The 263,962-nt window shown below is 50.3% G+C and overlaps 10 protein-coding genes and 2 non-coding genes across 27 annotated transcripts; 2 read left to right on the top strand and 10 right to left on the bottom strand.

Moving 5' to 3' along the window:
- The first annotated feature begins 355 nt into the window (after positions 1–355).
- CGREF1 (cell growth regulator with EF-hand domain 1) lies at positions 356–14,151 on the top strand. Of its 4 annotated transcripts, none has more exons than XM_037528378.2 (7): positions 356–405; positions 10,792–10,853; positions 10,944–11,031; positions 12,020–12,085; positions 12,171–12,241; positions 12,364–12,488; positions 12,693–14,151. In XM_037528378.2, the coding sequence occupies exons 3-7, from the start codon at positions 10,952–10,954 to the stop codon at positions 13,188–13,190; spliced, it is 840 nt and encodes a 279-aa protein (XP_037384275.1). In that variant the 5' UTR covers positions 356–405; positions 10,792–10,853; positions 10,944–10,951; the 3' UTR covers positions 13,191–14,151. The 4 variants fall into 4 exon arrangements, with proteins under 4 accessions (XP_037384275.1, XP_037384277.1, XP_037384274.1 ...); XM_037528377.2 differs by lacking the exon at positions 356–405 and adding an exon at positions 936–1,350; XM_037528379.2 differs by lacking the exon at positions 356–405 and adding an exon at positions 5,041–5,294.
- A 44-nt stretch (positions 14,152–14,195) lies between these two features.
- KHK (ketohexokinase) lies at positions 14,196–24,739 on the bottom strand. Of its 3 annotated transcripts, none has more exons than XM_037528371.2 (8): positions 24,496–24,638; positions 21,058–21,174; positions 18,657–18,791; positions 16,899–16,971; positions 16,143–16,289; positions 15,165–15,253; positions 14,818–14,975; positions 14,196–14,730 (listed from the first exon to the last, which is right to left on the bottom strand). In XM_037528371.2, the coding sequence occupies exons 1-8, from the start codon at positions 24,585–24,587 to the stop codon at positions 14,645–14,647; spliced, it is 897 nt and encodes a 298-aa protein (XP_037384268.1). In that variant the 5' UTR covers positions 24,588–24,638; the 3' UTR covers positions 14,196–14,644. The 3 variants fall into 3 exon arrangements, with proteins under 3 accessions (XP_037384268.1, XP_037384267.1, XP_037384270.1); XM_037528370.2 differs by lacking the exon at positions 18,657–18,791 and adding an exon at positions 18,980–19,114 and having other exon boundaries at positions 14,198–14,730; positions 24,496–24,739; XM_037528373.2 differs by lacking the exon at positions 18,657–18,791 and having other exon boundaries at positions 14,198–14,730.
- Positions 24,740–25,541: 802 nt separating this feature from the next.
- Positions 25,542–33,461, bottom strand: EMILIN1 (elastin microfibril interfacer 1). The gene is made up of 8 exons (XM_037528354.2): positions 32,805–33,461; positions 31,769–31,894; positions 31,102–31,316; positions 28,127–30,061; positions 27,628–27,744; positions 26,925–26,942; positions 26,655–26,792; positions 25,542–26,241 (listed from the first exon to the last, which is right to left on the bottom strand). Exons 1-8 carry the CDS (start codon positions 32,972–32,974, stop codon positions 25,904–25,906), a joined length of 3,057 nt encoding a protein of 1,018 aa, XP_037384251.1. The 5' UTR covers positions 32,975–33,461; the 3' UTR covers positions 25,542–25,903.
- A 6,512-nt stretch (positions 33,462–39,973) lies between these two features.
- Positions 39,974–41,153, top strand: OST4 (oligosaccharyltransferase complex subunit 4, non-catalytic). 2 transcript variants are annotated; one of them, XR_005128458.2, is made up of 4 exons: positions 39,974–40,067; positions 40,189–40,326; positions 40,548–40,590; positions 40,924–41,153. XR_005128458.2 is itself a non-coding variant. In XM_037528387.2 (3 exons), exon 2 carries the CDS (start codon positions 40,190–40,192, stop codon positions 40,301–40,303), a length of 114 nt encoding a protein of 37 aa, XP_037384284.1. In that variant the 5' UTR covers positions 39,974–40,067; position 40,189; the 3' UTR covers positions 40,304–40,326; positions 40,924–41,153. The 2 variants fall into 2 exon arrangements, 1 of the variants encoding a protein (XP_037384284.1); XM_037528387.2 differs by lacking the exon at positions 40,548–40,590.
- Positions 41,025–57,878, bottom strand: AGBL5 (AGBL carboxypeptidase 5). Of its 3 annotated transcripts, XM_037528357.2 has the most exons (16): positions 57,644–57,878; positions 57,267–57,302; positions 56,285–56,545; positions 55,907–56,078; positions 55,427–55,590; positions 54,715–54,892; positions 54,285–54,463; positions 53,443–53,899; positions 52,798–52,967; positions 52,351–52,486; positions 51,553–51,755; positions 50,689–50,903; positions 43,989–44,135; positions 42,845–42,957; positions 41,914–42,044; positions 41,025–41,555 (listed from the first exon to the last, which is right to left on the bottom strand). In XM_037528357.2, the coding sequence occupies exons 3-16, from the start codon at positions 56,497–56,499 to the stop codon at positions 41,384–41,386; spliced, it is 2,652 nt and encodes an 883-aa protein (XP_037384254.1). In that variant the 5' UTR covers positions 56,500–56,545; positions 57,267–57,302; positions 57,644–57,878; the 3' UTR covers positions 41,025–41,383. The 3 variants fall into 3 exon arrangements, with proteins under 3 accessions (XP_037384254.1, XP_037384252.1, XP_054557229.1); XM_037528355.2 differs by lacking the exon at positions 57,267–57,302; XM_054701254.1 differs by lacking the exons at positions 41,025–41,555; positions 57,267–57,302 and adding an exon at positions 42,519–42,565 and having other exon boundaries at positions 41,962–42,044; positions 57,644–57,876.
- Positions 57,879–58,157: 279 nt separating this feature from the next.
- On the bottom strand, positions 58,158–58,230 carry TRNAA-AGC (transfer RNA alanine (anticodon AGC)). Its single transcript has one exon. It is a non-coding gene; the product is annotated as a tRNA-Ala (tRNA).
- Positions 58,231–58,564: 334 nt separating this feature from the next.
- Positions 58,565–58,653, bottom strand: TRNAY-GUA (transfer RNA tyrosine (anticodon GUA)). The gene is given in 2 exon segments: positions 58,565–58,600; positions 58,617–58,653. It is a non-coding gene; the product is annotated as a tRNA-Tyr (tRNA).
- Positions 58,654–62,712: 4,059 nt separating this feature from the next.
- Positions 62,713–73,094, bottom strand: TMEM214 (transmembrane protein 214). The gene is made up of 17 exons (XM_037528361.2): positions 72,949–73,094; positions 71,800–71,999; positions 71,119–71,269; positions 70,709–70,843; positions 70,407–70,489; positions 69,861–69,966; positions 69,666–69,747; positions 69,291–69,392; positions 68,791–68,932; positions 68,327–68,418; positions 68,061–68,109; positions 67,753–67,866; positions 67,405–67,522; positions 66,537–66,633; positions 66,180–66,348; positions 65,900–66,051; positions 62,713–65,717 (listed from the first exon to the last, which is right to left on the bottom strand). Exons 1-17 carry the CDS (start codon positions 73,091–73,093, stop codon positions 65,591–65,593), a joined length of 2,064 nt encoding a protein of 687 aa, XP_037384258.1. The 5' UTR covers position 73,094; the 3' UTR covers positions 62,713–65,590.
- Positions 73,095–76,815: 3,721 nt separating this feature from the next.
- Positions 76,816–125,164, bottom strand: MAPRE3 (microtubule associated protein RP/EB family member 3). Of its 2 annotated transcripts, none has more exons than XM_054701259.1 (7): positions 125,001–125,164; positions 81,631–81,758; positions 80,519–80,664; positions 79,802–79,958; positions 78,285–78,439; positions 78,007–78,159; positions 76,816–77,765 (listed from the first exon to the last, which is right to left on the bottom strand). In XM_054701259.1, exons 2-7 carry the CDS (start codon positions 81,749–81,751, stop codon positions 77,697–77,699), a joined length of 801 nt encoding a protein of 266 aa, XP_054557234.1. In that variant the 5' UTR covers positions 81,752–81,758; positions 125,001–125,164; the 3' UTR covers positions 76,816–77,696. The 2 variants fall into 2 exon arrangements, with proteins under 2 accessions (XP_054557234.1, XP_037384272.1); XM_037528375.2 differs by having other exon boundaries at positions 79,757–79,958.
- Positions 125,165–141,209: 16,045 nt separating this feature from the next.
- On the bottom strand, positions 141,210–219,361 carry DPYSL5 (dihydropyrimidinase like 5). 4 transcript variants are annotated; one of them, XM_054701256.1, is made up of 13 exons: positions 219,350–219,361; positions 177,593–177,857; positions 157,278–157,436; positions 155,380–155,559; positions 154,523–154,591; positions 153,140–153,184; positions 151,352–151,427; positions 150,165–150,321; positions 146,704–146,845; positions 145,678–145,820; positions 144,775–144,982; positions 143,319–143,487; positions 141,210–141,508 (listed from the first exon to the last, which is right to left on the bottom strand). In XM_054701256.1, exons 2-13 carry the CDS (start codon positions 177,851–177,853, stop codon positions 141,423–141,425), a joined length of 1,695 nt encoding a protein of 564 aa, XP_054557231.1. In that variant the 5' UTR covers positions 177,854–177,857; positions 219,350–219,361; the 3' UTR covers positions 141,210–141,422. The 4 variants fall into 4 exon arrangements, with proteins under 4 accessions (XP_054557231.1, XP_037384259.1, XP_054557232.1 ...); XM_037528362.2 differs by lacking the exon at positions 219,350–219,361 and adding an exon at positions 218,063–218,118; XM_054701257.1 differs by lacking the exon at positions 219,350–219,361 and adding an exon at positions 204,428–204,450.
- Positions 219,362–223,580: 4,219 nt separating this feature from the next.
- Positions 223,581–232,806, bottom strand: CENPA (centromere protein A). Of its 4 annotated transcripts, none has more exons than XM_054701261.1 (5): positions 232,713–232,806; positions 228,114–228,202; positions 227,594–227,671; positions 227,239–227,391; positions 223,581–223,685 (listed from the first exon to the last, which is right to left on the bottom strand). In XM_054701261.1, exons 1-4 carry the CDS (start codon positions 232,804–232,806, stop codon positions 227,257–227,259), a joined length of 396 nt encoding a protein of 131 aa, XP_054557236.1. In that variant the 3' UTR covers positions 223,581–223,685; positions 227,239–227,256. The 4 variants fall into 4 exon arrangements, with proteins under 4 accessions (XP_054557236.1, XP_037384283.1, XP_054557235.1 ...); XM_037528386.2 differs by lacking the exon at positions 223,581–223,685 and adding an exon at positions 225,712–226,170; XM_054701260.1 differs by lacking the exon at positions 223,581–223,685 and adding an exon at positions 225,712–226,173.
- A 6,006-nt stretch (positions 232,807–238,812) lies between these two features.
- SLC35F6 (solute carrier family 35 member F6) lies at positions 238,813–249,429 on the bottom strand. Its single transcript, XM_037528369.2, is given in 8 exon segments — positions 238,813–239,081; positions 239,084–239,383; positions 240,624–240,734; positions 241,437–241,565; positions 241,568–241,648; positions 241,919–242,090; positions 242,750–242,822; positions 249,285–249,429. Coding segments are annotated over 8 exon segments (1,110 nt in total). The 5' UTR covers positions 249,362–249,429; the 3' UTR covers positions 238,813–238,914.
- Positions 249,430–263,962: the final 14,533 nt, after the last annotated feature.

The raw sequence follows: 263,962 nt of genomic DNA on the forward strand, positions 1-263,962 counted from the left end.
CCGCGCGCGCACGCCAGCCGCCGCGCCCCGCGGGAAGCTGCGCTGCACGCCGCCGCACATCTGGTCCCGCAGGCGGTGCAGGCGCAGCCTCGCGGGTCAGCCGGCGCCCCGCCCCCCCGCCTCCCGCCCCCCCCGCCTCCCGCCCCCCCCCGCCTCCCGCCCCCTCCCCTGCCCTGCGCGGCGCTCTCCTCCCGCGGGGCCCAGGGCGGGGGCCCGGCCGGGGTCGGAGGGCCGGGGCGGGGCGGGACGCGCCGGGCTCCGGACTCTGCCCGGCCCGGGCGGCGGCCGCGGCGGGAGGCGACGTGGGCGGCCACGTGGAGGGGCCGGCGGGCGGGCGGGCGGGGCGCGGGGAGCAGCCCCGGCGCGGAGCCGCGAGGACGCCGCGGGACCCAGGCACGCCCGCAGGTGAGGTCGAGCCCCGCCCGCGCGCCGAGGCCGCGGGACCCCGCCACGCCGCGGGGACCCCCCGGCCGCGGGGACCCCCTGGCCGCGGCGCGGGCCCGCGGGCGGCGGCGGCCCCCGAGTCCGGATGCTGAAGGCGCCGCCGCGCTGCCTCCCGCGGCCCGGACGCGCGGGCGCGGGGCCTCGCCGGGGAGCGCGCGGGAGGGAGAGGCTCGCTCGGCCCGGCGCGGTGCGGGGCGCGTCCCCGGCGCGTTCCCCTCCCGCGCCTCTGGTCGCTGCGGGAGGGCGGGGGCCGCGGGCCGGACCTTCATCCTCGCCGGACTGATGAAGCGCGCGAGGCTCGGGGCGCGCCGGCCCATCACCCGCGGGGGGCGGCAGGCCTCTCCCGGGAGGGGGAAGGCCTGGGGGGCCAGGGGCGCGGAGGAGAGCACCAGGGCGAGGACTCAGTTATAAGTAACTTCCCGACAATTCCCTCCAATTCCCCCCCCCCCCCCCCCCCCCCCCCCCCCCCCCCGGGCTGGAAACGGACCAGATGCCCAGGGAGGAACTGGGTTCCTGTTCTGGAAAGCCAAGTGGAAGCTGAATGGGTATCGACAGGGATGCTGTGGAAGACATTTCAGCACTGGATGGAAAATTACACAAGACAAGCTGTTTGGTTTTCTCTTAAACTTTTTTTCCCCAATGCATTTTCTCTTTTAATTGAAGTAATATCACGTTATGACATAAATTTCAAGTGTGCACTGTTGAAGACCAGCGTCTGTATATACTACATTAAGTTCACCGCTGAAAATCCAATTTTGTCTTTCACCTACAACTATCCCCTTTGTCGGATTTCCCACCCCACCCTAAGATAACCTTCTAAGGCCCTGCCACCTCCTAGAATCAGAAACACTCAAAGAGTGTCTGTCTGGCCAACCACCAAACTATCTTATCCTGAGCCCCTATGAGGTAGGTATCCTCATTTTTAAAATAAACACCTTGCCTAGGTGACACTGTTATCGTGAGAGGCAGCAGTTGAGCAGAGGTTTAATCCCAAGGCCAACTCCTCCCGCACGCTGGTGCAAAGGCCCAAAGAAATCCCAGGTCATGGAGAATGGGGTGTGTATTTGTATGTGTAGGATGTGGATAACTTCATTGCAGTGCACGCCGTTAACTGCTAACTAACAGCTATGGTGGCTTTCATGTGGTCATTAGGGAGAATTAGGATCCTGCACATTACAGTTATAGGAAATGATTAGGAACATTTTTATTTGACAGGCAGTGGTTCAATAACTGTTGTAGTGCTGTTGCTTGCCAAAGTTTTTAAGTGCTTAGCAATTGTGTAAGTGTGAACAAATCACATTTCACCTAAGTTCTTTCTAATAATGGAGGTGGGTTACCTGTACCAGAGAAGTCACAGTTGGAAGCATTACTTAAGAAATTATAACTTGGGCCTCCCTGGTGGCGCAGCGGTTGAGCGCTGGGTTGCGAAGCTGCCCGCAGCCTCTGCTGCGCCGGTTCGATCCCCGGCTGCTCCCCGGCCACCGGAGGAGGGTCCCACATGGCGCGCAGACCTCTCCTGCCGCCCGCTGCTCCCCTCAGCAGTGTCCTTCGGTCCTTCTGCCTGCTCTGCTCCCTGCTCTGGCTCTGGTGAATTCTCTCACCCTCCCACGCTTCTGACTGTACCCAGTGCTTGTATAAATAAATAATAAAAAAAAATTTAAAAAAAAATCTTAAAAAAAAAAAAAAAAGAAATTATAATTTAGGGCATCCCTGGTGGCCTAGGAGTCAAGTCTTAGCGCTGTTACTGCTAGGGCCTGAGTTTGATCCCTGCCCAGGTTGCTGACCCACATATGGCGCAGCAGGCCTCTCCTGTCTCGCCCACTGCCCCCTCTCAGCAATGTATTTCAGTAGATCTGTCTGTTTTGCTCCCCAGTCTGTCTCTGGAGAATCCTCTCATCCCCCCAACCTACACCCCCATTCTTCAAATAAATAAACCAACAAATCTTTAAAATAAAAAAGAAAGAAAATAGGGCCTCCCCAGTGGCGCAGCGGTTGAGCGCTGGGTTGCGAAGCTGCCCGCAGCCTCTGCAGCGACGGTTTGATCCCCGGCTGCTCCCCGGCCACCAGAGGAGGGTCCCACATGGCGCGCAGACCTCTCCTGCCGCCCGCTGCTCCCCTCAGCAGTGTACTTCGGTCCTTCTGCCTGCTCTGCTCCCCGCTCTAGCTCTGGTGAATTCTCTCACCCTCCCGCGCTTCTGACTGTACCCAGTGCTTGTATAAATAAATAAATAAATCTTTAAAAAAAAAAAAAAGAAAGAAAGAAAATATGACATAGATGGCACTAAAAGTCGATGTGCAATTATGTTTGTGGACTGCACCAGAACGCTGAGGTTGTCAGGGAGGCTCAGGATATTCCACGTAGAGGGTGGAGTAGCTTGGGCAAAAGCTCTGAAAAGTGAAAGTGAAAAGTATTTCAGGAGACTCCCTCTGTTGGAAGCAGGGAGTGTGATGGAGCACTGGAAGATGAGTCTAAAATGGTAACTTGATATCTGATATTGGGCCTTGAAGCCCAGTGAGGACTCCGGACTGTAGTGGAAACAGGCAGCCATGGAAGGTTTAGGAGCAGGAGCAGTGTAGTTGTAGCAAAGGAAAATTAATCTGATGTAGATATGGAGGATTCTTTAAAAGAAGATACAATAGCAGAGACAAGAATAAGAGGCTACTGCATTAGTTTGTACAAGAAGTAATGTTATCCGCTTGGTATTTGCTGTAACTCGAAGGTAAGCACTGTCATCTTCGTGACGCAGATTAGATACTGAAGTTTAGCGAGGATTAATGACTGACCCGACGTCACGGACAGTCGCTGGTGGTGCTGGGACTTGAAGTTAGATTTGGCTGGTTCCTAACCTCTGTTCTCTGTCCACTGCACATACTGACCAGATACACACATGTGCTGGCTACGCAGGACCTACAATGAAAAGAGTGAGAGTAATTCATGTGGGCAGGGCTCAGGACAGACACATACTTCGTAGGACCCCGTGCAAAAATGCCTAAGAATTTTAAGATGGTGAGAGCACATTAATCTAAGCCCTTCCGAGGGAAGGGCTATATGTGACTGTACAGGTCGCACACCCATGAAGCCAGTTCTGAGTACTATGACAACTTAACAAATCACCCCAAAGCTTAGTGGCTGAAAACAATAGCACTGATTGCCACGAGTGTGTGGTCTGGGAGGGTTATGGAGACAAGTTTGTTTCTGCTTTGTTCAATATTGGCCAGGGCGGTTAGGAGACTGGGTTGGAAGCGTCTGAAGGTTGCTCTCTCACCCGACTGGCCACTGGACTGGAAAGCTGTGAGCAGCTGGAGGCTAGAACAGCGGGGCGCCCCTGCCATCACGGTGTCTGTGCGTTTTCTCCACGTGCTCTGTTCTTGTTCAGCCTGGTAGCTTAAATCATGGATTCAACACTGTCTCTCTTATTACATGTGTGCAAGCTTCAGGAGGGAAAGAATTAATAATTCTACCTTATATTATCACCTAACTCATAATAGAGTGCCTCCCTCTAGTACGTGAGCGATACATATTAATAAAATGAATAACTCTTATCCTTATTCTGCAATCTTATATTTGCCTTCCCTCGGCTGCCAGACTCCTTCCAGGTGACTCAAGGCTCCGGGGTGCATATTTCCATGTCAAGCGAGGGAGAGTGAGAACAGGAACCAGCCAGAAACTGGTCATAAACATCATCTTTTGTGAACCAGACTTGGAAGGCACAAAGCACCATTTCACCTGCAGTGAAATAACATCACAAAGATGTCCTCCAGCCGCGAGTCACTCGAGTCCAGGTCACGTTCAAAGAAAGGGGACTTAGAATCGAGTTTTTATGGGGAGTAGTGTCCAAGAATTTGTAGGCATGTTTCTCAAACCAGCACAGTTTGCCTAATGAGTGAGTAGATTGGCGGGGTCTGAGGGGTGCTTCCCCATTATGCCTGAATTGCCACCACCAGAGTGTCTTTGGAGTTGACAAAAATCCTGTGTAAAAGGCAATCGTTCGTGGATGACGGCGCATTAAGACTGAGTAATAGGTTTTGACAGCCACGAGGGATTTAAATTACTCAAGTGCCTCCTTTTGGCCTAGGTCCTGGTGGTAAACAGATGGGGAGGAGAAAGTAATTTGGGGTATCCAGGTGGGAAGACTAGGACAGGACAGTGGGGATGTGTGAAGCCACCACAGAGCAGTCCAGGCAAACGTCTAGAAGGAAAGGGGCTTTCTTGTATAACCGGGCAGTACATGCCACAGGTCTTGCCTCTTTTAACCCTTCCATAACCCACGAGGAGTTTTCTTATCAGCATCACCTTCCAGATGGGGAGCCTGGGACACGCGGGTCACATGGCCAGCCATCTGGGAATGCACTTGCACTGGGCAGCCTGAGATGAGCACCCACACCCTCACACTGGGCCCTGCCTCCTCTGCCTCTGCAGTTCTGTATCCCTGTTTTGCCCTTAACCGTTGTTGTAACATTTGTCTTACATATTTGTGAGCTTCGGGAGGAAAAGAATAATTCTTATATTATCATCTTATTTGTAAGAGACTGCCTGGCCCGTAGTACGTGATCGATACGTATTAAAGAAATGGATGACATTTATCCTTATTCTAGGAACTACCATTTGCTTTTCCTGTGGCTGCTTCCCCTCCTGACTGTTGTCACCAAAGGAGTCTGAATCTGCTGGCGCTTCCCATGATATCCTAGTGGCACCCAGGGTCATACCTCTGGCCTTCTCCTTCTGGCTGCTTCTGCCCAGCTCGGCCCTTCCGCCCTTAGGAACCACTCCTTCCACCCTAGAGAACCAACCCCTCAGCTGACTCCTGACCCCTCCTCAACACAGCAGTACCCTGGATACAAAGAGCCGGGTGAGGTGCCCTCCCGACCCACTCCCTTAGACCCGCTGTCAGCCACCGAGGCTGCTGCCGGAGCCCCAGGCAGGGCCTTCTCTCCCTCCCCCGGGGCTGGGCACATCTCCCTGCATTTCTTGGATGTCCACTCAAGCTGCATGTTGAGATTTCTGTCTCCAACCCCCTGATGAGGCCCAGGTGGTGGACAGTTCCACCCTAATAAGAACCCGGGTCGCCTCGAACCCTGGTTGCTTTCCCTCCAGTTCTCTCTCACTGTCTCCTTGAACCTGATTTGTGGTGTCTTTCATGATACACATATTTAAACTTTTGATCCACTCAACTCTGTCCATTGTTTCCTTTCAAACTTATGAGTTTGAAATAGTCATCATTTCTAACTAACATCATTTCATTTCTGCCATATAATACCATTTGCTTAGCCATTGCCTATTGCTTTCATTTCTTTGGACTGACATTAGCAGCACAGTAGCTTTCTATGTTCTATCTAATGTAACCCCAGGATAATATTGTTGGGCTGAAGTTTTGTGGCGGTTAATGCACATTTGCACACCACTCTCTAGAAATGGTTCAAGGTTATAATTCCTCAAACAATGTAGATTAATAGTCACTGATTCAATTTCTTTAATGGCTATAGGGTTATTAAAATTTGCTATTTTTTTCCCCATCAGTTTTGCTATTAAGTTTTTCTAGGAAATTTGTGATAGCCTCTAATTTCTCAAATTTCTGCTATTTCTGTAGTTAGGTTTCCACTTTCAAGGCTAATATTTAACAATTTCCATTATAATAGTCTTCATTGTTGTTTTTTTAAAGATTTATTTATTTATGCATACAAGAACTGGGGTATAGGCCAGAGATTTGCGGGGTGAGAGGATTCACTGGTGACAGAGTGGGGAGCAGAACAGGCAGACTGACTGAAATACACTGCTGAGGGGAGCAGCGGGCAAGTCAGAAGAGGTCTGCTGCGCCATGTGGGTCAGCAACCTGGCCAGAACTAGTGCCACAGTGGCTGATGATAGCTTGACAACACTGTTGTTAACCCCTGCTCCGCTAGGGAGGCCCTAAATCTTCTACATCCTTACTGATTTTCAGTCTGCTTAGTAATTCAAATGCTGGATGAGACATATTCAATTCTCCCACCACAGTGACAGATTTTTCTCCTTGTAGTTATGTTGGATTTTTTAAGACTTTCTTATTTTAGAACAGTTTAGGTTGATAGCAAAGCAGAGAGGAAGGCACAGAGATTTCCCATATGCCCTCTGCCGCCCCAGGCAGAGCCTCCCCATTTATCCGCATCCTCTGGAGAGCGCCACGTGGTGACTAGATGAAACTGGACCGACAGTGATCGTTCGGTCTCTGTTGACATTCAGCAGGTTTGGACAAATATTTAATGACATGTATTCACCATCACAGTATCGTATAGTTTTCATTGCCCTGACGATCCTCTGTGCTTCGCCTATTCATCCCTTCCAGTCCTGAGAAACCAGTGATCTTTTAACTCTCTCCATAGTTTTGCCTTTTCCAGACCGTCCCATAGTTGGAATCATACCATATACAACCTTTTCAAACTGGCTTCTTTCGCTTAGTAACATGCACTTAAGTTTCCTCCCTGTCTTCTCATGGCTCGATAGCGCATTTCTCTGTAGCATGGAATAATATTCCACTGTCTGGATCTACCAGTTTATTTATCCATTCACCTACTGAAGGACATGTTACTTCTAAGTTTTGGGCAATTATGAATAAAGCCGCTGTAAGTATCTGTGTCCAGGGTTTTTGTGTGGACCTAAGTTCAACTCCTTTGGGTAAATATCAGCGAGCACAATGGCTGGATTGTATGGTAAGAAAATGTTTAGTTTTACAAGGAACCGCCCAAGTGTCTTCCAAAGTAGCTGTACCATTCTGCATACCCAACAGCAGTGAGAGTTGCTGCTGCTCCACATCCCTGCTGGCGTCAGTGTCGTCTGCATCGTGGATTTGGGTCATTCTAATAGGTGTGTGGTCAGTTTTTGCTTTAGATATTTTGAGGCTGTTATTAGATACCTTCAAATTTAGAGTTATTGTACTTTCCTAGGGATTAAACTTAAAAAAATTATTTATTTATGCATAAAAGAGCTAGGGTGTAGGCCAGAGGTGTGGGGATGGGGGGGGCAGGGGGGCGGGGAATGGTGAGAGGATTCACCACAGACAGAGTGGAGGGCAGAAAAGGCAGACTGACTGAAATACACTGCTGAGGGGAGCAGCAGGGAGACAGGAGAGGTCTGCTGAGGCATATGTGGGTCAGCTCACTGGCCGGAGATCAAACTTGTGATGCAGTGGCGACTGCTTGATAGTGCTGAGACTTAACCCCTTGTGTCACCAGGAAGGCCCCCCAGGGATTAAACTCAGGGATTAAAGTTTTGTGCATTCTATAATGACACCCTTTTACCTATAAAGATTTTCACCTTAAAGTCTCTTTAGTCTAATGTGAGCAATGAGACACCAGCTTCCTTTTGTCTAGTGTTACTTAATAAGCCTTCCGTTTTTCTGCTTGCAACCTTTTTTATCTATTTGGGTTAATCTCTTAAAAATTGCATATAAGTATATTTTGCTTTATATAACTTTTGAAAATCTGTTTCTTAGGGGATGATTTTATACAATTTATATTTATACAATTTATATGATTTTATACAATACATCTAAGTGTATATATTTAGATCTATTTTTACCATTTTATTTTGTGCTTTTTATTTGTTCTTCCTTTTAACTTTCATTTTTATTTTAGTTTCTTCTTTTTTCCCCCTGTCTTCCTTCAAATGGATTTTTTTTAAATTCCACTCATTTTCTTCTCTGCTGGCTTGAAGTCTTACATTCCATTTCTAATTTTTTAGAGCTTAGCCTTAACATATTTTACATGTGTATTCAATAAAGCTGATCAATATGTCTAATCTCTTCCAAGACAATTATCCTCAACTTATTTCTTAATATTGTCCAATAATGTCATTCAGTCCACCTTTCTTGCCCCATATGTTAACATAATTATTATTCGTTGATTAGATTTTCCACATATTTCTGATTTCTGGTTTCTGATTTTGATCGCTATTTTTCCTTGCATTTTAAACTTTCTGGAATTTTGAAATAGATTCCTTTTTTCTGAATGGACTACATAACATTTCTTTTAATAGAGGAATATTGGTAATATTGGTAATAAATTCTCTAATTTGAAACTTATCAAAATTGTTTTTGTTTCTCCTTATTCTTGAAAGATAATTTTCTGAGACTAAAATTCTAGAATGGCAATCCCTCTTTTCTCAGCATATTAAAATATGCTTCTTTTCTTCTTAATGTCCTCTCATTGTAAATCAACAGCTTTGGGTGTGCATTTCTGTTTATTTAATCTTCCTGAGATTTTTGTGCTTCCTGGGTTGGCATATTTATGCTTTGCAATATATTGCAAATATATTTATTTATACATACAAGAACTGGGGTGTAGGCCAGAAGTGCTGGGGGGGAGAGGATTCGCCAGAGACAGAGTGGGGAGCAGAACAGGCGGATTGACTGAAATACATTGCTGAGAGGAGCAGCAGTCGAGACAGGAGAGGTCTGCTTGCCATGTGGGTTGCTCCCTGGCTGGGGATCAAACTCAGGCCATAAATTTGATAGCACTGAAACTCAACCCTTAGGCCATCAGGGATGGCCTCAGGTATTTCTTAAAATACTGTTTCTACCCAATTTTCTCTATTATCTCCTGTATCCTCCATGCAACTTCACCTTTATGTTTACTAGGTCTCTAACTCAATGAGCTACATCCTGGATAATTTATTCTGATCTGTTTTCCAGTTCATTAATTCTTACACCATCTGTGTCTAATCTGTTTAACTCACTCATTGCATTTTTTAAGTCAATCTTTTTATTTATGTAAGTTTTGTTTCTTCAAATCTACTTGTTCATTTTTATGCTTTTATTTCTTTCTCATAGTTTTAAGCTTCTCTTTGATTTCTTAAAACATATTGAATATACTTTAATAGTGTGTGCGATAATCCCAGTATCTTAATTTTTGCAAGTCTGGTTTTACCTGCTGTCATCTTGCTGGTGCTCACACATGGTGTCTTCTTTCCCTGTGTTTATGACTCTTTGAGTATGAGTTCATGCTCCCTGAAACTTTACCTCTGGAACTTCTTTGAGGCCTGGGGTAGAGCTGTGCTCCTCCAGAGAAGATGTAAATTTTCCTCTGTCAGTTAACTGGGGCCACTGTCAACCAGGTGCCATTTCCAAATGAACCGTGAACTTTAGAGGAAGATTAGTTCAGCTTCCAAGTCGCATTACAGCAGGGTTGTCACTGATGCTCAGGGAAGGGTTTTTTCTCCCTTCTGCATAGGATCAAGATCAAGATAGGCAAGATTCTCTGCTGCCTTTGATCATGACAAATTTACTTTTCGTTCCTCCTTTGATAGAGAGTGGCGTTGTTCGAATCCCAATGCTCAAGAAATCTCCCGTGGGTCTCCAGTACTACGTGCACCCCGGCTTGATCTCTTTTGTCTCTCATCTCCTCCAGTGCACTAAGCACTCACACTGATAGCCCAAGGCTACCAGGGTTTGGTTTGGCAGAAACTCTATAGTCTAAAAGCTGACTTAAAGCGCACTTTTCCCCTGGAATACCATTTTCACTGTGCGTTTTTACTCTGAGAATTTCTTATTTTCTTGCCAACTCAGTGCACTTTCTATTTTATTTTATTTTATTTATTTATATATTTTTTAATCCAGCTTAGGAGTTCCTTTCACTGGGATGCTTACTATTGAAATGGAGGGCTGAGTACTCTTCTAGTCTCCGCTTTACTGATTATGTCCACCAGATGACAGGCCGATCTCTATTCCGACTGCCTGCCTAGATGGGCAGCTCTCCCGGGTGCAGCCTCTAAAGCCCTAGGATGGATGTCACCAGCGAAGGCTTGTGAACACCTTTAGGGCAGCTGTGGCTTTAGCTCCTGTTTGCTCACTGGGGATTATGGACACCATCAAACTCTGTAGACTCAGTGTATCTGTGGGGACCACCATGTGCATGGAAGAAGGAACATTTCTGTGACTCTTCTCCCTGTCCTTGTTTTTCTCAAGATTTATTTATTTAGACTGCACTGGGGTACAGTCCAGAGATGTGGAGAGGGGGTAGTGAGAGGATTCACTGGAGACAGATGGGGAGCAGAACAGGCGGACTGACTGAAATACACTGCTGAGGGGAGCAGTGGTGAGACAGGAGAGGTCTGCTGCGCCATGTGGGTAGCTCCCTGGCCGAGATCAGGAGATGAACTTGGGGATTGAACTCATGCTGCAGTGGCTGCCGATAACTTCATAGTGCTGACAACCACTTGTGCCACCAGAGAGACCCCCATGTCTTTGTTTTGCTGCTGCTTCCTCAAAGCAGCTGTGGGAGGGGCTCCTCGCTATGTCCGTCTGCCAGAGCAGGTCTGCCGCGTGCACTGTACGCACTGGATCCAGAGTAAGATTTGTTTTGCACTAAATCCCACAGGGGGTCGCTGATATCTGTGCTGGGCTCCTCCCTGAGCAAGAGGGCTGTCACCTGAGCTGCAGGTGAGACAGGAGACAAGGCATTCCTACCGATCCCCTGCTCTGGGGAGGGCACCCCTTCCCCCTGACTCTCTAATCCTGTTCTGGTTCCAGTTACAGGAATGATGTTTCCTTTGATGATGAAAATGCTAGTGCTGCTGCTGCCCCTGGCCCATGCTGCCCCCAAGGACGGAGCCTTGAGGTAACAGGATTCGGAGGGGGGCACTGTGGCCTAGAGCAGGGGGAGTCTCTGGAGATCCCAAGGGTGTGGTGGGCCCCTCTGGGAGGCAGGGGACTGGGGCGTGTATTCCCTGACGCGTATCCCTCTCCCCCACCTCACCTCTGCCTTGTGCATTCAGTTCATGTCTGTGGGGCTCCCTGGGAAGCTGGGAGCTCAGTCCAACGAGGGGCGCAGCACAGGGAAGAAGCTGCTGGTGGGGAACGGGCTGCAGTTCTCATCAAGACCTTACAGCGGCGACTCCAGGGGAATTGAGATCATTAGTGTATTATTTGTTTCACCTGAATGCCATTCTCAAGGTGTCATGTAGCAGTACATGCAGGGGTGGGGGTGCTGATTGGGATAGAGGACAAGTGCAGGAGCAGCGGCAAGGGCTGCAGCAGTGATGCAGTTGCTTCAGCAGCTCTGCTGACTTGCCAGCGTCACAGGTCTGGATTGACTTGGCAAACAGGTGCCCCTGTCCAGAACTGGGAGCAAACCCCGAGCTTTAAAGACTGACAAAGGATCCTGAGCAGACTGAAACTCTAAAACCAGCATGTATGCTTGGGAAAAAGTAGAGTCCCATTTGGGCCAGGGGAGGAAATCAGGTCCGTGTGAGACTGGGCAGTGCCCCCGGGCGCAAGCGCAGACCTGCCCTTGGCTCCTGGGCTTTGGCTGCTTTGCCCGTTACTGGCTTTCACTGTCCAGCTTGTGTCTGTTGGGTGCGGCCTCATCTGGCTGCTACCTACCAGAGGTTTTGAGATTTTACTCAGCAGCTAAGCTAGGAATCTGGAAAAGCAGTCTCAGTAAGCTCCTACTTCCAAGGAGGCTAGAAGGCCTCCTCCCACAGGATTCCTAGGAAACTCCCTCTAGGTCTGGGGAGAGAACTCTGACAAGAGATTGGGGGTGAAAGACAGGGAGGCTGGGGCCCAGGGAGGCTCTTTGAAAGGCCAGGCCTTCCCTCCCCCTCCAGGCTGGACCCTGAAGTACAACACCAGCCCTTGCTCAACCCCTTCCAGCCAGGCCAGGAGCAACTCCGGTGAGTAGGCTGCGCTGGGGCCTGAGGACTTGGCCGTGGCTGCAAACTAGGCCTCTCCTGGGCTGATTTTCCACTTTTCTGACAGACTTCTGCAGAGCTACCTAAAGGGACTACAGGGGATGGAAGAGGAACCGGATCACATGAGCCGGGAGCAGGGTGAGGGCCTAGGCTGATGGGGGAGGCTCGGGCCGTTCTAGCTGGGACTGACCTTGGGCCAGGCGTGGCCTCCTGCCTTCGCCTGCCCTGACGCTGCTTCTGATCAGGCTGCTCTTCCTCAGTTCTCCTCTACCTCGTTGCCCTGCATGACTACGACCAGAGTGGACACCTGGATGGCCTGGAGCTGCTGTCCATGTTGACAGCAGCTCTTGCTCCTGGAGCTGCTGACTCTCCTGCCCCCAACCCGGTAAGCCCCATTGGCTGGGGGGTCCCCTTCTCCTGTGAAGGAGACCCAGCTCCTAAGGGCTTTGGTCTCTTTCATCCGGACCCCTTTGGTGAATCCCCCGTGAAAGGAGGGCTCAAAGCCTGGCTGGCAGGGATGCAGGGGTGTGTTGGGCAGGGCAGGGCCCCTGGTCACTGTAGACTCCATGGTGACCGTGTGCTTCCACAGGTGATCCTGGTGGTGGACAAGGTGCTGGAGACCCAGGACCTGAATGGGGATGGACTCATGACCCCTGGGGAGCTCATCAACTTCCCAGGAGAGGCCCCAAGTCAGGCAGAGCCCAGAGAGCCCCTGGAGCCACAGGATATTGGGAGGCAGCCCCTGTCCACTAAAATCCCATCAGGACAAGAAGCACAGGAAGCCCCAGACCCCAGAGACCAAGCTGGGGGACCAGAGGAGTCCAGAAGGGGATCTGTGGAGCCTGCACAGGAAGCTGGGGGCCCAGTTGAGGCCGAAGGAGAAGCCCCAGGTCCTGGAGGGGAGACTGGGCACCCGGCTGAGGCTGAAGGAGAAGCCCCAGGCCCTGGAGGGGAGACTGAGGGACAGGCAGAGGCCCCAGACACTAGAAAGGAGGCAGAAGAGCTTCCACAGGAAACGCTGGAGTCTAGGAACACCCCCGATGAGTTTGAGGCTCATGCTATTCAACTGGAGAACGATGAGATGTAAACCTTTCCCCCCTGCAAGTGTGAGCGCCAGCGCATAAGCTCTGAAGGGTGCGTCTCTGGAGAAGGACCACCTCCGTGTCCCCTTCCCAGCCCCCGCGGGGGCGGGTCTTTCTGTGCAGGTCTGGGAGACCCTATATTGAGGGGCACCTCTGGAGTCAGCCCACCAAATAAAGAACCGAATGAACCGTGCCCCGGGCATGTCTACAGTGTGCCTGCCAGACCCGGGGGCCCAGCGGGGGGGAACTGGGCAGGTCTTGGAGAAGCAGGGATGCGGCTTTCCCCGTGTCCCCGGCCAGTGCTGAGACGCAGCGGAGTACAGCACCAGGCCATGGCCGGCTGCAGACCGCCCTGGGAAGAGCGCCAGCCCTCCCGGGAGCCCACATACCGCGGTGCCCCCTCTCCTGGTGTTCCTCCGGGGCTCATCTTCCGCAAGGCCGCATCTGCGCTCTGTGCCCCCGCCGTGTGAACAACAACCTCTCCTGAGAGCAGAGCACACGCCAGCCATCCAGCTGGGCACGTCACCCATTGCCTGATTTTATCCTCGCGATCATTCTAGGATCATGCAGAATTAGTTCCGTTTACCAGGTGAAGAAATTGAGGAAGACGAGTTCAGTCACGTACCCGGGTGACAAAGCTAATTAAGTGGTGGGTATGAACTCGGGTCTTTCTGACGCACATTCTCGGGCCTCGGCCACCCTGCCCTAATCTTCGAGTGGAAACGGGCCCATTCTGCCCTCCAGGCCCGGTCTCCCCACAGGACAGCAACACTGTGGGCAGCCCCATCTGTGGTTGAGGCACTGCCTTAATTATAAGGCTGCCCAAGGACCGGACTTTTAGGCTCTGGGGCAGTCATGGTGGAGATATTTTTAGACTGTGAAGGTGCCACCAAACCACTGAGTTGGCTCAACCACCTGGACACTCTTGGAGCCAAGGGACGAGAGACGAGGGGCAGGGAGGGAGGGTGGGGGCGAGGAACTCTTTCCTGGCCTGTGGTTATTTGGAGGTTTCCCCAGGGTCCAGGAGTTAAGTGTCACCCCACCCCGAGCCACTCTTCACAGGAAGAGCTGGGCACAGGAGGCGGCTGGGGGAGCGACCTGCTGCTCAAGAGTCCAGGCAGCCCCTCCTCCAGGCCTGGGTGGGGAAGTGCCTTGGAGGAATTAAGGAAAAGAGGGGGGAGAACCGTGGTGTCAAAAACCTCAGGAATCCCCACCCAGAGCAGTTTGGGCATGGAGCACAAGCAGACTGCCAGGGGAAGCTGGCTCAGGGCAAGGAGGTTTATTTGCTCTGTGGCATGAGATGCCAGGACTCGGGCAGGGCCCTCCCCAGCCTGCATCTGCCCAGGGAGCAGGGCAGTCCCAGCAGCGGGTTGGAAGGGGGGAAACTGCCAGGAAGCCAGTGATGCCAACCTCCACGGTAGCGGTAGCAGGGACGTGAGCTAGTAGCCCCACCACAGGCTCACACGATGCCATCGTAGCCTTGCAGGCCACACTTCTTGCCGGCCACCTGGCAGCCGAACTGCAAGGCCTCCTGCACAGGCTTCCCTGTGGTGGGGGAGGGAGCGTAGCTGGGTTAACACCGTCCTCTGGGCAGGCCCGGGCCCAGTCCTGCCCCTCCTGCTGGGTACTCACCCTGGGACAGGCTGAAGATGACCGCGGCATTAAAGGTGTCTCCAGCGCCCAGAGTGTCCACCACCCGGGGTGGCGGGAAAGCATCCGAGTGGAGCAGCTTTCCATCAGGGCCCAGGGCGTCAGCGCCCTGCTCAGCCCAGGCACAGACAAGGGTGGCCCTGCAATATTCTCCATCAGCTGGTTGTCAGCCCATCCTGCCCCCCAGCCTCATTCCTCCTCCCACTGCCCCCCCAGGCAGCCCCCTGGGGTCCAAGGCACTTCAGGGCAAGTCCATCAGACTTATTCTTCCCTTTCCAAAGGACTCCGGCCCCACCCTTCAAGCCCTTTCCCTGCTCCCCCCAGCTCACCCTTTCCTCACACGGCTGTATAAGCCCCGCAGGGCCTCCACTGCTGACTGGAACCCCAAGTGCTTGGCCACATCTTTGCTGACAAACACCTGTGGGAAGGGAAGGGGCTGACCCAGCTGCACGCACCACCTGCCGCCTCGCGTTGCCCCAGTTTGTCACACGGCTCCTCCAACATAGCAGCTTGTTGTCCCGCAGAAACACTTTTTTATATTTGACCCAGATAGGCTGGAACACAGCCACATACAATGGGACACAAAAGCCCCCATCTATTGCCCTCAGCTCTGAATTTCCGCGCCATTGAAACCTAAATCAAGCCTTGAGCGCCCTCTTGCGGGGAAATCCAGCACTGCCACTTCAAACCACTGCTTTCAGGAGCCGCTGGTTCTGATGTTTATTCTCACACCACTATGCGCTCTAGGTCTGGTTTCTGTGTCTGAAGCAAAGGGGTAGGGACTCCAGACTTCCTCAATACCAGCTACATACACATTAGAACAGCCAGAGAGTTTTGTTAAAAATATTTCTGCCCAGGCTCTCCCTCTGCCAAATGAAACACCAGCTCTTGCTAGGGTCACCACCCAGCCCCGCTTACATCCCAGCCCTGTCCAAATTTACCTTCTGCAAGTCCCCTTCCCATCCCCCCTCACCCCTACTGGTTCCCACAAGCTGCCACCCATAGCTAGGATCGGAGGATGCCCTGGAGAACACTCCCCTCCTGTTTGACAGAGGAGACCCAGGGAGGTGCTGGCATGCGGGCCTGCCCTGTGGCTGTCTGCAGTGGCCTGCGCAAGCCCTCTGGCTCCCCCCATATGACTCCTTGGCCACAGCTGAGGCCCTAAGTTGGGAGTCTGCCTCTTTGTTTCGCTCCCCACCTGCCAACACTAATGAGCCACGAGTTGCCATTTCAAGTGTGGGGAGGGAACACTTGGGCCCAGTTTAATTAGTAGGATGTGAGGAGGAGAGGCTGCAAGGGCCACTTACCAGGTCTCCGTAACCAAATAGCTGGAACAGTTCCTCTCGGGGCTTTTCCACCTCTACAGACACCCGGATCTTGTGCTCTGGAGGCTGCTGGGCGTTGTGCAGTTCTATCCGCTGCAGCATCTTCACCTGCTCCGAAGCATTCCGACCCTGAAGCAGGGAGGACAGCTCAGGACCTGCCTGGCACTGCCTGGCTCATCTTTCCCTCTCTGCTGGAACTCTGGGTGGAGAGGGGGTGACTGGGCTGGTACCCCACCCTAAGTCTAAAACTTCTAGAGCTGCCACAAACCTTGGAGACCTTATCAATTAGCCCTCCCATTTTATAGACTCTCCTCAGGACCTAGAATAAATAAAATGACAAGGCTAGGATTAGAACTCAGGCCTTCTCAGGCTTCCTCCCATCCAGACTCCAAAACTTCTTTTTGAATGAAAATTCTAGTTCCTTTAATTTGGGATCTGGCCCAGGCCTCTTGCAGGTTCATGCCACCAGTCAAGTGGGAGGGTCCCACACAGAAAGTACAGACCAGGAGCCAGCATCCTGCTACTGGTGACCACACCCTGCTGCGTGACCTTGAGTAAGTTGCTCAACCTTTCTGGGCCTTAGTCACTTCACCCGAAAGCTTAAAGAAGGATGGAGAGGAGATGGGGAGAGGGTTCACGATCTCTACGGTACTTCATGGTTCAAAGAAATCAAGGAGACAGAACAAGTGGAAGAGCTGGCAGGTTGAGATGCTCGAAACACAGAAGGGTGGGGCTTGCCTCAATGTGGATCCACTTGAATCGGTTCAGATCAACCTTCTCAAAGTCTGTAGCAGACACATCAGGCAGGTTCCTACGTCAAGGGTTGGAAAGGACAGAGAAGAAGGAGCCTGGTGAAGTCAGCCTGGGCCAGGGTTGCTAACTGGCTGCTAACTGGTGCCACCTGCAGCACGGCAGGAAGACGCATCTGTAGCACAGGCAGCGCTATAGTTTAGCCAGACCCAGCTAAACTCCTGACCCCTTTTTGTCCCACTAGTTCCATTCAGGCAGGGGACTGGCAACAATCTGTTAGGGTGTATTTCCTGTGTTTGAGGCTCTGATATTATCAGCTTGTGGCAGGGGCCTTGGAGACCACATCTCCCAGAATGCTCTAAGCGCACTGGGACTACAATTCCCAGAATTCCCCTAGGCGGCAGCCCACAGCTCCCAGCATGCTGTGACCGGAGAAAGTACAAAGGCCACTGGTGCCCTGCACGGGTTTTGGCTCTCGTCCCACTCACTTCTGACACCCCATGGAGACAGCACCGCTGTCTAGAGCTGGTCGCTCTGAGCAACAACCCTGAGGTCACAGGGGTGCTTGGGAATGGCTCAGGTGTGGAGACTTGGCAAGGGTTCACCTGGACCTTCCTTAGGCAGAGACTTCATTGTCTTCCCCTCCATGTTCTGCGGTCGAATCCATCGTCCATTTAACTGAGAGAGCTCGGCCTTCTCAAGGCTGCTTCCCCGTGGGTAATTGGGGCCCAAACCCCCACCCTCACAGGCCTGCTGCTGGAGTTAGTGGGCAACAGATGTTTGTCCTGGGAGCTCCTCTTCCCTCCCTGTGCAGCCCCTGGTGTGCTCTTGGTCACAGCTGCTGCGACTGTGCTTAACAGGCGGATGACGAGGCGCGCCCAGCATGAAGGCTGCGTGAGCGTGTGGCGCCCGCCCACTCATCCACCGGGACACGGGGGGGGGGCTCTGGGATCTCTGGTCCTGAGATGTGTGGCCTCTCCCCTGGGCGGCGGCCATGCTGAGGAGTAGGGGCAGCCAGGCTCGGGCCACCTCAGCCCTAACATGGCACCCGGCACACACCAGACCTGAAGTAAACCTCTGAGAGTCTTCAGGCGGGAAGCTGAGAGATTAGAAGGGTCTGGGCTCACTAGGTCTCTCCCTAGTAGCTCGGGATGTTGAAAGGTCCCCTCTCAGCTGACCCGGTTGTGCTGAACCAACGTTCCCCTTCCTGCTCCCTCAGCAATGGCTGCAAGTGGTGTGTGGCATTTAGTCTAGTTTTATTAGGCTGGGAACTCGGGATAAGGAGTCCACTTTCCACAACACCCAAACCCCAGCTCCTCGGTACTCTGCTGCAGGTTGGCAGCTCAGGGGCTGACCTGGAAATATCTGCGGGACCCGTTGGCAACTTAAGATGGCTTCAATCACTTCTCTCATCCCTCTGTCCTCAGTTTCCCCACAACCACACCCACACCCAGGCTGCTGATTGACTAATTATGGAGGAATCACCATAAATTACATTTGGCTAGGCCCGCCTGCCCCTCCTCGGCATTACCAGGGAAGGTCAAGTTGCCCAGCGGAGCCAAGCCCCTCCCCTCCCGCCTCGCTTCTCCCCTCATTGAAACTGATTCACAAATCACTGCAGGTAGGCACGGGGGCAATTTCCGGTACAGAGAGAGAGGCCTCGGAGGATGTGCAACTGGGATGCCCATGGCGGCAAGTGAAGGAACTGATTGGTGGGCTGTGGCAGGGCGAGGCCGGGGGCCTTACGTGTCGTAGAGCACAATGGTACGGGAGCCATTGGCGTTGTTGACGATGCAGCAAGAGCACGGGGTCTCCCCCCTGCTCTGCCAGGCCACCTGAGACACATCCACGCCCCGCAGCCTGAAGTCAGTCACCAGGAAACTTGGGGTGGCGCCCGAGCCAAGGGGAGGGCAAGGAGACACATATTAGAGCCTCCGTGGGGCTCTACGTGAGCTCCCACAGCAGTGGGCAGTAGGGGTGCCGGAGCCCGCAGGCCTCTGAGAGACGCTGGTCCTGTTCTGAGAGTTTAGTGACGGCGCAGCTGGCAAGGTGCAGACAGGGGTACCGACCTGTAGGCGTGCAGGATGGTGCGGCTGCCGCTGGCCTCACTGATGATGACCGTGGAGACGGGGACAGAGCCCGTGGTCTGGAGGACCGTGTACCGCAGGTCCACGGAATAGCGGCGGAGGTCCTCCAGGACAAAGCTGCGGCGGCGGGGGGGGGGGGGGGCCAGGGGAGAGGGGGAGGGCAGGATGGGGGAGAAGTGGGGGGGTGGAATGGGGGGTAGGTACGGTTTCACAAAGGTCTGGGGAAGGGAGGGTTGGGCCCCCAGGGGCCCTGAAAGGCTGGAGTGCAAGCAGAGCGTGAGGGAGCTGGAAATCACCAGGTTCCACAGGCTGTGAAGGGGGCAGAAGCAGCAGGAGCGCACAGGCTGGGGCTCAGCGAGAAAATCACTGAGGGGCATTCATTCAGGTCCGGGCTGAAGCAAAGTCCGACCTCTTCCTTCAGGCATAAAGCTGGAGGAGATAGATTTGGGGCCTAGAACATGTACCCTGTTCGAACCCAGCAGGTGAGGACACTGTGGCCTGTTTCATGCGAGACACAGGCAGATTTAATAATTAATCACCACGGTGATACTTTGCCTCCCAGCTGCCTTCTGCATGCTCTGCCATGTCACTCCTTCCTCTGAAGCCCCTTCCAGACCTGACGTCCTGTGCCTAAGCCTGTCTCTGTGATGCCCAGCCAGGAAGGGGTGCTGCCCGGGTGAGTTTGCTCACTGCCTTCTTCCCTCTCAGGGAGGCGAACCCTCATGGCCAGTGAGCTGGCTCCTGGTGCCTCAGCCTGGGCCTGGTCCAGGGCTCTTGCCCAGAGTCCCCTCCAACCCCAGAGAGCTGGCGGGCAGCACCTGGGGAAGACTGTGCCAGCAGGAGAGTAAGGCCCCAGCCTGGCCTCTCTGGAGATGCAGAGTCCTGTGGCCGAGAACTGGCGCTTATGCCCAGCAGTCTAGCCACCATCCGGCTTTTCTCACTGTGGCTGGGCTCCATTTCGGGCAACGCCAAAGCAGGGCGATACATCCTTCTACAAAAGCACGGAGTCGGGGCATCGTTCTTTGTCTTATACGCAGGGATCCTTTAAACCGTAACCTTCTCCCACATGGAAAAATGGCTTGCTCTGCCTAATAACTTTGGCGCCCAGAGTGCCTAGCACATGGTAGGTGCTCGGGAAATGTCTGTTGAACACCTGGGGAGACTTCAGAATGCCCCGCCCGTCAGCTGCCCGGAAGGTGGCTGCTGGAGAGCGTAGCTCAGCTAGGGGCTCCAGGCCCCTCTGCGCCCCTCCCAGGGCAGGGTCTTGCCCTTATTCCCCTCGTGCCACTTCATCATGGAGAAAATCTGGCTGTGGCCCCGGAGGTTCTGTTAGCAGCGCCTCCTCAGCCAGGGTGCAAAGATCTGTGCATCACGGACCAGCAACCTGGCAGCTTGCCCGCTGTCCGCAGTGGGCAAAGTGTGGGTCACACCTCCCAGAAAGTGCTTGCTGAGTCAGCAGCCCCAGCGGGGCAAAGGGCTCTTGGTGCCTGCAGGGCCTGCGTGGAAAACGCCAGGCCACTTACGGCTGCACGTCTAGGGCCGATGAGCCGTAGACTCATGGGGGGCATGGGCTGAGGCCAGCTTTAGCGCGGGCTTCAGCGTGTACCCCACCCTCGGGCAGGGCACTCCTGCTGCGCTCTGGCCTCCACTGGCAAAGAAGCGCTGGGCCCTGGGCCCGTGAGTGGTGGCCATCCCAGAAGGAGGGCGGCGGAGCACGTCCCCAGCTGCCTTCTGCCACGAGCAGGATAGGAGACTTGCGGAGGGCAAAGTCACATGCACCACAGAGTCTACCAGAAACAAGGACAAAGGTGGGGCAGCTGGAGCAGGCGCCTGGGAATTGGGTTGTAGGGAGAAAACCTTCAACAGGAGCAGCTTTAACACCGACCAGCAGATAAGCCACACCTGGAGGCTGGGTGCTGCCGCCCCACCCCGCCTCCTCCTGCCTGTTCTGAGGAAGAACCATTTCTTACCAGCTGCCGCCCCACCCAGACTTCAGGCTTCCTTCTCGCCCCCCACCCCCACCCTGCGGGCAGGCCTCCCCTGCTTGCTCCTCCACTCACTCGGCAACGTGGCCTGGGGCCAGAGAGCCCATGAAGGCGCAGGGGGCTCCTAGCAGGGAGAGAACAGTGCAGGAGTTGGACGCGTTGCCTCCGCGCTGCCATCGCTGGGACAAGCACCTGCAAAACACAGAGAGGGTCCTGCGGCAGCAGCAGCTGGAGCCTGAGAAGCCGGCTGGTCCCTGCGAAGCCAAGAAGCCGGGCCCTGCAGTGCCAGGGCGGGCCCTTAGACTGTAACAGCAGGGGCTGCTCCTCAGAAAGCATCCGGCTGGCCTGCTCATCCTCTACATGGGCAGCTGCAGCTCTGAGAAGGAAAATGACTTGGCTGAGGTCCAGGTGTGAATCCCCAGTCAAGGCTAAATTCAAACTGACAGTGATTATTTTCTACGCTTCCATCTATTCTTAGGACATCGGGGAACCACTCGCTCTGATCCATCATGATCTCTGTACAACGGCCCATGATCTCTGCACAAGCTGCCTCCTTGAGAGCTGGGTGACCCTGAGGGCCTCTTCCCAAGGGGATCTGATCTCCTGCCTGCACCTGTCTTGAGAGCCCTCTTCAGTAACAAGCACAGGTTAAAGTAAGCCGGGAAGCAAAGCTGCCATTTCTGATGATTTTAAAGCGGGAGAGCTGACTTTCACCATGTCAAACGTTGAAAGATTATTGGGTGGAGAGCGATTTTTCTGCACCCCCCCCTCCCCGTCCCAGCTTTACTGAGGTGCAGTTGATAGACCACGTAAGCGTAAGGCGCACAATGGAATGATTTGATACGAGCAGCTACTGTAAAATGGTTTCCACCATGCGGGGGTTAGGCACCGCATCCATCACCTCATATAATGGCCTTTTGTTTCTGTAGCTTTTTTCCATCTTTACTAAAAATTTAATAAAAGGAAACTAACTCAAGATACACCTGAAGGGCCTTCCTGGTGGCGTAGGGGTTAAAGACGCAGCACTATCAAGCTATCAGCAGCCACTGCAGCACGAGTTCAATCCCCGGCCAGGGAGGTGATCCACACAGCGCAGAAGACCTCTCCTGACTCGTCCGCTGCTCCCCACTCTGTCTCTGGTGAATCCTCTCATGCCCCCCGCCCCGCCATACACACCTCTGGCCTGAAACCAGTTCTTGGGTTCTCGTATGCGTAAATAAATAAATCTTAAAAAAAAAAAATGCTCTGCTGAGCATAAGGATGCTCTCTGGAAGGTTCTGTTATGGGCTCTGAAAGGCAGGCCATTCCTCAGTAGTCTGGCCCAGCTCCAGGTGGCAGCTCCTGAGAATCTCCAACAGCCCTTGGAGCACAGAGTGCCTGGGACAGGTAGGGCTAAGATACCCAGGGAGACAGGGTCCCCACTTGCTTACTCATCTGGGAGGCACCACAGCATCCGGGAGCTAGGCTGGGGGCCCTGGGGAGCGAGGCAGAGAAAGGAAATATGGACAAACAGGCTGCTTCCACCAAGGACCAGAGCCATGGGTCTTGGGGAGGGGGAGCTTGAAGGGCGATGGGCATGGAGAACACAGGAAGGGTCTCTTTAGAGAGGCGGCGTGCCTAATGCCCACCTTCAGAACCAGCCCATCAGGGTGGGAGTTGGCAGGGCCCTCCTTATCTCAGCCTCCCAATAGAAGCCCAAAGGGGGGCCTCCCCGGTGGCGCAGCGGTCGAGCGCTGGGTTGCGAAACTGCGCGCGGCCTCTGCGGCGCCGGTTCGATCCCCGGCTGCTCCCCGGCCACCAGAGGAGGGTCCCACATAGCGCGCAGACCTCTCCTGCCGCCCGCTGCTCCCCTCAGCAGTGTACTTCGGTCCTTCTGCCTGCTCTGCTCCCCGCTCTGGCTCTGGTGAATTCTCTCACCCTCCCTCCCGCACTTCGGACTGTACCCAGTGCTTGTATAAACAAAAAACAAACAAACAAACCAGCAAACAAATAAATAAAGCATGCCTCTATTAAAAAAAAAAAAAAAAGAAGAAGAAGCCCAAAGGGAATGGGACCGCAGCTCTCATGGAAAGAGGCACCTGGGTCTTCCAGTTCCTCCCCAGGCTTTGGGGAACCTGTGACCTGAGAATTGGCACTCTTCTCCCAGGAGGGAACCTAACTCCTCGCTGCGTACCTGGACCAGCAGGCCTCGGTAGATGCGTCACATGGCACAGCAGCACACCTGTGTGCCTGCACACCAGCAAGGGGCTCTAATGTCTGGCAATCAGGGCAACCAAAAGAGGCTTCGGCTCCGTGAGATGGGCAGCAGCAAAGGGACAGGGAGCACAAGAGATGATGGAGGGCTGGAGCTCCAGGCTCAGAGTTCAGAGGCTTGGGTGATAATTACTGCTCTACCGCTCACGAACTGTGTAGCCTTACAAAAATCACTTCATTTCTCCACAACTTTAGCTTCATCATTTACACAGCAAGGATGTGACCCGTCCTCTCATGCTGCCCGTCGGCTGCTGTGAGCAAAGTAGGTGGCGATGCATGTGACAGTGTTATGTGGCCCCAAAGCCTGAAGAATGCCCAGTCTCCCCTCAATCAGCCTCATGGCTGCTGGAGTTGTAATCTCTTGCCGGAGCTAAAACTTGAACTTGCCTTTTATCTAGTTCTTGGCTGAGACAACTGATAACCAAGGAGCAATTCTTGGTGCTCTAAGCTCGAGATTGCACCAAGAGCAAGCCACCTAGGTTGCCTCACAGAAATGCCTTCGTGGGGTTACAGGGTAGTGTGTTCTTATCAAAAGTAAATAGGAGAACTAACAAATGACGCTTCAACTTCTACCAGGCAACCAGAAGGAAGTTTCCCTGCTGTATTGTTCACCCACTTTTGTAAAAAAAAGATCTCTGATCAACTCCTTCAGGAATTCTGCACCAGGAGAGTTTGCTGGTGCAAACCAGCTCTCTGCATAACCCACTGAGTCTCTAAATGTGCCTCTAGTGCCAGCAAGCTCTGAAACTGTAGGGAAGTTCAAACACCATGGTTTTAAATGGTATTAAACAGTCTAATTGCACAAACTTCTCATTGTCAGCTGCCTCAGAAAACGTAAAGAAAACGGAAGGTATATGATAAACTAGGCGTGAATGCTGGGGAGAAGCAGGTGCTTAGGTCTTGTTAAAAAGCAAAGAATCTGGCCCTGCCCTTGACTAGCTGTGTGCCCTCGGACACAACACTTTATACCTCAGTCTCCACTTGCCTGGAGGTAAAATGGGGTAATGATCCCCACACAGTCCTCCGGCTGCAAAGGGAACTGGCGGTGGCAATGCCATGCAAAGCCTGGGTCTCATTACCAAAGGTCTCAACTCTGTCCCCCGAAGCGGGGGAATGGGGTACGCGGCACCAGCCCCTCGGCTGGACTCCCACGGACCCCCTGCCCCGGTCCTGGCTCCGCGGACGGGTGGCCTTCGCCGCGGGGCACAAACGGGGCGCTGCCGCGGCCCCTGAGGTCTCCAAGGGCCAGGGCGCCCCTACCTGGTGTCCGTGTCCTCCTCCGGGTACGTGTCCACCACGCTGATGATGTCCAGCACCACCAGCCCCACGCACAGGATTTGCTTCTCTTCCATGTGGCCACTCTCCGAGCTGCCGCCCGCGCGCCGACCCGGCTGCTCCCGCGCGTGGCCTCTCACCCCGGGGCGCCGCGTCCCGGTTCCGGGGGCTGCCCCGGCTCCTCCTCCGCGGCCCGGGCTCCTCCTCCAAGGGCCGCCGGCGGCGGGAGGGGCGCGGAGCAGCGCGGGGCGGAGCAGGGCCCGGCCGCCCCCGCCCGCCGCGTGGCAACGCCTCCCGCTTTCCGGCCTCGGTTTCTTCGCTTGCAGACGGACTTGGACCCCCCGAAAGCGCGGCGCGCAGGCCCCTGAGCACAAGGGGAAGAGCGCCGGAAAGCCGCCCGTGCCCCGCCCCTCCCTGCAGCTGCGCCCCGCGCTCCAGATCCGCGCGGTTCTCAGGCTCCTGGTAGGCGAGGCCGGGCTGCGGCTGTCAGCGGCGGCCGGCCCCGCCCCGCACCACGCCTGCCCCGCCCCGCCCCGCCCCCGCCCGCGCACTGCTCCACTCCGCGCACTTCCCACGCCGGCTCCGCCCCGCCCCGGCCCCGCCCGCGCACTGCTCCGCTCCGCGCACTGCCCCGCCCCGCCCCGGCCCCGCCCCTCGCCCTGCCCCGGCCCGGCCCTGCCACGCCCCGCGCACTGCCCGCCCCGCCCAGACCCCGCCCATCCCGGCAGAGGCCCCGCCTCCACCACGGGGAGCCCCGCCCAGAAAGTGAGGGGCGGCGGTCACGTGAGGAGAAATTCGGCGGCGCGAGCTAGGCTTCCAGCGCCCCCTGGCGGGCACCGGCGGAGGCGGCGCGACCCGCGGGAGGACCGGCCGGGGCTGGGAGCCGCGGGCGAGCCGTGCGGTCTGCGCGCCCCGAGCAAGTTCCTGCAGAGCCTCCCAGCGCGGCGCGAGGGTCCGCAGCCCCGTTCTCCCCCGAGCCCATCCCTTGTTTACTCCTGGGTACCCCAGAACACATACTGGAGCCGACGTGCTTTGTTTTTTAGAAAAAACTAAGTGTCTTTATTCCTGAATAGTTTAGTATGGCTGTGGGCCCGGAGGCTCTGGAGCCCAGGGAACCGCCTGGAGGGCCAGTCGGGGAGCGCAGGCTGCAAGGATCGGCTCCTCCGCAGTCCAGGTCCTGCAGGGGATGGCGATCAGGCCAAAAGTCTGGACGAGGGAGCCCCGGAGTCCTGCCCGGCGCGCTCCGCGGTGGCGAGCAGGCTGCTCCGGGGGCGCGAGCCGCGGCGGACCCCGAGACCGCGGCTCGCCAGGAGCTGGGGTGCCAGGCGTGGCCGCCGCCCCGGCTGACTCCCGGCCGGCGTGGACACTGCGGACAGTCCGGCCCGCCCCCCGTCTACGCCTGCTCCAGCTCCGGGTCCCCGTACAGCAGGGCTCCGCTGAAGATGGTGAGCGGCTCCTCCGAGTGCGCCAGCTGCCCCATGACCAGGTCGATGCAGACCGTGTCCCCGGCCTCCAGCGGCAGGATGAGGCTGAAGACGCCCAGAGCCCCGGGGCTGGGCTGGCTCTCGGCGACCGGCTTGTTCTCCAGACCCTCCGGCTCGTAGCCCCCCGAGTCTATGCGGGCCACGCCCAGGTTGGATCGAGACAGCACCGCCTCCACTTTCTCGTGCCGGTGTCCAGTCAGCACTGCGCTGAGCAAGTAGCGGCCGGCCAGGGGCGCGGTGAACACGCCTGGGGACCGGACGACAGTCAGAAGGGGTAGCAAGTGGCTGGCGCCAGCAGGATCTCGGGGAGCCGACCCTGAACTCCTGGTCTAGGGAGGGACCCACTGGGTCTTTCCACCTCTCTCTCCTGGCATGTCAGCTCCCGGAGGGCGGGGAATTTGCTCTGAATCCCCGGCACTTAAAACAGTGCCCGGGCAAGGCCAGCCCCCAGAGAAAGAGCTGCTGTAGTACAAGCCACCCCCTCCCCCACCACTGGCCAAGCAGTCCTGAAATGAATAAATGAAGCATATGTGTCTCCCTGAAGCGGAGAGTGAAAAGACTCGCCTGCCTAAGAGGCAAGATTGGGAACATATCACTGCACAGCCCCTCCCCCAGCGCCCCCCAGCCCTTCCCCCCGACCCCACCAGTGTTCCCAGGTACCTGTCTCTGGGTCGTAGTAGCCCCCATCGTTGAGCAGGACTCTGTCGAAGGGCACTGTGCCTGGTTCAGACCGGGGCAGACTCAGGGCAGCTGAAAAGGCCACTCTGGGCACAGAGACTGCTGGTGCCCCCTCCACTCCTGGATGGGGGTGGGATGGGTATTAGATTGGCCCCTTCATGGACCCCACCCCTCCCCACCCTCTACCCCAGGGCTGCCTGAGGCCTGGCATTCTCCAATCCCTCCCTCCAGCATCCAATGAGAGGAACTCACCTTGTTCACCTTGGGGACCTGGGAGGAGAGGAAAGGGAACAGTGAGAAGTAGAGCAGCAATCACTAAGTCACTCGGCAAACATCTGCTGAGTTCCTCCCACTGCGCTAGGTGCTGTGCAGACTTCCATGCAAGAAAGCGGGTATCAAGAAAAGGAGGCATGGGGCCTCCCTGGTGGTGCAAGGGGTTAAATCTCAGCACTATCAAGCTGAGATACCCACATGGCGCAGCAGACCTCTCCTGACTCACCTGCTGCTCCCCTCAGCAGTGTATTTCAGTCGATCTGCCTGTTCTGCTCCCCACTCTGTCTCTGGTGAATTCTCTCACCAACCTCCCCTACACTTCTGGCCTGTACCCCAGCTCTTGTATGCATAAATGAATAAATAAATAAATAGAAAAGGAAGAATAGATCAGACCCATTCTGTACAACTGCTGTGCCATAAGCCCTTACTGCCAGTTTTCCACTCCCTGCATAACCCCTGTAGGCTCAGCCTTCGTCTTCAATACAGTGAGGCCAACATACCCAATTATGCAACACGGTGACTACCCAGCCCCTAATCACTTTCTTAGTCATTGTCAGCCAGGGAGGACCCCCAATTCCTCACCATTCTCCCTGCTTCTCTATCAAGTTCAGAGTAGAATGTCAAGCCTGGGATTGCTCAGGGGATGGTGCCCTGGTTCCAGCAAGGATCCCAGCCCACATACCTGGAGGCCCAATGGGCCCCTTTTGTCCATCCTTGCCTGGAGGTCCTGGTGGTCCAGCAGGGCCTGGGGGTCCCTGCAGCCCAGGAGGCCCGGGGGGCCCAACCTCACCTGCAGGCCCTGCAGCGACAAAACTAAGTTGAAGGAGAGACACAGCCAGAGTTTCCGAAAGATAAGGAAGGTGGTGGCCCTGGGGATGGGAAGATGGGTGAACAGGTGGGCGTCTGTAGGTAGACAGGGCCCCTCACAGCCTGGCTGGCTGGATACCTGGCTGGCAAAGCAGCCCCTACCTCCATGCACCCACAGACCTATCTGAGCTGCTAGGGGAGGGCAGGGAGCTATGTCTCATAGACAAATCAACCCCTGGGACAGTGGTGCTTGACGATCCATGCTGGGCAGAACAAGGAGAAAGATGAGGGTGAGGCTGGTTGCTGTGTGTTAGGAGAAAGAAAAAGAAAGGCTTGAATGAGGTCCCCCCACCTCCCTGCTTTGTGCCCCTCACCGGTGAAGTCCTTCAGGCTAAGCTGGTGCAGCCGGTCCTCTAGGAGCAGCAGGGAGCTGTTCAGGGCACCAAGTCGCCTGCCCAGGCCGGCCTGCCCCCCGAGGAGCTTCTCCAGCAGGGCTGCCTGTGTCTGGCTGGTGCTGTTGCTTTCCCGCAGCCCAGCCCAGAGTCCAGCCACGTGTCTGGAAAGGCCTTCACGCAGGCCCTGCAGTCCCCCAGCCACAGTGTCCAACCGTTCACAGACTCCCTCCAAACGGCCCAATCGCCCCTCTAGGCTGGGGCATTGGCCAGCCTGTGCCTGTCCTTCCTCCAGGCCTCGGAAGCGCTCCTCACTCTCCGTGGCATGCTCTGTGGCCTCCTGCTGCAGCCTGTTAATCTCAGAGATGATGCGGTCCTTGGTGGCTCCCAGGTCAGCCAGATCAGCGCCCTGGCCCTCCACGGTGGTCTGGAGCTCATGCAGTGAGTCATTGAGGGAGCTGAAGGTGAGAATAACCTCGGAGAGCTCTCCTTGCAGGGCCTGTAGGGCTGAGCCTGAGCTGCCCCCAAATACACTGAAGCCGTCCAGAGGCCCACGGCTTGGTCCCCCAACACCAGAACCTGCCCCAGGGCCCCGAGGGGGTAACAGGGGGCAGGAGCACCGCTCCACACCATCGCGAAGGCGGCCCAGTTCCTCCTGGACACCGCCACAGGCCCCGCAGCCCTCATCCCCACGGGCCTGCAGCAGACCCTCCAGTTGGCCCAGTCGTGCAGCTGTGAGATTCAGCCGCAGTGTCAACTCTGCAGCTGTCTCATCCAGGGCATCTACGCGAGCCTGCAACTGGCCCACAACCCCTTGCAGTCCCTGCAGCTGGGCCTGCTGGGCCTCCCCAGCGGCCCCCACCTTATGCAAGCCCGAGCCCACCAGCTGCAGCTGCCCCTCGCTGTCCTGCACCCTGCGCTCCAAGGCACTGAGGATCTCGCTGACCTGGGAGTCCTGCTCCCCTGGGGCCCCAGAGCAGAGCTGGCCACACTCCTGCACTGCCCCTGCCACCTGCTCTTCCAGAAAATCTAGCCGCCCACCCAGCTCCCCGCTCACATTGGCCAACAGTCCCTCCAGCTTCTCTAGCCGGCCCCGGGCAGGCGGCCAGTGGCCCAGCCCCCCAGGACGCGCGGGCCAGACCTCCCCCTGTTCCTCTGAAGGGCCCAGGGTGGAGTTGAATCGGTCCTCCAGGCGAGAGAGGCGCGAGGCTAAACTGGTGTAGCCTGGGGGGTGGCCCCCCTGGCCGGTTGCGCCTTCCAGATCCACGCCTCGCCGCCCACTCAGCACCGTCACTGAGCCGGCCACGACGTCCAGCCTCCGCTCCAGCTCTGCCAGTCTCCGGCCCAGCTCGGGAGGGCAGCATTCCTGAGAGGGCCTGCGGCCCAGGGCCTGGCCGGCAAGCTGCCGCTGCCGCTCCTCCACCGAGCCCAGTAGCTTCTCCAGGGCTCGCAGCCGTTCCCTGTCCTCCTGCTGCTGCCGGCGGAAACCATCCAGCCCTGCCAGGCACACGGAGCAGGACTCCTGCAGCCGCCGCTCCAGCTCCCGCAGCAGCTCCTCGCTGTGGCCCGGAGGGGCTGGGGCCAGGTTCTGGGTCCGACTGTGGCTGCCACCACCACCGCCGCCACCACCATTGTGATGGTTGTTGAGATGGCCCAGCTCCTGGTCGTGGGTGGAGACACGGTTGTCCAGTTGCTGCAGCTGCTGCTGGATCTCATTGAGGGTTTCATGCACACCAGGTCGGGCGGCTGCATCTGCTGGCTGCTGCCTTCCATTGAAGGCCGTCTCCACAGCCTTCTGGACATCATCCACCAGGCGCCCACTCAGTCCTTGCAGAACACCCCGAAGGCCCTGCAGCTCCTTTGTCAGGCTCTGCACCTGCTCCTCCAGCTGTTGCACCTTTTCTGACTCGCCAGGACCTGACAGAGAGAGGAAGGCGAAGAGGCTGCACCTTGAGCTTAGTGTTCACCCCCTGGCTCCTGCCCGTCCCAGCACAAACAAGTCGGAGGCCCTAGGCTGACTCTACCACGCCTCAGTTGGGAGATTTGGGCAAGCGAAGATTCAAGGAAACTCCATTCACTAGGCCAGATTTGTGCCGTGGCTCTTTTCCCCTTACAGTTCCACTGGGCAGAGATCATTAGCTCGTCCATTTTGCAAACTGGGAGAGAACCAGAGAGCTCAAGTAACAGATCAGAGATTACAAGTTTCCTAAGTAGCAGCGCCAAGTTTCAAACCCTGGTCATGTCTGACCACCCAGCGCACGCCCTGTGCACAACACATTTTAACTCTCTGCAAGCCATTTCCGCATCTCTGAAATGGGAATGACACTAAGGGTCCTCCCTCCTCGGGCTGTCAGGACAAGCAAAATGGGAATGTGAGGGAGGCCGTGGACCCCGCAACAGCGGCTGGTCCTGGGCAGCATCTCTCTGCCACAGCATCGGAACAAATGAGGCTCCCCACAAGCCTGCAGGGGCTCTAGCTGGACGGCAGCAGAGTCAGCCAGAAGTTCCTGTTTCCATAATTACAGCATGACCATCTCCCTGGCAGGCAAACACCGCACATCCGCAGCGCCCGGCACACACAGGGAGGGCACGGGGCTGCTGCATTCTGGGACCTGCAGTCTCCAGAGGCCACCGAGGGGCCTGGGACCTGTAGTTGGCTGCAGTGCATGCTAGGATTTGTAGTTTCAATGGTCTGTCTCCTTGGACCAAGCTTCTCAAAGGAATTCCCCTTCCCTCCCGCAGCTGTTCCCAGCTAGGACCCATCTTGGCCACATGTGGGCGTGTGTGAGCATCCTCTCTCGCTCTTTCGCTCTCGATTGGTTTCTCTCTCTCTCTTTCTCTCTCTCTCTCACGAAGCACTCAGGGAATTTCAGGATTCCCCAGAGCAAGGGGTTTTCCGGGCAGTGGCCTGGCCCCATACTGTCTCCCACTGCTCTCTCAGCAGCCCCCATACTCACCTTCCCCCCCAAGTCCACTCAGGTGGCTGCCTACGCTGGAGCCGGAGAGGTTGGGGCGGGCAGGCCGGGGCCGGGGTGTGGTCAGTGCAGGACCCAGTGCTGGGGCAGAGCCCTCAGCACAGTCATCGCCCCTGTACCCCTGACAGCACCTCCACTCCATGTCCGTCACTGTCTTGTAGGCTACGCGGTAGCGAGGGCGGACAAAGCTGCGGTACCTGGAGAGACAGAGGGAAGCTTGACTCCTCCCTGTGCTGTCAAGGACTCTGGCCCCCGGCCTCAAAGGTGGGCAGCTGCTGGTGGGCGAGGCTCGTCCCTCAGACTGGATCCCCCTTACTGTCCAGCATGTGGCCTTGCTCAGCTGACAGCTGTCAGCTTGCTGGCCAAGGGCCAAATCCTTGTTCGTCCTCTCCTTGTCTTGTGCTGGAACCCTGAACTCTTCTCCGTGAGCAGGACCCAGCCCCGACAAAGTATTTGGGGGCTGTTAGGGCAGTCTAGGTAAGTTTCAGGATCTCGTCAGCCACACTGCTGCCTCAGCAGCTCCTCATATGGCTCTGACTGAAGCCCCTGGGCTGGCCCCTCGCAACCTAGTTGGTACAGATCCCCTGAGTTGGCCCAAATCCTCCTGCCCTGGCCCAGCCCCCACCAAGTACCCGGCGCAGGGGCTCACATGATGCTGCGGGGACACTGGGGCTGGCCCCAGCCACAGGGCTGGTAGTCGGGCTTCACGAAGGTTTCCACTCCATCCTCAAGGACACAGCTCACCGTCCGGGTCACCACGTAGGCACACCAGTTCCTGCAGGCACAACCCCGCCTGGGCCCAAGGGCCAGAGACACACGCCCCAGAGAAGGGCCCAGGGGCTACCAGAGGGGCTGAGGGAGGGTCAGAAGATGAGGGGCCCCTGGGGACCAGTGAGAACCAGGGTTTTGGCAGGGCAGCTGCCCCCACGCTTTCCTGTGCGGCAGGAGGAGATAAAGACTTTTCAAGACTGGGACAGAGGCGCAGAATGGAAAGCCACAACTGCAAGAAATGGATCCTCAGGGCTGGGGGAGGGGGCCTGGGAAGGTCTGAATTCACGCATTTCTTCATGTCCCTTTCAGTTTCAGCCCCCAGCTTGGCGTGGCCTGTGTGAGCTGGCCACTGACCCCCTGGATGCTGGCTTCCACCCTCCCCTCAGGGGAGAGGCCGGGCAGGCCGGGGTCCAGCTCAGAGTTAAGTTAAGAATAAGCCATTGATGAGCCCTGCCTCCCTCCGGGCTCGCCTTCCACACCCGCTCGGCCTCATTCATGCTGCCTCCGAGTCTGGCTGGACAGAAGCAGTGAGCGGGGCAGGAGTGGTGTCAGAGTCAGGGATCGTTGGAGGGGCTGAGAGAGCCCTAGAAAGGAACAGAAGTTCTTCCCGCGGACCCCAGGCTGGTAGGCAGCTGGCAGGAAAGCCCGGCCTACGCCCCTCCAGTTTCCCCGGGGAACCCAAAATGCATGTCCCCACGGGAAGGATATGGGAGCTGAGCCCTCTGGGGGGGTTAGATAGGGGAACCTATCAGTTCTTGGGGTCCTGGGCGTGTCAAGAGTCACCTGATAGGTGGCGTCCTCTCCCTGGCAGGGATACACCTGGGGGGGCGGGTAGCGAAGCTGACCAGGATGCCCACCTTCTGACCCACCCTTGCACCCACCTCCAGCTTGGGCTGGGTCCCCGAAACTCTTACCTATGGCGGCTGGCAGGCCGGGGAGCACTCTGGGCCTGGGGTCCCCCAGGGCTCAGGGCCCCACCGCCCCCAGTGTAGAGGCTGTAGCCGCGAGGAGGGTAGCTGGCCGCCCCCACGGCCGTGGTCAGCAGGCAGCAGAGGTAGCAGCTCCAGAGCGCGCTGGGGGCCATGGTGGCTGCGCTCGGTGGTGGCCCTCAGAGGCACATCCTGGCCTGACCACGGGTGCCTCTGTCCGGAGCAGGGATGCCGCCGCACCAAGGGACAGCGCCGGTGGGGTCCTGTCCCCGGCTTCCTGCCAGCAGCCCCCAGCCACACGCCTCCTCCAGGCCGCGGGGCCTGACCCGTCTCCCCCTCCTCTTTCCTCCTCAGGCTCGGCTGTCCCTCCCTCGGTTCCTTCCGCTCTCCTCTTCTCCACTTCTGAGGGGAGTTTGTTCTCGGTGCCCCCCGGCCTCCTGTGCCTGGTCTCTGCCCCTCTCCGATGCTGTCCTGGGGTCTCCACCCCCTCGGCCCCGCTGGCCGGCCCTTGCTCTCTCTACCGTTCTTTTCCCCAGTGGCCGGGTCCTGGGGGTGACAGGCTTTGCCCCTGTGGCTGTTCAGAGGCTCAGGAGCGGCTGCGGGGCGGGCCCTGGCCTCCCGCCTCACTCTCCTGCTCACTCCCCTCCCTTCCCCCCTGTCTGGCTGGCGGTCCAGCCTCCCCCTTCCTCCCCCCACCTCTCCAACCATCGTGCGCCACATCTGCTTCTTGTTAACTCCGGGAAAGAGAGGGAAAAAAAGGAAAAACAGAGAAATGTGGAGTTGCCGCCGGGCTCGGGGCCAGCCTCTCAGACGGTCCACATGGAGCGGAGCCGGGGCCAGAGCTGGGGAGGAGGCCTGGGCGGGTGGTGTAGACAGGGAACAGGAGCTGGAGCCACAGCTCTCCTGGGGTTGGGGCAGGCCTCCCCTGGGAAAGAAGACCTGAGAGAGGAGCCCCGAAGGAGAGGCAGAGGGGAGGGCTAGAAAAGGGGGGTTGAACTCCTAGAACTCAATAGGATGTCGCTCACCCTCTAGGCCAGCCGCCTCCTTTCATAGACGTGAAATTGAGGCACAGAGTGGGAAAGTAACTTGTACAGAGTAACACAGCAAGTTAAGAACAGGCCTGAGGTTAGACTATAAATATTCAGGTCAGTGAGGGGCCTCCCTGGTGGTACAGGGGTTAAAGACACAGCGCTCTCAAGCTACCAGCAGCCACTGCAGCACCAGTTTGATCCCTGGCCAGCCAGGAGCTGACCCACATGGCGCAGCAGACCTCTCCTGTCTCCCCACTGCTCCCCTCAGCAGTGTATTTCAGTGGATCTGCCTGTTCTGCTCCCCGCTCTGTCTCTGGGGAATCCTCTCACCACCACCACCCCCCGCCCCCGCACCTCTGGGCTATACCCCAGTTGTTGTGTGCATAAATAAATAAATCTTAAAAATAAAATAAATATTTAGGTCGGTGACTTGGGAGCAAGAAAGAAGAAAGGAGTGAGGGCTACTAGGCCAGGGAGGAGAAGGAAAAGGACTCTCCTAAGGCAGACAAAAATTCAGAGAAGACAGAAGAGGAAGAAAGCCATCTGGAAATGGGGGAGCAGCCTTTTGTAAAGTAACAGGGAGGACATTGTCAAGAGAAGACTCTCATTCTTAAAAGGCCAAATGAACATGGGCCCCAGGCCTGTCTTGGTGATAGTCAGGTCCTAAGTCAGGAGGGAAGGGAGGGTGACTGGGCCCTCTCCGGGTATGACCTTAGGAAGTCACTCCCCAGCCAGGAGGCAAATCTGACAGCCTCTGCACTGGGCAAAAAACTCAGTCACATTCAACCCTCCACCCACGGGACAACTCCCAGGATGTCTGAATTTGTCAGCTGCCCCCCCTTTACCAGGTGGCCCTCACACTGTGTTCTGGAAGGAGGGGCTCCCTGCGGGTGGGACGCCTGGAGAGTGAAGCTGAAGTAGTAGACAGAAGCAAGCCAAGGGGCCTTTCTGGTGGGGCAAGGGGTTGATTCTCAGCACTATGAAGCTACCTGGAGCACAAGTTCGATCCCCGGCCAGGGAGCTAACCCACATGGCACAGTAGACCTCTCTTGTCTCACCTGCTGCATCCATCGGCAGTGTATTTCAGTCAGTCTGCCTGTTCTGCTCCCCACTCTGTCTCTGGTGAATCCTCTCATGCCCCCACATCTGGCCTGTACCCCCGTATGCATAAATAAATAAATCTTTTTTAAAAAACCAAACGAACCAGCAAGAAGCCAAGAGTGCTGGGTGCCAGGTGTAGGAGAGGCACCGGTAGCAAGAGTGTGTGTATAGACGTGTGTATGCGCACATATACACAGTGCAGTGAGGAGCAGCCAGGGCTGCTGAGAAAGCAGACAGAACTAGCACAAGGCAAAAGAGACAGAGAGCCAAGGGGGCTGGACAAATGCGTGATGTGTTCTGGGTAAGTAGGGAAGACAGCTGGTTGTCCTTCTCTGGGGGTATCAGAGAAGAATTATTGGAAGAGACAGAAACCGAACAGTGTTGGTGCAGAAGTGAAGAATAGAGACAAGGAAGGGGAGGGGAGTGATTGCAGGCTGGGAAAGTGGTGGGTCTCGTTTCCTCATCTGTAATGAGGCAATGATAACAGTACCCTCCTACCTGGACCTGTGAGGAATTAGCTACGTGGAAAGCACTTCAAATAGTGCTGGCATGTGATAGATTTCCACTAAATGTCAGCTTGGGGGCCTCCCTGGTGGCGCAGGGCTTAAAGACACAGTGCTATCAAGTTATCACCAGTCACTGCAGCACGAGTTTGATCCCCAGCCCACCAGGGAGCTGATCCACATGGTGCAGCAGACCTCTCCTATCTCACCCACTGCTCTCCTCAACTGTGTATTTCAGTAGATCTGCCTGTTCTGGTCCCAGCTCTGTCTCTCACCCCCTGCACCTCTGGCCTACACCCCAGTTCTTGTAAGCATAAATAAATCTTTAAAAAAAAAGTCAGCTCAGCAAGAAGGGGGACAGCAAATCTGAGAAATTGACTGTGGAAAAATCAGGGAAAGGCTTAAAAGACTAAGAGTTTTGGTACAAGTGGAGTAAGGGGTCCACACAAATGCGGAAAGAAACTGCTGTTGGAGAGAGCAAAGGGCAGGGTATTAGGGCACAAGGATGCTGGCACCAGGAGCTCCTCTTAGTAACACGTTCTCTGACTCAGTGGGAGCCTGCTGTCTGTATTGTCTAAGGTCCCTTCCACATTCCTGTGAGGCAGCCTTGGACTCTGGAGGTGACGGTGACTGTGGGAAGGAAGACAAGGCCATGAACCACTGGATAATAAATGAAGTGGCTCACCAGAGGAGATGCCAGAGTTTCAGCCTGGATGGGGAAGTCCAGAAGAGAAGGTTTGGAAGGAAAAAAGACCTTAGTTTGGACCTACTGCCTTTAAGATGAGAGGCATACAAGACAATGGAAAGACAAGTCCAGAAGATGGTTAGAGGGGAGTGGGGGGTTTGTGATTCAGGGAACCATTTGCAGGGCAAGAGTTGGAAACCATGAGAATGGACACCACCAAATCTTCCATGTGACTCAGTGATCTGGCTCTGCCTCTGTCTGATCTGCCTCTATGGCCTGGACCCTGATGCCTGGGAGAAATGTTGGCGGAAAGATAGGGTGAAAGTTAAAGTAAATTTTGGAACTAACAGAAATGGAAACTTGTGGCTGCCCCTTAAAGGTCTGAGGATGAGCACACAGGAAGACTGAGGCACATGTACCCATGGAAGATGCTGACTTCAAAGTCTGCAGTCAGTAGAAGGTTGCAGTTTTGTCCCTGGCCTCTGTATTAATTCTAGACCCTGGCCCTGGCCCTGGCGGCAAGCCAACCTACTTCTCCTCCTGGTTGCTCTAGCTGCTGCTAGGGGTTTTCTTTCTCTGCTCCTCCCCCTCTTCAGTCCCTACAATTGCCTCTGGCAACCTGAAGTCATTTCAGCCACCTCGTCACCTCCCGGTTGTCACCTATTCTTTTGCCTGCCCCCTTATGTTTAAAAATCTGGTGTATATTTCACGTGTGTTGAATCAAAAATGTTGGCTTTGAAATACAGTTGTAGTAGGTTGCATGTCATTTACTTCTGTAATGAGGAACCAGATGTAAGGACAAGAATGTTTGTGAGATCTCAAATAAGTCAGTGGCCCTGGGTTCACTGGGGAGGCCTGAGGCGTTGGGCAAGCAGCCTACGATGGAGACAAAGGTTAAGAGGGAATGCAGGGATGATGGTGGTGGTGCTAGGGGGCGGTGGGGTAGTGCTGCTGCTGGTGGTATTGGTAGGGAGCCACAAATTTCCAAAGCATTGGCAAGAGAATTCCTGTGGCCAAAAAATCCCAAGTCCCTGGGGCATGAGGACAAGATCTGTTTTGTAACCTTTCCAAGATGGGGGATTTCCAAGGATCTAGTGCCAATGGGAAATCGTGGCTCTACTATGCAACTAACTCATTCATTCAACCGTCTCTGACTAAGCCATGAGCTCATGTGCTTGGGACCAGGACAGCCATTGGGCACCAGCAATTAGGGTGTCTAACACCCTCTGACAGAGGACTGAATATTGGGAAGCACAGAAGGGGAATAATATGAATTAGATTTTGGATTATGTAAACCCAGATGGGAAGTCTAGTTTGTGGGGACTCCTTAGGAGAAGTCCATTCCTGCTCAAATGCATTTATTTTCCTTTCCCTTTGTTAAAAACAAGACCATAGGCCCAAAATGGAGTCACTTCTGCTAAGCACTATTGTCACCAAACCAAACTGAGATCTAGTTATAGTTTTGGCCTCTCCCAGAAACAGAATCTTTAATCAGTCAATCAGGAATCACCTTATCAGCACTAATGAGGTCACCTGATAAGACCCCTGGCCTCCCCTAAAGGAAACTGACCTTGCCAAGATCAACCCACTTTTTGCTATTATAACTTCTTTGTGTCCATTCCTTTCTGCCTATAAAAATTTCTCCTTTAGCTCCTCTGTGCTCCTTTCTTTGTGCTAGATGGGACTCTGTCCTAGTCATGAATCCTCAAACAAAGCCAGTAAAATCTTTTAAATTCACTCATTTGAATTTTAACACCTTCCAACCCTTCCCGCAGGTAACCTAGGAGCCAGCCTTCCGGCACTCGGCTCAGTTCCCATTTCCCAGGTCTTGTTTTTCACTCCGGAGTCTAGTCCTGGCCTCACGTCTTCTTGAAAATGTCACACTAATCACAGAGATCAGGCTCCACATATGCCCATCCCCCATTCCCTTCAGGATGAGGTTTTGCTTGCCTCATTTTCCACATACTTTTCCACCCAAGTTTTGCTAGCTCTTAGCTAAGTCTAGTTTAGTCCTGGAGACCATTGTTTGTTTCAGTTCTCTCTAGACGCTAGGCCAATGACCCCTTCAAGGCTGATAAACACTCGCTGACCTAGGCACAGGATGTTCTATGAAGGACATTTCTGGGTGGTTCTAAAACAAATCCTTTCCAGCTTATCTTTGGCCCCAGGACAACCTATTGAGCCCACAGCCTAACACGGTGCATGGACTAGAAAAATCAAGTGACACGGTCTCTCACTAGTTGTAGAACTTTGGTCAATACTGTGGCTGTTTGGGCCTCAGTTTCCATCTTTACAAAATGATCTGAAAGATCCCCTTCAGCTCTGGCCGTCCAGGACGCTATGCACCTGGTCAGCTGGTTTCAGGACAGCCTTTGAAACTGGAGGCTCTTCCAGGACCTTTCCTTCAGACGTCCGTAGTCTAGAAGTCTGCTCCCAGGGTCTGGGTCTACAGCTCTAGTTCTGTGTCAGCAGTAGACCTAAGTGTCTGGTTGGGCTTGGATTGGCTTCTCATTTCCAGGAGACACAAAGCATGTGCGTAATCCTTTAAGGCCTAGACATGGACTCATGATTGAATGTATGTCTGGGTTTCACTATTACATGGGGGGACACGGGTTTGGGATTTTGAATAGGAAACTTCTGGGAAACACTGGGGATGAGGCAGGGGAGGTAAGGGGAGGGATAGATTGCTAAAGGCAGAGACTGCACTTACACGGAGGACACACAGCTGACCCGCCCAGGCCAGGGCCCACTCTGGGCCAGGGCACGGGGACACCACTGTGCACCCACGGGCAAGCTGGTCCCCTGACCCAGCTGTTCCAGTCCCCTAGCAGCTCCTCTAGTTTTCCTTGGCTCAGGGAAGCAGAGGCGTCCCCTGAGCCCTCGCCCCCCTCTACCGCAAAGCAACTGGCTTCCATTACCCCTGACAGCTCCAGAGCAGCAGCCCAGCCCCCGCCCGCCCGTCCCAGACTGGCTCAACGCCGTTCCCTTTTATGGTGAAGGCGAGGAAAAGCAAGGAGTGAGGCGGGGAGTAGGTTTGTGCCGGCAGAGCTGCAGTCGGTGAGCGACTCCCTGCCCACCAGAGCCCCTCACACGTCCTCTCCCTGTCCTATAACACGTCTACCCAAGCTTTATCCCCCCCTGGGCCGCACACTCGGCTCCGAACCCCAGACCCTCCTGCGGGCCCAGCCCTTCCTCCCCTCTCCTCCCTCACATCCGGGGGGTGATTTCCCACTTGGCCGCAGTCCCACAGTTTGGGGTTTGATTCCGGGAGGGTCCGCCCTACTTCCGACGCCCACCCCGGGCTGGGGTGCGTGGAGCCGCCTGGGGAGCGAGGCCTCGCTCGGGCCGCGCCTGGCGGGACGGGGCAGAGCGGCCGGCTCCGAGGAGCGGGGCACCCCGCCGGCCCGGCCACGTCCCCACTCGGCGCCATTCCGCAGCCGCCTCCCCGGGGCCCCGGCCAGGGAGGGGACCCCGAGGGCGGGGCCCAAAGGAAGCACCTGGCTGGGCCGGGCCGGGAAGCGACGGGTGGGCAGCTGCGCGGGGGGCCGAGCAGGAAGGAGGGCGGGAGTTTCGGGGTCAGGCCGCGCTTTCCACCCCGGCCCGCCGCGCACCCTTATCCAGCCGCTCCTCCGCTCCGGGGAGGCGGACGCGGGGCCGCACGCCGCGCCCCGGCCCGCGCCAGCTGCCGCCAGCTGCCCGCGCCGGGATCAAAGCGCGCGCGCGCCCCCCCAGCTGCGCGGCCCGGACCCCGCCCCCGGCGAGCGCGCCCGCCGAGCAGGCGAGACGGCGCGGCTAGAGGGGCCCTCCGAGCGGGCCGCACGGCCGGAAGCGACTGGCGGGGGCGGAGCTGGCGCTCTGCACTTCCGGCCCGGGATTACTACCTCGAGCTGGTGCGCAGACCGCGTCGGAGCCGAGCCCAGCCGGTCAGGTGAGCGACACGCAGGCGCGGCCCACCCGCCGGTCGGCGGTGGCTGGCCCGGGAGCGAGGACGGGCCCGGCCGGGGCGAGGAGCGCGTCGCCGGAGGCTCAGTCCCTCCTCTTCCCCGCAGGATGATCACAGACGTGCAGCTCGCCATCTTCGCCAACATGCTGGGCGTGTCGCTCTTCCTGCTTGTCGTTCTCTATCACTACGTGGCTGTCAACAACCCCAAGAAACAGGAATGAAAGTGGCGCTTTCTCCGCCCCAGGTAACGGTCCGGGTCGTAGCGCCCCGGAGAGTGGAGTGGCGAGGCCGCGCCAGGGGGGCAGGGTTCGAAACTTCAAATCAGAAAGTGTCGGACCAAGAACTGAGGTCCTTTATCTGCAGAGTAGGGAGCGCCTTGCAGTGCTCTCCCTCTTAAGCTGCTCTCTGCTAGAATGGGAGTGGGATTCTGAATCCCCCTCAGTCCCATCTTCATGTGTTCCCCAGGTTTCCAAGTTGGGGGTATGGCTTCAAGGAGGCACTGATACAGGTAGGAATAAAGGCACTGAGGCGGCCATCCAACTCGGAGAATATGGGCTGGTCACTTAAATAGCCCTCACTTTCCCAAAGTTTAGGCTTTTATTTAGGCACCAAATTTTCTGGTGAGGGGGCATGAAGGCAAAGAATTTCCATATTCTGGGGCCAGGACTCTGATTTAGAGGTTGGCTACTGTAGACCTAAGTCAGAGAAGAAAGGTGGGGTGGTGGTGTGGGTCAAAAATGTGAAGGGGGAACAGGTTGGATGGGAGTGGATTCCTGAAGGATTTCCCCAGAGGAAAGATGTAGCATTTTCCTTACCTCAGGTCTTTCCCCCTTTTTTCTAGGGTTCCAGGACATAGTCTGAGGCAAGATGGAGGGTGTGAGGGGCCTTCACACTTCACTTCATCCCTTCTACCCATCACAACATACAAAGCAACTACACCTGGATTTTTCCAAACAACTTTTATTTCCTCAAAGTCTTCCTTAACCCTATGGAACAAGAAGCTGCCACTGAGTAGGGCCCAGTATAGGGGCTGCTTTCTTTTCTACTCCCCACCCAATATAAAAATATAGATATATTTTTTTGTGGTCCCAAAATCTTGTGCTGTGGAGGGAGGGAAGGGGTGGCAAGTCCCTGCTTTGTCCTGTCTCAAGGTGCTGTTCTGCAATGCAGCAGAATGATATCACTGGCATTCCAAGGAGGTACCGTTGTCACATGGAATCAGCAGCTGAGGGTGGAGACTAGCACATTTCTCCCTGTGTTCCCCATCTTGGGATTATATCCTAGGCATGATGGTCCAGGCATCAGACCCGGGGAGATGCAGCAAACGAGGGAGACTTAGGGACAAAACAAACCTCAGTTTGGCCCAAGGGCCCCCCACTGTAACAAATCCGGGACTGGGAGTCAGAGAGACTACAAGAAAGAGGAGAAAAGGCAGGGGCAGAGTGGGGCCGTGGGGGCCCGGCCTGAGGCAGCCTGCAACAGAGAAGAAAGAGGAATCAGGGTTGTGGAAACTCTTCCTCTCTTATAATCTTTTAGCCAGGGACTGGGAGATGACAGCTAAGGATAGGCAGGTTGAGTATTACACTATGGTCTGATGCTGGAACCAGCCAGCTCCTAGGCCTTAGACCCAAACTTGAAGTTTTCTTCTTATACATTGAAGTAAAGATTGAGGCCATGACAGGGAAAATAAATCAGGGACCAGATTCTCAAAAAAGTACATTTAGTCTTGGGGTCACGGAACAGGGAAGGAAGAAAATGCTCCTGAAAGGCAGAAATGGGAATGAGGAGCTAGAAGTGAGAGGTGGGGCAAGGGACTGAACTCTGTGCTCACCCTGGTGCAGAGCAGGGTCCCGGCTCCAGCTCACTGCTCTCCCTGGTCCCAGGAATAGGGGATGTGGGGCCCGAAGAGCCTCTCATCCCTCTGCGAGTCGGCGGTGAGCCCCGGCCCAACCTGGGCCTAGCCTGTGTGGACATGGGTAAGCTAAGAGGCTGGATTCTTCTATGAACTTTTTTGCCTCTAAGTTTGCTTCTAGAGTTTGCATGCAGAAAGAGTGTAGCAAAGGGGTAAACACAGGTACTGGAATCTAATTTCTGGGCACGGTCCCTAGTGCGAAGGTAAGGCAGAACAACAGAACTCCTGGGTTCATTTATGACTGTACACTCCAAGCCTTGCTTAACTAGGGGAAGCAAAAGGATCCAGCATTTAACCTCAGGGTCAGGTGTGGCTGAATAGAACAGCACTGTGTGAAAAGATGTTGGAGGATTGGTAGACCTCCCTCAGAGCCGCTGCCTCAGCCCCTGCCAGAGCAGCTAAGCTTCACCCATATAAAGTCAGTTTCTGCCTACACCCAAGGACAGCCAATCTAGCATGGGGATCTGGACTGAGTCAGAATTGGTTGCATAGCTGTTCCTAGGAGCAGCAGCCACATGTGTTACCTGGGGAATCCGGGACCCCTTCTGGCGGGAACTCTCCTCGGGCAGGTCTGGGCAGAAAGAGAGGAGAAGCTAAGGGAAGGGACCGGCAAAGCTAGCAGGCTGAGGGTGGGGTCTAACTGGCAGGTACATGGGTTGGAGGCAAGCAAGAGACCTGGCTGAAGGGAAGGGGAGCACTGGAGTCAGGCACCAGAGCAGGTCTTGATGTGGCTGGGAGAGGTGGTAAAGCGGTGCTGGGCATTTTCCCTCCCACTACCCAGATGAACAGTGCCTTGTTGGGCTCCACCACAGCTGTTAGCTGGGGACCAGGGAAGACCCCAAAATGTTACCTGTAATCGGGTCCTGATACAGGGGATCCGAGCTCCAGTCCCTAGCAGACCTTTCCCAATCACCATGACAGCCTCTGACTTGTCCCCTGAGGATAGGAATGAGCAGCTGCTCCCTAAGGAACAAAAGAAATTGGCATCAGGGAAGGGGCAATGGAGTAGCAGTAGCTTTAGATCAGTCTTGGCACTTTTGATAGCTGGGCTGGGTAATTCTGTCTTGTGCATTGTAAGATGTTTAGCAATGTGCATTGTAAGATGTCTACCGTTAGTTGCTGTTTCTTCCCTTAGCCCTCACTATTATAGTCACCAGAAATATCTCCAGACATTGAGAAATGTCCCCTGGGGGGCAAAATCGCCCCTGGTTGAGAAGCACAGCATGCAGTAATCTGGTCCAAGGAGTGCAGCAGCAGCTTGGGGCTTGAGTCAGAACCCACTCAAGCTGATCTCTGAAAAGGTAGAGACCGTAGAGCTTATACCACTCAAAGTTACAAGCATTCAAGGATTAAGTCAGCAGTACCCTCCACTGGTGGACTGCGGGCTACCCCACTGCTACCCGGTGAAGAGAGTGTAAACAGGGTAGATGTGATGGGCTCTGAGGGAGGTGGAAGAAGTGGAGTCTGATCAGTTCCCCTCCAGTCCTTTACACAGATGGGTCTCTAACTCAGAAGCAGTGCAGACAACAGCTTTTGGTCACACAATATTTGCAGTGAAGACAGGTGAAAGGTCTGCGCTTTTTTTTCATTCTTCAGGTTTGTCTAATGTTGGCCAGCTCCTGAAGTCAGGAAGCTTGACTAAGTAGCAAGCGGGAAAAGACCTCAGGTTCCTCAACTATGAAAATGAGGATTCAATGCGTAGAGCAATGTCTGGCATATAGTAAACGCTCAATAAGTGGTAACTATTATTTTATTATACAAAGGTGTTCACTGAATTCCAGCTTCTGTACAGGGAGTTAGGATAATCAGGAGGATAACTATGTCCCTGGCCTGGAGTGACCTGCATTAACCAGGTCAAGAAGGAAGTCTGGGTCAGGTGACAGCATAGCTGAAGGGATTTCTTCAAGCTCAGTAAGGAGCCTGGTTTAACAGCCTGGGTAGTCGGGAAGGAAGGAGGCTGGTGAACACAGACTTAAGTGGCAGTGGGTACAGACCTGATATGCTGAGTGTGTTGGGCAGTAGGCAGGAGCCCATGTTTCGTGAGGAGGCTGGGCCAGAATTAGTTGGGGCTGGGACCAGGCTGCCTGAAGTAGAGCGATGGGTCGGCTGCTGCCGCCGTCTCCTGTCCTGGCTTCGGGGCTCTAAGTAGAATGGACACAAGCAGAAAAAAAGGCTAATGAGGCACTGTCACTCCTCTGTCCCGCTGGCGCCCCTCGGTCAGAAGTACCTGCTTTTAACCTTTTCATCACACCAGTGTCCCTGGTTTAAAGTAACAAACATTCTTCTGCTCCCACCAGTGAGCTAGTGTGTATAGTAACTCTCATTTATTCCATTAGCCAGCTCCCAGCCAGCCTTCCTCCTTTGCGTCTCTGTAGCCAACCAACCTGCTCACATACCAGTTCATTCCACTGACAAAGAAGTTCCTGAGCTTGGCTTCTAAAACAGCTTCCCTAGGTTCTTCTCTAACTGCCTCTCCAACTACTCTTCCTGCCCTCCTAAAAGTCAGTGTTCCCCCACCTTTCCGTTTTTGGCATTCTGAACTCCCCAGGTTTCTATCCCTTTTCTCCTGAACTGCAGTTTTAATTGTCCACTACACATTTCTGCCTGGCACACTCATCACCCAAACAAAACTCATTTTCTCCCACCCTGTGTCCCCCCTATCTTGGTGAAACATATGTTAGAAACTCGACTCCTTCATATTTAGATTTGTGTCTCACCAAGTTTTGGTAATTCTATCTCTGCTTTCACTTGAATTCCTTTTTTTTTTTTTTCATTTTTTAAAGATTTTATTTACACAAGAGCTGGGGTACAGGCCAGAGGCACAGGAGGGTGAGAGGATTCACCAGAGACAGTGCGGGGAGCAGAACAGGCAGATGGACCAAAAGCACTGCTGAGGGGAGCAGTGGGCGACAGGAGAGGTCTGCCGTGCCATGTGGGTATCTCCTTGGCTGGCCAGGGATCGAACTCTCGCTGCAGAGGCTGTGGACAGCTTCCTAGCGATGCGGTCAACACTCTGCACCACCGGGGAGGCCCTTCCTCCTTTCTTCTCCCGTGTCATGGTCAATGCCCAGATGTATGTGTTTATTTTTCATCTAGCTTTTGAAAAAAATCCCTACTTGGTGGTTCTTTTTACCATCTATCCTTCACAAAGGTGCCAGAAATTACTCTAAAACATAGACATGATCAACAATCACTTTGGCTTAGGCCAGGGGAAGATACTGAAGGTTTTTTAAAGGGTAAACTCCAAACCTCTTGACATGGCATTCAAAGTGCTGTCTGCTGGGGCTCCATTCTCTATATCCTCAGTGGGCTGCTTGCCTGATCTTTTACTCCCTCTGCTTCAGCTCTTAGGGCTGCCAGCTATGTGCCTGCTCTGCAGTATCTGCTCCTCACCCTACTGAAAACTTGGGCATCTTGCATGTCCCTCAGACATGTGCCATCACCATGTCAGTCTCCTTGACCATACAGGTAGAATTAATTATTCTCCTTTATTCACTATTCTTTGTGCACTTGGCCAGTAAACAATTTAGTGCAGGTAAAGTACTTACAGTAGTGCCCACACATAGTAAGTAGGAAGTGTTAGCTAATACTCTTAATAGGAACTTGAGGGTGTGGACCTTGTCTTCTCCACTACTATATGTCCCAATGCCTATAAAATACTGTTTGAAAAACCAGAGACCTTAGTAAGTACTTTGTTTACCTAAGCAGCAGACACCAACTACAGACAGATCATTTCTAAGGACATAAGAGTTATACCCTGTAGGACAGCTCTCTCTGGTCTAGTCCATGTGGTTAGAACCTCACCGCTGTAAGTTCTGAAAGGTGGGCTTCCAGTGGAGCAGGTGCTGAGTGGGTGGGGTAGGGAGGCTTTCAGACTTGGCAGGTCCTCATTACAGAGCAGCAGCGGATACCAAATGCTGTCAAACCAATGAGCTAGTTTAACCTTCATGGAACTGAATTCAAAGGAACTGATCCCTAACAAAGCAACATGTTAGATGTGAAAAGTCTCCAGCTTAGGAAGTACTTGACAAGAATATCATCTTGTGTAGCTACACTGAGCTAGTCAAGATGAGCAGTAGCCAGTAGTAACAGGATACCTTTGGAGTGTCCCAAACCAAAGTTTAAAAATTGATACATGAACAGGACTAAAAGGGAGAGACCTCACTATGGAAGCTACTCTACTTTGAGGAATTTGCTGAGATGGTGGGTACCAATTACAATCTCAAGACCATAGCTAAGAGTCAAAAACAGATTAAAGGACTAGTAATTAGTAATCTGTTTTCACTAATTACTGTGATGCCAACAAGACAACAGAAGTCAGATTTATGGCCACGGTCAAACCTGAAATATTACCTACCACTGTTGACTTAGACTTTGACTACTACAAAGCCCAGGCCTGGATAAGTCTTTGGTTAAAATGTCCAATTCACAGTGAACAGTAGGCAGAAATAAGAACTTGTTAGAGAAGGAACTAGTGGGTTTCTAGATGATCTGAGAAATACTTACTCATAGAGTCATGCTGAAATCATGTTAACAGATAAAGCCTCATCCTCAGTCCAGGAAAGAATAAGTGAAAAAGGGTGAAAGCCTTTGGGACATTTGTAGGTTCTAGTAAGAAATCGAGTAACACTTAAGGAAGATGGGAAGCTAAACAGGCAAATGATATCATAAATTCAATGTGATATGCAGGGGTCACAGGAAAGATAGTAAGGATAAAATAGGGATCCTGTCCTTAATTAGTTTCAGGATATGAGACAAGGTCTGGTCCAGGAGGCCTGAACTGGAGCATATAAAGCATTTAATTACAGACTGCACTTAAAAGACCTGGCCAAGTCTGCCTGTAAACCCGGCATTGTAAGCATACAACCCAGTTTTTCATGTTTTGATTTTTGGCTCTAGGCCTGCTTGGCGCCCACTGAGACGAGAATTAAAGTGAGGGTCCCAAACTATTATTTTCGGGTTCTGAAAAAGCAGCTTAAGTTTGAATGCAAGAGTGATAGGCTATCAGTTCTGCTTCTAGATGTATTGAATTGATATTTTATGATAATCAGCTACAGATTCTATTTCGGGAGTGGCAAGATAGTCGTGGGGCAAAGGTCTGTGAGGTAGAGCTAGACAGACCTCATGGATGAGTGGGTAGTCTAAGGCCTCACACTTCAGAGGAACACTCTTCTCATTTGTCCCTAGGTCCTACATCATCCACCCTAAACACTTTTAGAACTGTCCTATCTGTAGCACCCCAGATCTTATTGAATCCTTGGGGGTGATTGCAGATCTGATTTATGCCCTCCTGAGTGGTAAGGATGTGAGAAGCATTCATTTGGCTCCCAACTTCTTGCCTTTTATTCACCCAGCAGATATTTGCTGATCCCTTAATAAATGCCAGGCGCAGTGCTCAGGGTAGGTGTGTTAGGAGGCATTTCCTGCCATAAGACAAGTTTTAAGCTATTTAACATGCAACTTTTGTTTGCAGTGGAAAAATTAAGTCATAGAATGGGGGGCAGTTCCTATGTCCTGTAAGTAGCTGCTTTATCAAAAGTGGCCTGCCTGCTGAGCCAAGACATTACAGAGGCCAGGAAAAGATTTTGGTAACCTCAGGTGTAAGTGCCAGAGTTGGGAGTCGGGGAGTGAGAGTGGTGGTGGTAAGATGACAGCTGAAGGTGCCCGCCATTACCTTTAAGTTCCTTTTATACTAGTATTGCCCTGGGCAGGCTGGTGGGCCAGGGAATACATTTCAGTTACTGAGTGAGACTTGCTGGGATTGGGGCTAGGACTAGGTGAAGCAGATGAGACACAAAGGGCGCACATTTTAAGGAGGGCCTTGTCCGACCCCGCAAGTGAGCGCCTTCTTAAATTGTGTCTCCTGGGCACCTCACTTTGCCCTGCTTTCATCAGTACATAACCACAGACGGAGAGTTTGGCTTACATAGCTACGCTCTCCCCAGCAAGTGTTTGCATACTTCTGCGCCAGTAGCCCCTCACAGGCTGTGAGTTCCCTCACTTCACGGTTGGCCTTTCCCGTCTCTGCAGCAGTGGCTGCTGATAGTGCTGTCTGCTTCTGAGCCTGACTACAGGTCTGGGGAGGTGCCCTGAGTGCCCGTTTTTGCAGCAGAAAAGAACAAGGTAGAGAGGACCTTGGCACTGTGATTGGGATTGCTGGAAGTCAAGACTTATGCAACCCTTTCCCAGTCTCCTGTCCCAGGAAAATTACTGCTCACTCACTGGTTTTCTAAAATGTCATCCCTAGCCAAAGACAGAACCTTTCAGACTAATTCCCTGAACTTCTGCCTTAAGCTCCTGGCTGGGCTGCCTATTTTCTGGATAGTCCAAACTAATGATTTGTTGTAGTTAATAGAGAATTGACATTAATTAAGTGTAGTTAAATGTGATATAATTTTTACACATTAGTGGGAAATTTCTTATAAATTCACAAGTTAAAAGAAATCCTTTGTCAAATCACAATCCAAATTTTAGGTATGGAAAGTAATAGCTGCTTTATAGTTAGATTTATGAGATTGGGGATTGTGTTTTCCTATCTTGGAAGACAAAGTATACCTAAATATGATATATAAGCTAGGCACATCTGCCAGTGTTCTTCAAATCATTTCTAGATTACTTACAATTCCTTATGCAATGTAAATAGTTATTATACTTTATTATTTAGAAATGACAAGAAAACCTGTTTGTACATGTTCACTATAGATATAGACATCGTAGGCCTAATTAATTACATAGTATGTATTTTCCATCTGTGATTGGTTGAATCTGCAGATGTGGAACCTGCGGATGTGGAGGGCTGGCTGTATGTTTAAGTTAACACATTATCTTTGTTTTCAAGACATTTCAGTTTCTTCTACCTTTCTTAGTTTTCGTGGTGAAGAACCTGGCCTTTTGAAACAGCTAGTCTACTTGTGTTTTTCCGCTGTGTCCGGTAGTTCTGGTCTTGGCTGTCATATACCACCACCTACTTTTCAAAACCATTTCTCAACTGAATGTCTCTAGCTAATTACTCTGTGTGTTTATCTACAACAGTGTCCCGAGGTCAGACTCTATGTTTCTAATTGTGTGTTTTTATGTTGGTTTCGCTGTCCCGTGTCCTCTATTAAATTTCAAGTCATTTGATCAGGAATTATTCAGTATTGACTATGCCTATTTTATGTTTTTATCTTGGGAAATAAACAGAGTACCTGTCCCTCACTCAAGGAACTTCTTAATACAGCGCTCTCTATTGGGGTTGGTGGGGAGCTGTTAATAGTACACTAATTAAAAGCTGCCTAGAATCCTCCAGTGAGGAGCTAAAAAAGGCTCTTTGCTGTTTCCCTTTTGTGACCAGAGGAGAATTTGGGGTGCTGATGTTCCTTCCTTTCTAGGAACTATTAAGAGTTAAGAGGTATGAGAGGCTGATCAAAAAACGCCAACAATAATAATAGGGAGAAGAAATTTGAATATTAAGTTTCAATAACCGTCAATCCCTGTGCAATCTTGGGCAAATCATCCTAAACCACCTCCGTTTCCTCATCAGAAAAATGGAAGTACCATCTACCTCTGTGGGTCCGCATTACCATGAAATGAAATATACACTATTTAATGCTATTTAAATATAAGGTATCATTATTACTTTAATACTCTCATTCAAGCACAGTGTGCAAAAGTGTCCTTTCCCAATGCAGACAGAATCTCAAATGAGGGCTTGGAATGTAAACAGGAACTGCATGCACACCAGGAGGAGAGCATCTTTCTGGCAAAGCTGGCAGGACCACTGTTTGTCCTGAGGCAGTGAGACTGACAGCTGCAGACCCAGTGAGGTTTCAGGTCTGTACCAAGAGCTTTGTTGAAAGCTGAGTAGCAGGGAAGTGCTAACAAGGACAAGTGCAGCTTTAAACCAGTAAAGCTCTTAGCTCCAGTGTTCAAGACTCCATATGCTTGGCAAGATTTCCGTACCTCTGAAACCACGCATGATACTGATTGATGGGTCGTGTGCTTCCAGAAGTGGGGCTGCAACAATCTCTCTCCCTACCACAGTCAAGGTCACTCCCAAGGGATGGCTCTGCAGTCCTTTCCTTTTCTTTTTCCCCAAAGATCCATCTGCTTCTGGTACACATTTTGACCCAAGCCCTCTTATCAAGCAGGGCCTCACTGGGCAAAACCTAGAGGCACTGATGCACAGTTGAGCAACTGTGATCATTGTTGGAAGGGGCCAGACTGCCCTATCGTATATGCATGGAACAGAAGCTATGTTATTTCATTTTCCCTTGGAAGAGCTGGAATCCTTCTGCTACCACTTTCTGCATAGGCTCTGAAGCTAGGAACAATTTTCAGCCCAACTTGGGCTGTGAGAACATTCCCCTTTATACTGCCCCCAACAGGACAGCCTATCACTGTCCTTGATGCAGAGGCTCCATTTCTCAATGTGGTCCTGCTTGGGCGAATATTTCATCCTCGGGAACTCCCCTGCCTCCCAGCAGAGAAGCACGCACAGCCAAGACTCCTGCCTCTGCCACACACAATACCACCCTGGAGCTCATGCCGCCGGAAACACCAACATCGCAGGAGAGGCCTCAAGTTCTGCTAGACACTAGTTTTATTGATTCACCCCTTGGTCCCAGACCAAGTGTGTATCTTCAGGCTCTCACTCCCCCCAGCAGTGCCCCAAACAACTGAGCATCTGCTGCAGCGGGCCCCAGACTGGCTTACCTCTGACGGGGCCCAGCACCCTGTGGCTGACCTTCTGGGTGCCAGAGCCCAGGCTTGGCAGCCCATTAGGCCGACTGCCATGAAAAGGAAAGCTGGGGGAGTTCTTCATCTGTGGAGAATTTTGTTGGCTGCTGCTGCTGCCACCAGCACTTGTGCCAGTGCTAAAACTTCGTGTGCGGCTCAAGGTATTTTCAGAGCAGGAAACAGGTAATCCACTGCAAAGAAGTAGATGCCAATTACCCCTGGGCCAGGGAGGTTTGTCCCAACTCTTTCTCCTAGGTCTGATATTCAGTAAAGTTTCACCTTTAGGGTGAAAAGACTTAGGGATTCATTCCATGGGGGTAGTGAGGAATGCATATTCCTGAGGTGTCTAACTTGGGTTGTACCTGCTGGTACACCTGCTGGTACCTGCTGGTCTCAGAATGCTTACAAGCCCTTGTTCATGCCTTCATGCTCCTGCAGAAAATGTACTAAGGGCTACCCCAACAGCTTTAACTCCCACTGAATTTCTGCCTTACAGCTTTGGTCCTGCCTCTGGAACCCCCCTCAGTCATACACAATTATATTTGTGAATGGGGAAAACTGCCCCCTACTCTCACCACAGCTGTATTTATTTTGTGCAGGGCTCTGGAGTAGGGAGTTCCACGCCTGATTTTCAATATCTAGGAAGTACACAGTTCCAGGGGAAAGGGAAAAGGATCCCATTCTTAGAAAATGAACTAATCTTAATAATTTCAATTTACCCTGGAAGCATTTATATCATGTGGTACTTTGGGGAAGAGGAAAGGAGTAACACTTCCTTGGAACTCCTGCTCCAGAACCCTGTGCCACTTCCATACCTTTCCTCCCCCTCTGCTCTCTTACTTGTTACTTTTGGGTGGAGTCCGAGAGCCTCTCTTCTTGGTGACACCCATAGTCACAGTGCTGCTCAGGCCGCGGCTGCTGCGCACGTGTTTTAGCATCCAGGCCCGCAGGTTAGTGAGGCTGCTGTGCTCTGACAGCACAATTCGTGGCCACGGATTGCATTCGGCCATGTCCAGGGCTGCAATGGCCATGGCTCGTCCCACCTGTGGGGAGCCCAGTTTGGCTCAGCACCTTGGTCTCCCAACCAGGTCTGCTGGGTTGGGGTGGGGTGCACAGCACAGTGGAAGGAGAGAACGGTCCCAAATTTTGTACCTGGTCTGTTTATCACAGGTGGATTTTGAGCTGTTCCCTAAACTGTGGCTTCTTTGGGGGCCGGCATCAATTACCAAAATAGGGGTGGCTGTGTATTCTGACTGGCACCAGAAAGGAATTCTCCCAGGAGTAGGTGTTTGGATCTCTTCTATAACCCATGGTTTTCTACTCTTGTGTGCCCTGGGACATCTGTGCAGGGGGTGCCTTTGAGCCTAAGAGTGGGTAAACTCAGTAATGGAAGAAGACAAGCTCAGAGGCAAAGACTCTGACTCAGCTGGACTAGGGATGCTCTGTAGTGGGGGGTCAGAAAGAGACTGTTCAAATGTCCTTTCCATACCATTATAGTTAGAGGCCTGTGCCTGCCCACAAAGGGAAATAACCAAAGTGGGGAGCCTCTCCTCAGAGGACTTTAGTTAGGCAACAGGCATGAAGGCCTTCCCAGAATTTGAGGTTCTTCCCCCCTACCCTTATCCCAGTTATTCATACCTGCTCAAACAGCTCCACAGTGTATCTGGAGGGGAAAGCTGGCGGGGGTGGGGGGCTGGCACGCCCATTGTCATGGCAGGCGGCAGGGATGCTGTTGACTGAGCGTCCAGTGTTGTAGTTGCATTCAAGTGTATAGCTAAGACAGAGAGATCCTTATCAGAGTCCTGCCTGGACAGAGTCAGGACAGAGCCATGGGGACAGCATGGGTGGTCTAAAAAGTAATCCCTTGTGAAAAAATGAAGACAAATAGGAAGTCCCCGGCAACTAGCATCTGCCCTACAGCACACACTCATAAGTTACAAAAAGGGGAAGTCCCAGACTAAAGACAGTCACACCAACCGTGAACCTGTGGGCCGCCCCCTACTCCTCAAGCACCCCAGACAGGGTACAGGGTATTGTTTTCTGTAGAGGAGTATGTCATTGCTTGCATCCCAGTTGCCTCCCAACCTGTGGATTATCCCTGAGGCTTTGTAGATTGCAACCCGGCCGCTCCCCTCCTTAGACTGGCCGTCTCTGCGGTCTCGGGCATACATGTTCTTTTCTGAGAAATTGCAGCCATGGAAATCGAAGTGTGCTGAGTTCAGGGAGATGAGCTTGGGATACAGCATATTTTCCACCTGTTTGGAGGAGAAGGCAATCAGGAGGAGGAATGGAGAGAAAGAAGGGACAGGGCAAGGAAGAGATGGCACACACGGGGCCATGTGACTCGACACGAGGCAGAGACTGTCACGGCCATCAGCAGTAGCCAAGGTCTCCTAAATTCTCACTGCACGCCTCACATTATTCCCAGCTGATGGAAAGTACAATTTTGCCTGTTTTTAAGCTCTCAGCTGCTTCTCCAGTAATACAAACCCCCCCTTCTTCCCTGGTTTCCCAAACTCTAGAAAAGAGGGTCTGCTTGACCTTCTTTCAAAGGTAATGATGGAGATCAGAGGCCCTGATGCCATCCCTTCTTGGCCCCATGAAGGTTATTCAGAGGCGGCTTCTCACAGTGGCAGGCCTCCCTGCCAAAGGCCACCTTCCCTGTTCATGGTCTTTTGTCTCCTAACCTGAACACCTCCCACACTCACGTGACATTCCTTGCATTCCTACCTGGGTGCTCTCGTCACTGAAGCTGTTGCCGTACATGAAGCAGCCCCTTTTGGAAGCGTGCCCATGCAGGTCCACGTAGTAAGCAACACCACTCTCTTTGGGCGGGATGGTGTCGGGGGTGGGCTGCTCCACCTCAGCAGACTGTTGTGGCACAATCCACACACTGTCAGGTTTTGGTTCTGCCAGCTCAGTCTGCGTCCAGGCCTCCGGGTTATCCCCGGCAGATGAGTGCCCCAGGTGAGCTTCATTTTGGAGATTGTTGGCTTTCTCAAGGTCAGAAAGGGGGGCCTCAGGAGGGAGATGGGAATTGTGCTGGTGCTCAGAGGGGGCCTGGGGGTTGAGGCGGGAGTGCACGTGGTGGTAGAGAAGCACAGCTTTAGCCCCGTAGATGGCAGGGTGCAGCACAGCATCGGGCTTCAGGTACTGACGGTTCAGATTCACTCCACGTGAGTCTGTGCTGTAGGAAAGTAAGAGCCGAAGCAGGGTCTAGAGATGGGGCCAGCAAAGGAGACTGGGAAATTGACTTAGAAAACGAGAGTCTGGGCTTTGCATGAAGGAAAGGAATTGGGAACAGGCCCTCTCCCGATCTGCTTCACTCCTATGGCAGAAACTAAGGAGGGACCCGCAGTTATTCTAGTTCTGCTCCTTCCAGAAAGAGCCACTGGAGGGGCTCATTCTCCCTTCAGGTCACTGGACCCATGACTAGATGGGCTCGCCCTTGTTAGGGTACACGAGGACTGGGAATACCGGAGAAGTCAGAGAAGAGTTTCATAACATTTCATTGAGATGCAGGGCATGAGGGAGGCTGGGACCAATACAGAAAGGCTGAGGAGGGTTCTTACCGGTAGTGACCCCGGACCACACCATCAGGGTTCAACATAGGAATCAGCTTAAAGACAAAGAGGCGACGTAGGGTTTGGGCCCGGGGGTCATCAGGTCGAAGGATGAAATCCAGAAAGCCATTGAAGACAAAGCTAGATGGTGTCTCCCCAGGGTGTACCCTACTGCTTAAGAAGAATATCTGAGGTAGAGAGGAGAACAGTCATTAGGTCAGTAATTCTAGTTTCACTCAACAGTAGATTGGGGGGTGGGCAGGAATAGTCCTGGGTTTCCAGCTGGCTGAGTCTGCAAGTGGAGTGGGAGTTGTCAGGCTGGCCTCAGTGTAGGCTGAGGCCAGAGTCCAAGATGTCTAGAGGCCACATGGCCTTATACCACTGCAGTGCTGGAGCCAGGGGGATGCCAAGATGCTGCCAATATGTTATTGTCACTCACCCTCTTGCCTGTGAAACAAAATGGCCGGGGGGTGCCGATATCAGGAAACAGCTGCTCCAGACGGGGCTCTCGATCTTCTTGAAGTCCATGGCAGGAACTGATTGTTAGCAGATCTACACGAAGTCCATCCAGAGAATAGCAAAGGATTTCCCGGTGGTAATAGATGGTATCCAGGGGGCTACGGGAGTACAAACCATTAGGCAGGCGGTACAAGGCCAGGATTTGTAGGACCTGGTCCCTCATCCTAACCTTTGGGGCCCTACCGTCCCTCACAATGTTAAATGAGGCAAGAATTTGGGTAGGTCTGCACTGCCAGAATGCAGAACACAGGACAGGATGAACTTAGTGTTTTCTCCCGGTTTTGCTCTCTAGGATAGGTTACTCTGTGAAGATGGCGAGAATTACCTTCTGTTGGGACAGAAAAAATGGTGTGCTGGGCAACAGTAGTGTTGGCTAAATTCTGGACAACTGGTGAGAACGAGGATATAAAGATGCTGGAATTGGGCAGGTGGACAAGGACAGGGTAGCTGTGGGATGCTGAGATCAAGGTCAGACAGAAACATACTTATCAAAGGTACCCAAAGTCCCACATTCTGTACAGAGAAAAGAAGGGATGAAATTTGCTTCAAGGCTCTAAGGGCAAGTTTCAGAAGTAGCAGAGGTGGCTAGGCGGTCCAGAATGCTGTGGTGGGAGTAAGAATGGGGCTGGCACCTGCTGTGGGTAGGGTGGTTCTCCAGAAAGCGCTGGTCTAGCTGGTTCAGCAAGTCCTGGCAGTCACTGTAGGAGAAGGGGTAGCAGAAGGCGAAGAAGGTGGTGGCCCCACGGCCCTCCAGGAATCGGTGAACGAAGGATAACACAAATTGCGTGTCTGTCATCTGAGGAGCAGAGGAGGAAAGGGGGCAAGACGCCACAGGTGTCAGACTAAGATCCTGCTGGGATCACCAGGAACTGAACTCACCCTGCTCGCACTGACCAGCTCCCCTCCCACTGTGACGTCCCAGAGGACAACAAGCTCCTCAAGGCTTCCTGAAGCAGCAGCTTATCGTGGACTCTGGCTAGCGCTGGAGGAAAAGCTGATACCCAAGCCTGGTGCCCACCTGCCTCGCGCTCAGTATTGAGGGTACACTCCTTTTCCTTTTCCTCCTCTACTTCAGCGCCCAAGTCTTTCCTTCCTACTCATGAAGAATTTACCTCAAAAGTAGGGCGGTCTCGAATGCGCTCCCAGCGCGGCCGGGTGGGCAGCGTGCGCACAAACGGGGCCATACCCTGGGAGTACAGTTTACTCTGCTTGTTCATGTTCATGATGTTGATCTTGATGAGTTTCCCTGGAGTTCCTCCCCGGACGCTGAAGTAAAACCATGACCTGCAGGCCAACCAGGGGGGGCAGGACGTTATATACTGCAGAGAGACTTGGAAGAACTGGAACAAGCAACATCGGGGAAGAGCTATTTAGTGGGGGCAGAGGTGGTGCACTGGTATGAACTGAGAGTCAAGGGGCTAATGAAGCATGGATCTGGGACAGGGCAGCCCCTCCTTTCCTGCTTCCACCCTCCATTACTTTCCTCTTACCTGTTCCCATTCTCAAATTCCGTTTCAGCACAGTCTGGTCGGGTCCACACGTTGAATTCATAGTCAGGGGAAGAAGCTAGGGTGCCAGTGGGGGCTGATGCCCCACCCACTACTCCTTCCCCATCACCAGACACAGACTCCACCTTCTCCACATGGGCTAGGTTCCCTGAATCAAAGCGAGAACTGAACAGCAATCCCCCACAGCGCAGCTCCATGGTGGGGGTGGGAAAGCATCCTCCTGCCCAGCTCTGGCCCTGAGAGCTGGGGGGAAATGGAGGGTGAGGAAGGAAGGAAAGGAAGAAAAATGAAAAGGTATTTTTTTTGGCATTTCAGGATAAATGTGTATGTCCTAAGCAGCAAGAAGCTCACTCCGGCTTAGAAAAAGTAGACAAGGGAAATCAGTATCCTGTCTTCACACTTACAGGTTTTTAACTGACTTCTGAAAGGATGCTATTTTACTAGCACTTGCCTTTTCCAGAAGGAATACTCAGTGGCTTAACTATGTTGAGAAATACTAAACTCTTAGGATTCTTTGCAACCCACAGATTAGAGAATATAATTAGAGAGGTCAGATTTCCCAAACCCAGCCAAGATTCGCCCACAGCAGGCACATGGCCATCTTGAAGCATGATGGGCCGTTCTGGATCTCTGGTCCCTAGACTGGCTCCCTACTCTCCGGCAGAGCAGAGTGGAGAGAACCAAGTTTCGAAGTTTACTTGAGCCGCTCCCTCTCTTCACTCTTCTGCCCTCACAAGCACCGACCAGGCAGTCTTTTGTGGTTTCCCCAAACCCTGGGAGCACTGGCGTTTCCTTTGTTGCTACTCTGTCTGGAAGAAACCTAGAAAAGCATGGCTTTTGCGGAGCCAAAAGAAACAGCAGGATTCACCTGCTCACCTATATAGATGAGTTCAATTCCACTTAGGCAAGGGTCTGTTTCCAACCCCCTCCTGCCCTGGAAGCCCTGGAGCCTCGAAAAAGCTACCTGGGTAGTAGTGAGTAGTGGATGTCCTAGGCACCCCTGAAGAGGGTTTGGTGCAGGAGGTGAGGGGGCGGCTTCTCGACCCTTCACTCCGAAGGACCCGAACACTGACCGCGCTCGCCCAGGGCGGGGAGGGACCCGAGGCCGGGGTGGGTGTGGGCGGACTCACACCAGGGACAGGGGAGGGACCGTGGGCTCGGGGTCAGAGGTGAGGCCACCGGGGGGGGGCCGGGGGCCCGGGCGGAGGGGCGGAGGGGCGGGGTGGGCCCGCCGCCGGCCCTGGGGCGGGGTGGGATTCCAGGGGGGCTCCGGGCTGAAAGGGCTGAGAAGGGGGCGGGGCCGGGGCTGGCGGGGCCCGCACTCCGCGCAGGGCCCCTCACCTCTCTCCGGGCCGGTGCTCCCGCTCCCTCTCCCGCTAGTGAGGCGCCACCTCGGGCCCCGGCACCTGGGCCCTCCTCCCAGGACCCAAACAAAACCCGAGCGCCGCGGTGCCGGGACCCCGCTCTGCCAGGAAACAAGAAGCCCCTCGCCTATTGGCCGCGGGGACAGCTGGCCACCCGCCCAGTAAGGCTCGCTGCCATTGGTCAGCACGCAGGGGTTCCCTCGCACGTTGGCGGGGGTCTGAGCCAGTGCCGTTTGGGGGCTCGGCCGGCGAGCTCGGCGGCGGCGGGGTTCCACCCGCGTCTGTCCAGAAAACGGTTAACGCCTCCCACCTGCGAGAAGGAAAAGGCCAAGTGTCCGAAAAGCAAACTGGAAAAGACTCACCTGCGAAGCAAAAGGGCAGTGTGCGCGGGGAGCCATCGCCCGCCGCGCCCCCAGGTGGACCGCAGCGGCCGCGCCGCCGCGGGAGCCCCCGCCCTGCGAAGCCCGATGATGTAAGGGGCAAAAGCCGAGTGGAGGATGCGGGCATCGATCCCGCTACCTCTCGCATGCTAAGCGAGCGCTCTACCATTTGAGCTAATCCCCCTGCTGCTGCTGTGTTCTTTCCCGCTGCCTTACAGGCTGTTTGAGGCTGGCCAGTGGCGCCACTATAATCAAGGGCGTTTATTTGGCGGAGTAAAGTGAACCTGGGCACGATTTTAAAAGCCCGGCATGTAGTGGCCACAGTGAACCGTAGTAACAAAGTGTTACTTTAAAACACGTTAACCTACTTTTCATCTAAATGCCGAGAACTGCACTGGGACCGCCTCACGGCTCTGTCCCCCGCACAGCGGCGCGCATACAGAGTCGTAGGCCTCCGACGAGTAAAGCTCTTGGCCACGGAAACCATGATTCGCGGAGGCTAAAAAGAGCACACGAAGTCCTTCGAGCCGGAATCGAACCAGCGACCTAAGGATTGCCACGGAACGCCCTCTACAGTCCTCCGCTCTACCAACTGAGCTATCGAAGGCCTCGCTGCTCCCTGCGCCCGCCGCGTCCCTTCTAAGCTCGCCGAGCCCGCCTGCGGGGCCCAGGTGGGCGCGAGGAGCCCGGCCCCCTCCGCAGGGGCGCTCGCTCCGGCCCGGCCTCCTGCGGCGCGCGGCGCCGGGGCCGGGAACAGGCGCGCCCGGGCCGCCGCCCCGCTCCGCGCCGAGGAAGCGGGCGGCGCTTCCCTCGCGTGTCCCTGCGGTTCGCCAACAATGAGACCCGCGCGCGCCCCGCCCCCGAGGGCTCCGAGGGACGGCGGCGCTCGAGACCCGCCCACGCCCGGGCCGGCCGCTCCCCCCGGTCGCCGGGCGCACGTGCCGCAGGGGAGGCCGCGGCTTACTTTTGCTTTCTCCGCTCCACATTCCCCTTCGGTTCTGCCGGACGCCAGTGAACGCCCACTGCCCTGCTGATGTGAAGGGCAGTCAGTCACTGAGCCCGCTTTGTCAAGATCGACTCGTTCTGACTAGAGCAAGCAAGAGGCAAACCACAGAATTGCTGGGGACGACGAGGGGGGCTCAGATACAGCCCGGAGGCAGCACGCGACTGGGGGCTGGCCGGGGGCGGGGCCTGGCGGGGCGGGGCCTGGCGGGGCGGGGCCAGGTGGGCCTGGGGGCGGGGCCTGGAGGGCCTGGGGCGGGCCAGGCGGGCGGGGCGGGCCAAGCGGGGGGCGGGGCCTGGAGGGGCGGGCCAAGCGGGGGGCGGGGCCTGGAGGGTAGGCTCCCGCCCCGCCCCGCGCTGGGAGACCCTCTTCCTGCCCTACGGACGCCTTCACTGTCTCTAGGGCCCAGCATGCCAGCCCGCCATCTCCCGGGTGTTTAAAACAAACCTAACACTCCTCTGCGATGTCTTCGCAGTCTGGTGGGGGCTTTGGGGGGCGGGGCGTTCAGGGAGATTCGGCGTCCATTTCCAGCTCCGCGGTGCGGGGGGTCACAGTGGCCCGGGCGGCCAACGCCAGGGCGGGCGCGGGAGGCGGGGAGCCTCCGCAGCTCCGACATTTAATTGGTTCTGATAAAACGAGCTTTTAATCCAACTGATTTTCAACGAAGTTTCCAAGACCATTCAATGGCGAAAGAATAATCTCTTCAACCACCGGTACTGGGACAACTGGATATTCACATGAAAGTGCTGAAGTTGGATCCCTGGATTACACCAAACACAAAAGCGAACTCAGCCTTTATTAATGACTAAATTATAGAAACTAAAACCATAACGTTTTAGGAGAAAACATGAGGGTAAATCCTCATGACCTTGGAATTGGTTATAGATCCTTAGATTTGAGACCAAAATCAGAAGCAACAAGGAAAAAATAGATAAATCGGACTTCATAAAAATGAAAAACTTTCCCTCCATACCCTATCTGGGTATGCTATTCTCCCCCAAACCATTACCTGTTCCCCAACCTGGAAGCTCCCAAACAATCCAGTTTTTCTGATGCTATCCCCTCAATGTCTCAAGGAAACACTTTCAATGAATGTCTTATTCCTTGCTGAATCTGATGATTTTTCCAAGGCAGCATTGCTTCCTTGGGAAAACGTCCCTTAGCGGTGTGTACAGAGGGAATCAGACCACAGAGAGAAGTGATTGTGGATTATAGACTCTGTGACTAGCAGGAATGTGACTAATGTGCTATAAGATCCTCAATCAAATAAAGCAAATTATGATTTTTCCCTTTTCCATATGGTTCCTTAATCCCATTAGTTCTGTGTACCTACTACTATTTAAAGCAAGAGTTACAAGTTCATTTTATCTAAATTTCCTCAGCAGTCCATGTTCAGAGTTTGGCATCAAAATCTTTTCTCTGTGGTGGGAGTCATTATAAATTACCTTTTATGGAACTATCTGGGACAATTTGGGTATCTATCGGTAAGTAAGTAAGGTGAGGGCCTCCCCGGTGGTGCAGCGGTTGAGCGCTGGGTTGCGAAGCTGCCCGCGGCCTCTGCGGCGCCGGTTCGATCCCCGGCTGCTCCCCGGCTGCTCCCCGGCCACCGGCGGAGGATCCCACATGGTGCGCAGACCTCTCCTGCCGCCCGCTGCTCCCCTCAGCAGTGTACTTCGGTCCTTCTGCCTGCTCTGCTCCCCGCTCTGGCTCTGGTGAATTCTCTCACCCTCCCGCGCTTCTGACTGTACCCAGTGCATGTATAAACAAAACAAACAAACAAACAAAATAAATAAATAAATAAAACATGCCTCTATAAAAAAAAAAAAAATAAATAAAAAGAAAAAAAAAAAAAAAAAAAAAGTAAGTAAGGTGGGCTGTTATTAAATAGCACCTATTCATATAGGGTACTTGGAAATATATTAAAATATGGTATGATATAATGTTTTATTGTAGAGAATGGAAAATACAGTGTATAAATAACTTTAAAAGCCACAGACTGAGAATAATTATTTGCAAAAGACATTCAGTATAAGACTGTTATCCAAAATATTATAAAGAATATTTAAACTCAACAATCAATTAAAAAGTGGGCAAAAGATCTTAGCAGACACCTCACCAAAGAAGAAATACAGATGGCAAATAATCATATGAAAAGGTGCTCGACGCCTTATGTCACTAGGCAATTATAAATTAAAACAAGGTACCACCACACACTTTTTAGAATGGCCAAAATCCAAAACAATGACAACACCAAATGCTGGTGAGGATGTGCTGTGACAGAAATTCATTCATTGCTGGTGGGAATGTAAAATGGTACAGCCACTTTGGAAGACAGTGTAGCATTTTCTTACAAAATTAAACATATTACTATAGAATCCAGCAAGATCACTCCTTGGTACTTTACTGAGTTGAAAAATATATGCCCACACAAAACCTGCCTGCTGATGTTTATAGTTTTTTAACTGCTAAAACTTGGAAGTTGTCTTTCAGTAGATGGACTGATAAACTGTGGTACATGCAGACAGCAGAGTAATATTCAGCACTAAAAAGAAACACCCTATTAAGCCATGAACAGTTGTGGAAGTACCTTAAATGTCTATTATAGTACTAACTATACCACTATAGTACTAACTGCAAAGAAGAAACTACTGGCAAGTGTTATACTAACAGTATTTTTTGGAAACGATTTATTTATGCATACAAGAGCTGAGGTATAGGCCAGAGATGCAGGGGCGAGAGATTCACCAGAGACATAGTGGGGAGCAGAACAGGCAGATTGACTGAAATACACTGCTGAGGGGAGCAGCAGGCGAGACAAAAGAGGCCTGCTTTAGCTACCTAGCCGAGGATAGGGGATTGACTCATGCTGCAGAGGATGTGGATAGCTTCATAGTGCGGAGACTTTTTTTTTTTGGGGGGGGGGACCCTTGCCCGGTGGCCAGGGATCAAACTGGCACTGTAGAGGCTGTAGGCAGCCTCGCAACCCAGCGCTCAACCGCTGCGCCACCACTGAGACTTAACCCCCTGTACCACCAGGGAGGCCCCGGCAATAGTATTTTGTTTTTTAATGGATTTTTTTTTTAAAGATTTATTTTTATTTATTTATTTATTTATACAAGCACTGGGTACAGTCAGAAGCGCGGGAGGGTGAGAAAATTCACCAGAGCCAGAGCAGGGAGCAGAGCAGGCAGAAGGACCAAAGTACACTGCTGAGGGGAGCAGCAGGCGGCAGGAGAGGTCTGCGCGCCATGTGGGACCCTCCTCCGGTGGCCGGGGAGCAGCTGGGGATTGAACCGGCGCCGCAGAGGCTGCAGGCAGCTTCGCAACCCAGCGCTCAACCACTGCGCCACCGGGGAGGCCCTGGCAATAGTATTTTATTAAGGCAAAACTATGGCGACAGTAAAGATTACCAGGGGTTGACAGGAGTGAGAGATGAATAGGTGGGGAACAGAGGATTTTTAGAGTAGGGAAATTGTCCTGCATGATACCATAAGGGTGGACACATGTTATATATTTGCCCAAATCCATGGACTGTTCACCGCCAGGAGAGAACTTTCTTGTGAACTATGGACTTCGGGGTATAGTGATGTGTTGGTGCAGGTTCATTGACATGGGCAGCGGGAGAGCCTGAGTGCAGAATAACTGTCATGCTAATATGGTAAAAAAAATTATACCAAGGCACATGCAACAACACATTGAATCATATTTTTATTAACAGGAAGACTGTCCAGTATTTAGGTTTTCACTCATATCCTGAATAGTGGTAACTCTTTCCTCCCCCCATTTCTTCTTATACCTCAAATGGGGCAGTGAAACAGCCCTGTAAAAATGAAATACATCAGGACACAAGCAAAGCCCTTTAGTGAGCAAAACTCAAGAATATGTAGAAAAAGGATGGGTCACTTTAAGTGCTCACTCCTAATGGTGTCCAAACCCCATTCGGAGATAAGACGTATTAAAATATTCAGAGGCCACTCACCATTGAAATGTCCGTGTAACTGAAAACTGGGTCATTCTGGACTAAGGCCAGCTAGGCCTGCCTCTCTTCATGGGACACACTCCCCCTTAAGTGTGGTGGCTTTGGACACAGATCCAAAATGCTGCCAAGTGTGAGCCCAGCAACATTATCTGCAGCAAGTCAGCTACCCACCAACTGTCCTTTTCTAAAGCTGAAGTTGTAGACTAGGTACAAATAACTGGAGGAATATGTAGGGTGTTTTAAAAAATTAGAAAAATGGAAAGGATTTCAAATGAGCCACGATGTGGTTGACAATAACTATATTAAGATAACCATGTTCAAACTGCCCTTTGGTTTTATGGCATACTATCTGTTCACCTCCAGCGGTGTGTGAAGCTGCACTGTCCAGACAAGACCCTGAGGCGAGGTGTACTCCTGTACTCCCTGGAGCAGGCCTCTCTGCCAGCCCACACAGCTCCACGCACTGGCTCAGCTTGGATGCCTGTGTTAATAATACTGTTCTGCAAACATGAGCCATCTGGATGTCTGGTTTACTGTAAGGGACAGCAGGTGCGCTGCTGTACTTCTCTGGCAGAGGAAAAATTCTGGACAATTGCGACACTGGGTTAAAACATGTCTACAAAATAAAGCCTATTAGGCTGTTGGTATCCCTGACACTCCAGAGAGGATCTAGAGACCCAATTAAGCGATAAAGAGAAGTGTTGCATTCCTGGATTGTAGAGTTGGGTAGTGTATGAACCCAAAAAGGCGAATGCAGTGCCCACACTAGCGACCAGGGCAGCTCTGGAAATGGTGTTCTCGGAGCTGCTGAGTGGCCAGACTCCATGTCATCGCATAATGATGTCCTGTGTGTCACCAACTCAGGCCCCTCTTCAACTTGGCTTGAACATGCGGCAACTATCCTTAAGGGTCCCGCTTGGCTGGTTAAGGAAGAACCCAGAAACAAGACATTAGGATCCTGCCTAGCCCTAGACCTGGCCCTTTGCCTATCAGGGTTTCTTTTTTTCTGGTAAAACTCGTCGTGAGCGCCACCAGGAGAGTGAACTCTGCCCACTGTGGGCTGCTTAAATCTCAGAGATTAGGGAGTTGTGTCCTAGTAAGGAAAGGGAACAAGAGTGAGATGCTCACTGTGTCGAGATTTTTCCATGCTTATTACCTTAGAACCTCACCACTGGAAACTCAGGCATCATCTCAGGCATTTATGATGGACACAGAAACCAGCCTATGGGAGCTGGAGTGACAGTGTACCTCCGGGACTGCGTATGTATTTCAAGGACAGACTCTCAAGAACTGAAATATTTGTGCAGTCATTGGATTAAACAGCCTAACTAAAACAAAAAGGGGGGGGGGGGCGTGGGAAACCAGGGGAAGTTTGTGATAAACTCTTAAATGCTTAGGTCTCTTGGAGGTCTAAAACTTCCGCTTATAAAAATGAAGCTATTAATAAGGTCTGGGAAGGACCTAGAAGTCACTCCTGCTCACTGGCCAGGAAGTCTGCTAGGAGCCACTTTTCCAAACATTGGAAAATACTCAGGCTATCAAAGCACTTCCTGGGACTTGAATCACAGAGATGAGACAGTATGATTAGGGGGACAGGAGGAGTGCATCTGTAACTCTCAGTAGACCAAACTGGAGCATGGTGGGTGTGGGCATTCTCTGCTAAAAGCTCAATTGTTACATCAGTGGCAGCAAATCCCAGGAGCACAGGAGGTCAGAGGAGAATATGCAGGTGCCTGATATTTTGTTGTGCTGTTCCACATTGGGAATTCCTAGCTGAGGATGCAGAGATCTAGAAATCAGTATGTCCTTTATTCCGTCTAGTAGGCATGCCCAGGAACCATATGCTGAACACCGTCTCAACATGTTACTGGAAGGTTCCCTGGATCAGAAGCACACAACCACCTGGGCTCTGTTCTCCAGAAAGAGAGTAGGAGTGGTCAGCAGAGAGAAGCTAACCCTTGAGGCAGAGCTGTTCCCCCACCCCCCAGCACTGAAGGGGAATAGACAGTGAGGAATTAGGTCCTTGAAGGAACTAAGTTGGACATTTGGAGGTGAGGCCTTTCTACCCAGGCCTCCGAGTCCGCTGACAGCCACACCCAGGCTGTGGGTAGGTGTGAAGCTGCTACTGCCGACTGTGGTATAATATTCTTCTGGAAGTTCCTTCCTTTATTCTGCTGTGGCTCATCAGAAGAACGTAGCAGTTGCTTGCTGGAGTCACCTTTTTGGAAATGAGCTGTAGGGGTTTTAGGAATGAGATGGAAGGAAGTGGAGAGCTGGAGACAAGGGGAGGTGAGAGAGACTACCACCCCAAGGACAGAGCTGAGGGCGATGTGCAACAGGGCCAGAGCAGTGTCCAGTGGAATCATGGGTAGGAGGTGGGGTACCTCTGGGCTTGGTCTTCACCAAAGATGGAAGAACTGGGGCAGAGGCAACTGGCCACTTGCCTAGGAGACGAAACTTAGGCACCAAATAAAAAAGACCCCATGCAGAATGGCACCCTCTACCGACCCAGCAGTCTCAGAGGACCTGCCCCGGACAAAATCCAGTTGTGGGAGGCAGGGCCTACTGCTGGGAAATCAAGGAAATTGCCCAGTCCAAGAAAGCCACTGTGGCGTCCTGTAGGCGGAGCCAAGTCCAGCGGGCAGCCTCGCCGAACTGTGTCTTCACGCAGTCCCAGGTTACCTCACCTCTAAGGAGAAAGCAGAGCAGTGAGTGGTGTGCATCTGTACCAAGTCACAGGGCTGCGGCTCAGACCAAACCTGCATCCTGGAGGGGCCAAGGGATGAACGAGGGCAGGCAAGGCAGAGGGAGACCTTGAACACGGGGGCCTTGTCCCTGGGGAAAGGGCACGGAGCCAGGGTGGGGTCTTACCCGCACACATCGTGGCAGTGCTCCTGGGCCAGGGCCAGGGCCTCCAGCAGCACGTGCCACAACGGCAGCAGCACGTTCTGATAGAGAAGCAGGAGCAGCTCCCGCAGAGAATGGAGGAGCTGGTTCAGGCCATCGGGGAGCTGGGTCTGTAGCTGGACCGTGGAGAATGAACGGGGTTGGAGTGCTGGGGAATGCATGGCGGCCCTGAGGACCCAGTCCACACACGCCTGCGCCTTCCCAAGAAATCAGTCCCAGGGACACCAGGTTGCCACTGGCTTACCCTCTGGGAGAGGCTGGTGATGATGTTCCCCAACCAGGCTAGGAGGGAGGCAAAGTGGGCAGAAAGGAAGCTGAACATGGCATTAGTGCAGTCCCAGACCATCTGCAAGCTGGGCCTCATCACCGTCAGCAGTTGTGAGCCCCAGGCCGGCAATGTTTCCTCTAGCCAGCTGCAGAAGAGGGGGGAGGAGGAGGGCAATGAGTTTCCTCAGAAAGCTCGGCTCCCCAGGAAGAGCTGGGGGAAGGGAAGCCTTGGGAAAAGAAAACCACAGCCACTGCTCACTGATGGTCAGTGCAGTGCAGTCACCACCCTGCACACCCTCCTCTGCTCCCCACCCCATCCCCGGGAAGTGCTCACCTGTAGCCTTGCAGGCTGTAGGAGTAGAGCTTGGCACATACTTGTTGGCTGGCAGGCAAGAAACCAGATGATTGAAGCAACCGGCCAGAGAGGGAGGCTGAGTAAAGGGGACCTCTGGTGAGCACTCAGTGTGCCCATAGGCTGCAGAGGTGGCTCTAGTCTGCTCTAAAGCATGTTTGGAGGACGGCGGGCCTAGGGAGAGCCCTGGTCTTAGGTCTCAGGAAGCCCTGGGTTTGAGGGTCTGCCCTTCTACCTATCAGCCGTGATCTTAAGCTAACGGTCAAAACTTTCTGATCCTCAATTTCCTCGGAAATTAAAAAGGAGTTAACAGCTACTCAGACGAGACCATGAATCTATGAGTATTTATTTATTTATTTGTTTGTTTATTTAAAAATTTATTTATTTATGTATACAAGAATTGGGTTACAGGCCAGAGATGTGAGAGGATTGGGGTACAGGCCAGAGGGGTCAGAGGATTCACCAGAGACAGAGTGGGGAGCAGAACAGGCGGATCTACTGAAATACACTGCCGAGGGGAGCAGCGGGTGAGTCAGGAGAGGTCTGCTGCGCCATGTGGGTAGCTCCCTGGTGGGGGAGCGAACTTGTGCTGCAGTGGCTGCGGACAGCTTCATAGGTTGTGTCTTAACCCTTGCACCACCAGGGAGGCCTGAATATACGAGTATTAATATACCACAAAGCACTAGACTGACCTGAAGTGGGGGTGCTAACGCAGTGGACAGAGAAGTTTGTCTGCAAAATGTTTGGCTTCAGTATCAGGGCAAAGCTGTGGGCATGGGGGTGGGGGATGCTGCACAAAGCTCTATGCCAGACCCCCATGTTACTTTCCTCACCTACGATCCCTGCTTACCCTGGAAAGAGCTGTGTGACCGGACGTCATGGCACAGGAAACCTATGGCAAAGACCAGCACCAACAGAAGTAGCCTTGTCCAGGGCAGCTGGAAGCCCCGGGCCTGCTCTAGTAGACCCTAGGCAGAGAGGGGTCAGGGAGGAATGGTCATAAGGGGGAAGGGCTAGTCTTTGCCTCTTAAGGCAGGCCTCAAGCTACGCCTTCCAGGAAGATCAAGCCTTCTATTACTCCAGAAGAAGAGGGTATTCCCGAGACAGGTGGGGCAGGGATGGGATCCAGGCCCAACCCAGGGTGTACTGAGACAGATGCAGGACAGTGTGTGGGCAGGGGAGGGCTGGGCGCCGTTACCTTGCAGGCCATATCACAGGTGACGACATCCTGGTTCTTATAGTTACCCTTCCTCAGCAGTTCCTGGTTGGTAAGCTTGAAGGACTGAATGGTTTCTTGCAAAGATTTCTGTGTCTGTAGGGTAAAAAGAGTGGGTTGAGAATGTAAGATTTGACCCATAGGGAGTTCTGAGCCTCCACCCTGCCTTATTTTATTTTCCATGCCAAATACAAAAACAGAACACCTTCTCAGGGGAGGGGGGAACATGGCCGAAGGGTACAAACTCAGAACCCAGGCAAGACTCAACCTGCCATACCCTCCCAGCTCACCTTCTTGGGAATCTGCTCCCAGGACTTGAGCAAGTGCTCCAGCAGCAGGCTGTGGGGAAAAGCACAATCCCTTCCAATCAGGGGGCCCACTTGACCCCTCTTACCTTCATCGGCCCCTTCAAGTTGAGACTCTCCATCCCACCTTCCACTCTGAGGAAGAACTTGCTTCCTAGAGGCCTCCAAGCAATGTGCCCACTCAACTTGAGGTATGAGCCCAAACAATAGGGACAGGAGAGAGGTGGGTGACCCTCCCATCCCCCACCTGCCTGGACTGTGACAGGTGCTTGGGGTATAGCTGCCGCCAGACGCTAGCGCTGAGGGGGTCCACCGTTAGGCACTCAGTCAGGCTGCTCAGGAGCTGCACAGGGAACAGAAGAAGGAAGAGCCTGCTGGGGCACGGGGCCACCTGCCTCCTGAGGCCACCCCTCTACCCTAAAGGGGGGAGATCCCAGAAATTCCTGAGAGGCACAAGGGGAAGGGTACCACTCCCCAGCTACAGCCTGAGCTGGAAGACCACTTGCCGACAAGGGGCTGGACATCAGAGACCAGCCAGACCTGAGTGTGCCATCTGTTCAGCACTGTTCTTCTGAGGGCAGAACATGAGGGAATGGGGCATGCAGCTGTCAGGAGTGAGTTCAGGGGAGCCCGGGTAGACAGGGCCTTCCGTCAGCAGACAGGGGCATCTGTAGCAGAGCCTTGGGAAGGAAGGAGCCTCCCATCATCTCCTCACCTCTTTCTTCATCTCAGGGGGGCAGTTAGGGGTGGCTCTGGACAGGAAGGAGGGGAAGTAGGTATGCAGGGTGGATTCCGGCTTCGCGCCCAATGCCAGCACCTTCAGTCTCGGGTAGAGCTGACACAGCTGCTCCTGCAGGCTAGGGTGGGGGTGAGGAAGCCAGGCACAGCTCTAAACGGAGCCGTGTGGTATGTCCCCTTTGTCTGCCCTACGCATCCATATCCTATGCCAGGGAGGAGGTCACTAAGAGCCTGGTGATGCTCTGAACCACAGACAGCTTGGAAATCTACTGAAAGTCATGGATCCTCTTGCCAGGTAAAGGCCCATATGCCAACACATTCAAGGGGCCACATGATTTCAGGGGGTTAAGCCCTCAAACTTGCAGGTTGAGAACCTAGGATCTAGGGTGGCTGGAGGAGAAGGAAAAGGAATATACTGCCTGTTCCTGATCCTCCACTTAGATCCCTCCCAGCAGGTGTGCCCCAGGGCAGCCCTACCTGGGTGTCAGGGAGTTGTTGGGCATATAGGCGAAGTCCAGAAGTGGGAATAAGTCCTTGGGGCCAATCATGCCAAAGCCTTTGGTGAGGTTGGGGTGCATCCTATGGGGAAAGGAATAAACAGGCTTGTGGGAGTTTACCACTCAGGCTATGATCCCAGCTAAGACCAATAACAGGAAAAAGGGGGTGAACACAATGCTACCCCCATTTCTTAATGACTCCCTCCCTTTCCTCTTCAGCATCCCATTCTGGGTTGGGAGAAGCTGGGTCCTGATTTTCCTCCCTTCTATGGAGATCAGAATCACAGCATCCCAGTTTTTGAGATAGTGACCTGTAGACACCCACGCCTTCCCCTGCTGTTCCCCCATGACTTACAGGAGCAGTCGATCCAGATACGCAATGGCATAGGGAGACAGAGACTTAATGCCCAACACAGGCAGCATGATCCCCAGCCACACTGCAGAGACAAAGGTCAGGGAGGACACCTCAGGCTTGGATGCCCTGGGGACATTAAAGAGGAGCTCCCTGGCTCCAAGACCTTTTCTCTTTCTTCTCCCATGTACTTATTACCTTTCAGTCCCTCGGTGAGGTTGGTAAAACCTGCTTGACCCAGGGCCCACATGATGGTCAGACACTTTGGCGGTCGGCTCTGGTGGGACCTCAGCAGTTCTAGGAACTGAGGAGATGGGCGGAGAGGCAGGTTTGGCTAGGGCCAAATACCAGAAACATCCCCAAAGCCTGGCAGGAAGAGAGACGTCAACTAGGAGAGGAGGGGCATGCCAAGGGGAAGTGGAGTGGTAGTGATTCAGAGGATGGCTCTGGCACCAGAATGTGGCTTCACCCATACTTGCCACTTACTGGTTGACCGACTGAAGGTAAGTTACTGAACCCCTCTGACTCAATCTTCTTATGTATAAATGGGAATAACAGCAGCATCTGCCCCATATGTATACAAAGCAGAGACAGACAGTAAGTGCTAATAGTGCTACCTATTAATACTGGACTTACTGGGACTTCCACCAACTCTTAGCAGAAGACCCATACCTATCGGCAGAGATTCTGCATCGCCCTCCTACTTCTAGGTTCCTGGTATCTTTAGCACCACCCTGAGCTCACCTTGCCTAGGTTCATGGTGGCAATCTTGGGCTTGTCTTGCAGAATTGCCTGGATACAGATGCGGTAACCATGAAGTGACTCCCCTGGAGAGATATGTGTTATCAGAAAACCTGAAACCCCCTTCTGGCAGCTGGGAGCCCAAAACCCAGGCCCAGTGAGTCCTAACCTCCTCCTCCCTTTTCAAAATGTACTGTCAGGATTAGCACATTTCTCTGCTGGAGACAGACCTACCCAGCCACTCTGAGCAGGAAAAAGAGAGGGGCTCACAAGTTGGGGCTGGGCTATCTCTCAGACTCTCTCACCTGGTGTCTTATCCAGCTCTTGCAGCATGGTGAAGAGACAGTGGTCAAAAAAGAGCTCCAGAGACCCAGCTGCCTTCGCCAGGAGCCCGCGGATGATCCCACGCAGTTCCCGGCTCACCAGGCTGTAGGGATAGTCTGCGGCCAACAGGCTGCACGTCAGCACTAGGAACAGACGCCCCTGCCAGCTGAGAGCCTCTCTCTGAAGGTGGCCAGTGGAGATCCCTGCACTGAGGGTGGCATCCTCCCCATCCCAATGAGGCCCAGAAATGTTCACAGCCACGATATGAAAGCAGCTCCAATCACCCATGGACAGCACAACAGTGGGGGTCCTGGGCTCTGTCACTAAGGTGCTCATCCACAGCCCTTTCAGAATTTTCTTGAACTTGTCTGAGGGAGTTGGAAGAACTAACCATGAGGATGCTGGCTTAGTGTGGGTTCACTTAGAGGTGCTTGAAGCTTGTAGTTGAGATAACTGGCCAGGTCCTTCAACCACACCGACGGGTTCCCAGGGAACACACTTTGGCTCTTGTCCAGTTCCTTCTGCAGAGCTGCCACGTCCAGCTGCCAGGGACACAGTTCCCCTCATGGTAAGTTGTGGGTGAGTTGTGAGTGTAGGGCAACAGGACAGTGGGAAAATGGCTGAACTAGGAGGAGGTTGGAAGAATAAAGGGCTTCTGCTTTTAAACATAAGCAGTGGAATGCCACAATGTTGCTGCATCCAGATCTTTGAAGATACAAGGTAGCTGGAATTGCTGATCTTAAAGCCCACTACTTTTAGGCCTTTCATAGCTTCAAGGAAAAAACAGAGGATAAAATGGAAAAACGAAAGATCACTGCTTCCATGGGGCGAGAACTACAAGAGATTTCTCTAACCCCTCCTGGTATTCCTGGGGTTCTTCTCACTAATCAATTTCCCTATAAACTACATATTTCCTTTCCATCGTAAGTGCCTTGGGGTCTCCAGCCTTTCCTGAATGCCTCCTGTCAAGCAAGTGTCCCAAATTCCACGGTTCCTGCAGCTGTGGCTCCCCCCTTCATCTCTATACCCCAAGTCCTTGTCCTTTCCCCGCCTAAAGTTTAGGCACACTCACAGCTTTCATTGCCTCTTCCAGGCTGCGGAAGCGGCCCTGTTTCTGCTTTTGGTTGGTGAGGGTCGTTGCTTTCTTAGCTGGCTTCTTGTTCATTGGTTTCTTAGACTCCACAGCAGGGGGTGGAACCTGCTCCTTATTCTGCCGTTTCATGATTTTCTCAAAGCCCCGCTCATAGAGGGTGCTTGTAGTCTGGATTGGAGCTGGATGATAACAGGCAAGAGAAAGGAAGGCCATCCTTGAGTCAGAAGCACCTCACAGTGACAAGTGAGTCCTTCTCCTACAATGTCACCCAAATTCATCTCCAGAAAGGAGCCTGCCTCAAAGCCCCTTCTTGCTGCCCTCCTTAAGCAGCAATCCAGGGAGTCCTCCTGGTTGCTTCTTTCCCTCATCACAGCTCTTGAGTTCATGGGCTCTTTCATTGGCATGAGACTTTTTTTTATAAGATAAATCTGAGTCTGTGAGAATTAGTGGTGGGGTCAGATACACAGAGCAGGCTGCTTTGGTGAGCCTGTACTAGTCGGGAGGTCAGGATTTTCCCATCTTGGTTCTACCCCAATTCCTCATGATTCAGATGTGACAACTGTATAATCAACAAGTGGTAAGCTTTCTTCAGTCCTCCGGGAGACTGAGGAAACAATGATTGGGGGCGAGGGTGGGGAGGGGTGGGAGGGTGGCTCATTTGCCCTCTGGGCCTACTGTCCGCGCCTGCCCCGCCCCATGTGCGGTAACTTAAGGAGGCACCAAATATAAGGGACCAGGATGGCTCTTTTCAGCTCTGCCACCTGCCCAGGGACAGGGCTTGGGCCGGGAACAGCTGGTAGAGTGTGAGCGTGTGTGTGTGTGTGTGTGTGGGCGCGCGTGCAATGAGCTGAGCGTGCAAGACCGGAATCCCAGTCCCCTCTGCCATGCGACTCTAGACAAGGCATCCCAGTTCCCCGGGCCTCAGTTTACCAGCCATGACCTCCCGCAGGCTACCTCCGGTGGGGCTTAAAACACACCGCAAGGGTCGCGCTGCTCAACTGGGAGGTGCTGAGCCGCGGGCAGCTCACGCCTCGAGGAGCCGGGGTGCTTCTTCCCTGTGGGCGCCGCCACCCTGCAAGGGCAGGCCCGGGGCCGGCGGCGGCGAGCGGCGGGCCGGGCGGTACTCACGGGTCAGGTCGTATTTCCACACTCCGTTCGCCTCCCCGAGCGCCCGGCGGTCGCCTCCGCCGCCTTTACCTCGGCCGCCGGCCCCGGGCCGCCGCCCCTTCTTCACCACCTCCCAGCGCCCCACACCCGCAGTCCTGCCCGCCATGGCTCCGACCCTCCCGCCACGGCCACCTCCCTGGGCTTTCCGGTCCCGTGTGGCCGCGCCTCGCTCTGCCACGTCTCCTCGCGGGGCCACGCGGCGCTGACGCCGCCCGCAAGGCAGCCTGGGACTTGTAGTCTCTCGGCTTCGCCAGGGTCTCCTCCGCGAGGGGTTGGGGCTCCTTCTTAGCAAACTCCAGGCTCTTAAGATGTTGAGATGAGGGGCTGTTCAAATCAGAAAACTTTTACTGGGCACCTGTTGTGTGAAGGCCATTGCACGGGGTGGCTTGGTGGAAATTTAACTGCTAGGGCTTTTTGTTTCCTTTCTAGTAGTGCTGGAAGGATGTAAGGAAATAGTTCCCACTCACTGGGAGCGTTTGGATATTGAATGCTTTCTTCCTTCTACAAAAGTGCTAGTTTTTCTGTTGCTAGTGATTAACTTTGGGTTTATTGGGCTATAAAAATTTATTGTGAAAGAACAAGGAAGAGGAGAGCGCTCAAGGGAAGAGGCAGAGTTTGGAGGGCAGGAAGGGGAGGGTCCTGATAGGAGGCAGAAAAAGTCTGGGACAGCCGGGACTGGTTTTTCCCTTCCAGGAAAGGGGAGAGAGACAGTTCTGGCTCCTAGTGAAGGAGTTTGTGTGGCAGGGAAGTGATCAGGAGCCCCAGGCCCAAGACCTACTCAAACAGGTGACTGCTCAGACTGTCACTTCGCCGGGCTACCTTCCACCTTGCTGCAGTATCATGTGAGACCTCAGAAACTTGAATTATCCCAGCAGGGGAGGATGAGGAAAGGTGAAAGTGATTTATCACAAGCAAGGGGAGATGTGCAATTCCTGTACACCTACATTGAGGATGAGATTCATATCTGCCATACCAAGGTATGACATAGGCCAGCCTCACAGTAAGAACTAATAGAGTCCAAATTCCCTCATGATCAACAGCTTAGGGAATGATAAATTCCTCAGGACTGAAATTAGAGAAGGCTTCCTGAAGGAGGTGGCATTTGAGAGGAATCCTGAGGAATAGAAGAATTTTCATTGGTTGGGAAGAAGGACAGGTAGGGAGAATGGTTATGTGGATTTATTCATTTAAGCAAACACCTAGTTGTAGAACATGACAAAGCAAGGCTGGGGAGCTGGGAATAGTTCACTGTGGTGGTTCTTAATGGGTTAATGGAGGAGATGAGGTTGGGAAGGGATTTGAGCCCAGATTCCAGGAGCTTGACCTTGCAAAATTGGGTCGGTATTCTCCAGATCCTAGTGGGAAAGTGGCATGATCCACTGCTTTGAAAAGATAAGTGGGGCTATGAGAAAGATGAGTGGGGAAGGGGAATGACAGAAGTCAGATGACCAACTCTTGCGTCCCCCTCCTGCCTGTCCTCCAGCCACTCAGTCCTGATCATGACTGACTGTCTCAGGGAGCTCTGAGATGGAACACTTTTGCCAAGATTGTGCTTGAGTTGATCATTTTCCAGGTCATTGGTGTAGCTCTACTCAGAGTCCAACAACTGCATCCCCTCTTTGGTTGACCCCTTCTCTGTTGCAAATATGGCCACTGAAGAGACCCTGATTTTGGTGGGGAAGGGCATTCTCTTCTGTCTTTCCTTGGAATAATCTGCAAATCATCTGATGCAACTGGGCATCTAAAGGATAGATGTCATTCACTTACTTATCCAGCAGCATTTTCTAAGCCTCTTCTCTACCTGAGCATCTCACACTGTGAGGAACTCAAAGCCTGTGTGGGAGACAAATGTGTAAACAGGAAATTACAGTTGCTATCCAGGGTAACACTGAGTGTGAGGTACTGGGAAGAGGTGGGAAAGGAGGCTGTGGTTTTACATCCTTGAGCTCTTGGTTTTGGAAGAACAGTCTTAGACAATAGCTGGCAGGGGGTGGGCTTGGGCACAGGGGTTTGGGCTTGGGCTTGGGCACATTGGGTCAAGGAGAACAGGTGGGTGTCTAGCAATGGGGGCAAGAAGGGTGAGCTCACTGAAACACAGTTTGACCCAGGATACTAGTTTTCTTTTGCTACTGTAACAAATTGCCATAAATTGGATGGCTTAAGCAACATGAATTTGTTATTATATTGTTCTGGAAGGTGGATGTGGAAGTTGACATGGGTCTCACTGGAATAAAATGGTGTCACTAGCGCTGTGTTCCTTTCTGGAGGCTCTGAGGGAGATCTGATTCCTTGCCTTTCCTAGCATCTAGAGGCTGCCCACATTCCCTGATGCAAGGCCCTCTTCCAGCTTCAAAACCAGCAAGACCAGTTGGAGTCTTTTGCACTCATGTGGCATCATTCTGGTTTTCTCTCCTCCTGTCCACTCCCACTTTTGCTTTTATGGACATTTGTGATTCCATTGGGCCCCCCTGGATAACTTTTCCCTACTTTAAGATCAACCAAATGGCAATATAATTCCATCTGCAACTTTAATTCCCGTCTCCCGTGTAACCTAACATATTCACCGGTTCTGGGATTTATGAGGTGGACCTCTTTGAGGGGAGCCATTATTATTCTGCCTAACACACCACTTTACCAGCAGGATGAGGTCTTGGCCTGGGTTGAACACTTGGCAACGAAGAACCACCATCTTATCCTTTTATAGTACCTATCCTGGAATTGTGGAGGAAAAGTATTTTAAAATTAGGCATAAAGAGAAATAAAAGGCAAGGAATTGTTGGAGAAGAAAAACAGAACTAGAATAAGGTTAGAAGTGTCTATGTTGGAGTGGGAGTGAAATGAAGGAGATGATGTGGATGAAGAGTAAACAGACACAAACTGCTTATTGAAAGCTTGCATGTGGAGTCATTAGAAAAAGGCAGAGTTCCAGAAGAAACACAACCCCAGCTTGGTCATACTCAGAAGAATGAGGAAACATCTGGCATCTCAGAAACTCTGAAACACTAGGTCAGCCTGAAGCTAGAGGAACATTCTAGAGACACCTCTGTGATCTTTGGAAGTGAGCACTGAACCATGAGTCAGTAGGTCTGAATACTATTAGTCCAGGTTTTTACAACCTTCAACAAGTAAGTCTTGTCACTCAAGACTTGCTGGGTAAGTAAGTGAATGACTTCTACCCCTCAGTCCCTTCAGCAAATGAGGGGCTGGCCTACATGACTACCAAGGCTCTGTTTGACGCTGTACCCACATGGGTCCCCGTTGGGTTTGCAGGACCTCGGTTATTATGGTCCATTGCCTGCTCATGCACTAGGGAGGGAGGAAGGACTGTGTGGACAATGTGAAAGGGTTCCTGACTCTCCCTTCTCACTAGCCTTGATTTGGAGAAGGAACCGCTCGGACACTGCTGTTCTCTCGGGCCTCAGCATTCGGGGCCACATGCTCTTTGTGACTGCCCAAGGCTTGCTCTGTCACGAGACCTGTCCCCAGATGGATCTCTGTTGAGAGGTGCGTGAGCTTTGCCAAGGGGTGAGAGGCACCATGCAACTTAAAGCACTTCTTGGCCAGGCTATCCTGTTGCCCAGTGGCTTTGCTGGGCTGCCCATCATCACAGTCGAGGCCTTGAACTTTACTCCTCCTCAGTGATTGGGGTTGGGCCTCCAGGCTTTCTCTTAGAGGCCTCGCACCAGTGTTGGGAGTCACAGCAGGGCTCGGAGGCCAAGCACCAATAGCGGCTTCTGGACCAGAGAGTGGTGGCAGCAGTGCTGTGGGCCATGGCCTCTGGAGAGGGGGCGCTCAAGAGGAGAAAAGCACGGAGACCCAGGCTGTGGCTCACTTGAGGGAGACATGGTATGGACTTTTACCACACAAGTTTATTTAAATAAAAGAGAACACATATGCAGGCTGGGTGGCCCAAGGGGCAGGGGCTGGGGAGGCGGGCGATGGGAGGCAGACGCACAGAAGGATCCAGGCAAAGTCTGTGTGGTATGAACTAAGCTGCAGGAGGGAGTGGCTGGGGGCCTCGGGGCAGTGCTGGGCTGTGGTGCTGGGGCAGGGGCTGAGGGTGGGCAAGCCTGGTGCCAGGAAGTCATTCTCATCCCTTGCATGTTCCCCTCCCTCTCCCTGACCACCGGGGCCTAAGGCGCCCCCTCCTCAGTCCCCCTATCCCTCTCCTGACATCAGTTTTCTCCTCAACTACTGGGCAGTCCGAAGACAAAATAAATAATTGGTGAGTCCTGCAATGGCCCCCGCAACAGGGGAGGGAGGCCCAGCCAGGCACACTGCCCCGAAGCCCGTGCTGTCAGTCCTGGGAAAGAACAGGTAAAGTGCAAGGAAAACCCAGTAAGTAAAAATATACCAATGACTTTGTCAAATATACAGCTGCTGGCTGTCAGGGGAACAGGTGGCTGGCTGGGTGGGTGGCAGCAGCACCCTGGGAAGTGTTGGCCGACACAGCATAGAGACAACGGAAATAAATAGGGGTGGGGAGTGGGCAGGGGTCCTGCCCGCTGGGCCAGTGCCACAGGAGGACGGGGCCTCTGCCGGCTCACCTGCCCCACGCCCCGAGCCCTGCAGGCCTGGCTTCCCCATGCTGCGGCACTGACACAAAGCACCCGGCCGACTGGCTGTAAGGAAAGGATTATAATGTGGGGGCGGGGGCGGGGCGGGGAGGCACGGGGAAGTCGTGCAGTCAGCCAGGGCTGGAGCTGCCCTCAGTACTCGTCCTGGTCTTCTTGTTGGTGTTCCTCAATCTCATCGTCCTCCGGGGGTGCAAAGCCTTCCTGGAGAGCGGGAGGAAGAGGAATAGGTGAGACAGGCTGAGGGCGTGCACTTAGGGGTCTTGGGACAAGGGGCAGTCCTTGGAACAGTCCTCTGTTCCTGCTAAGGCTCTATGTCCTCCTGGGCTGCTCATGTCACCCTGCTCCCCTCATCAGTCTATGTTCTCTTCTGGCCCGAGGGCCCGGCCAGGAGAGGGGAGGGCCCCGAGGGCCTGGGACATTTGTAGGTGAAGGCCGAGCTCACCTCAGTGGCATAGAGAATGCCAATGATGCCTGAGATAACAGGGCTGTTCTCGCTCTCATGTTCCTGGCAGATGAGCTCAATGTCCCGGAGTTTGCTGAAGTAGAAGTCGCGCTCCTTCTCCAGCCCGTCCACCGTCAGCTTCAGGTCCAGTAGCTGCTTGGGGAGAAGGAGGTGTTCAAGCAGGGGGGCCTGCCTCGGACCGCCCTTCCTGCCCTGGTACTGGCAGGGCCGAGCTCTTGTGGCAGGGCGGTCTCAGCCACCGTCGCCATCCCACTCACCTGCTGGTTGAGTTCAAGAATTTGGGCATCAGCCTCATGGCCGCCATTTCGGGCTGACGGGGGATTCTTTCGGAGGATACAGGGTGGAGCCACGTTGCTCAGTCGGCCAGAGGTCTGCATATTTTTAGGGCCTGTGGGGGACGTCCTCTGTGGAACTGCCCAGAGGAGAAAAGTCAGGTGGGGCCGTGAGCTCTGGGCTCGCGTGGCGTGAGACAGCCTGTGTGACAACTGCGGGGCGGGGTGGCAGGGCCATGCGAAAGGCAGGCACCCCTCCCCTTCTGTCCCTCTCAGGAGGGGCATCTACATCTAGGCCTCAAGCCACGGCCACACGTGACACCACAGCAGCTAGGCAGCCCTTTGGCAAGCCTGGGCGAGCAGGACTACAGGGAATTAAAGAAGGGATGAGGTGCTGGGAGGGAGGAGAGCCTGAGGGAGAGATGAGGGAAACTGGGAAAGCAAATTTGGGAAGTGGGGCTGAAGGACTTGGGGCCCCTCGCCTACTGACAGCTGGAGCTTGAGGAAAAGCAACTGATGCAGGGTGTTGGATCTGACTCTGGCTGGGCCTTTCCTAACAGAAATCCCAGCCCAAAGTCACACTCCTGTGGTGATCTCAGCCTCAGGGGCTCAAGTATAGAGGGTGCAACAGACACCTGCCTTGGCCTTTCCCTCCGCCCCTGCCTCAGGAGAGGCTTTGGGCCCTCTGCTGGGCCTGACTCTGGGACTCCCGCACCTCCCACCCGCCCTGCATGCTGTGGCTACTTGTTCTCCAGCCGGGCAGCTCCCTAGACAGAACTGGCTGCTTCTAAGCAAAGCAAGCAGGTGAGTGGGGCAGGCCCAGGCGGGGCAGCAGCACAGACAGAGGAGTAGGCTCTGCTATGACGGGTTCAGATGCAGGCTGGGGCTGCTCCTCTCCCTTCTCCCCCAGCCTCTCATCCCCCAGAGTCCCTGCTGCTTCCTTTCCTTCACTTTAGAGACCTGAGCAGGCCTCATTTCAAGAGAGTAATCTCACCTAGGAATGCGGGCCTTTGGTGTGGGGAGGGATGGGCTCACACTTGGCAAATTCCTGCTCCTGGAGTGGGCAGGGGGCAAGGAGGCTCTGTGGTGTGGGCACCAGGCTCTGGGCCGGGATGGACAAATGGAGGAGGAGCCAAGCGCTGCCCCATCACTCGAGGCACACAGTGAGCTCTTGCTTTGGAAGGACATGCCCCAGGCTTCGCATGGCCAACTTCATGGCCAGTTTTCCTGGGCTGGTGCAGGAGGCTCTCCTCTCCCAGCAATCTTTGGAGCCCTCTCCTCCCCATGGCGACACCCCCTGGTCTAAGCAGCAGGCAGCAGGCGGCGTCATCTGAACTCCGTGATAACAGTCTCCTCTAGGCTGGTGGGGCCGGGCCAGGTGGCACAGGGGCACTCCGGGCTATAGAGCCCTGCCGGCCCGGCCCCCCACACTCCCTCCCCCGGCTCGGGCACGTTACCTGCTGTGCCAATGAGTTTCTTGGATTTGTTGAAGATCTGATCACCTGGGTTAGGAGGAGGCGCTACGTCCTGGCCCTGCCGCGCCAGCAGAGGGTTGTAATCCTTTCCATCATAGTTTGCGTCAAAGAATTTCTTAAACCACTGAATAAACTCAAAATTATCTTGGAATTTTCCTTTCACTAATTTCTCTACAGGAATTATCTGAAACAGACCACAGAAGCAGACAAGTTTAACCAGCTGCGGCGGCAGGGCCAGCTTCCTCAGCGAGAGGACCCCCGCTTTCAGGAAGGCCAGTGCTCGGCTGCACCAGGCCCCATCCCAGGGACCAGAGCAGATGGGGAGGCTGCCGCCCGGCCTGGATGCGGAGATAGCCCTTTCCTGTAGGCACAGGAGCCACTGTGTGGGGAGGTGGCCCTGGGCGCTGCTGCCTGGGGCGGGGCGTGGGGGGACGTGGAAGCCCCTGTGGCGTGAGCAGAGCCTTAGGCCTCCAGAGAGGGCTTCACAGGAACAGTGTGCCGGGCCTCAACAGCTGGGAGGGATGGGGTCCAGAGAGGAGGAGGGACAGGGCTCTCATGGGATGGGACAGTTATGGGTGTTTCCATTGTGCCTTGAGCTGTGGGGACACGCCCACTGGGGAGCCAAGGACGGGTGGAGAGGTGTGACAGTTGCAGACTCCAGCAGCCCGCTGACCCGGCTGGCGGGCCATCTTCTTCCCCAGGCTCACACAGCTCCTCAGGGCCCCCCAGAGCGCAGGCACCTACTTTGTCAACACCCATCTTCTTGAAAGCTGCTTGCAGCACCTTGAAGTTGTGGATGTACTCATGTTCTAGCTTGGCCTGGAACTTCACCTTCCTCAAGTGCACACAGCCAGGGAAGAGCATGTCCATGAACTGGCAGTAGGCTGCGCCTGTGGAGAGGCACAACTGGCTGAGGGGGTCCCGGCCGCTCTCCTGCTTGGGCTACCCCCTTTCCCTTCCTCAGGCCTCCCAAACCACCCTGCTCCTCGCCTCTCTCCTTGTCCTGGGACTGGGGCCAGGCCTGCTTTCAGAATAGACATGGCCAGCATCACCCGCCACCACCCCAGCTTTCCAAGATTCAGGACATTTACTATGTATCGATGCAGTTCCCTCCAGCGCCACAGCAGAACACTGCACACTGCACCCGTGCAACTTAACCCTAGCGAGACAGTGACGTCGTCTCTATCTCATGGAGGGGAAAACTCAGAGTGAGACGCATGGAGTCTTTTGCCCAGGACTGCACTACAAGAAACACTAGATTTGGATCTGGAGCGGTGAGATTGGACCCAGTGCATCAACCCGTGGCTTCACTGTCGGTCCCCACAGCCACGCTCCCCTAAAGCCCTTCACTGTGCTCTCCTGCTCTTCCCTCCCATAGGGACCCCTACTTCCTTATTACAGCTTATTACAGCTTATTATTTGATTAGTTCATGCTTCTACAGCTTTGCTCCTTAATCTTAATTACAGCAGCCCTCCTTTATTTGGGATGTGTTCCGAGACCCAGTGGATGCCTCGGAGACTTGGGAACCCCACATATACCGTAATTTTTCCTGTACATCTATACCAAGGATAAATTTTAATTTATAGCTTAGGTATAATAAAAGATTAATAATAATTGGTAATATATTAGCACAATTTCAACAATACATTGGAATATAAATGATGTGAATGTGATCTCTCTGAAAATATCTCAGTGTATGTAATATTCCGGACCAAGGTTGACAGTCCTTCAGAAGCGAACCCACGGACCCGGGGGACTACTGTGTAAGTTCCAGTCTCAGCTGTGGCTGCTTGGCCTTCTGCCTTCCCTCTGTTTCCCTCCAGCGGGGCCCATGACCCCATCTCCAGCCTCCTACCTGAACAGAGCTGTTCTATCTTGGTGTAGTTGAGGTGCAGAGAGTCGTTGACCCATGCGAGCATATCATGGCGACTCAGATTCTCACTGGTCACAGATGTGGAGTACACATTGACGGCCATACCCCAGCTGCCAAGAAATAGGAAAGGCAAGGTCAGCATCCGGGGCCTCATGCTGTCTTCATCTGCATGAGAGGAGGAGCCAGAAGGCCCTTGGGAATGAGATTCCTCTTCTCCATACCAGTCTTGCATTTTGCCCTCTGGGAGAAGGGCCACTTACTCATTCTAGACATTTACTGTGTGTCTACACTGTGCGGGACCAGTGCTGAGAACTGCTGGTGTAGTTTAGCGAGATGTGGAGGAGTTTTGCGTGGAGGAATTTATAGACAGGCAAGTATATGAAGTCCAGGGGAGGCATGAAGAAGGGGGTGATCTGCTTGACAGGGTCAGACAGGCTTCTGAGCAGGGATGTTGAAGCCTGAGAGGTAGGAATTTTCCAAACACATGAAAGGATGGACAGAAGGACACTGCAGGCCCATGGACCGGCAAGAACAAAGGCCTGGCTTATTATGGGACTCCGAGTTGCTCAGCAGGCCTGGGGAGCAGGTTTTTATATTGGGGTGTGGCACTGTGAGGTTGGCAGGGACAGACTGCCAAGGGCTTTGTTTACTATGAGGAGTCTGGCCTTTCTATTTAAAAAACGGGAAGCCATTAGAGGATCTTAAGCAGACAGTAACCTGGCCAGACTTGGGCTCCAGAAAGCCCACTCACCTTTGCCTCTGCTCTGACTACAGACCCCATATTCCCATGTATGGGCCCACCGGCATCTAAATTCTGCTTGTCCAGAACCTTCCTTCCTGCTCTTGTATTCATTATCCCAGTCAATGGCACCACTGGTCACTTGGTTCCCCAAGTCAGAAACGTATGGTGCTGTCTGAAACAGCCTGCTCCCCCATCCACAGAGCCAATCACTCGCCAAGACCTGCAGCTCCCCTTCCTCTACCTTGGGATTTATGTGTCCCCTCAGCTCACAGAAGCCTCCTGGAAGGCACTCCAGCCTCCAGCCTCTCCTTCCCCCTGCCCATGCCCGACATTGCTGTGGTCAGAACCTATCTAGAAGACCTGTCAACCAGCAGCCATAAAGGAGACCCTGGTCGACGAGTTTGCCAAGGATCCCACCCCAGTGTTGGAAACAGTTTTAAATCAGTGCGCAGCATTTCAAAGTTGGGATATTTCACACTGAGATATTTGGGATTTCTGCCTCTTTTGGTAACCTTGGCGCTACATTCCTGCACCACAACCCACAGTTGGAGCTGAGCAGAGGCGTCCCTCTCTGGCAGCAGCGGGAGGGCCTCCTTACCCACTTCTTCCCTACCCAGAGGCCCAGGGTCAGCTGCTGTTTATCACTGACTTGCCCTGGGAAAAAGGAAATACTTCTCGTAACTAAGTCTTTATCAGAAACGGAAACAGAGAGAGCAAAGGACTGTGTATTTTGACAACTGTGTGTATTTCTGGAGGGAAGACATTTCTCTAGCTTTAATATGCAGTGTCTCTGTGAAGGAAGGACCCACCCGGCCCACCCTCCTTCCCCTGTAGGCACCTGTCCTATAATGTGACGCTCCCCACCACTAATCAACCCCCTAAATGAGCCCCACCTCTTCAGCCCTGTCCTCCCCTTTGCTCCCCCAGTTGGGGGCACTGGCAGCTCCTGGCTCACCTTCTGTCTGGAATTCTGCCCCCACCTCATCCTCACTCTCTGATCAAATTGCTCGAGTGGTTCTCAAACTGGAGCCTGGGTGCTGTGCGGGTAGCAGCTTGTCAGAAATTTCAATTCTTGAGCCCCACCCTAGACCTACTGAGTCAGAACCTGTGCTTGAAGGAGATGCCCTGGGGGTCTGCAGTGGAACTGGAGAAGCTGCTTTGGAGGAGGTTCAGTTGGCATCTGCCAGGCTGTGCTCCCTGCCCCTCCCCCATACATTTCACTGAATCTCATTAGATGCACATTAAACTTCAATGAATTATTTGAAGGAAAATGGAGAAGCCCTCTTGTTTATTCCTAATCCTCCCTCCTTTAAAAAGTAGACCTTGTCCTCATTGTCCAGAGAAAGGGATCAGCTAGGGCCAAGAAGCCAAGAGAGACAAAAAATGGCTTCTAAGGACTCAGGAGCTGACCATTCTTGAGATTTCCGTGGATAATTTTGATTCTTTCTGATTCTTGGTTCTTCTCGTACACCATAGGTTTGAATCCACTGCCCTGCACTAACCCCTGGGCTCCCTGCTCAGTGAGCACCTGGAAGCCAGGAGTGTAGTTTCCAGGCCTGTCATAGGCCAGGCGTTCAGCAAATTTGTTGAATGACTGAATGACACGTCCACTTATACTCTCCTCTTTCATCACCTTCTGGCCTGGATCCTTCTTCCCCACTCAACTGTTAGCTTCAATGTGGGCATCATCATCTTCAGAAACTGTCTCTGAGCTCCCACGCAGGGAGACATGCGCCTGTCTCTATGGTGTCTGGGGCAACCTGAACCAGGACGTTCATTACATTCTCCCGTGAGCCTTTCCAGGCCTTCATTCACTTTTGGGTTCCAGACAAATTCTCAGTGACTAATAATCCCTGAGACTAAATTAGGAGATGCTTTGGCGTTTCTGCGGAACTCACCTACAGTCACATCGGTAGGCATGATGGAGAGGATGCACCAAACTTGATGCAGAGGCAGACAAAGCTGGGCCAGGAAAGTGCATTTTGGTTAGGGACTGTGAGCATTTGGTTAGGGGCTGTGATTACAGAAAAGACTTGGCCCTGTCCTCCAGGAGTTTTTAGTCTTACTAGGGAGACAGATGCACAGTAGAATGATATAACTGAATGCCCTCAAGTGTGGTGAGAATAGTAAGTGCTACAGGAAGTCAGCGGGGAGAGATGGTGTAGAGTTAGAGGGAGATGGTTTGACTGGCCCCGCTATGAGCAGTCATTCAGGATTTCTGGGGGTCTGAGGAGGCCTGCTGGGAGCCGAGTACAGAGGGGACAAGCTATTCTGGGAAATGGCCTTGCACAGGCCGGGGGACTCATTTCTCTTCGAGGGCTTGGGGCTGTTCTGTCCCTAGGCCTGTGGGGCAGGCTGACTTGGGTAGGCAGCAGCCTACCCAAGTGGCTTTGAGCTCTGCCAGGTCTCAGAGAGTCTGGGCTGGTCAGGGCTGGTTCTGGAAGATGTAGGGTGGCCTTAGATTGGCCCTGGGGTTCCTGAGTCACTTTAGGGTGTTTTTTTTTTCTGTTTACTGTGTATGAGTTTCAAGGAATGATTATTGAGGAAAAGCAGAGGCACTGGTCTTAGTCTAAGCATGTCCTCCAGGTTTTGACTGAAATTATTTGAGCTCCAAGGGTCTGCTACCCTGGGCAGCCTTCTTGGGTTCCACTGATGGTTCAGGCCTGTTCCAGAGGTTCTTTACTAGGAGAAGACATCAGATTCTCCTGCAGAGACTTTCCAACAGGCTGGAGTGAAGTCCAAGTATGTGTGTGAGTATAATTTATATGTGTGTATACATATATACATAGTATGTAATTATTTATATATATTACATATAACTATATAATATACTATATAACAATAAAATATTAATGTAATATAAACTATAACAGCTATAAAAGTGTATACATTATACATATGTCACTTTGGAATGACTGAGGGTGACTCTGGTGCACAGTCAGCCATAGAACTGCAGTCTGCATCTGACACCTGTGCTTGTGTGACTGGCGCGTGGTGCAGTGGCAAAGGCTGGGGTGCTAGGATGTTCTGCCACCTCCCTGGGGGGCAGTGTTAGCCATTTCCTCCTTTTATGTAAGAAAAACCTCCAGTTTCCCTTCCAGAGCGCAACTGAAGCCCTTGCTAGGAGGACGCTAGAGTCTTCAAGAACTACATAGGTAGCTAAGAAATGCCCAAGTCTTCTCAGCTTGGCCAGAAATCTCCAGTTCTGTTAGTGCCTTATGATGGAGGAAGCAGGGTATTTTCCACACCTTTGATCACTATGAACCAGGTCCCCAACTGGCAATGGTGCTTGTAAGAAGGAAGTTGGAAAAAACAGCTGCTTTTAGAGTCCAGCAATCAATCATGCTGTTACCTGCTCTGGGCTTTTGGGGATGTGGGCAGGGGGGGGTGGGGGTTGGGAGGGTGGGGTGGGGCTGGATGGGCAGTCTATTCAGATGGACATAGTTCTTTCAGACGATGCTCCTCTCTGCCTTGGCTGGGGTCCATTTAGGTTCAAGAAGACTCATTCAAGCTGCAGGGATCTCTGCAAGGATTCACTGTCAAACTTGCTAGAAGATCATGAAGAAACCAGTCTCCTAGTTCCCTTATCCCTCATCCTGTTGGGGAGGGCCGGATTAATTTTCCTCTCCTAGACTTGGCCCTGCAAATATGAATTATTTGGCCAGCAGGAAGGATCAGATCCTGAGCAAAGATTTCTTTAAATGTAACCCCACCCCAACCCCTCTCCCTGGCTCGCTTTAGAAAAGGAAAGCCTCTGACTTTGATCTGGTTCTCCGGAGAGGAAGCCTGGCTCAATGAAAACCTGGTGGTGTCAGGGCAGGTTTGCGTGGAGGGCTTCTGATGCGGAAGGCCTCTAAGAGCTGGGCCAGCCAGGGTAGCCTGGAGCATTAGGCCAGCTCTAGGATTCTGGTGCAAACTAAACCAACCTCCCTAGTCCCTAAGGCACAAGTTCAACTCATCAACAGGCCTGACTTCTCATTACTTTTGGTCTTGGAGTTGATTCAAGCCTAGACTCAAACCCCCCAGTTTCTGGGGCTGCAGGTATAGAAAGCACACGCCCAGCATCTGGCTCCCATGGGGCAAGTCACCTCTGATCACAGCGGAGACCAGTCTGAGAAAACTCTGAAAGTTGACAAGCTGTTCCTGAGGGCTGCTTCAGCAACCCTGAGAAGACGGGGGCCACCACCTAGGGCCATGACCGTGGGGCCTTGCAAGCCCCAGCAACATGTTTCTACCACCATGGGTGGCACATGGCGACTGTCAGGAGAAACAGCCCACGTGTGGGCTTTTGACTCCTGCTACTGGGTCTGGAGACGGGCCAAGAAAGGGGGGAAAAGTCAGTCCGGTGGTTTTGCTAAACTCCTTCCTAGGCTAGGACCACAGCGTTCGGTGTCTTCACCGGTGATGGGAAAGCAGGCACCAGCTGTTATCAGGAGAGCTCGTCATTCTGTGGTCTGAGGCCTGGAAGATGGTCCTCCAGACCACTCCCAACACCTGTGGCCACGGGGCATTCCAGACTCTCAGACTACTCTTAGATAGAGGCAGTTTTCTTCCTAAGTCCTAAATCAATCTGTATCACCCTGAAATTTCACATTTTAACATTAAGAACCTTATCATCAGCCTAAATCCAATTTGGCTTTTTGTTTTTAAGCCTTCAGTGGAAATCAATCTTCCACAAATATGTCTGAAGGTGGTTCTGGGGTCCCTAGCTCCTCTAACTCTTCTAACCCTCCGGTTCCTGGAAGAATTGTCCCCAGGCCTCTCCCCTCTGGCCAGCACGGCTGTGAACACACACCAGATCTCTCGGTCCTGCAGCAGGTGTTGGGCAGGCCTTCTTCAGGCTCCCCAAAGTTGCCACTTTAAGAACATGGGGTCTCCAGTCAGACCACTTGGGTTCAAATGTTGGCTTCAATGTTTCCTAGTTGTTCAACTTTGGGCCTCAGCTTCCTCATTTATAAAGTGGGGACAGTTATAGTCCCCACCTCATAGGGGTGTGATGAGGATTAATTGAGCCTTGTGTATAGAGACCTGAGCAGAGCCTGGCACGTAGTAGGTATTCTGGAGGTGTCAGCAGCATTTCTGGGGCAGACAGGGAGAGACCAAGGGCACTGTCTGAGAAGCAGTTCCCAACACACCTCCAGCCCCTCTGAGGTCTCTCAGACCATGGAAGCCAGTCCAGGAGGAAGACAGAGGACAGAACTGTGCTTTTCTCTGCCCCTTCCACCAGGAGTCCCCTGGGCTTCCAGAAGCTATCCTCTGACCATGCTCCCTCCCTAACTCCAGATTTCCCATATGTTCTGCTCTTAAATGCCATCCTACCGGCCAGGAAAACTGGAACAGATGCCGTGGGATCAGAGGAGAGAGAACTCTGTGGAGTCTGCCAAAACGTTTCCGCTCCTGACGTGGGGCTATGCCCATTGTCACTGGGTCACCCCTTCCTGCCCAGGCCCAGGTGGGCAGAAGTCACCTGTTAAGAAAATCTGCAAAGTTGCTACCCCTTGCCCCCTTGGGTCACACATGCAGGCTATTCAGGGGTTGCATAGAGGTCATATGTGGATGGGCAGGGATGAAGTGTTCTGAGGGGCTGAAGGAGCTGCTGGCGGGTCACAAAGCCCTGGCACACCCAGCCAATCACCTTCTTCCATGGCTGAGGACAGACTTGACTCATAGGGAGCCTCGGTCTCTCAGAGCTGACCCAATCCCAAGTGGAGATGGGGCAGGTGGAGGCATTGCGGGGCTGGCAGGGAGCAGCGTGTGCCTGCTCTAGTAGGTGCAGGGCAGGGAGCTGGACATCAAGTTTGGGTGGGGGTTTGAGCTTCTCTGGGATTGTTGCTAGATCATGTCGCTCTTCCCTAAGGTCCTGAACCCCACTGAGGTTCCGGCTGCTGGAGTCCTGGACATGTTCTGCTGAACAGAGATCGGAGCTGTCAAGGTTTCCCTAGGCAGGTCCGGAGGACGCAGCCAGGCTCCTGGCAGCTGCAGTCCTTTGGGGGAGTCTGGCTGGCTGCTCTATTTGAGCACAACTTTGAGGGTTGGTGGAAACCCTAACAGGAGAGTGGGACACAGAAGTCCTCATCTGCTGACTTCTAGGGTCCATCTAGGTGGACAGAGAAAAAGCAAACATTTCTTTCTAAAGGTTCTTTCCTGGACATTTTAAAGTTCCTCAAACATCTACTTTTTAAGTCAACAAATAACTTGACGGGAGCCACTCATCAAGCCAGGGCCACCAGCAGCAGGCCCCTGGCAGCTGTGCACTGGGGGCGGCAGGCTTCATGGGCAAAGATGTGGCTTGGCCCCAGGCTCTGCCACTCCCCGCCTGTGGAACTTGGAGCCAGTCATTTCTGAAGCATCCAAGCCACAGTTTCCATTTCTGGAACTCAGAACGAGGATACTATGAGCATGGATTGCAGTGTGGTCAAGGAGGGACCCTGGCTGTGGAACCAGAGGTTCACCCTCACCCTGCATTGGGGGGCAACCTTCATGGCATCACCATGTTCCTCTCACATCCTTTCCAGCACCCAAGCCAACTCCTCACAGACAGGAGGAGGGCAGGGCCCTGAGCTGGGGGACAGCAGGGACAGGATTGGCTTTCAGTTCTCTGCCACCTGATCTCTGGCCTCTAGGCTGATGGACAGAATGGTGCTTTGGGACTACGCTGCTCCTCCCTTCCTCAGCTAGCATTGGCCCAGGGCCCTGGATACCAGAGCTGCTTGGTAAATATTTGTTGAATGAATGAATGGGAGAGGTGAAACCAGAGTGTGGGGGTTTCAGGCTGTAGGTAGTTGCAGAAAGGTTGGTTTTCTGGTCTCGTTTCTTGTTTGCTGACCCTGAGGAGTGGAATGCCAGCGCCACTCTCTGGCCACACACGCCCAGACACAGCACAAAGCCTCTGGACGCTCAGCAGCAGATTTAAAAATTCTCCTCTGGTGCAAGTACAAGAGCGACCATCTAACAGGGTACTGCCAGGTTGCTCATAGCAGGTTTCAGGATGGTTCTGGAAAGGGAATTAGTAACCTGCCTGGAGTCCAGCTCGTTGTATGCCCTGGCCTGCTCTGGAGATGGGCTGCCAGCCTCAGGGGACAGACAAGGGTCTGCAGTGGCTGTGACCTATTGGGAAGGGAACATTTTGTCTGTGGAGACCTGGTGGGCCTGAAGTTTCCTTAATGACCCTTCACGTGCCTTAGGGGGCACAGATAAGCCCTTTAAAAGGCTTTATCACCCTTTAAAAGCATGCCTCTTCAGACTGTGGCTTACAGTGGTCTGGAGAGCCAAATGGGAGGGTCTCTCCTTCTCTGAAACAACTGGATTCTATCAACCTACGTCCTTGACCCCAGGCTCATCCCTTTTCTGCTCCCATAGCTCTGCCTACCCCATAGCAATCCCCTTATTTCCTTGCTTTTTTGACTGACTGCTCATTTAATTTTCTAACCTTTGCACCAGAAAGTCTCCTCTGACAGAGTCTAGAACAAATTTGACAGTGTTTGATTTTTTTGTCCTCTCTCTCAGGCACTGTCATTCTTCACACCACCAGGGCTCTCCCCTACCTGCCCAGTGGGGGACAGTTTGCACCCCTCAGTGGGGATGTGCATGGCTGGGAAACCAGAGGCCTATCTACCTTTACACGCTTCTCTCCTGATCTACCATAGCGCCCTCAACTGACGTCAGAAACGCCATGCTTATGGATTAGAGCCACCACCTCCAAAGAGCTTTAGCTATTACCTCAATTTCGAATGTGTGGAAATTAAGGCTTTGGGTTCAAGGGACTGGTTCAAGCTCAAGTTTAACCACTAGTGAGGCCACAGCAGGAAGCCAGGCCATCTGAGCCTGAGCCCCAAAGTTGACTCTGCTCTCGTGAGGAACTCACTCTGACTCAGGCCCTGCAACTTTGGAGAAGGGAAAGGAGATGAGGCAAATTTCATATTTCTCTTTCCAACTTGCAGCAACATTACCTTCATCTCAATCAGCAAGCGCTTACTGGCCACTGACACGACATGCCAAATAGTCTGGGAGGCACCATGAGGACATGGAATCACTTTAAAGGGTGGGTCTTGTCTCTAAGGAGCCTTTGTTTGGTTGAAGAAATAAGAGTTATTCATTAAACAACAAGGGCTCCCACAAACTAGAATATGTGTTAAGCGGTAAAAGCACCTTTGGTTATAATTATTTCAGGAGAGAATAAAGGAGGAGCGGAGTCTTAGTAGTTAGAGGGCTTCTGGGGGAGGGTGGCGCCTAGTTTGGGCCTTTAAAGATGACAGGATGTCAGAAAGCAATGGCAGGAAAATGGGAAACTGGGGGACATGGGAAACATGTTTATCATTCCTTTTATTTTCAAAGATGAGTGTGAGATCAGTGATTACATCTTAGAGGAATGTTATGGGGTGTGGTGAAGAGAGAAGGCAGGGGAGGGAGGTGATGTCTCAGGAGCCACAGGAGGCACAAGTTGCAAGGAGGAGATTATCTGCTTGTTAATGAACATGCCAGACCTCAGGTGGAGAAACAGTCATTAGCTTATGCAAGAAGAATGATGACTCCACTTTGTTGGAGTGTGGTGACAGGAGCCAGACCTGCAGACAATTACAGAGGCCACAGAAGGATGCCGAGATGCCCAGGAGGACACTGAGGAAGGAGATCAGGAGTAGGGCAGTGTCTGCTGCATCACTGAAGTGGACGAGAGAACGACTGCTTGCAAGGTGGAGACTCTTCCTTCTCTTAGTGACATTTTGAAGTGAAATACAGATTTAAGGTAGGCTTGTGTGCTTTATCTCGACCTTGCATCCGTCCGCCTTCAGCATCCTATCCTACCAATATTAAGTTTTAGATCTTATCCAAGGAGAATCAGGAGCGCAACCTCATGGACTTTCTAAAGCTTCTTACCAGAATGTTATGAGTGAAAAGAAAGAATGGGAAAAGATTTAAATAAAGTCTTAACCAAGCTGAGTGTTTGGGGAATGTTTTAAATATTAATTTACTGTTCTGTTTAATTGTGGTTAACGATCACCCCTTTTCATTTTTGGTTTTATTGAAAATTCTACCCTATGGAGTTAGAGTATAGGAAATTGATTCCTAAGGACTCAGCACCACCTACGACTCACTCACAATTTCCACTATGGAGTGTGTGTTCCAGGCCCTGAGCCAGGTGAGGGGCCTCGGGGAAGGAAGGGAACTCAGGCCGGGCCCTCCAGGTGTTCACAGACTACAGTGGGAGTTAGATGAGAACAAGACCAAAGGGCAAGTGTTGCCAGGCAGCCCCAGATGCAGGGGCGGCTTGCTGCTGGAGCACCTCTGCTTCCTAGATGGGGGAAGGCTTCCTCAAGGAAGCAGACTGGTGTGGTATCTTGAAATTGATGCTTATCAAGCACATAGGAGTGAAGGGGGTAGAGGAGTGGACTGGGAGGAGGACAGAACTACAAACAGTCCTCCCAGAATGCATGCTGGGAGGTAGAAGGAAGAGGTGTGGTTAAAGGGTAGACAGAAGCCACACACCAGGAGCCCCATAAGCCATGGTTCAGGAGTGATTTCATCCCGGGGGGAACCCACCAAGGGATTTTGTCCCACAAGTATACAATATATTTGTAACAATACACAATTTTTGTGATGATACAATAGTTAAAATAGTTGAACATAATTCCAAATCGAAATTATAGCAAATGAAATTACAGTGCTTAGCAAATGCATTAAATTTACTATTCTTCAGAGGCTTTATTCTATCTTTCCTAGTAAAGTCGGAGATTCCCAATATTTGTGGAAATCAAGCATCCCTCCAATTTTTTGTCAACTTTTTATTTTGAAGTAATTTTAGACTCACAGTTATAAAATAGGACAAAGAATTCCCATGTATCCTCATCCAACTTCCCCAATAACATCTTATGTAACACTTGTTTTAAAGTCAGGAAGTTGACATTGGAACATTATTAACTAAACTACAGACCTTATTTGGATTTCATTAATTTTTACAGGCACTCTTTTCTTTTTTTTTTGGTACAGAGTCTATGACATTTTATCACATACATAGATTCATGTCATCACCATTCTACAGGACACAGGGCTATTGTAGAACATCAGAGACACTCCCTTGGGCAGCTTAAGAGCCATGACCTCCCCCAGTTCTAATCCCTGGTGACCACAGATCTGCTTTCCTTCACTATAATTTTGTAACTTGAAGACTGCTATATACATGGAATCATCCAGTAACCTTTTGAGATTTACTCCCCCTACTCCCCCAGCACAATTATTCTTTATTTTTGCTGAGTAGTATTCCAAACAGTGGTACAAGTATGGATCATTCACCTGATAAAAGACAACTGAGTGGTTTCCAGTTTTCGGTGATTACAAAAAAAACCCCATGGGAACGTTGCTCAGTCTTGCTTTGTCTACAAGAGAGTGACTCTGGGAGAGCGCTCTCCATATTCTTTCGTCCTCTGGAAATACAAATCTGGTTGGGGTTTATAGTTAGAAGACCCAGGCATTAGGATGAGGGGTGGGAGCTGAGACACAGGTGTACAAGCAACTTTTTGGACTGACTGTTTCCCAAATTATGAGTTTGTTTCTGTCTAAACCTAAGCCTGGTCCTCCAGACTAGATTCCTGTTTCATAATGCATGTACACTGGACCCTAAATTTGCGAACTTATTTTTCTAGATGGCACAATTTCACCAACAATAATTTAGAATTCTAGTGGCCTTCCATAGGAACAAAATTAAGAAGTACTTTAGAACAAAAAGCCAATTGTTTGCAGGATTATCAGGGCTAAATCCATTAAGGTTCAGAATTGACCTGCCTACATTTCTTGCACAATACCTTCTTTTTTTTATGAATTATTTTATTTTATATAATTCTTACATCATTTTTAATTTTTGCATAATGTATGCATTTTCATTTTGGTTATATTCCCCATACAATCCCCACCCCCTTTTTCTGACCCTAATCCCTCTTCTCCTCCCCCCATCTCCCTACAATACCCTCTTAAGACCAAAGCTCTTTAGCTAAAATAGTCAAAAGCAAAATAGAAAGAAGACTCCTGCAACACCCTAACCCTCACAGTCAAAAAGCCCAATGGGTAGGAGCACAGATTTACTCAGGATCTTGGGGCCATAAGTAGAATAGTCATTCCCTGACCAGAACCAAATACTCTTCCATCTCTAGTGCCTCTGAGGCTGCACATTTCACAGATGTAGATACTTATGCTCTGCCTCTTTAGTGTTCCTTTAGCTCAAAAGAGTCATTTATTGCTTACCTTCTCCAGGGAAAATCAACACTACCCTTGGACTATTATGCTCCTGAGACCCCTCCCACTTTTTACAAGTCCTCAACTTTTTACAACCTCATGGGTTTTAGGTTCCCTGGTGATATCTTCACAAGGATGACCTTTTGTTATGTTCCAAAGAACGGGAGAGTTCTAAGATCCACCCCAGCTATTGAGTGCTTTCTTCCAGAAAGGGTATAGGTTTTCAAAGAGAAGTTCCAATTTTGTTAAAGTTTATCACCCAGGACATGACATCGTAAGAAGGTAAACACTTTATTCTTGATAGATGATAGGCCATTCAAAACTTTACTTTTCTGAAACTATCACACTTAAAACTTAACCAACTCCTAAGGTATGCAAATCCCTTCAGGGGAAGTAAACACAGGAAGAGGCCCTTTGTGAGTTAAACTAGCCCTGCAGCATCCGCTGCTCTGGGCTTACCCTAATTAAAGCAAACCTTTCTAGCTGTTCATGCATGAGAGATCTGGCTGGAGCTCTGGGGTTAGGGCTCTTGGGCATCACTGGACATGACAGACTATGCAGCCTCACAACGCAGGCTAAGCCTACTCACCTGTGCTCACTAGTCATTCACTAGCAGCCCTGTAACTTGACGGTCCTCTTGGTGTATAATACTTGTATCTCACTGAAAGTACACAACATCTCTCAGTATGTACGCTCAGCACCAGTAAAATCCTATCACTTCTCCATCACATAGGTCACAGCAGTCATACTTTGCATGCAGTTGCCCTACTTTTCTAGATGTCATTTACTCCATGAGGTCATTTTGGCCCATTGGTTTCTGCTCTAGGAAACACACTGTTAGATAATTCAAGGAGAAAAACTGGGCCTTGATTTCAGAATCAAAACCCTAGACACTTATGGGGAAGCCAGGCTTTTTCCTTCTTACGTCTTTTCAGTTCAGGCTTTGTAAGAAGCCTGAAAAGTAGGGGGAATCCTACTGACAGTGGACCTGACAGGATTTGCTGCAGAATGGTTGTGGGGTATGAAAGAGTCAAGGGTGACCCCAAGGTTTCTGGCTCAAGGCACAGGCAGGATGGAAAAAACTACAGGAAGGGCATGCATGAGGGCGGGGTGAAGCTCAGGGCTCACCTGAGCTTTATAGCAAACTTTTCCAGCTATTGTGCCTGTGAGATCTTACTATTATACTGTGAATACTTGAGAGAATAGGTAAAGATATTAGGAAAATCATCTTTATTGAGGAAAAATATTCCATGCAATTATTAAATCATTCTCCAATTACTGGGTGGTTTAGATATTTAAAGAGTGCTGGAACTAGTATCTTTGAACAGTCAATTTTTCTCTAAATATAGTACTATCTCCTTAGGGAGGGAATTACCATGTCAAAGGGCATGACTTTTTTTTTTAAGGCCTAGCAGCTTTCCCAAAAGGCTGTTTCTTTTCTTTTTCTGCCAGAAGTTTGAGTGCTCATTTCAACACACTCTCACCAACACAGAACGTTATTATTTTAAAATGTGTTGATTTAATAAAAACCATTTTTTAAATTCTTTTAAGTAACATTGCTTTGATTACTAGTGAGGGGAACATCATTTCCATGTTCACAATCTATATAACTCTAGTCTTCTGTAAACTGTGCGGGGCTACAGCGTTTGAGGAACCCACAAGTCATCCATGTGGCATGTGTCACAGACATCTGGAAATCCTGACGATAATTCCTCACCCTCTGCCCCTGTACTGAAGCTCTAGAGTCCTGGAATGGACTGTACTGACCTCAGACATACCAGTGGTAATTGCTTTTTTTTTTAAACTTTTTTTTAAAGATTTATTTATTTAGGCATAGAAGAGCTGGGGTACAGGCCAGAGTTGTAGGGGGTGAGAGGATTCACCAGAGACAGAGTGGGGAACAGAACAGACAGACTGACTGAAATCACTGCTGAGGGGAGCAGTGGGCAAGACAGGAGAGGTCAGCTGTGCCATATGGGTTGCTCCCTGGCCAGGGATCGAACTCGTGCTGCAGAAGCCACGGATTGCTTCATAGTGCAGTGCTTAACCTGGTGCTTGCACCACCAGGGAGGCCCTGGTAAGAGCTTTTTTACTAAATTCCCAATAGTCCATGTTAACCTAAGCAGGAGATATTAGAAAAAGCCTTTATGTGAAGGATTTTGAAGATTCACCTAAGGTAACTAAAAAAAGAAGACAAAATATTGTTGTTGTACTCTAGTTATTCTATAAAAGTATTTTGAGACGGAAAAAAGTGGAATTTGGCAACAAAACGCATATTACTAGGAAGCCAAGTTAACTAGACTTTATCCAAGATACTTTCCCTTCATTTTTTTGCTTAGAAAATGGGGAGTTAAGAGTGGGAATGTGACTCAGGGTTTCCCAAGAGTCTGGGGAAAGTAGAGAAAACAGAGAATGAAAAAAACAAACTTTCATCACACTGCCAAAGTGGATGATGGCCTTGCGCTGTGTTCCCTGGGGACACCGGCCAGTTTAGCCATGCGGACAGGAAGCATGGTGCATCAAAAAAGGTGGCAAAATAAGAGTTTCCTCAGTCACTGAAAATGGAACTACCATATGACCCTGCAATTCCACTCCTAGGGATCCACCCAAAGGACACAAAAACACTGATTCAAAAGAACACCTGTACCCCTATGTTTATTGCCACACTATTTACAATAGCTAAGCTTTGGAAACAACCCAAATGCCCAAAAATAGATGACTGGATCAAGAAGATGTGGTCCATATACACAATGGAATATTACTCAGCAATCAAAAAAGATAAACTCATGCCATTCACAGCAACGTGGATGGAGCTAGAAGGATTTATGCTCAGTGAAATAAGCCAGAAGGAAAAAGAAAAATATTGGATGGTTTCACTTATAGCAGGAATACAGGGGAACCAAATAAGACATCAGTGTAAAAAAATAATAACAGTACAAAACACAACAAAGCAAAAACAGACAATTATAAATCAGAGACACACTGCAGGGGAGGAGGAGGGAGAGGGATCAGAGGGAGGGAGAGAGGGAGGAGCACAGGGGACTGAGGTGATGGTGCACGGGTGCCTTGGGGAAGGAAATTCTATGGAGACTAAACCTGAGGGGTGGGGGGAAGCAAATATTGTTTAAAAATGATCAATGATGTAAAAGAAAATAGCATTAAAATAAAATTTAAAAAAAGGTGGGAAAACAGATTCTAAAGAACTGAAGTCAAACTCTTAAAGATCTTCTGGGCTATGGGCAAAGGCAGCATGAGTTCGTATTGTCAAATACTAATGCCTTTGGGAACCCACACAGAATCTAACTTAGGGAGTCCAGCTTAGTCATGGTTATTGGTCAGAGGCTGGTAGTGCTCTGTCCATAGGGAATTCCCGAAAGTCTTGACATAAGGGTCAGGGGCTGCGTAATAAGGCAGGGAGAAGGCAACTGGGGACTGTGACACGGGGAGTCAGGAAGCAGTGTGGGAGTTTATTCTGTCTGTATCCTGAGGCGGCACCCTGTGGTGGGGAAAGCAGGACTGTGGCAGCAATGACTGGCCAGGGTATCAGCTTCCCGGGGTGAGCTGGATTCACAACTTTCTGTTTCTTATTTTCCCTTTTGTCCTTGTGGTAAGAACCATTTCCTGGAAGAAAAACTCTCCAAGAGCTTAGTTTCCCTAAAAGAGTGCTGTGTAGGCTCTGGGTGTCACCTCTCTGGAGGTCAAAAGAAGGTCCTAAAGGGACCACCAACATAGAACCCTTGTCATTTCCTTTCTGGAAGCAGAATTCTAGGGTTTTCTTTTTCTTATTCTACAGGGCGGGTGGTGGTGTGGCTCTGGAATTTGGCCTGTGTTTCTACACTGAGCACAAGTCTGGCTTGGATTCATCCTTCATTTGTTCACATACAACTGTATGCCTACAAACACGAATATTTAAGTACCTACATGTGCATGCAGATGATATGGCCAGAGGAATCCTTCTCTAATCCAGGAATGACACCTCATTTGTGCCTCCTTACTGTCTAAATCCTGACTAGTTAGCAAGTATTTCAAAGGGTAGTGATGCTTAGGGACAGCTCATTCTTTTGACCACCTCCCCAGAACACTGCAGCATGTCACAAAGCAGCTAGAAACAATTCAAACACACCCCTTCAGCCTTCTCTCAGATTATGAAGATTATGTTACAGATTATGAAGATTATGAAGTCGGCTACCTCAGGTGAGAGCCCTGTATGAGGGTGTGGGGAGGGATGTGAGGAGTTTCAAAAGGGGTCAGATCCTAGGTGCACCTCAAGCCCAGACAAGCCAGGATGGCCTTGAATTTGGGCTAAGATGGGACAAACGATGAGTCCTCATTGGCAGAAAGGATTTTCAAAACAAGGTTAGGGGAGCGAGGTGTCGGTTCAACAGAAACACCGTCCGCCCTCTGTGGTGTCTCTCAGGATGGGATGTGCCTGGCAACTGGGCACGTGGGGCTGGACACTCAAGGCAGACCTGCACCCCAGACATCCAGGGAGAAGGGCAGGGGCTGCTGGGGTGCCAGACAGTTCAGAGTCCAGTCAGGACTGGTTCAAGTTAAATTCACATGATGGGGCCTCCCCGGTGGCGCAGCGGTTGAGCGCTGGGTTGCAAAGCTGCCCGCAGCCTCTGCAGCGCCGGTTCAATCCCCGGCTGCTCCCCGGCCACCAGAGGAGGGTCCCACATGGTGCGCAGACCTCTCCTGCCGCCCGCTGCTCCCCTCAGCAGTGTACTTCGGTCCTTCTGCCTGCTCTGCTCCCCGCTCTAGCTCTGGTGAATTCTCTCACCCTCCTGCGCTTCTGACTGTACCCAGTGCATGTATAAACAAAACAAACAAACAAACAAATAAATAAAGCATGCCTCCAAAAAAAAAAAAAATAAATAAATAAATTCACATGATGGCCACAGGGTAACAGTTTAATGACACATACACAAACAAAACCTGTTGTCAAGGGCGCAAGAAAGTGATGTTTCTTAAATACGGTTGGTGACAGTATAGTTCAGTACAATCATTTTGGAGGGCAATTTGGTTAAAAACAATATATTGAAAGTCTTTATATTTTGTATAGTCACTGACCTTAGTTCCACTTATAGGAATGAAAACTTCAGATATAAGCAAATTTATAATAATGAAACTGGAAACGACTGAAAGATCAGCATTATGGACCTTCCAATAAATTACGTACATCTCGGCCACGCAGCTGCTTCAAAGAGCGATACTGCAGACGACTGTGCGGGGGTCTTTGGCACAGGTGGTTGACTCAGCACCCATTCCCTACACTCTTCACCTTTGTCCGTCTCCATCAGAGTGGTCCCAGACATGAAAGGCTTGCTTCCCAGCCTCTCTTACAGCCGGAAACCAGTCTGTGGCCTGAGGTAGTAGTATTCCACATGCTAGGGTACTGGAGCGACCTTGGTGATGCCCTTGAGCTGTTCTACTGGCCTCCACCTCCTGCTTTAGACTTTAGAATCACGTGAGAAAAATACCCCTATTTATTTAAGCCACTGTTAGTCTGGCTTAGGGTTTGCTGTTAATACTGTTGGTTGTTAGGGTTTGCTAATATTTGTGTCAAAACACAATCCTAGCTGATAAGGATGTTGCCAGTATATTAAGTGGGGGAAAAATATCACAGAGCAAAAATATACCAAATAGGCCCAAGAAGAATGTGAATGTATGTTCTAAAATAATTGTGCTTCTGATGGTAGGGCCATAGGAGATTCGAATTTTTTTCTTGGTTTTATCTAGAATTTTTATATTTTTTACAATGAGCAAGCATAATTTTTGACAAGGAAGAAACCCAATAGAACATATTTTAAACTAAGGCAGGACAGAGAAATAATGGGAGAAAACTTATGATTGGCTAGCAGGAAGTCCTTGACAACTGTTGCCAATATAACTCCTTTAAAGTTTCTGTTACTTTTTTTGTCAGGGAGGTTCAGGCTTCCCTGGGGCTGAGCCCCTGGCATGTGCCTCATCCTCTGTGCATCTTATTTCTCTCTTCTGTCCCTACTGCGGGGTCCTATAGCACTGAAAGTACCATTAGCCCCACTTTTATAGGTTTTGTAGCTAATTCTCTGCAGACTACTATTCCTGCAGCCCCTGGTCCCATGTCTCCACACTGCCCACCAGCACACTGCCCATGATGGGCACGTGTCTGCCTTTCCAGCTGTGCCTCCCCTTCCCATTCCACAGACCAGCTGCAAGGTACCACACCAGGCTGAGCCACACTTCAGAATTTTTTGCTCATAATCTCAAGATTCATCTCAAGTAGCAGTTTTCCTGGAAAATTTCCCCTGATTGCCACCTTCTTCGAATAGGCTGCGTGAGGTTAGCCTTCCAGGAGTTTCTGTGGGGGTGTACTGTTACCACAGAGAGTACCATGTCTACTTGTTCCATGTCACTATAAGCTTCATGAGGCAGGGATGACGTCTCTGCAACCATCTTGTTCAGTATCATGTCCAGCATGTGGGTATTTTCTTAGATATTAGAGCTGAGCTGAGACACAGTGGGCTTAAGCAACTTACTCAAAGTACCAGAGCAGGTAAGAATAGAAACATTTTGAAGCCCAAAATATGATCATAAACCCTTCTTCTGAGATGGGAAGCTAATACCAGTGCTTCCTTCTAGATTTGCAGATCCCCATCCCCCCACCTGGGACACCAAATTCAGTTCCTGGCAGTCTCCCTGAGGAACTGCATTCATGAACAGAAGCATATGCAGAGGAAGTGCTCGTGATAATGAATATGGTGAGTAGACCCAATGGCAAATCATATGAGGGTCCAGTAGAGAAACTGGGGGGTGGGGCTAACTTAGAGATGGAAGAAAAAGAGTGCCCAGAGGACTATAACTCCTTAAAGAGCCGCCAGGGGAAGAGCAAGCATCAGACTTCTCTGAGGCTGCCAAGGGTAAGACCACGACCAAAGTGTTAAAGGAACAGAAAGACAGATTTTGACCTGCTGAAGAAAGCCTTTCAAGCAGGACTCACTAAAGATAGCACGGCTGCCCCGGGAAGGGGCAAGTTTTAAAGCTGATGACAACCTTGGGGCCAAGAACCAGGAGGAAGGCTGGGCTAGGTGTACTTTTATTTTTAGATGGCCTCTTAAGGTCGATGCTGATTCCATCCCTTTGCTCTCTTTAGCCTCTCGGCAGCAATTCCTTACTCTTCTATAGTTAGTGAATTTTATGAGTTTACGTAATTCATTTGGTGATAATGTATATATGTGGCCTGCCAGACAATATTTATCCTTTACATTGTGATATACTTTCTTTCCAACATCTCCCCAAACAGACAAGTATTTTGAATTCAGGGTGCACATATCATATATCCTATATCTTTGATCCCACATCCCTATGCTTGTTCAAAATAGAATGAAAATGTTTTAAAAACTGACTTTATAACTTGGGTAGGCTCTTCTCTCCTGAAAATTCCCTAAAAAGTGAGAACAATTCTTCACTAAATACTTTTCCTCTAGATATTATTCTTTGCCTCAGGTGAAGAGCTTAGAAAGGAAACTTTATCAGGGGTGGTTTCTGCTTGTTATGGAAACCTCTGACTCCTAAGGACCCATCTCTTCCTTATGCCTGCTCAGGACCCCAGAGGCAGGAGCTCCTCCTTTTGGTTCCACCTCCTCTTGGAACTACCACATTCCAAGAAGACCAAACACATTGGTAAGGTTAACAGAAGGAATAAAAATGAATGACTGGCAGAGATGAATGGGCCACACAGATCCGAGATACAACACTCCTGTCTGCTGTCTTCCCACAGTCTTCTATGGCTCAAGCATCAGTGGTCTCTAAGCAAAGAAGGCCCAATAGTATCTCCTGGAAACCTTTCCAATAGACACACATACATTAGAAAGAGGCTCAGGTATGTGGAAACACTCCCCAAGTAATTCTGATGTCTGTTTGCGAACCCCATTTTCCCCCGACCTCAAAAAAGAGCTTTCCTTTCCTCCCTCACTAATGCTGTCATTGAGATCTTTAGATCAGTATAAGCTTACAGATTATCTTATTCAGTGGGTTATATTATCATCTATTTTGATGGTCAGATTGCCTCAGTACTGGCCAGTAAGAGTTCCATCTATCTGTAGTCTCTGTCTTTTAGACACTGCCCGCCACCCATCCTTCTGGGAGAAGCTCCTTGCTTTCTAGTGCAATGAGATTTTCCAGGTTCAACTGCCTCACGCTTGAAAGAAGCCACTTCTTTCAGGATTCCTGGTCCTTTTAGAGGAAAGCGAAACCCATTTTGGAAAACTTAAGCATCATACTAATATTTATGAAAATGAAGACTGAATCAGGATTAGGAAAGAGCAAGAAAGAGCTCCCTCTGTGAGCATGACTAATAATAAGGGGTGAGCAATCATGAACTAGCGCCACCTAGAATTTTAGTAGAGCCATCATGCCCATTGACCTACTATCTAAGGCTGCTTCACATTTCAACAGCAGAGTTGAGTAGCGTAGATTGAGGCTGTGTGTCTTACAAAGACATACTGTCTGGTCCTTTCAGAAAAATGTCACCTGGTCCCTGCTAACAAATATCTACATGTTATAGACAGAATTACCTATCAGGAGAAATAGTGTGATTTGGAGATATTGTAAATTAGACTAACATGTCTCCCCAGATGTCACAATATAAAAACAAAAACAAACTATACCATATCATAACAGAGAAACTGGTTGTAAAGTCAATTTAAGAATATTACTGTGATTATTGTGGAATCGAGAAAAAAAGGATGACTGGAATGTAAGACTATGCCAGTGCAATTTTAATATCATCCAATGGAGTGGCATGCTGCTGACATTGGTATTCTGGTCACTAGGACTGTGTCCATTCAAATGGAGAGGGGAGAATTAATCGAGACCACAGTGAAGATGATATATCATTTCTTAACATCTTCCAACTCTGTTTGCTCTGATATCATGCTCATAAAACAAGCTCTGATTACCTGTCTAATTTTCAAGCCACCGTAATATAGGGAAGAAGTATATCTCTTGCTATATTAAACTTCTGCTACAAATGTGCTTCAGCAAATAAATATAAATTGGTTTACTCAGGGTACAGTGGCCTTATAGGTAGCTGATGATTAAAGTTTCAGATCTAGAGACCTAAGGGACTAGATCCTAAACTGTGGTCCTGGAAGATGAAAACCCAAGACATGGCATACAATAAAACACCCCAATAGCAAGACGGGTATCACATTTCTTTCCAAGTAGGCAGATGCAAAAGTATGCTGAAATGTTGGACAGCTCCTACTCACAGAGATTAAATCCTGGGCTATCCTGGAAGCATTCCTTAAAGACAATGTTCTCAGTAAGTCTCCGACTTGTGGGAGAAGCCCATTCCTGACTCGGGAGAACATGATCTTAAGTCAGGAATTAGAGTTTTGATCTTCTTGCCAGACATGAATCTTTATTTCTGACCCACGGCCAAGACCACGCTGGGCCTACAGTGTAGGATAAAGGGGCTGGAACTGCCCCGTTTCTTAAATCTAGCAAATATTAGTGTTGGTAAGGCTGAGAAGGGACAGAAGGCTCACCAACTGGTCCTCACCCTGACACAAATTCAGGGGCGGGGCAGTGTTTGTATTTCAAAGCATGGTGACCCAAAGTATGCTTAATGTTTGCTGAGTAACCTGTTTTTTTCTTCCCCTCAAACAGTTTACTCCAACTTCTACATCAGTATTTTTTAAAAAATAATCTGAGCACGTAATTTAGTACAATAAGTGCCCTGCTTCTTCTAAAGTATGATTTTAAAATCATGTTTTTTTGACAAAAGTATTACAGCTTTTAGAAGACAATATAATTATGAACACATCCCTTTTATTCTTCTCTCTAAATTATAGGAGGAATAACAATTTCTGATTTCCCAAAATCATGAGATTATACGATTATACAAATCTGGTTTGTCACAAGTTGGCACACAAGATGTGTGTGGGATAGTGGCTGTGGCGGTGAAGGACAGGGAGTCAATTCTCACATATGGGGCCTAAGATCAAGGTGGAAAGTCTAGCACGATTTATGACAGGGGGTTATTTCAATAAGGGGAGGAGATGAGGAACACTCATTAATGTTAGTGTCTTAGAGAGAGCGCTGTTGTTACCTGTTTACATCTGGCTAATTTAGAGCGTGGCAGTCTGACCCAGAAATGTAAGACTGGGAGTGGATGCCCAGAAACTGCCAGGGCCTTAGCAAGATCATTTTGGCAGTCTCATGATTGTAGGATTCTGGAGAGATAGAGCTAGAGAGGAGATACTCAGGAAAAATGTATGGAAATAAACCCACTTCTTGTATTTCTGCAGGGCTCTATAAAGTGAATGGAGAAGTTTCATTCTGCTTTGAAAAAGAGTAGGGGTTGGGCCTTCCTGGTGGCACAAGGGGTTAAGCACAACACTGTGAAGCAATCCACAGCCACTGTAGCACAAGTTCAATCCCCGGCTGGCCAAGTTCAATCCCTGGATACCCATGTGGCGCAGCAGACCTCTCCTGTCTCGCCTGCTACTCCCCTTAGCAGCGTATTTCAGTCAGTCTGCCTGTTCTGTTCCCCACTCTGTCTCTGGTGAATCCTCTCACCACCACCTCCACCTCTGGCCTATACCCCAGTTCTTGCATAAATAAATAAATAAATCTTTTTAAAAAAAGAGTAGGGGTCACTTTGGAGCACGCAGACATGAATCTTAAACTATGGAGAAGTAGTGACGTTTAATAAAGTGATGGCAGTGACCCGCAGGACATTTGTAGCCCATTGCCACCGCCCCCCTGCCCCAAGTCCTCCTCTTGCTACCACCATCAGGCTGTTTATTTTGTGACCAAGTCTGCAGGCAGTATTGGTTCAACTGACACTTCATTCCTTTCTGCTATTGTCCTTCTCCTAGGATGGCATGCGGACTCACAGCTGGGCTGTGTCACAGAAGCAGACTGACTGCCCCTGGGGCTGATCAACCTCACCTCCACAGACTGGGTGTTGAGTCCTAAATTCTGTAAGCCAGCACCTTGCAGCAGCACCCACCAGGGGCAGTGCTGGGTACTGGTGAAAGGCAGCTGATCAGCGGACCTCTAACATCAAGGAGCTATAAGTTGAAAGGTGGAGAGAGACACTCACAATGATAACATCACATTGAGGGCTAACATCAATCATTTCTTCCCTGGCAATTAGGCGAGCAATTACTCTCTTGGTAATTACCTTAATTGTTATCAAATTAGAAAAATTATATAAGTGATATTCAAATTCAAATAATACAGATGTGCAAAATAAAAAAAACTGCCAAGGTATCAGATATATTTATACTTCAGACCTTTTAATATACATATTCAAACTATATACATGCATATTTCTTTCACTGTTTAAAGAAAAACTGAATCAAAATGTAAATCTTGGGCCTTCTTTCCCTCTAAAAGGATCATGGTCACTTTTACATGCAGTATAAAGAGACTGACCTCATTCTCCTTGATGACTGGCTATTCTTCTGTATCCAGGAATAATGATTTTCTCTGAGAAGTTAGGGAAAGTTTTGGGCAAAGGGTGATATGTGATCTGGGCCTTGAAGGAAGAGTTGGGGTTCACTCAGTAGTAAGCACAGCCAAGAAGTAACGTGTGTGATGCTTATAAAGGAGGGGACTAAAGGGGAAAGGTGGTTCTGGGAGTGGGGACGGCCTGAGCTGAATTCTGATTCAGCTGAATTCTGATCTCAAAGTCTTTGCTCCTAACCATCACACAGGCTGCCTCTCCTTCTGTGACAACGTGCATCCACACCACCCTTCATCACACCAACAAGGTACAGGGAGGCCCAGTGAGTCACCAGGGCCCAGGACAGAGGGTCCCGACAGGCTTCCACTTGGCCTGGCTTAGCCGCATCATCCTTAGTCCTCCAGCACCCTCTCTGACACCAACTTTGCACTTTGTAGTTTTATATAATCTTTCATCTGAAAAGTTCAAAGTATCCCCAATGCTGACCTCATGATCAGGCAATGGGAACAGGCAATAACTTCATTTTATGAAAGGCAAAATAAAGGCACCAGGGAGCTCACTTTCCTACCGGGGTGAGTCAACACTGACGCTGAGAACAGAATTCCTTCTGTTCATAGGGTTGTCCTTCCCCGCGAATTACACAGAGTCTGGACTGTTGTTCTCATTAATTGAGGCAGCGTAGGAAAAGCATCCTGCCCAGTGCCCAGCCCACAGCAGAGACAAATTATTTTTCTCCTGCCCACTACTCTGGCAGAGCTTAGTGGGTGTCCCGTGAAACAGCCATTAGAAACTCCACATAGTCTTTTCTTCTTAGGGACTCAAGAAAAACCTCAGAATGCCCTCGAACAATGAAAGAGGCAGAGGTAGCTGCATCCCAAGGCTTCACCTCTGTGTCAACTTGGGAGACAAGGGGCTACGATTACATAGCTGCTTATGAAAAAGTTGAAGGGGTGAGGCCACACCTGCAGACAGCAAGAGTGAATGATAACCTGGAATCTCCCGGCACAGAGCAGTGCTGCACTCGTGCCTGGCTCCCCCTAGACCCGAGGGGATACCAAAAGACGGGCAGGATCATTTTTCAGCTAAGGAATGGTGAGGGTCACACTTGGTTTTGTATAAAGCCAAGACTGACCCCACATCACTCAAGAAAGAAAACACTCAGAGCAGAGCCCCCTGAAGGTCCTCAAGAGTCACCGGACCAGTTTATTTAATGAAGCTTCCTGAGCCAATCCGGAGAGGGACAGAACAGGGTGGGGCTCAGGAGTCAGCTGCAGGACCACACTTCAGACCTCACTTTTCTAAAGAACACGTGCAAAACTTTCCCCTTCAGCAGCTCCGAGGCAACCCTATTCTGATCACTGTTAATCAATCAGTGGCCTGCCCAGCCTTAAGCTGAGTCATGGGAAAGCATGTTTTTTTTAATACTGCAGTTCTCCCTCATCCCCTGAAACTTCAGTCTTCTTTCTGGTGGGCTTTTAGAATATTATGATAGAGTAAAGCAAATTTGGGGAGTGCATATAAAATAATGTGCTCATGTCTTATATGGATGCTGAAAAAAATTTCAGTGGAGATACATAGCTATAAGTGACCACTTAACCAACAGTTTCTCTGCCAGCCCTTAAAAAGCAACTAAATATATGCAGTGTTCCGTCTTCTTCTTCTTTTTTTAAAGATTTATTTATTTATGCACACAAGAGCTGGGGTATAGGCCAGCGATGTGGGGGGTAAGAGGATTCACCAGAGACAGAGTGGGGGGCAGAACAGGCGGATCTACTGAAGTACACTGCTGAGGGGAGCAGTGGGCAAGTCAGGAGAGGTCTACTGTGCCATGTGGGTTTCTCTCTGGCCGGCTGGGGATCAAACTTGTGCTGCAGAGGCTGCAGACTGCTTCATAGTACAGTGCTTAACCCCTTGTGCCACCAGGGAGGCCCTGCAGTGTTCCTTCTTGATAACATATGCCAAAAAAAAAAAAAAAAAAAAGCTAGAGACTAGGACAGATATGACCTCATGCCATTACAGAGTGCTGAGAAATTGAATATCTTTGTATTAAAAACTATCCAGGAGAAACCAAGTCAGGGTGCTGGTCCCACAAAAGACACTGGTGGCTTGTCCCTACAGCTGCTCAGACCAGTGGGCTAAGAGACCTACTATGTGCCAACGGTCCTGGCTGGTAGAACCTGGCCTCCAACAGGCCCACCTGCCCGGGGAAGTGAGAGCAGTGTTGTTGACAGAGAGGTGGCCCCAGCAAGATGGGCTCTTAAACTCAAGCAAGTATCCAATGAGCTGCATCTTTTAAAAGTGAAATTCATTAATTAGAGTCGCAGACCTTTGCGTTATGAAAACAGGAGTTGAAGCAAAATTAAGCCATTAATTATTTGGCAAGGTACTGAGGAAGTCACCGTAACTTCTCAGAGAGTTTCACAAGCATGTTGGACACTTTGGTTTAATGCTTCATCCTAGAAATGATTTTGAGTCAGTAGGAACACAAACATTTTGGTTCTAAAAGACTCTTCTCTGATCTTGTCATTGCTTGTCAAATCTCTTTAAAATTCTCCAACTGTATATTCAACCATGAAAAACTTTTTCAAAATAGGTATGAGTGTTTTCTAGCAGATAATTTTAATGTTGAGAATAATTCTCTTCCCCAGTCCCAACCCTACTTCTTTGAAGTCAGCCTGCCTTTCATCTGTAAAAATGAAAATAAACATTAATAATTAATGCTATCTCATCCTCTCCAAGTAAGAAGTTTGATTTACTTCTGAGGAAGAAATCATTTCCTAGAGCTGCAGGGAAAGACAGGAGCAGAATGGGGGCTCTGCTTTTGATGGTCTGGGTGCAGATTCAAACTGCCTCAAGTGATTCCATCTGCCTTCAAAGCAAGAGCGTTGGGTCGCTCCCTCCTGAATTCTTACCTCTGGATGGAAATAGGTTTCAGTGGCTCTTCGCTTCTCACTCTTCCTTCTGATCAACACCCCCATGAACCACTTCCATCTTTTATGAGGGGCTCCCCGACATCCCCCACATGCCCTGTAATTCCCCCAGCACAACGAACTTGCCCCATGACCTCTAATCTCCGGACCATGGGTATTCCTGTGACTCATCCTTGGGCTCACCCCAGGGGTCTGTGTCCCCACAGGCACGACTTCAGGACTGAAGACAGTGTGAGATGTCTTTACAGGCCTTGGGCTTAGTCTACCTGATAAGCACCAGCTGTGAGTGCTGTAGAAGCCCCCGTGCCCCCCACCACCTCACATCCTCACCTCAAAAGCTTCAAGGGACAGCTCCATCTTTGTCTGGCTCACATTCACAGCATCTATTACCAGAGCTGGCCTAGGCCCTTCTACATCTCCTGCCTGGAGGGACCTGTGCAGGTAACACATTCCTTGCTGACACCTCTGCATAAACAATGTTCCTTTTGGTACTTTTTCAAACTTCAAGGAGTAGCATCTAATTTGAACACTGGAGGACGTGAGCAAGCCCACCACTCTATCCCCACCCTAGGGGGTTACACAGACCCTGGTGGCCCCCAGAGCCATCCATGTGCTAGTCCCTGGAGCCTCAGAATAGGTGACCTTATATGGCAGAAGCAGCTTTGCAGATGACATTGAGTTGGGGATTTGTGATGGGAGGAGTGTCTGGCTTGCTGAGGTGGGCCTAATGGAATCAGGAGGGTGTCTCTGAGGGTGGATGCAGGTGGGCCAGGGAGAAGGTGTGATGATGGCAGCTGAGGTTGGAGTGCGCAGGGCCAGCAGTCTCTGGAGCTGGCAAAGGCAAGGCAACAGATTTTCTCCCAGAGCCTCCAGAGGGAACACGGTCTTGCCAACACCTTGGTTTTATCTGACTGGATTAGTTTCCTGTGGCTCTTGCAGCAAATTACCACAAATTGTGTGGCTAATACAATAATGATTTATTCTCTCACTGTTCCGGGGGCCAGAAATCCAAAATCAAGGCATCAGCTGGGTTGTCCTCCCTCCAATGGCTCTAGGGGTAATGTGCCTCTTTTGTCTTCTGGTGGCTCCAGGCACTCTTTGGCTTGTCACCATATCAGTCTGATCTCTGCCCCTGCGTCACACTGCCTCCTCCTCCCTCTTTAAGGATACAAGTGATTTCAGTCAGGGCCCACCCAAATAATCCAGGATAAACTCCTCTCATGGTTCTTCATCATATCTTTTGTCACAGAAGGTTACACTCATGGGTTCTGGGGATTAGGATATTTTGGAAGCCACTATCCAGCCCGTTATACCCACAGACACGAGTCTGGGCTTCTTACCTTTAAAACTGTAAATAACAGGGCCTTGCTGGTGGCGCAAGGGATTAAGCACCGCACTATGAAGCAATCTGAAGCCTCTGCAGCACGAGTTTGATCCCTGGCCTGCCAAAGAGCAACCCACATGGCGCAGCAGACCTCTCCTGTCTCGTCCACTGCTCCCCTCAGCGGTGTATGTCAGTCTGTCTGCCTGTTCTGTTCCCCACTCTGTCTCTGGCGAATCCTCTCACCCCCCACATCTCTGAACTGTGCCGTAGCTCTTGTATGCATAAATAAATAAATCTTTAAAAATAAATAAAATTGTAAATAACAGATTTGTGTTGTTCTAAGTTGCTAAACTCACAGTACAACAGCAATGGGAAATAATACACACTGATCATATCTCCTCTCACTTGGACTCTGCAAGCTGAAGAGTCCCTCTTTGTCCTCTCACTCATGGAGGTTGCTCTGGCTTGGGTCCCCTGTGACCTTGGTTGTATGTGGTGGCAGTGGTGTGGATCAGACCTGAGTGGTGGAGTGGACCTCCAGGGTTCACCGTTGCCACGTTACTTCTGAGTGGCTCCACCCCGACAGATCTACATTGTCAGAACTCTCCTGGGCTGAGTGTTGGTGCATGGTGAAATGAGACGGACAGAAGAGCATCTAGAATGAGAATGTTGTGGAACATTTCATGATCTGGGAGGACGGCCCAGGTAGGATTCTGTCTGACTCTGAGGAAGGGCCAACATCCTTCCCCAAAGAGAAGAAAAGAGATTTAACAGCACTGGTCTTAACAACCTCACACCGATCTAAGCAGCTGGTACCCAGGCTGCAGGAGAAGGAAGAATTCAGGCGCTAAGAATGCCCTTTCTACTCTTTTCCAAATGTTCCAGTAAACTTAGTCCAGCCAGTGAGCCTGGGCATTTATTTGGACCCCTGTAGGTAACTCTAACTAAGGCAGATCTTATTCTGGCCTAGAGTCATTGCCCCTGAGTACCATCTTCTCTGCTAGCACAGGGAAATTGTCTCCCAGGAGTGAGTTCAGAACGAAGTTCCTGGACATGGTGTTTCAGTGTCTCGGAAAGAGTGCTACTGGGATCAAAACCAAAGCCAAATGTTCTCTGGGGCAATGGGAAGTGCCTCATACATCTTGCATTGGGACTTGAACATGACTACTGGAAAAACTGTAAATGGATAGAATTCTAATTTAATTTCAAAACAAAGAAAGTGTAGTAACATGTTCACTGTAGCAGACAATGACCCTGGCAATAGGTCTTCTAAATGAGAGACTTGGGGCTGGTCAGCTAGGGGGAGGGGAGAGATGAGGGCGGTCCTGAAGCCCCTGCAGGACAGGAACACATTTCTATTTGGATCACGTTTTCCTGGGGTTACTCTGGGAGAAGGGGTTGCTCTGGAGGCAAAGGCTTCCCAGTGGTTTCTCTGAGCTGATGTCCCACCTCCCAAGCATGGCTGTGTTACCTGGGTGAGCTTTTTAAAGAAGCTGAAAGGCAGCCTCTTTAGACAGACTGTTAGAGGGGCTATCAATTCTGGAAAACCAAACTGAAAGCAATGTATAAATTAGGGGGCCTCCCTGGTGACACAGGGTTAAGAAACAACCTATGAAGCAATCCACAACCACAGCATGAGTTCGATTCCTGGTCAGCCAGGGAGCAATCCACATGGTGCAGCAGACCTCTCCTGACTCGCCCGCTGCTCCCCTCAGCAGTGTACTTCGGTCAATCTGCCTGTTCTGTTCCCCACTCTGTCTCTGGTGAATCCTCTCACCCCCCACACCTCTGGCCTGTACTCCAGCTCTTGTATGCATAAATAAATAAATCTTTAAAAAAATGTATAAATTAGGGTGTTTCCGCTAACAGTCTGGGAGCTCTAAAACAACTGGTTATTCCCTCATCTCTCCTAAAGAGGTTATCTGCTCCAGGCAGTAAGCAACATAATTTCCACAGCACAGCTAGATGCTGGCAGGATCATCTGAGTTCAAATGATGAAATTTAAAGATAAAGGGGCAAACTGGGCCTTCTTTTTTTGTGTAGAAGAACTGGGGTATAGGCCACAGAAACAGGGTGGGGTGAGAGGATTCACCAGAGACAGAGTGAGGAGCAGAACAGGCAGATTTACTGAAATATACTGCTGAGGGGAGCAGCGGGTGAGACAGGAGAGGTCTGCTGTGCCATGTGGGTTAGCTCCCTGGCTGGGAATCAAATTCAGGCTGTAGCTGTGATAGCTCTGAGACTTGACCCCTAGGCCACCAGAGAAGGCCACCCTGGGCCTTCTTAAATATGCCTGATGAGGCCTGTGTTGTCCTTGGGCCACCACCACCCTCCAGAGGGCCTCAAGGGCACCAGTTCTCTAGCATCTGACCTTTAACATGTTCTGGAACAGCTCTGTGCAGGGTGGTGCCTGGCTGGGTCTTTCTAATGAGCCTTCCAGGCCACAGGAAGTTCCCTGGGCTACCATCAGGGAAGGCAGAGGGTTTTCATTCCACCTGCTAGACTGGCTAGCTTCAGAATGACAGCTCAGGGAGCAGGTCAGTTCTCCAGGATGCCGGCAGGTGGGGTGGTGGGTGCGGCTGGAAGAACAGGAGTTCTGGAATCCAACCTTGGAACCCGGTGGGCTCCTGGGTCAGGGTCTAGTCGCCCATAGCCAGGAGAGTGGGAACTGGCCTGTGGGGAGAGGCTACTACGGTAGACAAGTCGGCTTTCTCTTTACTAAGGCAGGATTACACGGTGAGTTCTGTCTCGGTCCTACTGGAAAGAGAACTCTGGCCAAGTGAGGCTTGGTGAAAGGGGCAGTGTCCACATCCCAGCTGATGCGGGTCTTCTGGGTCCTCAGTGCCCCTCCTGGCCTGGACACTGCAAAGCCAGAGAAGCGCACTTTCCAGCACTCTCGTCCATTAGGGATGAATGTGAGCTTCCCAGCTTATTATCGCAGTCACCCTCCGCTCCTCTCAGGAACCACTTCACACAACTGAGGACGGACAGCAACAAAGTGCCCTAAGAACCCATCCACTCATTTGCTGAGCTTCAACTATTCCTAGTTCTTATGTGAATGAGTAAGTCAGTCTTGGCCCTTGACTCATGGAGTTTGTTATTCAGTGAAATGGATAAACACCAGGAAAATAGTCGTACAAACGACTCTCCACAACCACAAGTGCTACAGATTATATAGGACTAGAGTGTTTTGAAAGCAGTGGCTTTCAACCTTTTAGTAAAAAATGCATTTTACATTACAAGTCACTATATATATAAAGACAGACAGACAGACACATAATAAAAGATTTGCTAAATAATCCTTATCATGAGTGCCACGGCCTGTAATTTTCTGGTTCTTTCACTTAGGAAATGCTGGTTATGACCCAATAAGTTGATGTCATGGTTGTGACTCAGAGTTTGAAACTCTGTTTATGGGGACCTAACCTGGAGGGGAGCAGGGCACCTCCCCAAGGCTGCGACACTCAGGCCAAGGCATGTGGTCAAAGAGGCCAGGGAAGGATGTTCCAAGAGAGGGAACAGCATGTACAAATACCCCTCATTTCACAGAAAAGGAAACTGGGATCAAGAGGGAGATGTGACTTTTGATTTGTTCAAGGTCACAGAACTCCAAGCCCAAGTCTCCTGACTCAAGTTCAAGGTTCTTTAGTACGGCAGCCTATCAGTTGTGTCTCCCTCTTCATTTTACCTCATTATGGGCTAAGGGCTAATTCTTCTCACCTATGCTGACTAGGAAGAAAGAGAAAAGAACAACCCAGGAGGCTGTGTTTACACAGAGTCCATTTAATTCCACATGCAGAACAATGCACCTGAGTCCTACCCCACCTGGCTGGAGGCCTGCCCTGCAAGCTGTTTGTTCCTTCCTGGCAGGGACTGGCAGAGAGCCATGCTCCTGCTTCGTCCTGGCTTTAATGAAACAGCATTGACAAAATGTCCCAGCAAGGTTTAGGCCCCGCTGAAGGTCCTGGAAAGAATGCAGCGTTGACCCTGGCGTCCCTGTCACCTCATGCTGGTGCCTGCACCTGACTCCCCATGTGCTTCCACCTGGCTCGGCACCCCCTCAGCCAGTGCGCCTGCTCTGCACGGTTAGCAGTTGGGCGTTACAAAGGTAATGTGACTCCAGCAGGTGAAATAAAGGCCACAAGGGTGTTGGTGAGGGTCAAAGTGGTTGGTTTAGGAGGACCTGAGGAGAGGTGTCAGCCAGAGGAAGGGGTCTTAGGCTAAGTTTCAAAAACAGGCAGGAGAAACATCAGGCTGCTACATGCAATTGTGCAGCTTGTACACTGAGGCCCCAGGAAGGGGATGAGTGAGGCTGAGGTGGAACCCACACTCCAAGGGGCTGCATCTACCTGGAGGAAGAGCCTTCACTCCGAGGTCAGAGCGCAGAGGGGGCTAGGGTGCCCAGCCAGAGAGCTGCAACAGCACCCGGAAACCATGCCTGTAAGCCTCGGGAAGGTGGGCTTCCTCAGGTTTTAAAAACCCCTGGTGGGTGGGTGGGTAAGTGCTGGGGGTTAGGAGCCTCTCAGAGTGACAAGCTGGGGCCACAGGAGCCGCTGTCTGACAGGCGCCCCACAGCACCAACACCTCGTCACCAGTCTCCGCGGGCCCTGCCACCTCCACTTCTCATTCTCAGGACTCTGAGCAGCACACTGGAGGCACCTGAGATTTTAATTATCTTTACAAAATGCTAGTGGTAATACTTGCCCATGTTAAAAAAAAAAATCCAAACATTATAAAGGTAAATAATTAAAAGTGAAAAGTCTCCTCCAATTTTGAAATTAAAATCTTCCTGTGTCAACAGCCTCCTCAGGGCTCATCCCTCTTCTTCCAAGCCTGCTTTCTGTTCTCACTGGGCCTGTAATTACTCTGCCCCCTCATTCTGTTGACAACCAGCACTTGTCTGAGATTTGCAGGGCTTCCCTCCACCTCTGACCTGAGGGCCAGCTGCCTCACTGCCATCTTAAGCTCTGCCTCCTCAGAAACCTCGCCCTGAATGTGCCAGGCAACAACCCTCCTTCCTGGTGCGCCCGCCCTCACCGCCACTTTTCCAGGCGAGAGGGCTTCAGAGACTTAGCTCATTAGGAATTCACGGTCCAACTCAGCCCTCACCGCGTTGCAACAAGACGTGTATTCATCTCTCATACGCCCAGGCTCATTTCTCACAGTGGTTAATTCAGACCTTTACGACCTCAACCCTCACCACCAATCTCCCCACCCCCACCTCAGCAAGTGGCCTTGCCTCTCTTATGCTGAGGGAGAGGTCCTTCCTCTTCTAGCTGGAGCTCCTGTCACCTCTCCTAGACTTCACTCCCCCTAGACTTCACCCCACCAGTCAGGAGTGGAAAGCGTCACACCTCTTCGCACCAGACTCCCTCTCCTGCGGTGTCGCCCCGCTCTCTGATGTCCTTGAGATCATCCCTATTTGGTCCCCTTCTCTCTTGCACCTCGATTATTTTCCTCAAGTAACTCCTTTTCTCTTCTGCCATCAAACATGCACAGGTCGGGCCTCCCCAGTGGCGCAGAGGTTGAGCGCTGGGTTGCGAAGCTGCCCCCGCAGCCTCTGCAGCGCCGGTTCGATCCCCGGCTGCTCCCCGGCCACCAGAGGAGGGTCCCACATGGCGCGCAGACCTCTCCTGCCGCCCGCTGCTCCCCTCAGCAGTGTACTTCGGTCCTTCTGCCTGCTCTGCTCCCCACTCTGGCCCTGGTGAATTCTCTCACCCTCCCGCGCTTCTGACTGTACCCAGTGCTTGTATAAATAAATAAATAAATAAATAAATAAATCTTTAAAAAAAAAAAAAAAAAAACATGCACAGGTCTCCTCATTATCAGAAATCAGCCTGATACCAAAATCTTACGCTTTGCAAATTGGTTGGTTCAGCATGGAGAATAATCTATAATAAGTCTACTGAAACAACAACATGGAAGCAATCTAAGTACCGTTGTTGGCAGATGAATGGTTAAAGAAAATGTGTTTATATATACTGGGATATTATTCAGCCATAAAAAAGGAGGAACCTTGTTATTTGCAACAACATGGATGGACCTTGAGGGCATGATGCTGAGTGAAATAAGCCAGACAAAGATAAATACTGTATGATCTCACTTTTGTGCGGATTCTAAAAACACCAAACTCACAGATACAGAGAACAGATTGTGGTTGCCAGAGGTGGGGGATGGGTTTAGTTATAAACCAAAGTTTATAACAAACTTTAGTTATAAAATAAATTCTGGAGGGCCTCGCCTGGTGGCGCAGTGGTTGAGCGCTGGGCTGCGAAGCTGCCTGCAGCCTCTGCAGCGCTGGTTCGATCCCCGGCCACCGGCGAGGGTCCCGCATGGCGCGCAGACCTCTCCTGCCGCCCGCTGCTCCGCTCAGCAGTGTTCTTCAGTCCTTTTGCCTGTTCTGCTCCCCACTCTGGCTCTGGTGAATTTTCTCACCCTCCCATGCTTCTGACTGTACCCAATGCTTGTATAAATAAATAAATAAATCTTTAAAAAAAATAAAATAAATTCTGGAGATATAAGGTATAGCTTGGTGACTGCATAGTTGCTAAAAGAATTGATCTTAAAAGTTCCTATCACAAGAAAAAAAGCACAACTATATGTGGTGACAGATGTCAACTAGCCTTACCGTGATGATCACGTCCCAATGTACACAATACCGAGTCACCACGCTGTACACCTGAAACTAATACGTCACATGTCATTTATATCTCACTTTCAAAACCCTACACTGTGTGTATCTTTTGGCTCTGCAGTTCCACTTCGTAGGATACAATCTGAAGACACAAACCACAAAAGAAAGTAACTTCTACAGTGATGTTCAGAACTCCTCTCTGCTTCCCCTGTGAAGTCTTTCCTAATTCCTCCAGCTCACAATGGTGATTTTCCTTTCAGAATCCTTTTTGAATGTATACTCTATACTACAAATGACACACAATACACTGCTCATTTAATTTCATTTTTGTTTTTCTGAGATGAGTAAGCCTGGGCTGTCTCACACATCTGTCCTCTGGGGGGCAGGATCTCCCATCATCAGCTCCAGAGAGTCTCTGTCTCTGAAGCCTTTCCTGGTTCTTACAGGCTTGGGGTCACTCTTCCTTCTAGGTTACCAAGCACCCCTTCTCATTGCTACTGGGATGTTCATCCTCTGTACTGCAGCAACTCACGTAATTTTGCTTCCAACTCTCTCAGGCAAAGACCACACCTTGTAAAGTATCATGACGCCTTCCTGACATCTGATATTGTCATGTACACTAATCATTCCACTCCTCTATCTTATCTCCCAAACCAGACTATGGTTTCCTTGTGGATAGGGCTGAATCTCATTTCTTTTTTTTTTTTTTTAAGATTTATTTATTTATACAAGAACTGGGGTACAAGCCAGATGTGCAGGAGGGTGAGAGGATTCACCAGAGCCAGAGTGGGGAACAGGACAGGAAGACCAACCAAAACACACTGCTGAGGGGAGCAGTGAGACAGGAGAGGCCTGCCACGCCATGTGGGTATCTCCCCAGCTGGTGGGGATCAAATCTGCACTGCAGAGGCTGTGGACACCTTCACAGTGCTGCGCTCCACCACCTGCGCCACCAGGGAGGCCCTGAATCTCATTTCTTATTACATCCCGTAGTGATGAAGAATGTTAGAAAGGACTCAGAGAGTACCTGTTGAGAGTATACTTAGAACAGAGGCTTGTGAGGAATATATGCAAATTTACATGAATAACCTATAAACCTGGAAACTATACTTTCTGGGGAATACAAGTCTTATCAAGTCTCAAAACACCGCACCCTGCTATTCTGGGAGCAGTACAACACATCTCTGTACTGAGCAATGGTCTTGTCACTTAAAGGTGTTAATCGGATGCCAAAACTGGGAGCCTTCAGCTGTGAACTCTATCCATCTAAAACCAGAACAAATCAGAGACTAAATCAGGGTCCCTGATAAGGAGCAATAATCTGCAGGGAAGGGGGTGTGGTAGCTGCTGTCTGCCAAGAGTCTGGAGTTGCAGAGAAGCCTTGCTACATGGTGCATATTACACCACTGGAGATAAATCTTCAGAGAAACACTCCTCCAAAGGGAAGGGGTATTTCATTTCACCCAGTGGTCTAACGCCGGCCCCTTTCACATGGCACATGACACATTCATCCAACTATGATCATGCTGACTCAGAGGAGTGGAGAGATTTAATTTCTTACCCATCAGGAAACACCATTTAAATTACAAGGTGACCAGGACAACAACGCCCTCGAGAGAAGATGACTGCTGCTTTGACAGTCTCTCTCCAGGTGGCGGAGCGTCCCAGCGAGCCAGACCTGCAGGTGTACTCACTAATAATCGCAGGCAGCAGGGAGGCCTCCACCCGTCTGACACTCATGTTTGGGTAGTCAGAATCATTTGGAAGAAGAGGAAGATAGATCCTGCTTAGCAAAAATTTATTGTAGCACGGGCAGAGCTGTGCACTAGGCCACGTGTCCCTCCATTCTAAGTTCTGGGCCCTCCAGCTCAGAGGTGGGCAGACCCCACCACTGGCAGGAAGCAGACAGCATTCTGCTGGATTTGGCCCCCGAGGTGACCTACAATGTGTGTGTGACGGGCAAGAATAGGCAAGAATACAGCTGTCAGGCCAGCCCCTCCCTTCAAATCCAGCAGCGCCAGGGACCTGGTGTCACAGAGCTGTCCAGTCGTGCCTGCAGAGGACTTTTGCCCTCTAGGTGGCCACTAGTGGGCTCCAACCCTCTCCATCCCTGTAAGAAAAAGGGCCTGTGAGTTGATGGCTGACCAGAATACGGCCAAAGCAAAGGGAGGAATGAGGCCTGGGCATGGACTTTCAGGACAGATAGTTCAGAGAGGAGCACAACCACCAAAATATGAGTGACCTGGGAGTACTGGGAACCCAGAGACTCTGGAAAGCCATGGGGAAAGAAAGCCTAACCCAAAACACAGGCCATGGCATGGAGAGTTTTGCTGAAACTGCTAATAAATTTAAACAGAAAAAGTTAAAAGAGGCAAAGACTATCTTAAGACACTTTCTTTTTGTAATATTTTTACCTCTCATTACATTAGAGTGGAAAGAGATTACCTCATTTGAATGGATGGACTTGGGAGTTTCTAGGCGGTTTCTTTCTTTTTTTTTTTTAAGATTTATTTATTTATGCATACAAGAACTGGGGAACAGACCAGTGGTGTAGGTAGTGAGCGGATTCACCAGAGACAGAGTGGGGAACAGAACAGGCAGACTGACTGAAGTACACTGCTGAGGGGAGCAGCGGGTGAGAGACAGGAGAGGTTTGCTGTGCCATATGGGTCACCTCCCTGGCCAGGGATCGAACTCGTGCTGCAGAGGCTGCAGATTGCTTCATAGTACAGTGCTTAACCCCTTGCGCCACCAGGGAGGCCTTCAACATATCATTTTGCATTGTTTTTTCACTGATATGTCAAATGTTTCTGACATCAACAAAGATTCTTCTATGAGATTTTTAATGCCTATGCAGTATTTTGTTTAGGTGAACTTAATCAATCCCTATTTGTTGATACTTTAGGTTGGCTTAACTGCTTGCTATTATTAATGATGTTCCATTAATAGAAATCCTTGTACAGTATTTTTATGTACTTCTCTGGTTTTCTAAATATTTCTAGTGTGTCAATTTCTGATCTAAGGGTATGTATTCTTTTAAGGTTTTTTTTTTTATAGAGGCATGTTTTATTTATTTATTTGTTTGTTTTGTTTGATGGTTTATTTATACAAGCACTGGGTACAGTCAGAAACGCGAGAGGGTGAGAGAATTCACCAGAGCCAGAGCAGGGAACAGAGCAGGCAGAAGGACCGAAGTACACTGCTGAGGGGAGCAGCGGGCGGCAGGAGAGGTCTGCGCGCCATGTGGGACCCTCCTCTGGTGGCCGGGGAGCAGCCGGGGATTGAACCAGCGCCGCCAAGGCCGCGGGCAGCTTCGCAACCCAGCGCTCAACCGCTGCGCCACTGGGGAGGCCCTCTTTTAAGGTTTTTGATACATATTGTCAAAATTACTGGGCAGATCTGAAGCCATGCTTCTGGCTCAGTTAATTTAAACACATCACACAAGTAGATATACCTCTATAGACAGGAAATAGTTTAAGGAAACTATGCTTTTCCACAGCATCAAAAAATAATTTTACACAGAGTCAAAACATTTTACAAACCTAAGTCCTTATTTACTCTGGCCGAGGACATGCCCAGAGCTCACAGCACTGGTGTTATGCCCAGTGACATCTGGAGTTGAGCAAGCTGGTGGGACATGATGTCAGTGAGAACAAGATCTAGGGTGCAGGCCAATATTGGCTGGTCAACTCTACATAGAGGAAAAGCCATCCTTGGCTAGAGGATGCCTCACCAACCTTGGCCAACTGTGGCACAAATTTGTACTCTTGGCAAAAGGGAAGAGTGGGTGATGGACTGTGGATTACTCAGCATAACCCATTTTAACTTCTGGGTAAGCAAGCTAAAGCACGTGTCCAAACGATAGGTGTGTCATCTTTCTATAATAGTAAATAAACGTGGCTGGGAAACACAACTAACTAACCGACTTATGAGAAAATTAAAAGCCCAATAACATTTAATAATCTTGTCAAAGTTTATCAGTAATTCCTAAGAGCAGCAGCTAATAAATCACTGTGTGGCAGGTACATGCTATCAGCCAGATCTGCTCTAAACTGCAGCTACCGTAAGGGAGCTTGTCACATCTCTGCTGGGCTTCCTTCAAGCTTCAAGCCCTCTTGATGTCAATAAGGGGCAAGGAGTTTTCACATGGTCAGGAGACATTCTTGTCAATAGTTGAAAATTAAATTAGTTTATTAGAATAGCAATGATTATTTCAACTGGTCAGGAGAAGGAAGGGACTATGCTCAGGAGGGAATGAAAAGACCAGGGAAAAAAAAAGAAAGAAAAAAGAAAAAGAAAAGAAAAAGAAAAAGAAAAGACCAGGAAGAGGTCAGTGAAGCACCTTGGGGTGGCAGGGAAGCCTGGAGGGTCCTGCCCTGACGTAAGAGCCTGCTGGTTTGGTCCAAGCTGACAGCCACTCGAGGGCAGATGTCAGCCCGATCTGACCCACACACTGAAAGCGCCAAGTAAAGGCAGTGGCTTCCTTTGTACTAAAATGCATTTACCGAAAAACTGATCTTGATTAAATTACAAATGCATGCTTCTTATAATAATTTGTCTATAGCCGCATATAAAGTGAAAGTTCACCTTTAAGTCTCCTTTTCCCTTTTCCAATTCCAAAACCTACTTCCCAGAGGTAAAGACTACTGCATTTCTCTTTTCAGTCCGCAGCTGCTCACACAGGGGCATTTTCTTCCTGAATGAAATTTATAGGAATTTAAGTTCATCTGTGTTTTCCCACCTGAATGGCTTGCCCTGGCTTCCTAATTAATTGATAGCCTCTGCCTTGATCCTCTCTGGAACCATTTCCACCCAAAATGACCTGCCTGTATTTCTCCTCACAAATGAGGTTTCCCTCCTAAGATGGATAGCTCCCTTCCCTGGGCTCCTGACCTCACTACCAGAAGCTGATCTGAGCAAAGTCACTGAGTACAGCTACGTCTCTAATAGCAGAGGAGCGAAAGACAGCCATGCGAGCATGCTACAGGGAGAGCCGAGCAGCTTTCCACTCCCAAGACTGGCCTTCCTGATGGAGGACTAACCGCCCCCATGACACACTCAAACATACCAAGTCTGTGCTCTTTTGGTCAACTGCTCCTGCCCCCCACTCCCCAGCCTTTCAGATAACCAGGTCAGCTGAATACATGGAGACAAAGGGGCATTTCATATATTTCTATTTTGGCAGTTGAAATAATACTGCAAGTGCCAGGGCTTCATAGGACACATCTCTTTGTGCATGTCAAATATACCAAGAGGGCTGCTGTGGGGGTGGGGGGTGGGGGAGAGGAGCTCTGAATGGAGGGTCCAAGAGGGACTTAAATCATAATAAAAAAAATTAAAAGCATTTAAAAATTTTATATTTCAGCAATATAGAAAATGACCACCATCTCTTATTCAGCAGGCACTCTACATACTACTTTTCGTTTAATTCTCACCATTACTCTGCAAAACAAATGGTTCTCATTCCAGACTTGCAAGTGAGGAAACTGGTACTCACAGATTGTAAGTGGCACAAGGTCACATGGCCAGGAAGTGGCAAGACTAGAATTTGAGCTCGGGTCTATCTGCTTCCAGGGACCACTTTCTCAAGGTTAGAGGGCAGAAGTGCCAGAGCTTGTACGGACTACAGAAGGTCACATTCTGGGAGTTGGAGGCTAATCCAGTGGCCCCCCACAATGTGCTCACTCCGCCTCCCAGGCCCCCTGGAAGCCCCTTGCACTTTACTTTCTGGAAAGCAGCAGCCTCACAGATGAAAAGTTGAGAAGACTTTAAACACCTGTCTTTGCAATTGCTTTATGTTAGACGATGCAAATAAAAAAAAGGAAAATCTTCCTGAATTCAGAATGTGTGAGGAAAAATTATTTTTTTAGGTGGCAAGAATAAACATTTAATTAGACAGCGTGACACTAAATTTTGCCTGGCTTTGCAACATCTCAGACAATAAAACAAGCCCTTGTCTACAGGGCTAATTACAGACTACTAAATTATTTTTATTAAAACCCTCTGGAATATTAAACATGAGAGATGAGGCAATGTGGCATTGTAGAATACACCACCAGCTCTAGTCTGGAAATCTGGGTTCCAATCTTGACTCAGCCATGGATAACCACCAACATTCATTTGCATGGTGTATGCAGTTTACAAAGTGTTTTCACATACTTTCTGCATTAGTTGGGTAACCTCAGGCAAGACACTTAACTCTTGGTGTCTCATGTCAAAATCTAGAAATGAGGACACTGAACTACACCATCTGAAATCCCTTCCGCTTCTAACATGTGCCAAGGACCTTTACGATGTGTCTGTAAACAAAGCAGGATGGATGCATTCTGATTTATATTGTTTATTCAACTTCTGAAAGATGTTACTTGACTAAATTTAGGTAGAGCTCATAGTTGTTTGTTGCCAGCCAGTTGATTCAGTTTCTAGAGGGTACCAGATTAAGGCCTTGGGTTGGATTCCCACATATGAACTTTCTTCTGTTCAACAGCCAACTACATGCCTCACTACAGTCAATCATCTTACAAACATTACCCTGCAAAGTAGGCTGGCTTGGGGAAGGACTTGAAGAAATCTGTCCTCATAATGCAAGCACTCTCATGGTGGCAGGGCAGTAATTCCCACACCCAGGACATTCATAAATATCATGCTTTCTCAGTTTTAAGACCCCCAACTCCCTATTTCAGTCTTGCCACTTTCTTAATGTTTCTGAAATTAGGATGCCTCTTAGAATGAACATATATATTTTGATTTGGCAGTGCTAAATTATTTTTCTCTAAAAGCTGTTGGTAAGCTGCTGGCGTGTCTCAGAATCAAGGAAGTGTAGTGCTATAAAATTACAACACAGGTGACACAGACCCAACTCTAACTTGGTTCAAATCATTATGCCCCTCTCCCTGATCTTAACAATTACACAGAGTAACAGTTGGAGAGGCACTGTATAAGGTAAAGGCATTCATCCTGTTTCCAATGGTAGCAGTTTAAAGGCCACTCCATCATTAGCTCATAAAACACTGGTATGGATTTCAAAGGCATTTTAACCCATATAAAAACCACTGTGATGCTCTGAAAATGTACTATCCCACAGCAAACTGGAAAGGGAACATTTTACTCACACCCTCCTGATCTATCTAGCCTTGACACATTTTCTTGCTTCTTATTCACAACCCTCCACCCCAGTAATATCGCTGATTCCCAAAATACCCTCAATCCAGGAGGAGCAGCTCTCCAGCACAGCTGTCTGCGCCTGCCCTGCTCGGGTATTTGGGTGAGCTATGCGGCACAGAGGACCACACAGAAGGAATGCAACTCTCAGGCCCCAGGGCTCCCACTGCCCACAGGCAGGTGCATCCCGCCAAACCCTAGACTGGCATTCAAAACAGAAGAAACTGCACTGCTGCACCGGGGCTGTAGTTTTCCTGAACTTCATCTCTATGTTTAAAACTAGGGCGACAGCCGTCTTTGCTACTGTAAACTAATCTGATGGGCATGGGGGTGGGGAGTGGCTCAGAGGAGGCTGCCAATAGGCCATGATTGAGCACAGTAAAGTAGTGGAATCATTATTTCTCACTGTCTGCAATCTCAGTAACTCCAAGTTGGTAGTTACTTCAATACGATTTTTGAAGCGAACTGTCCACTATTGTTGTAGCTGGAGTAAAAACCCAAAGCTGCTTACATAGTTGAACTGGCTGATACTTATGCACATTCACATATTTTCTACAGTACCCTGGAATCTGCAAGCCTCAAAAAAAAAAAAAAAATCAAAGGTAGTTGGCAATGAGGTACACACAGTAGTTAGGCACCGTCGAGTTGAGGCACGTTTGTTAGGAGACAGCTTCTGGCTGTGGGCACTAACTCTCACTTTAGTTCGATTTCTGTTGGAGAAAGGAAACGGTTTGGGATCTTCCTCTATTTCAACATCAGGGAATGCAAGAGGGGCAGGTGGATGGGCAGCAAACATACCCCAGGAATTGTCCAAATATGCTGGAAACCCTATCAGGTGACACCCCCACAAAGCCTCACAGCTGCAGGAGGCAGGGGATACGGGCCTCAGACCTACACTATGGAGAAAGCGCAGTTCCTCTCTACTTTGCTCATGTTATGTTAAAACTCACTCTCACCAGTGGGTTACCACATGGAATTGACAGGTATCAGAGATCAAGTCCTGCCACAAACCCTCCACACACGAACCTTTAAGCACTTGCTAGGGAGGAGATGAGGCCCGTCTCCAAATCTCACATCATACCAGGGTTTACCGAGGGGAAAAAAGCATTTAAAAGAGCACTGCAAGATGCTTACTGTCAACAACACACCGGAAGCGAGGGAACTTCAGCTCCTAAACGCAACCCTTCTCCCCTCCTGCCACTGTCTCCACTGTCTGCACACACCTGCCAGGGCAGCAGCCCGGCCAGCAGGAGGCCACGCGCCAGCACCGCGGTGTACGCTGGACAGTAGCTGCCCGTGACGGGGCTGAGCCCTCAGCGAAATCTGTTCTGAGCCCCAGCAGCTCCCAGCTGCGGTCAGAACTGTCCAGACCTGCTCCCGTGCGCGCCAGCCAGGGCAGGAGCGCGTGGGGGAGCGGCCGGAGGCCCCACGGCTTGGGCAGGCAAGATGTCCCCCCACTCTCCCCAGGCCCCCCTCGTTCTCTCTTGTCACTCTCCCTCTGGCTTCTCACTGGGGAAAACCAGAGGCCGGAGATGTCAGGCCCAGAGGAGTCGGGAGAAGGGACAAGTGCGGACGGGGGCCGTTTCGGGCGTGTGGGGGGCCTGTCGGGGGGGGGCAGTGAGGCGGCGCCGCGTTTTTGGGGGGAAGGACCCCCAGTGGGTCTGGAGAGGTTGGGGAGGGGGAGTGGCTCGCGGAGGCCTGGCGGCCGAGGCGGCCGGGCGCCCCGAGACGGGGCCGCGGGGCGGGCGGCGGGCTGGGGCGCCGCGGCGGGGGCGCGGGGCCGGGGGGCGGCGAGGGGGCGGCCGGTTCCCCTCCCCCGCCCGGGCCGGGCCTCCCGCTGACTCAGCCCCGCGGCGCCCGTCGCCCCTGTCCGGACTCACAGTGCGCGCGGCGGCTCCGGCGGAGGCGGGGGGCGGGGGCGGGCGGCGGGGGCGCTGCGGGGGGCGCTGCGGCTCCGGCCGGCGGCTCCGGGGCGGAGGGTCCGGGCAGAGGCCGTCGCGGTCTCCGGCTTCAACGCACAGAGACTGCGGGGGAAGAGAGCACTGCGCAGGCGCGCTGCGGCCCTGCTGTCAGGCCGGGAGGGGCGGGGCCAGGGCGCCCGCCGTCTCCACGGCAACCGGCGGCGCGGGCCGGGCCGCCCCTACCTCCGCCTCGTCCTAGCAACGGCGGCGGGCGGCCGGGGGCGACCCGCACAGTCCCTCCGGGTTGCCATAGCAGCGAGGGGAAGAAACCGTCTCGTAAATTTACGGCGGTACCGAGGGAACGCGCTCACCTTGTCACCATGGCAACTGGGAACAGCCCCTTCCTTTTTCCTTAGCAACAGGGTAACAATTCCTCCACCCTGTCTGACTGATCGCAGGAGGAACAACCATCTGCACCTGATTCCGTAATGGCCAGATGAAGGATTCTCGGCTGTCTCATGGCGGCGGCAAATGAAAAAGTGGAGAATATTCCTTTTCTTTCAGCAACGTCGAAGAGCTAAGGCTGGGTTTTATCTCTTGTCTCAGTTTATGGCTTTCAATCAAGCCTGGTACGCTAACCCCCAAATTCAGGTTTCCTCTACCTGTGTTAAACATTCCTTTTCGTCTACTGCCAGAAGGTCTCTGCCTTTACCCCTAAATCGAACTAAGCAAGTCGTCTATACAAAGATCACTTATTTGTCGACCCACACTCTAGCTCCCAACGCATGTGTAGACAGTTCTTACTTCTTCATCTTGCCCACTAGCTGACTGCGATCACCCCTCATCATGACGAGCTTCCTCTTCGAATTGTTCTCTGTCGTTCCCAAACTCCCTGTTCCAAGTCTGCTTTTTTTTTACTCCTTCTCCCTCTTCTCTGGATCCCTCCCCTTCCTGTCCATGTCTACAATCTTGTGAGTTCATCAGCTTGGTTCTCTTTGTACAGCTCACTCCTGGCTCTCTTTTGCTCAGTCTTGTCTCCCACTGATGTCTTGAGGACACCTCTGTACCAACCGAATACACACCTCCTTTATTACGCACACCCTACAATATTGTCCTTAGTCTACATGCTTGTTTTCTCTATCAGGCTATTGTGCCCCATTGTGGGCAGGAATTCTGCCTTTTTCGTCAACTCTTTCAGCATCTAGCACAGAATGACACATAGCAGAGTTCCCATAAGTGTTTACGTGAGTGAGTAAGTGAAGACAAAGGTTTCCATTCTTTCTTGCTTTCTCTGACTGCATTGGCTTAATCAACATTTTCCTTACTGTCTTTACACATACTCAATCTTGAAGTACTGCTGCTACTGCTAGAACTTCTCTCCCTTAGCTCTCCATCTTAATGCCAGAACACAAGTCAGCTATTAATTGAAACTCTGGCATTTTCTATTTTCTGAATCCTTATATCTAGCTAGTCTCTGTTCTACACTAAGTAAATTTCCTCGCTGGGTACTGCCCTTCTCCATAATAATCTATAATCACCTCTATAAACAGTGTGTGCTCTTCACACCTTACCATTCCATCATCTTCTAACCCAGCTCAGATGGAGCCCTCTTAGTGAACATCACTGGGTTATACTGCACTTGCTGATATGCTGGAGATGCTGTATTCTCTTCAAATGACTCAGAATTAAGAATGCATAGGCTAATTTTCTCTTCCAAGTCTCTCTTTCTAGCTCCCAGAGATTTCACCCCCAAACTATTGATATCCAAACACCTTGAGTCCATTATCTCAGGGCAGAAGGAGAAGGCAGCCAATTACAAATAGAGTAAGAAAAGAGAGGGACACAGTGTATGCTGAGTCAAGACCGTCTCCTCTCATCCAAGGCAACTGTCAGAAAGAAGAGGGTTCCTTGTTGAAGATAATTCCCAGGATAAATTGAGGGATCAGGAGAGGGAATACCCAGGCTAGCTTTTTCCAAGCTACTGTAGGAGAAGCTGTTCACTGCCTTTACATGAAGGCAGTTCTGAAGTTTTATAGATTGTATAGATCATTGTATAGATCATTGTATAGATCCAGCTCAGTGCCATGACTGTAGGTGGAGTCGTGTGTGAGGTAGGCTTTCCCGGGTAACCCTGAGGGGAGACTATGATCCTTCAGCCCTACCCATTCAGCACATGTAGGATCGAGGACCATCCTGCAAAGAATTCTTACATTCCCTTCACCCAGATTCCTCCATAAGTTAACATTTTACTTTGTGCCAGTTATCTAGCAATACAAATCAAATCACTCCAACTCAGGGATTGAAAACAACAGTGATTTCATTATCTACATTCTGTGGGATGGGGTTCAGGAAGAGCTCAGTTGGGTGGATTGATGCAGACTTTCTCATGTGATTGCAGTCAAACAGGGCACTGGCATTTAAACAGCAGGGGGCTGATTGGACAACCCTCTCCATGTTGTCTCACTGCTAACTTGGGCTTTCTTATTACACGGTGGCTTCAGGCACCGGACTCCTTATAAGGTCGTTGACAGTCTCAAGGGTGAATATGAGTATTGAGTGACGAAGAGAAAAGTCACATCCCTTTGTATAACCTGGCTTCAGAGATTGCTTCTGCCATGTCTTGGTAGGAAAAAAAAATCAGGAAAGCCTGCCAACAATCAAGGGGATGGTACTGATCTGACATCAACATAGAACCCATCACTCATTGGGAAGGACACATCAGAGCGTGAGAATGGGAGATATTATTGAGGCCATCTTTAGAAAATACAGCCTGCCACGATCTGCCCTCCCATGACAATCACTCACACCCCACTCAATGCAAAACACACTTATCTCCACCCTCAAGACCCCGAGTCTTATTCTGTGACAGCACCAACTTGAAGATCTCATCATTTAAATCAGGTCCTGATGTGGAGAGGGGTTCTCAGGTCCAGTTCTTGGGTATAACCCCTTGAGTACCTGTCCTCTCAATCTGAAGACCTGTGAAATAAAGGAATACATCATAGAGCTTCTACACACCCAGCACACACTAGCAGCAGGCATAAGATAATGGCTATGGACATTCTCTTTCCAAAAAGGAAAGTGGACAGCACACACAGAGCTGCTGGTTCATCGTGATTCTGAATCCCAAATGGGCACAGTTGCCACTGAGTGGGCCTCAGCCCCACTCCCATCTGTTTATATGGGATGTAGATTTCCCCCCAATAGATTATAATCTCTTCCGATGATTATTTGTTTTGATGCTCATTTTGTCACAGATTTGGCCAGTGAAAGAACCTTCAAGTTGGCTCTTGAGTACTTTAGATCTGTCCCCATTATTCTTTGAACATTTCCTTGCTTTATGGTGCTAGATGCTCTTCCCTGTTCCGGTCCTGAAACTGGCCTTTCACCCAGGAGCTGTGAATCCCCTTGACTCTGACATTCCTTTTCCCATCCCTCCTTGCTCCCTAAATGTGCCCTTGAGAAGTGATAATTTACAGAGTTCCCATCACACTTTCCTCTCGGCTTCCATATAAACCTCCTGAGGGTCTCACTTATTCCCAGGTCTTTTGGATCTGTTCCTCCATCCCACTTAGCTCTCCCCTCTGCCAGACCTGTAATGTAACACTCCTCTAGAGATCTTCAATCCTATGTCCCATAGGCACCTTGCCCTCAGTGGGCTTCAGTTAACTTACTTACTTTTCCTCTCAAAATCCACACTTTCTATATTCCCTATTATTGACCCCAGCTTTGTTATTCAAGACAAACCTGAGGGTGATCCTGACCCACATCATCTCCCCAAGTCCCTATACCAGAACAGTTTTCCAAATATTATGAATTCCACTTTTCAATGTTGCCCACATTGTCCCTTCTTTATCTCCATCACCTTCACCCTCCTGTGCCTGGACCATCGCAGAGCCTTCTACCTAGTGTCTGACTCCAGGCTTTCCCACCTCCAGCCCATCCTCACCACCACAGCTAGAAGGCTCTTTCTAGAAGATATATCATATCACATACTCCCCTGCTTAAATCCCTAGGGTGGCCCTTCTCAAACTAGCTGAAGCAACTTCTGGCTGTGGGGGAATCCATGAAAGCAAACGGCATGGAGGAGCCAGAGAACCACAATGTCTTCCTCAAGTTTAACTTTTACTTAGAGATTCAGAAAAAAACACTTTAAAGTACGAAACCAGACATATGATGAAGTAGAAAGCAAAAATCATGTGACTTTCATTTTTATTTCTTTTAACTTTTTAAAAATTATTTATTTATTTATTTACACAAGAGCCGGGGTACAGGCCAGATTCACAGGAGGGTGAGAGGATTCACCAGAGATAGAGCGGGGAACAGAACAGGCAGATTGACCAAAGTACACTGCTGAGGGGAGCAGCGGGCGAGACAGCAGAGGTTTGCTGCGCCATGTGGGATTCTTGCAGGCCAGCAGGGATTGAACCTGAGCTGCAGAGGCTACAAACAGCTTCACAGCGCTGCGTTCAACCGCCTGTGCCACCAGGGGAGGCCCTAAACTTTTTTTTTTAAGATTTATTTATTTACGCATACAAGAGCTGGGGCACAGGCCAGAGGTGTGGGAGGTGAGAGGATTCACCAGAGACAGAGTGGGGAACAGAACAGGCAGACTGATTGAAATACACTGCTGAGGGGAGCAGCGGGCAAGTCAGGAAAGGTCGGCTGCACCATGTGGTTTTCTCCCTGGCTGGCTGAGGATCCATCTCGTGCTGAAGAGGCTGCGGATTGCTTCATAGTGCTGTGCTTAACCCTTTGCACCAACCAAGGAGCCCCTCATGTGACTTTTAAAGGTAAGAGTTTTGGCTCCACCAGCCGTTTCCACTCCTTTCATCCTCCAACCTCACTGCCCTTCACTATTGTCAACCACAAAGAGCAAGGCCGGTTCCTGGTGAGCCTGTGCTGCTGTGAGGTTTGCCCTGCCTGGCGCTCCCCCTTGCCCTTGTTAGCAAACCCTGCTCGTTCTCCAACAGCAGCCCTAGCACCAGCTCCTCCTGACTTCCCCTTGGGTCCCCACAGCTGTCCCGTGTTTCTTTGTCCCTGGCACCTGCTTTATCACGGTCCCCTCAGTCTCATGTTATCATGCTCCTCACGCTGCTCACGCTGCTCATGCGGCCTGTGGGTGGGCTTCAGCTCCAGGGCCTCAGCTTATTTACCTTCTGGTTCCAGCACCTCGAATGGGACAAAAAACAGCCAAAGAAGTTAAAAACCATCCGAACTTTTTGTGTTTTACCAGGGTGACTGTGGGTGCCAAGTGGCAGAAGGAATGTAAGAGAGTGGGTTACTTCTGGCCTTCAGGGGTCTAGATTGTAGATCCAGACATGCTGGGCTCCCCTGCCCGGTTCTGAGGAGGAGGAAGAGAGACGCTGCCAGCCTGGAAACTGTTACCAACACTGTTCATTATTCATTGGAAACAAGCTAAAAGTAGAACAGGGCACCCAAACAAGACTGATTGCCACATATAGGAAACCTTTGACATGGTTTTGAAAATTTACAAGGGGCCCATGTAAGCAGTATGTCATTTGGCTGAAGGAGGAATTTTTAAAAAAGATTTATTTATTTATGCACAGAAGAAGAACTGGGGTTTAGGACAGAGGTGCAGGGAGGTGAGAGGATTCACCAGAGACAGAGTGGGGAGCAGAACAGGCAGATCTACTGAAATACACTGCTGAGGGGAGCAGCGGGGAGACAGGCGAGGTCTGCTGGGCCGTGTAGGGAGCTCCCTGGCTGGGGATTGAATTCGTGCTGCAGTGGCTGCCAATAGCTTGATAGTGCTGTGTCTTTAACCCCTGTGCCACCAGGGAGTCCCTTAAGGAATAATTTTAATGGTGGTTTCAAGCAGATGAGCTCTTATGGACAGAGAATCTAACCCTTGAGCCTACTGGAGCCACACCCTGGTGGAGTCTTGGTGTTTCTCATTGGTTGTTGTGATGGTTAAATATGATCATGTATGAAAAAGACTTAGCAGTGCCTGACACACAGTAAATACCCAGTAAATGGTAACTCTCAACCAAACTTTCATGAGGGTCAAGGGGTCACTCGATTTCCCCCTCAGTTATATGATGTTACACTATATAGGACCAAATATGCAAATATCTTCAGACGGACTCTTAGAGCCTATGGTTTCCAGAATGAAGAGCAGATCTGGACAGCGACTTAGCCCTGGGACTCTTCTCCTTCACCTTCCCAGTTTTGCAGTGGTTGTTCCTGCTGCTGGGAGGGGGTCAGGGGAGTGGTGGGTCTCTTCACTTGATCACCAACTCAAATGACAAAGGCCAGTTTGTGCAAAGGCAGCATAAGACAGAGGGAGCTACCTGGACTTGAGTTGAAAGGCCAAAGCTGCTTTACTACTATCTCTACAACACATTAACTCAGTTTCATCATCTGTAGAGTGGGGATAATAATAGACAAAACTTCAGAGAGTCAATATAAGGATTAAATGGGATCGTGTTTATCAGGTACTCAGGACAGTGGCTGGCCTGCTGTGGGCAACCAGATAAACAGTATCAGCTATTATTGGTATTTCGAAAATGAAGGGTTACATTCTAGCCAGGCAAGTTCATTGCGACTCTGGCACTTGCAGTTGAAATACTTGAAACACTCTCACACTGTTTCTTCTTCATAAAGGGGAAAGGAACACTTACTCAGCTCCTCCTATAGCCAGGCATGAAAAGCCTTTCCTACAACTCCCCTGGCCACCTCGTGAGGTTGGTCTCCTTCCCACTTTCACAATAAACAGCAGAGGCCCAGAAAGCGTAATGAACTTTCTTATGATTCCACATCTAGAGGACACCAGAAGTGGGCTCTGAGTCTAAAGCCTACACCAAATCCACCTTCTTCCTGTCGTCCACACTCTCACCCATTCTGTCCCATGATTTTTGAGAATGTCTTTCCCCCAAAGTAATCCCTAAATGCAGGAGCTGCTCTCAATTCATTTGCGCAGCTTTGAACACCTTGCTGACCGCTTGTCTTCAACCTGTGCTCAGTAGAAGAGGGAAAACATGTAAGTGGCCCTAAACCTAGAGCTCAGTATGCCGCAGATGTTATTTGAGACATATGTGGGCTAAAAATGTAAACATTGCAAGACTGATCTGGAGCTGCTGCTCTGGGGGCTGGGATCGAGGCCAGGGTAATCTGAACACAGATATAGATTTTCTTTTCTGGAATTTGCTGTTCACCCAGGCTAGGTCAGCTTCCCCGCCTTTAAAACAAGCAGCCACAGATTAGCTTAACGCGCCACCTGGAGGCCTTTTTGGGTAGTGCTGTGGCCAGAAACCATCCCAGGACCCAGGGCTTTGTGCAGCAGAGAAGACCAAACAAGGCAGAGACAAAAAGGAGAGAAGCAGAGGATGGTTTACCTTCCTGACATTTTTAGTTTAAAGCTGCTGCTCTGGGGGTTGAAAGCTCTCACTCTCCAAGCAAGGTCATGGCTCCTGATTAGGATGTGTGGTGTGAATACATCATGGGCTGACAGCTGAAGAAATGGGAGCTGTTTGCTCAGAGCAGTAGTTTGGTTCTCATGCATCTGGGTTCTTGTTAGAAATGCAAATTCTTAAGTCTTGACCAAACCTGCTGAGTCACCCCATAGCTGGCCCTGGGCAGGCAATTGCCCTACGGGCAATGTGGCAGCCTCTCCTCTTCTCGGCTCTGCTCAATTTCAGCTCCTAAAAGACATTCCAATCGAATCATTGGTAATGAACCACGTTTCCATTCTCTATTTTAAGAAAGACAAATTCCCTATTGAAAGTATACAAAGATAGACACATTGCCATGAGTAATAAGAGTACTTACTACCATATTTTCCAAAATATGGTGTCAAGGAGAGAGGAAAATGCAAACACAAATTACTTATGCTCACAGATAATACAACCTGACATTGCTGCAGATTCTGGTCAGTCACATGTTTATCCACCATGTCTCTCTCTCTCTACTTTATGATTTAAAATTTCTTGTTTTGGGCCTCCCTGGTGGTGCAAGGGGTTAAGCACCACACTATGAAGCAATCTGCAGCCTTTGCAACATAAGTTCGATCCCCGGCTGGCCAGGGAGCAACCCACATGGTGCAGCAGACCTCTCCTGACTCAACCGCTGCTCGCCTCAGCAGTGTACTTAAGTCAATCTGCCGCTTCTGTTCCCCACTCTATCTCTGGTGAATCCTCTCACCTCCCACATCTCTGGCCTGTGCCCCAGCTCTTGTATGCGTAAATAAATAAATCTTAAAAAAAAATAAATTTTCTTGTTTTGTTTTAAAAGCAAGATTATATACTTAACCCTAAATGTGACATTAGCTAACTACCACAATTTCATATTTTGTACTAACAGGTTTATATTTTGTACAAACACATGACAACTTACTTGTATTTTTCTCTTTAATGGTTAAGTTATTCAACAGCTTAAAACAGTTTTTAAATATATGGGTCTATTGATGTCGTGGTTTATTTATTTCTAATTTAATTGTAATGTGGGCAGAGAATAAGGTCCATGCAATATTGATGCTTTGGAATTTTTTGAATCTTGTTTTGTGGCCCAGTAAATGGTAGATTTTTATGATAAATCTGTCTTTACTTTGGTAAGACAAATAATAAAATTTGCCATCTTAACTATTTTCAAGTGTATAGTTCAGTAGTGTAAGTATATTTATATTGTTGTGAAACTGATCTCCAGAACTTTTTCATCCGGCTGAACTGAAACCCTACACCCACGAAAAACTCCTCTTGTCCATCCCCCAGTACTTAGAACCTACCATTCTATTTTCTACCTCTCTGGAATTATATTTTAGATACCTCATATAAGTGGGGTATTTGTCTTGTCACCTAGTAGTATTTGTCCTTTTGTGACTGTCTAATTCAATTAGCATGTCTTCAAGGTTCATCCAGGTTGCATGGGGTGACAGAATTTAATTTTTAAGGTTGCGTAGTAGTCCATTGCATGCATGTTTTACATTGTGTTTATGCATCCGTCATTGGACATATGGGTTCCTTCTACCTTTTAGCTACCTGCTACCTTTATGAATGCTGCTGCTATGAACACTGGTGTGCAAGTATTTCCTCAAGAACCTTCTTTCAAACCTTTTAGATATATACCCAGAAGTGAGATTGCTGGATCATTTGGCCCAATCACCTTTTTTTTTTTTTTTTTGAGTACATTCTTGCTTTCTGGATATTGTATTCCTTAGCTGTGTTACAGCATCTATCAACATTTCAATCCTTTTATGGTTGATAGTCCATGGATGGATACACCATATTTTGTTTATCTATTCATCCAAATGGTGAATATTTGAATTTCCACCTTTTGACTATTATGAATATTGTTGTTATAACCATTCATATACAAACGCTTGTGTAGACATATGTTTTCATTTCTTTTAGGAATATCCCTAAGAGTGGAATTACTGGGTCTTATTATAACTACTTGTTTAGCTTTTGAGATGCTGTCAGACTGTTCTCCAGAGTAGTTAAACCATTTTACATTGCCACCAGCAGTGCATGAGGGTTCTAACTTTACACATTCTTACTAGTGCTTACTCTTTTCATTCTAGTCATCTTCGTGGAGGTGAAGTAAATCTCATGTGATTTTTGATTTGCAGCTTCCACTGACTAATAATTTTAACCTTCTTTTCATGTTCTTTCGGCCATTTGTATCATCTTTGCATAAAGGTCTATTCAGATTTTTTTGGTCCATTTTTTAATCAGATTATTTTTTAGTACTGCTACATAAGTTTTAAAAATATATTCCAAGGGCCTCCCTCATGGCGCAAGGGGTTAAGCACTGCACTATGAAGCAATCCACACCCTCTGCAGCACGAGTTTCATCCCCAGCCGGCCAGGGAGCAACCCACATGGCACAGCAGACCTCGCCTGACTTGCCTGCTGCTCCCCTCAGCAGTGTACTTCGGTCAATCTGCCTGTTCTGTTCCCTACTCTGTCTCTGGTGAATCCTCTCACCGCCCCCCACCCCCATACCTCTGGCCTATACCCCAGCTCTTGTACCAATAAACAAATAAATCTTTAAAAAAAATAAAATAAAATATATTCCAAATACAAGTCCCTTATCAGAGATGATTTGCAAATATTTCTCCCATTCCATGTCATCATTTCACTTTGACAGTGTTCTTGGAAGCACAAACTTACAATGAAGTCAAATTTATTTTTATTTGTTGCTCATGCTTTGGTGTCATATCTATGGATTGCCAGATCCAAGGTCATGAAGGTTTGTAATATTTTCTTCTAAGAGGTTTATAGTTTTAGCTCTCACATGTAAATCTTTGATTCATTTTGAGTTAAATTTTATATATGTGTGAGATAGTTATTTTTCATATGGATATCCACTTGTCCAAGAATCATCTGTTGAAAACACTTTTTCAAGGCAGGCTGGGGTGTAGTATAGTGATTAAGAACAGGATTGTGACTCAGATGACCTGGGTTCAAATCCTGACTCTGCATTCTCCTAGTGTGTGACCCTAACCTTTTTGAGCCTCAGATTCCCCATCTGTAGAATGGGAGCAATAAAAGTAAAAATAAGAAAAAAGCATCTTCAGAAATGCACTCTGAAGTTATAGTGAGCATTGAAGAATTGTTATATTAAATAAAATGACCATTTACTTAAAAAAGGAAGAAAGACAATAAAACACTATTTCCCCCATTAAACTATGTAAACACCATGAATCAAACATCAATTAACCATAGACACGTTTTTCAAATGAACTTTCAACTCTATTCAGCTGGTCTGTGTCTACCCCATGCAAGCACCACAAAGCACTGTCTTGCTTGCTCTTACCTTCATAATAGCTTTTGAATCAAGGAGTGTGATCCCTCCTGTTTTGTCTTTCTCATTCCTATCTTGGGAGCAGTGATATGTCTTGGGTCCTTTCTTGCATGAATCCCAGAAGAGTTGTTGGTTTTTCAATCTGTTTGGCTTTTTACTTACTGTTAGGAGGGAGTGATGACTTCCAAGCAACTTCCAGCCAGAAACCACGGTATGCACTTTACTGTACACTTGCCACACTCGGAGTGAAGCATGTGAGTTGAGAAAAAGGCTACATTCTTGATATCTTACTGGACAAACACTGTGACCCTGTGCAGATGTGTATTTTGCCACTCCTCAAAGAGCTTTTTGAAATTTTTTTTTTAATCACCATGTCCACCCTTCCTCCCCAACCAGAATTGAGCAGATACTTTAAAAAACCGAAACTAAAATACTAACATTTTTGTATTAAGAAAGTCTGCAAATATTTGGTAATTTATGCACTTGTAGAAGAAAATGTTGACCCATCAGAGTGAGTACCTGATATCTAAAATGTGTAACTTAAGACTTATGACTTCAGGCTGAAATCTTGCTATTTACACGTAGCAGTAAAACAGCATAAATCGCTCTGCTCACTAAATTTATAAGTTTAACTTATTAGATTGGTAATAATTATTTAGTACCTAGGGGAATATCTAAAAAGGAAATAAAATTTTATGTGTAAAAATGATTTAAGATATTTAAGTTTATAAAGGGGATCAAAGACCCCTTAAAGGTAAATACAATTCTTTAGGCTTACAATTTCTAATAGAATACTGTCTCTGTACAATAAACTGAAAAGCTTAGGTGTGGCCACGGTGCTCACAGCTACTGAGACCTCATGAGACTCTGAAATCTATTTGGAGTCTGAGGGTTTGTCACCAGAGGCCCATGTCACCACCCACTGCAGAAGGATCCACCTTCCCCGAGTCCCACCATACCCTCCCTCATCTTTTAGTGATAGAAAAATTCCAAATTCCTAGAAGACTATGAATAACTTCATGAATATACAGGCACACATAAGGTGACCATATAATTTACTGTCCAAAGCAGGGCGTATTTGAAAATGAAAGGACATAATAATTAGTCTGGAACAACAGACTTAAGCCAGGATTGTCCTTCACCAATCAGGACAAGATCCTGCTAGGAATAACTGTGTGGTTTGTACATACCAAAGAGGAATAAAGCGAAGAACCCAGCTCCTAGCATTGGACAATACCAAGTGTTGACAATATGCTAGATGCTTTGTCTTACTGGAAAAGCGCCAGGAGTCCTTTCAAATGTTATTGACAATAGTAATCTTTTTACTAACAGTTGTAAGGCCTGTCCTCCTCTGTGTATCAAGGTTTCTTCTTCATACCTGATATGTTACAAGACCTCCTCCCTCATTGACTACAGACAAATCTTATTGTTAGGAGGTACCTGTATTTAAGAGTCAACCTGTAATTTTGAGCAGACACACTGGGGGTACTGGCTGCTCAGTTTCCTTGAATGCAGATTCTTACAACTGATCAAGCCTTATTTTCAAGTCTGAGTCTGTGGTCTTTTATTTTTTTCACAACCACACGTGTGCAAAGGCATCCATGTCTTCTTGAGCACGTCTCTATAAGCTACCTGACACCATGCACATGGCCTTCCAAATGTGTGGCCGTGTCATTTTTTCACTCTCACACTTAGAGTGCACTTTTTACTGTTTGCAAACTCTGATGTGCTCCCATCTGATGGGAAAACAGGAGAACACACTGTGGCTCAGTCCCACCCCAGGGACTTGGCACCCTTTACAGGCCAGTAATGAATGGTAATTGTGTCTGGCTTAGAAACCCCACCAGCATTTGTAGACACAGCTCATTTTACTATAGCCAAGTGCTTTGTCCCAACGGGTGTGGGCTGACTTAAACTTGGTGAACACCGGGAATGTTGCCCTGTGTGAACTATTCCCCACACTACCTCTACTTCCCGTTTGGGCTTTTGGTTTTGGTGGTTAAGAAATATGTCCAAGTGATCTATATAAGCAACAGGCAGACTAACTGAAATACACTGCTGAGGGGAGCAGCGGACGAGACAGGAGAAGTCTGCCGTGCCATGTGGGTCAGCTGCCTGGCCTGGGGTGAAACTCAGGCCACAGTGGCTGGCAATGGCTTGACAGGTGAGACTTAACTCCTGCACCACCAGGAAGGCCCCTTTCCCTCTAATTCTTGATGCAAGTAATTCACAGTCAGCAAACTTGTCCTGGGACAAGTTTTCAAAAATTTTGATTTTTGTTCCCGCCAGCTAGTCTGGGCTCTCAGGAGAGATGCCTGACCAGTGGCTGTTGGATCACTGAGGCGCCTACCCTCCAACCATTCTTTTTTTTTTTTTTTTTTAAGATGTATTTATTTATGTATACAAGAGCTGGGGTACAGGCCAGAGGTGTGGGAGGTGAGAGGATTCACCAGAGACAGAGCGGGGAGCAGGACAGGCAGAAGGACCGAAATACACTGCTGAGAGGAGCAGTGGGAGAGACAGGAGAGGTCTGCTGCACCATGTGGGTCACCTCCCTGGCCAGGGATTGAACTCATGCTGCAGAGCCTGCAGATTGCTTCATAGAGTGGTGCTCAACCCCTGGCACCACCAGGGAGGCCCCAACCGTTCTTTATAGATCTCTGGTCTCTGCTCAGGTTTCCCTGGTATTTGCCGCTTGCCACCCAGTAGAAGTGATGAACCAGCGCTGAGCTTTCTTAGCCAAGGTGGAAGAGGTGACCAGCCTAACTCCCTCTTCTTGGAAGAAACACAACCGAGACCAAGTGAGAAGTAGCTACAGTTTAATACAAACCTGCACCAGAACACAAGGTGTCGGGCTGTTTTGTTTTTGCCTCAAACAGGTGGCCAAAGCACAGGACCGTGTGTCGTCTGGGGGGTGACACAACCTTAGCACCATGACATTAACAGAGGAGTGAGGAAGTCACTTAGGTGCTGGGGCGCTGGTGGCTCCATCCCGACCCCAGGCTGTGCCGGCCGCCTGGGCGGCTGGAGGCGGGGAGCTTCCGCGTGGTTCTGTGGTTTCTGGGTCGGTATTGGAAAAGCCCTCATCACGGCATTGGCTTGACAGAGACCTACTGTGGACTCCTAGCACTACACACACGCGCACACACACGCACACACTGTAGTACAATTTTCTGGTAACTTAACCCACAAACCTAGAGAGCAGCTAAGGCAAAAACAACAGTATTTATTCAGCAAGTACAAGACCAGTTCGAGAGCTGCATTCAGTGCAACCAGAGACCCTCTTCATTCCAACCGGGAGAGGGGGGGCGGAGGGCTGGTGATGGAGCTGGCTGGAGCTCTGCAGGGGAGCAAGGGGCGGGTTGGGGGGGGGCTGACGGTTCATTTGGTTCCTTGAACCTCCTTCTGATTTGCATCTAGAAGCTCCTGGGCAAGGGTGGGGTCTATGGGAGGATGGGGGTGGATGAAATGGAAGGCCTATATGGTGGACCACTCCAAGATGTGGTCTCCAGCGCCACGGGGACCACGCATCCCTTGGGCGGAGGCACTCAGAGAAGGTAAAGCTTTCCTGGCCTTGGCAGGGATGCTCTGCCTGCTGGCCACCACCGCTGCTCGGCTCTTTGGCATCTGCCCAAGGCCCGTGACCCAGCAAGGGCTGACAGGGTAGAGATGTGCACTGGACCAAGAGGCCAGTGTCATGATTTTCCAGGCCTGGGTCTCTACCCAGTCTCCACGGCTGCCACCCTCTATGAGGCCCCCGTCATTTCCGCTCCCTGACTTATGTGTCCATCCTCTCAGGCCCTCGGTGAGGAAGATGAGGCGAAGGGAGATGAGAGGATGTGGACGCAGCTCGAGCCACCTGGCAGGCCTCCAACATAGTTTTGGCTCAAACAGTGAATTTGCATTAGTTTGTTTACAAGAAAAATTGATCTACCTGTGCAAACAAAGCAGAATACCTAGCAGGGGAGTCGATCTCTCGTTGGTTAAACTTCTAGGTGGGATCTACAAGAGATGGCCCCCTGCCGCTCCCCTCCACAGCTGGGGTAGACAGCCAGACGCTTAAGGGATACTTCTGGGGACAGAAGGCCTAACCTTTCTGGGCCTCTGTGAAATGGGGAGAATAATATATGCTCTGTTGTCAGGAGGAGAAATGAGGGGTCATATAGGAAAAGCACTAGAGAGACGTGCACGGAATGGCCATTAGCTCAAGGGTCCAGGAGCTCAGTGCAAGGCTGGGGTGCTCAAACCAAACTGCCACATGAAAGCACTCCCCAAGGCAGGCGGTCACTTCCCAGGTCACTCAGGGTGGACGGAGGTCACCTGGCCTCTAGAGTTGCGTGGACACTTCCTGGAGCTTCAGAGGCAGGGATGTGGGAGAGGGAGGCCACAAGCTGGGGAGAGGGTGCTGCTGACCACAGGCTCTCCAGCCAGGTCCTGCCGCCCTGCTCTCGGGCCCTGGCACCAGCTCCCCTACTCCTGCTCCCCCTTTCTTAGCAGGCAGGAGGCCTCTTGCCAATCACACAGGAGGAGCGACTAGGCCTCTGTCCAGCGAGGGAGTTTATAGGCAGCTGGTGTTGGGGACAAGTGGGGTTAGTGCTGGGAGTGACTAGGGCCAGAGTGGGAAAGACCACCCCACTCCCTGAAGGGGCTCGGGGCCAGTACCCCAGGTACCCTCTCAGGATGCAGGCAACTAAGACCAGGAGGAGAGGGAAGAGGGCCTGGGAAGGGCCTCTGGCAGCCTGGAAGACTCCAGATGGGGAGCAGAGGGGCCTGTGAGTCCAGCACCCCATCCTGCCTGCACCCTGGCTGTCTGGTTGGTGTCGAGTGCAGCATCTCCTAAGGTCCACATCTATTCCTGTTTCTATGCTATGCTAGAGTCACGAAGCACCGTTATTTTTCACAGGATGCACGAACAAGTCAAACCAAACCACTGCGCAAACCAAACGTGCAAAACGAAATCATGTACACGCGCCTGGCACCAGCCTCACGCCCACCCAGCTGGCCCCTCTGAGCCTGTGATGCCCCAGGGAGCTGGGTGGGGGGAGAGGGAGAAGCTGGCAAAGGGCGCAGAGTGTTCCAAACACACCCGTCCCGGGGGGTCCCAACCACACCTGCACGGGGCCAGCGGTGGGGACATCCTGGGCATGGCTGGGAAGCGACCACCTGTCTGACTTGGGAAAGTGACCACAGGCCTAAGGGGACGGGGGAGTCCTTTTTTAAAAACATATCTGCTAAAGTGCTCTGGGCAACTGGCCGGTGGGCCAGGGGGCAGGGCACTAAAGTCTGGGCTTTCCCAAAGCCAGGATGGGGAGGCAGGTGAGAGGAGGGGCTGGGCGGGGTCTATGCATTGGGCTCTGTGCATAGTGTGGGCTTCCTGGGCCCCAGAAAGGCCTGCTGAGGCAAGGCAGGAAAGGACTGCAGCAGGAACACATCTCAAAGTGCCTGTTAGGGTTGGCTCGAAGCACAGTGAATCACGTGTCAGACATGGGGAGGGCTCCCCGGGTCCCGTGGCCCCCTCAGATGGTGTGTTGCCCAGCCCAGCCTCTCCCTCCCCCTGCAGCTGTGGCCGAGGGTGTGCAGGCCGAGGGTGTGCTGGTGGCAGCGGTGCATCCTCACTTGGGGGGCTGGTCAGTGCCTTTACCAAATGCCACTTGACCTGCCTCCGGGGGGCGCGAGGATCCGAGCCGAAGCTCGCTTTGGAACGTGGTCATCAATCTGAGAACCTGTAGGGAAGGAAGCAGAGGGTGAGCTCAGCTACTCTCACCCATGTGCTGGTGGAGGCTCCTTAAGTGCAGAGGCCAAGTCAGGTCCTCCGTGGGTATCATCTAATGTAATCCTCACAACTCCACCCGCTTCACAGATGAAGAATCTGAGGCTCAGGGAAGTTAAGTAACTTAACTTGGCACAGTATGTAAGTGGTAGAGTCTGGATTTGAACCCAGGTCTTCCTGATTCAGAGCTGACATGATTGCCACACCATGCCACCTCCACTGCTCCCAAGCCTGGGCCAATGGTCTCCTGTTGGGCACATAGACTGTGGGTGACCTGTTAGCATATGGGCCTTTGTACAAATGGCTGGGGGAGTAAGAGAGGAAGAAGCGGGGCGACCCACAGTGTTTGGGAAAATCAAAGAAGGAAACTTCAGAGGCCCTTGATCCCAAGACTTAGAAAAGGAAGACTGGAGCCCCAGAGTATAGTGGGACATCGCTCAGTCTGTCCCATCTAGGACAGACAACGTTAGTCCTATCTAGGGTGGGGAGAAGGTGGGAGTCAGCCAAATGTTTGCTGAGTCTGAGAAGACTCCTGCCAATCTTGGGTCTGACAGAGATGTGGGTGGGAGCAGAAGCCGCAGCCAGCAGGGCGATGGATTTTGGGGGCCTTGCCACTGCTCCTGGGTGGGCATCTGCAGGAGGGGCCAGGCCAGGCAGCATGGGAATCTATACCCCCTGGTTTGGCAAGTGCCACTGACTCCCCACAGCACCATCCCCTTCTGACTCCCTGCACCTGCAAGCCTGACTGGGAGCGGTGGCCCTTCGGTGGGGACAATGGCTTGGAGAAGACGGGAGACTGATGGGGACTGATGGGGAGCTCCTCTCCTCTGGGCTAACTCTTAGAACGGGAACTACCTGTTTTCCACCTGGGGGGGGCCCAAAACAGGTTGGGCACAGGGGAAGGTGTTCCCCCTGGTTTTGCCCTCTGCCTCTCATATTGGACAGCTTGTATGAGGATCTGTCTCCCCAGTAAGGGTCCTGAAGCCGGTGGAGGAATCTGGATCTTGTTTCTCTCACGCTCGCAGCACGGCCCTGGCAGAGTGGAGACGTGGACGTCACCGGGGCTGGTCCTGCAGGGCGTTCAGTTGCATTCAGGGAGACCCACCCTGCCCCCTTCATGGTCTGGAGACAATTTCCATCAAAGCCGCCTGCAGGACCTGGGCACCCTGCAGCCTCGGCTGTTCGCAACTCACTGGCTATGCCTTGGTGACTGCACTGCCCCCAGACTCTCTGCAGGATGCCTGGACGGGCACTGCTGACATTAAGGCCCTGAGCACAGACACGGCCCATATATCTTATCTGTGCTGCACCTGTTACTGCTGGCATAAAAGAAGATGAAAGAGGCATAGAGGCATTGTGGGGATTGGGTGCGGGAGGAAATGGAAGAAGAGAAACACTAGGTCTTCAGAGAGGCTGTAGAGGAGAGGGCTGGGGAGACATGGTAATGGAGGTGCAGGGTCACGGAGTGGGGAGGGTTAAGCCTTTAAGAGAAATTACCTCAGCAGCACTGCTGTGTGCAGGCCTTCAAGGGGTTCGTGGGACAAAAATAGCTGAACTTAAAAACCCCAGGGGAGCCCTGGCTGTCATGGCCTGTTAGCGCCCTCCTGCCCTACCCACCTGTGTCTGTGTGTCCAATAGGGCCAAGTTCTCGTCACTGGGGGACACTGCACAAGGCCCCCCAAGCAGGCCTCTCCTCCTGGCCCCTCTGCCCTCCCCCACCACTCCACTGTGGACACGCAGGTGCCGGTGCCGGTGGCCCTTACCAGAGAGGCTGAAGCTGGATTCGTGAAGGTCCCTCATGCCCCCATGTCGGGTGACGGGCCGGGTGGGAGTGTCCGCCAGCGGCGTTCCCATCTCTTTTTTCCCAGGATGCACAACGACAGCGACCTCCCCCAGGTAGGGAGTGCGGTCCACGCCCTTCACCTTTAAGGTCTAGTGAGGGTGGGTAAGCAGAAAAAAGGAACACTATCACCACCCAGACAGCACTGCTGCCAGCACCTCCCCGACAGCTGACGGGAGGCTAGAGCCGGCCTCTCTGCTCAGGAGCCAAATTACCACCCATGACAAAGGTTTCTTGGGACTTGAGACCACAGGGGAGGAGAATCCCTTCCAGGTGTCTCCTAACTACCGTGTACATGACTGTGCACCAGAAAATAGAGGCTGGCTCCCCCTCAACATGGTGGACTCCCCACGAACACCCAGGTAGATGCCTGAGATGCTCACCTCAACAGCACCCACCCAAAGCGAGGTTTCCCCACCAACCTGCCAGGTTCCTGGGAGTCTGTGCCTTGTGATCTAACAACTTTGTGGGGGCGGAGGCTACACGCAGCTGGTCTGGGGGTGAAAGTTCCCCGGTAGCAATACCAGATAATTCTGTACTCGCCGAGGCAGTAGAATTCAGTCTCTATTCTGTATCCTGACTGCCCCCGTTCCAGCCCCAGCTCTGCGCCTCGTAAGCTGTAGAAGTTACCTGGCCTCGCTGTGCCTGTCTCCTTCTCTGTAAAATTAGGATGAGTGTGCTACATATCAGCACTGCACAGAGTTGCTTTGAGATGAGATGCATTAACCTAGAACTGCAAGGCCAGGGCGGCCGGCCCCGCACTGGGAGCTGGCGTGAGGACTCAGGCCGGCCTCTCTAGGGCAGCTCCCAAAGACGAGGCTGGCCATTGCTCCCCAAGCAACAAGGGAACAGTCAGCCCTCTCTGGGTGAGTGTTTACTAGAGCTTGAAGCCCTTGGGGATGAGTGGAGCACAAAGCTCTAGTGAAGGCCCAGGCGGCTTATGGAATCCGAGGCTGGGTGGGACCTTTGAGATAAGACCCTAGGGCCACCCACATGGCAGTGGACTTTCCAGAGCTGGCCTGACCATGACAGTGTGGGGGAGCCGACCCAGCCAAACCCACGCAGCCTGCAACAGTCACAAGGTGGAGGGGAGGGCAGGGAAGAGCAACCAGAGGCCAAAAATGCTAACTCAGGGCAAGCCAACAAGTCTCGGCCCTGAGGCAGGGTTCCTGGAGAAGCTGGTAGCTTTCCTCCCACTCCGGGGGCCTGGGGACCCTCCCCACATGCAGTGCTCTGCTGCAGGCACCCCTTTCCCCTCCTCCAGTCATTCCCAAGTCACCCTCCAGCAGCGGAGTTTGGTGGAAACAGGGTAGGAACCTCTTGAGACTCAGAGCAGCCAGGTCAGCTGTCTCCGACGGGGCGGTTCCGCCTCGCCTCACCTTTTCCCTCTGGACCAGCTTCTTGTAGACGGTGTCCGGGAAGGAGCGCAGGGGACAGAACTTGCCGGTGCCCTCAGCACACATGAACACGCCGTTCTCATACACTACCCGGCCCCGGCTGATGGTGACCAGCGGCACGCCGTGGCAGCGCATGTTCTCATACAGGTTGAAGTCTCCTCCCTGCACCTGGGTGCTGGCTGAGATGGTCCTGGCGGGGGCAGGAGCGGGAAAGAAAGCTCTGAGCAGAGGCAAAAGTGTCACAGTTCAGTGGGAAGGGAAGAGGCTCAGTGGGAGGGAGAGAGGCTCGTTGGGAAGGAGAGAGGCTCAGTGGGAAGGGGTGAGGCTCGGTGGGAAGGGGTAATGCTCAGGCGAGGGATGTTCCCCAAAGGAAGATCCATCTCCCCCACTCCCACCCTTCTGTGTAGAAATGACAATTCCTGGCACATCTCATTTATCACTCAACTTGCATTCCAGAATGTTGTGGTGCTTACTGGGGGGCTGAGTGAGAGCCAGGCGAGCTAACCCAGGTGAGGCAGCCTGGAAGAACTCCCAAGGCCATGCTGCTCAAGAGCGCCTCCAGCTTCAGCAGGAGCAGAGGGTGGTAGAGAGCCTGGGGCCAAGGTCAGGATAGCTGCACTGTCCAACCATTTACAGGCTCTGTGCTCTGGGGATGCCCTGGTCTTATTTCTTTCAACGGTCAAATGAAAATAAGAACTCCAGGCCTGAGCACCCCACCCGGGGTGGTGTGAACATCAAATGAGCCTGTGGATGTGCAGCAGCCTTGAGGGCCTGCCCAGTGCCCTGCAGAGGGGCCGACACGGTGGGGTCTCGGGCTGCCTTGCTCACACATGCCCCTGGTGCTCACACACGTCCCTCTAGCCTGACACAAACAGCGGGCTTTACTTTGTGGCTTCTGGATCCCACACCACCACGTCGGCATCAGCTCCAGGGATGATGCGGCCCTTGCGGGGATACAGGTTGAGAATCTTCGCTGCATTGGAGCTGGTAACGGCCACAAAACGGTTCTCATCCATCTTCCCTCCAACCTGAAACATGGCAGACGTGTCAAGTCAACCAGGCCTGTGAATGTGCCCAAACCCCTGTAACCCTTGAACTGGGGCTGTGCTGCTGGTCAGAGCAGTGGTGCTGGGGACAATGGTGGCATCACCTCTGAGGGCTCCATCTGCTGGGCTTGGTGCCCACGATTGCTTACTCCTTTCTCCTTCATCCAGCAACCGTGGTGGGTGGTTGTGGTTCTGAAAGGCTGCCTACTGGGTGCAAATCTATGCCCTGCTTGTGAAACCAGTTCTATTCCTGTGCCCACTATGGATGAGTGGCACCTATCCTGTGTGCTGGACAAGCATCATTTTATCCCACCCAGCACGAGAGCTCCCAGACTTTCTTTCTGGGAGTTTCCTGAGTCGCCTCATGGATGTTCCCTGAGCTTAGTCTTGAAAATGTCAATCTTCTTGGATTCACACTCTCTGCTGCATTTGATACATGATAGGTCAAAATCAAAAATACTTATTGTTCCTGGGCAGAATAGGCGCTATTCAAATGAAGTCCTAGTCCCTGTATTTATTGAAAAGCATTGGGACAAAAGCTATCAAGAGCCTAAAAATGTTCATATCTCTTGATCCAGAAATCCACTTCTAGGAATCTGTCCTGAGGAAATCATTAGAAATGCTCACATTTACTCTCGAACACAGAGGGCTCTGCAGCCTTATTTGTTAAGCACAAAAATTTCAAACAATTCAAAGCTCCAAATATGGGGGCAGGATTAAGCTAAGCATGGCCGTTCCATTGGAGGAAATATTACTCAGTCATGAAAATGATATTTTTAAAAGAATTTTTACTGATCTAGTAAGATAAAGAGAGAGAAAAGACCAGTGGACACTCTGGCGAGGCCATGGGGCTGGGGGCACGTACCACCCCTCTCTCCCAGATGACGCTCATGCGATCCTGAACGCCGCTCACGCCATGCGGGATCTTGGTGAAGTCCTCTTTGCCCATGGCTTTCTGCTTCGTGGTAAAGGGCCGGTGATCGGAAGCCACAATGTTCAGAGTATCACTGGGTGGAGGGAAGGACAGGAACAGTAAGGGGAGGGAGCCCAGGTCCCAGAGCGTGGGACAAAGCTGGAGCCTGAGCAAGGCTGACCTCATCCTGGCCTGTGTGAGCCTCAGTTTACTCATCTGCAGCATGGGAATATGTGCGAACGTGGCATAACATGTCAGCATCACAGGAGACATTGATAAGAACCTCTGGGGCGTTGACTTTAAGAATCACGTAAGCAGAGAAAAACTGAACGTAGAGTTTAGCTGAAGTGAGAGGGTGGAGGTGGTTTTATTACCAGGAACCATATGCCAGCTTCCTCTCCTCTCCCTTCAACTCCCACCAGTCCCCGCTGGCAGCAAGCATGTGCTTGGTGAAACATTCACAAGTTCAATGTTAAGCTTTGCTAAATAACTCAAAGCCATGGCCTGCCTTGGATGTGGGGGCTCTAATGGCCCAGAAGGGAAAGGTGGGGGGACCTGACAGAGTGAGGTCTGCTTCAAAAGCCAGCGAGGGTGTGCAAGTCACTGGTTCATTGCCATGGCAGCCGTGACTTTCGTCCGCAGAGGGCCACACGGAGCAGGGGTGGTTGTAAGGCAAGGCTGGGCTCTCAAGGGGCTAAGAACTCGGGGCAGAGACTTACAAGAGTGGGAGGCTGCATCATGCTTGTGTAGCAGACTCTGCCTAATGAGGGTCCATGCTCAGAGAGCTCTGTAGGATGAGAGCTCAGAGGTGGTGAGGGCAGAGGGGAGACAATGCCCACATCGCCCAGGCCAGGGCAAACCCAGAAGGAAATGCCCTTGGAGAGCAGGGAGAGGCCTGGCAGGAGCATGGGGTCATGTGGGAGAGGGCCCATGCAGGGGCTGGAGTATGGGGTCATGTGGGGAGAGTCTAATTTTACTTGTAGAAGTCCAAAGCGATGGGAGAGCACATGGGCCACCCAAGAAGGGGACTCTAGGAGCAGAAGGCATTATTTGGCTTGGGGAGGAGACATATTCTTAGGGCTGTCAGACGAATCCGGGTCAGGCTGCATGCAGGCTGACTCCACTGGGGCCTGGCAGGGCTTAGCAGTCACAGCTCATGCCAAGTGACTAATGTCCTTGGCCCAAAGCACAGAGGGATGACAAGGCTCTTCCTGTGGCACGGGCTGGTATCTCCTTGGGCCAGATGCTGCTCTGGGACTCTTCAGACACCAGGCTTTGCTAGAGGGACCCACAGTGCCCGCTGCCTCCCCCAAGCTGCAGCACCCACCAGAGAACCTTGAGGTTTCCACTTCCTCTTTAGGGTGCTCCAACACCTGGGTAGGGTTTGGATCAGAAGGGCACCCTCAAGAGTCTTGGGCTGCGGGTCAGAGACCCCGGGAGCAGCCAGGTCGACGTCCACTCTTTAGTGGGCTAATGCTATTAAGAGCCAACTTTACAGAAAGACTCCTACACCAGGGTGCTCACGTGCAGGTGGGGTGGTCGCTCCCCAGAGAGCTTGGAGGTGCCCAGGGCTGCGTCAATACACACCAACCTATGTGTGTTGAGGTTTAAAGCAGGACTGGCTCAGTCAAGCATTTAAAAATTTCACATGCGGGCATGAAGGGATTTCTAGTCTCTTTAAGAAATCAGGATTTCAATAAAGGACAAATCCTTACTTCTGTAGATTGTACTTTCTCTGATATGTATATAAGAAATTACATCTTAAAGTAGATCACTATGAAGCATCTCAAATTTTCTTAAGAGAGATGACAACCGGTGTGGGTTTTCTATCAAGTGTTTTGTGTAATATCAATTATCACCAACAGTGTATCATGAAAGCAAAATTATAGTCATCATTAATTCCTATAAATAATGAAAATCTGAAAACTATACTCTAAATCCTATAAAAATAGCACCCATTTACAATATGTCCTGATGTAAAAAAAGGATTGACACTATTCTAATGGTTTATCCTCATAAAAGCTGACATAAAATTACAATTCTATTTAAATGAATAGAATGTATTTAAATAATTTAAATTTGACAAAATAGGCTAGATAGAAAATCTGAAATGACTCCATTAAGAATACATTTCCTCCCTGCCTCTCTGAAGCCGTGGGGGTTTTGACACAGCCACTGGGGTGGGCTGGAGGATGTAGGGCCTCTGTCCTTTTGGTACAATGACTTGGGGCAGGCAGAGGCATTTCAAAAGAGTCTCTGACCTTGGAACGGAGCCCATATTATTATAATGATTCTTGGTACTTGTTTGTCTTTGCTGTGTTGATAGTGATGAAAAGGAGACTGGTTTTTTGCAACGAAAAGCATTTTTGTAAGGGCTGATCCAGCATCTCCCCCTCCTCCTGTCTCACTCTATTTATAATCTGTCAGAGCCGTGTGCTCGGTGCCACAGCAAAGCTGTGGGCCAGGATGTAATGACCGCCACCGCACCCCCTGCACCCTGGGGCCCCATGAACTGCTCGCCTCTCCTATTTGGAAAGCCCCTGCACCCCACCTCTCCCTAGGTTGTTAACATGCAGGATGTTGAGTGTGAACTTTCCAGCTGGTGACAACCAGGATGGAAGTGAAGGAGCTGGGTGAAATAAGTGCCCGATATCTACAGAGAGTTTGGTCATGTCCCTGCAGTCCCTCCCCACCCCCCCAGTCACTGGAAGAGGCTTATCTCCATCCAGCGCTAGGAAAGCAGGAGACACAGGGAGGCTGAGGGGTGGCAGAATGGAGAGACTGCTGTTTTTCCCTCCCGCCTCCTCCAGGGATGCTTCCCTACCCTCTTCCCCACCAGTCCACAACCCAAACCTAAGGAGAGGACATCTCAAGAGGGCTAGAAAAAGAAGAGCTGGGCAACAGGAGGCCTGGAGGGAGGGTGGGGGAAGAGGAAGAGCCAGCAGAGGGCAAAGGGAAAGGAGAAGGGAGGCGGGAGAGAGGGAGGGGAGTTGTCCACACAGAAAGCCGCATGGAAACAGTGAGAAAAGGGAAGGCGAAGAGGAGAGAAAGGCCACATCGATTCTAACATAAGTCAGAGCCACAGCCTCCAGCTCCCCAGTGGGCCTTCGTGTGACATATCGATGTCCTTTGATACTCTGAATACCCACTGTTGGGTTTTATACATGCTCTTTGCTCTTCCACCTCAGATGCTCTCACGCCAAACCAAATGGCCCCTGGAGCCCAAGGGGATGGCAATCACCCCGCAGGCTGTGGAGAAGGCAGCAGAAGCAAAACCACCCTGTTGGCATGATGAAATCAAATCTAGATCTGGAGCCTCCACGGCATCACCTTGAAAACCTACAAGTTCCCTGAAAGGCAGGCCCCGTGGGCTCTGCGGCGCTGGGCCCCAGTAGCCCAGCCGGATGCCTTACTTGGCCAGCAGGCTCATGAGGTAGGTTGAGGTGTTGGTGTCTAGCCTCAGCGGAGGCACCGTGACGTAGGCGGCTGCGTGGGACCAGTCCTGGTGGTAGTAGTGCAAGCCCGTCAGCGTGGCGTGGGCCGTGGTGGTCTCAGCCAGCACCACCTTCCCTGGAAGAAGAAGGGCCAGCCGGTAAGCAGGAGGCACCTGCCGAGCACTCATGGGTCTGAGCATCTCGTCTGACATCTGACGGGGCAAGTTCCTGAGGTACATAGAGGAAGGGGCGGGCCCTGGCTCTCTCCCGTGCTTGAGTGTTTCTGGGCTCAAGGTTGGAGGCTCCCTCTCCTGAGGTCGACTCCAGGCGAGGAGGGTGGAAGGGCCCGGGCACCAGGTGGCAGGTGTGTGCGGGGGCGAATAGGAGAAGGGCTGGAAGGCTGAGGGCCATGGATGCCACCCTAGCAGGTAGTTTGACTTCTCTCAGCTCTGCGGGTGCTGTGAGCAGCTTCGGGAGAGCGGCTGGGTGGGGCCGCAGCAGGGCTCTGGAGCAGGGAAGTGGAGGTGGGATGAGTCAGGAGGTTGGGTGACCGTGAGGGTGAGACACCCATGGGCTTCCCCAGAGGGAGGCAGGAGGCGGGAGCTCCAGGGCAGTGTGGTGGAAAGGCGGGAAGCTCTGGCTCCTGATTTCTATTTTCAGGTTTGTGACTGTTTCTCCTGCTACCAGGACCTCATAGGCACCCTGAGTGGGCTGGGACTGCAGGCAGGTCCCAAAGCCTGCAGGTGTTGCCAGGTGCTCAGCAAAGGGAAAAAAATGGTACCCCAGGCTCAAACATAGGGTTCAGGAGACTGTAGGTAAGGGAGGTTGGGGCCCTCACTGCTGCCTCTGCAGGGGCTTCCCCAGCAGCCCCAGAAATGCCCCCTGGAATTGGCCCAGCATTTTATGTTGGTTACCAAGGCCACCATTAGTAAAACCGGAGACCCAAAAGATACTAATTAATGAGTCAACTGGAACATTTTACCAGACCCAGCAGAGCAGACAGACACTTCTGCAAAGCTGTCGTGCATACAAATGAGCAGAGGAAAGACTCGGGTTCTACGGGGCCGAACCCAGGTTAGTGGGATGTGCTTTTGGGGAAGATGGGGTGGGGTAACCCCACCACACGTGCAAACACCATGCCCCCTCCCCCGAGCCCAAGGACTCACCTTGCATCTTAGCAGCTGCAATAACGTCACCAGCCGAGATGCTGGACACATTGACCAGGTAAATGGGACAGTGAGTCTAAAACACAGGAAACAGCCAGGACAGTCTCAACCTGGCAAATCTCAGAAGTGCCAAGATAACCGGCCAAACAGCACTTCCCCTGCCTCCTGCAGCTCCACCCTCGGGGCTGGCAAGGACAGCACAACCTGCAGACTGGGGAACCCCATGAAGCAAGGAAGGGGCCAAGCAGCACCCAGCATCAGAGGCCAGAAGGGGAACCTCGGGACAAGACATCAAATCCTGAACCTCACATTTTCTACCAGCTGAAACTAAGACTGTGCTTACTTAAAACAAGTGACTGTTTTAATTTTCCGCCTTGAAGGTGAGGACCTAGAGACATGGATGGGGTGTTGGATTCCCCATCTAGAATGACATGCCTGTCATCTCAGGGCTGTTGTCAGGAGACGGAATGTTCAAGGTACAAGACACGAGGGCCTCAGAGCCCAGAGGCCACACCAGACGGGACGATATGGCAAAACGACCCCAGATTGCAGGTTGATCAGCTTGTCCCCTACTAAGATGTGCAAGTTTAAAGCTTGACTTCTTTGGGCTTAGATTTGAGCTAAAAAATACAAGAAGTTGCCCTTCTGTGGTTCAGATCTTTCCTTATTCTGGGGTCAGGTTCCATCAGGAATTGATAAACTAGTAATTGTTATGACAGTGAAATACTGTCCGTGGCTAGATCCCAGACTTATAAACTGTGAACGGGAAGCTTTTTCCCCAGCTGTTACGCTAGTATCTTCTCTGCCTATCCACTGAGGGGACAGAGTTTAGAACTGGCCTGAGGTTTGATGTGCTTGGCCCAAGTTATCTGACTAATTCTGAGACCAGAGGGACCTCCACCCTTTTTATTTCCCTGGGATATTGCTAATACCACTCCCTTATGTTCCTTCCTCGGGATGGCCCTAGGTCTTTCCAAAAGAGAGGTTCTCAAGGTTAGGGCCATTAGAATCACTGGTGGCCTGGTTAGAACACAGGTTACTGGCATTGCCTCCCGCCTCTGACTCAGTGGGTCTGCATAGGCTGTGGACAGGCATTTCAAAGCTCCTGTTTCTAGCCAGCGATGCTGATGCTGTGGTCCAGGAACCACACTTTGAAAACCAGTGTTCCAGAGGAGGTAATTCTTGTTATCTGAGTAAATCAAACCTCTTCATGATGCTTTGAAGGAGAAATAACCTTTGAGCAGCGCTTGGCTGTTTCCCTTCTATGACTTTTTCTGTGCACCCGTGAGTGATACTATCATTCAATTTCAGATATTAAAACTGTATGTCAGAGCTGCTGAGTGACTTGCATAGGAGCCAGGGGCTTGTACTGGTAAAGGCCCCACGCCTCTTTCTCATTCCCACAATCCCACTGCACTTGGGTCTATTCTCGAGTGTGTCACCCTGACCAGCCCAAGGAAAAATTATGAACTGCCAGAGGCAGAGATTTAAATCAGGGCTCTCAGGCCAGCTGTCTACCCTATCTGTTTAAAGAAACAGATTCTAGGGGTAACGAGGCTCTGTGCTCCCCCAGCCCCCACCAGTCATTTCCATTTGAACGAAGGCCCAGCAAGCTCAGCAGGTACAATGCAGTCAGTGGCAAGAAATCATAACCGCTCAGTTAGCAAAAGGTTTTGTTGTCCTGTGAGGCAGGTATGGTGCTGGCACCCAGCACAGAACAGGACCCTAAGGTATAGGCAGATCTGATCTCAGAGTCGAGAGTGGTGCTGTGAGCTGGGGTCCACTCACCCTGTTTGCAATGGTGATGACTCGGTGTGTGGCTTCAGCTTCCAGCTGTTAGAAACACACAGGACAGGAAGAAAACAAGTTTGACCATCTTCTCCAAGGAAACCCACACCTGCCTGAGAGCCCACCTTGTAGAAAGAGCCGGAATAACTGACACAGAGTTAAGGGATCACTGCACCAGTAGGGGTTGGCTCTGGGGCAAGCCCTGGGCTGCAGCACCGTGCTCCATCCACACTGAGAGAGCATCCTAGGCACTTCCTGGCCAGATGCCATTAGGGGCTTAATGAAGACAACAGAACAAAAGGAAACAAAAACCCAGAATCACCTTTCTCCACTGTCTGGTACATTTCCCCCCAAAGTCACGATCTCGACTGATTTCAAGCTGGAAGTTAGCTTAGATCAGGGTTTCTGAAGCTCTGCACTACTGATATCTTGGGTGGGAAATTCTTTGGGGTGGGGAGCTGTCTGGGTAATGTTAGCTGCATCCCTGCCTATACCCACTGCAGACTAGAGCTATCCATGGTGCTGTCCTGGGTAAAGGCCACAACATGTTCTCAGTGGCCAAGTGCCAGGTGGCTTCAGTGGCTTCTTGTGGTCCACTGAAGAAAGGAGCAGCTCTGGCGGCAGCCACTGAGCACCTCAATGAAAGTCAACTGCAAAGAGCAGGTGGCTATATCTGATGATGTCAGTGCCCCTCCCCGACTTGGGATAACCCCAAATGCATCTAAACACTGCCAAGTGTCCCTGGGGGCTTCTCCTAAATGGTAAGGGATGTCTGAACTGGGTCATAGGGCATGAAAGCATTGTCTTTTTAGTGGGGTTCCTCCAGAACAGAATTCTTTAGCAGAGGGGCCGGGGGATTTGTGTTGAAACCCTGCACCACTGTGTGCAATGATGAAACCAGAGGCAGGAGGATAGCAGGTCTTTAAATTACTATTGCAATGTGCAATAAGGTAGTAAGGGGAAAGAGTGTCTCCTTTCTATGGGAAGAGCACAAAGTTCTCTAATGCTCATGGGGATTTCATCCTCCAAATGCTAAGTGTTACAGTTTGGGATTTCTTCTACCATCCAAAGGTCTTTTCGTTCTGCCTTTTTTCTCCCAATTAAATTTTGGGCAACCCCGGTAGATTGACATTGTCTCCCCCAGATCGCTGAAATCAGAGTCAAATCAAGTGGTCTGGTGTCCTCCAAGGTCTGGTGTCTTTTCCAAGGAAACTCAAGGTCAAGTTGGCTTCAGCATAGAGGAAGCTATTCCCTGGGAAGCTTCCAGATGGGAATTTACCCATGGACAAAGTGACACAGTACAACTTGTATTTGCTGATGTCTCTATTCTAAAAGATTCTGTGGATCTACGGGAATGAAGTTGACATAGGACATTTTGCTCACCTCCTCTGGACGGCTGATCTCGATTCCTTCTGGGCCTGTGATACCCAAATCTAATGCTTCCTTAGCACCCTGAAGAATAATAATAGAAAGAAAATACTTTGAGATGCAAGAAAAACACCGAACTGATGGGACAGTAAACAGCTAGACAGAGCCTCCCCCTTAGGCTTGCTACTTTCCTTACTTCTGTGACACTCATCTCCTAACGAGGGAAGAATAAGCACAGGGCTCTCTTGCAGTGACGCTCTCCCTGAGTCTCCCATTGCAATGACCAAACATTCTTTTCTTCTTAAAATACAGTTCAGTAAATACGTAAGAGGTCTGGGACACCAAAGACAAGCACTTTTTATTGTTCTGAAAGTCAGAATTTCCTCACTGGAAACCTAGTTGACTCTCTAGCTTCCAGCAACTTCCTTAGATGTTGCCCATTTAACACCTAGAGACAAAAACGGGCTCATCTTTCTGGGTGCCAGTGAGTTGATCTCTATGTTATCCCAGCTTCTCTGGGGAGGAACAAGGCAGTGGAAAACTGATTCTTATTTATTCTTTAAGTCAAATCCCATTAAAATATTTCTTATGAGTGTTTCAAATTCTTAGCTACAATGAAATGTAAATATATCATTAGAACTAAGACATCTCATCTAAGACTGAAAAGTCTTTTTGGACTATAGTTTTTTTACAGATAGTACAAAAGTTTGGGTTTTTTGACAAAGAATTGTCAGCTGGAGTGTTTACATTTCTTTTATAGCTTGTTTTGCTGGAACTTAAGTAGAAGGGGTGATGGATGGTCAGGAATTCCCTCAAAAACTGTCTCTACTGGTGTCCCTGCCCCCTCGCCCCAGCATTCTCTGCTGCCTTGCCTCAGCCACGAGCTCCCCATTTTCAGCATGGACTCGGGCGATCGCCCCAATGTCCTTGCAAGCGTGCAACACTTGGTACAGCTCACTGTCTCGAAGCATATACAAGTCCTTGTAGGTCATGAACATCTGGAACGAGTTGACACCCTTCTCCCGCACCAGAGTCTCCATTTCTGCTTTCACCTGGAGAGCAAAATGCAAAGGCAAAAACTATCTGAGCACAGATTTTTAAGAAGCTGATTGATGTGCTGGGTCCAAATGGAGATGTGGTTCAGCCAGGGAGTTGCCATATACCATCCCCGACCCTGCAGTATCTTACTTTTTCTCACACTCCATGGTGGCAGCGAAGGCATGGATGCAGGAAGATGCATCAAGCATCTTTGTCAAGCATGACACAAATATCAGAACTATATTAGGCATGTTTCTCTACCACATAGGATCATCATCCTATGTTTCTTACTCCAAATTAGTCTTTTTGGTAAACACACTAATGACTGACTCCTGTGGCCTGTCACCCCCATAATGGAAGTGGCATTACAAAGAAGGTGCACTGGTGCTAAAAATAGAGACCCTAGAGAGAATCTAATTTAGGAACAAAGCCAAACATGAACAAAGTGATGTGAATAAGGAGATTTATCCCAACATTATATCAACAAAAAAATGGCAGCAACATTGGTCTGCCAAGAGAAAGCTGAGCTTCATCTACTTCACAGAACATTAGGTGACCATTCCATGGCACTCATGAAAACCACACAGACCAGAGAAAAATCCTCACACTTAAGTGAAAGAGTTACTTTCACTTAAGTGCATATGAAAAAAGACTGGAAGGAAATACACTAAAATAAAAATACTGGCGTGTTGGGGTGACCAGATTAAATGCTTCCTTTGTTTTCTAATATTTGATTATTATAAATAAGAGTTCAAAATTCTGGATGCAGGAGAGACCCCATAACCTCTGGAGACTTACGGATGACCAGGCCTCAGAGTTGCAGAGAAGCTGAGTGGACCCTACATTCCAGGCCAGCTCTTCTCCAGGGGGAGGAGATGGAGAGGTTGGAGATAAGGGCAGCCACCCAAGAGGAGTCCAAAATGAAAAAAAGCCCCATCTGAGACCAGGGATGGCTGATATTCAGCATGGTTGGCACCTTTTGCCAGTTCCAGGAGGGGGATCCTATGGTGTAAGGCTTGGATGGGGCTCTAGTAAGCACCAGTTTAGAAATACTGGGAGACTGTTTGGAGGATGAGAAAGGAAGTAGGGATCTAGGAAGAGGGGCCTGGACTCTGGCTCTGGGGCCTAGGGCAATAGGAGGATAGGAAAGCCGGGGCCAGGGGCACAGATGCGAAGTGGGCACAGAGGCTGAACAGAGTGGGAGTCAGCCTCACCCACACCCCAGGGGCAGCTCAGGGCTCAGAGCAGTAGCTGCACCCTGGGAGCAAACAACAGGCCCAGGCCCTTTGTGCTAGGAGGCACTGAGCCAGGACAGGCCCCTCCATCTGAGATCTCAACTCAGTTACACCCAGTACGAAAATGATATGACCCTCTGGGCCTGACTCTTGCTAAACTTTCTACTGAGGAGTAAGCCCAGGGTGGTCAGCAAAATCTAATGTAAAAAAAAATCAGGAGATGCAAGAGCCCTGTGGTAGGAGCAGAAGCCAGCACTCATGGCCTCTGATCTCACACCTCTGGGTCTGCTGGGCTCTTTAAGCAGGACAGGCCTGCCCGCCCCATGATGGGCCCATATGTGTATTTTCTTTTGGCCTTTGGGGGAGTTAGGATGATGGTGGGAGGGGAGTCACACAGTAGGGGAGTCCCACCCCCCACTCCCAGTGGCTCTGACCAATGGTCCCTCTGCCTTAAGGGGCTTTTGCTATTCTCCTGGGATTCCACCTAGCACTGTTACCTTGGGCGCCCACCAGGTGATCCCCATGTGGAGGGCGTAGTCACAGCAGACCTTGGGGTCGGCCAGACCCCGGCACTTCTCATAGGCATCCACCAGGGAGGTGTCCTTGTCGGGCAGGACATGGCCGATGATCATGGTTGTGCCTCCGACCAGTGCAGCCTGAGAGAGAGACAGGAAAGGCAGCCTTGTCATAGCCTGCCCGTGGCGCCAGCGCGGGGAGATACGGGGTCCGGGGTGGATGCTTGGCAACACCACAGAACTTGCCCTACAGAGGCTGTGAGGCCCAGCGCAGCAGTGTTTGGGGAAATGCTAAGTACCTGGAGGCTCAGGAGCCACCTGTAACCTTAGTTTCCAGCACACAAACCTGCTTCCTCCTCGTCTTGGGTTGCTGCTTGGCATCCGGAAAAACCACTCACTGTGTGACCCTGGCCTCAAGCCAACCCTCTTTCCCAATGAGAAGGTCTCCCAAACAATTTTCAGCCAACTAGAATATATAGATGACAGAACCAAATGCCAGAGTGTAATTTATATATCAATTACCTCGTTATACGTACTAATTTAGTTACACATAAATACTTAAGCCAGTGAGTAAAATGTTAATTTGGATGTATTGCTTTTTATTCTCCCACATTTTTAAATAAGATTTATTTATTTATTTATGCATACAGACATGGGGTACAGGCAAGAGGTGTGGGGGTATGAGCAGATTCATCAGAGACAGAGTGGGGAACAGAACAGGCAGACTAACAAAATACACTGCTGAGGGGAGCAGCGGGCGAGTCAAAAGAGGTCTGCTGTGCCCTGTGGGTAGCTCCCTGGCCAGGGATTGAACTCGTGCTAGAGCGGCTGAAGGACAGCTTCATAGCTTGCGTCCTAACCCCTATTCTCCCACATTTCATGAAATAATTCGATGAAAAGTTCTTATAAGCATCTTCTGCATCGGGGTCTGACCAGTTTTCCCAAGCACGTTGATGTCATTTCTACCTATCTTGTTTGATTAGGGCACTTTTTAGGTCCTTGTATGATTTATCCTAGTCTCAGTCTCCACCGGATACCATTTAGAAAGAAATCTTGAAAAAGACTCAACTGCAATTAAAGTAATGTTCCCAGGAATAATAATTACCAAATCTGTACTGAAGATTCACACACCTTTGGAAAAAAAAAAAGCCAATTTGCTCAGGTGAACACCACCAACTTTCAAAACTCCCTCTGGCTGAAGGCTGCTCCAGCCTGGTTCTAAAACAAACCCTTGTTATTAAAATTAAAATAATTGAGAGTGAGTCCCACAGTACGAGAGGCTTTGAGGGCCATGATTCAAGGTGATGCTCTTTTACTAATGAGAATTTGCACGGAACAGGTCCTTCTATTGGGTCTTTAGTGATTTTTGGAATCGGCCCCAGAGCTGGAGCTCCTGCTCTGCCACCTGCTGGCTGAACCACCTCCGCCAGCTCACTTAACCTCTCTGCTGCAGACTCTTCACCCACGTGATGGAATAGCTGCTTTGCTGCTTCACTGTGAAAGGCCAGGGAAACATCCCTTACAGAATGGATTTCATCAAGTGTTGTCCTGGTATATGTGTTTGATTATTTAGAGTTTAGCGGCACAATGAAGTTGTCTTCACAATTTCATGTTTCACCATGCAGTTATACCCCTGATTACAAATCTTGCTGGGGCATAAGCAACTGGGGGAAAAAACCAGTTCAATGTCCAAACAACAATTAAAATGAAAACTTTTGCAACACTGATTTTCCGGGCTGATCCTGGTGGACTGGAGAGGCCACGCCTCAGGTTGTCATGGGAAACCTCTGGTTGTCATGGGGTCCGACTTCTTGCAGAGCTTAAAGCAGCCAACAGAGGGTGGTAGATCTGCAGCACACGAGCTGGGAGTGCGATGGGGAGGCAGAGGAGCGGCAGATTGCAGCTTTACTAGCTGGCTTCTATTTCTAATTTTGCTGGATTGTGCCAGGCTGATTCATCCTTGGCAGGTGGTTGTACTCTATTTTGTCCTAAAATGCATTTCTTTCCTTTACACGTGGACATGGAAGGATTTGTGTGTGTATGATATTGGGATTTTACACCTAAGTTGTTTCATTTTTCTGGATGCCTTTCCTTTGCAGATGCACCTCTAGAGTATACCAATATATTTGTAGCCTCAGCTAGAAAAAAAGGGAACGTATTGTTCATATCTGTGGGTCCCAGAGCAAGAGTAGAAGAGGAGATGACATGTCAAATCTTTACATGGTTAGAAGTCACAGATCAAGCTAATGCACTGTTACCCAGAACAAAGTCTATCCTCTTACTCTGAAAAATATAACTTTATAATGATGGAGAAGGCCAAGGCTTGAACTGAGAATTCTCAGAGGATTTGTCATTCTGGGCTGCGGAGAAGGTGATGCTGGCCTTCAGCCTGTGCACCTCGGGCCCCCAACCCCCCTGGATTCACCCTGCAGCCTGCAGGTCTAAGTTCCATCCTTGGGCCTAGGTGAGCAGGGGTGGTCTGGGCCCCTGAGAGGACAGGTCCAGGCTTGCTGAGGCCCTGGAGGTGCTCAGGGTCATTTGTCAGGGAATTTCAGGGACCCACTGTGTGGTCTTGGAGTGGGAAACGGGCTCTGAAAGAACACAGACCCAGGGGATAGGGTGCAAGTTGTTTAGAGTCTACAGCTTGGGCAGAGGCCCCTCTTGCCTGGGTCTAAAGAGAGTAACTGAAAAGAGTTTTGGAAGGAGGCAGATCCTGGGGTGGTGGCTCCGGCTTGCCTGCTCACTAGCTATGACCCCAGGCTGCTGGGTGCCCACTGGACGCCAACTCTCAGGGGCCCAGAGAGCACCTGTAAGCTGGGAAGGGGAACACAAATACCTGCCATAATTACCCCCACTCTAAACAAGAGGCCAACAGGACCAGCAAACACTTCCAGCTGCAGGCTGGGGGGCCCAGGGAGGAAGTGAATGTGAGAGCACATGTTCTGTCTCCCCGGCAAGACACACGTGGAGCCGGCTTCTTCATCTGTCGAGTTTCATCCCCGGGACGAAAGCCGACAAGCTCAGCCTCCCGGGGAATGTGATAGCACAGATGTGACAGACCTTTTCAGTGTCACCCCACGCAAACTGTCTTGTGGAAATCAAGAGCGGAGTGTGACCCACTCCCGTTCCTTAGGCTTTCAAAAGGATTTTATGTTTACGGGTTTGGGACTGTGTGACTGTTGACTGTTCGTAACAGTTTTTATGCAAAAAATGGCGGTTAAGAAAGCTGTGGGAAATCTTAATGGGAATCAATTGAAATGATGTTTATGGAGACTAAGTCATAACATGGAAAAAGGGTGATGCTATAATGAGTGGAAAAGGCAGATTCAATATGTGTACCCAAGATGCTGAGAAGTGTGTTTAAACACACACACCCCCACACAATGAAAAAATGGAAGGAAATAGACCAAAACATTAGCAATGACTGTTTTGGGGGTGATGAGAAGTCTGAGTAATTTAATTTCTCTAATTTTCTGAAATTTATTTGATAGGATATGTTACTTTTGTCAAACATATATAAAAAATAAATATGGAGGAAGCTAAACTGACATAAAATTTAGTTAAGCATGTTGACGTATTTAAGGTACTTTCTTTTAAAAGTCATGAGACATTTCAACCATACAGTAAAAATATAGAAGATAATACAGTGCGTATCCATGAACCCACTACTCAAATTCAACAGATGTTAACATTTTTCCTGTATTTAAATGCTTTTTAAAATGAAAAAATGAAATAAATGATTTTCAAATCAACTGACACCCTCCCTCCTATACCCATTTCTCTCTCTCTCTCCTGAGGATGATATCAATTTCTCTCACCCATGTTTTTATACTTTGACTGTTTTGTATATTTAAAAAATTGGCATAAGAGGTATCGATCATACTGTTCCAATCCGTTCGTAACTTTACTCACCACTCTTAAGATTTATTTATGTAGACTGCATTCACTTTATTATTTTTTAAAAAAGATTTATGTATTTATGCATATAAGAGCTGGGGTGCAGGCCAGAGGTGTGAGGTGTGGAGGGGTGAGAGGATTCACCAGAGACAGAGTGGGGAACAAAAAAGGCAGATCCACTGAAATACACTGCTGAGGGGAGCAGCGGGCGAGTCAGGAGAGGTCTGCTGCGCCATGTGGGTTGTTCCTTGGTGGGGGACCAAACTTATGCTGCAGTGGCTGCAGATAGCTTCATAGTGCTGAGACTTAACCCCTTGCACCACCAGGGAGGCCCCTGCACTCATTTTAATGCCTAGTATGAACACCCCTCCACCCACAGATGCATTTCCGAGTCCAGGGATATTTACTACTGAGTCGGCATACACGGACAGACGTCAAGAAGAGGAAATGCAGCTATGTGACATGTGCATGGCCAGTTACAGACCTGACAAGGGACAGCTCCCTCGCCAGGGCCTTCTGGAGCCTACTGGCTGGGCCAAGACTGCTCATGACCAGCTCAAGCCTTCATGTTTTACTATAAACTGCTCTCTGGCCACGCCTCCCCTGCTGTGCACAGGGCATTTGTTTTTATTATGAATGTGGGCTTTCACCTCTCTTACTAGTAGCACAGACACGTGGGCCATTTGTTAAACCAACAGACACAAGGCCATTATTCACACTCGGCAGAATTTGAACCACGACAAGTAGTTCACAGGGTCACCGTTATTTTGTTTTTGACATTTTTGGCATTCTGTTGGGCAAATCTGTATTTACTTGATGCCCAGTCATGTCACCTTCATTTCTTCCCTAAGAAAACCCAATGTATTTAATGGTCCTCCATTTTATGATTTTTCAGGCATGGAATTTGTGTTGGAACTCAACCTACAGCTGTTATAAATGTCATCTTTATGCTTCAGAAGCTCATCAGGTTATGGTGGGGCAGATGGGGGTCTCTCTAGTAATAAACTGCTGTGGGGGTCTATTAACTAGGAAAGTTAGGAAGAAATTTCAGGTCCGATTTATTTTGCCGACATCACACTGTTGGAGAGAACAACATATTGGTCCTTCCTGGCTCCATCAGGACAAAGATCTCATATTCTATCTTGCTGTGACTCCAATCATGTTTTGCTGAAATGGTTTTTCTCTCTCTCCCACTATAACCCCTCCCATCACCACTCCTCCCTGTGCCCCCCCCCAAAAAAAAAACAAAACAGTAACAACACCACCACCAACAACACAGGATTGGTTCTCTTACTCCAAGGACTAATAGGTCAAGGTACAACCTTTGTGCTATATGCCGAGAAGGCACTTGGGCCAGAGCTAATCCATGCGGGTTTTCTTTGGAGAGGACAAGGGACTTCCTAGAGCATCTTTTTCTATGGTTACATAAAAGAGGGGTGTATTGGGGGGAGTTGACTGGAAACAGAAAAGCAGGATCTGCTAGATGTAGAGATTAAGGGCAACTCAACATTCAAAGAGTCGCCAATATTGCGCTGAGAATTGAATGAGTATTTTGCTTAGCTTTGTGAGTCAGCGAGCGTAATGCAAACATTTCTGTGTTCCCCAATGCTGTTGGGGAGGCCATCGTTTCTTCAGCTGGATTTGCTACTCTTAGAATTGCTGAGCCACTTCTTTTCCCTTTCACATTAAAATTATCTTTTACTTACATTCTCTCAAAGTATAACAGAAAACAAAACAACACAAAAAACAACTTGCTCAGTGGTTTCTCTCCAGCTCTGAGTAACTGCCTTCACCTTTGGGGGTCTTTCAGCTGCTTACAGGCCCTCTGGAAAGCCAGCACTCGAGACCCCCCACACCCCGGAACAGAAGCAATGCCCACAAAGAAGGGTCTGAGCCTTTAGTCAAGAGAGGTGATCATGTGTGGTACTTAGAACCAAGTGGGCAGTCAGGAAATACCTTTCTCAGCCCAAAACATGAGCTCTCAGACAGGGTCAGTGCCCTGGGCATGTGGCCTGTGCTGTCCCAGTGCCCTGCTTGGAGGAGGGCTCCCCACTTGGTTTAATGCTCTGCCATCATCACCCTGAAATTCCTATTCATTTTAAAGTAAGGAGTTCTACTTTTTTATCAGTTAACCTGGGGTTCAGCGCGCATGGGCGCGCACGCGCGCGCACACACACACACACACACACACACACACACACACACACACACCAGCTTTGCCCCAGGGCATCCAGTAACACTGATCAGTTCCCTGGGGCTCCCCTCTCTGCCCCTCTGGCTACATACAGGCCTCCAGCCTTTCCTGACCCACAATTCGCAGCCTATTGAGTTCATGCAGTAGTTGACTGGATTTCTGTAAACTGTATATTAAAATTAATTGCACCCCTAAACTTTCCACTCCTTTCTGGGTCTGTAGCCTCCACCACACCATCTGGGCCACCGTTCGTCTTGCCCTAGCCTTGCATGCTCTCACTGCAAGCAGGACTGTGTCTAAAACTCACACCTCATTTCTGGACTTTCTACAGAGCAAACAAGCAACATTCTACCCACAATGTATTTTGGGAAAAGCATATTTTCCCACACTTAATCTGTCTGCCATTTAAAGGCACATTAATGCTACACTGACAGGCAAAATAGTAGAGACCAGAATCAGACTTTGAGGCAGGCAGAACTAGACTTAAATCCCACCCCCTTCACTTATTGGTTATAAGATGTTGGGCAAGTTATTTAATCTCTGAGCTCCTTTTCCCCGTTGTAAAATGCGGATAATAATATACACCACATGAGGCCACTAGGATAATTAAATGAGGATCCACATAAAGCACCTAGCACAGTGCTAACACATAGGACCCCAATAAACAGCAGCGATTTATAATTTATTAATAATCTTCTGAAACACTACTATAGTTAATAAGCAATCAGCATAATTTGTAGGTAGCACCAATACTGTGTGCCTAGTCTGATGTGTATCAGATGCTCCAGAAGAACTGAGAAATATAAACATCCTGGAGTCTAGGTGGTAAGCAGATGAGAAAGAAATTCATTTTTAATCAAAATGGCTTCAAAATAACAGGAAAGAACAGGCAGCGCTGGATAATATTCCTCGCAATGATGATGGTGTTGTCAAGTTCAAGACCAGAGGAAGGGACGAGCACTTAGGACAGGCAGGCTGAGCGCTGCGACAGGCGTGATGGGACACTCCCAGGCAGGATGTGGTGGACAAAGGGCAGGCACAGCAGAGGACAGAGAACAGTCCTGTTCGCTTTGGGCTACGGCAGGTCTGCTGAGGACCAAGCTGTGCAGACCCTGATGACACTGGATCCCCCCTGGCCGGGAAGGTTTAGCAGCCTGTGTGAGTGGTGGTGGTGGGTGCGCACTGAAGGGTGTGGGGTTGAAGGAGCGCATTTATACAGCGGACCCTGGCCGCCCCCCATCCCGGGACTTGTACGTAGTCGGAGCAGGAAGAACGAGAAAACCAGACTTCAGAACACGACTCTAGCCGTGCACTGCTGCCAGTGCTGCCAGCTGCTGGTTTCCAGAGTGGTTCACACCCCTCCCCGCTTTCACTGCCAGTTGAATGTATGCATATCTGTTGTAATGTGGGTCCCCCACCCCAATAACTTCATCTTGTGGCTATATGTAATTGACTTGAATCCAAGTGAAGCCTGTCTGCTCCAAGTCTCAGGTCCACCACAGTGCAAGCTCAGGTGCAAGCTCCACCACAGTGCTGGGGGCTGAACCTGAATTTGGGACTGGGCTGGAAGGGACACACGTGAAGCCCTTGATGATAAGGCGATGCAGAGAGTGGAGGAAGTTTTGTGTGGCTGCAAAATACAGTGTCAGCAGAAGAATGAACAAATTTAGGAGGAAGGGGGTTTGTAGGCATCTTCAAGAGCTGATGAAGGACATTTAAGTGGAGGTGAAAGTCACTAATTATCACCAACATCCACTGACACTCGTGCTGGGCTTGTCTAATTCTCACAACAACCCTGTGAAAGAGATGCATTTTATTGCTGTTATTCAGATGGGGAAACTGAGGGTTGATATTCACACCTATGAAGCTAGGAGGGATACCTCTTCCTTATCCACTCAGGAGGGGGGATAAGGAGGAGATGCTGAGAGAGCACATGGAGGAGGTTAGGGGTGATGGCCTTTGGTCCCAGACTTCTTAGCAAAACAGGAAAGAAAGCCAAATTCCCATCTAAGCTGAGATGAGGTTTAGGAAAACCATATGGAGAATGCGCAGCAGAATCAACAAGAAAGGGCTGAATTGAACATGCCATTGTGATGAGCCTCTTGGGAAGCAGGAACTGGGGCAGAGAAGCAGGCTGGGAGAGCTGCAGGAGTAGGGAGCCCAGTGGTCAGGGGCCAGGCAGGGGTCTGACACTGCCAAAACTTGGGAGGGGTCCAAGGGCAGGCTGGGAGTTTGCTAGGGCTTAGAGTGACATTTGCACTAATGTTGTTAAGAAATGATTCTGACCGTATGTGGAGGCAGGACGCTCTGGTGGGAGAAGCCTGAAATTGGGATCCTGGCAGTCCTGCATCCCAGCTCTGGCTCTACCGCTGAGGAGTCCTGTGGGATTTGGCTGGGAGAATGGGGGTCTGCATACCCAGAGGAAAGGATCCTTGAGGGGAGGCAGTGTGGTGGGACTGTTGAGTTTGGGAGGTGCACAGAGGTGTCTGGGCTCTGGCTGTAAGGGTGGGAGTCATCAGTAACAGATTACCTGGGGAGAGGGGGCAGGTGAGAGGAGGAGTCGAGCTGGGGAAGGACCTGAGGGTCAGCCACATAGGAGAGGGCTGAGATGAAGATGAGACCGAGAAGGTGACTGGAACAGCCAAAAGCTTGGAGGATCGCTAGGTTGGTGTGGGGTGATGGAAGTCAGGTGAACTCTTCTACCAAGGAAGAAAGTCCAAGGTTCACTGGCTTCCAGAAGAGGGGGAACCTTAGAGGGAGACCCTCCTGGGGGACTCATGTTTCCCTCCCCAGAGGTGAATGATCAGGGCAGCTCAGTCCTGCAGGGCTCCCCTTCTGCCAGGGGAGTCACCCCCACTAGAGAAACTTCTAGATGAAATGAGACCCAGAATCTCCTGGAGAGCTGCAAAGGCACCCCAGGAACTGGTCTCTTTTCCCCTCGATGCAGGAGGTAGGGGTGTGTCACCTTCACAGTCAGCGCCCCCTCTTCACAAGCACCATGTGCAACAGACATTTCCCTCATCTCAGAGTTTTAGAGATGAGCCAAGATGGGGATCTAGGTAGTTTCACTCCAAATCCCATGCTCTTCTGTAATACTGAGAACAGATAGCAGACTGCTGAACGGGCAACTAAGCACAGCCTGAGGGGATCTCACCCCAGGTTAAGGGTCTCCCAGAGGGTGTCCTTAAAATAGACAACTGATAAGAAAGGCTGTCCACCAGCCCTCACATATTCTCTTTTTGGAACTAGAAATACATGAATACCAACTGGTGGGGCAAACGTTAAAGCACGCCTGGTTTTTATTGTGAGATTTGAAGCACATTTCTGTGGTTAAGACATTTCCTTTAAACCCTGCCATGAACTGTGTTAATTTGAAGACGAGTCTGACTAGCCTGTCCCAGAGACACAGCCGCTGCCTGTTAGCAAAAAGTGAAACTGCTCTCACCCATGCCGCTGTCCACTGGGCTGGCGGTCATCTCTGGGGCGGAGCTCATCCTCAGGAGAGAAACTAAGTTACTGACAGTCTATCATGTGCAAATTTCTTAATGTTTATTATCTTATGTGCACCTCAAAATGACTCAAAATGAAAGCGAGGATGTAAACAGATATTTACACACCCATCTTCACAGCAGCATTGGTGAGAACAGCCCAAAGATGGGAACCACCCACGTGTGCATCGATGGTGAACAGATAAGAGAATGAAGCTGTAGAAACTGCGGATGTCATCCTGCCTTAGGAAGGAAGGTCTGACACATGCTATGAGGATGAAGCTTGAGGATGCGGTGCTGAGTGAAATAAACCACCACAAAGAGACAATACTGGAGGGGCTCGTTTACAGGAGGCTCCTAGTGGGTGCAGAGACTGGAGTTGGGGGAGGTTGATGGGTATGGAGGTTCAGCTGGGAGGGTGAGAAAGTTCTGGGTATGGGTTATGATGGGGACAGCAATGAAAATGTAACTGTCACTGAGCAGGACACTTAAAATGATTGAAGTGGTAAAGTTTGATTATGCATATTTTACTACAATAAAATTGAAAAACAATATGACTGTGCAGAGCAGAGGTGACTCCTCTCGCGTTATAGATAAGGAAAGTGGGGGTCAGAGGAAATCACACAGCCAGACTGAATCACGCCACCCAACTCTGGAGACCCCAGGTTTCCTTCACATGATTCAGCTCCCTCTGGAGCTCAGAAGTGGCCCTGGTCTGACAGGGGGGCAGGAAGGTTCGAGGTTCTGAGGCTCCTCCATCAGAGGACGGGGGGAAGCCCCAATGAAACTGGCCTGCACTGCAGTTTGGGAACAGAGGGGTAGGTGTGGCTTGGGCTTGAATTACAGGGCTCAAGTTGAGAATTGTGCCAACATCTAAAATTATGAAATGAGGAGCTCCAGGCTTCTCTCTAATCCAGAATGATTATCTTCACGACCAAGCATCCAATTTAAATTCATTGTGTTTAATACAAAGCCCCAGTACAGAGCAGGCTGTCTCCCGACACGCAGTTACCATGGAGACTGGAGATGATCCTCAAAGGCAGTTATGTGGCGGCGAGTGCGCGGCTGCCAGCTTCTGAGAAGCCAAGGGGCCGGGGAGCCATCCGAAAATAGTCGCACAGAGAGGTCCTTTGTCACCCTCCTCCTTAGAAAAGCTCCTTCTAATCCCAAAGCAGGAAAGTTTACAGGCCAGCAGGCCACATCTTTATGAAAAGGCCAGGCTGCCCACAGATGCCAGAGAGGGGGGGATTTATCAACAATCCAGAAGCGAGCCACATGGAAGCCCTCTTGCTCTCCCTTCCCTGACTATGCCAATGTTGGCAAGTCCTCACTCTGGTCCCAAAGCTAAGTGATGACAGAGCCACCGAGCTGCAGAGGGCCTCCCTGGAGACGTGCAGTCGAGGAATCTGGCTGGAGTTGGGTGGGGGTGGGGGGGCAACCAGAGCAGTTCCCGCGCTGATCAGCTAGGCAAGTCATGTCACCTCCCTGAGGCTCAGCTTCCCACCTGGAAAGGAAGGATAATAAAACCTACCCAAGGGGGCTTCAAAGATGCAAATGCATCTACCAGGGATACAAACATGCTCTGACAAGTGAGCTAGAAGTCCAGGTCTGGAAGCTCACAGCAACCCAATGTAGAGGTAGGTCCGAGGCAGAGCCAGGCACCACCAGCTGCTGCCTGGGGTCCGGGAGCCCAGAGCCAGCAGAGCCTCAACTCACCCCATTTTGAATACTGTATTTTTCACACCAGAGGGAAAATATACTCTTTGATGGGCTACTAAATGTAGGACTCAGCGACCGCTTGCCAGAGCACCCCCAAACCAAAAAAGAGAAGCTTCAATCCAGACCTGGTGGTAACCAGGGCTACCAGGAATGTGAGAGAGGGGTGGGGGGAGAGGGTGGAGTTAGCTCAGTGGTTACTATTTCAGTCCATGAAAGTTTTATCCTCATTCAGGTTACTCAGAGCTCCCAGCGTCCCCCTGAGCTCCACTGACTAAATGTCAGGCAAAGGAGCAAAATGGGGGCTTCCCCCCACATGGCCAGGATTTACTTTACATTAAGACATGGATCTTGTGAAAATAATAAATCCATAATATATGGAGCCCAGTGACATGGAGGACCTCATCTGAACCCAGCATCCAGTGATGGTTCCCTTTAGCACGTACACACACGCACACACACTCCAAATAATGAGAAAATTTTAGATAAATCCTTAATTTTTAACAAGTAGAAAGAGACCATGCTAAGGACTGCGAATGTTTATCAAGAGCTTGACGGACACACTAGGTTTCCAGTTCTCTTGAGTTTTTGGTTTACAACTTGCACTAAAAATGTGCTTCCAAGGACACAGACTAGCCAAAGAAAACTTGGAAAAAGAACAAAGCTGGACAACTTACAGCACTTTTTCTCAAGTCTTATTGTAAAGCTATGATAATCAAGACAATGTGGTATTGGTATAAAGGTAAGCAAATAGATCAACAGGACAGAAAGACAGTCCGGAGGCAGAACCACACATTGATTTCTGACAAGGGATCACCTTTTCAACAAATGGTGCTGGAGCAATTGGGATGGCAAAAAAATCTAAACCTCAATGCTTGCCATATAGCAGTCATAAAAATTAATCTAAAATGAATCATAGGGTTAAAATTATAAAATTGTAAGGGTTAAAATTATAAAACTTATAATAGGAGAAAATTTTAGTTACTTTAACTTTGACAAAAATTTCTTGATTACAGCAGGAAAAGAAATCTAAAAATCCAGTAAAGTGTACTTAAAATAAGATACTTCACCAAAGATATACAGAGTGTAAATCAGTATGATAAAAACATTTACATTAGTCATTGAGGAATTTACAAAGTAAAACCACAATGAGCTACACCTATACATTTGTTAGAATGACTAGAATGAAAAAGATTGACCATAACAAGTGATGGCTAAGATGTGGTACCTGGAAGGAATACAAAATATTACAGCTGCTTTGAAACCAGTTTGGTAGTTTTTAAAAAGTTTGACACACGCCTACCATGTGATAGATACTCCGCTGCTAGGTGATCATGTAAAGGAAATGTCCATACAAATATTTGAACACAAATGTTCATAGTAGCTTTACCTATAAAAGCTAAATGATACTAAAAGAAAACAAAAAGGGAATATATATTAAATTCTTTCACTTATAGAAAATATGATAAAATGTAAATTAATCTATAGTGATGGAAAACAGATCAGGTTACCTGGGATGGGGAAGGATTGTAAGAGACACAAAGTTACTTGGGGGTTATGGCTCTATTTATTATTATATTAATTGTGACAGCTTCAGGGTATACACATGTCAAAATGAATCAAAATGCACATCACAAAAACATACAGCTCATTGTATGTCAATCTTAACAAGTTGTTAAAAAAAGCTGCAGATTAAAAAAAAAAAAGATGGTGTTGCAGGTTACCTAGTTATGACCTTCTTCATTCTTTACATGAACATTCTTCCCAGGAACAGAGTTCACCAACATATGTCACCTTTAACTTAATTTTTAAATATTGAGATTACTGTGGAGCGTTTAAATCTCAACAGGAAAGTTATTTATGGATTTAGGGGCTGAATTCATTCACCTCTAATGGCAATTCCAATTCCAATAAGCAAGTGTGTGAAAGGCTGTGTGTATGGAGAGTGGAGAGTGAGTGTGTGTACAATGAGCATGTGATCGTGTACAAGGGTGTGCGTTTGTGGCAACACGAGAAACACGGATTGGCGAAAGTTCTTCCTGTAGTTGGCCTACAGTCTTATCTCCATTGTCATTAAGAATCCTATAGTCCCTAATTTTTAATTCACAATAAATAAAAAAGTATCAGAAGGAGAGAAACCACGGTTGGCTACATTGATAACCTTAGGGAACAATGAGGGTGAAAGCAACAAAGGGAAAAGAAAGGCATGGGCACACACACATTCCTACCTGCTAGGCATCGTTCTAAGTCACACACCTTACTATGTGGGGCACTTGAGATCACAGGCAACCACAGCAAGGTTTGAGAGAAAAGATATATTCAACTGAGATTTCTGAAGCTTCCCCTAAGACTTTATTCAAACATTACTTGAAATACTAAAAAACATGCAGTCTTTAAGAAAAAGGAGATAAAAAAAGAATACATCAATACATGATGTAGTTTTCTTCTTCCTCTCCTCCCTCCTTTTTAAATTCCAGAGGTTGAGAGAATAAAGGCAGAACTTCTTGTGTGCGGGATGAAAGGTTTTCCAAGATGCTTGGGCTCAATCACAGAGGCAATGTTTATTTCTAGTCTTGAACCAAGGGTTTTAAAATAGAATAATCTCTTTAACATAAATTCTTTGCAAACACACTTTATTCCTTGAATAATTCCTGGGTCACCATAGGTAGTTTATTTTTCCAATACTTGGTGTAAAAACAAGAAACAATAGGTCTCCTCTCTAATATTTGTTCTAAGGGTCAGGCTGGCCTACATTTTGACCCACCAATTAAGGTAGGTGCAGAATGAAATTGCCAGCAAGGTTTTCCTAACCAAGATAACTGACTTGAAGCAGGACATCTTTAAATAGCTCCTGATGCTTGCAGAGTTTATGACTGGCTATTTTGGCTTTTGAGAGCCAAAAAAGAGAAAATCATCTAGAATTCATTACCATTACTATTAGACTGCATCCACAATCGAAAACATGCACAGTCAACTCTAACATTAGTAGAAATGGAATCCAACTTGCTTAGCACCTATTCAACGCCTAATTCTTTAATATGCATGTGTGTGGGGAAATCACAAGTGCATGTTCTAGGGGTTGGTCCTTACTCAGCACAATCTCTTTATTTAACAAACACTTATCTGGTGCTTAGTAAGCACAAGTACCATTTCAAGTTATTTACAAATAGTAACTAAATTAGCACACAGAGTCCAACTATAATATCCAGTTTCCAGAAAAGGATATTGAGGGACAGAGGGATGGGCCCAAATCACACAGCCAGTGAGTGTGGAGATCCCTCACATGCAGCACATGTGCTTATCACCACCGCGTGCCCAGACCTGTGTCTGTTTCTTTTCTTTTTTCTTTTTAAAGATTTATTTATTTATGCATACAAGAACTGGGGTGCAGGCCAGAATTAAACAGAAATGAACAGAATACTGGGGGAAAAGAGGAAGTGAGCAGCACTAAGAGGTGTAATTCCAAGAGAGCAAATTTCAAAGGCAAAATAGCAAAAACTGTCTACCCAGTGAGTAAGTGGGTTTCTTGGTAAGAATGTTGGCAGATGAACTCCAGAGAGAGTTCACTTATGTCCTGTTCTATCTCAGGACTCTGCCGTAGGGTCCAGTCCTCCGTACTGAGAGGGGGTGGGAGTCCGGACCCTCCAGCCAGAGTGCTTGAAGCAGTGAACGGCCCCTAGGCTGAGCCCGGGCTGGCCAAGGTTTGCTTCCCTTGCAGGATGGCTACAAGAATAGATGTCCTATTGGTGCTGACTTTGAGTGACTGGGAGGCTGTCTCTGTAGTCATGCAGCCCTGGCCCAGACAAGAGGGAGCTCTGGGCCCTGGAAGGCAGGACAGACCCCCCAGTCCTCCATTTGTAGACGCCTCTCCCACAGCCAACTTCTCTATCACTTCTATGGGGTACAGTCAGGAGGGCAGACACAGGGGCTCTAGGGCCCAGACTAGAGTTTGGGAGCCTTATGATGGGACCGTGGGATGTGACTAGAAATCAGTCTGGCAAGGGCAGTCTTCCAGAGGGGATGCAGATGTCAGCCCTGGCACATAAGGTGAGGGTCAGCCTGGAGAGGAGTCATAGCCAGGATGCCATGCCATTCAAAACAGCCTAGAAAGTTCCTTCATAACCTGTTAGAATCACTAGGACTTCTTCCTGGGGGAAGAGGTAGGTGTAGGGATACTGATTTCATTGGTCTGGGGTGGAACCTGGACTCTGGTATCTTAAGATGTTTATTCCCCAAGTAGTTCTAATGTAATTTGGTCCCAAGGGTTGAAGACTATTAGCTTAGACAGTGTTCTTTAATATATTTTTGGAGGAGAGGGTGGCAGAAAAGGTATTAAAACACTTTCCTCCATTGTCCACACCTCCTCTTCTGTCACTATCTTAGAGAAGGGGCAGTGCTGGTAGTTTTAAAATCTGACTCTGATACTCCCAACTGGCCATGAAGAATTCTTGGTGGGAAGAGCTCAAGAGCCTGCAGTAACATTCTTCATTATGTACTATCAGTTACATCCAAAAAAACAAATACAACTAATACGTAAGTTTAGCAGAATAATAATGGAAGACCCCAGAACCCAATTGAAATCCTAGACCTCATTAAATAACACAGTTGCTGTTACTGGTTCTCCCTCCTCCAGGGGTGGGCATTGCTAACAAGCAGGTGGTCCCGGCACTTCCAGAAACCCACATTCTGGGTCTGGGGAGGGTAGGGCTGTGCAGGTTGGGCGGGTATGGGGGAGGCAGGGAGGAGGATCAGGTGACCCAGCTGTTCTTGGGATTTAGAGCCCAGAGAGCCAGGCAGAGCCTGCCACTGCCTTGGACAGAGGCAAAGGCCCAAGAGGCTTTTGTTAAAGAAGTGCTGGAGAAATCCCCTTAGACCCAGGACAATGGAGACCCAGATGCTCTCAGAAAGGCCAGGCTTTCATTGGTTTTGTTTTTCCAGCCCTGGCTGCCGCGGTCACATTGACAAGCAAGCAATAGGCGAGGGCAGCGGAGTTCAAGGCCCAGCAGATCTGTCAGACTAGAACAAAAAGGTGCAACTTGATCTCTCTTTCTCTCTAGGCTAATCGCTTGGGTGAGCTTTTCCTTGGGATTATTATTCTATTACAAACCAGATGCTTAGAATGAATCAACTGCTACCTTTCTTAGAAGGTACAAAGTAGGTCAGAGGCGTCTGTCAGGGCGCACGGCCCCTGCACGAGCCTCCGGCTGTGTGAATAATTAATCCACGGCCCAGGGATGATGTTGCAACAGGAGAGCTCTTCCTCCCTCAGGGGAGCATCAGGGAGGACTGAGGAGGCCAAACACCAGGCCGCAGGAGCACAAACAAGAAGGGAGCCCAGGAGCGGGTGGGGTGCAGGGCAAGAAACCAGTTCTTGGGAGGCAGGGAGGGCTGAGGCAGGACTCTGGCAGGGCATAATGAAGGGGTCCAGGAGATCTGGGTTCAGGGGCTGTGTTCCAAAACAGGGGCTCAATACCAGGCTGGGACATAAGGACTAGGTCTGCGTAGGGGGTGGACATAACAAGGGCCAGCTTAGGTGACCCCAGCAGCAAGGGGGACTTGAGGTCTATGAGCACTTTGGTTCCCACATCAAGGGCCTCGCATGGCTTGGGGGTGCCTAAGGTAGCTCGAGCCTGCAGGAGAAACTGGGAGAGATGAGACCATGAACGCCACAGGGGTCTGTGTGCCTTCCTGGGGCACCTGCTCTCATGGAGAAGCCTGGGAAAGACCAGGTGGTGGGTACCACTTTGCTCTAAGAGGCATGTTCAAAAGTCTTCATTGGCTATAAATAGCCAAAGACTCTCAGGGGAAACCTGGTCACCACTGGCTAATGAGACCACAGCAGATGACAATGTAGAAAATAAGATAAAGAAGGCAAAGAGGCTGGCAGACAGCGGTGTGACAGCCTCGTAGCTGGCTAGAGACTAAAGGTCTCTCAGTGGGGACAGTAACCAGCAAGCTACAATTTCTAGTGCCACAACTGAGGATGAACCCCAGCATGGACTGGTGCAGCTATCAGGCTTTTGCTGATGGTAAATACTGGAACCTCTCTTAGCCTAGTGCTGAGACTGAAAGTTGTTGCAACCCTTTGGAGATGCATTTGGTAGTATCTCGTCAAACTGAACACATGTGCCCCCTAGGACCCAGCAATGCTACTCCCGGGAATTTGCCCACAGAATGTGCACATACGAGGTCCCAGCAGACACAGACTAGGTAGTGCACAGCAGTGTGCTGCAGCCCCCCAAGTGTCCCCGGGCAGCAGAACAGGTACGTCACACTATCAATACCACAGAGCCATAAGGGGAAGGAAGAACAACCTAGATAAATTTCACAATAATGTTGAGCAAAAGAAACCAACCCCGGGGCCCAATATACTTGATTTCATTTATTAAACAGTGAAAACCAATCTCTGGTGGATATACAAATACCGTTGACTTCCACACTTTAAGTGACTTTTATGATGTGCAAATTATATCCATTTAAACTACTATTTAAAGAATAGCCATAGTTACAATATCCATAGTGTTAAAGAATATCCATAGTGTTATCCCTGGTGAGGAGGCACAGGGAGGGGCTTGTTACCAGGGGGTGTTCAGCTGTGACAATTGTGTATTTTACAATTTGTGTACTTCTCTGTAAATAGGCCACTCTTCAATAAAAACAACAATTACAATAACCACAACCAATCAGGCCTGCTTGGCTCTGGGGCTAGTGTGGCAAGCTGGACAAGTTCACTCACTCCGGAGAGGCCTTGGCTGCCACCGGGTCCTGCAAGAGGCCCTGAGCCTCTTGCACCTGCGAAACATCACTTGCAGGGCCCAGGGGAATGTGCAGAGGTGGGAGTAGGGATGGTCCACCTGCCGCCTCCCTTTGCTAGAGTGCAGGGAGGGGGAACCCCAGATGCCAGAGGACTAAACATCAGTGAATGCTGAGCCACAAGAACCATGAGTCCTCACAGCATGGCCTGTCAGGCATCTGGACGGGGGAGGGGGATGTCCTCAAAGAGACCATAAGGACCATCTGTCTGGGGCCTCCCTGGTGGCGCAAGGGGTTAAGTAAGATGCATCCTATGAAGCTATCCGCAGCCACTGCAGCATGAGTTTGGTCCCCGGCCAGGGAGCTACCCACATGGTGCAGCAGACCTCTCCTATCTCACCTGATGCTCCCTTCAGCAGTGTATTTCAGTGATTCCTCCTGTTCTGTTCCCCACTCTGTCTCTGGTGAATCCTCTCACCCCCCTGCACCTCTGGCCTACACCCCAGTTCTTGTGTGCATGAATAAATAAATCTTTATAAAAAAAATACCATCTGTCTGAGGTGGGCCTGCCCATAGAGCTGTGACCCCCAAGGCCTCTGCTGGTCCAGGCTGCCCTGGCCAGGCATCTCAGAAGAGAGTTTGAGGAACCCCATCAGTCACTGCCTAACAGTGGGAACAGTTGACTCCTCAGGAAGATGGGCTAGGGGAGAGCCCTGAACATGCGAGAGGCTTCTGAGAGCCCTGGGTAGAACAGAGGTGGGATTTTAGGGTGCAGGGCCATTGGGGAATTTGAGACTGTGGATCAAATTAGGACACAGTAGTGGAGACACTGGGTCAGGAGCTGGTGGGTCCCTTTCACCCTAGGAGCATTAGAGGCCAAGTCCTTTGTAAGTCAGAGTGCACATGGGGTGCTGTGCTGATGACAAGGTTAGGGATATGGGGACCTTGAGATCATTCAATTTTGCATTCAAAAAATTCTTGCCAGGTGAGTTAATGCACTGCTAGGTGGAGACGCACATGGAAAAGCACCATCCACTCATTCATGCAACACCCTATTCTAGATTCAGGTCAGTGCCAGGCACTGGGAAAGCAGCAGAATATAATGAGCCCTTGAGGATGCCAGCCCTTAAGGAACTGTGGTCTGGTGTCCAGGGAGAGACCGGCAAGTGACAGTTAATTATAATGCCAAGGGATGACAGCAATGGCAGAGTTCTAGAACACAGAGGATAGGTAAAAGCACCCAGTTGTGTCTCTTGCAAAATGTAATTTCCTCCTAGTTCATTTGTTTCACAGTCAGGTACAACAGCTAAAGCTCAGCCCGACCTGGTAATTGCAAGGTATTGTCCATGATAACATCGTCTACAGAGAGAACCCTTCACTGGTATTTTTCAAGCTGTTTTTTTTTTAAAATGAACAGGCTAGTAGAGACAACAGAAGACAGCAAGCTATGTCTGTTTCATAATTTCTACCACTAAAATCATCTAAAAGAGGCATATAGGGCCTCCCCAGTGGCGCAGTGGTTGAGCGCTGGGTTGCGAAGCTGCCCTCAGCCTCTGCAGTGCCGGTTCGATCCCCGGCTGCTCCCCGGCCCCCGGGCGAGGGTCCCACATGGTGCGCAGACCTCTCCTGCCGCCTGCTGCTCCCCTCAGCAGTGTACTTCGGTCCTTCTGCCTGTTCTGCTCCCTGCTCTGGCTCTGGTGAATTCTCTTACCCTCCCGCGCTTCTGGCTGTACCCAGTGCTTGTATAAATAAATAAATCTTAAAAAAAAAAAAAAAAGAATCTTTAAAAAAAAAAGAGGCTTATATATTTTTCAGCATCTTTGGGGAATTAATTTAGTTTATCCTATACAAAGGAGTCCATTCCATCATCAGACCAACCTCCGCCACCCCAACACACACACACATACACACTGAGGCGGTATGTGCACAAACCCCACCAGTTAATTCTCTTTCTCCTATAGGTCTGTATTACATGACATAAAAATATTTGAAAAAAACAAAACACCAGTTACCACCAGGGTGTGTGGTTAAGTGATGTGATCAGCAAAGTGAGCCTAAATGCCTCCTTTTCCACAACCATGGAAACCTATGACGTTCTGCCTGGAATTCCCTATTTAGCCGCCAGCATCCCCTCAAGAGCACCCTTGTCCTTTTAGCCACTCAGTGAGGCGCTCTGCTCACGAGAGTCTGTCTAGTGAAGGCCCAGAAACAGAAGGCGAGGGAGAAGGCACCCTGGGCAATGGTATTACCTTGGTCCCATGGTAGAAGTCGTCCACACACGTGGCATTCATGAAGGTCTGGTGGAAGTGGGTGCTGGTGTCGATGCCTCCAGGGATCACCAGCTTCCCGGTGGCATCGATCACCTTGGCCCCTCCTGGGATCATGAGCTCCCGGCCCACCTGCTGGATGATGCCATTTTCAATGTAGACATCAGCCTCGTGGGTACAGTCATCATTCACCACCTTGCCTCCCTTGATGAGAATTCGCACGCTGGCTGAATTGGCAAGCATGTTCCTGTGGAAGGTGAAAGAGGGGCAATGTTCAAGGTCAAAGTTGCTTTTCAAGGCCATCCAAGTCCCACCCCTCCCCATCAGAGACCAAACATCTTGGGTAGAATAAGGGAAATGGAATGAGGAGGACACCAGCTCTCGAGCCAGCTGGGACCCCAAGCCTCCCATGACCTCGCAGTGGGAATCGCGACACAGAGGAGGTGATAGGTAAAGCTGCAGCCCCCCGAAACACAGATGTTTTACTTTCCCGAAATGCCGTGAAGGTTCTAAGATTTGTTCCTATATTTACTGTCTTGTATTATTCCTGAAACAACCCATCGAATGGTATTTTACAAATGAGAAAGCTGAAATTGCTAAGTAGGGAATTTATGGCTGCTAAGTAGCCGAGTCAAACCCAGATGTCTTGTATGACCGATGTCCTCACTGCACCATGTGGTCCTGAAGCTATCAGAGGCTCATGGGGTGTGGCACAGAGAGCAATATTCTCCAAGCCCCACAGCTGTTTCATTCATGTCTTCTTCAGGTGGATTATGCTTCAGTTCACCCTCCTGTGTTTGCCTCAAGGAGTCCATGTCCATAGCTGGCTGCACACTGATAAACTCTCATGAGTTTACCTGAGGGGATTTTGAAAAAGACCTATTTTCAAGCCCCACTCAGGATTCAGATTTACTTGCTCCAGATTGATTTTCCAGAATCAGTATTTTTTAAAAGTTGGAGAATTCTACCATACGTGTACGGAAGAATTGACATCATTCTCTTCCAGAAAACAAAGAGAAGGAAACATTCCCAATTCATTTTATGAAGCCAGTATTACTCTGATCAAAACCCAGACAAAGACAGTACAAAAAAGAAAACAGAGTGTTTCTTGTGAATGTAGATATAAAACATTGGTGAACAGAACTTGGCAATTTGTAAAAAGAATGATATACCATGCAAGTGGGATTTATTGCAGGGATGCAAGGCTGGCTTAATAGTCAACAATCAATAAATGTAATTCACCATATTAACAGGATAAAGAAGAAAAAATGACACAATCCTATCTATTGATGCAGAAAAACTACTTGACAAAATTCAGTGCCCTTACTTCATGATAAAGACCCTCAGAAAGGAGGGATAGAAGTTAACTTCTTCAACTTGAGGAAGAGCATCAACACACAAACAAACAAACAGTTAACATCAGACTTCATGGTGAAAGATTGAATGTTTTCCTGCCAAGATTGAGAACAGGCAAGGATGTCTGCTCCTACCACTGTTATTCTAACAAAGGGAGTTCCAGTCAGTAATATAAGGGGAGAAAATGAAATAAAATGCATCTAGATTGAAAAGAAAGAAAAACTGTCTCCTTTTGCAGATCACATAATGGTCTATACAGAAAACCCACAAAAAATTCTCCTAGGACAGGGCCTCCCTGGTGGCGCAGGTGGTTGAGCCCCACACTGTGAAGCTATCCACAGCCTCTGCAGCGTGGGTTCGATCCTGGCCGTCCCGCAAGAATCCCACATGGCCCAACAGACCTCTCCTGTCTCGCCTGCTGCTCCCCTCAATAGTGTATATCAGTGTCTGCCAGTTCTGTTCCTCACCTGTCTCTGGTGAATCCTCTCACCTGCCGCACCTCTGGCCTGTACCCCAGTTCTTGTATGCATAAATAAATAAATAAATCTTTTTAAAAATAAAACAATATAGAAAGGATTGGCATGATCTCTGAGCATGGATGACATTTATGAAAAAAATCTTAAACCTTAGAACATACACTAAAATTAATTCAAAATAGATCAGACACTGATACTACTGACCACACCCTTCCTCTCAGAGTTTCCTCCCTTAGTATTAAATGTGGCTGGGCAGTGGAGGGAGACAAGAGCGTCTTTGATGAGCTGTGGTGGAAGGCAAGTTTGTGGGAACTGCATACACAGCCAAGATCTATCCTGAAGGGAAGAGCGGAAGGAAGGTCTCAATTTTTGGATAGGGGAGACCTAAAATTTTTCAGGCAGTGGGGATGAAGTCAAAGGAAAGAGATATTAAAGTTGGAAGAGATCAAAGGATTGTTGGAAATGGAAGATCTTGATGGGGTGTGGTGTGGCTCGGTGAGCCTGGTCTTTGACTTGTCAATTTACAAGGTTTATTTGATTTGATCCTGCCAACAACCTCTCAGAAGAAGGCACTGTTGTCTCTATCTCACAGAGGTGGAAGACTCAGAGGAAGCAAACTCTAGAGAGGTTAAGGTCAAAGGCTTGTGTACCAAAGGGATGGGAGTGTCAGGGAGTTTGTCTCCGCTCTGTTCCCGAGAGCTCCAGGGGGCAGCAAGGAGTGAGTGGACATGAGCAGAGTGTGGCAGAAGCCACTGTGGGGATCTGAGACTGAAACAGGAGTGACACAGGAATGGGGGTGACAACCAAGGTCATGACAAGTTAATCCAACCAGGGAGCACCCTTGCAACTCTCCTGATCCTTAGGCATGTGAATAAAATACATTTTCACTTAAACTTAGACAACGGGGGACAAGCCATTATAGTGTTCCCAAGAGCAAAAAAAAGTCTGCCTTTATACTCAGAAAACATCTCATTCTTCAGGATCCAATTCAATTTTCCCCTCCTCTTCAGAGCAGCCTTCCCTGATGCTTCTGCAGCTTCACAGAACTCTCGGCACTGGATCAATTTCCACCTCTGGACTGAGTCCTCCAAAGCAAACCCAGTGGGTGGTTTTCTTTTCTGCCTCCTTGTCCCCAGCATCTAGTACAAACTAGTGAATACATGAACCTAATCAAAATGGCTTAAAGCAATGCACAGTGGGTCAACCCATGCTTGTTATCAGGCTACCTGGCAATACTATGTCCAGAGTAACAATGTCTATGCCTTTTTCATAATAGCAAATCACTGCGAACAGAGCAAAGCAAGTGACGCTTTCTCTCATCCTCATCATTGCATTTTACCTGCACTTGTGGGAAGGCTGTGTCCGGTGATGGAAAGGTCTGGGGATCTACAGAAGAAACACCACTTCACTTTCCTGGACACAGCTGGTCAAGCAGGGTTTTTTGCCAAGTTGATCAGGCTAGAGTACACGTTTACCACCAAGTTCAACACCAAGAAAGATCACGGTGCCTATTCCAGGTAGTGCCCTGCTATGGGTTTTCCTGCTGTTAGGAAAGGCTGGCCCCTGAGGGGTAGGGGTGGCTGCTACTAGGGAACAGACAGGTGGCTCGGAGTGAGCCCCATCCCCTTACACAGCAACAGTTGTTCCCCATGAACATCTGTGCCCTGCCAGGTCCATTCCAACCTCTGGGGAAAGGGTCCCTCCCAGACTGGAAGGCACTGGGCAGAGGGGTGTAGGGAGGAGTCAGACAGGAAGATGGACAGTCACAGCCGCGCGCATGGTCTGAAACTAGATGAAAGCTAGACATGTATCAGGAGAACCTTGGCCCTAAAAATGGAAAACTGGAGTTTTAACATACAATAATCAGGAAATAAGAACGGTTCTCATGTGATGGAGATGGTCACTCTGGCCAAGGAAGTCTGGAAGGACTGAGAGAAGCATTTTTTTCTGTCTTACTAGAAGGCCAAGAGCAGGTGTGGACACACAGGAGACCGGCTTGAGAAGAGGGACTTGGTGGTGGTGGCAGGGGTTGCTGGAGAAGACACACACCTCGTCCTCTGCAGATATAGAACCTCATCTTTACAAGCCACTTGTAAGGGGAAAATAGAAATAGTTATGCTGGGGAATTGCAGCATACTCATTATGTTAGTGCTGTAAGTGAGAAGGTTGACTTGCTTGTTAACCTATAACATGTATCATAGCACACCTGGGAGGTGGAGAATCTGGAAGGGGCTGTGATGATCACTTACCGGGGGTTCTTGTCTGGGCTTTGATGCTGGAATCAAAAGTCAAGTGTCTTCCATGGAAATAAGAGCAACATTCTTAGCAAAGCGCCTGGCCCTTTATGTGCATTTAACCCATACAGCAGCCCCAAGAAGTAGGAACAAAGTACAAAGGATTAGCCCCATTTTGAGAGGAGGAAACAGGTTTTTAAAATAACTGGTATGGAACTAAGGTCTCCCAACTCCGGGGGAAGGATGGGCTTCATACCAGGCCTGTAGGACTTAACGGAAAAGCTGCCAAAGTTAATCTGGGTAGAAAAGTTACAGGTGATTTTTATATTCTTCAGGGTTTTCTGTATTTTTCAAATTTGATACAATAAACCTGTATTATCTTTTAATAAAAAAAGTTAAGAAATTTCTTTTTTTTTTTTAAGCTGTTAAGACGCCAGAAGGAATCCAACAGAACCCTTCATTCACCAGGGTCAGTTCCTCCTCTGCCATCTCTTTGGGAAGAGATGAAATCAGGCGGAGGAGACAGAGCTGCTTGACCCAGCTGGCCCAGTGAACCCCCTGCTTCTCTAGAACCTGGGGTGGCCAACATGGCTCCACCTGTCTCTTTCTACTCCCTGGCTGGAAATCCCTGAAAGTTGACCTGTCTCTGCAGTGGCTGTGCTCCATACAAAACCAGGAGTCCTGGAACCTCTCTGGGCTTGTCTTAGAAATGCAGGCTAGACGGCACAGCTAGAACCACCTGAGAGGGAATTCGGGGAAGGCCCCGCTCATGCAGCTGACAATAGTGAGCATGTAACACAGACCAGGCCTTCCCTGAGCCGAGCATATATTTTCCCTAATTCGACCCTGACAGTGTCCTGTCGGGGTGACATTGCTGCCCCCATTTTACTGTATAGAAACTGAGGCTCAGAAAAGTTGAAGGAACTTCAAGGTCACATGAGGGTTGGTGACAGAGTAGACTGGAAGCCAGACAGTTGTCTTTAGAGTTGTTGTGGATGAATATTTGTGTTCTTTCCAGGATCACATGTTGAAGCCCTAACCTCCCTTGTGGCTGCATTAGGAGATGGAGCCACGGAGGAAGATTTAAAGGGTAAAGGAGGTCACAGGGTGGAGTCTGGGTCTCACAGGATCTGTGTCCTTAATGACAGGAAGACACTGGAGGGTTTGAGCCCTGTCCCCCACTTCCTCCCTTTCCTGCCCCCCCATTTCCTCTTCCTCCTTCCCCCTCATTAACCATGTACATATTCAAAGCTCCATTAGAGGACAATGAGGAGGCAGTGAAGAGACTCTCTCATCAGAAGTCCGACCATGCTGCTTCCCTGACCTCAGACTTCCAGCCTCTAGAGTGTGAGAAAATAAAGTTCTGCCTGTGGTGTTTGTTAGGACAGCCAAGTCCACACATACAAGAGCCTACATGCTTGGCCAAGATCATCCAGCTAGAAAGGAAGGGGTAACGGAGCCCTGATCTTAAGCGGCTTGGTGGAGCCACTTCAGAGTAAATAATGTCCCGGCTGTGAGGGCTCCTTCCAGATTCAGACAGGCAGCCACTGTCTTCAGCCCTCTGGGGTTACCAAGACCTCGGAAGTGGGCCTGGACCGGTTTTGGATAATATCGCAGCATGATTGTTTAACAACCTCCCTGCTCATGGTACTTCTAGAGAATATCTTTTGAATGATTGTGGCCTTGAGATAGTCTGTAACTCCACTCCTATCAAGTGTTGGCACTGGAGACATTTCTGAAGAAGACACAGGTGCGTGAATAGAAAGAAAGACACAAGATTTGCATCACTAAGTGACTAAGATGTAAAGGTGACATTTTGTGCCTAAAGACCTTACATCTAACTGGATGGGTCTTGGTTTAAACTGGGTGTCTGTCACCGTGTGCCAGAGACCAGAGCTGTGAGTGGGTGAGCCTAGCAGCTTGATGATGGTGGGTCCCCATCTTGTTAACCCAGCACCCCCTCCATGCATCTACATCTCTAAGTTGTCTGCATTGCCAAGAGGCCTAGTCAGTCCCTCCTGGGCCCTTTGCTGTTGACGGTTGACATTCATTATGCTTCTCACCTCCCAGTCACCTCATTAGCACATTATTCCTACAGCTTTCCTGGTAGTATTTGCTAAACTAAACAAAAGAAAGATGTTACTAACATCTATTTTTACTGCGTGCCTGCTGTCTGTGTACCAGTGTGTGAACATAATGGAATTTGGAGAGTGGCTGAGTGGGTAGGAGACCTTGGTCCTCTTAGGAGAGATCCTTCAAAGGCAAGGGATTTGGGCATGAAATGCATGGTTTTCAAAGGCCACGGGCTAGGAATGTCTCTCTGCTCTGGGTGGGGTAGCATATTTGGAGAACATTCTTATCAGCAGCCCTGGTCTAAAGAGGTCACTAGCTGAAGCTTTTTTTTTTTTTTTAAATAATAAATTTTATTTTTATATTCCCCATACAATTGCAGCCCCCCCCATTCTGACCCCAATCCCTCCCCTCCCGCCCGCCCCCCTAAAAGTGTCTCTGGTTCGTAGTTTTTTGTTGATTTTGATTTTCACTTTCTTATAGTTATTCGTTTTCCTGGTCCCTTATTTAAGTTTTCTAGATTCCTGCTATGAGTGAGACCATCCGGTATTTTTCTTTTTCTTTCTGGCTTATTTCGCTGAGCATGATCCCTTCCAGTGCCATCCATGTTGCTGCAAATTGCATGTGTTTATCTTTTTTGAATGCTGAGTAATATTCCATGGTGTGTATGTACCACATCTTCTTGATCCAGTCATCTATTTTTGGGCATTTGGGTTGTTTCCAAAGCTTAGCTATTGTAAATAGTGCTGCTATAAACATATGGGTGCAGGTGTTCTTTGGAATTGATGTTTCTGTGTCCTTTGGGTAAATACCTACGAGTGGAATTGCTGGATCCTATGGAAGCTCTATGTTTAGTAGGTCCAGAAATCTCCACACTAGCTGAAGCATTTTTATGAAGCTTCAAGTCATCCACTCATCCTCCCTGGATTATTACTACATGCCATGGACTGAGTGTGTCCCTCAAAGCCCTAATCCCGAGGTAATGGTATCTGGAGATGGGGCCTTTGGGAGGTAATGATCGATAGATCCTGAGACATAAATGGAATTAGTGCCCTTAGAAGAAGTAATATAAATTTCTTTCTGCCACAGGGCACAAAGAAGATGGCAAGGAAGAGAGCTCCCATAGGAACCAAACTGGTTCAAGCCCTTTGACCTTGGGCTCCCAGCGCTCAGAATCACGACAAAATGAGCTTCTATTGTTAAAGTGACTCAGTCTATGGAATTTTTAAAACAATATCCAAGTTGACTAAGATACCACATCAGATAGAAATGAACCATATAATCAAATCATCATTAGCAAGGAGACCTTAAAATTAATGTCACCTCTTTTAAAGACTTCTGGATATGTCCCACCTGCCCACTTGTTTAACCAAAAATTTTAATCTCCAGTTTCTTTGTCTGTGCAAATGAAAGATATCAAATCATGTATCTGTCCCTCCAGGCAGAAATGGAAGAGAAAATGCCAGATAGTTAAATGTTAAAATAAGTCAGAGGCACAGAAACATTAATTCCAAAGGGCACCTGCATCCCTATGTTTATAGCAGCACAATTTACAATAGCTAAGCTATGGAAACAACCCAAATGCCCAAAAATAGATGACTGGATCAAGAAGATGTGGTACATATACACCATGGAATATTACTCAGCAATCAAAAAAGATAAACACATGCAGTTTGCAGCACCATGGATGGAGCTAGAAGGGATCATGCTCAGTGAAATAAGTCAGAAAGAAAAAGAAAAATACCAGATGGTCTCACTCATAGCAGGAATTTAGAAAACCTAATTAAGGGACCAGGAAAAAGACTAATTAATACAAAGTAAAAATCAACAAGCAACTGTAAACCAGAGACACACTACATGGGGAGGGGTAGGGGTGGGGAGGGGAAGGATTAGGGTCAAAATAGGGGGGTGCAATTGTATGGGGAATATAACCAAAATGAAAATGCATACATTGTGCAAAGATGAAAAATGATGTAAGAATTATATAAAAGAAAATATTTTAAAAAATAAGTCAGAGGTATGGAATTCTAGAATTGCGTAGATTTATCAAGTCTACCCTGACCTTCCCCCTAGTCCTAGACTTTACCAACAGTAACCTTCCATCACAGGGAACCAGTCCAGGATTAATGAGGTATTGTTATACCATGAATGTGGGGATCTTAATAATTTTAAATTTATTCAGGAAAGCAACAACACCTTCCATAGCAAGATGGTTGATGTCTCTGATATGCCAAGATTTATCCAACTGTACACAGATTGTATCCCCAGCTTCCTATGGCATGGATTCCTTATTTTCTCAACCAGTGAGATGCTAATTCAGCTTGATGAGCAAGCTAGGGGGACAGGGACTTTGGGGTGGATGGCCAGGAAAGCAATGCTATCTTGGGGTACAGACTTTATGAAAAGACCCCCTCATGTTTAAAACAGTAGCAGTGATTGTGCTCTGCTACTCAACAGCTGTTGTGCTGGGTAACAGAACATTCTCGCATCCCTGACCCCCATGTGGTGCAATTGCAGTGCAGAACCACAAAGGCGCATCTCCCTGAGTAGACAGTCAAGGTTATGGCAGCTGCAACTTCTTGTTCATGAAAGACACACACCCCACACTCCTAGAAGGTGCCCAGTGTTAGTCCTGCCAAGGAAATGCCAACTCCAATACTGTGTTTTGGAATCACCTGCCTCTGTCATCACCTTCGGCAGCTCCCAGGGGCCTGTGTGGAGGCGCCAGACAAGCAGAGCCCGCAGTCTGCCCTGCACAGCTGGCCCCTGCCAGCAGCTCAGCTGGAGGAGCCGGGGACTCTGGGGGCTCCACACAGACATGGGGGTTAGGAGGGCACAAAAGGGACTCTTCCTGGGTAGAGCCTTGAACCTCCCTTGGCAGGTATTGGTCAAGACACGGACGGACGCCCTTTGTAACAGGCACCATTTAAGACACACGGTCTCTCTTTTGGTTGAATCTCCAGAAAATGTGTGACTTTATAGACAGCAGCCACTGCGATCTCAACATGCCAGATGAGGGCCGCACAACCGCCTGGTCACAGGAAGGAGTGCGGAGTTAAGCCACCCTCAGCAGCCTGCGGTGACCGAGGGCCAGGCTAGCAGCTCAGGTCTCTGGGGACAGACACGCTGAATGGCACAGCCTCCCCCTGCCCCAAGCAGGCGACATTTACCGAAAGTCAACTATGGCGGTGGTTTGGGAACAAAATCATGCAGCTTTTTTTTTCTTTCTTTTGGTCACCACACAGGAAAGAGAAACAGCAAGGCAGCTTTCAGCGGCCTTCTTAATGGAAGACCTGCTCCCTGCAGGGAGGAGGCGGAGGCGGGGAGGCTTGCACTTTATGTCCTGGGAGAATTCCAGAAAGGGAGTCTCTTTGACTTGAAAAGTGAGAACAAATTAAAGCGTCAACAGAACATAAAAGCCTAGAAGGGGGAATGAGAGGTGAGTAGGAAAGAGCTAAGGGCTTAAGTTAATAAATGTAATGAATAAAAAAGGAATTTGCTTTCTAAATAGTAAAGCACTAAACAATTCTTAACGAACGTTATATTCTTAATTGGGTTGATCAACTGGAGTAGATTTAATAATCTATAACATGCATATAACACAACACACACATTATCTATTACACAAGCATGTGTATGCACACACCAAATACATACACACACAGAATGTATCACCTGTAAGGTGTAAAGAATTGTGACACAAGCTTGGGGACTCACCATGGTGATCGAAGTACCTGTACCTCATTCCTTCCACCACACAAGCCCCTCCTCAGACATAACCACCGCCCTGGTCAATTTGTATGCACTAATGACTACTAACAATGAGGGGACAAGTTAAAAAGGCAAAACAGAACAAGACTGGGGCTGTTCCCACACCATCACCACCTCTCCCCACATCCCATCCCCATACTGCACCTGCCCTAGGGCAGGGTCCTGCACACCTAGCTCTCTGCTTTCCCAGGTTACAGGGACCTGAGCATGCACGTATTCCCCGCTAACAAGGAAGGAGTGAGGGCATTTAACATTATCCAAATACCCACTGGACCTTTCTGCTGGGCTGTTTCACATTCTGTTCCGAGCCAATGGCACCCTCCCCAATCACCCCAGAAACCTGGGACTCTTCCTAGATTCCTCCCCAACCCTGGCCAAGGTCAGAGTCCAGGAGGACTGGCCAGAGTGATGGGCCTGATTTGGGGCACTGGGGTTTTATACCAATGTAGTGAGGGGTTCTGGCGTAGAAGCCAGCCATGGGGAAGGACTGGGGAAGGTAAAAGTGTGGCCCTTCCCTCTCTTATCTGGGGCTCAGGCGTCTCCAAGGACTAGTGGGGACCTGGAGACCAGGGAGCTGGACAGGAAGGAGCACATGGGGGGCACACTGAGACACACTGGGCCCCTGGGCCAGTAGCCATCAACTATTTCTGCACCAGAAGCCATTTCCATCAACCAGAGGCTAGATGATCAGAGTCCGATCTACGACAGCAGGTGTCATTTTGGGTGAGGGCTGGCTGGTGTTTGCGCAAGACAGTAAAGCAACTCTATCAGGAACACCACCACCGCCTCTGCTGCTGGAAAGGTGACAGCCCAGCACTAGGGCAGCCTCTGCAGGACAGTTTGAGCAAAAGGAGGCAAACGCAGCCCCAATCTGCTGATCTGATATGTGAATATGGTGACCGAGGGCTACTTCCTGGAAAGGAAGAAAAGTGAGCTGAGGACAAAGGGGCTGCTACCAGGGACCCTGGCTTCTGGGAAGGGGCAGATAGCTCCCCAGGGTGAGACCTTACCAGGCTAAGATCAAGTAAGAGGTTTTAATCCCTGGTTCATCTGACCTGGCCTGGCTCAGCAGGGTGGGACCTAATGAGAAAGCACCATTAGCATGTCCAGGGCAAGAGCAGAATTCCAAAGGATTAGCAATAAGAGGGTGCAAGAAACCACAGACCACTTGTTCAACAAGAGTAGCTGTGAGAGAAACAGGCAGTTGTCAGGAGGCAAAGCTGCAGTGTGTGTGTGTGCTCCGTGGGGCAGGGCGGGCTGGCTGTGTGGTGGGCACACTGGCCCACACCTGCACAGTGTCTTGGGCATCTGGGCAGCAACCTGGCTCCATACAAAGGTTCCCTTTCTCACTGAGGTCAGCAAACACCAGTAGGTATGACAAATCCAGGAGAGCCCAGCTCCACCAGGGCCCGAGGAGGGGGCAGAGCTGGGGGCCACGCACTGGGACAGGCACTGATGGCTCCTGACTGAGGCTTCCTCCAGAGAACACCAGGCTTTGTGACTGGCAGTCACCATCACCGCCACCTCCCCTCACCCCTGCAGATTCCTCAGCCTCATCTGCTCTCGCCAGCTGTCTCCAGGCCTCAGAAACAATTCCATCAGCTCCCTTGGAAGGAGGCAGCTATAGCTCCAGGGCCTCCAGCGGTCCGCAGGGTGCTGCTTCCTGGAACGTCAGCCAGCCAAAGAGTGGAAGGGACCAGCACCCACTGCCAGAAAGGGGGGCGAGGACAACGCTCAGTCCCACTTTTTCCGGTGGGGGAGAGAAAGTCAACAGGAAAGATGGTGTTTTCTCTACTCTGAAATTAACCCACGATACCTGGGAAAGTCTAGATTTGGATAGAAATTGGGTAGGGAAATAAAACTACTGTTTCACTTTTCAAATGAAATGAGTATGAACTAACTACACCAGAGAGAAAGAAACAAGACACAACCAGTAAATGTGGCCAGATTCCACTCATGTAGCTTCAAAGACATGCGAAGGTGAATGAGAGTGTTTAGGCCCTTCGTGGAGGACCCACGGGACAAAACGAAGGAAATGATAGCCAGGAAAGTCAGGACAGTGGTTCTGTCTGGGCGGAGGGAGGACTTCCTGGAGGGGGAGGCGCCCTAAGGGCCCTAAACACACTATCTTTTATCTAGAGTGATACAGATGTTTGCTTCAAATTAGTGCTGAAATTGTACACCTACTTTCTGTATGTATTTCATAAAACATTTAAAAAAAACTCAGGACTTTCTGCGTGACATAAAAACAAGTATGGCAAGTATTACTATCACCACCACTTAAAAATAGGCACGTAAAAAAAGACCAGGTCAGAAAAAATGAGACCTGAGTTATGGGATTCTTGATGCTTTCCCCTCTAATTTTTCACACGTCCTATATATTATATTTCTTTATAATAAAAAAAGATCATTTAAAATCACCTAAATACTTTTATACTGATTGAAACAAATGGAAATAAGGTGAAAAACTTTCCTTCTTTTCAGGAAGTCTTGTGGTCATCCTGCCACCTTCTGGAAGATTTCCTTAAAGGGCTGGGGCTGAGGACAAACCAGTCTCCTTCCGTTTTTTTGACTCAAATAGATTCCAGAGGGCACATACTTTTTCTCTGTGAAGTATGACTCCTTCAAAGAAATGTCAGATATTTCATCTTGGGCTTATAACGCTTCCAGCTCTCTCCCCCACACTGTTTTTACCTGACTTCACACATTTTACCCGACTTCACACCGATAATGCTTCTGTCTAATCAGTGACACTTTGGCCCCCACCCACCTCGCCCCCTCCCCAGGCCTGCTTTGTGGAGACCTGCTTTCAGCGGTGAACAGGAAGGAGTGAGGATGGATGCAGAGGAGGCTAGGAGGTGAGGAGAAGGGGATGGATGGGGTGGGGCATGGCCCTCTGGCCTGTGCCCATGGGTCTGCAGCCTGTCTTCTCCGCTATAAAGTGAGCAGCAGCCCCGCATCACACCACCGAGCTCACACACAGTTCATGTGCACCCTCTGAATAATTAAACATTACTGTCCTCATTTAGGGCTGCGGAAACTGTGGGTTGGAATTCATACCTACGAGGCTGCAGCTCCTCAGCAGCAAAGCCTAGGCTATGTTTCATCTTTCTAAGGACTCGGCTCCTGAGGGGATTCGTTAAATGCTGCTTGAAAGGAGGAACAAGGCCTGATGGAAGGATTGTGGCATGAAGGAAGGCCCTTTGAGTGTACAAAAGTGTTCGCCACAGTCACCGGCGGTTAGCAATGGGAAGGAAGGCTGCTCAAAAGAGAGTTCTGTGCTGGTGGTGAGGGCGCCTGGTGCAAAGCCTGGGGCAGGGGAACAAAGCAGGCATTCTGCAGGGTTGAAAAAAGACAGGAGGCAGAAGTAAGCAAGTGTGGGCTGAGAACAGCAAGCAGATTGCCTTGGGGTCCAGAGGAAGAGGCGTGGAGAGCCAGGCTAGAAGTCAAGGAGCGCAGAGGCTAAGGCTTCTGAATGACACCAGTGGGCGCGGATGTCCCGAGTGCTCAGAGCAGGAACACTCGCCATGGATCCCAGCATCATCCCCGGCCATCCTGCTTCTTTCCCTTGTACAGCTTGACCAGACGCCGGCAGAGCCGTGACTGAGCAAATCCAGGCACAAGGATATGGGGGGGGGGGGTATAATATAAATGTTTATAAATTTTGGATAAGTTAAGGGTTTCTTAGCATAAAGACAAAAGCCATAAAAGATTGATTTTGATATGACTATTTAACAGTGAAAAACTGATACAGAAAAGACACCAGAAACTACTTTTAATAAAGACAAGCAGAAACTGGTTATGACAAGTTTGCAACATGTAACAAAGATTAATATCTCTAATACGTAAGTGCATCTATAAATCTTAAGAGAAAGACAAAGACTCCAATAAAAAAATAGGCAGGGCCTCCCTGGTGATGCAGGTGGTTGAACGCTGCGCTGTGAAGCTGTCCGCAGCTTCTGCAGCGCGGGTTCGATTCCGGCTGGCTGGTGAGGGTCCCACATGGCACAGCAGACCTCTCCTGTCTCGCCCGCTGCTCCCCTCAGCAGTGTATTTCTTCAGTCTGCCTGTTCTGCTCCCCACTCTGTCTCTGGTGAATCCTCTCACCCTCCCACGTAACTGGCCTGTACCCCATTCTTGTATAAAAATAAATAAATCTTAAAAAAAAAATTAGGCAAAGGGCAGCTCTGCTCCCTGCCCGCCTGTGTCTATGCAGGTGGCTCTCTTTTTTCCTTTCTCCTTTTCCTGATAAACCTGTCCTTTTAAGATGTTAAAAGAAAGAGAAAGAGAGAAAGGGAAGGAAGGAAGGCAGGAAGGAAGGAAAGAAAATTAGGCAAAGGATCTGAGTAGACCATCCAAGGGGTGGGGATGGGACAGAAATGGGTAATATGCAAATGAAAACAAAGCCATTACATTTTCAACCTATTATAATGGCACAGATAAAAGACAACAATGAGCAGACCAGTGCGAGAAGAGTGCACGCTCTTACACCACTAGTTGGTGTTCAATTGCTACAAACCTAATAGAGGAAATACGAAGATCTATATGGAAACTTCAATGCACATTTCATATCTAAGAATTTCTTCTAAAGAAATATGGAGTGCACACCTCTCCTGTCTCGCCTGCTGCCCCCCTCAGCAGTGTATTTCAGTGGATCTGCCTGTTCTGCTCCCCTCTCTTGTCTCTGGTGAATCCTCTCACTTCTTGCCCCTCTGACCTGTACCCCAGTCCTTCTACACAAAAATTTAAAAAAAAAAAAAAAAAGAAAAACACGGGCCATTGCACAAAAATGTATTCTCTGTGTGTTTTGCTGCATTGTGGTTTGTAATAGCAAAACTTTTGAGTACAAGCTTAAGATCTGTCAATATGAGGATTGTTTAAATGAGTAATGGGGGCCTCCCCGGTGGCGCAGCGGTTGAGTGCTGGGTTGCGAAGCTGCCTGCAGCCTCTGCAGCGCCGGTTCGATTCCTGGCTGCTCCCCGGCCACCGGAGGAGGGTCCCGCATGGCGCGCAGACCTCTCCTGCCGCCCGCTGCTCCCCTCAGCAGTGTACTTCGGTCCTTCTGCCTGCTCTGCTCCCCGCTCTGGCTCTGGTGAATTCTCTCGCCCTCCCGCGCTTCTGACTGTACCCAGTGCTTGTATAAATAAATAAAAATAAATATTTAAAAAAAAAAATAAAATAAAAGAGCTCTTTAAAAAAAAAAATAAAAAATAAATGAGTAATGGTATATTCACACAAGTGAATATTGAAGGCTATGAAGTCACTGAAAAAGATCATGTGGCTCTTGTTCACATGGAGTTTATCTAAGATATATTACTAGAAACTATAATTTACATTAATTATATTAACTTACATTAAAACTAGTAAAATACATGACTAGTTTACAGAACAGGTATGTGTCCCTACTTGCATATTGATAGATTACATATATAAAAATATATAGGAATATAAAATGTCACTATATATATTCATAGATATGAAATCTCACATATGAATAAGCTTTTTGCATAAAACACTCAGAAGGTTATTCACTAAACAATTGCTGCTGTCTCAGCGAACGGGAACCGCAGCGGAATTCAATCCCTCTCTACTACTTGATTGTAAAATGATTGCATCATATTTTTATGATAAAATGGCTATGGAATCGACAACATCCCTGGTTGGGGGCACAGCAGGGGCAAATGTGCTCTCTGGGCAAGTCTGTACCAGGGCAGGCAGTTCGCTTGCACGTGAGAGTCTCTTGGACATTGATTTAACCACCATTAACCTGCACATCTAATGGCCTATCAGATCTCTCCTTTGAGGCTCTTCACGCTCATCACATCTGAAACTAAGCTCATCACATTCAGTCTCCACCTGGCTCCTCTTCCGGTGACTCCCATCCCAGTGAAGGACCTGCCACCTCCCACTCAGGGACTAAGTCAGCAGCAAGGACAACATCCTCAATGAAAACAGCAAATGATGGGGCCACGACCACAGGCAAGAGTGAAAGGCCCCTTCCTCCTTTCTATTCACCAGGCTTCAAACAAGGCAGCTTCTTCTCAAATGGCTGCCAAGCAGGAACAGAAGAGTACCCCCTTCAACCCTGCCTGTTTGGCTGCGCCCTTCTAGAATGAATGGTTAGAGAGATGGAGCAATCAATTGTCTAGGGTTCAAAAGGCTTTCCCTGGTGCTTGAGTCTGAAAAAGTGGATACACCTTCATTCACGTAAACAAAAAGAGGTAATGAGCCTTTCCTTGGAGCCGTGCTGGGTTGGGGAGCACCTGCTGAGTGACTGCTGATAAAAGGGCTGAATAAGTCTACATCTCATGAAAGCAAGTATATGGGAGCAATGGGAAGCCTGGTGGGCTGCCCAGGTAATTCACCCTGAATGCCAGCATTTCCTCCTTTTCTTGTTCACCAGCTTATGCTACAAAGGAGGTGGAACTGGAATTGATGACAGACACCCAATTACGTTTATAAATATTTAACATTTATTTCCCTCTTCTTACTTCCCAGAAGGGCTGGCTGGATTCTCTTAGCTCCTGGGCTTTGGCAGCCTCCTCCACTCCCCAGCCCAGGACAAAGACAGAGTCTAAGGCACTAGAGTCCAACATACCAAGGTTTCAGGTTAGCACACCCAGTGCTATTGGAGCTGACCGTATGTGCCAACCCTTCCCTGCTGAGGGTCAGATCCCAGACTCCCAATTAGGTACCTGATTCCTTGTGCTAGTCCCTGTTTGGCTAAGGGCCTACTATCTCACTCCCGGTAGCCTGGCACACCCTTCCTTGTTGTTGCCTATTGCCTTCTCCAGGGAGTCCAGCCTGCCCATCTGTGTCTGAGGTCCCTCAGCTGCCACCACCAGCCTGAACGTACCAGCTGTGTCCACACTCCTATCACTACGTCTGCCTGGTTCCCTATCAGCTGTGGTCTCTGCGTCCCAGGGTCTGGCCCAGTGGAATGAAGGTGCTCCAGTGCCTGCCACTAGCATCCTCACACCCCCTCTACCCATTCCATCCTATTCCTTCTGATTCTGTGTGATTCTTTGCTGTTCATCAAATGATACACAGCTCCTTGAGAATATGACAGTGTATACTATTAAAACAATTATATCATTTATAATAGCATCCCAAAACACGATTACTTAAATAGAATATATGCAAAACCCGTACAATGAAAACTATACAAAATTGTTGAGAAAATTAGGGCTAACTAAATAAATTAAACATAACACATTCATGGGTTGGAAGACTCAACACTCTTAAGGTGTCAATTCTCCCCAATTTGATCTATAGATTCAACACATCCTCAATCAAAATTTGAGTGGCCTTTTTATACCTATTGATAAGCTAATTCTAAATGTATGTGGAAACCCATAGAGCCTAGAATAGGCAAACCAGTTTTGAAAAAGAACAAAATTGGAGGCCTCTCTGGTGGCCTAGGGGTTAAGTCTCAGTACTATCACTGCTATGGCCTGAGTCTGATCCCCACCCAGGGTGCAAACCCACATATGGCGCAGCAGATCTCTTGTCTCACTATCACCCTCCCCCATCCCTGCCCTGTACCTCTGCCCTACACCCCAGATCTTCTATGCAAAAAAATAAAATAATTTAAAAAAATAACAGAACTGGAAGACTTATATCATGATTTCAAGACTTACTGTAAAGCTACAGTAATCAAGGTAATGTAGTCTTAGTTTAAGAGTAGACAAATATATGGCGGGCATATAAGAATGTCCAGAAATATTATTATTAAATATTATATATATTATATATAATCAATTAATTTTTGAGAGAGTTGGGATGGATAAAAGGTAGTCTTCATCAAATGATGCTAAGCAAATGGAAATGCATGAGGGGAAAAAAATGAGCTCAAAATAGGTAATAGACCCAATAACAAATGCTAAACTATAAGCTTCTAGAATAAACCATAAGAAAAAGTCTTTGGGACCTTGGGTTGGGACAAAAAAGTTTCATTAATAAATGAAATTTATCAAAATTTAAAGCTTTTGCTCTTCAAAAGATAACATTAAAAAAATGATAAGGCAAGTCACAGACTGGGATAAACCATTTGCAAAACATTTATCTGACAATGAACTTATTCCCAGACTATCAAGAGAACTCTGTTAACTCAGTAAGCAGATAAACAACACAATACAAATTTGCAAAATTTGAAGAGACACTCAACCAAAATGATACAAATAAACACACCATTAGGCTCAGCACCATTAATCAGGGAGGTACAAATAAGAACCACCACACAGCAGCACTTATCAGCAGAATTGTTCTGATAAAAAAAAGCAGATATTAACAAGTGTTGGTGAGGATGTGGAGAGAAACAGAACTCTCCCACACTGCTCATGGGAATATAAAATACGCCACTTTGGGAAAACAATTTGGCAGTCCCTCAAAAAGCTATAAAGTTATGATACTACCCAGAAATTCCACTCTAAAGTATATACCGGGGAGAAATGAAAGCATAAGTCCACATAAAAACTTGCATGTAAATATTCATGGCAGCATTATTTATAATAGCTAAAAAAAAAAAAAAACCAATCCCAAAAACCCAAAACCCATATGTCTAGCAATGGTCGAATGAAGAAAATGTGGCATCCCCATACAATGTAATATTCAGCAATAGAAAGAAGTGATTCACACTACTGACTCACTGACTCACGCTACATCACAGATGTTGGAAACATCACTCCAAGTGAAGAAGCTGGTGACAAAGGACTACATGTTATAACCACTGGTGGCTTGCTGGCCCCACAAAAACTAGCAAAACTGAACAAAAACTGAATTTAGCTAATCGGTCGTGATTTGCAAACCTGATCTGTATTTAAAGAAGGAGGAGGGAACTTTGGGGATCAAGTTCTTGGTTGTAGTAGAGATTGTCCAAAAATGTCCAAACTCTTGGAAATGCACACTGAAAATGGTTACATCTATTGCAAATAGATACAAATAAACTAACAAAGTTGCCTTAAAAACAACAAAACAGGGCCTCCCTGGTGGCTCAGTGGTTGAGCGCTGGGTTGCGAAGCTGCCCGCAGTCTCTGCAGCGCTGGTTCCATCCCCGGCCCAGGGCGAGGGTCCCACATGGCGCGAACTCTCCTGCCGCCCGCTGCTCCCCTCAGCAGTGTACTCTGTCAGTCTGCCTGCTCTGGTCTCCGCTCTGGCTCTGGTGAATTCTCTCGCCCTCCTGCACCTCTGACTGTACCCAGTGCTTGTATAAATAAATAAATAAATATTCAAACAAACAAAAAACAACAAAAACATTTTAAAAGGATTGCTACAGGGAAATCCGAAAAAGAAGAGATACAAACCAGTAGGAATTACATTTCCTGCTAAGGCTCCTGGAAGTCCAGACAAAGGGGGAAATGATTTGGGGAAAGGAAACTATTATTGTTGGATAAAAGGGAGGCTCTGGTTCATCCACCAGGAAAAGTCTTTTGAAACCCAAATAATTCATTGCTCGAGTCCATCCAGCCAAACATTCAAAAGAAGGTTTCAGCCAAATGCTTTAGAGAAAGCAGATCTGCTCTCTGTGTAGATCATTTTTGAAGGGAGGTATCAGATTACCTTTTAAGGAAAGCAGGAAACAAGACATATATTTGACTGCAGTTTTGCAGAAATATTTTTCCATTGGCTGTTATTTAAGACAGAGCAAACATCAATAAAAGATAGAGAAAACACCATTAAATTTTAACTTAGTGATTACAATTCTGTGGACTGTTAAAGTGATATGGTCCAGTTGTAAATTTACATCTGGTGATCCAAATTATGCTTTTTGAGAAAGCAAGTATGTCTCATACATCCTTTAGCTGGTAATGGTCAGGAAGGTGTCTAAATATTTCTTCTCTGAATAGGTCACCCCAATGTCAGCCATCACCTAAGCAGATTCATATTTCCCTATCTCTCTCCCCTCAACTTTCCCAAAACATCCCAAAGTTAGGAAGTACTGGTACTCAGACTGAATGACACTGAACTGTGAGTGAGGAGGTGTTTTCTTTCTTTTTATACTTCTGATGACATCAAGGAAAACATCTCAGCTGGCGGGCATGCATCTTCTAATACCAAGAAACTGCTAATGTCCCTTTTTAACAAAGGGAAGAGCGAAGTCTAGTTCCCAACTGGAATTTAACAACACTGATTGACTTTCACTGTATTTACCGCATTTTTCTAGTTACTATCTCTTTCCATTAGTGGTGTTGCTATGTTTCCTTTAAAAATTTTATTTTTTTTTTTATAAAGTTTTTTTTGTTTTTATATATATATATTTTTTTTTTCTAGAGGCATGTCTTATTTATTTATTTATTATTTGTTTGTTTGTTTGGTTTATACATGCACTGGGTACAGTCAGAAGCGTGGGAGGGTGAGAGAATTCACCAGAGCCAGAGCGGGGAGCAGAGCAGGCAGAAGGACCGAAGTACACTGCTGAGGGGAGCAGCGGGCGGCAGGAGAGGTCTGCCGCCATGTGGGACCCTCCTCCGGTGGCCGGGGAGCAGCCGGGGATCGAACCGGCTGCAGAGGCTGCAGGCAGCTTCGCAACCCAGCGCTCAACCGCTGCGCCACCGGGGAGGCCCTCCTTTAAAAATTTTAAAAGGGTAACTCTATTTAAAGTAAACTACCAAGTAATCAATCACATGGATAATATTATAATATGAAAAATGGAAGGAACATTTCTGAAAATGACTCAGGCGGGCAACCCATGAGCTCAACCAGATGCTTTGGACTTTCCATGCATTTCCAGTATTTGGACCAGCACATCAGGAGTGGCCAATAAAATGCACTTTGATGGCAACTCATAGTCATTATCATCAGGAATAAAGCAGGGATATCTTCTCTGACCACAATTATTAAAGTGTCCTCAATTTCTTCCAGTAAGTGGATTGAGAGAATAAGAGTGCAATAAGAATTGAATCGTTAGTATAAACATGGAAAAAAGAGAGAGAAATGTTATGACTATATGCCTAGAAAGTCTGAGAAAATTGGTAAGCTAAGAGATTACAAATATAATAGAATCAATTTTTTTCCCCTATTCTAGCAGTCAGACAGCTAGGAATAGAAACAGTAAAAGATGTCTTACAGTAGTGGAAAACACTTGTGCATCAAGAATAAAACACTAAGAACAGTTCAGAAAAGACACTAAAAAGACTCTTTCTTTTGATCCATTATCTTTACTGGCAGCCTAGAGTGGGGGGGGGGAGTGGGGAGTGACTGCAGATGGGTGTATTTTCTTTTTGGGGTGATGGAGATTTTCTAAAATTAGATTGCATGATGGCTGCACAACTCAAAGTACACAAATAATAGGTGAATTATACACTTACAATGAGTGAATTTTACAGTATGTGAATTATATCTCAATACAGTTTTACTCACAAAACTAAGAAAGTCCTCTATCCTTACAGAACTTCTCAAAGTATATACATAAAATAGGATCTAAGCAAAATGGAACAAATACACTCTTAGATGGAAGAGCTGGTATCATAAAATGCCAGTTCTCAAAATTATTATATAGATGCCATCCAATTTCCATTGGAATTCACAGTGGGTTTATTTTGAAATGGATAATGATGGAATTGAGAAGAGTCAAGGAAATCACGAGAAGGAATACTGTAGTATCCAAAGATGCTATATGAAATGACAATAATTATAATAATTAAAACTATATTGCATCTGCATATGATCAGACAAATGGATGACTGGAGCAGAATAAGCTGCTTGCTTGCCAGCAGACTACCATTAAATCCAACAAAAGTGACCTTTCAATTTAGCAAGGGAAAATGATTTACTTAATAAACAGGGCTGGCATCATTAACTATTTATGTGGAAGAAAATTAGGTTGCTGTTCTCTCCCTTATAACGTATACCAAAATCTTTAATTCATTTTGGAATTTATGTATTTAAGTATAAAACACAAAACAATAAAAAGTATTAGAAGCCAGGAAACCACATGTACAATGCAGGAGTAGGTAAAAACTCTTAACTCATTCTGGAACACCAGAAGCCAGAAAAGAAATTTCTGACTTTACAAAATTTAAAAAAAAAAAATTGTACAGTAAATGATATAGAAATAAGGTCATATGGTAAACAATGACTAGCCTGGGTCCACAGGTACAACGCATACGACAGCTGAGAGCTTTTACAAACTGATAGGAAATATACAACCAGAGAAAGGTGGACATAGGATCCCAGCAAGTGACACAGAAGCGCACGCCCAGATGCCCCACAATCATCCAGGAGATGCAAAGGAAAGGAACGGTGGGCTCTGCTTCACGGCGATGGAAGTGAGAATCAGACTGGCAAAAATTCCGAGGTAAAACCTGGCCTTGACGAGACTTGGGGGAAGCAGGGTGGGAGTGGCCTTGGGCTGGGAGTGGCTGTGAGGGCCTTGCTGAAGACTTGGGAAAGTCTGCAGAGTTCTGTTAAAATTTTGAAAAGATCTCATCTCATCAGCAATTCCACTCAGGACTCTATCCACACACACGGAAGCAGGGAGGCGTGCGGAGGGCGCTCCTGCTGCACAGCCAGGGGGGCCAAAGATGAGCATCAAACTGGAGACAACTGAGTGTTCACGCACAGGGAATGCTCGAAAAGCCTGTGCATTAGCTAAAGAAAGGCTGTCTCTACTCTCAGTAATACTCTATGCAGGGCTAGTGCTGATCCCCCAGGCTAAGGAAAGTCCCCTAAAGGCTGCTCCCACAGCAGATGGGTCCTGAGTCCCAGGCTGTCTTCTGTACTGCTGACCAACTGGCTATAATCAGGGGTTGCCATGAAGCCCTCCTGGGTTCAGTGATTTGCTCGCACTGCTCACAAAACTGTGCACTCTGTACTGACTGTGACTGGGTACAACTAAGAAACAGCCAAAGGGAAGACACGCAGGGCAAGGTTGGGGTGGGGGGACAGAGCTTCCATCCCTCCAGGGGCACCATCCTCCTGCCACTTCCATGTGATCCACGTGCTCCCCAGTATGGGAGTGCTCCAGGATCCTTCGCTTAGGGTTTTTATGGAGGTTCCAGAGGTGATTAACTCAATCTCCAGCCCCCTTCTGCTCTGTGGAGGTGGGATGGGATGTGAGGTTGAAGGTTCCAACCCTTCAATCACTTGCTTGGCTCCCCTAGCAACCAGCCCCCAAGCTCCAACGTCACCTCATTAGCATGAGCTCAGGTACAGTTGAAGAGGGCTTGTGATGAATAACGTGCAACATTCCTCTCACCTGTCACTCAGGAAATTATAGGGGTTTTAGGAGATCTGGGGGTAAAGGCCAAATACATATTTCTTATTATCACCCAACACCCATGCCACAGAATATCCTATCATGTCACGTCCTACCATATACCTAGATCTATACCAATTGGCTTAAAGCTTCTTCCAAGATGTAGTGATAGGAAAGGCATGTAGCAGAGATGATGCATTTCACCGAAATAGATGCAATATATGTATTCATGATCTCCTCATGCAGACAGACATAGAGAGCCCAGTCAGGTAATAAACTGAGACGAAAAACGGGGCCTCCCTGGTTGTGCAAGAATTAAGTCTCAGCACAATGAAGCTATCACCAGCCACTGAGGCACGAGTTCGATCCCCAGCCAGGGAGCAACCCACATGGCACAGCAGACCTCTCCTGTCTCACCCGCGCTCCCCTCAGCAGTGTATTTCAGTCAGTCTGCCTGTTCTACTCCCTACTCTGTCTTTGGTGAATCCTCTCACCCCCCGCCCCCACAACTCTGGCCTGTACCCCAGCTCTTGTATGCATAAATAAAAATCTTTTAAAAATTGTGTGCATGTGTATTTCTTTTCATACACAGTAATGTATATGAAGTAAAATGTGGGTAGAAACACCCGTTTGTTTACACTGTTCCCTGAGAGTGAGGGGGTGGAGAAGAGGAGCAGAAAAGACAGGAAATGGGAGAGGGAGGAAAAGCCTAACTTTTGTTAAAGCAAAAAAAAAAAAAAAGCCAACATTTAAAACAGAGTGGATGTGTGCACGTGTACGCGCACATTACCTACAGAATGAGATGTGTGAGTTGCCCCCCAAAATGCTAATGGTGGTACCTTAGGCTTGTGGGGTTCTGGGACTTTTACTTACTCTCTCATTCATTTAAACAGTTTAAATTTTTTATTGGCTATGTGTTACTTATCAGGTCATTTTCACTGCAGCCAAAACTCTACCTCCCCTCCCCTCGAGGCCAGGGACATGTAGAGCCCCGTCATGTGCCACACACGGTGCCAGGTGTGCGTCAGGGCAACGAGGGAAGGTAGGGACTGGCCTGCTGTCACACAGATTACGAGGGTACAAAGGCAAAACCTGAGCCCAGGATGACCTCCGGGCATTCCCCCTCACCTCTGCACCTCAAGCTACAGGCTGCTTGCAGGTGTTTCCCTTCTGTCTGGCCAACCACGTGTCCTTCACCTACCAGGCGTCTGGACCCTGCTGGTGCCCCTCATCATCGCGCCTTCCAGAACGTCAAGTCTCTCTCTCTCTCTGCTAGCCTTTCAGGCTGCGATGCCAGATGGGGAGGGCTGTGTGTCACAGGGTTGGCATAGGTGTCCGCTGTGGCTACTCAGGAGTCGCAAAACACAGAGATGCCCGGAGCCAGTTCCCAAGCTCCCGACTGTCTCCTCACCTGTAGGGTTATTCCATGGACCAGCCCCACCACAGGTCAGTCTTAGTACAATAAAACAGGTACTGCTCCAAGCTCACCATAAACTAAAAAGCAAAACCCCAAACGTACCTATCTTCTCTGAGAACAGAAAATTCTACAATTAAGAGGAAAGACAGCGTTTCCTGTGCTATTTATTGTCTATTTGTAATGTGAAGGATGTGAACAAGAGTCTTCAGGAAGGAGGATCCCTCAATAGGAGGAGGGAAGGATGTCCAAACCATGCTAAAAGGAGAAAAAGAACGTTGCATTTCTGCACACGATTTCACAGACACACAGTCTCTCTCTCTCTCTCTCTCTCTCTCTCTCTCTCTCTCTCTCTCTCTCACACACACACACACACACACACACACACACACACACAGTTCCTAACCTTGCCCTGTATTATCCTTGATTCTCATGAGGAAAGAGAAGCTGCTGAGGGTGGCCTGAAGTCTGTCAAAGTTCACACAAATAAAATCAAATTCTCATTTTTCACCCCCCTGGGCTCTTGTTACTCCCCTAAACGCATACCCCCCAGTGGGAAAAAGCCAGGAAGAGATGAAAGCATGGGGGTAGGGATGTCCTCAGCTGCTCCCTCCCACCTTCAGTGTCTGCCCCCTCCTGCTGCCCCTCTGACACCAGACAAATCCACAGTCAAGTGCTCCCCCCATGCCATGACCTTGGTCTCCCCTGCAGCTTCACACCCACCCCTGTGCCTGAATGCCTCTTCCCCAAATTCTGCCCAAACACCTCCGATGTATCCCAGCATCCAGGATTATTCTCCCGCCTGCAGACCCTGCCCACATTAGTTGGATGCTGCCACCTCCCTGACTGGACTCAACCACCAAGGACAGCTTTCTCCCCTCCTGCTCTGTCCCCTCCTGCTCTCTCCTACCTCCTGCTTTCGAGGCACTCAGCAAGCTGCCTGGTTAGCAGCAGATGCTCGGAGAATGCTCACCATCTTCCCCTTTAATCATCCACTCAAATAACCCTACTTTGGGATTTCCACCTGCTCTGGGAATAGAAAGTCATCTAGATCCCGCCAGAATGATGAGACCTACCCTCTCAGACTGGGGCCCGGGGTGAGGTGTGAGTGAAGCCTGGGGTAACAGGGCACCTCTTTTGGGAGCATTAGGTGGAGTGGAGCATTCAACTATATGTCATTTCCAAAATTCTCTGACTTTATATTAAAACAAAAAAAAGGTACGTGTTCAACTCCAGTGCATTTATTTTTTTCCCTTTTAATCGAAGTAATGAGGTTTCAACAGTCACAAATGGCCACATATGATTCCACTTATGTGGAATATCCAGAATGGACAAATCTATCAGACCAGAAAGCCTGGGAGGGGCGGTGGGGAGACTGTTCATGGTAGAGGTTTCTTTGGGGGTGATACAAATGTTCTAAAATTAGTCTGGTGATGGGGGTGCCACTCTGTTAACACTCTAAACGTTACATGGGTGAATTTTATGGTACCTACGCTGTATCACAGCACAGCTGGTAAGAAGGCTTCAAAGGGATTTCAACCTGGTAACAGGAAGCCCTCAGGCTAAGCCCACAGGTTTCCAGAGCTGCTTTACCCCTTGGGGCAAACTTTAGGAGCAGTAATAGGAAAGAATGGAAACTCCAGCCACAAGTCAAGACATGGTTTCCCAGGGGGGCACTTGGGGTACAGGTCCTGGGAGGGAGGGGGGCAGTATCAAAATTGTCCCCACCACCCACAGTCGGCAGCTGAAGCTGACCAGTGTAAACAGGGGTGGGGGTTCAAAGCCTGTGATGCTTCTGGAGGTTAATCTCTAGCCCATGTCAGAGCTGGGGCAAAGGACTTGAAGGGAGACTAGGCTGGAACAGCTGAGCACTGAGGGGTGGGGGGCTGGGGGCAGGGCAGGTATGAAAGTGAAGGGCTCCCCTGGTGGGCTCTGAGGGAGATGATATGGAATTAGTCAGTGGGGGAGGGGAACACATCTTCTCCATCTGTGGAGAAAGGGCTTGCAGTACTGGAGCCAGATGCTAGCCCAGTATTCCTAAAAGGGGGGTGTGTCCTCCACCTGCCCTGCCCACCACCCAAACAACACACAACAGATCAGCCAGGGCAGGTGAGGCAGGTGAGGCAGGTGAGGCAGGTGAGGCAGGTGAGGCAGGTGAGGCAGGTGAGACGACCTCCTGAATAGGTTGTGTACATGGAAAAAGGCCACTTAATTGGGCGCTGACCACCCCCACACCTGCTTTCTAGTAAAGTCCCCAGCCCAGCCCCAGCCCAGCCTCCCTCCGCTCTGCCCGAGCTCTACCACTGAAGCTGGACGCGCAGGTGTCCTGTGACTTCTCCCATCAGCCTTGACATTCTCCACCTCTGGCCGGCAGGAGCTGGGGTGAGCAAAGGGAAGGAAGAACAAAGACGCTGGCAGAGAACGACAAACCAATGAAAGCAATGGGTACAAGGGCAAAACGGGTGCGAACAGGACTGCAGGTTTTCGATGGTGTGGAGCAAATTGCCACAAACTTAGAGGCTTCCAACAACATACATCTATGGCCTGATGCGCTCTGTGGGTGAGCAGCCCTGGGTTCTCTGTGTAGAGTCTTACAGGCTGCGGGCCAGGCGTTGGGTGGGCCGTGCTCCTACCTGGAGACCTGACTGGGGAAGCAGCTACCTCGGAGCTCACTCAGCTGCAGAGAGGGTTCATTTCTTTATGGTCGTAGACTTTCAGCTAGGTCCCTTGGTTTCTTGCCAAGTGGGGTTTCCCAATATAGCCACCCACTTCTTTAACCAGTAGGGAGTCTCCAGGGCGACTCTGCCAGCAAGTGCAGCTTATGGCACATACTGTTACAGAGCAGCCCTGATATAAAACGGGATGCCTGACTGTGGGTCCTCACCCGTGCGCTTAAAGGGGACTCACTAATGCTAAACTGCAGACATACACAAAAGGTTGATAGAAGGTTTATTTACAAGGGAAGGAGGAATGGGGAAACAAATAACTCAGGGAGAAAAAGAGGGAGATAAGTTCATAAATGCATCCTATCCATTCCGCTGACCTGGAATCCCAATGACCTGCCGAGCTGGCGATAAACGCCTTGTGCTGGGTTTATCGCCAGCTCGGCAGGTCATTGGGATTCCAGGTCAGCGGAATGGATAGGATGCATTTATGAACTTATCTCCCTCTTTTTCTCCCTGAGTTATTTGTTTCCCCATTGCTAGAAGTGGTACTGCTGGATTAAAGGGTGTGTGTTTTAATTTTGATAGTGTCAAACTGCCGGTCTGCTGGTTTGGGCTGGTAAGAAACTGTGACAGTCTGAGCAGCAACGCAGCCTAGGTTTCCTGGATCAGCAAAGCTGTCAGAATGTACTCTTCTCATTCTACAGAGAAAGCATTTTGACTGAACTTCTTAGGTGCTCTCTGTTGTCTCTGCACCAGTGATCAGCCTGTTTATTTGATGACCATGGACCTTTAACGATATCATTATACACCTTTATATATCTCAAAGCACCTAACTTGGTACCTAGAGAACTGACTCCATTGAGTGCTTCCCACGTCCCCATCAGGCTCTGAGCAAGTTATCCCATTAACCCTCCTCACAAGCCCAGGAGGAAGAGAGTAATATCCATTTAAATCACAAGGACACTGAGGAGGGAGGTGAAAGGGCATTGCCCAAGGTCTTTCACGCCAGAAAGGAGTAGTCAGGATTCAACCCATGCCAGGAAGCAAACGCTTCCTGGGAATCACATGGCCTCTTGCAGGCCACTTGGGAAAGACAGGCCAGGCTGAGAGGAGGGGCAAGGGCATCTCCATTAACAGCTCCTTGCAAGGCCAGTCCGGCTATTAGATGGTTAGCAAACTCTCACCAGGCTGGTCCAGCCTTTCCAGCTCCTGGCTATTTGCTTGCTATTCCCAGAGAGTGAGGACTTAACAAGGTATGGGAAGTTCCTTGTCTCTGTTTCATCGCCCTGCAACATGGAGATCTTTCTTTCACAACAGCAATCTTAGGTGCTATCTGCTAGCAAGAGGTAATGCAATCTTATAAAATTCATTGATAAAACCCAGCTTTACAAAAGTCAGTCAGTGCCCTCCTAATTAGCGTTGCTCTTCCTGTATATAGTGATAGATTACTTCAGACAAATTAATTCTACTTTTACACAAATTCTTTGGTGACTGAAATGTCCATGCAGGGGGCCGGAATGCAGGAGCCAACCAGGAAGCCCACCTAGGGGGCAGGAATGTGGATACCTGCCTGGAGGATTCAGGCGGTGCGCCTCCCCCCTCCCCCCATGAGTCTCTTCTCCGTGCTCCGAACTGTGTGGTACCCCCGCCCCCCCCCCAGAGGTCACCACGTCTGAGGAGGTGAACGTGCGGGCACCTGGGTGCAGCGCACTGTGGCCGACTGTGGCCAAGAACTGCCGATCAAGCGATCCTCCTTCGGTTAGGTATAGGAATTCCTTGATAAAGGTTGTGGGGTTATTTGTGAAAGATCCAAGACGTTTTTCAATTTGAGAGAGGTCAGAGAGAGAGAAAGGAACGTGGACCCGGACAATGCCCTCTGCCCCAGCAACCTCCCTCAAAGGACACACAAGAGGCCGGGGCAGGTTTGCGGGGTTTGGGCTGCCCCTCTCCTTGTCCTATAACACCTAGACCGAGTGTGGTGGCTTGGAGGTGAGAGGGGGGTTGGAGGGGTGGGAGTTAAGAGTTTTTCAGTTAGTACTGGATGTTCCTCTTGTCCAGGATAAGGAGGAGGGTGGGGAGCAGTAGGAGGTAAAGTGAGAGTTTCAGGAGGATCAGTGAAGGCGGATGGAGAGTCGGAGAATGAGGTGCTAAGAGAACCTGCGGAGGAGACTTTGTCAGACCGGGTTGGGGTGTCGCAGGCAAGTAAAACCTGGAAAGTGTGACAAGTTTTAAGGAAGGAGGGACGGGAGCGCAAGAGAAAGAAGGCCTGGACATAAGGGATCTCTGACCACTTTTCATTGCGGAGACAGAAATTGTGTAGGTCTGTAAGGACCGAGAAGTCAAAAGTGCCATGCTCGGGCCAGTGGGAACCATTGTCTAATTGATACTGAGGCCATGCAGTGTTGCAGTGAAAGACCAGACGCTTAGGGCGTATATCCGGCCTAAGTCCCAACGGATTGAGGTTTAAGAGAAGGCATCCCAGGGGAGTGGCCGGGCTCGGCTTGGAATTTGCGGACCCCGTGACTAAGTCGGCTCCTTTCCCAACTAACGGGGGCACAGAGTCAGGACGCAGCGTCCCACGAACCTGAACTGGCCGTCGGGGGCGCAGGCCCCGAATCTCGGCGTCCCCCGATTCGGTCCTGGCCTTCGGAACAGAGGCAGACAAGCGAGGGGGACGTCTCCACCGCTCGGTTGCGCCTAGGATTCGGGCACCTAGTCTGGAAGGGCGTCCCCAGATCCAGGGTCTAGGTGTACGGGAGTCGGCTGACGTGGGCCCACGGTTTACGGAACAGCCAACCACGGTACGGTAAGGGAGTCAGGAGAGGAGCCGAATAGCCAGAGGCGAGGGCCTCCCAGGAAGGAGGGTCAGGCAGTGACTTACCCCAAGGATTAAGGCCGGTGGTGGGTGTGAGGTGTCTGCAATGGAGAGGAGAGGTCCCAGGGACGAGAAGGCGGCCCCGGCGCCAGGGGACATGGCCTTCCCGGGTTTGCGGCACCAAGATGAAAGGTACGGCGAGGTAAAGAAGAGCCAGGCCAAGTTTCCTTGGGGGGGAAGGGAAAGTTTATTGCGCCCCGGGCGGACCTCACAGACCCAAGGCGGGGGGTCAGTGGAGTCACGCATGTTGTCAGGGGGAAGCAGGGTTTTATAGGGTGAGGAGAGGTCAGGTGGGCCCCTTCCGGCGGGAAAAGTTTGTAGGGCGCGAAAAGGTTCGTGGGGCAGGTAGGGGTTCTTTGTCTGAGAAGAGACTCCTGGGGGGAGGGGGGAGGCGCACCGCCTGAATCCTCCGGGCAGGTATCCACATTCCTGCCCCCCAGGTGGGCTTCCCGGTTGGCTCCTGCATTGCGGCCCCCTGCATGGACCTTTCAGTGACCAGCTAGTCAACTAAGTCTGATTAGAAAGCATTTCCTGGTGGAACGTGTGAAGCAAGTAACTTCATTAAAGGTGAGATTCACATTGTTGAAAGCAGGAGCAAAGTTAAGTCAAGGAATTAGCATTGGGCCTCCCCGGGGGCGCAGTGGTTGAGCGCTGGGTTGCGAAGCTGCCCGCGGCCTCTGTGGCGCCGGTTCGTTCCCCCGCTGCTCCCGGCCACCAGAGGAGGGTCCCACATGGTGCAGACCTCTCCTGCGGCCCGCTGCTCCCCTCAGCAGTGTACTTCGGTCCTTCTGCCTGCTCTGCTCCCCGCTCTGGCTCTGGTGAATTCTCTCACCCTCCCGCGCTTCTGACTGTACCCAGTGCATGTATAAACAAAACAAACAAACAAATAAATAAAAGCATGCCTCTATTAAAAAAAAAAATTAAAAAAAAAAAGGAATTAGCATGCATTTCTCTATGTGAAAACTGTCAGTTATTATGGACAGCTGATAATATTATGGATAAAATCGCATCCCCTACACTAAAACCTTGTTTTTAAAGAGACTCTCAATTCTCAGAAACACAATCAGCTGATAATAAAATCATATTTGTAATGTTCACAAAGAAGTTAACACGAGCTAAAATGTTTTCTAAATCAGATGTAACTGTTTATTTTTTTTAATTTATTTTCTTTTTTTTTTAAGAGTTATTTATTTATTTGTTTGTTTATTTATACAAGCACTGGGCACAGTCAGAAGCTCCGGAGGGTGAGAGAATTCACCAGAGCCAGAGCGGGGAGCAGAGCAGGCAGAAGGACCGAAGTACACTGCTGAGGGGAGCAGGGAGCGGCAGGAGAGGTCCGCGTGCCATGTGGGACCCTCCTCCGGTGGCCGGGGAGCAGCCGGGGATCGAACCAGCGCAGCAGAGGCTAAGGGCAGCTTCGCAACCCAGCGCTCAACCGCTGCGCCACCGGGGAGACCCAGATGTAACTGTTTAAATAGAATAGGGTACACTCTGATGGGACGGCAGGCAGCCATTTAAAAGTTTGCATTTCTAAATTAGGTAGCAACATGGAAAGTGATTATAAATCTACAAAAATTAGGTAAGCACGTGGACAAGGGTTCGAATGGAACAAGCGAAGAGTACATTAGCTGTATTAACAGAATGCTCTACAGGTGGTCTCAAAATTAATTATATACTGGAACATAATTTATATGTTTTTAAGTACAAAATTAAATTCTATATTATAAAAGATATGAAATATTTGTTTAAGGGACATAGAGTTTGCACAGTAAATCTGGGTCTTCAAGCATCGTCACATTTGATCTCACTTTCTTGCTTATTTGAGGACCAGCCACCGGACAGGAAAAAAATCTTCCTCAGCAACAACTTGGCTGGGATATGCCTCATACGGTGGAGCCAAGCTAGGAATCCCCGAGCCCCGTGCCATCTCCTTGGACTATGCTGGTCTCATTACTAACAGCCAGTCTTAGGCCTAAATCTCTGCCCTTGACCTGCACTGGCCAGTCATTTTGGCCATCTCCCTGGGGCAGCAAAGGCCGGCCACGGAGATGGGGGGGCTGCCTTTGCTTCATAATCTGAAGGCTGTTGCTTGTATCTCTGCCTCAACATTGTTTTCCAGTAGCTGCAGAGGTTATTTCCATTATCATCCAGCTTCTAAGTCGGTTCAGAATTCCACAAAATTGCGACATGTGGTATCATTCTAATGGCCACGTGAGGCATCTGAATTCTGGGATTCTAAGCTGACACCTTTTGAGGAATTTTTTAGGCCACAGAAACCAAATTCGAGATTGCTATTTGACCAAAACGAGGTGTACAAAATAGTTAATAGAATAAAAATCACTGGCTAATCTTTCCCAAGGTTTTCTGGACATGTCCAGAATGATCTTTGGAGCAATGCTGCAATTATACTCTGATCCTCATCTTTCCCTTAAGAACAGGAGTAAGGAAATGGCCATCACAGACTAAAGCTGAAGCATAATCATGAATTGTAAAACCTTCCTTTCAGCCAATCAACCAGTTGCTTTATAGACAATTCCGTAAAACTAGCCTAACTTTTTTTTTCAACTGGTGGGCTACTGTGGCACACACAGCTTAAAGTTCTATTTTTGCTGAAGAGTAAGTTTGAAACTGACTTCCAATATTATAACAGCCTTTAGGGTTTCTAAAAACCCTAGAATTGATCACAGAATTGCCTACCACAATGTCTTTTTTTTTTTTAACCTTTAATCCTATTACTTGGCACAACCTACTCCACTAGACCCAGTTGCTTCACTCCTAAGAATGTAGAAACACACCTATATTCACCAACAGACACGGATTCATGTGTTCACGGCAGCACTATTCAGGAGAGCCTGCTACCCACATGTCCTCTGACAACATAAGGGGTAAATGAATTCTGGTACAGTTACACAATGGAATGCTATATAGCGATGAAAATGAGAAAATGAGCAAAGTAAATGCAACCACCACAACACTGAGCAAAAGAAGCCACTTTTGAACGACTATACCTGCTCTGGCTCCATTTGTAGGAAGTCCAAAAGTAGGCAAAGCTGGTCTGTGTTGCAGAATTCAGGACAGTGGACAGTGACCTTGGAGGGGGTGAGGGGGGTGTGGAGGGGGCATTGAGTACTGGTCATGTTTCTTGACCTGGTGCCAAGTGCGTGGATCTGTTTGGTTTGCGAAAATTCATTAAACTAGACACTTGTGGTTTGCATGCTTTTCTACATATGTTACACTTCATTAAAATGCTTAAAAAATAGGGCCTCCCCGGTGGCGCAGCGGTTGAGCGCTGGGTTGCGAAGCTGCCCGCGGCCTCTGTGGCGCCGGTTCGATCCCCGGCTGCTCCCCGGCCATCGGAGGAGGGTCCCGCATGGCGCGCAGACCTCTCCTGCCGCCCGCTGCTCCCCTCAGCAGTGTACTTCGGTCCTTCTGCCTGCTCTGCTCCCTGCTCTGGCTCTGGTGAATTCTCTCACCCTCCCGTGCTTCTGACTGTACCCAGTGCATGTATAAACAAAACAAACAAACAAACAAATAAATAAATAAAACATGCCTCTATTAAAAAATATATATATCTTTAAAATGCTTAAAAAATAAAAATGTTTTTAAAATACACACTCACACCCAACCTCCCAAAAGTCATCATTTTTATGCGTATTGTGAACTTGCAAACTTCATCAAAGTTGAGTTTCACAAGAGTTGAAAATAAGCAAAGTGACACTAAATTAAAAACTGGGGCTGCTTTTCAATTTCATAACAGACAGAAATTTGGTTGAAGTGGTAAAAATGAGAAAGGAGACAGCGACTTCCCCACCAATAGTGGATCATGCCCTGGAGACCGAGAGAGGGAGGGACTGGACCAGACAAAAGCAGGAGAATAAAGACTGGGGCCTGAGAAACCAGAGTGAGCCCACGGCAGATTTGAAATCAACAAAGGGGCTGCCTGTAAACAGACACAGAAGTGACACAAAGATGTGTGGCTGGGGATGGGGCTCGGCTAATGTGCGGGAGGCACATTCACAAGAAGTCTGGGTGGCGAAAGACCCAAAAAACGTTGGTGAGCCAATGAAGATGGACAGATGCTGGGGGTGAGAGGTGACATGTTCAATTCAGAATGCAGAAATTCTCCTGTTTTCAAGAGAATCTAGTCATTCATTAACCCTCAACCTCACTTGGGTCAAATGATTTTAAATTTAAATGGGGAGTCAGAGGTCTTAAGTGGCTGAAAAGTCCTGTGAAATATCATCTAAATCATTCAGTCATTCTTTCTGTATTATCTGCTGAACACTTACCCTGAGCAATATTTTGTGCCAGAAGATACAGGATGAATAAAGAAGTCCAAATTCTATTTTAAGCATGCAAAATTTTGTTGTGTTTTTTTTTTTAAAAGATTTATTTATTTATGTATACAAGAGCTGGGGTGCAGGCCAGAGATGCAGGGGGTGAGAGGACTCATCAGAGACAAAGAAGGTAGCAGAACAGGTGGATCTACTGAAATACTGCTGAGGGGAGCAGCCTGCGAGACAGGAGAGGTCTGCTGTGCCATGTAGTTCGCTCCCTGGCCGGCCGGGGATCAGACTTGTGCTGCAGTGGCTGCTGATAGCTTCATAGTGCTGCGTCTTAACTTCCTATGCCACAGAACAGAATAGTTCCATGGCTAAATTCTTCAGTTTATTGTAAACCTTATACTCAACAAGTAACGGTCTCAATGAGGGGTGGTGTTTGAAAGCATGGCTCCTGGATAGTTAGTGTTTTGTGTCATCTTAGCCAGACTGTCTTACCCAGTTAGTCAATTTAACACTCATCTGTAAGTGTTGCTGGGAAGGTTTTCTGTATTTGTGGTTAACATGTACGGTCAGTTGACTGAGATTTTCTTCAGTGGTGTGGGTGGGCCTCATACAATCAATGGAAAAGGCTTAAAAGAAAAACAGATTTTTCTGAGGAAAAAGAAAACCTGCCTCATTATATCAGCTCCTGCACACCAGACTTGCCAACCCCACAATTAAGTCAACCCTTATTGGTTCAGTTTCTCTGGGGGAACCCTGAAGATTCTGGGGTCTGAAGCTTGGTTCTGCCACTTCACTAGCTGGGCAGTTCCTGTCCCTCTATTGCCTCATCTGTAAAATGGGAATAATAACTACTTAACTCGGGAACTAGAACAACCCCTACTACCGAGTAAGTGCTTTGAAAGTGTTTGCTAAATAAGTACTTCTGTGGTGCCAGGTTTGTTTCTTAGCTGTAAAACTTGAGAAACTTTTATTCCCCAAATTTGTCATCAACCAAATGTGATGGCTCTTTCCCACACCAAGAACAGGACAGCCTTGGGACAACAGCAACTCCTCAGCCACAGGTGCCCTTAGATGAAACAGGAGTGGGGGGAGAGGCCAGGCCAAACCCACATGCAGGGACGATTCAGTCAAGCAAATTCAGAACACTTCTGGAACATTCCTATCCCTGCAAGTTCTCAGCTGCTGTAAACAGCTGTGTTGAGAGAGGCCAGACTCAGCCATTCCCACAGAGCTACTCCCGCTAGTTGCAAGGGTAAAAGCCTTAGGAAGGGTCCTCATCATTCTCTGTTCTCCCGCTGCCATGCCACAGTGGCCTGGCCTGGGCCCTAGCAATGAAAGATTCCGGGGAGAGTATGATGATGGTGATAAATAATTTGCATTGACACTAAGTGAAGACACAGCTCTCAGGCCTGTGCTATGTCATGAAATCCTTGCTGGACAGATGAGAATGAGTCCCTGAGACAAACAGCAGAGTGGGCTTCGAACCCAGGCTTCCTGGCTCAGGCCCAGGCTCCCTTCCTGTGCACACTGTCTCTGAGATCGGATTGTAAGGAGGAGGTTCAGGCAGAAAGAGATGGGGATGCGGGCCTCCCAGGTGGCGCAGCGGTTGAGCGCTGGGTTGCAAAGTTGCCCACAGCCTCTGCAGCGCCGGTTCGATCCCCAGCTGCTGGGCGAGGGTCCCACATGGCGCACAGACCTCTCCTGCTGCCCGCTGCTCCCCTCAGCAGTGTACTTCGGTCCTTCTGCCTGCTCTGCTCTCCACTCTGACTCTGGTAAATCCTCTCGCCCTCCTGTGCTTCTGACTGTACCCAGTGCTTGTATAAATAAATAAATAAATCTTAAAAAAAAAAAAAAAGAGATGGGGATGCAAGTACGAAATTGGGCTGTGGTTAGTGACAGGGCATGAGGGGTTCAGGGAATGCTATGGTTCCATCTATTTTAATTTAAATAAGTTTCAAAGATTGGGATAGAAGAAATCACAAACAATATTCCCTCATGAATGTCTTTTGTGAAAGTCTATAATTTATGTCCACCTTTACACATAAATAACAAAATTCATGAATAATTCATGCTATAATATTTGAATCTTTCCTTCTTACAAAAAATGTAAGGTAAGATGATCTGGACATCATTTCCCTTTTATCACTAGCAATAAAATCAAAACATCTTGTCATTCTCATCAGACCCCAGTTACACCTACCCCAATTCTCCCTACAGTTTCCACACTGTCAGTGAGATTCTGTATTATCTTCCAACAGGATTCTGTGGACCAAGGCTTCGTAAACTTTTCTCAACTGTATTCTTAAAGCTCAAAAAACAAAAATGTGTGGGCAGGATCCTATTCTATCCCAATTTAGTTCATTTTTATTCCAGAAAGATAAACTGGGTCTTAGATGCTCTTAACTGATACTGCCTTCCCTGGCTCTCAGTGTTTATCTAAATCCTAATTTACCCCAGAGAGTTGTCCATAGCTGTGGCGGCCTTTGACCCTGACAGCTCCTTGGAGTTAGTGCAGGACCCGGCTGACCGCTGGATCAGAGGAGTGTAAGGGAGGGGCAGTTCTCCACTGTCCATGATGTAAGGAGGATAGAGAGGTGCAGGTACCACAGATAAAGCCCAAGCCTAATTTCGGCTAATTGCATAGACTGGCCTTGCTGTGCAACTTTTTCCAGAGGTGGAAACACATGCTGCTTTGATATGGAAACTAAGGGCCTCCCTGGTAGTACAAGGGTTAAATTGCAGCACTACGAAGCTAGCCACAGCAGCAGCCACTGCAGCAGGAGTTTGATCCCTGGCTATAGAACTAGCCAGGGAGCTGACCCACGCGGTGCAGCAGACCTCTCCTGTCCAGCTTTCTGCTCCCCTCAGCTGTGTATTTCAGTCCATCTGCCTGTTCTACTCCCCACTCTGTCTCTGGTGAATCCTCTCTCACACACACACACAACTGCACCTCTGGCCTGTACTCCAGTTCTTATAGGCATATATAAATAAATCTTTTAAAAAATATTGAAACTAGCCTGGCTCACCCCTGCATCTTGGAGACACTAGGCTGAAAATGGCCAAGTTTTTATGTCCCACGGGCACCTTTTGTACACCCAGCTGAAGTCCCTAAGCTCAGGGAAGTGGGCGATAAGATAGGCACCCTAGAATTGTGGGGACACAAAGGTCCTTCTTTGGGGCTTCCTGCCACTCCCCTCTGGGTCCTCACCCCAGACATTTTCACAGGCAGTAGTTGAAGGACGCCTCTTTCTCCCCATCTCCCCTGTGGAATGGCTGGTCACAGGGCATGCCTCATCTATGGACTCCCCACCATGAGGAAAAGATATCACTGGATGTTCATACAGTGCACTATTAGGATGACACCCTTAAATCCATAATTCTTTCAAAAAGAATAAACCAACCAAACATTTCGTCGTGAAAGTTTTCCTCTTGGATTTGACATGAAGACACATCCCCACTGGGTCTTTCACAAGAAAAACCTTCAGTGTCAGATTTCTGGCTTCTAACATTGCAGTCCCTGGTTTTCACCTGCTCTGGATAGAGATCTACTGATTCAGTCTAAAGCACCCAACGAGCAACATTCCAGTCTTTCAACACCAGTTCTGTTAATTCTGGGAGACACCTCCTCAATGCCCCTTTCTTTAACCCACAAGGTGGAGCCTCCTCCTGCTTTCCTGGGGCCACTGGGGACAGCCCCAGATGAGGGGCCTGAGGCGTGGCCACCACCACTCTTCTGGGCAAGAGGCAACAATCACATCACAGCCCCTCACCTTAAGCAGCAACCTGGTTAAGGAAGAACAGCCTGATTTCAGGCCAGTTAAGAGCCAACATGTTCACCAGTTAACCTAATGGCAAGACTAAGTCCTGCTGATGGGCCCTGTGATGCTGTCACACAGCCAGGCTTCCTCCGCTCCTCCAGGAAAAATGCTTCTGCCTCACTTTTTCTGTTTTTAAATGAATGACAATTTAAAAGGATGAACCTTATGCTAAAGAATCACCTTTAATATCAGCAAAATGATCATCAAAGAAAATCTGTAAAACAAAATTTTGGCTTGGGGCTATCATTTCCCACGTCCAGACCTTGCAGGCGGCACAGCCAGGTGCTCAGCCAGCCAGCAAGAGGCGCGCACGGCGGCTCTGTGGAATCCCTATTCTGTTTCCAGTTCTGCTCATCTGCTCTCCCACGGGCAGGCAGCCACCTCCAATCTCAAAGCGGTCCCGTTTGAGGTCAGCAGACAATACTGGCGAAATCTGCAAAGGATGCACGCGCTGCCTGGGTGTGGTCACCCGCAAAGGAAAACCCCGCTCCCCGGCTGCCGCTCTGAGACCCGGAATGGCACCCCTGGCAGGTGCTGTCCAAGGCCACTGCGCCCCGATTCTCCCGCACTCCGCACCGGCCCGACTGCCCCCGCTAAGAACACACCGCCGACCTTCGACGTGGGCCCCTGGGCAGACAAAGCCGGCAGCTCGAGAGCCTGCTCTGCGCCGAGCCCACCCCGGGTCGCCGCGCCCGTCGGGGCTGCTGGGCCACAGCCTGGGGCGGACCGAGGCACCGAAGCCCGGGGCGGCGGCGCTCTCTGCGCCCCGGGAGTTTGGAGGGGACGCGCGATTCCAACCAGAATTAACCACAGGGACGGGGGCCCCAACACAAACCCCAAGAGTCGCGCACGTGCCCCGAGACTGCTCCGAGAGCATTTTCTGCCCCAGAAAACCGTGCACTTGAGTTCTGGGGGGGGGTCGCCGGCCGAGCGGATACCAGCGTTGCTATTGTTCTCAGGGACCCCCCTGCGGAGACGCCCCGCATTCCGCCTCCCCGGCAGCATCCGCCGCGGGCCAGGCCTTTCAGCGCCGCCGAGAAAAGGGTGTGCCCGCGGCGCGGCGCTGATCACAAAACCAGAGGCGCGTCTCAAGGCGAGACAAAGCTCCCCACGGGAGCCCCATCCCGGCCCCGGATCCGCCATCCTGGGTCGCTCACCCGGCCCAGGGGCCACGCCCAGCCGGCCACCCGGACCCGGAGCCGCGAGCCGGAGCTGGGGGCTTTCGGGCCCGAGACCCGCCTCCCAGCTGCCGCCCCTCTCGGCCCCGGAGACCTCCCTCCCCGGGGAGACCCGCCCCGCGCGTCTGCCCTCCCCGGCCCCGGCGGTCTCCACCCCCGGCACCTCCCCGTCGCTCCTCAGTCTTCCTCAGCCCGGCCTCGCCTCGCGCCACCGGCACCAGCTCCTTCCTCGCATCCCAGACACCCCCCGCCTCAGCTCCCCCCCCCCAGACCCGCGTCTCCACGGCCCTCCTCCCAGGCCCGGCCACTGTCCCCACCCAGCTCTCCCCACCACCCCTTCTTTGCGCAAACCGAGGCCTCGCCTCCCCCACTGCCCACCCAGTCGGGGCTCCTGGCCGCTCCCCAGGCCTGGGGCGTCGACGCCTCTCGCCAGCCCAGCACCGATTTTGGAGGGCCCCGGCGCAGCTCCGCGGGGGGCTCCGCTCGGCGCCCCCCCCCCGCCGGGCCGCAGCGGGCGGCCTTTGTGGCTCGGGCAGGTGCCGCGGAGGCGCCAGGCGCGCCCGCCGCGTTGGCCGCGGGGTGGACCGGGTCGCCGAGTCAGGCCAGGCTGGGCCGACCCCAAGGCGGAGGCGAGACGGGCGGTGCGTGTGTGGGTGCGGGTGGCGGGTGGGGGTCCCGGACGGCGCCGATCTGGGGTCTCGGGCAGGACGGGCCCGCGTCCAGAGGAGCCCCGGCCCAGCCCGCGAGCCACCCGCTGCGCCCCGACGAGCAAGGCTGGGCACCGACTGTGTGCGCGGGGGGAGACCCCTCCCCCCAAACCCTTCCTCGCCCCAATTCTCGGCAATCCCCACGCACACACCTTAAACGCCGAGGAAGCGCAGGGCGCCACACCGCGCTCCGCGGGCTTACAAAGGGGAGCGGATTCGGGCCCCAGTGCAGCCCCGATGGCCGCCCCCACCCCCCGACCACACCTCCCGCCCTGCCCCGGGGCGCCCGGCCGGGGGGCGCGCCGCGATCCCCGCCCTTTTGTGCGCCTCGCGGAGAAACAGAGGCGTGAGGGGGTGAATCAGCCCCGAGCGAGGACCGAGCCCCCCGCCCGCCCCCATCACCCACTCCTCCGGGCTGCGGCGGCTGCGGGGGTCCTCGGTCGGCGGCGTCTCCAGCCTCGCCGCGGGCGCAGCTGCGGTGCTCGGGCGGCGGCGGCTGCTCGCGCGCTCGCTCCTGGGTCGCCCTCGGCGCGCCGGGCCCGGGTCGGCAGACGGCGGGGGCGGGGCTGGGAGGGGGCTGGAGGCGCCTCGGCCAATCGCCGATCCGACGGCTCCTCCCCGGAGCGCCCCACCTCGCGCGGGCAGGTTAGGGGGGGCGGGGACAGCGGCCTCGGGACTACAACTCCCGACAGGCGCCGCCGCAGGCCGGGGTCCCCGGGGGCCGGAGGGCGCGGCCGCAGAGCCAGTGGACTCGCTGTCCGCGGGCTCCGCGTTCTTTTGGGTCTCCATGGCGACTGGCGACACTTCACAAAGCCGGGGCGCTCGGACGCGCGGATGCAAGGGTCCCCTGGGAGGGCGGGGGGCGGGTCCCGGGACGCAGCGCCTCCCCTCCCCCCCAGCACCCACCCCGGGGCTGAAACAATGCCCCGCTGCCCGCCCGCTGCTCCGCCGCTGCTCCGCCCGCTGCCCGTCGTGGCGGGCCCGCGCCGGCCGCTGGGGTCCCCGCGGCGCCCAGTCCCACGCCTTCCACGTGGGCATCGGGGGGCTCCCCGCCTGGAGAGGGTGGGCGGTGGTAAGACCGTGTTCTCACGCACGAAGTGGACGACCTCTCGGGCCGCTTGAGCTTGCACCTGCCCCTTGGGGGCTCGAACCCGCGTGCGTTCCGAGGCGGCGCCGCCCGAAGTCCCAGCCCCGCCGCTGTCCTGCGCCTCGCGCCTCCGTTCAGGGGCCGGTGAAGCCTCTAGAAATGTCTGACAAACTCAAGCGAATTGACATTCGCTTCCCCCTTTCTTCGCGTTTTAAATACAGGCGTCCTTGAACAAAAATCTAGGAGAGGAGCGAGAGCCATCGCTGGGCGCGGCGCCCGCCCGGGGCCCCGCGAGCCTCTCCGGGTGTCCTGTTTGATGTGGTCGTGGCAGGAGGGGCGGCAGGGCCTGGTAACAAGCCCTTTTCAGTCACGCCGCCCGAAGACGGTGCTAAAATCCAGACTGAGAGTCCTCGCCTCTAAACCCAGGGGGGCTTCCCTTGGGAACCCCAAGGGGCTGTTGCAGAGGCCTCGCCCCCCCCCCCGGGACTCCAGGGCAGGGGTGAAGGTGAGGGGTTCCCTGGGTGGTTCTCTCCGTGGGATATTTCCAATCTAAACCGTGCCCTATCATTCGGGAGGGTCCTCTCTCCCTGTCTCGGCGGAGCCTACCTGGGCGCGGGGCTGCAGGCCCCTCCGAAGTGCGGTCGCCGCGGGCCGCTTTCTCTACAGTCCCTCGTGGGGGGCGCACGGCCCGGCCCGGCCCAGACTAGCCTTCGGAGGCGTATTTCTGGATTATCCCCATCGAGCCTCCACGGCTCCCGGGAGGAATGTTTACTTCTCTGTTGTCGTTCCCCCGCCCAGCCTGAGTGAAGCAGGGAGCCTCCAAAGGCGCTTAAGTGTCCCCCCAAAAGGTGTCCAACCCAGGCAGCTGGGGTGCGGCTGTGAGAACCTGAGGGGGGTGGCGCATCCTGTCCTGGCTGCTCCAGCCTGGGGCACTGCCTTTGGATTACCCAGGCCGCACAGGCTCTTCGATGACCCACGGACTCGGGGGGGAAAAGGACTGAGCGCCGGGAGGTGCGCGGAGCCCAGGGACAGCTCCCCGCTATTGGGCCCTGCAGCTACCGCGCACTGGAGGTGCCGCAGCTTTTGCCTAAGGGGGGGAGCCCTCTAGTGGCAGCAAACGTTTTCTGCAGCATCTACAGGACCACACGTTAGGTTTCTGCTGCTTCTCTTGTTCTGATTGGAAAAGCTCAGCCTTCTGGGACATTGATGAGGGTAGCAAACCTGAGGGTGTATATACCCCACAGTGCTAAATTTCAACTGTACGTGTTTACTTTTAACCTGAGGTCTCTTTCCTGGAAAGTAGAAAGAGAACAGCACTTGCAGCCTCATCTGCCTAGGTTGGAATTCTTGCTCAATTTTTCCGGATACTTGCCCTTGGGAAAATTACCTAGTGCATCCGACCCTTAGTTCCCCACAGAACGTGAGGATTATAATACATCCCTTTAGCCCTGAAGTGGTAATTGCATGAGGACACGCATATAAAGAGCATTGCCTGGCATATAGTGGCCACTCAACAAATGCAGCTATTATTCATTTACTCAACAAATGGTTACTGAACAATAAGAAGGATATAAGATTATGACACTTCTTATAACAACCAGACCCCAAAGCAGTGGCCTCCCAGCTCAGCACTAAGACCCAGCAGAGGGGACCCAAGGAGGCTTGGGGTAGTGCTGCTTAAGTTAAAAACATCAATTCCAGTGGCTTATCACTCCTCCTGAAATGTTGATAAGCATTCCAAAAATTCAAATCATCCCTTCTGGTCTAGGAAACATTTTTTCTCTCAGCTTTTATTTTTTTAATTTCAAAGCTTAAATGATTCAAAAAAGGCAATAAAAAGGAAATAAACATTTGTCTAATCTTGTCTACTCTTGGAATTAGAATAGCTGCATACCAGCATGATTCCAGCTGCCCTAGCCCCACAGTGGAAATCTGCAACCTTAAATTTGCATTTATTTCATACACATGAAGAGATTCCAAAAGGAACCTAAAATTGCCTACTCTTACAATGCCAACATTACAGGGATGAGGATAAGGAAACTCTGTTTAAACCATTTCCTCTCTTAACAAATAAAATTCATTTGCATTTTGGCAAGAATAATACTGAGGACAAGAAACAGTCTAAATATAAACAATCATGTTCAGAGAACAAAACAGTTACTCTAAAGGATGGATCTTTAATCATCTTTTGATTCCCCACCTGTCAGCCTCCACAACACACTGCTTTATTAAACTCCTGACCTGTGCTGAATAGCTGGGGATATTGGAAAGAACTCCCTCTCCCCTGCCACTCATTGGTTCTTATTTGTAAAATGAGTCCAAAGCAATACAACAGTTTAAAAAATCAATACCCAGTCTGGGACGCCCTGGTGATGCAGGGATTAAACTCTCAGTGCTATCAAGCTATCACCAGCTACTGCAGCACAAGTTTGATCCCCGGCCAGGTGGCTGACCCAAATGGTGCCACACGCAGACCTCTCCTGTCTTGCTCAATGTTCCCCTCAATAGTATATTTCAGTAGATCCGCCTGTTCTGTTCCCCACTCCATCTCTGCACCTCTGGCCTATACCCCAGCTCTTATATGCATAAATAAATAAAAATAAATCTAAAAATAACCCTACCCATTCCAACGTTTACCTGATTGTTTCCTGATACTGTTTTATGAAACCGTTGAGCTGATGTTTCTTCCTTTGTTGCATTTGTCAGAACTTATCTTAATAAGAATGAAAGCAAATATTTCTTGAGCATTTCCTGCATACTTAATGTTCATTATCCCGTTGAATCCCCACAGCAGACCTGTGAGAAAGAGACTGTGACTCCCACTTCATGGAGGAGGGCAACAGGATCTCATAGGCAAGTAACTTGACCAAGGTCAAACCACAGCTTCAGGGCAGAGCCAAAGTCCAAACCCAGGACAGACTCAGGTGTTTGTGCCACTAGCCCACCCTGCTTGCGGTGGCACGTGGCCTCATGTGCACTTGCCTTTTTCTCAAATATGTGACAGTTATTTGGAATTCATATTGTAATTCTCAGGGTGGTGGTGGGCCCATGGAGCTGATTAGTTCACCCCCCTCCTTTCAGGGAAAGCACCCCAAGGGGTGTCGGGAAAGGAACCAGGGAGCTGTGGGTCCTGCTCTTCATCCTGACAGTGTCCCCGAGCTCCTGGAGGAAGGCCTGGACCCATGTGGCCAACGGGGACAGGTGCTTGGGTGGCTTGGGCTGAGTTCCTTCCCTTCACTGAGGCTCTCCTTCCACAGTAGGGCGGGATCATGTCCTGCTCTTGAAAGGACCCAAAGAGGCAGGCTCAGGCCCAGCCCTTGTGTTGGTGAAGACCCTAACGCCTGCCTGAATCTCTCACCTGGCTGTGGGATCAAGTTTTGCAGCAGCTTCCCCTCCCAGTTTCTTCCACCATGCAGGATGGCTGTGGGGAGCAAGTGACATCATTAGGGCCCCCTCCCCTGAGTCTCAGCGCCAGGCTGGAGGCTGCTCTGGAGTCTGAAACTCTCCTGGCCTCATCTGTCCCTGTTTGTGCCTCTGAGTATCTCTACGTCTTGATATCTTCATGCTTCCTCTCCTGGCCTGTGTGCCCTGTATCAGGCGCATGTTTAGCGTTTAATCAGTTCATCATTAATAGGTTATAAATTGAGTGATGTCACGCATCACGCATTGCAATGCACTGTTTAGCCGAATGCCTGCTTTTGGAGCTGTTATGAGGATGAAGGAAATCAGATGTGCTCCACTAGTGCTTACCCATTGGCAATTGTATTTCTAATCATTATTTAATGTTCAGTGAAATATCTGTAAGTGGGAAGCTACACTAGACAGATCATAGTCCTGGTACAAATGAAAGAAATCTCTCTTTGACTTGCAGACAGTCTTTCCTAAGTGCATCTGGCTGGAGAAAAAGGACATGAATACCGTGGTGGGGGCCCTCATCTGGGTCTATGTCCTAATGGTCCCACCTTCAAATACCAACATTCATTAGGGTTATGAATTTTGGAGGGATACGAGCATTCTGCCTATAACAGTATGCTAGGAATGTGTTGATTTCTGCCACTGTAAGAAGGTATAAAAATGATGCGTCTGGCTCTAGAAAGTTATTTTATGTGTTCAGAGTTTTGCTTGTCTGGTAAAATATTTGTGTATGCCAGACATGTCTTCTTAGATAGTCCTATCATTTTCTTTGTGAAATAGAAGCTAGTTGCTTTGCTTGAAAATTATAATTACTATGCATGCCTGAGACTATTCTGGGAGCAATAGTAAACGAGAAACACAACTGTGCATGTGTTTTTGTTATTCAAGGGGAAAGTAGCTTTCTCCCCTAAGGCAGCAGTTCTTAACCTTTTTGATTCTTGGACCCTGTCATATAAATTAGGAAATTATTGGGCCTCCCTGGTGGGGCAGGGGTCAAGTCTCAGCACTATCAAGCTATTGCCTGCCACTGAGGCATCAGTTTGATCCCTGGCCAGGGAGCTGACCCACATGGCGCAGCAGACCTCTCCTGTCCCGCCCACTGCTCCCCTCAGCAGTGTATTGCAGTTGATGCGCCTGTTCTGCTTCCCACTCTGTCTCTTTTGGATCCTCTCATGCCTGCACCTCTGGCCTACACCCCAGTTCTTCTATGCATAAATAAAAATATATCTTAAAAAAATTATTGAGACCAACAAAGTTTTACCTATATGTGTTACATGTACTAATAGTCCCTACATGGAGTTAGAGCAGAAATGAAAAGTATATTTATTTGAAGTGAGCAAAGATGAAATTGTATGCTAAATATTTTTATGAAAAATAACTATTTTCAAAACAATTTATGAAAAGAGCGGCATCATCTTATATCTGCAAATCTCTTTTAATGTCTGGCTGTATAGAAGACATCTGGATTCTCACATCTGCTTCTGTATTCAGTCAGTCTCTTCCTATGTCCCCTGTCATTAGCTTCTCGCTATACACATGAGAAAATTGAGAGGTAAGAAAGAAATATGTTAGTAAGATTACAGGAATAGTTTAAACCTCATGAATGCCCTGAAGGAATCTTAAGTACTCTTTGGGGGTGTCCTCCAGACCCCACATTGAGAACTGCTTTCTCAAAGCAGTTTGTTCCAGAATAGGAAGAATATGTTTATACTGGAATATGAAACACAAAGGACACAATTTGGAAAAGTGATTTTTTTTATTATTTTAATTTTTTTTTAAAGATTTATTTATTTTTATACAAGAGCTGGGGTACAGGCCAGAAGCACGGGAGGGTGAGAGGATTCACCAGAGACAGAGTAGGGAGCAGAACAGGCAGACAACAGAAATACACTGCAGAGGGGAGCAGCAGGTGCGACAGGAGAGGTCTGCGGCACCATGTGAGCTTCTCACCGGCTGGCTGGGATTGAACCTGCGCTGCTGAGGCTGCAGACAGCTTCACAGCACAGCGCTCAACCCGCTGAGCCATGGGGGAGGCCCGAATTTTTTTTTTTTAAAGATTTATTTATTTATACAAGAACGGGTTATAGGCCAGATGTGCAGGAGGGTGAGAGGATTCACCAGAGACAGAGTGGGGAACAGAACAGGCAGACTGACGAAATACACTGCTGAGGGGAGCAGTGGGCAAGACAGGAGAGGTCTGCCGTGCCATGTGGGACCCTCCCTGGCTGGCTGGGATCAAACCCATGCTGCAGAGGCTGCGGACAGCGGACAGCTTCACAGTGCGGTGCTCAAACGCCTGCACCACCAGGGAGGCCCTGGAAAGTGATTTTTATTTGCTTTCATTTATAACAGCTGAACCTGAAAAGAAGTTAGATGAGCGTATGAAATATGTGAGCATGTGAAAAACGGTCATGCCCTGCATAGTGATTTTTTATCAGCAATGGATCCCATATTTGGTGGTGGTCCCAAAACTCCTGCTGCTTAATGACATGGGAACGTGCACGGCCAGTGTCCTACAGGAGCAATAAGAAGGCCTGCATGACCCAGCTCCTTCTCCAAGACGCCCTCCTGAATTGCTATGCCAATGAGGTGGAGAAGTTACTGTGTGGGAAATAATATACACAAAAAGATAGAACTGCGTTTCTCAAACATATCCTTTTTGTTAATCAATGAGTGGCTTTATGTTAAAATGTGGGCAAGTGTCATTGTTTTCTTGGTTGTTTCTTTGACTTCTTCATTAATGTCTTCATGAACAATACAGAAGGTAATTCTTTAATTTTCTAAAATTTACCTAGGTATTAGTTGATAGGTGGTCGCAGTGTCTTGTACAATCTTGAAAGGGCAGAGTAGTGGCAATTTAAAGTAAACTAAGAAAACTAAGGAAACTAATTATTCATACTCTGACAAGACCTTTAACTATAGTCATTTAAGAGTATGCTTTATTCAAATATCTGCATTAATATGAGTTGATGTGGAACAGGAAAAGGTTTGCACAAAGGGTGAAAATAACGAAACGTTAGAAATTGGTCCTTCCCTTTGGTGTCCGGAATTCCACTGACTGTCCTCGCTAATCATTTTCACCATGCATAAAATCTAAAAATCTTTTCATGATACTTGACATTTCTCAGAAAATCTTTTAAACTGCTTTCAGTTAAATGAAAGGGTAAGGCTTTTACTGTCCATCCTCTACTAGAAGCAAAAACATATCCTTCAATTCTCTTGCTTAAACTTTGACTTTTGCAAATTGTACAATGAAGAACTTAAAGTTAACACACAAAAAAATACAGTATGACCTCTGTATGCTTGAACAGCAACTTCACGTAAAAATTTTTTTTTATCAGAAAATGACCTTTATTTTTATTATCTTGCCACAAAAAGCTCTAAAAACACTTATAAAAACATTAAAAGAGCACTTTAAAATCCTGGAATGAAAAATTCAAAGCATAAATTATATTACATTTTCTATGATTTATAAATTAGAATAAGATACATTCTATAAGGTAGAATTTCTGAATGATTTGGATAGGAATTTACTAGAAGGGAACATCAACCTTAAAGATTTTCTATTTTAATCCCAATTTAGTATTGGAAAAGCTATATATAGTTGACAGGCACAATCCAAGGGAACTTGCCGCTGCTACTAATGATGAGATTAATCTGAAGGGCAGACACTCGCGTGTGAGATGTGCCAAGCTCTTCTTGGAAATGACTGAAGTGGTCTTCTTTTAGTTTTCTCCTTATGTTTTAAGTAAAAGTAAATATACATATGGTAAAAAAAATTAAATTCTTACAGAAAGATCTAAGGTAATAAGTAAATATCCTTTTCTCCCGTAACCCAGCAAACTGAGGTCTTCAAAACCATCCAATAGTCACATGAATCATTTACAAACTGAAGTCAACCTTGGAGTCGCTTGGACTCTGGAGTCTGGAAATAATCACTTGGAGCCTTTGGAATTGTGCTGATTGTCTCGGCTGGTACCTCCATTACAGAGGCAAAGCACCGCAGTCCTCTCCTTCTTGGAAAAAAAAATTACAACAGTAACAAAAACACACAGCAGCTCAGCAGCACCTCAGCCTCTGGATCTGGTCCCAGCTCTGATGAGGATCCCTCATAAAATCCCTGAAATTTAAGAATCACTTTTACAAAGGAGGCGCTTTCAAAAGGAAGAAAACTTCCTCTTCCTCAAAATGAGGTCACCTGGTCCTTGTAAAGTGGGGAGGCTTAATTCTGTCAGAGATTCAGGTCATCTGGTCACTTCTTAATAGAAAAATAGCTTTATTTAAATTGTACAACAAGGGCCTCCCTGGTGGCGCAAGGGGTTGAACATAGCACTATGGGGTTGTCCAGAAGCCTCTGTGGCACGAGTTCGATTCCTGGCCAGCCAGGGAGCAACCCACATGGTGCAGCAGACCTCTCCTGACTCACCCGCTGCTCCTCTCAGCAGCGTATTCCAGTCAGTCTGCCTGTTCTGCTCCCCACTCTGTCTCTGGTGAATCCTCTCACCCTCCCGCACCTCTGGCCTGTACCCCAGTTCTTGTATGCACAGATAAATAATCTTTAAAAAAAAAAAAATAAAATTGTACAACAGCCTCGAGTCATAGCGTCCCAAGCATTCAAACTCAAAGGTCAAGTTTCCTCAAGAGAACTGAGGGAAGATGAGATGGCAAAGGACTAAGGATGGAGTAGGGAAATCTTTTGGAGAAACTTCCACCCCAGTGATGAAAAGTTGCATGTTTTTGGGCCTCCCTGGTGGCTCAGCGGTTGAGCGCTGGGTTGCGAAGCTGCCCGCAGCCTCTGCAGGGCTGGTTCAATTCCCGCTGCTTCCGGCCACCCGAGGAGGGTCCCACATGGTGCGCAGACCTCTCCTGCCTCCCACTGCTCCCCTCAGCAGTGTACTTCAGTCTGCCTGCTCTGCTCCCTGCTCTGGCTCTGGTGAACTCTCTCACCCTCCCGCGCTTCTGACTGTACCCAGTGCATGTATAAATAAATAAAATAAATCTAAAAAAAAAAAAAGAAAAGAAAAGTTGCATGTTTTTTTGCCTAAAGCGTGCTCTCTCTCCATTCAGCAGGAAAGGCTTACAGAGGCGGTGGCAGGAGCTCAGCCCAGCCCCTCCTGAATGCCTCGGATCCTCCTGGCCAGGTGCACATCCTTCGGGAAGAGGGTGACGCGGCCCGCGTGCAAGGAGAGGAGATAGGCATCCTCAAAGAGGTGAACCAGGAATGCTTCTGCTGCCTGGAGCAGGGAAAGAAACAGAAAGATGGACATAGGCTGAGGCCTAGGCTGCTTTTTTCTTGGAGGACAGCTAAACTTGGTCTCTGAGGGTACAAAGGGCAGGAAAGGCTGTTCACAGAATGGAAGGAGGCTAGATTCCAGAACACAGAATGCCTTTTTTCCCAGACTCACCCCTCACCCAACCACCTTGGCCCTTTCTTACCTCTTGTAGGGCCAACAGGGCCTGGGCTTGCCAACTGAAGTCCACACCGCGAGTGAATTTAACACATATTTCTCTTACCTATGAGGTGGGGAGCAAAGGAGAAGAGGGGTGGGGCGGTGCAGAGACAAAAAAGGAGAGAGATTCAGGGGAAATGGACACTGTCCAGGGTCTCCGTGGACCTTCATTTCCATGCTACCTTCCTGGCCCTAATCTCAGGACCTAGCCAGCAGCCACGGTCAGCTCCTGGCGCAGGACAAGGGATCAGAGGGTGATGGATGACAGGATTCTTGTTTTTCTAATCAGAGAACACACTTTAAAAGGCGATAGGGGTTAGAAATTAATTTATTAAAGAATTTCGGTGCCCCTGGCAGGTTTGTATTTTCAGAAGATGAAAAGTCGTCTCCCAGGTTAAGAAGAGTTCCCTTAGCCATTAAGCAAGAGCTAGCAGGGCCCTGGATACCTGGGAAATTTAAAAAAAAGGAGGCAGCATGGGGGTTGGCAGGAAGCTCTTGGAGCTCACCAGGCGGCTGAAGGGGCTCTTCCTTAACAGCAGGTTGGTGCTCTTCTGAAGCTTTCGGATCTCCCTTAGAATCAAAGATCTCCGGGGACCTGTAGGCGGGAAGAAGTGCCTAAGCGAAAGAGTTGGGTCATGAAAATAAGAACAGGGGAAAGTGGGTGCGGGGGTGGGGGGTGCTCCCAGCTTGGCCGGCCCAGGCAAAGAATCAAATCCCTACACCGTAATAAACTCCACAAAAGCAGAGATTTTATTTTATTCATTGTGTTCATCTTCAGCAAATAGAAAACAGCAGATAGGTTTAAACAAATATTTGCAAATGAATGAATGATCCCTTGAGGGTATTATCTGAAATGCCAACTCTTAACTCCAGCAGACAGGACACCTCTCTTTTCTGGGCCCCCAGGACCTCGTGCATCTCTTCTATCTCTTCCACCAAGATTGGAGACTTGGTTACTTTGTTTTTAGGTCTTCTTTAACACTGGAAGGAATCTGAGAGCCTGTGAAGCACACCTGTGTCTTGTTATCCCAAGGCCCTGAGGTGAGACAGCTGGTCAGAACTCGAGTGGCCAAAGTAGGACCCTCAGAGATAGCATAACTCAGAGCCAGTGTCAGGATGCTGGGCTCTGGGTCAGAGCCTTTGGTGAAAGCCTGGTTCCAACTATAAGAAAGAAAAGAATTTTTAAAATATTCCCAAAAGTAGAAATCAAACCAGTGAAACTGTCTGATGAAATTATAAATACAAGAATACAAACATGAATTCTTCTCTTAGGTTGAATGTGGGTCTGCTGAACCTAAGTGGCCTGTTCAGGCACCATTATTGTTCCCTGCAGTTCTGCATTCCTGTACAAGATCAGAACTGCTCTTCAGTCAGCCATAGGAGCCAAACCTTACAAGGTGCTTTTCCAATCAATCAAGAGCAGAAAGCTTGATCATTCTGGGAAGGGTGTGCATCATGAGATGTGACCAGGAACACCTGGGGGGCCAAGGACTGATGTATGACAAGGGACCAGAAGCTGATCAGTGGAATGCCTTGTTGTAAGATTAGGACCATGGCCAAGGGTCTGGGGTCTGGTTTGATGACAACACTTGGTCATCAAGCAGGTAAGCATTATTTGGTCAGCAGATTCATGTCCTCCGAAGCCCTAGATGACATTCCTGAGTTTCACCATCCTTTTCTCCTTGTCCTCCTGCCCCTCGTAGCTGATGCTGTATTATTCTGTCAATAAACATGGCCAGGATCTTGCTCTTCAACAGCATCCTGCATTATGCAGCCTGCTCCACGACTCCCACTTCTTTATCAGTGTGGTGCTGCCCGACACAACATTGAAGAGGAAACTTAATTAAAATTAGACTAGTTAGAAATGAAAAGTAATTAAAATGTCTACATCTCAAAAACTTATAAGACATAGCAAATAGTACTAGAGGAAAATGTATAAAAGCCTCAAGATCTAGTAGAAAACAAGAATATTAAAATGACAGGATCAAGGAGATGTGGCATATCCACATTATAGAGCATCATTCAGCCCCGAGGAGAGAAGAAATGCAGCCTCTTCAGCAAAATGGAGGAGTTTGAGGGAATTGTGTGTGGTAAAGCAAGTCAAAATGCTAAAAACAAAATACTGGATGTTTATACAGCAGATGATTTAATGAAGGAAAACACAGAAACTAGTGGACATTAATAAACATGATGAGGAGTCTGAGGTTAGAGGGATGGCGGGGGAGGGGGATAATGGATCTAGGGTTAGAAGGGATGGCGGTGGGAAAATTTAAAAATACATATAATATAATGAAGAAAGAAGAGTAAACAGAAAACATATAATTGCTCAATAAACAAAGCCAAGGACCAAAGAAAATAAGTAAACCTCCTATAAATTGAATAAAGAAACAAACACATTAAAACTAACATTTTGATAGATAAAATTAGCTTCAGAAATGTTATTCAAGGTTCAGCCAAGGAAAGCGAATCTACACCAAGTAGTTCAATGGAAGGCATCCAGTACAGAGAAGAGCTGCAAGAACAGGGGCAGGACAGCAATCCAGAGAAGCCTCTGCCACAGGTCAGCGGCGGACTCTTTATCCCCGGATGGGGCATGTGGGCCAAAGAACCAGGGCTGTATCAGAGAACTGGTAGGGAAGCCTAGCACCTAGGAGGCAAACGCTCGGCACCTGCCCGCCTCCCCACCACCTGTCCCCAGTCCCCATAGGTGGCCTTTAGTAAACAGACATGCAGTCACAGGACACTAGAGATGAACACAACTAGGGGTCACCACAATTTGAAGGCCAACTCATGAAAGGAAGGCGCTGAAGGCAGCGCACCAAATAACCCAAAAGAGAGGAATGTGAGCCAGAGTCTTGAAAGGAAATAACCTCAGAGGAGCAAGAGAAGATATGGAACCATGACCCAAAACAAGCAGTTACAAAAACAACCAGTTAGAAAGACCATGGAAAAGAATGGGGATTAAACATTCAGTAGTTGGCCCTAAAGTGCCAATATTATGCGTTGAGATTTCATCTTAAAGTAACAGGAAGCCACAGGAAGCCACAGAAGAGTTTTAAGCAGGATGGAGAGGCGATCAACTTATATGTCAAAGATCATTGAAGCGGCTGTACAAGGAAAGACCAGAAAAGGGACAAAAGTGGAAGTGCAGGGTTAGGAGGCCGTGGCTGAGACCAGGCTGGTGGGAACAGAGCCACAAAAGGGGAGCGACTAGGATGAACTGACAATGGACTGGATGCGAGGATATGATAAAAGACTAGCTCCCAAGGTTTCTGGCTTGAACAGGTAGGAAGGTAGATACGTCACTTACGGGAAATAGTGAAAATGGGAAGAGGTTGGAGGGGAGTACTCAGAAGTTCACTTTTTGATATTTAGTTTGACACACCAGGGCTCAGGTAGAAAGGTATCCGGATCCAGGTAGAGGAGAGTTCTAGGCTGGAGACACAAGTGTGAGAGCTGTCAGGCATGAGAGCTGTCGGCCATGGGAAGGGGCGAGGCCACTGGGGTAGGGGTGCATAAGATCAACATCAAGTGCTGGAGTGGAGAGGTGGCACAGGTAGGAGAGGATGCTAAGCAGGAACTTCCCAGAGAATATGCATCATGGAAGCCACTGGAACACAGTGTTTCAAGGAGAAAGTGACCTCTGTGTCAGACGATCCCAAGAGAGCAAGAGGACACAGATATGCTCGCTGGGTTGGACAGCATAAAAGGAGCTGGTGACCTTGACAAGGAAAGTGGGCTAGAAGTGGGGGCAGTGCGTGGGAGTCGTAGTGGAGAGGGTGGAAGGGTGACTGGGAAGGGGAGACGGACACATGTGCAGACTCAAGTCTGACCATTTAAAAAGGGTAACTAGGAAGAGCAGGAGGAAATGCAGGACGTGAGGGAGATGGGCATGTGGGGAGAGGGAAGGACTCTGCCCTCCCCCTTTAGATGGGAATCAGCAGGGGACGTTTGTGGAAGACTGATGTAAAGAGCTTGAATTTAATTTTTTTTCTAAACCTTTAAAATATCCTTACTAGTTTAAGTGCAGGTGGAGAGGACAACAGAGTCCCAGGGAAGGCGAGAAGACTATGACCCAGAGCTCTTGCAGGAGCGGCGGCTACAGCTAGGAAGGAGGCACCTAGGTGCCCTGGTGTGCGAAGATAAGGGGCATCCAGCTGGGAGGCTCCTGACATCTCACTGAAGCACGAGCATGGCCATCATCAGACAGTGTGAGGGGGGAGCTGAGCCTGGAGAATTAGAAGAGGGAGGAAAAGGTACAGTCTTGGAGACAGTGGGGAAGCCAGACCGCCAGGAAAGTGTCCAAGGCTGAGTGTGTTTGAGATAAAACAATTGACCCAGGAGTGAAAGGACTGGAGAGCAGCAGCACCCACCAGCCTCACAGCATTCCTGGTAAAACTAAGAGCAAGACAAAGATGGCCAGAGCACGGCTTGCAGGGGGAAACCCCTTAATGTCAAGCGCCATCGGTACTTCATGCAGAAGAAACGGAAAGACTTAATATTAAACTCCACCGATTGGCTGGAGGCGAAGGTGACTTATGTTTAGGAAAGAAAACAATCTCCCCTCCACAGAGCAGCAGCCGTGGGGAGCCTCTCGCGCGCCCTCCCACCCTGCTCACGGGGCGCAGCGAGCACGCGGGCCTGGACTGCGCCCCGGGCGGCGCCTGCACCCCCAGCCCCGGGCGGACGCGGGCGCGGCCTCCGCTGGGGGCGCCCTCCGGCCGGGCGCCGGCTGTCAGCGCAGGGCACGACCCCCACGCGCGAGGACCCCGTCTAGGGGTGCACTGCTGGGAACGTCACGAGCAGCTGTTTTTGCAATTAAAAAATAAAAAGCACCGCCACCGACTTCCAGACCCCGCGCCCGGTGTCCGCGGGCGCAGGCGGGGGCCGCCCGAGCTGCCCGGCCCGCGCGACCTCCAGCCGGCGGCTGCGCGCGCGGGGGGCCGGGGGGGCCCCGGGCCCCGGCCCGTCCTTCCCCTTCCCGAGCCCGCCTTCCCCGGCCCTCGCCGGGACCAGCGCTGGGCCGCGCCGGGGCGGACGCTGGACCCAGGCCCGCCCGGCCCCGCCTCGCGGGCAGGCGGCGGGGAGGGCTCGCGCCGCCGTACCTCGGGGGGCGCCCCGCCGCGGGGTGCTGGGGGGCGGGCTCGCCGCGCGCCTCTTCGGGACTGGGGTCTTGCGGCTCCGGCGGCGCGGGCCCATGGCGCGGAGGACCTCGGGGTGCGGGGACGAAGGCTGGCGTCCGGGAGGCCGCAGCGCCCCGACCTGCGCCCCGCGGCTGGTGCTCGGCCGCCCCGCCTCACGCGACCCCGGCGCGGAGCCACTCCCGGCGATTTTTAAACCGGAATCCGGAGACTCCCAGTGGCTGTCCCTGGAACGCCCCAGCGCAGAGCGACTGCGGAAAAGACCAATGAGCGCACAGACTGGAGGCACACGGCGGCGGTGATAGGAGGAGGGGGCGGGTACCTGGCGGATCGATGGTAGGAATCATCCAATAGGCACTTGGATGAAGTAAAGAGAGGCGGGACTTCTTCGGCGGGTGGCTGGGGGGGGTCGTTCACTTTTTTTTTTTTAAGATTTATTTATTTATGCATGCAAGAGCTGGGGTACAGGCCAGAGATGCGGGGGGTGAGAGGATTCACCAGAGAGAGTGGGGAACAGAACAGGCTGTCTGACTGAAATCCACTGCTGAGGGGAGCAGCGGGCTGTCAGGAGAGGTCTGCTGCGCCATGTGGGTTGCTTCCTGGCAAGGCTGGGAATTGAACTCGTGCTGCAGAGGCTGCGGATTGCTGCTTAGAGCGGTGCTTAACCCCTTGCGCCGCCAGGGAGGCCCGGGGTTCACCTATGAAGGAGTGGACCTGTAACAGGGTGGTCCCCAGGAAAGGGGGAGGTTCCCTGCCCCACCCAAGGGAGGGTGGAGCTGAGCAGCAAGAGAAGAAGCTGCAAGAAGAGACTGAGGAAGAAAGCAGGATGGAGCCAGGAGACCTGGAGGAGGCGCATGGAGCCTAGAGACACGCGAAGAAACAGCTTGTCTTTTGGTCGTGGACTGGGTGACACAGATGTGGGTGAGACCCGTGGGGAGGTGACAATGGCAGCTTTTATCTGGATGTTGATTTTGCTCTTTTCCTTCCGGGCTTGTCCAGTTGTTTGTGACCCTTTTCTGTGGGTCCCCACTGGAAGATGCTTTAGACTTGTAGCAGGCTTTGGGGCCTTGTTCTGGGCCAATCCCATATGGATGGACTTTTACCCACGAGGGGATGGGTAACTCTGGATGCTTCATTTAGAAACTAGACTAGAAACTAGAAACTAGACTCTTTGCCTTACCTGTATTGTTTCCTAGTTTTATTAAAGTTCCTTCCCATTAAAGTCTCCTATGTTTTGTGCTGATGCGGCGGATGGCAGAACCCATTTAGAATAGGCAGGTTTGCAGGGTTTGGGCTGACCCTCTCCCTGTCCTATAACAGATTTGGCGTCCAACGTGATTTAGGACAGACAACCCGGCCAACGAAAATGCCCTGGTACCCTCGAGAAGAGGAAAGCCCAGGTGGAGTCTGATGAGACCAACGTTATACCTGAAGCCTACATCGACTGGATGCCACCGGTTCGCTCTGATCCTATATGGGGTATTTCAACAAAGCCAGCTAAAAATTGCTGTTAGTTATTTCTGCCCTGTGATTTTATGCAAAAATAGTAAAAATGGTTTAAAAGTATATTTAGTTTACAAACTTTTGCTATGCTGTTAAAAGTTTGGGATCAAGGTTGAGAAAATTTGTATTTTACATCAGTTGAACCATTTTAACATTTTTTCCCTGTGATTTTGATATATTTGCTGTCTTGTTTTAGCTAACGCTCCAATTTTTTTTTCTTTTGGCTTGTATAATGGACTATTTTTCAGAATGCAAAACTGTCATACTGGACATTCATGGACAATGCTGCTGACTAATTGTTGCTTCTCTTACACACATTGTAACCCTAAAAAAGACTGTCTCCTAAGACTACACCCTGAGATTGTGCCACCATAGATATGGTGGAATAAAAATTAAAAGGGGGGATTGTAACAGGGTGGTCCCCAGGAAAGGGGGAGGTTCCCTGCCCCACCCAAGGGAGGGTGGAGCTGAGCAGCAAGAGAAGAAGCTGCAAGAAGAGACTGAGGAAGAAAGCAGGATGGAGCCAGGAGACCTGGAGGAGGCGCATGGAGCCTAGAGACACGTGAAGAAACAGCTTGTCTTTTGGTCGTGGACTGGGTGACACAGATGTGGGTGAGACCCGTGGGGAGGTGACAATGGCAGCTTTTATCTGGATGTTGATTTTGCTCTTTTCCTTCCGGGCTTGTCCAGTTGTTTGTGACCCTTTTCTGTGGGTCCCCACTGGAAGATGCTTTAGACTTGTAGCAGGCTTTGGGGCCTTGTTCTGGGCCAATCCCATTTGGATGGACTTTTACCCACGAGGGGATGGGTAACTCTGGATGCTTCATTTAGAAACTAGACTAGAAACTAGAAACTAGACTCTTTGCCTTACCTGTATTGTTTCCTAGTTTTATTAAAGTTCCTTCCCATTAAAGTCTCCTATGTTTTGTGTTGATGCGGCGGATGGCAGAACCCATTTAGAATAGGCAGGTTTGCAGGGTTTGGGCTGACCCTCTCCCTGTCCTATAACAGACCCACATCCTTGGGTACCCTCTGGTAGAAAATGGAAAGCTCGATTCTGAAGATGTAGATGGTGTTTGTAGAACACATTTCTCCAGATAAATCACTTTCCTCAAACTTTTTATGTTTTTTTTCCCCCCATCACCCTGAGATGGCTTTTAAAGAGGAGAGAGACCCACAGAGAAAGTGACAGCTCCCCACGCACCTGTGATTCTAGGAACACCCCACAACTATGACTCAAAGCCTGTTCAGCTGAACATTACTGATGTTCGAACAACCAAGTGACCATTATTGTTGGTTAGGTCTTGGAAAGTCCCTCCCTCTCACGCAGGACTTTATGGGAGGGTGGTTGGGAGGGAAGCAAGGCAGGCAGAATGTGTCCAAGGGCCCTCTGCTCTGGGCTGCGGATCATCATCCCAAAAGTCTCTTACTACACATCCCAAAGTGTTGGAGTTCTTTCTTTCCACATTCATTTTTCCTGTTTTCTTTGATGGATCCACGATCCTTGGTGCATATCTGTTCTCAATAGTTGTGGGGAAGAAATATCCTTTTTTTTTTTTTTGGACAAAAGTGCTTCATGAAGGACAATTTATAAATAAAGGAAATCCCCTGTGACCTCAGGTTTTGAAGGGCTATAGTCATCAAAATACCAGAGGGCCTCTTAATCAAGGCAAATATAAATATTTGTCTATAAGCAAGCCAGAGAAGTGACTAGACATCCAGAGAACTGCTCCCTCTTATAGGCAGCCAGGGTCTAGGGAGGTAAATGATGTGTCCAGGGTCAAGGTCACCCAGTCTTGGCAAAGGTGGGCCAAGAACACAGCTCCCTGGACACCAGTCTGCTTCTTTCTCCTGCACCATGTGGTTGTCTGCCCGAATTCCTCCCAGGTATTCCTCCCAATTCCTCATCAGAGGTCAGAGCCATGACCTCCTTGTGTGCTGTTTACTACAGAGATCTTTGGACAACAGGGAGGCAAACCAACTGCTTGACTCAGCCCTGAATCTCTGCCTGATTCCTGGTAAGAGAGGAACCTGAAGTTTACCCCAGGGCCTGGAGGCTGTCCTGGAAGCTAAGCCCTAGGGCCTCCCAGGATCACCCTGTGTAGGTGTGGACTGCATTTCACTTCGATGCAGACAGTTGAAGATAAACTGATGTTTATGGAATTTATTAGTCAATTCTGATTTGGATTCAAGGTCTCCATGCCAAACTTTACCACTCTGGGCCCAACTCCACTCAGAATGGGAGGCCACAGTTCAGACCTTCCTCATGGTTCCCCAGGCTCAGTGGGAGAGGAGTCTTTTTGTTACAGGGCAGGGTGAAGGGCACCCCAGAACTCCCAAACCTGCCCACTCTAAATAGGTCCCGCCATCCGCCACTTCAAGACAAAATATACTCTAGTGTGTAAGACCTTTAGTGGAAAGGAACTTTAATACAATTAGTGTGCAACAAAGACAAGGGAAAGAATATAGTTTCCAAATCGAGAACCCCGAAGTTACCCATCCCCTTGTGCGTAAATGTCCAACCAAACAGGGTTGGCCCAAAGCAGGGCCACTGAGGCCCGAAAGCCAGCCTCAGTGTAAGGCATCTCCTGGTGGGAACTCACAGGAAAGGGACAGAAGGGGCCCAGCACATCTGGGGCAAAAGGAGCAAAATCAAAATAAAAGCTGCCATTGTTAATCTCCCCACAGGTCTCTCCCTCACATCTGTTTCAACCAGTCCAGGACCAAAATGCAAGCGCAGCTTTTTCCCATCTCTCTCTGCTCCACGTGCCTCCTCCAGGTCTCCTCCTGGTCCTCCATCCTTCCTCTCCTCCCTGCTCAGCTCTACCCTTCCTTGGGGAGGACGTAGGGAACCTGGAGCTTCCCTTTTCCTGGGGGCCATCCTGCTACACTTTCCCTCCTGCACTACACTTGCAAGGCTTCTCAAACTCACCTTCCAGAGCACCCCCTGACGGCCGGATAGAGGGTGGCCCCTCCAGGGGCTGGGGAGATACCTGCTGTCAGCCTAAAATCTCCTAAAGGCATCCCATTTTACCTTACACTGTGAATTTTACATTTGGCTCAGGTGGCGTTTCAAGAACGCATTTCATTCCAACCCCAGGAGCACCCACCCTCTCATGAAAATAGTCCATGCTGTAAATTTCCCTTTTTTTTTTTTTAAGGAAAGCCTAAAAGAACATCCTAAGTCTCCTGGTTTTGGACAAGGCAGTTGTGGTCCCCTGTACCCTCACTCATGATTTCCTTCTGCCTGGGATACACACCTCAGGCCGAGGACACTCTGGGCCCCTGGGACTCAGAGCTGGTGGATGGAGACCCTTTTCTCTCAACACACTGTAGGCACTGCTGGTTACCATAGAGCCCCACGGCTTTGCTCCTCAGGGCTCCCTTCCTTCAGAATCTGTTTTAAGGAAAGCATTTGGTGTTTTGTTTGAGCTGCCCAGGAAAATGGTCTGAGGCTCCAAAAACTGCCATGGGGTGAGGATCACTGGAACTGACCACTGCTCTCTGGGGTCCCTGAGCCAGTCCTCTTTAGGGTGGGGTTACTGGGAGAACACGTTACTTCCCTGTCAGCCCTAGGAAAGTCCCCCCAAAGAGACCTGAAAGTGGGTGGGGCCACAGGTTTAGAGTCAGGTAAACTCAGCTAAGAATACTGGCTCCACCAGGAAGTCACTTAATTTTCTTTGGGCCACAGTTTCTTCTACGCAGTTTCTCACGTGAGGCTCAAAGTCAAACACAATGCCTGGGACAGCAGAACTACCTCCAAGTGGGAGGAGTCTGGCAAATCCACCACCCTGAAAGCTTTCCTACCAGTCAGGCTGCTGGGGTTGGGGCTGAGTCCAATTGTGCTTAGATGCAGGGAGCCTGTGGCTGGATGGCTGGGCCCACGTAAGGGGGACACTTTGCCAAGCAACCTACCACTCTGGGCCTGTTTCCTCATCTTCAGGATGGTAGGTAAGGGTCTCAAAAGCTGTGACCAAGGGCTATCTGGAGTCCCCCTGTGATCTCTCCCTGGCAGGGAGGTCTTGAGGGTGTGTGAGCAAGGACCCCATGAGCCATGGAGCACTTCCAACAAGTAGACTGTTATTCCACCCCAGGTTGGTTAAAATCACAGACCTACTGAAGGGGCCCGGCTGGGGCCGGAGGCACTGAAACCAGTGTCAGAGAAGGTGCCAAGGCCCAGAGCAACCGGGGAAGGGGCCAGGAAGTGCCAGTGGAGTTTGCAGCTAAAACCTGGGTCATCAGCAGGCCCAGGGACTACATCACAGGTTTAGAACACATGGTGCCTAATTTTAGCTTGGCTTTGCTCACTGACTTCTTCCTTTGGAGAACCAGATCTAGCTTATGACCAGGAGGAACCCCTACGGTTCTTCATTCCTGCAGTTCCACTTCATGATTTAGCTCTACAGCTGCAGGAGGGGTTCGGAGGGCTGGGGGGGTGCTTGGTGGGGTCAGTCACTGCACTCAGGTCTGTGGAGGGCTGAGTAATACCTCCTCGTAGGGGGTGGTGACAAAGGAGGACCTGGGTGTCCTGTTATCGTCTGTCAGCAGCTGCCCGGGGGGTGTCTGTGGGAGGGGGAGAGGTGAGGCCTCAAGGCTCACCAGCCTGTGTGGCCCCAGGGCGAACAAGGAGCATCCAGGAGGCAGCCAAGGTCCCATAGGAGTTTCAGCTGGTTTCGTTGATGGGAGTCCGTGAGCCCCCCAGCAGTCTCTCATGCTCACCCTCCTCTGCTGGGGACCGGCTCCTGGACAGGCAGGCCAGCAGTGGGCGGTGCAGTCCGTTGTAGAGGGCAGTGCCTGTCAGGAGAACAAGGAAGCCGAGGATCTGCAGGGGTGGAAGGCCTCCCAGCGCAGCGCCAGACTCAGGGCCCAGATGACGATGGTACGCAGGCTGTCCAGCACCATGCGGGTGGTGGCGCTCAGTTCCTTGGTGACGCTGATGCCCGCAAAGTTGAAGAAGGCAATGCTGCTGATGTTGCCCAGCAGTGCCACGGCGATGAGTGGCTGCCGGCCGATCTGGCAGAAGGCATCCAGTGCGTCCTCCAGGGTCCCACGGGGGTTGCCGCTGAAGGAGCTGGCCGGGATATAGTACATGGGCACCAGCAGCAGGGAGAGGATCACGAAGCCGAAGAGGCCTGCGGGAGTGGAGGAGGCACATCACTCTGCTTGGCCCCCAGACCCCAGCACAACTTGCCCAGTAAGGCCACCTCTGATCTCCATGCTGCTCCTTCCCAGCAACCCTCACACCAGCTCCTTCCTCTTCCTCAGGGCCTGGCATCTGTCCCTTCATCAAGAGAGATTCCAGCGGCCAGCTGGAATGGGCTGATGGGCTCTAGCTGCCCCTTCTCACTTGACTCGGTCATTTTCTGACTGGCCAGGAGTGAGAAATACACTCTATAAAGTGACCCAGTGGAGGTGGGTGCGGATGCGTGGCACCCACGCTTTCATAACACTCTAGCTCCTGACGGACCGTGCCAACACCTGAAATCCTACACTGCTCATTTCAGAAAGAATTGCTGGCCACAGCCTGATTCCACTGCACCGGTCTGTGATGAGGAGCCGGACCAGCATGTAGATAACCACACTGCTCCCCTTAGAGTCCTGCTGGGAGCAAAATATGAGTGGAAACAAACAGTATGCTGGGGGATGCAGTTGATTTCACTGACTTACGTTCTGCCGTAAGCCCCTCAAGTCACGGTGGACCAGGCACAGACAGCTCCGGTGAGGCCGCGGCCACACTGGAGTAGTAGGGCTCGAATCCATCCTGCTCATCTCACTGTGACTTCATAGTACTTGCCTGCTTAAAATCTTTCAGTGGTTCCTCCCAGCCTGTCAGTAAATCTACTTACTTGCCTGATGTTCAAGGTTTTCAAGGACATGACCTTGACCTCTTCAGTTTCTGATTTCCCAAATAGGCAACCAGCATCTCACCCAAACAATTCATCCCTTGCTTCCAAATTCATGTCCAGTTCTCCCCACCTTTGCTCTGTCCTGTCTGTCCTTCCCACTCTGGCCTATTGAAGTCTGAAGCTCAAATGCCACCTATCCCGAGACGTTCAGGTATGCTTGGTGAATGAAACAAGGGCAAGGGTGGTCTGAGCTGAAACGCACTGCTGGTCAGCTCCTCTGAAGTGGGCCTTGAGGTCATTCATTGCATATTCACCCTCTCCTGGCTCTTGGCTGTGTGCCTGGCAGGCACTGGGGTATTTGTCAACAGGCACGTGGTGAGGGTGGAAGGAACAGGGCAGGAGGCCCGCCTCTCTCAGGATGCCCAGCACCTCACCCTATGCTCTCCCCTGTGCATGAAAGCCACAGGCTACATTCCAGTGCACATGCCCTCAGCACCTTCCTTCCAGCCCCTGTGCCCACACATACCCTCAGTGCCAACAGCCCGCAGCGGGTGCACGTTGTGCTTGTAGACGAACTTCTCCTCTAGTACCATCTGGATGGAGACGATAATCTGGGCCATGATGATCAGCAGGTCCCCTGTGGCAAAGGAGGGGCCATGGTGATGCCAGGCCTGCACTGGAGTTGGGGTTGGGAGACAGCCTGGCCAAGGGGCAGTCGGCAGGGTGGCAGGCCCGTGGCAGAGGGAGATGGTCCTCCGGGGACAAAACAACACACACAGCCCCTGACTTGCAGGATACTGTGGAGTTCATGAGGCATGATGGCCCACGCCTGATCTCCTGGCCTCAGAGTGGCAGGGCCAGGCAGAGGGGCAGACACCTGCTCTGGGCTGAGGCTCCAGAAGATCCAGACGTCTGCCTGAGTCTGAGAGCTGCACAAAGTGGATCTTGGAAGACCAGCAGGCTTTGAGAGAGACACTTTTGGTTTAGTCCCATCTCTGAGTGACAAAGTAGTCACTGCACTGGTGTTCAGCCCCTCCTCTCCCAAATGCTGGAGTTTGTAGGTCCACACATAAGTGTGCTTCAGCACAAGCCCCTCCCTCCTGTAAGCCCCCTTCTCACCCTGCTTGTGCCTCTCAGGTCTTCCCTACATGCTATGCATCTTTAGGTACAGGTCCACACCAGCTTGTCCCCCACATGCCCTCACGAGGGCGTGGCATCCAGCAGGGCTTGGGAATGTTAGCTGAACTGTGCTGGGCTCCCAGAGAGGATAGGCTGGGGCAGAATGGGACAGGACAGGACAGGACGGTGAGGGCAGCCTGGGGGGACCATCCGGCCGTACCTGTGATCACTTCGCTGAGCTTGTGCTGGTCGTCGTGCTTGCTCAGGAGGTCCGCCAGGCCCACGACCACCAGCCCCGCAATGGTGGCGAGGATGCCCAGCCACTGGCTCAGCACCAGCCTCCGCCCAAGAAGGCCACCGAGAAGAGGCCTGTGAATATGATCACTGCTCCCCGAAGCATCTGGAAGCTAGAGGCGCTGGTCATGGTCAGGGCTGGGGGAGGAGAGAAGCAGGATGTTAGCTGCTGAGGGCAGAAGCTGTCTATTCACCGAGGTGTCCTCAGGGCTGAAGACAAGTGTAGCATATTGTTAGTGCTCACTAAACCTTGGTTGAATGTGAGAGTGTGTTTGTGAGAGAGAGAAAAAGAGAGAGAGTGCCAGACAGTCCGTGGGAGGGTGGTGGGATGAGATGAAGATAAGTTTGGGGGGAGGCTGTTTTATCAGTGGCTTCGCTCAGCCCTTTTGACTTGGCTTGGCTACTCACCCACATACATGATGCTGGTCCCGGTCATGTCACAGAGGGCCGGGGGCAGGAAAAGAAGGGGGTTGAAGGGCTGCTGGAGAGTCATAGTGGCGTCTGGGTGCCCCGCAGCTCTGCATTGGAGTAGGTAGAAGACAGCCAGGCAGGACAACTCCCCCAGGAACATGCCCACTGCCTGCAGGGACAGAGCCCTAGAGTTTAGAGCCAGAAGGGGCAGCACCTTTAACAAAACATTTTTTGGACACAATCTTTCTACAAATAAGAGCTTAGTATGACCCCAGCACAGCCAACAGACTAAAGTGGGGTTGCTGTGAGGGTGTGGTCAGAGATTGCCTGTAGGTCGACCCCAAAGTGTCTGAATAAACCTCCATGGAAACCTGAAGGCTGTGTAGAGTCCAGTCTGAAAACCATGGTCAAGTTCCAGATGGAGAAACAGGTCCAGAGAGGCTCAAGAACTTTTTAAGGTCATTGAGCAAGTTGCTGGTAGAGCTGAAGGCTGTTGCTTCCCAATCTAGCAACAAGGTATGTTCTGCTCAGTGACCATCCCTTCCAGTGGGCTCGCCGTGGGCGGAGAGCAGGTTGATGTGGTGAGGGTTGGCCTCGTGGTGCCCAGGGCATGGCTGCTCACCAGGGCTCATGTGAGCTTCAGGCAGAGAACTGAGGCCTCTGCCCCTTCCAGGAGTGCCTCATACCCTGGCCTCTGCTCTGCAAAGGCAGGGAGAGCAGTGGACAGGTGTTCCCTAGGTCAGGAAGCAGCAGGGCTTCACAGGGGCACCTGGCCTGAGGTTTGGAAGAGGGAAGGTGGGGAGGGATCAGGATGGATGGGGCAGATACCTGGAGGAAGGGATGCTGGAAGCTGTGCTCTTTGCTCCCTCCACATCCTTGGGCCACCAAGTTGTCCGCCCACCTGCAGCAGAGAGAGAGAAGGTCAAACCCTGCAGTGGGTGGGTCCAGCAGCCCTGGCCTGGTGCCCAGCTTGCTTCTCTTAAGGTCAAGAAGCTGGACTTGGGGGACTTGGCTCAGAGGGGTTTGTCTCTGTGGCAAGTTTTTATCAGAGATTGTGGACAGAACGTGGGGTCTGGGGAACTTTAACTGAGATTTCATGAACCTTAATTGAATCCTAACAGTTCTTCAAATTACGAATGTAGTACCATGGTACCCGCGAATCTGTGACACGCAGAAATCACAGCTATTCTCATTATCACATGAGATTCACTGCAGCTAGTGTAAGGAGCATTTACACTCATCCAAATTTACAGCAATTTTATGTATTAAGCACAGCGGCACACATACATATTACTATATCACACATTTGCTTTTTTAATAACTTTATTTCAATATAATTAGCTTTTTCTGTAACCCTCAATTTTTTATTTGCACATTTTCAAATGTTACTCTGGGCGTCATCAGAATGTCAAAGGCACCCATGGCACAAAACTGTCAGGAGCTCCTGGGCCACAAGGGACATGACCCTGACACATACCACCCTGGTCCCCTTCCTACAACCTGGGGGTTCAGAGCATCTTTCTAGCATGACTCTAAAGCGGGGGCAAGTCCGTAGCTCTGGAGGCGTGATCTGGCCACACGCTGGCAGGCAGGGTGACTGACCAGGGCTGGCTTCCCGCTGGGCCACCTTCATTCTGTAGTGTCTGCCAGCTGCGCCCTGAAGCTTTGGCCCCTGAATTCCCTGGGTTTAGGTTTGTCTCTGGGGGCTAGTCTGATCTCTGATCTCTTTTCATTTAAAAGTCCTTCAGAGCTGGAGACTTCTTCGCCTTCTGCAGAGCCAACTGCCCTGGAGCAGGTGAGCAGGTGGGAACTCAGGGAGCTGGAGCCAGGGCCCCTGCCAAGTCCGGGAAGGTCAGCCAGGAGCCCAGGGCAAGGGCAGCTGTGGAAGCCGCTTCCTCAGTCTGATGCGGCACCTAAAGCACAAACTGGCAGGTTGCAGAACACCCCCAGTTCCAGAAGTGCAGCCACCTCCTGAAACCCCCTTTGGGCTCCTGTCCATGCCGCTTATAGTCAAGGCAACTCACATTATATCACTGTCTCAAGTAATCACTTGAGACACCTGTGAGCAGTTTCCCATCCCTCAGGCCCCTGCTCCTGGCACATCAGCACACAAAAGCTGGAACATTTCTCCACTGAATGACTGGATTCCCAGGCCCTACCAAGCAAACAGGTACTCAATCCAGAGGGAAAGGGTCCAGGGGTCATAATTTCCACCTGGGTCTGAGGTGCCCCCTGCTGGAGAACCAGTGGGCCTGTCCCCTGGGTGGGACCAGCGCTGAAGGGCTGGTTAGAGCCCCGCCCTACCAGACAGGGCTGTCTGCTTCTCTGTGTTAGGCCTGCCCAAACAGGTGGAGCTGGCAGCTTCCCAGCAGGAGAAATAGAATCTTTTTGTATCTGAGGGCCTGAGGCAGGCTCAGAGCTCCAGGGTTGGGTGTCAGCAGGACCAGCTGCTGGCCTGGCCCTTCTTCAGGCCTGGGAGAAGTAGGCGGAGGCAGCAGGCGTTTCATCCTGGCCCTGAGATGAGCTTCAGCTTATTGGGCAGGCACTGAAGGACTGGAGGGAGAGAACAGGAACGAAAACCTAGCCCCAGTTTACCCAGGATGACCCCACAGTGGCCCTCACTTGGCCATCTGCAGGACACTTCCCTCACCTGGTTTTGGAAACGCACACTCACTGCACGCCCGCCGGATCTGTGGCGAGCACTTCCGGTGGGTTGTCGTAAGCCTCACCTCCCGTCTGGGACCCTCGTTTTTTCAGATGGGACTTCGAGGTGTGGGATGGAGGGGTGGGGAGACAGTCAAGAGGGGCGGAGCTAGGGCCAACCCATCTGCTTGAGTTGACGTTCAGAGAAGGCAGCGAGACGCACAGAAGGCTCAGACTTTTGAGCTCACAGGCTGGATGAGTCACGGTTTCCTCAGCTATAACATGGGGATAACAATGCCAACACGATGGGTTGTCAAAAGCGGTGAGATGGGTAGACCTGGCACATGGCCGCTCATCAAGAAAAGCTCTTTCCTCCCCTGCTCCCCCTTTCCTTCTACTGAGCAGAACCAGCTCCCGCAGTGTGGGTGGGGGTGGCCCCAGCTCTACTCCAGCCTTAAGGCTTCTGGGAGAACAGCTATTCTCTGGGACTTCCCCTGCTGGCTGAGGCAGAGGTAGCTGGAAGGCCACATGCTATGTCCCCTGTAGTTTCGTGAGGCACAAAATGCAGAAACAGAAGAAACTCAGCTGTCAGCTCATGAAGTTCCTTATCTGACAGAGGAGGAACCCAGGTGCCAGGAGCCCGAGGAACCCAGGGGTCCCCATCTCCAGTTTGGTGACACTTCATTACTTGCTCTCCCCTTGTCTTCTTACTCTAGCTCCTTCCCAAGCCCCAGGGATGTCAGCCCCGCAGATGCACCCCTCGGTTCTCCCTAGACACTGTGTCCTGGGAAAGCCATGGCTTCCAGGGCAGAAGGTCTGGTCAGGCTGAGGGGGTGAGTCACTCTGGTGTGGGCCTGGCCAGTGAAATTCAAAGCTCAGCATTCTGAGAGGTGTGTGGGCTGGGGGGTTGGGGTGGGGGGGCTGCAGAGAGACTGAGGAAGTGGCTGATGCGGCCGCCTGAGATCAATTAGCTGTGTGTCCATTCCCCACAGAATCTCTGCCATTTCCTCTTGCACCCCCAGCTTGTCAAGTCAGTGAGTCAGCCTCACTCTCCAGCGGGGCCAGAGGGCTTCTCCACTCCCTGGGGCAAGAACAAGTGCGTTTCCGAAAACAAGTTGAGGGAGGTGTCCTGCAGATGGCCAAGTGCAGGCCCACTGTGGGGTCATCCTGGGTAAACCGGGGCTAGGTTTTCACTCCTGTTCTCTCCCTCCGGTCCTTCAGTGCCTGCCCGCCCAATAAGCTGAAGCCCATCTCAGGGCCAGGATGAAATGCAGGTGCCCCTGGCTCAGTGGTGATGAATGATGAAGAGCCCGCTTATCTCCAGGTATTTCTCAGTAGCTCCTACCAGGTGTTGGGGAAGAGGGTGGGATAGTCACGCACCCATTTTACAGATGAAACTGAGGCTTAGATCCCCTAATCCCACAGCTTCTGACCTCATGGTCTACCCTACTACATTATCCTCCTGATTTAAGGCTTTCTCCATTTAGCCTAGGAATCCCTGTGAAGCAATTATCCCAAGCCAGCTCAGAGAACTTAAGGGTATGGCAGTTGCCAAGGCCACAGTTAGGGCTGGCACAGAAAGGACAAGTGAGTGTCTCCCCAAATAGAGGTCCAGGCCTCCTGTCATTTCCTGGCAGGGCCCCTGTGCCCAGTGGACCTGATTATTGGATGGAAAGGCTCTTTACATGCAGAACCCCAGCTGGATTCCGGCAAACGGGCTCTGAAGAGCTTGACTCCATGGACACGTACTGTTCAGACAGAAAGCCCTAGCAGTGCCAGGAGATGCATCAGCAGAAGGTCCTGGGGAGGGTTGGGAGGGCAGCCTCAGAAAGAAAAAATTACTTCAGGGGCCCTCTGCCAAGACCCAGCCTGACTGGTAGCTTTCCCTCCTACGGGTGTGACCTCTGCCCCTGTCCCAGCCAGAGCAGGCCTGGCTCCCAGCAGTCCACCCAAAGCTGCTGAGTGGGCAGAGTGGCCTCCTCTGGCACAGGGCTGACCTGCGGTCCCAGCACTACACGCGGCACATGCTCATCTACTTCCTTACCCACTGTCTTTAGTCCTCTAGGGACCCAGAAGGGAAAGTCTGCTCACTCTACAGTCCAAGAAATGGCAAGAGGCTAGTATGACTCTAAAACTGAGCCCAGAGTAGCTTCTAACTCTGGGGGAAAGACAAACAGGGTGACAGCAGGATCCTGGGCTGGGAGGGAGGCTGGCTACCTGGAGGGAGGGCACTGTGAGGGCATGGACACAGCTTGTCTGTGCTTGTCTGGGTGATGTGAGAGGAAATCCCCAAGGAAGGGGACTTTGGGGACTGCAGTATGAAAAGAACAGGACTGGATTAAGATCCAGAGACCCAGGTTCTGCCTGCACATCAACCAGCAGAGTCACAAAAAAAAAAACTTCTCCAGGCGGGGCCTCCCTGGTGGTGCAAGGGGTTAAGACGCAACCTATGAAGCAATCCGCAGCCACTGAAGCACGAGTTCAATCCCCGGCCAGGGAGCTACCCACATGGCACAGCAGATCTCTCCTGACTCGCCCGCTGCTCCCCTCAGCAGTGTGTTTTCAGTAGATCTGCCTGTTCTGCTCCCCACTCTGTCTCTGGTGAATCCTCTCACCCCCTGCACCTCTGGCCTATACCCCAGTCCTTGTGTGCATAAATAAATAAATCTTAAAAAAAAAAAAAAACAAAACTTCTCCAGGGGTTTCTACTGTAAAGTGTGGGGATCAGGCAGAGAGCCCTACAGTGCCAGCACGATACCCTGACAGGTGAGTAGAGAAGCTCCAGACTCACCCCATATGGGTGGCCATAAGCAAGGATTCTAGAGCCAGACTACTCTGACCCAAATAGGAAGTCTGCCACTTGGTAGGTGAGCTGAACTTGGCCAAGCCAAACCACCTTTCCAAAACTGTTTCCTTATCTAGGGATAATGAGTTTCCCTACCCCATAGGGTGTTGATGGGAATTCACTGAGTTCCAAAGATGAAAGGAGGCCAGAACAGGGCCTGGCATGTGGCAGGTGTTATCTTGTTAGCATTCACTGTGGTGAAATTCTTGTCTGTCTGTCCCATTCTTTTCTGCCAGAAACTGCAGGTCAGCGTGACTTCAGGTCAATAATTCCCACAGGACACACAGCCTCTATCCTGTGCTCTTTCTCTCTGAGACCATGCTTTTTACAATCTGGCTTCAGAACATAGTTTAGAGTACAATTCTAGGGACTGTCATAGGTGGCTCCTGAGAGGCCCCTAATTAGGTTAAAGGGTGAGAGACAGGGTCAAAGGTTGGGCCCCCACCTGGGAGCCTCTCTCCTGCTTCCCAGGGAGCCTCCGGTTTGGAGTTTTTTAAGGAAGGAGCTGAGTCAGCAGAGTTTATCCCAGTAGTAACTGGCAATCTCCACTCGCTTTGGGGACAGCACCTGCCAGACCTAAGTCACTCTCTTAAGTACCTAACAGGCCTGGCTGGTGTGATGGATGGATAACTTGTTCCGCTGCACTCAGATCCTGAGATGGAGCCCTCCGGTTGAGTCTCTTTGATAGCTACAGGCTCAGAAAAAGGAGTGACCTTCAGGATTCTGCATCCTGAGACACATCCCAAGACACAGACATGTCTCTGCAAGACAAAGCTGGCCAGAGCCCAATTAGATACAGGCAGGCCCCTCACAGAGCTCCTTTGGGGAGTGGAGTGATTGCCAAGTGGGTACACATCTCTCTCTTCCACCTCAGACTCTAAGCAACTTGGTCACACATGTCTCCTTCCCTGAGTCCAGACAGTGCCTCACACATACAAGTACCTCATACACCAGACCTGGGGCAAACCCAAAGGGCGACAGGTGACTGCCCCCTCCCTCCCTGTCTGGCCTAAGGACACTTGTTTTCCCAGGCAGAATCCTGGATGGATCACTATCTCCTGATCCTGTGAGTCTGGCCTTGTGGCTTCATTCTGCTCTTGGTCTCTCCCACCTGTCCCTTCCTCTCCCAGCTCACCTGCCACCTATTTCCCTTCATCTACTATACAGCAGCCTTGGAGTGGCTTTCTCTGCACCAAATTACTCTTCACCTTGACCACCAGGCTTACCATATCACTCTTAAACTGTCACTCCCCTGCTCAAAGTCCCCTTTTTTGATTGTGGGCATTGTATGCGAGTTACGAAGCACTTCCATCTCTTCTTGTTGCTCCCTGGCTTCATGTCCCCACGACATGCAGAAATCTCATGGGAGGCCTTCCATGAGGGCCCCCCACTAGCCTCCTCTCTGCCGCCATGGCCCTCCACGCTCCCTGGTCACTGGGTCCGCATGGTCTCTCTGGTGGCTGCGGCCCAAGTCTGGGATCCGGGTCCACAGCTCCTGGAGAGCTGAGCCTCTGACGCCAGGGCTGCAGGGAGCGGCAAAGAGGAACCAGCCCAGCCCTTTCCGTTTAAAGATGAGGAAACTGAGGCCGGGAGACGGGAAGTGTCTCGTTAGGATCAAGCATAACGAATCCAAGCCAGGGCTCGGTTCCTCCAGCCCGGGGCACGGCCTCACCCCGCGTCTCCCCGGGCCTCGCACCCCTTAGGTGCCCCAACAACCGCGTGAGCCGACCGCTGAAACTGGGCAGGCGGGGGAGGGCAGGAGAGGGGCGTCAAGCAGGGGCGTCAAGCAGGGGCGCGCGCAGCAGGTGCGCGGGGTCCGCCGCTCCCTCGCGGGTGGCAGGAGCGCCCGGTCCTCCCCGGCCCGCCCGGACTCACTTTGCGGAGAGCGTGTTGATGGAGCCGGTGACGAGCATGAGCCCGGCCAGGAACAGCTGGTACTTGGTCCAGGCCATGGCGGCGGATGCGGGGAGCCGAAGGCACAGGACCCCCGCGGCCTCTGCGCCGGCTCCGGACCGGGTCACCCGGGGGGCTCGGGCGCGAGCGCTTCCGGGCCGGGCGTCACGTGACCGGAGCCGGCCCCGCCCCGCGCCCGCTCGCCCCGCCCCCGGGAGGCGCCGGCCGGGCCGCGCCGCAGAGCCGGGCGCCCCCGCGGTCCGGGCAGGGCCGGCGCCCCGGGTGCCAGCAGCCGGTCACAAGCCCAGGTCTCCCTGCTTGCAGACGGGCTTGCGGGGACGCCGCAGTGGGGACGCATCCCGGGTGTTGGTAAACATGGGAGCGCGGAGGGCCGAGCAGCCCAGAGACAAGCCCGGCGGCTGCCCCAGGGAAGGTCAGCGCCGCAGTCTCCTGTCCACGGGGCGCCCGGGGCGCTCGGGAGGCCGAGACGTGTCCCCGGGGCGCCCAGCCCGAGGCGTGCTCATATCTTCCAGAAAAGTGGCGTAGGAATCTAGTTCCACTTCCCCGGAGACCATTTTGTGGCTGAGGAAACTACCTTGAGGGCAGCCTAGAGATTTTCTTTGTGATCACGCCAGTGAGTGGTGGAGCGGGGGCAAGTCTTCCGTCGCCCCCAGATCCGTGCCTTCGGGACTCCCCCTCCACCAGGCTTGCCCCCCTGCTCCTTCGTGGATTTCCGGGAGGCTGCTCAGAGGCATCCACGCAGACTGTTCCTACATTTGTTTGCAGAGGAGTTCTGGCATTCAGGTCCTACTCCTGGGTCTCGGGCCCCAGCTGTCCTCATCGCCAGGCCTTTCATCTTCAGCCCAAGCCCTGCCACACCACAGCCGAGTGCACGGCTTCTGGGAACCGCTTCACACCCAGCAGGCACAGTGCCCCCTTACTGCAGATCTTACTACTGGAGGGAGAGGTAGGACCTGCCTGCCAGCTCCTCCTGCCAGCCCATGAACTTGTGAAAGTGACCGATGTTCAATCAGTAAAACTATCAGGGGACAGCAGCAGACCCCTTTATTGCAGGAAGACCTGTCAGAAAAAGTGCATAAGTGGGATCCTGGGCACAGTGTAGGAGGTCACCAGACAGACAAGCAAAGGGCTTTCCCAGAGGAGGGAATAGTGCGTGGGAGGGCACAGCGTGTGTGTGGGTGCGCGTGTGGAGTGTGTATGCGTGGAGTGTATATGTGCGGTATGTGTGTGTGGAGTGGGTCACACAGATCATCCAGGAACTTCCTTCTTCCCTCACTGGAACCTGCTCACCTCAGTGGGAAGAATAGAGACACAGAGGTTTCTTCAGAGCTTCTTTTTTTTTTTTAAGATTTATTTTTATTTATTTATGCATACAAGAACTGGTGTGTAGGCCAGAGGTGTATGTGTGGGGGTGATTCACCAGAGACAGAGTGGGGAGCAGAACAGGCAGACTGACTGAAATACATTGCTGAGGGGAGCAGCTGGGGAGACAGGAGAGGTCTGCTGTGCCATGTGGGTCAGCTCCCTGGCTGGGGATCGAACTTGTGCTGCAGTGGCTGCGGATTGCTTCATAGTACTGAGACTTTAACCCCTGTGCCACCAGGGAGGCCCTCTTCGCTGCTTCTTGTCCTTAGTCACACCACTAGTTTTTTGTAATTTAAAAGGAACCCATTCAGTAATCCATAAACTCTTACTGAGACACTGGGGCCTGTAGAGAAGGATGAAACAGAGCTTCTGTCCCAAGGGCCCGAGCTGCAGTCCACAATAGCTGGTCATCCCCACCCCACTGGGCGGCAGTACCCACAGGCCAAGGTGGCATATTAGTGGGATTCTGTCCAAGCCAAGGGCAATGTCCTGAAGTAAACACTAACGACCAGTGCTGTCCCCAGCCGGACATGATATCACTAGCTGCACAGTCTTTGTCTCATAGCCACATCATAAAATGAATTTTAATTTATCACCATGTTCTGACGATTCATCAAAATGCTGTCCCTGGCGCCCGGGAGACATGAGGACCTACTAGCAAATACACATGGTGTTGTGGGGAAAGAATTGGGGTGTAAGCCAGGCATGGGGGTGAAAGGATTCACCAGAGGCAGTGGAGAACAGAAAAGCTTGGTTTATTTAAATATACTGCTAAAAGGAGTGGTGAGTGAGACAGGACAGGTCTGCTGCACAGAGTGAAGGTCCTGAGGCTCTGTTTACACTCCAGGAGTCATCGAGTCATTAGGGTGACTAGTCTTGGGTGTGTCCCGACTGATGATCTGAACTAGCGTAATGGATCATCAGCTTAATGTCCAGGTTCCCATGGCAGTCCCATATACTCCCTTTTTTTCCATCTAAGCCTCCCAAACTTGCTTGGTGGGCAAGGCGTGGGGGGGCTTAGATTTTAAATTTAGTATCGATATCACAACACAAGGGGCCTGCCTAGCACCAGGCACACTCGCGTACAGTGTCCCAAGACAAGGGATCCTGGAGGAGTCTGGGATTTTATGAGGCGAGGGGCTAACTAGCATGGAGTCACCCTGCCACCACTGAGCTTGTGTAAGAAGCCAAGGGATCTGGGAAAGGATGGCTCCTCCAGGGACAGGAGCGGGGGCACGAGAGGCACAAGCAGAGCTATCTTGGATCAGGCGCCCATTGTGTGTCCACCTGTGCTGGGAACTTTACCTCAGTTCTTACAGCAGCAGCCCCGTGAAACTGGAATTTAGGGGAGATTTGAGATTAGGAAAAGTGCATGATCCAGTTTTCTGTTCTTTTCCCCCCAAATCAGGGACATGTGGAACAAATTTGCATGCTACCTTCAAAGAGCCTTTAATTTCCGGAGTCAGATAGAATGCATCAGTGCAAACCCCTGCATTTGTATTCAAAGCTTGCTGCTAGTCTGTGGCTTGTCTGGAAGACTGAACATTTTCCCAATCAATTTAATCACATTCTGGATTAGGAGAATTACTTTACCCTGGGAAGGACAGAGATTCTTGGGCAGACAGTCCAGGTCAAAGCTGTTTTGTTTTGAACAAGTGTTTGCTAAATGCCCTTGGGTCTTTTCCCACCTGTTAGCCTATTTTCCTACTCCCTGGCTGGAATGTGACCTCCTGATGGGTAGGTGACAAAGATTCTTTGCTTGACCAAACTTTAGTCAAGCTCCTGAGCCTTCTGTGTATTTCTTCATTGAGATGTGATTTATAAGAAATTTATCTTTGGCCATTTAGATAACCAACTACTGTAAGAAATACATATTTGGGCCTCCCTGGTGGCGCAGCAGATTGAGTGCAGCGCTGTGAAGCTGTCCGCACCCTCTGCAGTGCCAGTTCAATCCCTGGCCGGCCAGGGAGATAACCACCTGGCGCAGCAGACCTTTCCTGTCTCGCACGCTGCTCCCCTCAGCCTGTTCTGCTCCTCGCTCTGTCTCTGGTGAATCCTCTCACACCCCACACCTCTGGCCTATACCCCAGTTCTTGTACGTATAAATAAATAAATCTTTAAAAAAAGAATTAAAAAGAAAGAAATACATATTCACTCATAGCCACTGGGCTTGAGGATAATAAAGGTATCTTTTGTTATCTTTAGTGAGCTGACTTTGGGAAACCTTTAGGGGTCTGGGCTGGTTGCCTGGAGGTAATTAAAAGTAATTAAAAGATTGGACCATCCAATCCTACTCCCAGACCACTAGGAGAGGTGAGGAGCTGGTGATCGAATTGTTGTCAATGCCAGTGATTTTGTCTGCATAAAACCCAAGAAGATGGGGCTGGGAGAGCTTCCAAGCTGGGGACCCGGAGTGCTTCCAAGTCCACTATGCTGGGCCCCCAGCCCCATGAGATAGTCTCCCATGCTCAGGCCCTCTCCCTGTTGTTTATATCCTTTAGTGCCCTTTGTGATACATCTACACTGTCACTAACTAGTGATCACATGGTCACTACCTAGTGATCACATGTGTTGCCCGAGTTTTGTGAGCCATTCCAGCAAATTAATTGCATCTGGGGAGGGGGTCATGGAACCTCTGATAGGGTCAGCCAGTCAGAAGCACAGAAGCCTGTTGTGTGGGGGCATCTATAGTGGAGAGGGGTGTCGAGCCACTGAGGGAATCATATTGTGCCTCTCTGGGTTTTTCTAGGCTGGCAAATAAGTAAAGAAGCATCACACAGATAAGCAAAATAGCCAAAAATAAGCTTTAATAATAACACACATGCCTCTTGTAGACACAGGTGACCCAGCATGACTGGGTGTAGGGTAAGGAAAAATGTCAGGCTTTTCTGCCCTCCCGCCATCAGGATAGGTGACAGATCCTTGCGGTCCTGAATGCATGCTTGATGGCGGGCACCTGGAATAGGGCATGGGCATAGGGTTAAGACTGTGCTTTAAAGGGCGGCGTCACGGGACCACAAGAAGAAGCCGAAGTAGAAGCTGAGCAGAAGTCGAGCGAGAAGCAAGAGAAGCAGAAGCCGAGAGAACGCCGGAGAGCCCAGAGTGAAGACCTGCTGGGGGCTGGGAGGCCTGCCAGCCTCCCGGCCCCCCACACCCCTGCCTGCCATATGCCTGGTGAACCCCAATAAAAGACCTGCAAAACCCCTGAGGGCTCCAGAACTCCTCCTTTACCCGGTCTTCGTGGGATCCTAGAAAACCTGCTCAGTGGCCATTCCTGCCCTTACACTGGGTAACTCGCCCACGGACTTTAGATGCCATCTTAAATAGCTCAGTGAGGACAGAGGAGGTTGGGGGAAGAAAGGGGAAGTCAATGAGGGAGTTTATGGGAAGGGCCAGCAGACAAAGGTGTGAAGATTTAAGCTCTGCTTTCCCCAGAGGAAAAGAAAATAGGAAAATAGAGCTTGCCGGAGAGAGGATCTGATGAAGAGACGTGTACATATAAATATCCAATAAATATCCAAGGCCCCCTCCACTCAGCCTTTAGCCCTCCTCTCTGAAATAAGACTTTTTGCCAAATAAGACTTTTTGAGGTGGCAGATTTTTGCTCTCCCCCCGCCCACCGCCCCCCAGTCGTGTTGGGAGACACAGACTTTACCTGTGGAATCTGATGCTATTTCTCGGTAGATAGTGATAGAATTGAGCTGAATTTTTAGACACCCAGAACTGCTTTTCTGTGTGGGGAAGCCTCTACACCCACTCACACTGAAAGTGGATTGGGGAACCCTACTCACTTACACAATCCAGTTGCTTTGGCAAGAACACTGCTATGTCAATTTAACAAGACCCCAACCCCTCACCTCCAGAGCTGTTCAGGTTCCTTATCTACCAGAACTCCACCCCCTGCCCCCCCGCAGGGGAGTTCTGATTCCCCTGGCCTGTCTTCAACAAGAATCCTACTAGTGTTACAGGTCCTCACCCAAAAGAGTGCGTCCTTTGCCCTCTAGGGTAAGGATTCACCAGAGAGCATGAGGTGTAGTTGAATCAGATAAAGCCTTATTAGAGAAACCAGGCTAAAGGAGAATTTAGCCTGGCTCTTCAGAGGGATTGGGCAGGGATGTTTAAAGGGTAAGTCCACCACCAGGAGGCCGGGAGGAGGGCGTGTCACAGCTTGTTCAGGGCTGGGCCAGGCCTTGGGCATGCGCAGTCAGGTTACAGCCCACTGTGCCTGTGGGTTCTTGGCCTTGCCCCTCCAGGAGTTGGAGAGATCATTAGTCAGCATCTATCACTGTTTGTCGTGGCACCTCATGGTCAGTGGGGTAGGTCACATCGCTTGACAGGGCTCCCCAGCCCAAGATTCAGTCTACCTGTTCAAACAGGATTTGCAGCAACGCAGCCCACCCACTTGAGTTTCTCTTACCTTGGCTGTCCCATTAGGTTGGCTTATCCAGAATCCTTCTGCCCCTGACATTTCCTCTTAGTAATTTTCCGTCCACTCACTCTCACCCTGTTCCTTGGCCATAGATTCCCTCTTTCGCGTGCTGTTTGGAGCTAGTCTTGTTCTGCACCGAGGTGTCAATATTCCTAAATAAATTCTGTTGTAATCAGTTTAACTGCTGTCAGACTCTCGTTCTTTGATACAGGTCTGGGCGTCCAGCTGCCTGTCTTTCCTAACAGGGTGGCCATGGAAGGGCAACCGTCAGAGGCTGTGCTTGAGAAGGGGAGCAAGAGCCTTGGGGGGAGGGCAGGGTGAGGTTCTGGCTGTGTCCTGGGGGAGAAACTGAGGCCAGAGTCAGGCCTGACAAGACCTGAAGAAAATGTGTGTGGTCTATGCTGGCTGCGAAGCCGTAGATGTCCGATTGCTCTTTCTTGTTCACTTTACTGCTAGTTTCTATGGTGACTGGGAATGATTGGATCAGGAGCTGTAACAGGGTGGTCCCCATAGGAAAGGGCCAGAAACAGTCAGACAAGTCTGGGAGGAAAAGAGCAAAATCGTAACCAAGATAAAAGCTGCCATTGTTAACTTCCCCACGGGTCTCTCACCCACATCTGTTTCAACCAGTCCAGGACCAAGAAGCAAGTGTAGCTTCTTCACATGTTTCTCTGCTCCATGTGCCTCCTCCAGGCCTCCTCCTGGCTCTCCATCCTGCTTCCTTCCTCCTCCAGTCTCCTCTCCAGCTTCTTCTCCTCCCTACTCAACTCTACCCTCTCTTGGGTGGGGCAGGGAACCTAGAACCTCCCCTTACCCTGAGGACCACCCTGTGGCAGAGTCACCTGCTCCTTCTAACTTCAGGTTATTCTCAAGCCTCCTCCTTTGCTTTTCTTTCTTCTCCTCTTCTTTGGTCCATAACACACTTCCTATCTGTGCTAAACGTTAGTTCCGGAGGAGTTCTGGAAGCTGGTGTTTTGAGTTGGTGCTCTGGGAAGGGGGTCAAGTCAGACCCAGGTAAATCATGGGCCCCCAGGTTTCATATAAGCCATTGCTCATTTCCTTAGTGTAAGTATATCTCCAACATCATTTGGGGGCATATTTATGCTTTAAAAGATTCATTATTTATCTGAAATTCAAATTTTATGGAGCGTTCTGTACCTCTTTGGCTCTGGCAGGCAGCCCTCTGGCCTGGCAGTTGGCTCGGTGCCCTGGTTCAGAGAAGGTAAACTATGGGGAGGCATCTTGGAATGGTGCATGTGGGGCAAATGTCTCCCTTTGAATATGCTGTTGAGTAAGCTCCTGCTGTGTTCTTCCCCTGAATCTATTAAGTCCTTAACATTGACATCAGCCCCCTTGGGTGTGGATGTTACCCTGGGGAACCCCCAGATTCTTGTGTTAAATACCCTTCTCAGGGAGGTGATGGTCAGTGTATCTGTAGGAGATTATGAGGCAGAGAGACAACCCTCCCCTCTTGCATATAGTTTCAGAATATCCCCAGATCTTATTCAACCTCACTCCCCCCAGAGGGAACTTCACATTAAAAAGTTGAAATAATTCAAATGCCCATCAACTGTATAATAAACAGAATAAGGTTTTGCCACACAATGGATTATTTATTATTCCTGAAACATGCTAAAACATGGGTGATCCCCACAAGGGATCATATGTCATATGTTTCCATTGATGTGACACGTCCATAGTAGGCAAAGTTATGGTGAAAGTGCTGGAAATGTGGTTCTTTAGGTCTGGGGGTGGGTAGGTGAGGACAGGTGGGAAATGACTAGTAATCGGTATTGGTTTTCTTTTTGTGGGGGGGCGAAATGTTCTAAAATTAGATTGTGGTGCTGTTTGCATAGACCATGAATTGACTAAAACTACCAACCTGAACACCTGATGTGAATAAATTTTGTGGTATGTGAATTGCATTTTAACAAAGGTGTTAACAGAAGTTTAATAGAAACAAGGATATAAACGCAAAAGGAAAATGGACAATGAATCTTAACCAAACAATCCACGGAAAAGGAAATACCTCTTACATCCATGAAAAGATGTTCAATTTCATTCATAATAAGAGAAATTTAACCTAAAAGGGCAATGCATACCATTTTTACCCATTCAATTGGGAATTTTTTTTTAAAACATCAATTTTAAAAAAAGATTTATTTATTTATGCAAGCACTGGGTATAGTCAGAAGCCTGGGAGGGTGAGAGAAATCACCAGAGCCAGAGCGGGGAACAGAACAGGCAGACTGATGAAATACACTGCCGAGGGGAGCAGCGGGCGACAGGAGAGGTCTGCACACCATGTGTGACCCTCGCCGGTGGCCGGGGATCGAACCAGCGCTGCAGAGGCTGCGGGCAGCTTTGCAGCCCAGTGCTCAACTGCTGCGCCACCAGGGGAGGCCCTCAATTGGGAATTTTTAACAAAATTTGTTAAATTTTGTGATAATGTGATATTGGCCAAGTTCTAGGGAAACCTCGTACACTGGTGGTACAAACCAAGACTACAACTTCTGAGGCGGGTTGCTGGTCACATCTATCAAAAATCACACTACACAGCCGCTAGATGGCGGGCTGACCCCACAGCTAAAGAACACTGTGGCTCTCCAGTTTACAAAAATGAGTCAGTCAGCTGAGGAAATTTTAACATCAAAAAGCAAACCTGTAGTAGTAATCTGGGACATTGTCGGTTGTTAATTCAGGGAATGATTCAGCTTCTTTGGGAGGACAAAGGTCATTCAGGCATCCTCAATTAGAAAGGCAGGTTGGTTGCTTGAGACATTTGTGGCACCGAAAGCCCCTGTCCAGTCAAGGGTGTCTTGATTGGGGCAGTGCCTTGAAGGGTACAGGCTGGGGAATTGTGATTATCGACCTCCATGAGCCTCTGTTTCCCATCTGTAAAATGGTTGTAATAGTCATGGTTACCTTCTAGGGTTCATCTGGCAAATAAAATATTCTAGGCCGTTCTCTCATTAGCCTCTGCCCTTGAAACGTGAGAAGCAGCTGTCACTCTATGGAGAGGGGAGTTTTCCTCTGCAGAGTACTCTTCCTCCTGGGAATGGATGACTATGGCCCCAAGCCCAGATGGGAGACACAGGGGCTTCCCGGAGGAAGGAGCTCCCGGGTCAGAGGCAGTGGTACCCAAACTGCTGTGCAGAAGAAGCCGGCATTTCTGGGCTCCGAAAGCATTCCGTGGCAACCAATGCAGACATTTCCCAGATTTTACTTTTTATGGGGACGAGTGGGGAAAGTACTGCATATCTTTGCTTAAAAGTGGTTCTGTTTAAATGTTATAAAATGTAAACTCTATGGAATAAGACGGGAAGATGGCCTTTTTAAGAAATTTTTGGACAAAGACTGCCTTTGAAAAGGCTGGAGAGCAGTAGGGCTGTTGATACGTAGTTTTTAGTGACTGGGCAAAATGACCTTTTCTCCACAGTAGAGATGGCCTTGGCTGGGAGGGGCAGGCAGGGTGACTGGAGGAGTTTCCTGCAGTGAAAAGGGCCCGTGTGGGCGGGGCACCAGCTCCAGGCTCTGCATCTCCTTGCTCTCTCCTGGCTCTGCAGCTCCCTGAGCTATGTGTCTGAAGGAAGGGGGGCAGCCTTCTTTTTCCAGAAAAGAGGATGTTTGCATGCCACCTGAGGCTGTTCCTCCTGGAAGAGGCTCCTTTGCAGTTCCCCCAGAGGGCACACTGGCTTCAGCCCTGGGAAAGTTGAGTGGAAGCTGGTTTACCTTTTCCCAATATAACCCAATGCCTTTGCTGAGAAGAGCAGACTCCTGTCTTTTTTTCCACATTCTTTCTCCAAAACAGTGATTCCAGAATGTTCTTTTTCAAATGCAGATTCTCAGGCAGCTTACTGAAGATTCTCATGGGGTGGGTCTGGTGAGTTAGTCCTGATTGGTCAAGGATGGAAAGGAACCAGTTCTAGGTGCCTCAGCAATGCCTGCTGAGAGGAAGCCTGCATGAGGGGGCCCCGGCAGGGGCCGTGGGGACTGGGCCAAATGGCCCCAGAAGCAGGCACTGGAAAGAGGCAGCCCAGACTTGAGGGGAGTGAGGTGGCTGGGAAGCAAACCTGAGTAACCCTGGGCAAGTCATTCAACCTCTCTGAGCCCTGGTTGTCACCTGTAAAACGAGGACAGTGATTCTTGCCTTACCAGGTGCCTGGCAGCTGTTAGGTGCGGGCAGTGGAGCTATCACTCTGGGCTCCCTGGGGACTGGTTTCAGAGCACCTTCTTCCAGCCCAGAGGCAGGGCTAGTGGGGCTGTTGCTACTACTACCAGGAGGTTTGATTTGTGGACTGGAAGCTCCTGTGAAATACGAGGCCCAAGACAGTCAGGAAGCTTCCATCTCGGGGTTCTGAAAATCTCACTTCCCAGTGTGTTGGGGGCCCTTTAAGTCTTCCCTGGCAGACTCTCAGCAAAGGGCTGCTGTGTCCCCTTGCTGCTCCCCTGTCCAGGCCGGTACAGAGAGGGTGCTCCTTCAGGAGGGCAGCTGCTGGGCCAGGAGCACACATCAGAAGGTAACAGAGGTGCCTGCATTTTGCTGCCAGTCACGCCTTATGTTCTGGAAACTCTAAGTTACATGTACTGTTCCTCTGCTCTGAAACCTCCCAGGCTCCCTGTAGCCTGTGGGATGATATATCCCCATAGCCTAGCTTGGTGGATGCCTCCAAGGTTTTTCTTCCTTTCCTTGCTCCTTCCTCCATCCATGTCTTGCACAGACAATGATCTTTTTATCTTGTTAAGTGTAGGTATTCGTGAGGCTCTAGAGACAGAACAATCAAGGAGATTGACATAGCATCCACCCCTTCCTTCCCAAGGTGGTCCTGGGTTCTTCCTGTTGTTCTGAATCTCTTTGTCTGAGGGATCTGCATCACCCTTTCTGATCCTTGGCCTAGAGTCTTGTGTCTGAAGTGTGATCGCCATTGGTTACACCCCACCTTTACCTTCAAGGCCCAGTCAGGGCCAGATCTGCCCCACAGCCACCTCTGCTCTGGCCTTGGAGCCTCTCTGTTTTAGTTGGTGCTCAGCCTGCATACCTGAACTTTGACTTTCACTTCTTTCTGGAAAGTTCAATCAGCCCTGTGTCCATACTTGTAGTGACATGGGAGATGGGAAGGCAGGGGGAGGGGAGAAAGAGGGAGGATGGGGAATGGATCCTGTCCAGGTCTGGGCCTGGAACGCAGCTCCTAGCACTGCAGCAGAGCATGTGGGTCCAACAATGTTGGACTCATCCAGCAATGCAGGCCAGCCGGGGGCACCTGAAGGCCTGAGGGGTCATTTTGCATCAGGATTCAAGATGCTTCTTGGCCGGCCTCATCTGAAGGGAAGCAGCCAGCCCACAGAGGAAATACCAAGGGTGTGTGGCACTGGGGTTGGCATGGCCCCTGCCTCTCAGCCAGCCCTCATGAACTCCCAGAGGGACTGAGTCACAGAAGGGGGTGGGAGTAAACACCCAAAGCGATGCTTCACTAAACTCACCACAGAACGTGGGCGCTCAGACAGCCTGCTCTGAAGTTGCCTCTAGAATAAAGAGCAGCACCAGGCAAGTGGGTGTGGGCTTTGTCCTCATTTTGGGGTGGACCCTGCAGCCTGAGCAGCAAGATGGCCTGCCTGTCCCCACTGTTGTGGATGCAGAAGCGCCACCCTGGTCCCCACCTCGAGTGACGTCAACCCGAGTGGCAGGTGACAGGATGCCAGCCTTGAGGTCCTTGCCCCCCCCTGGTGTGGGGGCCAGCCCGGGAGCTGCAGGTAAACGTGGCCACTCCATAGTAGCTTAGATGGTATGAGACCCCCTTGGGTCTCAGCCCCCGGAGGAAGCTGCCTGCTTTTAGGCTAATGAACAGCCAAAGAATGGCCGCTTTGTGGATTCTGGGGACTCTCTTGGACTTACCCCAGGCTGGTAGGGCTGGAGACCCCGTTTCACTGGAGGCACAAAAGTTCAGGTTGCCCTCTACTCATGGACCTTTGCTTGTACAGCAGCAGCCCAGGGGGCCTCAGGTTGCTGGTGACATCTGTACCCCGCGAGGCAAGCCTGGCTCTGTGGGACAGTGGCAACACCATGGTTACAGTTGGCCTGGGTTGGGGGTGGGCAGAAGTTGAGCAGGAGCACTGGTGGCCATGCCTCAGCTTCCGGTAAGAGGTGTGGGGAACTTCTGCCCCCACCCTGGCCGCTAGGACCCATGGGTGAGAGCATGTGGCCCAGGGCATGACCCATGAGTGATGCCTCCATAGTCTTTCTTGAGATCACATCAGCACATAGAGATGGCACAGACTTAAAATGTAGAATTTATGTTTTGACGTCTGCCTATAACTGTGCACACCAGCAGGCAAAACAGGAAGCTGCCCGTGACCCCAAAACATTCCTGCGAATCTTCCATCCCACGCTCCTGCTGCTACCCCTTCCCCTTAACCATCCCTCTACTTTCTGTCCCTCCTGGTTAATTACATTTTCCAGAGCTTTCTATGGATGGGCCTGTACAGTGTGTACTCTTGGTCTGACTTTTTTTGGACCAGTGTGACTCGTGATTCGTCCATGCACGTCACGGTTCATCCCTTTGTGCTACTGAGTCGTCACTCGTCCTTGGCAAGGACATACTTTGTCCTTGTTGGTGGACATTTGGGGGTTGTCAGTGACTGTTGCAAATATATCCCATAACTCGTGTGGCTGTGGAAGGGGCCTAATCAGGGTGCCCAGGCCTGTCACCCGCTTGCCTGGTGAGTGCCCCCTGCCCTCTCCCAGGCTCAGTGTTCGCTTCTGAAACACAAAGCTTTGGACTTGTGGTTCTGAAGTTTCCTTGTCGTTGGCTTGTCTCTATGCTTTTGCACAATTAGGGCACCCTAGACGAGGCTCCAACCCACCTGGCGCAGGCTGGGCCTGTTCAGGACCTGAGTGCTCTGCCTACGAACCTCACTTGAGTCCTGAGAAGGAAATCCTGTGGCTCATCAGCTCCATGGGCTGAGGCTGAGGCACTTGGATTACGAAGGGCTGCCCCAAATAGATACCCACAACCCTAGTGCAGGCTCCACTTGCTGTAGTCTCAGCCTGGCGCACAGCTCCACCCACCACTGGCTGGCCCTGGGAGTCCACCAGCCTACTGTGGCCCAGAGGCTGGGCGGTGTTGATCTGACCTTTTCTCCTTCCCCGATTGACTGGCTGCCCTCCCTGCCTCCCAGCAGCCTCAGCAGTGTTCTTAGATGCCGGGGGAGGGGTCTGCCCATCTGTCCACTGAGATGGGCTGAGGGGGTGGCAGCGGATTCACGTCTCATAAGTGGTGCCAGATCTGGAAGATTAATCCCAATTGCTCGGGGCTCAGAAAACACTGGACTGGATTCCCTACAGTGACTGTTCTTAGCTCCACCCACCCCAGTACAAACTGACCTGAGGCCTAGGCCACCATCAGTTTCCTCTGGTAGATCTCAAATTTGGGGGCCACCTGAATGCTGCCCTTCTAACCTGTCCTCTCAGGGACACACCTGCGGGGGAGCTGGGTTTAACCTGGAAAGGGATGTGACGGGCAGGGCTCAGTGCTGGAGCAGGAGCAGGACTGAGGTTTGGGCTCATCAGGGGTGATGTGGCGGAGGGCAGGCAAGGTGGTGCCAGGAGAGGAATCACGTGCTACTCTCAGCAAGTTCTAATCTCCTGCCCAGATCACTGACCTGGGGGAGGACTGGGCTCCAGCCACCTGTGAGCTTTTTTTTTTTTTTTTTGTGAGCTTTGATTAAACAGTGTTAGAGCCCAGATAGAGGGGGGTGGGGTGGACTGTTACTAGAGCCAGTAACAGTGGCTCCAGTGAGAACACGCAGGATAAATGTCACCCTGAATTAAGCAATGAATTGGTTCAGTCCCTTTTGATATTTTCATCAAAGGCTTGAATAATGGCACAGAGCCTGGATTATCAAATCTGTGGGTGACATGGAGCTGGGAGAGAGTGGAAATAGATTTAATAGTGGAAGCAGGCTTCAACACCTGGAGATTCATCAAAAGCTTGCGACCAGCCAGATGAGCTCTCACACGGCTAAGTGTGCGATCTGGCTCTGCCATTAGAAAGAGCAAGGACTCAGCTTCAGTGGGGAAAGGCCTGGCTCAGAAGATGGAATTTGCCACCAGCACACTCAGTCCAGGGCAAAGAGATGTCCTCTATCTCCCCTTGATCAACAAGCCTGAGATCGGACTGGGGGAGGGGTACTTGAGTTATGGGTTAGCACCCTGGGGGGAGAAGCCTGTGGCTCCCTGTCCTCCCAGCTTAGCCACCCTCGGCTAGCGGCCTCCCAGGAATCACTCATAGAAAGCACAAAAAAGAGGGGATGGTCTCTTCTTTCCAGGCAGGATATCTGCTGGGAAATGAACTTGCTGTTCCACCCTCTGCCTGTTGGAACAAGCTCCCTGGAGAGAGGTGGCCCAGGCCGCGGGGCCTGTCTGCACTCCCACCGCCTGGCATGGTCAAGATGTGTGAGTGTCCAGAAGGCCAAGAGGACACCGGGAGTGACGCGGCTGGGCCACCTTTGGGTTTTTATAGTATCCTGCCCCAGAGGGCTTGCTGTGGGGAGGCGCCCAAGGGCTGGAGCTGTGGAGGCACTAGGGGTCCCCCTGTGGTACAGGGTGGTGAAGAGAACCCTACTGGGGTTCTGAAAACCCCACAGGGAGCCCTGGAGAACCAGCACTTGGAGCCTGGCCACACAGAGGCCTCCTTGTCTTTCGAGCCCTCCTCCCCAGCCTGACTATGGAACAGCCAGAAATAGAAGGTGGGTGTGGGGGAGAAGAATACGCCTCCTCCCCTTTCTAAGTCCCTTGGGCTGAAGGATGGTCTATTCTGGGAGCAGGGAGAAAATTAGCATTAAAATG

This window comes from Talpa occidentalis, unplaced genomic scaffold (genome assembly GCF_014898055.3).
Source record: "Talpa occidentalis isolate TD23 unplaced genomic scaffold, MPIMG_talOcc4v2.1 talOcc4.5, whole genome shotgun sequence".
Lineage (NCBI taxonomy): Eukaryota > Metazoa > Chordata > Mammalia > Eulipotyphla > Talpidae > Talpa > Talpa occidentalis.

Excerpts from the sequence above, each read along its gene's own strand:
- AGBL5 (XM_037528355.2), bottom strand. The coding sequence starts at position 56,499 with ATGGAGCTGCGCTGTGGGGGATTGCTGTTCAGTTCTCGCTTTGATTCA. Across the intron at positions 56,079-56,284 it reads GAATTTGAGAATGGGAACAG|GTCATGGTTTTACTTCAGCG; the intron begins GTAAGAGGAAAG and ends GTTGGCCTGCAG. Across the intron at positions 42,045-42,844 it reads GTATCAGGACCCGATTACAG|GCTAGGCCCAGGTTGGGCCG; the intron begins GTAACATTTTGG and ends ATGTCCACACAG.
- TMEM214 (XM_037528361.2), bottom strand. The coding sequence starts at position 73,093 with ATGGCGGGCAGGACTGCGGGTGTGGGGCGCTGGGAGGTGGTGAAGAAG. Across the intron at positions 68,419-68,790 it reads CCCCTGAGATGAAGAAAGAG|CTCCTGAGCAGCCTGACTGA; the intron begins GTGAGGAGATGA and ends TTCCCTGTGCAG. Across the intron at positions 66,052-66,179 it reads TCACCAGCCTCTCCCAGAGG|CTACAGACCCAGCTCCCCGA; the intron begins GTAAGCCAGTGG and ends TCCACGGTCCAG.
- MAPRE3 (XM_037528375.2), bottom strand. The coding sequence starts at position 81,751 with ATGGCCGTCAATGTGTACTCCACATCTGTGACCAGTGAGAATCTGAGT. Across the intron at positions 78,160-78,284 it reads TTCTTGAACTCAACCAGCAG|CTACTGGACCTGAAGCTGAC; the intron begins GTGAGTGGGATG and ends CTCCCCAAGCAG. Across the intron at positions 77,766-78,006 it reads GCATTCTCTATGCCACTGAG|GAAGGCTTTGCACCCCCGGA; the intron begins GTGAGCTCGGCC and ends CCCGCTCTCCAG.
- KHK (XM_037528371.2), bottom strand. The coding sequence starts at position 24,587 with ATGGAAGAGAAGCAAATCCTGTGCGTGGGGCTGGTGGTGCTGGACATC. Across the intron at positions 14,976-15,164 it reads TACAGCCGTGTGAGGAAAGG|GGCCACCCTTGTCTGTGCCT; the intron begins GTGAGCTGGGGG and ends AGAATATTGCAG. Across the intron at positions 14,731-14,817 it reads CATCTTCAGCCTGTCCCAGG|GGAAGCCTGTGCAGGAGGCC; the intron begins GTGAGTACCCAG and ends CCCCCACCACAG.
- CENPA (XM_054701261.1), bottom strand. The coding sequence starts at position 232,806 with ATGGGCCCGCGCCGCCGGAGCCGCAAGACCCCAGTCCCGAAGAGGCGC. Across the intron at positions 228,203-232,712 it reads GCGGCGGGGCGCCCCCCGAG|GTCCCCGGAGATCTTTGATT; the intron begins GTACGGCGGCGC and ends TCCCGCCTACAG. Across the intron at positions 227,392-227,593 it reads CCCTGTTGGCCCTACAAGAG|GCAGCAGAAGCATTCCTGGT; the intron begins GTAAGAAAGGGC and ends TCCCTGCTCCAG.
- CGREF1 (XM_037528378.2), top strand. The coding sequence starts at position 10,952 with ATGATGTTTCCTTTGATGATGAAAATGCTAGTGCTGCTGCTGCCCCTG. Across the intron at positions 12,086-12,170 it reads CCAGGCCAGGAGCAACTCCG|ACTTCTGCAGAGCTACCTAA; the intron begins GTGAGTAGGCTG and ends CTTTTCTGACAG. Across the intron at positions 12,489-12,692 it reads ACTCTCCTGCCCCCAACCCG|GTGATCCTGGTGGTGGACAA; the intron begins GTAAGCCCCATT and ends GTGCTTCCACAG.
- OST4 (XM_037528387.2), top strand. The coding sequence starts at position 40,190 with ATGATCACAGACGTGCAGCTCGCCATCTTCGCCAACATGCTGGGCGTG.
- DPYSL5 (XM_054701256.1), bottom strand. The coding sequence starts at position 177,853 with ATGCTTGCCAATTCAGCCAGCGTGCGAATTCTCATCAAGGGAGGCAAG. Across the intron at positions 150,322-151,351 it reads TGCAGCTGCTAAGATGCAAG|GGAAGGTGGTGCTGGCTGAG; the intron begins GTGAGTCCTTGG and ends TTCTTCTTCCAG. Across the intron at positions 146,846-150,164 it reads CTCATGAGCCTGCTGGCCAA|TGATACTCTGAACATTGTGG; the intron begins GTAAGGCATCCG and ends CCCTCCACCCAG.
- EMILIN1 (XM_037528354.2), bottom strand. The coding sequence starts at position 32,974 with ATGGCCCCCAGCGCGCTCTGGAGCTGCTACCTCTGCTGCCTGCTGACC. Across the intron at positions 31,895-32,804 it reads CGGCCTGCCAGCCGCCATAG|GAACTGGTGTGCCTACGTGG; the intron begins GTAAGAGTTTCG and ends TTGTGCCTGCAG. Across the intron at positions 26,242-26,654 it reads CTACTACGACCCAGAGACAG|GCGTGTTCACCGCGCCCCTG; the intron begins GTACCTGGGAAC and ends TCCGGTCCCCAG.